Genomic DNA, 288,358 nt, shown 5'->3' on the forward strand with positions numbered 1-288,358 from the left:
TCCTGAAATCATGACCTGAGCTGAAGGCAGAGACTTAACCCACTGAGCCACCCAGGCGCCCCAGGAGTTCATTTCTTTTTCATATATCTGTATAAAGATGAGTGGACCAAAGCTGGCCAAGTGGCTCTTCCATCCTCAACACATGGATTCTAAGACGGTACCAGCGATTACCATTTCTCAGGCAGAAGACAGAGTAGAGAGAGTCCAGAGCAAGATGTTTCCTCTTTAAGGAGATAGTGTGAAAGTTTACACACAACATATGTACTTAATTCCCACTCATCTAAATTCAGGCAAGTGGACACAACCAGATCAAAGGAAGCTAAGAGATACAGTCTCTAGTTTGGTATCCAAATCTCAGGCCAAAATTCAGAGAGTTTTATCACCAAAATGCAGAAAGAGAGAACAAATACCAAAAGAAAATTGGCAGTTTCTCATCATCCCCAAACATATTTACTAAAAAACCTCTTCTTTACACAATGTCCCTCAGGACTGGTATTTCATTACTTTATTAGTCAGGATAGGGTCGTTAATGATGCAGTGACAAACCACTCCAAATTCCAGAGGCTTAAAACAACATAAGTTTGTTCTCACTTGTACTACAAGTCTATAGTGGGGGAGGAATGGGAAGAGAAGTTCTGCTCTGCTTTCTGGGAAGGAGTTGATAGAAAAGCTGTCTTCTGGGAAAATGATGATTTCCAGAGTAGAAGGAATGCGAGTGCAGGCAAATCACACACCACCACACCTAACTTCAATGAAATCTAAGTTGAGTCTGATAGCAATTCCTAGCCTCTTCCTCACAAGCTTCTCTCTCAAATCAAGCCTTTGTTCCCAGAACTGAGGCAGTTTAAACAGAGCCACCTGTCTCTCTCACAGCGTGCCAGAGTCTATTGAAAAGAGAGAAGTCTTCTACTCTCTCCCTTGTCCTGATCTGCCACCATGTTGTACCAACTGGAGTACCAAATAAAGCTCTGGATGATTATGGTTGGCAAAAGTGTCTGCATTTACTACTTTCCTTGTATCTGTGTTCACATTATCAAGAGGCAGGGCCTATTTCTCCAGTTTTTGAATCTGGTTAGGGCTTGTGGCTTGCTTTGACCAACATAATGAGGCAGGAGTGACACTGTGCCCATTCTGAGCCTCACAAGGCCTTGTACCATGTCCATCCACTCTCTCCTGTGGGAAACTGCCACTACTATATGATCACTATATGATACCTGTGTGATCAAGTGTGGGTTCTTCAGCTGGAGGGTAATAGATCCCACAGAATAGAAATGAGCCATCTCAGCTGAAGTAATACCAGATGATATAGTGTGGGGTGAGGGATATAGAACAAGGCACCTTAAAGCCCAAGAGATTGATCTTTAGTGACCCTGGAACATAAGAAGGGAAACAGAGACCCAGGGCAACCACTATCCCAGTCTACATGTACCAGGGGTTTTCCAGGACATGGGAACTTCTAGGCTAAAGCCACAAAGCCTGGGATGAACCCGGACACTTTGTTGCCTTATGGCAAGGGTAATTAGTCCATGAACTGCATGAGATTACTTAAAGGAGCTAGAAAGAGCCAGGAAAGTGGGGTGTCTTACCTAAGAGCACACAGTTAATTCATTCATCCCTTTTCTTCAATTAATCATATATTCAATGTCACTTCAGTTTACAGTCCTGTGGCATGGCTGTTTTTCTACAGATGAAGAAGAAATCATAATATACATATAATAATAATAATAGCCTTTCCCAAGTGTCTATCATCTATCCAGCATGGTTCTAGGCATTTCACATATATTAATCTACTTTATCTTCAAATAGTCATAGGGAAGAAGTACCATTATCCTTGTTTTACAGATGAAAAAACTGAGACAAAAAAAGGGTTAAGTATGTGACAATGTCACATAGTTATTAGGTGACAGGACTAGGACATCTGAGGCAGTCAGGCTAGAGCATGCATATTTTAGACAGCACACTGTCTGCTGCCCATCTCAGGGTGCCCAGCCAGACTGCATTAGAGTCAAATCCAACTGCCAAAGCCAACAGATCCCATCCAGACCCCTCACTCCAGCCTAAATGTCCTATCAGGCTGACACACCTCTTGATGAAGAAAGACGGATGGAAAGACTAAGAAGATCACAGGTGTGTTGCACCTGGGTTGAACCTCTGTTCAAGAGGTTAACCTGGAGACTGTTGAGTCCTGGGGAGTATGAAATTATGGGTCAGAGGTACCTGTGATATGGTGGGTAACATCATTGTACTTTTACAGCTACAAAACTGGGAATCTGGACCAAACTACGATTAAAAAGCCCTGTCTAGACTTGGAGGAGTCCAGTTGACCCAGTGATTTCCATTCAGCAGAAATAACTGAGGTCAAGAACATCAAGGCAGCCATGAAACATGAAAAAAATCAAATTAACCTAAAGCAGTTGAATCATCATTCCTCTCCTTTTCTTCCTTTGGTAATTTGTTTTCCAGGCTCTTCTATAAAAATCAGGCCTCTGATCTCAGGAGCGGCTAAGGAAAAACAAGAAATAAGAACGATTATTTCTTGTTTGTCTTTATAGATAACATCTATAATCAGAGCACTTTTGAACTCTCTACCCCTCCCAAAAAAAAAAAAAAAAAAAAAAAAAAAAAAAGCCTGTGTCTGCACTTTTCCCCCCTAGAGAGAATGTTGTTGGCTTTCTTCCTCTTCATTTTGACACTTTCACTTCCTTTGCTGGAAGGTGAAGTGGCCACCAAACTCGGAGTGCAAGTGACCATCTCTTTCCACAGTGCTTCATGACATTGGAGCCTCCAAGAAGAACTAATGTTAAGAGTTTCTCTTCAAGATGATTGGACTGCTCTGCCCAGAGTTGCTGAGGTGAGTGATTCCTCGAATAGAATCTCTTTGTCACGTTGCCTGTAAAATTTTGAAGATGCTCTTGCTGATGATTTATGAGTAAGTCAACTGCTCTTTGCCACTTCCACTTCAAGGTATAATGAGCTAACCATCCCCTCTGCCGTCTCACTCCTCCCAACTGTGATCTGGTCACATTGCCTGCTCTCTGTTGAGGCCTTAGATTACTCAGCAGAAGACTAAGGCATGCTTCAAAGGGTGAGGTTTCTATCCCACTAACCACTCTCCTTCCCTTAGGGTTAACAGCACTGCTCCTTCCTTGAGTTCTTTCCCATCACCTAGTGTTTTCATGACTCCACACTTTCTCTACTTACCTTTGCAGAAGAACACAAGTTTTCTGAAATCAAAAACATGTACGTTCCCTCTAGATATTTTAAATTTTAGTCCCTTCCTTTCTAACAACCCCTTCCAGTAATGTCAGTAGGGGATACTAATCAAGTTAGTTGTTTATTGAAAGCAAGGGTACTTTCAGCACAATGTTGGGCTCAGCTGGGAACAGTCTATGATATAGCTACTCTTCTCTTGTAATCTAATTGGGAGACAAGTTGTATTCATCCATTCATCCCTATGGACATTCAGGACACAATTCTTGAGTGCTTACTCTATGCTGGGTATTAGGGAAACCATACAAGTGGTTTCAAAACTCTGAGTTCTGGCCCCTAGGGCAGGAGTTGGGGAATGGAGTTATGACTAGGGATACAAATCCACATCTATCACAAGCAGTGTCTGCAAATTTTTATTCTCTTCTTACTCATGCATATTCATGCATTCATTTGACAAATATGTACTTGAGTGTATATAAACATGGCATAATGTCTCAGATGTGTTTGTGTATTTCCCAAAACCATTTGGATGCAGTTGTGATCAATTAAATACAAATCCACTTAAAAGTTTTACTGTATTTGGAATGTCCTTTTCTCACTGAGTATTTTCTGGGTCAGCAAACACCAGAAGTTCATTCCCATCATGGACCTGCACAAAAAGAGTTAACACTTTTAAAATGTGTTTTTATACTGGAAAATGTGGGAATGTCTAAAGAGAAGGTTAACAGAGAGTCCTTAACAACACCCAAAGGTGTGGGTTTTGTAGGACAATAGCCAGAACTGTGTAGGCAAAGAAACCAGGCAGGTGGGGGTGGGGGATAAGCACAGAAGCTTCGGTGGGTGGGGGGGGGGCACAAATGTTGTATTTAAGCAACCCTCATCCATGTTGGATCACAATACTTTAAAATATGCACATAAACTCTCTCTTTTAAAAAGATTTAGTAACAAGTTATTTTTATATATTTTGTGTGTGTGTGTGTATATATATATATATAATATAACTAATAAGTAAATCCAGAACATCTAAATCTCCACCTCACTGCCCAATCCTGATTATTTAGCTCCATTTACATGACAGAGGTTTTTCAAAAGCAAAATATACTATATTCATCTCCCTTCATCATTCTTGATACTTTTCCAAGTGCTTTCTCTATACATGGTTTGATTATCACCAGAACAATGAGATGCAAACAGGACAGGAATCATTATTCTGTTTTGGTTTTTTTTTTTTTTTAAGATTTTATTTATTTATTTATTTGACAGGGAGAGAGAGAGAGGGGAGGTGCACATGAGCAGCGACACAGGGAGACGGAGAAGCAGGCTTCCTGCTGGGCAAGGAGCCTGATGTAGGACTCAATCCCAGGACCCTGGGATCATAACCTGAGCCAAAGGCAGCCAATTAACCGACTGAGCCACCCAGGCACCCCATTATTCTGGTTTTATAGATGAAGATAGAATGCTGAAGAAAAGACAATGAATCACACAGATGTAAAAATACACAGAGGTGGGGCACCTTGGTGGCTCAGTGGGTTAAGCCTCTGCCTTCAGCTCAAGTCATGATCTTAGAGTCCTGGGATCGAGCCCCGCATCGGGCTCTCTGCTCAGCAGAGAGCCTGCATCTCCCTCTCTCTCTCTGCCTGCTTCTCTGCCTACTTGTGATCTCTCTCTCTCTCTGTCAAATATATAAATAAAATCTTAAAAAAAGTACACAGAGTTTAGCTAGGTAAAATTAGCATGAAAGTGTAAAATGTACAAAGAAATGTAAAATGGTCCTGGGATGTAGAATCTGGAATTTGGGAAAGAGGATGTAAGCTAGAATCCTGTGCTTCTACAGGCCATCATACGAGTTCCAAAAAGATTGTGCTCATGTTAAATATCAATCTCTTAAAATTGAATAAGAGACATTTTAAGAAGGGCCTAGTGGGAAAAAAAAGGCAATAAAAAATATTTTTGAAAAAATGGGAAATCTAGAAAAGACAGTCCAACTAATAGAATGGTGCATGGCAGGAGAATTTTAAAAATTATATGACATGTAATTAAGTGAGGTTTGAGTTGGCTGAATAGGATTCAGCCCATTAGGACTTTCTCTTAACTGTACTTTCAGGAGACAATTATTCACATGGCCTAAAACAGTCCAAAAATTAAACTATATTGGGTCTCATTTCAGGTAATACATATTTAAGTGAAAGGCAGCACTGTCAAAAGAATGAGCTTGGGTTTGAATTTTGCTTTCAACACACATTAGCCATCAGGCAACTACTTAATACTTAAATTCTCTGAACTTCGTTTTTATGGTTTTCCATCTCTCAACTGAATATGATAATACTTCTCTTGCATGGTTGCTGCAAAGATTTGAGATGTTGCATGCAAAGCACCTAGTAAAGTATACGCGACACTGCAGAAACTCAAGCGCGGTGAGTTGGTATGTTGGGTGGTGGTGCTGGGTCTAATTTGCATGTGCTCTCATGGCCTGAACACTAGACTTGGAGTCAACAGAATCCAAGTTTTGGGTCCTGACTCTTCCTCTTAGTAACCATAAGATGAGATATTATTAAAGGTATTTAGGTTTATTCATCCTGAATCTCTCTTCTTATATAGAAATGAGTATAGTTTCCCTTCCTATTTCTAGTTCAAGGTTCAAACAAAATGGTGTATGTGAAGTAGCTCTTAAATATAAATGTCATATAAAAATAGAACTAATCGGGGTGCCTTGGTGCCTCAGTGCATTAAAGCCTCTGTCTTCAGCTCAGGTCATGATCCCAGGGTCCTGGGATCTAGCCCTGCATCAGGCTCTCTGCTCAGGAAGGAGCCTGCTTCCCTTCATCTCCCTCTTCCCGACTCTCTGCCTACTTGTGATCTCTGTCTTTCAAATAAATAAATCAAATCTTTAAAAAAAAATAGAACTAATCATGTAGGTTAAAATAGATGTGTTGCTATAGATATAACAATTTTATCACTGCAGTAAGAACATAGGGTAGAAGTCTATCCATGTTTTTAGAAGTCCTAGTAACAGCAACAACAAAAACCCCTCAAATTACAAGAAATGTTTAGTTAGCATAGGGGAAATTGTTCAGTTTTAAGGATAAGGAAGCCTTTGAATAGGCTTACAAGGGTCATGATGGACCATCCCTCTCTAGGTTGGTATCAGAAAGGATGAACAGTCTTGTGTCTCGAGTTTTTCAGGGAAACAGAGAGTCCTCAGCTCAGGAGGCACCAGAGATGGTGCCACCCACCCACCGGGTTTGACCCAGAGAAGTGAAGTTACTTAATCAGAAGGATACCCACAAAGAGGATCTCCAGGGATGAGCTTGCCCCCTGCTCACCCCAATACTTAAGGGCAAATGCATCCCCCCATGGCTTTAAAATCTCTACATCTGGTAAACGGTAAGAACTGGACAGCAGATGCAAGGCTGTCTGCTAAGCTACAGGACAAAATCTCCCTCAAATGTTTCCGTGCACGGCTGGAGGGCAGTGAGGGGCTGGAACTCACCATCTTGAAGTTCCTCCCGTCCTTTTGCATTTATGATATCATCCAGGAAACATTTAAACAACCTAGATGGAACGAAATGTCTCGCCAGGTGGTGGCTTGTGATATATACAGACAGCCCCTGACTCACAAAGAAAGACTACAGAGGTCCCATACATACAAGCAGCTGCTGCTATCCGCCTGGCCCCCACCACCTTGCAGCTGCCATGGGCTGTGTGAAAAAATTAAAAAAGAAAGAAAGGGGATACAAAAAAAAAAAAAAAAACTTGGACCACTTGCAGATTCGGCACATTCAGAGGCAGAAGAAGACAAGAAGCTGTGGAAATAGGAATCACACATAAGGGAATGGACTCTCTGGGTGAATTTTCAGCCACGGGTGATCTGGCAGCAGCCCCCATTCTCTTTGCCTTGAATAAGCTCCTCCCGGGAATTACTATCCTCTTCCATCCAGAAGACTATCAATGTAGGATTTTGCCTCCAAGCCTTATTGGAAGAAGGAAGACAGGAACAAATAATTTACCATTAGAAATCTCTTTCAAAAAACCACTAATAATAAGTGCGCCTACCTCATGGGGTATTTGTGAAGACAAAGTGAATCAATGAAGAAGTTCTTATAACTGTGCCCAATATGTGCTTTAACACTGATAAATGTCATAAAAGTGTTGGCTTCCTGTATAATCATGATTATTCCCATTTTACAGAAAAGAAAAACTGAGGCTTAGAGAAGTTAAATTGCCCTAGCTAGACCATAGAATGTAGGGGTAGAAGAAAGATTCAAATCTAGGTCTATCTCAAAATTCTGCAATCTATTTTAACTACTGAGCTATAAACAGTCATATGCCTAGCATTGGGCAGTCATTGACACATTAGCAAGAATTTACTCAAGCATAGTGTTTTCTGCTGAAAATCAATTCAGCTCAGCTGCACTCAGGAAACAGGAATTTTGACCAGTGAGGGGGGCAAGTAGGCTATTTGTGGAAAGAGCAGGAAGACCTGATCAAGAGACCACAGTTGAGTATTAAATAGGAAGCCTCAAGGCAGTGACACCCACAAATGGGAGAGGTATAAAAAAAAAAGGACAGTTTAGGAGGAGTCAAAGATGAATTCTGACCCACGTGAAATTTCATCTCAATCTGACTCAAGAGAGGGGGAGGAAGATTTCTATCTTTTTCCCCACCTACCACCTCTTGTCCCACCCACGGTTGCAAATTACTTATTAGTACTCTGGGTAGACTACAAGAAAGTTTAAATAAACTTTTGTGGGCTGGTTGGAAACATAACGCTTCCACTCCCATTTGTCATGCATTTCTTTTGGGAAATGTGTGCTGAGTTCCAAATAAATGACTTGTAATTTAATACAACGTGTGTACACTTCGCGTCTCCCTGGGCTGGGCATCGTGCTGGGTGCTGGGAATACCAAAGGAGATATAAGCCACAGTGTGTGCCCTTGAGCAGGAGCCCCGTCCAGAAGAGATATATAAGCAGCTAAGAGACAATGTGCTGAGTGTAACAGGAGAGGTGTGTACAAAGTGTCTGGAGCACAGAGGAGGGGGACAAGGAAATTGCTTTTAAATCAACTTTTGGAATCCAACCCCTCTGCAAGTTGGGAACTGCATGCAATGCATCAGAAGTTACTGGAAGGACATGCTTACCATTTAGAACTGAATGAACTGCTTTTTTCCTGGCAAGTGGTAGTATCAATATCTATGTGGGGTTTTTTTATTTTTCTTTTTTCTTTTCTTTTTTTTTTTTTTTCTGAAGAGGTGAGAGACAGAGATGATTGCATGGACCCAGAACTTGGACTGCTCTGGTTTGAATCCGACTTTCACTTACTAGTCATATGACATATGCTTCTCTCAGTCTCAGTTTTTTTAATCTGTTAAAGGGACCCATATCTTCTTCATAGAGAAGATAAACGAGCTAATGCATGCAAAGCCCAGTGCCCAAGATGGAGTAAATTTCTCACCCAAATCTGGCTACTTCTAACTGGGTGATAGATATTAGTTGGCTTCAAATAACTTCACCAAGTGGAGCTATGTTTCTGGAAGACCGTTTTAAGGGATACACAGACAAGCATGTTCACATTGTTCTTTAAAGATATACTTATCTATTTGAGAGAGGTGGGGAGGGGCAGAGAGAGAGAGAGAGAGAATCTTCAAGTTGACTCAATGCTGAGCGCAGAGCCCAACACGGGGCTCGATCTCACCACCCTGAGATCACGTCCTGGAATGAAACCAAGAGTCCAACATTTAACTGATTGTGCCACCCAGGCACCCCTAGCATATTTACATTTTAATAGCATATATTTATCTTCACATGTTTGAGGGAGATATGTATAGCCCATCAAACACAAATTTTGTAGATATCATTTCCTAGGAGGAATAAAAAATTTTAGAAATTTTTAGTAAAGCTAAAAGAAAACTATTTAGGAGATAATAGCCAGATGTTACATCTTGTCTTTCAGAATGAAAGGACCAAGCTGACCAGCAGACTTTATTTGAGGCTAGGACAGCAGATAGATGTTTCACTTTAAATTCTTCTTCTTCTTTTCTTTTCTTCTTCTCCACCCCCAACCCACTGGTCATGGCTCAAATTCATTTTAGTTTTCTTAATATCAAATGTGTATATGAAAGAACATATTAAAATATTCTCTAGATTTTTGTTTTAAAAGGATATGGGGGGGGATGTCACAGATTAAGAACTGTAGCAAGTGATGGTCTCCCTTTCTGTGTTTTCTCACTGTAATGAAATTCAAAACTTTCATCTAGGACTCTGGGGAAAGGCACCATTTTCTAATGCCTTAACTAAAGGGAGAGTGCTTCTGAATAGCAGAAAAGAATGCCTTCTGCATGCCCACGCTTTCTTGGCCCCGATTTCAATCCCGGTGGAAAAATTCCCTGAAGCCTACGACAGCTGAGCTTTTCGCCTGGAATTCAGATGATCAGAAAAGGAAAATTATACCCTGAGGTTCTGGGGGCCCTCGAGCAGCACACAAAGGCCAGAGGCGGGCCCTAACACCTGCTGTGTCTACCCCACAAGCTGGGGGAGCTCAAGCTCTAGGGGATTCGAGTTTGGGGGAGGTAATGGGGGGGCGGAAATGGGAGAGATGAGGACAGGCTGGCGTAGACTCATTTGCTGGGTTTCCCCCATGTTGCAGTAAGGACTCCGGGGCACCAAGTCCCTTCTACCCCCTTCTTTGTACAAATCACCTCCAGGAAAGTCCCTCTATCACAACAGTTGGCCTTTGAAACCTATAGAATGGTCATGCCTGGACGGGGTTTCCCTGGGGTCAGTATCCCCAAGGCTTCTCTTGCTTCCACTGTGTCCCCTCCACTGACAGGCTTGTACAGAGCGGAGTGTGTTAAAGACACACAAGACCAAAGGACCCTAGGGTCTTTAAAGCTGTTTGTTAAGTCAAGCTATACCAGCCTATATGTCTTCTCGTCTTTCGGACTTCCTGTGGAGATGGCCTCCCCTAACTGAACATCCTCCCCACCCTCCACCAGCCTGGTCAAGCAGTCTTTATTCCGCCCTCTCTGTCCCCACTAGGAAAGAGAGAAGTAATAAATCCCCTCATGGGTCCCACCCTGGGAGAGCAGGTACAGAGCAAAGAGTACTCACGAACTGGGGCAGCAGCTTTCAGATAAATCCCTTTATTTCAGCCTCCAGAATAGGATTCTCAGGTACCACACAGGACACCCAGTTCCACTGGAATGTCAGAGAAACAACAACTGATTTTTTAGGAGTATGTCCAAAGTACTCATAATAAATACCTAGATGAAACGTTATTTGTTGTTAACCCAACATTCCAATGGAACTGGACGTCTATATTTGCATTTGCTAAATCCAGCAAACCTACTCAGGAACAACCTCATGAGGCTGGCCTTATTATTCCTATTTTAAAGATGGGCAAAGAGGCTTGGAGGGATTGAGCGACCTGCCAGAAACCACAGCGCCTGTGGGCAACAGAGCAGAGATGACATTTTCAACCCAGACAGCCACTGATTTCAGGACCGGTGCTATTTCCACAACACCACAAAGGGATCCGATCCTTCAACAAGATGACTAGGAGGGATGCTGATGGAGGAAGGTGAGGTTTTCTCTAAGGAGCATGGGGAGAGTCTTGGGTGCCTAGTCCAAAATGTAGAAAATTGTTCAATAAACTGTGGGTGGCTGGAATTACTGTCACATTTGGTAGCTAAAAGACTCTGCTCCTTCCCTATACACACTCTTAAGAAAAGATGTGTTCCCCTCTCCTAGCCCCAGTGCACCTTCAACATGACCCTTCAGCTCCCACAGGGAGCATTTCACTCCATGTAGATAGGCAGTGCTAGATGAAGTCATGGGACGCAGCTCCAAAAGAAGCTTCGAGTCATGTTACATCCATTTAACACATGGAGGAAACCCACAGTGCTGAAGGAATTGGCTGACCCAAGGACTAAACCAGTCCTCTTTCAGCTGGACAGCCTTTAAAGCTCAGTGTGTATAGCTTAGTCACCTTGCTTGAACCAGGTCACCTCACCAAAACTTGAAAATATCAATGCGCCTTTCGGGGCGGGGTGGGGGGTGTTTTAGGGGAGCAGAGGCTGTGGGGATAAAGAGAGGGAAAGGGCATTCTGCTAGAACTCTTTCTCACCTGAACATAAGATCAGTCAGTAGAAACCTTCTGCCTGGTTTCCTTCTTAAACCTATGACACTTTCTGAATCTGTATAGGGGACTCTTTTTGGAGCACATGCTGCTTAGAGATGCCCACAAACCTCCAGGTCCCAAGGGAAATTGCTGTAGCTCTGTACATAGGGAGCATATCTTACCCTCCTCAACTTAAGTCCCAGCCTTTTCCTCCAGACCCTCACTGGAGAAGCCACTCAAGGATGAGGGTAGCTGGTAAGAGCCAAGGTAAATGGCATGGAAAGAAAATGTGCCCCCAAATCTGTCAGCACCAGGAAAGTTGGCTACCTTATAATCATTTAAATATATGATGATGAAAGCAGTAAATCTTCATTGTGGGGAAAATTTGAAAGTGCTAAAAAGTATAAAGAAACAAAAACTACCCATCATCCCCTCATGCTGAGGGAGAACCTCTACTAAAATTGCTGTGAATTTCCCAAGGATCTCTGTCCATATAATAAACATAATTGGCCTCATGCTTCATCTATAACTTCATATTCCACTTTTTCTAATGAAACACATTATAACTTCCCTCACGTCCTTCAAGACTATCCAAGGAATCTTCATGACTTTGATGACCCATTCACAGATCCATTGAAAATGGTGTCATTTATTTACTTATTCTCCTGCTGCTAAGGATTTAGAGTGTTTCCAAGGTTTTCACCCCAATAGAAATAGCATAGCAGTGAACATCTTCCTCACATACACTTTTTTATCAGACCCTTGGCACCTGTTCTCTTATGTCTCAAGTCTAATACAGTGGCTTCTGATATCTGACCCAAAGGTATGTGTCTTATCGTGTTTTCTGTTTTTGCCATGCTCTGCAAGGAGCCCCGTGTCTTCCAGAGGCCCCGCCAACTGAACTAGTTTGAGAAGCCCTGTGGTCGAGTGTAGAGCAAGGACTACCTAGTCCCTTGTCAGACTTCCGGTTTCTTCATAGCTGGAAGCTCCATCCCTCATAGACTCGGGCCATGCTTTGTAAGAGAGAGACAGAGACAGAAACAGAGAGGTAGAGACAGAGAGAGAGAGAAAACCCCAGGACCCGTTTTCAGAGAAACCACCGCACCATGTAATGCCGCTGGGAACATGACAATGAAAGTCCTCAGAACTGTGCTGCTTGGTATTTTGACAGAACCGTCGCTTGCTGATTCAGTTAATGATAATGTTGGGTTCCAAATTTTTTCCAAAAGGGAGTCTTAAGTGTTCTCAACTTGGATGGGGCTGGCTTAAAAATAAACAAGTAAGTTATATAAGTCCAAACTTTGGAGGATCGTGTTTTAGAAGCCAAAGCTCTGGGGTTGGATTAAAGGGGCCTGCTCACATCTTGTGGTTGGGGCTCACGGGCAACCTTCAGGGTGGTGCGTTTCAGCTGTCCCTGAAATCCGTCTTCTAATTTGAGCACCAACACCCACCGGGAACTCTCACAGAGAACACCCCGTGTCGCAGGGCTTAGGAGACAAGGGAGAGAGACAAAGAAGCAAGTGCAACCACTCACTGGTAGATGGGGACAGACTTCTGTTTCTTTACCTCCTCCCAATGTCAGATCTTTTGAAAGGTGTTATTCAAGAACTGTCATCTTCTGCTTGATGTCTGGCTGTATTTTAGTGGGAAGCAAACCGATTACTGGAAAGCTTTTTAAGACACCCCCAGGAAGAAAAGCTTTGGATTCCTCAAAGTGACCAGTGTGGAGGGACCCCCACTCTGGGTCCAGCTGTGGGAACTTTTTTTTTTAACATTTCAAATAAGCTTTATTATGGGGTGACAGATTAAAGGTTCTTAAATACAGAGAGAGGTGAGAAGAATGGCGCCTCATCCCCGCAAAGGATTGTTGAGCGAAATGGTGAGAGTGCAAGGAATCATCAGCTGGAGTGGCGTTGGCCCCCCACTTCAGCACCTACACAGTGCCTGGCACCAGCTGTGGGAACTCTTGAGGGACAGGAGCAGTCCAGGGCTCCGGCGGGGTTCAGAATCCTCCATGCACTCCGAGAGTAATAAGAATACGTGAACTGTCACAAATGAGTGTCTCCGTTAGAGCGTTTAGGTATCCTGATTATTACAAGCTTTATAAGTGGGAGGTGTGGAGGACCCAAGGATAAAAGATAAAGCACAGTAGACCCTGCCCTCAAATTGCTGATTCTCGCTGAGGAGAATAAATTTGTTCACAAACAGCCAGAAAATGCCACGTGCCCATTGCAAACGGTAGTGGAGACGAGGGATCCACATGGGCCAGGAAAGCAAGGTAAAAGTAGTACTCACTTCTAGCCAGTAACTTGGTTTCTGGAATGCAGGCCAGCCCCGTGTGGCTATAGCTTCGGATTTTCCAAAGCGGGAGAATGTGATTTTTCTGTAAAATATCCCGATTTCTTTTTAAGCTGTTGAAAAAAAATTTTGACACTATGCAAACTAATCAAAACATACCCATGACCTGTATCAGAACAAGTCACCAGTGTGGACCTCTGCTGCGGACTATATTTGTTAATATGCAGAAATATCTACCCTTATGAAAAAAAAGCACTTTACATAAACAATATGTTTAATATGAGTTCGTTCCAAATCATGCATTTAAAACATAGGAAAAAGATGGAAGGTGATACATCAAAATGTTAACAGGAGATGCTGGAGAGCAGGACTATAAATGATTTTTTTTTCTGTATTGTTTTTCTGTCTTTAATGACATTTTTATAATGAGTATTTGTTCCTTCCATAATCAGAATTTTCAACAAAACTACGTTTTTATAAAAACACCCAAGTGCTGTTTTATTATGAAATGATAAGATATTATAAAAGCTTTAAGAAACAAGAAAAAAATTAAATGAGAATAAGAATTATTGAAAAATGTTAAGAATAATAAAGTCTGAGAAATAAGAAAATAAATGGTGTACATTGGACATTTTCAGTGAGCTTTACAGGCATTATTTTATTTACTCTTCTCAACTTCTGTGCAATGGGGCTACTGCTATTCCTGTACACAAGGAAGAAGATGAGGCTCAGAATGGTTAAGTAACTTGCCCAAGGTCACACAGCTCATAAGCAGCAGAGCTAGAATTCACAATCCAGGTCATTTGCATCCAGAGGTTATGTGTTCTCCTAACCTTAAGTAGGAGATTAGTTTCCCCTTTTCCAAGGTTTCGATTTCTGAGTTTTCAGTTACCTGCAGTCAACTGTGGTTGGGAGACAAATGATATTCCTTCCAACAAGGCATCAGAAAGTAATAGCCTTATTCTCTGTCCTGGTGCCTAGAGCTGTCACCTCACTTCAGCTCATCGTGTAGGCATTTCATCGTCTCCCACTATCCCGAGAAGAAGGGTGAGTACAGTTACTATCAGGTATTTTGAGAGAGAGAAAAACCACATTCGCATAACTTTTATCTCAGTATATTGTATAATTTCTCCATTTTGTTACTGGTTGTTGTTCTTCATTTCTCGCTTTGCCTAATTTATAAATGAAACTTTCCCATAGGAGAAGTATGGTATATATAGGGTTTGGTACTATCTGTGGTTTCAGGCTTTCACTGGGGGTCTAAAATATACCCCATAGACAAGCCAGGAGTATTGTACTAAAAGCAAAGTGAATGAGGAAGGTCAAGGAGATGGTGGTCCCTGACTTGGGCCTTGAACACCCAGTAAGAGTCCCACCTGCCGAGCTAGAAGGAAACAATATTGCCAAAGGAGTCGAGATGACACCAGGGGGGCGTAGCAAAAAGTTCTGATGAATTGAGGTAAGTGGGCTGGAGATAGTCAAGAGAGTCGGAAGTACTAAATGCAGAGGTGCTTAGGAATCACACTGTATTTATAGTCAGTGGGTGCGATTGACTTTTCCAGTACCGGAATGAGATTGGTACCATGGCGTTATTAATTGGCTGGGGCCGCCATAACAAAATATCACAGACTGGGGGGCTTACACAACAGAAACTTATTTTCTCACTGTTGTGGAGGCTGAAAGCCCAAGATCCACATGTCAGCAAGCTTGGTTTCTTCTGAAGCCTCTCTCCTTTGCCGGAAGATGGTCTCCTTCTCAGGGTGCCCTGCCATGACCTTTCCTCTGGCATCCTACCTTCCTCTTCTCCTAAGGACACAACCAGATTGAATTAAAGCCCACCTTTATGGCTTTATTTAACTTGATTTCCTCTTTCAAGGTGCTGTCTCCAAATACAGGCACACTCTGAGGTACCAAAGGTTAGGACTTCCCATGAATTTGGCGAAGAACACAGACCAGAGAAACGCTCTCATCTCTTTCCCTCCTCCTCATTTTCCTCAGAACCAAACAGCCCAGCATGAACAGTAAACATCGCTGTGCTGGGATCCTCAAAACTTAGCCCTGGAAAAATGTGTTAGGAATTACTTCTAAGATTTCTCTTCTGATTCTCCTGGAGCTCTTGAAGTTCACAGCCAGACTGGTATTGGCACACCAGGTCATATGCAAAAAAGCTCAGTCCAAATAGCCATAGGAGATTTTTTAAAAATATTTTAATCTCTGGGGCACCTGGGTGGCTCAGTGGGTTAAAGCCTCTGCCTTCGACTCAGGTCATGCATGATCCCAGGGTCCTGAGATCGAGCCCCACGTCGGGCTCTCTGCTCAGCGGGGAGCCTGCTTCCTCCTCTCTCTTTCTCTCTGCCTGCTTGTGATCTCTGTCTGTCAAATAAATAAATAAAAATTTTTAAAAACATATTTTAATCTCTGATTTCCATCTTTCAAAACAAACTTAAAGATGGCCCAAATCATAACCCTCCAGCAATACCTACAAGCCTAACTTCCCATACTCACTGCAATGACTTCCTCTCTTCCCTCCATGCCCCTAGACCACAAAGATGATCCGCTCCCCTCCCCTCTCCCAAGCTCCCAACGTTTTATAACTTAATTCCTTTCTACAGGACAGGGGCCAGGGTGAGTCAGGGGACGAGGTCATATTAATAATGGTCTACCTTGGGGGTCCTGGGTGGCTCAGTCAGTTAAGCATCCAACTTTTGGTTTCAGCTCAGGGCACAATCTCAGGGTCATGAGATCAAGCCTGGCATGGGGCTCCGTGTTCAGTGGGGACTCTGTTTGAGATTCTCTCTCTCCCTCTGCCTGTCTCCCTTCATTGCTCTCTAAAATAAATAACTAAATCTTAATTTAAAAAAAAAAAATCCACCTCATCACACGCAGATATGTCTCTCTAATACCACTAACCCAAGCCGGTGTTGGCATAGCCCTTTGTAAACCAAAGATTTTTTTCACTTCAGTACGACCTCCGGACGCTTCCAGCAACTCAGACAACTAGAAGGCAATTTCATCTTCAAAGGGTTGGGGAAGAATGAGGTCGGAAATTTTTCTGACAAATTTAAGACTGGCTAATGGTGGAGTAGGAACTAGCTGGACCTGGCAGCTTTCTTCCCAGGACTCGACCCATGATGCTTCGATTCTCAAAACAGGTGGCAGTGGGGTTGACCCACGGCCCTGAGGTGCCCTGTACAATATTAAGAACATTAAAATATTCCAGAGTTGCCCACAGGATTTTTACCTTGCCAGAAATCATGGTAAGAGATGTCAATCTATCTATAAATGTAGGGCTTTTTTTTTTTCCCCCAGAAGAAAGTTGTATTTTTAAAACTGTTTTCCTTTTGCAAAGTGGCAAACATCCCCAGGTATTTTTTCACTCTCAAAAGTCCTTGCAACCTTTCTTGACAACCTCTGCCTGTGTCAAATGGCAGGCGCGATGGAAGTCACTTGGCAGGCAGCGGTGGGAGGGGACAGGGAAATGGTCCCCCCCACCCCCACTGCGCTGTCAGGCTAATCTGTTTTCCTCATTCTGCAAAGGAAACCATAAGCGCATTTTGCCCGCTCCAAACTCCTGAAACTGGAGTTATGAGGTGGTATGGAGGAGGCCAGGAAAAATAATTTCTTGGGGTGGTTTGCTGCTTTTACTAGTGACCTGTAATACTAATTACCCCCCCCCTTCCTGTCTGAATAAGACATCTTTATGATGATTCACCGCTGTGGAAGCCAGCATCAATAAACAGGCCACTGAAATTCAATTCTGTTGCATCTCAAAACTGGATTCTTTGGGTCTTCACAGGCAAATCCAGTCTCCTTGTAATCCAGTCTAGTGTTAGGTATAGAAATAGGAGCAGATTTCCTACGCCTTCTGGGTAGAAAGGCGTCTCTAGTGGTGGCCCACTTGGGTATAAAGCATAGAATCATTTCTTTCTGCTCTTTAGGGTTTTTGTTGTTGTTGTTGTTGTTGTTGAAGGAGAACAATGCCTAATAAATCCTGGTTCCATCATTTATTGGCCATGTGCCGTTTTTCTGCAACTTTACTTCTCTATGCTTTGGTTTCCTCATGTACAAAATGGAGGAAATAGCAGTACCTACCTCACAGGGTTTTCATGTGGTTTAAATGAGCTAATATGTATAAAACAGTTAGAACTGCACCTGGTACATAGTGAGGGCTGTCTGTGGATTCGAAATACACACTTTGAGAAAAAGTCACGTTTAATCTAATCAAGTAGGGTAACCTGAAGGGCACTCTGGCTATTGGCTGACTGTGCCCCGAGATCTGATGCTCTCTTTCCTGCAGAGTGAGCCTGAATAGGACACACAGAGGTCAGGGCAGCCCTTCAACCATGAACCAAGAAGTGAGGAAGGAAATGCACAGGTCCAGAGTTGGCTGCTTGCTTTCCCAGACCAGCGAATAATCATTCTCAGAAATGAAGTCAGCCAACTTCAAAGTTTTCCTCCCTAGAAATGAATTTTGAAGGTTGCCTGGGTGGCTCTGGCAGTTAAGCATCTGCCTTTGGCTCGGGTCATGATCGAGTCCCACATTGGGATCTCTGCTCACTGCAGAGTCTGCTTCTCCCTCTGCCGGCCTCTCCTCCAGCTTGTGCTCACTCTCTGTCCCTCTAACAAATAAATAAATAAAATCTTTTTAAAAACTGAACTTGAAAACTGTACCTCTGCACACATACTCAATTTACCTAAACTTTAATCTATCATTTTAAGATTAAATGATTACAGAAGATACATTATACATTATTAAAATTGACATTTGAAAAGAAGACAGTTGAATCACTATTTTAAACAAATCCTATGGAAGTATTACCCCACCAATGTCCTAGCAATTTGCCACCCATTATCACCCATTTAAAAAAATACACAAAGGGAAAATAAAAATTAAAAAATAAAAATATATGCAAACAAGTTTTCTTTCACACTGAGAAATTCTACATTTTTCTTTTATCTCCTTAAGCTGCTCTTCTGTTTGTCTTCCTTCTCAGAATTCTATTCTAATAAAAATTTTTATAAGTTATTCTTCTGTTCATCATCCTTCTTTGCAACACATATGTGAATAGTTTTTCCTCTGGCCACTGTAAATATAAAAATGGAAAGGAAAGGAAAGGAAAAAAAGGAAAGAGAGAGAAAGGAAGGAAGAAAGAAACAAGGAGAGAAGGAGGGAGGAAAGGAGAAAGAAAGAGAGAGAGGTTCTTTGAGATTTAAGGATCATAAGTTAGTAGTAGCATACAATTGATCAAGACAGCATTAGTAGTATATTTTAACTTTTGACATATAGTTATAATCTCAAAGTAATTTTAATGCATTTTAATGAGATGGGTGGAGATATGCCCCCCAATTAGTTCATATATTCAAGAATGTCTATCACTTACTATTAGAGAAATTAAAATAATCTAATTAAAAGATTAGAATCATTGCTATCCCCTACATTCAGTTCTTTGGACCCCTTCCTAACTGTATGCGCCAAACACAAAATAACTCTTAAGCATCTATAACTTTGCTTAGGTCTTTCTCCAATTTTACCAAAAGTAAATAATTGAAAACCATCTAATTTGAGAAAGGATTTATTATCCAATCATTAGTGTCTCATTCTGTGAAATAAAACCCATAGGGCCAAGACTTGTAAATTACTATTATTTTACTTGCTTACCCGTTCTTTCAGAGGCACTCTGTTAAATTAGTTTCAGTAAGAATTGAAAAATATTTATTTCCATACATTTTTGGACTAGAACTTTAATGCCTTTATCTTGTTGGATGCTTTAAATAAAATTTTGTCAGAATCTTACTCAGATTTGACTCATTCCACTGGTGAAAAATATTCTTTTTTTTTAAGATTTTATTTATTTATATGACAGAGAGAGATCACAGGTAGGCAGAGAGGCAGGCAGAGAAAGAGGGGAAGCAGGCTCCATGCTGAGCAGAGAGCCCAATGTGGGGCTTGATCCCAGGACCTTGAGATCATGACCTGAGCCAAAGGCAGAGACTTAACCCACTGAGCCACCCAGGGTGCCCCTGATGAAAAATATTCTATCGTGTAACCCAATTATTAGACAAATCAGCCAAGTTAGGTACATTTCTTGTCCTTAAAAGTGTGACTTTATTTCTTAAATGAGTGTCTTAATAATCATTTTGGGAAGTATGATAACAACCACTGAGAAATAAATTATGGAATGCATCATAGAAAATAGATTACTAAAAAGCAGCCAAGTTAACACTGATGTAGATCAGATTTAATTAATTTTATGAGTGTGAAACAGGATAACAATGCTGTTTCTCATTACTTGATTTGCAATAAAATAGCACACTATTTTGCCAAAATTATGTTATTTGTGGAGCCAGAAATGTGACAGAAGACAAGATACTCTTTTTGTAAGTTATGTGAACATGTGCTTCTAACTCTGATATGTGGCTTTGGGAATAACTAAACAGGAATTGTGTCCAAAAATCAGAAATAATTTGGTTAATTTCATTAGTTCTCGTGGCCAAACTGTTCTGTTTAATGAAGTTGTTTAATAGGAAAGTAATATGTATCTGAATAGTGCTAAAATTAATCAGATCAACATGTATCAAATACCTAAGTATTTATTCATAAGAAGTAGGTAAGGGGCACCTGGGTGGCTCAGTGGGTTAAAGCCTCTGCCTTCGGCTCAGGTCATGATCCCAGGGTTCTGGGATCCAGCCCCACATCGGACTCTCTGCTCAGCAGGGAGCCTGCTTCCTCCTCTCTCTCTGCCTGCCTCTCTGCCTACTTGTGATCTCTGTCTGTCAAATAAATAAATAAAATCTTAAAAAAAAAAAGAAGGTAAGATATGATTTTATCAAAATCAGCTCTAACAACCTCACAGAATAGCATACACAATATCTGAAAAATGTAACCTAAAGTTTCCATCTGCAGGCTTTATGCAATGTATCATGGAAATCCTGGTAGTCTCAGAAAATACTCCAGTTTTATCTTTAAAGAGTTAGCATCATTAATTAGCCTGGACAGCTCAGCTGTTGTCAGGCACTTTCCTTTCCAGTTAATAAGTCCTAAGGATGAGGAATCAGATTTTTCTTAAACACACAAATTCGCCCCAACACACACACGCACACACACATGCACAGATGTTGCCATTAGTAATCAAATTCAACCACAAGGAACAAAAAGATTATAGGATACCCATCCATTGGATAATAATGGCCAATATTTAATGAGCACTTACTATGTGCCAGTCACCATTCAAAGTTATTGACATATATTAGCATTTAACTGGTCCTTATACAGCAACTTTGTGAGGTCGGTCTGATAAACAACCCCATTACCAGAGGAGGAAATGGATACTCAGAGGCCAGAGGAAGGCAGTATGTTGTCCAAGGTGCATTAGCCCCAGAGCTCGGGTTTAACCATCACACACATCGCCTTCCTGGCACATGAGTTCATTTATTATTACTTCCATTCCATAATTAACCACTAAGGTTCTATAATAACAACCACTGTGGTAGGCAGAATAATGCCCTCCCCAGAGGACGTCCATAGTCTAACCTCTAGGACCTGTGCATGCATGGCAGGAGACCCTTTGCAGGTGTGATCCAATGTCCTGGATTATCCCAGGGTCATCAAAAGGTGTTGGATCAGGGAGGCAGGAGAGTGAGAGTCAGGGGAGACCCGACCATGGAATCAGAGGTCAGACTGAGTGAATGCTGACTCTGAAGATGAAGAAAGGGTTCATGAGGCAGCGAAGGCCAGCAGCCCCTTGAAGCAGGAAAAGGCAAGAAAACAGGCTCTCCCCTAGAGATTTCAGAAAAGAGCACAACCCTCCCAACATGTTGATTTTTAGCCACATAAGAACCATGTAAGGCTTCTGACCTCTCAAACTGTAAAATAATAAATTCATGTTGTTTTAAGCCACTGAGTTTGTGGCATTAATACAGAAGCAATAGGAAACTCATTCACTCGCCAAAGCACAAATTAAGGCATCAGTCAGGGGAGGGTATGAGCTTCCACCAACCATCACGTACAAGCCGATGGCAGCACTCGCCTGCTGCCAAATAAAGCCAGGAAATACATTTGAGCAGCTCAGAAACAACCAATAGGTTCTTGTTTCTATACTGAAAAGGAAGGTGCCTCTTGTCTCAGTTTTGGAATAAGTAAAGATGATCCATGGAGATTCTTTCTCATTTTTACTTTTACAAAATTGACTTTGTTGGTTCTTTTTATGAAACTTTCCCCCTCTGTTTCAGTGTCAATTTTTGCTTGAAGACTTTCCAAAACTTTCCCTTTCTGAACGTTTCCTGCTGGGTTTGAGCCCTGACTCTCCCAGTGAACCTGCTCCAGACCATTGGCATTATTATAATTGGTGGGGTCATAATTCATGTAACTATTACCTGGTACTCAAAGGAAGCACCTTCTCTGCTCTTACGTAATTGCTGATTCAGCCGTCAGTTGGTCTTCCTGCATCCCGAGCTCCACACAGCAGCCAGAGGGAGCTTTTCACTCCAGAAATCTGACAATGTCATTCCTCTCTTCCAACTCCTTCCCTGACTCCCATTACACTGAGGATGAAGAATAGATTGCTAAGCGTGATAGCCAAGAGCCCCTTGTGATCTGCCTCCCCTCAGGGTCTCCCAGACTCAACGGCATCTCTCTCCCAAGCTCTGCCTCTAGGACTCCAGCCCTACCGTGTTGCTCATTACTTTGAAATGTGGCAGGTTCTCTCCAGCCTCTGTGCCTGCACATCCTGCTTTCTTTACCTAGGGCAACATCTGCTCCCTTTTCCATCAGAATGTCCCCTTCTGTCCCCTTCCTCTCTGACTCAAGGAGGCATCTGATTGTCCCAGCATCACGTGCAAAGACACGGCTAACCAGGTAATAGGCACACAGGTGTGGGTTCAGAACAGCCACCCTTTACTTTTGAGCTGTGGTTTCCTATGTCATCTATCTCTGATTTCCTAGCTGGATACTGCACTACCAACCTCTTTTTTCTGGCTTTTGGCTATGGTCTTTTCCACTGGACAGCTGACACTGCGAGGCTCACTCCCATGAACCTAGTACCATCTGCAGGCCCAGGTAAGAGACATTCCCAGATGATTCAGCGTTAGCTCATAGCCTCCCCTCCCACACACACACACACTTAGCCCACATGAGAAAACACTGATATAATAACAATTGTCGATACCTGTTGGGTTCCACAGCATGCCAGGCATTATATTAAGTCCTTTGTTTCTTTCATAAAAAAGAAAAATTGGGGTGCCTGGGTGGTGCACTTGGTTGAGCATGCCACTCTTGGTTTCTGGTGATCAGGGTCGTGAGATGGAGCCCTGTGGCAGGCTCCATGCTCAGCACGGAGTCTGCTTACTGTTCTCTCTCCCTCTCCTTCTGCTCTTTCTGGCTCCTCCTCCCCCATGTGCACACTCTCTCTATATAGTAAATAAATAAATAAATCTTAAAAACAAGAAAAGAAAAATCGCCTATAAAGCAGGTACTCTTTTCTCCATTGACAGATGAGGAAACCCACTTCACTCAACTGTTTTCTGCCTGGCCTGGGTCTTTGGGGTTTCAGCTCTGGGTCAAGACTGTCATGGAATCTCAAAAATGGAAAAGATGTCCCCAGTCTAATCTCCTCACCTAGCAGGACAACAGGAGTCCCTATTCATGTCATGGTCATCAAATTCATGGTCACCTCATTCATGGTCAGGAGCACGACTGTCTGCTGAAATCCTTTCAGTGAGGGTCATTCACTACGCAGTGAGGCATCCTATTACTGTTGTCACTACCGTCGTAACTGTTAATAACATTTATGTAATGACTTGAAATTTACATAATGCCTTAACTGCTTTATCTTGCTTAATCATCATAGCTAACATGTGAATCACTTATTGTTATCCACATTTTACAGATAAACACACTGAGAAATGGATGACCTGTCCAAGGAGGTAGAATTTGAGCTCAGATTTTCTAACTTCAAACTCAAAGCTGTTATAGAATGAAATAGTGCCCAAATACATAAAAGTACAAAATCATGTAAGAGACATCCAGGTACCCACCACTGAGATGAAACAGATGTCAGCTTTTACTGTATGTGTGTCAGAGCTCCTCCTTGCTCTTTATCCTGTGCCAGGGTTTACCAGTCCTTGAGAGGAGCAGATCATCCCTCTGTGGTGGGTAGATTTAAGTCCAATCCCTCTGTCTTGAAAGGCCATTCTGTCTTCATTTTAAATCGATGTTCTTGAGGATTTCCTTGGTTCAAAGGAAATGTCTAAAGGAGAATGGGGACACAGAGGGAAGAATGACCCAGAAATACTTGGATCTTCTTATCTTAGCATATGTCATTCATGACAATTCCCCTTCTCTTTTTCTAACAACTGGTCAACTCTACTCTCAAAAACTCCATGAGACTGACCCAATTGTTTTGTTATGTTAGAGTGTAACCATGTCAAATAAGTGGACTTTTTCTAAGGTGGGTATGGGTGAGGTGTAGGTTGTGCTGGAAGCTACTTGGTGGTTGGGGAAGTAACATGATGTGGGATGCAACAATCTGGAGAAACTTTCCTGAAACCACTTGTTGTCTCACCCACACAGTGGTTAGTGGCCCCCGGCCTCCTTTCCATCTTATGTAAAATGGAACTAAGAATACAACCTGGACCCCTGTTATCCCTGCCCCAGCCTGGTCCAGATGTGCTCTACCACCCAGCACAGCTAAGGAAGAATCACCCTATGCCCGGAAATTCGACTCATTTCACGAGCTGAATGCAATCAGAGGGTTGAGGAGCCAGCTCAAGATGAATCATCTGGATCAAGAGATGATTGTCAGTGGTCCTAGCAACACACTTCACCACCAATAGCCATTTCATTTGATCTCTGCACTGATGCTCAAACCACAGATTTCCTGGGCCTGCAGCCTCCCAGGAAATGGAAGCCAAAAAACAGATGATTCATATTTCCTCTAGAGTGGCAAGAAAAACTGTCTGCCACGGAAATTGCCACCAACTTTGCAAGGCCCTGGTCTGAGCTGCTCCCTCCACGTGCTCAAGCTGATGGGCTTGGGCTCCCTTGGGTTCAGAGACTGTCCTCTCACTGAGTTCTCTCCAAAAATGAGAGGGGGAAGGACAGAAAGAACTGGAGGAGGAGAGGAGAGTTAACATTTTATAAGTGTCCAGTGTGAGCAGGGCTCTGACTCCATAAGCCACTTTACATATATTATTATGTCACGCAATTTCGCTACAAAAAGGTGAGGCAGGTACTTGATGCTGTCTGCCATACTTTGCATCCTTTTTATTGTCCATTTCTCTCACTAAATGGTTCATTGCTCTATCTCCAGTTTCTAGAACTGGGACATAATAACGTAGAGCGATTACAGATAACGCTCATTCCAACTACTGTCCTAAGTACTTTAATACACTAACTCAAGCAAATCATAATATTAATAATTAGCACTTAGCTTCTGCCAGACCCTGTTCAATTTTCATACATTAACTCAGTTATTTCTCACAACAACCTTATGACTTCAAACAAAACAAAACCAAAAAAACTACCATCGCCACTTTCTGGATGATAGAGCTGAGACATGGAGAAAAAACTGGCTTGCCCATTCTCCTCCAGCTAGATTCAATTCCAGGCTACCGGCCTCTAGTTTTAACCATGGTGCTAGTCTGCCTCTCTCAAGATAGATGCTTAATAAATATTTGTAAAATGAATGATCATACCCATTTTACAGATGCAGAAACTTAACTACTTGGTAAGATCCTACAGCTTATAGGAACAACTAGGATTCGAAGTGAGATCTGTGTGATCATAAACTACCATAACCATGGCCTATGAATTTTTAAAATTTTAATGAAATATACAAAACATAAAGTTTACTGTTGCGACCACTTTTAAGTACACAGTCCTGCGGCATTACCGAATGCCACATTCACATTATTGTGCAACCATTACCACCATCCATCTCCAGAACTTTTTCATCTCCCCCAGCTGAAATTTTGTATCCATTGAAGACTGAGTTCTCATTCTTATAAAATTCTTAACAAGGCGAAATTTGGCTAGCATTGGACCCTGGAGTGAGAATTCAACTATGTGGGATGATGTGAGAAGAGCAGTAAAGAATTTCTGCCTCTGTTAGCAGTCATAAATTCGGACATTATAACATTAAGCAGTCATTCTTGTGATTTTTTAGAGATCTTGAGATCTTCGAGAGCCCAAAGAGAAGGTTGGGATATCAATCTGTCACAATACAGAAAAAGCTTAAAGGGAAGATTAGAATCATTAGCACCAAGAAACTCCCTTCCCTTCTAGCTTGTCTGGGATGGGGGCTGCCTTCTTTCAGTCACTCATCAGATATTGAGGACAGCCCATCGTGTTCCAGGCTCTGCTGACTAGCATATGCTCACTAGCATATCTCCAGCTCATTAGTCCATGGAAGAGTAAAAGGTATGACTCTCCATGCTAGGGACGAAGGGGTCGAACTCTGGGAACACATAGGAGGAGTTCAAGGAAGGCTTCCCAGGAGAAGCAATAACCAAGCCCAGACCTACAGTTTGAATAGGGGTCATCTCAATGAATGTGGCTGGAGAGAAGTGGTGGGAAGGCAGGAAAAATGTTCCAGGGCAAAGCGAACAGTATGTGTAAGACTGGAAAACAAGATACCTGTGTGAGGAACAGCACAGTTGTCAACAGAGGGACTGAGGCATGGTGTAGGAAGAAGAGAGAGAGAGAGAGAGAAGACTTGAATTGGGGTATGGACCAGGTCAGGTCAGACCTTGTAAACCAAATGAAGGAATATGGACTTTATCATGACAGCAACTTGGAGCCACAGAAGATTGAAATCTGGAAGGTGGCACACTCCGATTTGCATATCACAAAATGTGGAGGACAGAAAGGAAGGACAGACAGAACTGGGAATAGGGAGACTGGATAGGAGTTGATGATGTAAATCAGGCCAGAGATGAGGGCTCTTTGAACCAGGATAGTGGCTACCATGCAGATGAAGTTGGTAGACAGTTTCAAGCGTGACCATGGGAGCAGAATTAAGAGGATGGGGTGATTTTAGGGAGATGGGGAGAGACACGTGTTACAAATGAGGCCTGGGTTTCTAGTTTGAATAACCAAATGACTGGTGGTTATATTCACCCATTCACTGAGACAGAGGACCCTGGGAGAGTGGCTGGTTTGGGAAGCAGTTAATCGGTTCCATTTTGGTCAAGTTCAACCGAGGATCCTATGAGATACTACAGGAAAGATGTTCAGGAGGACAGCAAAAAGGAGTGGACAGGTGCTTTTGGTGTGATTCTCCCTCTTTTGTACATGTGGGTTAGATAGGATGAGGAAAGATTGACAAGAGGAACTAGAATCTAGTTAATTCTGGATAACAGCTATACACACACAGACACACACACACACACCCTATATATATAGGGTGTGTGTGTGTGTGTCTGTGTGTGTCTGTGTGTATAAACATACACATTAGAATGGAACACAGAATTGTGGCTAAGTGACAGTTCTTCTAGGTCAGTGGAGTTTGAAAGTCTAGAGCGAGCATGCAGGGGCTGGGCGACAAGGGGCAGGAAATCCTTGGAAATGAGCTTGACAGTTCCAATCTCATGCTTTTTCTAAATTTCTTGATCACAGCACACTCTATTTCTGCATTAGCAACACTAGCACATACGTGCACCTTTCAAAAACCTAGCAAGTGGTTTATTGGTAGAGGTGATAAAAATGTTCTGGAGTCAGATAGTGGTGATGATTGCACAACCTTGTAAAATACTAAAAACCACTGAATTGTAGACTTTTAAAGGACAAATTTTATGGTATGTGAATTATATTTCAATAAAAAGAATTCTTAATAAAACGAATACGCACACACAAATCTTGGCCAGTACTCTTCAGTTACAGTGACCCTGCAAGCTCTTCTCTTTTGTGAATGTTGCTGGTTGAGCCCTGTAATTTATTCTACCTTCGGTGACTGAAGATGGTGTCATCCACCCTCTAGTAACCTTTCCACATCCAATTCTGATGCTTCTCCTTTTCCTTGCTGCCCCTCAAGGACAGAGCTGCAGACCCAGCAGCAGGTATATTTGCTATTGAGGAACATAAAATGTTGTGAGGAAGATAGAGTTTTGAATGAAGTTAGTAAAGTGCTTAGAGATATATTTTTGCACTCAAAGCTATGAAACAAAATTTTTAATTGAGAAGATATTGTTGACATTTTACTCAACTCCTTAGCTATGTTTAGGTGCCAAACTTAATGCTTTCCAGGCCTTATTTAATCACTGTAATGATTCCTTGAAATAGATAGCAGTATTATACCACAAAAAAATTGAGGCAGACAAAGATGACTAGCTTCCCCAAGTTCCACAGCTTGCGGCAGTTCAAACTTGAACCCAGTGCCCACTGTACCATCTCTCCTCCCATATCATAGGTGCCCAGAAAGGACTTTATTCAGCTCAACTACAAGACAAAGTTTAGACATTGTTTTACCTCAGAAGCTTCTTTGACCTCCTACATTTGATGAGGTGTCCCTTGTCTATGACACAAGTTGCCTGGTGATGTTATTTATCATAGTAGGACATGATTGCCTATATTAATTCAGCAGTACTGATTGTGAATGGTGTGAGGGCAGGGATAATGTCCACCATGTTCTGTAATCTATCCCCAGGACCTGGCATGCGGATGGTTTTCCAAAACCAAATTGAATGAATGAACACATTCCTACATACTATCTCTTACTCTCAAGAGACTTTTCCGGGGCTCCCTATTCTGTAATTTCATTCGTTTTGCTTTTTGTAGGTAATGCACGTAATATAAAACTCCCCTCCTGCAATGGGTTCTCTTTCCAAATGTTCAATGTTTTTCTAATTTTGTGACTCAGACTTGTTGACTGAGTTTTGCCTCTGGGGTCTGTTCTCCTGGTTTTAATTGTGGTCCCAAACTTGTGGTGTAAATGGGATATTGGTGATGGAAAAGGGATGGTGTAACTTTTACTTAACTGGGTGACATAGCTGAGCAGGTATTTCTTACTTCTCTCTCTGGTGCTCAAAGTTAAAGAGTTCTAGCTCTGTTATGATAGCTTTGCACCAAGTACAAGTCACAGACTTCCCTTTACAAGTGCTCCATTCTCCTCCCCAATCTGGCATAAGTATGACTCCAAGGACCAACTGGGCTTCGCTTTCATTTTTCATTATTACTCCCACAACTTCACTGCAAAACCTCTATCCCTCCTTTGCCTTTACTTCTATCTTCCATTTCCACCCCCAACAGGCATGACCCACAATTCAGTCTCTGGAAACAAAAAGTGCATTGAGGTAAATCTCATTGCAACTGATGTAGGCTGTTCTGTGACATCCCAGAGTACAGAAAATGTCACATTTCTTTAGGTCCTAAAACAAATTAAACCTATAACGTGCTTTGCACTCAAAATGCTCAAAAGTAGCCAAATCACACAAATATTCCATGGTTTATTCTTTCCCCCCTGCATCACACAAGAAACATGGGGCTTAAAGAGATCAGAAGTTGGGGGCAAGGTACCTGGTCCCTCATCCATTATTTCAGTGATACCCATGAGCTGCTAGTTGCAATATCCTATGGTAATCTTTTCTGTCTTCACCTTTTTCAAACTATCAGCAATATTCAACACAGTCAGTTTCTCTCTCTTCCCAAAAACATTCTTTCTTTCCACTTTTCTGGCTTGCTCTTCCCCTTCTCTGGCCTCTCCTTCTCTGTGACTTTGTCAATTCCTCTTCATCTTCTCTAACTCTAAAATCAGATTACCCCAGGCCTCCATCTCTGGACCTCTTCTTTATCTTCACTCCTTGTCTCGATGAGCTCATCTGGCCCCACATCTCCACAGACCATCAATTCACATTGATAATTTCCAAAGCAATCTCCAGTTCTAATTTCTCCCTTCAACTCAGACCCCTATAGCTGACAACCGATTTGACATCTTCACTCAGATGGCGAATAGACATCTCCAATTGAATATGTCCAAAACCTGATCATTCCTCTCCCCACCAAGTCACCTCCAACCTCATTCTTTCCTATCTCAGCAAATGACAGCTTCATTGCCTTGTTTTACAAGGAGTCATTCTTGACTCTTCAATCCCCCCTCCTCTCCCCGTTCTCTCTCCCTCCCCTCCTCCTCCTCTTCCTCCAATTCCCTCTTTATCTCTTTCCCCCTCTCCCCTCCAAACCCATGTTCAATCCATCTGCAAACAGGATTGTCTCCTGCTTAGAAATATAATTCTTCATCTCTTCTGCTGCTGCCACCTCAGTCGGGGTCACCAGCATATATTTTTCCTTGGACTACTGCATCAAGGGTCTATCTGCTTTGCTTCCATCCTTATCTTCTAAATCTATTCTTCTCACTGCAGCCAAAGTAATTCTTTTAAATCAAAAGTCAGATTACATCTATGCGTGAAACTTTCCCATAGTTTCTCAACAGAGAGTAAAATGCAAAGACTTTGCATCATTCTGCAAGTAGTTACATGGTCTGGCCCTTTCTGCCTGGGATACTTCTTCCCAAATATCCACATGGCTCATTCCCTCAGATCCTTTATGTCCATATTCAATGCAACCTTCTCAGTGGAGCCTTCCTTTCTGACCACCCCCCTAAGTAATAAATCTAAGTCACCCACCCCACTCTGCCTCTCTTTTTCTCCTGCCCCTTTACCAGCTTTATTCTTCTGCATGGCCCTTAATATGATTTCTCATAAATGCATTTATCTGTATTCTCTGTCTCCCTGCTCTAAGATGTAAACTCCGTGAGAGAAGGGACTCATGGCTGCTTCGTCTGCTGTTGCATCCTCCACTCTGACAGGATCTGCCTCTAAGTAAAGGCTGTTGAGTGAATGGGTGATGGGCTGCTACTCCCTGTGGAGCCTGGGAAGGTGGTGACTGCAAGCAACCTCTCCCTCTCTGCTCTTCACCAGGGTTCCCACACTCACTGCCCTCATTCTCAACCTTCCAAGCTTTCCACACAGCCGTCCCCACTGAACACTGTGCCTTAGGGGTTCAGGGCACAGGGCAGGCTGCTCTGCCACTCACACAACCAGCCTCTCCATGCCTCCTCCCTGTCTTGCTGAGCTAGAACTTCACCTCAACCTTTCCAACACACACACACACACACACATATACACACACACTGTACTTCCTCCTCCTGTGAAGGGAAAGAGAGCCCTGAGAGGTGGTGTAGCATAATGCTTAATAGACTTTGGAGTCCAGCTTCTGTGTCAAAATTCCCTGTCACTTAACAGTTGTGTGGCTTGGGGCAACTTTTTCAACTTCTCCATGTCTTAGTTTCCTTATCTGCAAAATAGAGATGATAATGAGTCACTTCCTTGTGGGTTTGTTATAAGGATTAAATTAGTTAATTTATGTTAAGTGCCTAGAATCATGCCTAGTACAATATGTGTTTGCTCTGATTTTTGTAAAATGTCCATGTCTTTCACAAGGGAGGTGGGCTACAGAGGAAGAGATGGCTTTTTCTCCCCTAGGGATTCTGCGGGAGCAGAAGAGAGGGAAGAAGAAAAAGGCAGAAGGTGGAAGGGAGGGAGGAAGTTCGGAAGGAGCTGGTGCTGCAGGAGGGAAATACAGACAGATAGATACACTGAGTTTGTTTTCATTAAGCCCCCCTGTTGTGTGGGCAGAGTCAAAATTCACACCAAGGGAGCTCCTGGTTGGAGAAAGATGGACCGATGTGTAGCTCCCACAACTTCTGTCTCCCGTCCTTTGGGGATGACCATAGGGTTGCTTTGAGGAATAAAATTTATGTCTCCATCAAACATTCCCTAGATGCTCACCATGTGCCAGGACTGTGAACTCTAAAAAACCAAGTGAACTACAGCTGAGCACTATTTCAAGCTGGAAGGCTATGTTTAATGAATGTATCCATTATTCTTGACGTAAAGTAATTTTAGCCTGGGGAGCAGGTGAGGAAGAGGGAGGCCTAAAATCTGTATTAATTGAATCATTTCTTTAATCTGTTCCCACCCTACCTTGCAAAGTTTTCCCTACACAGTCCTACCTCCGCCATCCCACTGCCCTACCCCAAGTCTGCTGGGCGCAGGGCCCTGGGGCGCTGGAGATAGTGTCATGCGGGGCCAGCTGCACCTGCCCCCTGCGCCCACAGTGCCTTTGAGATGCTGCCGCAGAGGCTGAGGGGAAGGCACGGGAGCTCTGGCAAGTATCTGCCTGTAGAGGCCAGCTTTCTCCTTCCTTCAGGTGGGACCTCAGGTCCCAGGCACCATCAGGTGGCAGGTCTGACAGCCAGGGTGAGGGCAGACAAGGCCAGGAGCCCCAGCAGGGAGCACACTGGTATGTGCTCTATAGCCTCCCCGCCTGTCCTGGAGCATCTGTGGGGGTGCTGGTGTGTAGGCAGGTGCACAAGTCACACAAGGGGCTCGGGGACAGCCTGAAGGCAGGCCCTCGTGCCCCAGTCAGGATGAGGGCTCTGTGTCCATGGAAGCCCTGCAGCACTGGCCCCCCTCCAGGGAAGACATTTTGATTCATTGCCTTCTAAGGCACAGCCAGGCAGTGCTTGGCATGCTTCATCCTAAGCATGGCTGACAGCGCCTGGGGAAGAGTAGGTAGGGTGGGGGGGTGACATGCAGCAGGGATGGGAACACTGAGGTTGGCCTTTCAGTAATTCCTTGGTGGCCTCTCCTCTTTCTTACGCTACAAGAATGCACCAGTTCAGAGCAAGGGGTGCAGGATTTACTGTGCCTGTGGGTCAGGGGTGAGAGACTACAGTGCTCCCTGGCTGCCAGACCTCTGCCAGATCGTTGAAGCTCCCTGAGCTTCCATTCCTTCCCTTAACATGACTACACAGGGCAGGTCTCCGAGGATTCTTTCCAACCCGAAGTCAGCGATTCTTTTTTTTTTTTTTTTTTTTTTTTTTTTAAGAAATAGAAGATACCACTCTTGCACTCGAGGAATGCTGAAATTAGCTAAGGAAATTGTCCTGATGCCCAGGAGAAAGGTGACAGCCTCTGATGACAGGGCATAAGGAAGGGCCCCTCCCCTTACCCCCACACTCTGTAAGAGTTCTGGAAATGACTCACAGAAGAAGGCAGCGGGCCTGGTCCTTGGGAGCAGGTGGATGCAAGCCCACCATTTGTAACATTATCCAACGTGTTGATAGGTGTGAACAGCTGGCAGGGACCCCGATGGGTATGATTTTGCAAGAAGGTAGCCCAGTGGGGCGAGATGACCTAGGTGTGAGTCCAAGTTAGAATTGACAAGACTCTGAAGTAAGACAGGCCAGGAGGAAATCCCAGCACCGCTGCTCACTGTGAGGTGCCTCGTCTCTGTTTGTCATGTCAAAACTAGTGCTGTCCTCATAAAATCGTTGTTAGGTTTCCATAGATAAAGTGTGCAATGTGTTTAGCACAGTGTATGACAGGCAGCAAGGGCTTAATAAACATTAGCAGGAGCCCTGTTTTATTACTGTCCATATGTGCCTGGCAAGTGGGACTAAAAACAGTCCCACCCCCACACTCATTTTACCCAAGATGTGGGTCAGAAAACTATGGGAATCTGGCAAGTGCAGAGTTGGCCACCTTTCCAAAGTCTGTGCCAAGGTCCCAGCCTCAGTGCCAGGGGCCACATGGCTGAAAGAAGGCGTCTCCTATAGCAGAGTTGCATGGGGAAGGCGCTTCAGAGGCCCATAGCTGCCCCCTGGCCACCAGGATCCAAGGGAGGGGGTCAGCCAGTAGGTCCTTGGTGGTGGCGCATGGGGGGCAGGGGGCAGTAGGCACACAGTGTGGGCTCCTGGCTCAGTCTTTCTCAGGCAGTGGCAGGTGTGTACTCATCTTCCACCAGGAGAAGGGACGCAGTGGCAATTCCAGCCCTGGGCCATCTTTCACTGCCAATTATTAGTATGTTAGGACATGGCCCCTCCGTCTTCACAGGGCCGGAGAGCCCAGTGCCGACCACGTGGGGCCAGCAAGGCCGGATTAGCACTTGTCATCCCAGAGTCAGACTCAGAAGTAAAGATATGGGATTCATTTCCAACTTTTCCCATTGTCCCCTTTTCACAGCTGGGCCCTGCTCTGATGATGATACCCACAAGTGCAAATCCAGACCAAAGTTGCAAAGAGTAAGGCTAAATAACCCAACTCAATCCGCTGAATTGAGGAAAGTCAACATGGTAGAGGCATATTTTCTTGACAAATACATGCAGAAGTAAACATGTGGCCTAGAATCTTATGCCCCAAATAAATTGATAATATGATAGTCTAAAATAAAACAGCAAAAGCTTTCCGGCTCCCTCCTGAAACACCGCAACTGCCCAGCTAAAATGGAAAGATTTAAGACATTCTAATGTGGACAGCTCCATGGAGGCTGCCTTATTATTGTCTTTCAAAGCAATGGTTTTCACTGATGTGTTTTTGTTTGGTTTGGTGTCTTCCCCCTTCACTGTGATGAGTCTAAGTGAAAAACTTGGCAGCGAGAGGGGATATGACCATGACTGTGGAATTAGAAGTTGCTCCCTGTTATCTCCTTTCTCCAAAGGTGGAGATTCTTCCCCCATCCCTCCCAGAAGCTCACCGTGGCGGGCTGCTTTCCGAGAGTTTATGTGTAACTTCCTTTGCTTCAGAGGCCAGGCTCTAGGTTAACTTCTGGAAGTATCTTTGGAAATTCATTCTTAGGCAAAACTCCAAGAAAAAGAGGCACATGGTGAGGAACTGACATAATTTTTTGACACCACAACGAGCATATTTCTGCAGGCAACTGCAGCCAAAACAAGTTGCCAAGACCAATATTGATCTAGTCCTTCATCCAATCAACAAATGCCATTGTTTATAAGATATAATTTTTCTTGGTTAAAGTTCAAAGTTAAACTCCAAGGATTTTCAAAACTATAAAAATGAGAGGCTTTTATACCCTCAAAAAAAAAAAAAAAAATTCCTGGCCAGCTTTCCTCTTCCATGGCTTTTCAAAGTTGCTCTAAGAAACATAGCCAAAAAATCATTTTGGGGGTCTTGTTTTCTCTGAACTCTGATAGTTTTTTTTTTGTTTTTGTTTTTGTTTTTTTAAAGAAGATCATACTACGTAAAAGCCCCTTCAATCTTTGTTCCTTTCCTGAAAATCATGGCCTGTCAGTTGCACAGGTGACCAGCGTTTACTTTTCTGCTCTGGGCCTTACCCACCTGCAGAATCCTATAAATCAATTCAGCTTTTTCCAGGTTTAGATTCAAGCAGCTCTCTCCCTTCCCACCCCATTCTCTAATATAGAAATGACAGTCTTTTCTAAGCCCCTTGGAGCAAGGCAAAAGGCTCTGTGGTTCACGTTTGATTCTGAAATGGAAAACCTTAGCAGATAAATGGTGACCAGATGGTGCTTTGGAAACCAGTTCCTCATGGTCCTTCTAGATCCAGATGAGTCTTGCCTTCTGGGAACGGGCATTGGTAATGAGCAGGGCAGGTTTAGGATGTGGAACTAGGGTGGGATAATAATGAAATTTATGAGACCCCAAGTTGGGGAGCTTCTTCTTTAAGAAAAAAAAAAAGTTGTAGTTGACAGAGGCCTCACCTTCTTCTGCATACCTGCCCCCCACCCCCAGAGGACTTGATGAAGTGTCATGTCCACATGCGGTGCTGAGTGTTAGCTGAGTGATGGTTTGATTGGTTCAGCTGGGGACGCCTGCTATGTACAGATTCATTCCTATGTCTCTCTGTTTACGTTTCCAGTTTGGAGGAAATGTGAGCCAAGGATGGTGGGCATCCATTCCTGCCACAGATGGGTCCTCCATGCCTATCTCACACCAGGCTCTTGTCTAGACACTTGGGTCCAGCCATGAATAAAACCGGCAAGCAGTCCCTGCATTTGGGGAGTTTGTGCTGTGACCGGAGGGGAGTGGGCAGATTATAAACAATGAACTAATTTCTTAGAGGAGTCACTTTGAGCGCCTTTATGGGATGTTCTCTTCCAAAACACAAACAGCACAAACAAGTAAAAGACACAGCAACCCGGAACTCTGTGCACTGGGACACGTCAACGGGATTCCCATCAACAACAGGAACCTTGGCAACACCCCAAACATATCAAGCCATCATGAGGCCAAGAACCGGGGGGCGGGGAAGGTCTAATTCTGAGCACATACATCTCATGCCAGCACTGACAGCTCACATCTATGCAGAACTTTCCAGCCTGCTAAGAGCTTTCACAGACTTCTGTTTCCTACAGTCTTCCCTATAGCCCCTGCAGAGTGGGCAGAGACCACGGTTTCAGGCCTATAGGTGAGCAATTCAAAGTTTCAAGATCAAGAGTGACTCGCCCAAGGTCACAAAATCCACACAGTAAGATTGGGCTTCCAGCTCAGCAGAATGATAGCAATAATAATAACAATAATAATAAATAGGGTGCTTGCCACAAGCTCTCCAGTGTTCTAAGTGCTGCATAAGAATTAGCTCAGTTTAGGGGCACCTGGAGGGCTCAGTGGGTTAAGCCTCTGCCTTCTGCTGAGGTCCTGATCTCAGGGTCCTGGGATTGGGCCCCATATCAGGCTCTCTACTCAGCAGGAATCCTGCTTCCCCCTCTCTTTCTGCCTGCTGCTGCCTACTTATGATCTCTCTCTGTCAAATAAGTAAATAAAATCTTTTTTTAAAAATTAGCTCAGTTTAATCCTCGAAACTTCCCAATGACATGAATAGGACTGTCTTCCTCATCTTATAGATGAGAGTACGGATAGTGAGTGCTGGGAATTGGGTCAGACGGATGATTCACAGACCTGTACTCCTGAAGCAAATTAATATAAATAAATAAATAAATAAATAAATAAATTTAAAAATCATATATAAAAAAGATAGATGAGCATACGGAGGCACAGAGAGGATGAATTGCTTGCGTGAGGTCACACTGCTAACGAGGGGCAGAGCTTAGATTTAAACTCAGATCTTTCAAATGTAAGCAGCCTCCTCAAATGGGAGCTACAGCTCTGAGTCAAAAGCAATGCAGTCTCCCAAGTGCAGAAAAGAGGGCTGATCCGTTCATTGACTGGCCAGGCACGAATCAATAGCCGCGTGCCAGAGGTGTCACCATCTCTTACAGCAAACAACAGTCTCTCTGTGCTGATGATATATTTCATGAGTGATAATGATATTAAATAAGAGGGAGAGAAACTCAAAGGACTTTTTTAATCGCCTGAGGATCCCTTTGCTGCGAGCCAGACATCCCATTAGGATGAAGCTGATTTATCTCTTATTCCTTTGAATTTAACAGAGGACTATGATTTGCACAGTTCTCTTGCTTGACATTAACCACTCTACGATCTCCCCTTTCTCTGAACTCTTGCTGCACCCAGTCTTTACAAGACAAAATTACATGTAATTATACTTTGCTTTGCACTGTAACTATTCTACGTATGTCCATCCTATCTCCCCAAACAAATGACAAGATACTCAATGATTTGATCTATAGTGGACGCCTTCTTCATTGGCCCTTCAGCACTAACCAAGGTACTTGATCACTGTTTGTTGACTGCTTCAGTTATCATCTCTTAGGTAACTTTCCGTGGTTTTTTCCAGAAGTATTTGTGCTTATTCCATATTGGTTGGCTAGAGGTATTTATTTTTTTCTTTGTTATGCCCTGTTGCAGTTAGAACTGTAAATATTCATATACAAAGATGGCGTATTGGTACATGTTTAGCAGCAAGCTCTCCAGGAAGAAAAGAAAACAAGACCTTGATCTATATAACATTTCTCCTGTATAAATCCTCTCACCATGGCCTATTTCAAGCTACCAGCATGATGTCAGCGGGCTTACAAAACTCCTGAAAATTTAACAATTTGTTCTAGTAAGCCAGTGTGTTGACACCAAAACACGGTAATTTCTCCCCCTAAAATACGATCTTTGCTGGATATGGTGACTTTTGGTTTTCTATCTCAACAAAAGACTTTCTTAGCAAGAGATTGTATTGAGGTTTGCCTGAAATACAGGACCTTTGGTTTGTATGTATGGTAGTTTGAAATACACACTTTAGCAGTATAGAATTGCTCACTTCGTCTTTCCAGAGTCAGTTTGTAGGAAAGACTCTATATTTAAATTGATGGACCTAGGGAGCACCTGAGTGGCTCAGGAGGTTGAAATCTCTGCCTTCAGCTCGGGTCATGATCCCAGGGTCCTGGGATCGAGTTCCACATCGGGCTCTCTGCTCAGCAGGGAGCCTGCTTCCCTCTCTCTCTCTGCCTGCCTCTCTGCCTACTTGTGATCTCTGTCTGTAAAATAAATAAATAAAGTCTTTAAAAAAAGAAATAAAATAATAAATTGACGGGCCTAAAGAATTAAAGTCTACTCTCTTAAGTTCACCCAGCAACCAAGCTCCGTTCGATCCCTGCCTTCCTCCCCACTTCCTTCTTCTCTCCCTCTGTTCCTCTCTTCCTTTCTCACTTCACCTTCTTCACTGCCCGTGTCTTTTTCATTTGGAGTGGTAGGCTTTGCTCTTAACTTACAGTGACATCAGTGAGATGAGAAAATACTCTGGGGGCCAACGATCTTGCCATCCTAAACGCATGTGAAAACCCGCTAGTAGAACTTAAAACAACTGTTGAATTGAATTTCCTTCTGGCCAATGTTCCAGAAAATCTTCCTCCTAATTCCCCTTTTTATTTAGGGTTTCTAAAATGTCTTTAATGGGCTGTGTACTGGGCATTGTCACTTTAAAGGGGAAGAGATAACTCTCCATCCAGTTTGGAGAGTTTAGCAGGGTTCTGAGAATGTTGTCATCTCTGACTTTATAAAGATTCTAACTGCTGGTTTCCTCCTCTGCCCTCCTGGACAACCCTCCTCCTCTTTATTAAACCTCTGCTTATGAGAAATTCTACTTGGTGTGTGAGTTGAGGGAGAAAGGGAGGGAGGTTAAGACCTATCCATATGTGGAAATGGGCTGCTTCACTACCTGGCTAAGGGGGCCACCTGGGTGCAGAGAGCAGCAGAAAATAATTACATGGCTTCAAAATCATTCCCATCGCATCAAAACCATCATTACTAAATTTTTTTTTAAAGAAGCCATATGACATTAAAAGGTTTTTAAGAGCGGTGCCTGGGTGACTCAGTGGTTAAAGCCCCTGCCTTTGGCTCAAGTCATGATCTTAGGGTCCTGAGATGGAGCCCCGCATCGGGCTCTCTGCTCGGCAGGGAGCCTGCTTCCTCCTCTCTCTCTGCCTGCCTCTCTGCCTACTTATGATCTCTGTCTGTCAAATAAATAAATAAAATCTTAAAAAAAATTTAAGAAAAGGTTTTTAAAGAAAAGTAATAAAGATCCTTTTTATTTGAGATATCAATGAGGCTTTCTGTTAAATTTGTTGTGACAAAACCCACTTTTTCTTGATGACTTCCTTCTCAAACTCTTCAGCAAGCTCTCATGCTCTTTCTCTCCTTCCTGCCACGTACGTCTGGCTCTTTTGTCAGTCAGGCAGTGGAAACCCTAGTCATGGGTACTTTCAACCCAAGAGCCTGCATGACACCTTTCTCTGAACTGCCCAGACTTCTCCATTTGGTTTTGTATCGTAAGGTTGTTTTTCCACTCCAGGTAGACTAGAAGCTCCTTGTAAGCAGAGGCAATTTCACTTTCTTCCCCAGTCGCTGTGTTCTGCAGAGCACAGGGATGGGGAATTTCATAATTCTCAGAGCCAGAAGGGCCTTCAGTGAGATCCTCTAACCTCGGCATTGTTACTTTGGTCCGTGGAAACTGTCCTTCTCAAGGCAGCCATGAGCTCCTTGTAATGAGATAGAAAGGACTCTGCAGCTGTGTGTGGATACACAGACACATATGTACGTGTTGGTGTTTTACTTGGGAGGAAATCTTCATCTGATTCTCAAAGACACCACTGCTACTAAACCTCTGGGGAATTTGGATATATTACTGGGAAAGAAACTGAGTCCCAGAAAGAAGAGATATTTATACAATAAATAATCATGGCATCCATACATTCATGAAAGAAATGTTTGTTTTTGAGGTCTATTCCACATACCATAGATTCACCCCTTTAAAGTGTCCAAGTCAGTGGTTTTTAGTCTATTCGAAGCTGTGCAACCATCACCACCCTCTAGTAAGGATTATTTATTGAGAGCCTTGGGGCCAGCTACTGTTCTTAGTGCAATGGATAGAGCAGAGAGATTACATCTCTGCCCTTCAGAAATGTAGCTTCCACTGGAGCAGACAAGAAAGAAGTAATCAAACAAGTAAACAACGCTACTCCCAGATGACTTGTGTCCCCCGCCAAAATTCATAGGTTGAAGTCATGACTCTCAGGGCTTCAGAATGTGACTTTATTTGGAATTAGAGTCATGGCAGATATAATTAGTTAAGATGAAGTTGTTCCAAAGAAGGGCAGGACCCCATCCCCTTCATGAAAAGGGGAAATTTGGAAACAGATCCATATACAGAAAGCAGATATCAAGGTGATGCAGCAGAAGTCAAGGAACCCCAAAGATCGGCAGCAAACCACCAGAAGCTGGGGTGAGGCCTGGAGCAGATTTTCCCTTGTGGCCTCAGAAGGAATCACCCATGACCACCCAGTTTGTAGTGTTTTGTTACAACAAGCCCACCAACTGGTACCTTCATCTAGCTTGTAATTGCCTATAAGAAAATTATAAGGGTATCATGGGACAGTTAGGGAAGGGAGCTAGGTTTTACTTTGTACAGAGGATGTTAATGGAATCTCTCTCTGAGAAGCCTGGCATGGGAAAATGAGAAGGAGCCACCATATGGAAATCATAAAAAAACACTCCAGACTGTGCAAATGCAAATGCCTGGAGGCAGGAATAAGATTGCACTGTTAGAAGAGCAGAAGGATGACAGATGAGGTTGTGGCACCATGGTCATAGGTAAGAGTGGGACCAAATGAGAATGAGAAGGTAGGAAAGGGCTAGACCCACCTTGGCTTAGGAGAACCATACTAATGGGTTTGGATTTTTTTCTAAATGCAATGAAAAGCAACTGAAAGATTTCAAACCGGATTGCTGAGATCAGATTTACATTTGGAAGGGTGGCTCTGGCTATTGGGTACAGACTAGATATTAACTGAGCGAGAGAACTGGCTGTGAATCCAGTGCAGAGGCTACTGGAGAAGCCCAGGGGTGAGAGGCTATGGCTTGAACTATAGAGGAAGCTTGAAGGCGGTAACGGGCAGACCACCTGGAGTGTGTTCTCAAGACAGAATTAATAGGACTTGGGTGCCTAGTGGCTCAGTCAATTAAGTGTCTGCCTTCAGGTCATGATCCCAGGGTCCTGAGATCGAGTCCTGCATCAGGCTCTCTGTTCAGCAGGGATCCTGCTTCTCCCTCTCCCTCTGCCCCTCCCCTCTCCTCAACTTACCTGCTCGCTCTCTCTCAAACACACAAAAATAAATAAAATCTTAAAAAAAAAAAAAAAGAATTAACAGGACTTGCAGGTCAGGGTGATGGCAAGAAAGAACATAAGGGTGTCACTCAAGTCTTGGGCTTGTGTGAGGGCAGTGCCAAGCTGGAAGGGCGGGGGAAGGAACAGATTTCAGGGGCAAATCAAGAGTCTGTTCAACTCACATAAAGTTTGAAGAAACTCATAGTCACTCAAATATCTTGCTAAATAATTGAAATATGGGGGTGCCTGGGTGGCTCAGCGGGTTAAGGCCTCTGCCTTCAGCTCAGGTCATGATCCCAGGGAGCTGGGATTGAGCCCCACATCGGGCTTTCTGCTCAGCGGGGAGCCTGCTTCCCCCTCTCTCTGCCTGCCTCTCTGCCTATTTGTGATCTCTGTCTGTCAAATAAATAAATACAAAACAATACCTGTTAAAAATGAATTACACTTACTTTTGCTGAGAGAACATTTTTGAGCTTTTGGACCATCTCCTAAGATAACAGAAGACCCATTGGAACATGATGAAAACAGGGTTGCGAGTCTCAAGCTCCAGAGCCCCTCACTTAAGAGGAGAGTGACTCCCATACACTGGAGGTGATTCTGGAAATTTTTAGCTAACTTCCGGTGCCTCTTAGCATCTCTCTCTCTCTCCCACTTTTCCCAACCCTTCTCATTGCCTTGCCGGTCTCCTAGACTTAGTTCATTCAAGATATTGTCTTGGGCCACCTTCTCAGTGAGGGTCAGCATGTCAATATGAGCAGTACCTCACTGGAGGTTTCCTAGGGCCGTCCTAACAGATTACCAGAGGAGTGGCTTAAAAAAACACAACATGTTTCCTCTGAATTCTGGAGGCCTGAAGTCAAATCCACAAGGCTGCATTCCCTCTTAAGGCTCTAGGGGAGACTCCTTCCTTGCCTCTTTCAGCTGTTGGTGGCTCCAAGTTCTCCTTGCCTGGTGGCCCTGTAACTCACATGGCCTTCTCCTCTGTGTGTCCCCAACCTCTTCTTGGCCTTGCTCTGATAAGGACACTTATCACTGGACTTAGGTCCTGTCCAGATAATCCTAGATGATCTCCTCTCCAGATCCTTACCTTCATTATAGCTGCAAAGACCTGTTTTCCAAATAAGGTCCCATCCACAGGCATGAGATGGACACAGGTGGAGGAGGGGTGAGGGGTATTCAGCCAACTACAAGCAATGAATGAGAAGCTTGCTCCCTCTTCCCACAGGATATTAAATGAGACCTGAAGGTAAATATCAATAGCAGAGCGAAGGAGAGAGGGACAGCATCTAGGCAGAGAGGCTGACACATTTAAAGAGCAGGCATGGACCATCTGAGGACATGAGCCCAGTAAGAAATTGTGCAGGAGGAAGCCAGAGAAGGCAGGCAGAGCCGGACCATCAAAGGCCTTGTCGGCTCTGGGAAAATGTTTGTAACTAGAGGCAATGGGGAGCCACCTGAGATTTTTAGAGGAGGGTCATGGCCAGGTGTGCATTTGAGTTAACCCTGCGTATTATGGATAATGGATGTAAGAAAGAATGGACAGAGCAGACTGGTCGGTTTAGATGTCCACTGAGAGTCTAGGCAAAACATAGCCGTGGCTTGGATCAGAAAGGGTGGCAAAGAGTTTTAGAATAGAATAGTAGGTCAAACCACCACGTATTACTGGATCTTGTCTCTCCCAACCAGAGATTGGGTTAGTCATATTGAGAAAAGCAATATGTGAAGACCGTGCCTTATTGTGGTCTGGTAAAACCATTTAAAGAGGGAGTCAACCTTTATAAATTAATTTGAAAGGTTTGAGGAAGACCTTTTTAGGAGGGCAAATGGAAAGCTTATAATGATTGGTACTGAACTCACCCTGAAAATATCCCTTCCTTTTCCATTCAGCTATGCACTCTTGTGGCCTTGAAGAGCGAGCCTGGTGTAATTTGGAGGTTTTAATAGCCTCTCCATGGAATATGTGGATGTGGTGGCTACAAGTATTTTCATTCTGTATTTTTATGGCCTGAGCTATTTTAGCCAGTGATCTCCCTGCCAAGAGGACCCAAGTAGACCCCGAAAGCCCAATTATTGTCTCGAGGAAACTGCATGCCCAATGATTTGGACAGTCGTGAGAAGTGGCTATCCCAGGATTCAGAGCCATGAGCCCTCCCTCCATGCAGAACCGTGGAGTGGGCCTCTTGGTTGAAAGGTAGAACATCCTTCCTCTCTTGGCAGTGTCACCTGTGTTCAACGTAAAACCAGAAGTGGATGGAAAATTTGCCCAGTGGGAAAAAAACCAACAAAAATATGAGCCAGTTTGGGTATTTTCACCCAATCCCTTCCACTATGACACAAAACTTTTAAAATCCCCCCAAGGCCCAGGCTGCTGTGCAGCTGAGGCTGTCCTCAGGCCCAGACTTGGGTTGGAATTGTCCTTGTCTCACAGATCGATCTGGTGTCTCCCCACAGTTCTCCAGGGGGACACAGCCCGAGTCTTGGCATCTTCATGACTCCTGCAGAATTTCACAAGCACTGGGCCCGCAGATATGCTCAGTACATCCTCAGCAATGAGCAGATCTGCAATCAAAGGTTTTGGCAAGGGGGGAGAATAAACCGAAACAGAATAAGGCACTTCTACCTTAAGAAAATACAATAAGATCATCTGGCTGGAAGCAGTGTTGCCTGCTACAAGCCACTGCACAGAAAATTCAAAGACACAAGGTCCACTTCAGGGTCCTTCTAATTGTGTGGCCTTGAGCAAGCCCCAGCCAGGGCTGGGCCTCAGTGGTGTGTGTTGGAATGAGGAGGGGGGTGGGGACACCCCATGACATGGCGATGGGCCCTTCACCCACTTTTCTGTGGCCTGCGGCTGTGTGCACAACACCAGCTCTCCGTGCAGGAGGGGGAAATTGCAGCAGAGGGATGCGACCAAGACAGACGTGAGCAGAGGACTCAAAGAGAAGAGAAAGCCCGTCCCAGAACCGAACAGAAGAGAATGCTGGTTCCAGAACCCGGGCTGCTGAGCAAATTCCCCCTGAGGCACCCGATGGCTCTGCTCATGTCCAGTCCTCTCTCCACTCCACTCCCCGCCCCCCGCCAAAGGATACTGCATTGGAAAAGCATGAAGGTATAAGCACTCCTACCAAGATGTGCTTGTGGGTTCAAACAGGGCCACCACCCTGGGGCCTGGCAGGCCTGCTGGTTCCTAAATGGCTCTCTGACGGCACAGCTGCTGTCACCACGGCCATCCTCGCCAGGAGCGCAAACCCCTAAAGGCCGGGCCTTTCCTTTCTCTTTCTGCCGGAGCTCCTTCCCTCCCCGCTGGGGTCTCCAGCCTTGGCTCTGCACACAGCAGGCAGCCATAACCACTTGTTGATTAACCCTTAAAAATAAGCCGGTCTGGGTGTTTTGAGCTCGGAAGCACAGGCTTGGGGGTGGAGGGGCACAGAGCTGCACGGAGCCGCTGCGCAGAGCCAGGGCTCTAACGAGAAACAGGCCCTGGCACTGAGGAGAAATTCATTACCCTGCCTCTCCTCCCCAGCCCTCATCCCCGGAGCCAGGCGCGAGAGAGCTTCGGGCCCAGAGCCACCGCCAAGGCCTTGGCCTCAGCCCCTCCCAGGGCTCTCCAAACCCCACCCCATCTCCAGCCAGAAAGGTAATGAATGTATTTATAGCTCAGCTTGACCCCCCCCCCCGAAAAACATCTTTTTTCTTTCAAGCATCTTGCCAAGATGGAAATCGTTAATGAAATAAATTTAAAAAGAAAAATGAGTCAAGGGGAAAGTCAAGTTAGGACTATCTAAGGTAGAAATTCAGGTTTGGGGGTCAGGCTGAGAGGGTGGGGTGGTTTTTAAGAAGAGGCTGCTCAGGATTCCCTGCAGTGGCACCAGACGGACGGGGTTCTGCCACCGTCCACCTGCAAGTCCTGAACACCTGTTTGAAGGGAAGCAAGGTTAGTCAGAGAAGATGATTGTGTTTTCTTGGTGGTGAGCAGTGTGGTTGTGTCAAGAATCAGGGCAGAGTACTCAGGAAGCAGGGATGAGGACACAAGCACGGTGTAAGTCAAGGAGACTGTGTTGATACTGCCTGTGGTCGCTGGGGAGTGAGAAGGGTCAGCCCTCCCAATGGGGTTCAAGTCCGGGTTCTGCAGCAGGCGGCTGCACCTACCCTTCCTTTATAATTTCCCTCAGCCTCCACGATAAAAGGGCTTGCGGTCAGCTTCCCAAATCCCCATGAGGGGCGCCTGGGTGGCTCAGTGGGTTAAAGCCTCTGCTTTCAGCTCAGGTCATGGTCTCAGAGTCCTGGGATGGAGCCCCGCATTGGGCTCTCTGCTCAGCGAAGAGCCTACTTCCCCCAAATCCCCATGAAAACAAAGTGAGCATGTGCTTTGTAGAACAGGTGTGAACACCGACCCCACGCTTTTACACATGTGAATCCCTGGACTCGGAACAGCCCCATGAAGCCGGCGGTCTCCCCTCTCAAATTCGAGGTCGGGGAGGCAGGAAGGTTAAGTAACTTGCTGAAGGTGAGGCTGGTACTTGGCAGAGGCAGGGTTTAAAGCCAGGCTCTCCGCTTCAGGGTCTGTGCTCTCAGCCACTCCCCTGCGGTGTTTCCTGGCTCCGTAAATGATAGCTACACCTACTACACACGCAGGCCTTTGGAATATGCAGTTGGGTCGCCATCATGCCTAATTGAATATGGGGGGTGGGGGTTGCATCACACCTGTGAAGGTGCATGTGTGCATTTTAAACTTGGATAGGTTCTGCCCATTGCCCCCTCAAAAGGCTGTATCTGTCACCCTCAGTAACAGTATTAGAGACCTAGGTTTCCAAGGCACTAAAATATATCTCACACTGCAATATGAACTTTTTTTTTTTTTTAATTCATCCAATGCTTAGTGAGCCCTTACGGTGAGCCAGGAACTGTTGTAGGCACTGTTGTAGGGATCCATCAGTGAACAAAAAAGACAAAAATCTTTGCCCGAACAGAGTGTATGTGGTGATGGCTTTAGGCTATTTTGTTGTCATACAGACTTTGGACTCTGGTCCCAGGATTTCCTGCCTCTCGCTGGGTCTCACACAGAAAGAAATTAGAACTGAAGGATTCGGATTGAACAACCATTCCCTGAGCTCTGAAAGAACAAGCCTCCATGATGTCATCGGAGTTTCTGAGTGTCTCAGAGAGGGGTATTCCTGTTATAAACATCCCCATCTTAAAGATGAGGAGCTAGAGACTCCAAGAGTTAAGCCCTCTTTCCAGATGGCCCACCCGGGGCTAAGGGGCAGAGCTAAGGGACTAAGAGGAGAGAACTCTGGCCCGGAGGCCGGTGCTGATTTCACTGCACGGCCACAGTTAGATCACTATGAGGAAATTCATCTGGGGCCCAAACACATATTTTGGCCCTTAATCCTATAGCATCTCTGATTGCATCATTCATTTGGAACTCTGAGTATGTTGGCCAGATCTTTATTTTATTTGCTCATGCGTGTACACATTAATCCGTAACAAAGACAAATATTATTAACATATTAATTCTCATTATCTTCCCTCTTCCCCTTAGATAAATTTTAAGGAGCATGGATTCTAGTTTTCTGAGTCGGTTTCTAGACTATGGTTCATCAAGGGAAATCCTGACAATGGACCAACAGAAGAAACTAAAGAGGCCAGAAAGGTTAAGCAGATCTTCAGAATAAAGACCAGAAGAAATACGGGAGGAAAGGGATGGCAAGGTCCTTGGGCTAGGTGTCTGGAGAGGATTTTGAGATTTGAAAAGAGGAGGGAAGAGAGAGCATTTTGGATGAAACAGTACTGGTACCTTGTAGGTGCTTAGTAAATGTTTCCTTACTGCATAGATGACAAGCAAGTGAATGACTAAAGGAATGAATGAATTGAATGAAAAGCCACCATGTCTGGGGATGCTACTACAAGTAGCAGAGATGAGAAGAGTTTTCAAAAGGCTTTACAGTGCATAAAACACATTTTGGATGTTTCCTCAGAGACCAGGTAACAATTATAATAACTTAATTTTTGATTATGGGTGGGCTTCTTTTTTTTAATTCTTTTTTTTTTTTTTAAGTATAGTTGACACACAATGTTAGGTCAGTTTCAGATGGACAACATATGATTCAACAGTTCTACACATTACACAATGCTCACCACAGTAAGTGTAGTCACCATCTGTCATTATACACCGTTATTATATTATTGACTAGATTCTCTACATTGTGCTTTTTCATCCCCGTGACTTATTTATTTTCTAAACTTGAAGTTTGTAACTTTTAATCCCCTTCACCTATGTCTCCCATTCCCCACCCTTTCCCGCTTGGGCAGCCACCAGTTTGTTCTCTGTATTCATGAGTCTGTTTCTGTTTGTTCATTTGTTTTGTTTTTTAGATTCGGCATATAGGTGAGCTCACATGGTATTTTTCTTTCTCTGTCTGACTTTTTTCACGTAACATAATACCCTCTAGTTCATCCATGTTGTCTAGATGTGCTTCTATAAGGAGCACTTAATGGAGATCACAGGTTTTATATGGGTTTCATATGGAGGAGTAACAAGGTGATAGGCTCTATGAAAGGCTGAGTGCCCAGAGATGAATAAGACATGCTCTCTCACACTAAGGAAGTCACAGACAAGTCAACAGATGGCAACGTACATCGCACTTTGTCAAGGACTGTAATAGGGACATGAGTAGTGTATGGATTCTCAGAGAAGGTAATCCCTATTTGGCCTGGGTGTCTGGGCAAAATCTCATGAAGGAGGTTATGTCTGAGGGTGGTCTTGAAATATAAGTAGCAGGAGCTTTCCAGGTAATGAAGAAGAGGAAAGACATTCCAAACAGAGAAAGAGCAGAGACAGAGAACCCTGAGATGACAAGTTGGAGACAGAGATGAGTGAAGATTCAGAGAAGCTGGAGGGAGGGTATGAAAGGAGACTTGGGCTGGTGGGAATGGGTTTTGTGCTCCCATCTGGAAAGTTGTGTTGGTCCCTAGGAAGCAAAGCCAGCAGAAGAGAAGAAAGAGGAGCAGAATTTTTTGCCAGGGATATAAGAGTAGCATCAGAGGATGGACTGGGACCAAGAGAGACTCAGTGCTGAGAAACTATCTTTTATCCTCCATCTTTTCCAGTTCTTGGGGGTGATTGTCCAAGTTAGTAACCAAGCTCTCCAACTTACTAAATCTCTGAACTTTGGGGAGTTTCTGGATTTTTCTGTGTCAGCTTTCTAAATGGGAATAATAAAACCCACCTCATAGATTTGGGGCACCTGGGTGGCACAGTTGTTTACGCATCCAATTCTTGCTTTGGCCTCAGGTTGTGATCTCAGGATATGGGATCGAGCCCCAACAATGCTCAGCACAGAGTCTCTTTGGGATTCTCTCTCCCTCTGCCCCTCTCACTTGTGCGTGATCTCTCTCTAAAACAAATAAATACTTTTTTTTTTTTTTTAAATGAAAAGACATGGAGAAAACTTAACTGAATATAGCCAAGTGAAAGGAGCCAGTCTGAAGGCTACAAATTATCTGATTCCAGCTATATGACATTATGGAAAAATCAAAAGATAGTAAAAGATCAGTGATTTCCAGGGATTGAGGGGAAGGGAGAGAAGAATAGGTGGAACACAGGAGATTTTTATGACAGCGAAGTTATCCCATATGACACAATAATAGTGGACACATGTCATTAGACATTTCTTGAAGCCCACACCACTAGTGAAGTCTGACATAAACTATGCACTTTAGTTAATAATGTTCATCAGTTATAACCACTGTGTCACGCCAATGCAAAAAGTTAATAATGGGAGAAACTGGGAGGTTGGAGAGGGAATATAGGGGAACTCTATTTTCTGTTCAATTTTTCTATAAGCCCAAAATGGCTATAGAAAGTACATTTTACTCATTTTTTTTAAATCAAAGACAAACACTAGTAAAAAAAGAAGTAAGATATTTTCAACTGTCATGCCACTAAATGGGAAGGAAAAATTATTTAAAAATCTGGATTGATCCCAAAAATCAGGGGCAGTGAACAATTAGAGGAGTTAATCATCCAATTTCTGCAGTTCTAAGATAGGGAAACTGAGGCTCAGAATGGCTCTGTGATGGCCATCTACACATGTGGGGTTATATAGGACCTAATCTGATCCTTTCTAGGACCCTAGAGTCATAGAATTCCCAAAATTGTCTTGGAGAGTGCCAACATGCTTCTGTCTGCGGTTAGCTCCATTTATCTAGAATGTCAGGCACAGAGTGGCCTGGTTAATTTCATATTCTGTTTAAGTGAAGGTTGCCATGGATACCATATATAGTCATCCAATTTTCTCAGAATTAAAATGTATGCAATAAAACTGGTTTAAGGAGAAAAGTAGGCCAAACATAATTTGAATTTATTCAATGATGAGTCCTTAGTGACGAGGATCCATCAGGGCCTCAATGTGTCATTCCAGATTTCACTTATCCTTGCTCAGAACTGCAGAGACAAAGGGCTGGGAGAGGGGGATGAACCCTCCTCACTTGACCATAAAGAAGAACTCTGGACGTGGTTTGGTTTTTTTTTTTTTTTTTTTGCTTAACCCCCAGGTACTCACCTGTGTCTCTCTCAAGAAATCAGTGTGGAAAATGTTTATGCAGCAAGTGTAGAAGAATAAAAATCTCTCATTTAAGTCATCTGATGGTTCCATCCTACATGATTGGCAGCCGTGAAATTAAATTAGAATCCTTTCCTGTCTCTTTTGTACTTACAAAGGCCTGGGTAATTTCTTAACTAACCGAGGTCAGTCTTCCACGCTGGGAGGTTAGCTGACTGTGGAGTGAGTAGGACCCGCTGTTTAGATCCCAGCTCTGGCCCATGCCGGCTACAACACCCAGTATCCACGTAAAATGGAAATGGAGAGTAATCACATCTATCTCAAAATATAGTTGTGAGGCATCAAAAAGAAAATGCAGCTAATGAGCTTGGTCCGCCGTACGTGATAATAAATATTAGTAATTATTCTGGTCATTATTAATATCCATCTAGTCCGTGGAAAGACCTGCCACAAGACTCTGTATCAGGCTTTAAATGACATGGAATTAATATCATCCGTGCCCCCGTGTTGAGCTGAGCTTTGCATAGTCTTGTATTCATGGTTTTATTTATTTTTTTCATTTGGAGTGGATGGTGTTTCAGGACGTCTGAGCCAGCAGGCCCAGGGTACATGACCATATGTCCACCTTATTCCGAGAACCCTCTCCCAGAATCTGCCGCTTATGATGTGGAAATCCATAAATGTGGAACAGCCTGGTCTCTGCTGCTGGAGAATCTGGGTGCCGGTGATCTATGTCAGATGTCAGCGCATTTGCTTCGCGTCTCCCTGCTGGCCTCGCCCGGCTCAGGCTGGCTCTCGCATTCTCATTCCCCAGTGTCCCAAGGGAATGCTCCTTCACTTCTCTGGTTTTGGGGGTTCCCGGACTGCTACTTGTTTTCAGCCACCACCAACCCCCCCCCACCCCACCCCACCTACTCACCGGCAGCTCTGGCCCGGGAGACAGTTCTGGTGTGATGAGCAGGCGTTTGGGCTCCCGTGTTCCTGCGGTTACCGGACCCATCACCTTGCCTCCCTCCCCACCTTCCTCCCCCACCCCGTCCTCCTCCTAGACCTTTCCCTTTCATCTGGAAGGCAGGATCTGGACACTGTCTCACAGGTACGCTTGTGAAAGCGAATCTGCCACAGGGATTTATTTGTTCAAGCTTATTCGCTTTCCTGAGGCAATCTGGTTGTAATTTCAGCAGCAGACTCTTGGTTTGGCTACTTTATCCATCACTCCACATTTTGCCATTTTCGCCAGTTGCTGCTTTGCAGGCTGTCTCTTTCTGTTTGGGCTACTCCTTTTAAAACTATACACCCAAACACCCAATTGCACATAAGCGCAGACTCGCACTCACACCCAATACAGATGTGCGGAAGTCCCTCCGGTGTAGGAATTCTGGTGAGTTGGGTATCTGGATCTCAGGGTCGCAAATATTTGACCTTAGGAGTGACGTTCAGTTCTGAGGGCCATGATCTACACCACTTTCAGTTTCCCTTCAGCTCGTGTTTTGCTCCATATCTCACGAGGTTCTTAATTCAAGTTTCTGTTTTCTGACGTGCATTTTGTTTCCAAGACTCTGCAATCCCCTCTTTGGAAAAGCAGAGAAGAAAAACAACACCCAAGAACACAACATTTACTTACTGATCCACAAAATTCCACGTAAAACTCAAATTTTAAAATGGAATTGGACAAAGGGCCAAGCGACTCTCCCCCAGAAAATAATCAGGAGCTGGCTAAGAGCCGAGGCCCTGAGGACCAAGTCTGTTCCCTCTCGCCAGGTCTCTAAGAATAGCTTGCCTGGGTGGGTGTCTGACCGCTCCCCATTCATTCATATAGAACTTGGCCCCGCAGGGCTGGGTACAGAAACTCTCTGTTACCTTGATATTTCGAAGACTACCTCTGAATGGCTCCTTGTTTTGGCCCTGACTTTTTTCCCACCTCCATTAACTCAGCTCCACGGGCGGAATCTGCACTTAATAAAACAACTATTGGCTGATGGTGCAAGTCACGGGAGCCTTAGAGCTCTTCCTGGCTTTGTTTTTCTAAAAAGTACCCATGACTGTAGCCAAGCAAATCAGCATATACCCATGGGCTTCCTTGGGAGAAATTAAAACAAGTTAAGCAGCGGGGTGGAGAATCAGGCAGGGAGCCGAAAAGAAATTTAATGAACTCTGTACCCCTCTTCTCTTTCCTTTAGGTGAGATCTTACTGAATGTGGTGGAAAGTTCTATGGCTGTTTGTAGTGGGACAAATTGCCTCCTCTCAGTCAGATTAGGGTGCCGAATAGCTGCGTGAAATGGCAGGAATCCGTTTTGAGTAGGTCAGTGTGCTCTAACATACAGAGCTGAACCCTGGCACACTTCAGAAATGGGTGAAGAGGGGCCCCTGGGTGGCTCAGTCAGTTAAGCTGTCTTGGGCTCAGGTCATGATCCTGGGGTCATGATCAAGTCCCGCGTCCTGATCTCTGCTCAGTGGAGAGCCTGCTTTTTCCTCTCCTGCTCCCTCCAGTTTGTGTTCTCTCTCTCTTTTTCTCTCTCTCGGTCAAATAAATAAATAAAATATTTTAAAATAGGAAGAAAGAGGGGAGGCTGGGTGGCACTCAGGTCATGATCTCAGGATTGTGGGATCAAGTCCCGCATCCAGGCTTAGGGACTTGCTCCTGCTCTCCAGGGAGTCTGCTTCTCCCTCTGCCCCTTCTGTCCATCTCTCTGTCTCTCTCAAATAAATCAATAAAATCTTTAAAATATATATGCACTGCAATAAAAGTTACATGGATATAGTCTCTCTCCAAGTATCATATTGTGCTGTATTCACACTTCTTGTGATGATGCAAGTGACAAAATACATGCTGAGATGAGAAGAGTGATGAGACTAGTCCCTGGGACTAGCGGCATTAGGCTACAACTGACTTTCTGATGCCAGATCAGAAGGAAGGTCATCTGCTTCCCTACACCAGGTAACTGAAACCACAGAAAGCAAAACTGCAGATAACAGGGGGCTCTGCCTTTGAAGGAACGGCGCTCCACCTCACGTGTCCCCTCCTAGCCGGACGTACTTGCCCCTGAACTTTTGCCTCCGACTCCACTGCATCAGGACGTTCCCTTCGCTGGGTGACAGGAAAAAGTCACAGCAAAGGACACAGACTTAGGTGAAGTGAGACCTAGGTTCAAATCCTGTCTCTGCCACTTACTAGCTGTTTGTCCTCGAGCAAGAGACTCCAACCCTCTCTGAGCTTCAGTTTTCCTGTTTATAAAATTTGGATTAATAATAGTGCCAATACTGTACGGGCATTTTTAGGGGGTAATAACAGTAGGATAAGAACGGTAGAATGATAGGAGGGAAATCCAGTAAATCAGATAACAAATGCAAAGTATGGAGTCAGGATGAGAAGCCAGGTAGTCTGACCAACGAGACCACATGCCTGGTGACTGTGCTCTGCCCCTGTCTCTAAAATGGATTTTAAAAAGTCATCATGAGGGGCACCTGGGTGGCTCAGTGGGTTAAGCCGCTGCCTTCGGCTCAGGTCGTGATCTCAGAGTCCTGGGATCGAGTCCCGCATCGGGCTCTCTGCTGAGCAGAGAGCCTGCTTTCCTCTCTCTCTGCCTGCCTCTCCATCTACTTGTGATTTCTCTCTGTCAAATAAATAAATAAAATCTTTAAAAAAAAAAAAAAGTCATCATGAGATACATGTTCATCGCAGTGCTATTCCCAATAGCCAAAAGGTGGGAATGACCAGGTTGACCAACTTTTTTTTTTTTTTTTTGCCTTTCTCATTCTTACACCACTAGGTACCATAATTCAGGCAAATTTCTGTTTTTATTACGACTTCTACAAATGCACCGATAAGACTGAGGATGAAAATAACAACACTTAACACTTACAGAGCAAGCAAACGTCAGAGAAAGGGTTTGAATCTGAGATATTCAAATGAGACTTTGTTCTAACCATGAGGCTCTACTGCCCACACACAATTGGTCTTTTAGATAACTTCTCTTGTCTTATTAAATCCTCTTTATTTCTGATACGACCAATGCTTTCTTTTCACTTCCTGGCAAATCAGTTCAGTTCATTTCTCTTCTATTTTTTTCTTCAAAGACTCATTAGCTTTCGACACTTTTGTTTGAGCATCGAAATGGCCAACAAAACATATCCAGAGTAAAATAAAATTGACATGCATAGCTTTTGCATTCTGGCATCTTATAACGAGGTATGATAAAATATCTCTGCCGATAAATTTTGACACCTTGAGTAAAGTGTCCCACTCCTCCTCTGTCATTTTTATCCTCTGGCTCTGAGATTATGGCAAGAATAAAGGCCTCCCCTGGGCACTCTGGCAATATCCAACAAGAAAACATATAAATGGACTTTAAAACATCAGCAAAAGTGATAGATCCTGAACATTAAAATGCATAATGGGGAAAACAGCCACTTCTGTGATGGGACCTGTTTACAAAGTCTATTGATTGAATGAAAGAGATCAATATTTTAACACCGTCTTATACCCCAAAGAACCACAAAACCATAGGAGCAAGGCTGGAGCCTCAGGGAACTGAAGGGTGATTACTTTAAATGAGAATAAACAATTGGTCTGCCCAAGCCTCTCTTCTGAACTGCTATTTTGATTCAATGCATTGCTTTTTTTTTTTTTTTAGATTATTTATTTATTTATTTATTCATTTGATAGAGAGAAATCACAAGTAGATGGAGAGGCAGACAGAGAAAGAGAGGGGAAGCAGGCTCCCCGCTGAGCAGAGAGCCCGATGCGGGACTCGACCCCAGGACCCTGAGATCATGACCCGAGCCAAAGGCAGCGGCTTAACCCACTGAGCCACCCAGGTGCCCCAATGCATTGCTTTTTTGACTGAGATGGCCAGTCAGTTCAGCCCGACTGTAAATTTAGGACACATGGTCCAAAAGAAAATGTTATACATAATACAATTATTGATCTAATTATTTTTTTAGATTTATTTATTTATTTGAGAGAGAGAGAGAGAGCAGGGAGGGGGGCAGGCAGAGGGAAAGAGAGTATTAAGCAGACTCTGGGCTGAGCAGGGAGCCCAACTCTGGGCTTGATCTAGAGATCTAGCATTCACGACCTGAGCCAAAACCAAGTGTCAAACGCTTAACTGACTGCACCACCCAGGGACCCTGATCCAATTATTTTTAAAGGGTCTGTTTTATCTGGGGCAACTGGGTGGCACAGTCAGTTAACCATCTGCCTTTGGCCCAGGTCACGATCCCAGGGTCCTGGGATTGAGCCTTCATCGGGCTCCCTGCTCAGTGGAGAGCCTGCTTCTCCCTTTCCCTGTCCCTCCCCCACTGCTTGTGCTCTCTCTCCCAATCTCTCAAATAAATAAATAAATAAAATCTTACTTTAGAAAACTGTCTGTTTCATCAATTCCCATTTTCTTCCCATCTAAATGTGCTTGGGAGTCTCAGGGAAGCAATTAACTTGTAACTGACTCTGTTTAAGTAAGAAATATTATATCACCTCTCTATAAGGACAAGGATAGCCCATTAATTGAGAGCTAACTACTTAACACCCATCACGAGAGAAATATTTTAGAGTGGCAGTTGAGTATGTGTTTTTTGTGGCCAGTTCCACCATTATGTGGCTGTGAGCAAATAGCTTGGTCTCTTTGTACTTGGTTCCCTCATCTGTAAATCACACCACCAATGCTGTAGGATTGTTGTAAAGTTGAAATAAATTCATACATGTAAGGGGTTTAGAAGAGTGCCCAGAACCTGGTGTCAGCTGGCTATTTTTTTTTGTTTTTTACATTTTTCTCAGCACCATCTATGTTTTGTGTTCTTACTCCTGCACTGTGGTAAAAGGAAGCCAAGTTGAGAATGGCCAATCTTTGGCCCAAGGTCTCACACGCAGAGTGAGCAGCTGCTTTTCCTTCTCCAGACACACCAGCAGTATTGGATGCACTGTAAAAAAGAATGAAGTCAGTCCCTTTTTTTTTTTTTTTTTTTTTTTTTTTGTATGACCGGCCTCCTGCAATGATTAAGATTCAGGATAAGGGGTGCATGATTGGACTTGTATTTTCCCCAGATGGTAAATAAGACATTAGCGAACACATTGGAGGAGGGACTATGAGAGAATGTGTGGAACTGTAAATTGAAATACCAGAAAGGAAAAAAAAAAAAACCTATGAATGATGACATTCATGTTATCCTAATACTCATTCTTAATGGCATTTACGTGACCACAGGTGTCAAGGTAGCAAGCTCTTCTGTTTCACATTTGACTATCCTATTACATATCATCTGATCTGTCTCTTCCAACAAGTTTTTCTTCTCCATTTGGGATTAAACTCAGTTGTCCTTTAGGGAATCATAGCTCCCGAGCCTCAAATCCCTTCAGTTTCATAAAGGCGTTGCCTTGTCTCCATTTCCTGTGTGTAAATGCTAGCCTGGTACTCAGCTGCTAACTCCATCTTCTGAGTTGGACCTTCTGTGAAATTTTCCCTGACACCATTATTGTGGGGGTTATTAGGATCACCATTGTTGTAATTCTTTTTCATTTCCAATCTGTCTCTTCAAAACAAAAATCAAAGTGAATAAGCACAGAGTATATACTCTTATGGAAAAAGCGCTGGCTCAAGCAAGGTCAGGGGTTCATTGATACGAAAACGGAGACTCTTGTTCAAAAGGAGATTAGAAAGTGTTTCTGTGAAGCGTCCCTTTTTGCAAAAGTCAAGGAGGAACAAGTTATTGGCCATGAATGGTTTCTGTCCTTGTGAATTCCAGACACCTTAATATTTAGGTGGCATAGAATATTATTAAGAATAACAGGATGTCTCTAGCTGAGGCAGGAAACCATTTTCAAAAAGTGTCAGAGCTCATTGTACAAAAAGATTGTAATTACAAAAGTAATGGTGGATTCCACTTCGGGTTTGGAGGTGAATGAAGGCGGCTTAGAGACTATAGGGGTTTCCTGTTTTGAATTTAGGAGAAGCCAAGACTTCTGTAAATATTTTTAGATGTAATGTTTATGGAAGGCAAAGAATACTAACCCAGAAAGTTGGATAGCACAGCTGAATGTTGGTTTGTACATTCTAAGTAATTTAAACTATTGGACAGAGTACTGAACTCCTGTAGCTTTCCCATAATTTCTTGCCTAAAAAGGGCAATAGTGAGAAAATGACTTTAACCAAAATATTCAACAAGTATTTATTAAAAGCCTGTGGCACACATCACATTCTGCAGAAGGCACTTCTAGTAGACCCCAAGGAAGCAGGAGATGAAATACACACTCCTGAGGATTTATTAGGGGACAGAAGAATAATAAAATCACAAGCATGAAGGAACCTGAGGATAAGTCCCTAGTAATATATGTGATATATTCTTCCTCTAGGCGACCACATGGCTTACTCCCACACCTCTTTCAACTGTTGCCCAAATGTCACTTTCACAGTGGGAAGGGTCCTAACCATTCTATACACAAATTACATCAACCACCTCACAAACCCTGTCTCTCTCCCCCTGTCCTGTTTGGCTTTTGTCCATCACCATTTAGCTCCTTATATAATTTTGTCATCTACCTTACAACACCCGCCACCTATAAAAGTAACCATAAAAGTAGAGACACTCTGCATTTTCATTGCTGAATCCCTAGCAGGTAGAAGAGTACCAGGCACATTGCACAAGCTCAAAACCCTTGCTTAATAAAGTGTTAGACAGTGTGTGTCAGGCTACATATTTGTGCTGACAATTTTCAAAAAATAAGTGACCTTTGGCAATGTTGATGAGCAAAAGCTTCTTGGAAGAAGTGATGTCTGTGCCTTTCAATCCAAAACAAATTGATTTGATCAAACACCTACATTACAACACAGGTTTGGGGTTCTAGACCAAACGCTGCCTCTGTTTAGCCGTGTGATTCAAACCAAGACACTTCACTTTGGTTTTTGTGGATGTCTGAAGATATTTATACCTGGAGCCAAGGACTTTTGACTCTAAATGAGTTTGGAAACAAAACAAAACAAAGCAAGACTTTGAAAAGAATTACTGAATTCTGTTCTTAGTCTCTCCTGTCCAAAAGGGAAGCAGCAAGTATTCGAGGTGATGCTTTGCACAATGGTCGTCTTTGTTGATGTACTTTGGGGATGGCAGGGGGCCTTGGGTAAATTTGTGAAGAAAAGTTCTTTCCCACTTTGGGTGGCCGTGCCCCATTCCTGCCTTCTCGGGGCCCTCATGATGCCCTTTAGCTATTTCAAAAGCCCTTCGGGGCACCCATCCAAGCCTGCCTGCTCCCGAAGTAACCCATACTCAAAAATTATGTCTTCCTGTCCTTTGCACTCCAAGCAAAAAGTCTGCCTTCTCAGTCTCCTGCCAGTTAAGACTGGATTCTGATGAGCTAATTCCCTCTAGGGTGGGGATGACAGATTGTTGGCTGAGCTAACCTTCTGTTTTCCTCACCACCAAAGCGAGGCCCGATGCTAAAGGAGGATTGGAAAGGAAGGTTGCTCAGAATATCCTGTGCCCAGAATCTGCCTGCACTTTTTCTATATTAAACTATTTTATCCACAACCAGGTAGATGATATTACTCTCTGAGAAACTGAAGTTCAAGAGAGGTAAATTAAAGACTGGAGAGACTCCAAGAGTTTCTGTATTATCACATCACAGCACTGACTAAACGGGCCTAGAAATAGAATTCTGGATTCTCTCGCAGACTTCTGGGGCAATACTTTGGGCTATGAAGAGAAGAGTCCTTTGCAGCTTCCTACCTCAGCCACATAAACTCAGGCTGTGTGACCTTGAGGGAATAACTTCACTTCTCTCACAGCTCTGTTTCCTTAAGTGAGAGATGGTAAGAATGTCCGTTTTAGTTATGTCTTGCTTATAACAATTTGTTCCACAAGATAGTTGCTTGAAACCACAATAGTCATCCCAATGGGTCAAGGACTTGGGTGCAGTTCAGGTTCTCAGTCAGATGTTACCTGTGGTCTGCAGTCATCTGAAAATCTCACTGGGGCTAAAGCATCCACTCGCATAGCAGGCAAGATGGTTCCTCTCTATGGTGGCCTCTCCAAGGAGTTGCTTGAGTCTCCTCACAAAATGGCAGTTGGCTACCCAGAGCAAGCAATCCAAGAGACCAAGATGCACGTGGCGGTGGCTTTAATGCCTACCCTCAGAAGTCACATACCATAACCTCTGCCATATTCCAGTGGTCACCCAAGGCAGCCCCTAATTCATTGTGGGAGGGAAACTTGCAAGGGCCATCTTAGAGGTTTCTAAAGCAGGATCTACCCCACAGGTTACCAGAAGAATTAAACAGAACAGCCCAGATTAAACCTGGAACATGGTAAATACCCAACAAAATGGTAGCTATTATTTCAAAGTGCTGAATGCCAATGGTTACTAAGGCTGGTTCTGACGCTCCACTTTGCGCTGAGGTTTACGCTGTTGGATTTTAACAGGAGACAACCTTGCAAAATACCTGAGCCCTCATTAGAACCCAAAAGGAAGAATCCAGAAAGCCACAGAGCTCATGCAAAACAGCAGCAAAAACAAACACCAGTACAATGAACAGATGAAGCAAACAACATCTGGGGCCAGGCTCCTGAGGACCAACGGCAGCTAGTTGGCCCTGGTAGGCTCAACACTCACCCAGCCCAGGAGGCACCTGGAGCACCTTGTCGCTAGCTCCTAAACAGCAACAGCAACAACAAATGTGTCTCTATCGCTATCTTTATCTTGCAGGTGTTATCACTTAAGTAGTGTAGTACCGTGAATTCCCACCTCGGATTCTGGGAAGTGCTACTGCAAGAAAGTGGTAATAGGTGGATCTCAACAACACCTTTACGGTCCAATATATTTTAAAAGGCTGTCTAGTAAATCCTTTTTTGGAGACTTGCAGTGCTCATTTTGTGGCATTAAAGACTCTAGGAAGTCCCATAGATAAACAATAACGCAACTGGAAGGAAGAAAGCTTGTTTAGTTAGATGTGACCCAGGACTTTGCAAACTTGTAAGAGCTCAACAGGCACTTTTTTATTTTTTTCTTCCTCTGTAGGTGTAAGCCTCCTATGTGGAAGCATTGCCTCCTTCCTAAAGGCATGATCTTGCATAAGCCACTAAAACTTTTTGGCCCTTAGTTCCTTCATGATGAGTGTAATGTGCATAACACACACTTCATAAGGCTGTTGAGAAATGGGAAAGGTACCTTGTCTGGCATCTGGGTCCCAGTAAGAGCTTGGACTTGACAGTCAGAGCTTGGACCCTTTGGGTTCCAATTCCAGCTCCACCTTAAAGGAGCTATTTGACCTTGACCAAGTTCCCTTACATCTCCTTCAGTTTCTTGTCAGTATAACAAGGAGAATAATTGTATCCATCCCATAGCTTGAACTTGGGGCTAACATACAATGGAACCAGTGAAATGCTGAGCCCTTGCTTGGCACAGTGCCAGGGCTCTCTAGTTGTAGGGTATCATGATGACTGTGGCCAGAGGTCACAGAGCCAGTAAATGACAAAGGGAGTTGGTGAAGCCTAGTCCACCTGCCTCAGAGCGCATGCGTGCTTCCCCTCTGTCGTGCCACACAAACCATCAGCAGAAATGAGATGTCATTTTCAGAGGAGTTCTGTGAGAGGATTTTGTTGGCAGTTGGGGACAAGTGGGTGGCAACAATTCCGGAGAGCTTCCCAGAAGTGGTGGGATTGCAGGAGGATATTTAAAGACAAGGAGGCAGGTGGCTGGGCAGATGGGGGTGGCAGGGTTTCCACACTCTGGACAGACGGGACAACGGCTTAGAGGCGTGAGTGGCGGCGGCTGCAAGACGCCAGCGTTGTTAGAACAAAGCAGCAGGTGAGGACCATAGAGAGTCCACACTCCAGGCACCCAGGGAGGGCTGAGGCAGAATAAAACCCTTGGCAGGGAGACTGTGGCCCCATTTGCCTTTTTCAATCAATCAGCCAACAATTGAGGGACAGGCCCTGCAGCAAAGCCCAGATTCCCACCACCCCCACCTCCTCCCAGGCAATGGCTGCACAGATAATTGTTTAACTTCTGAGACCTTCTCCTCCCTTCTGAAGCCACATTTCAGCATACAGAAATTTTTATATTATTATTATTGAGCTCCTATTTCTGCTTTTGCCATCACTGCAGATCAGTTTGGGTTTTGTCTCCCAGCCAAGTGCTTTTCATATTTTCCAGATCACTCCGAAGTCTGTATGTGCTGCCTGGAGCAGGTTTAAGGAACAATCCAAGACTTCTTTCTGAATAAGCAGTTATTTGTACTTTGTTTTGCTTTTCTTGGTTACTGAAGAGAAACAGTGACATAAAGAAAGCACTGGTAACACTTAGCATTGAGCAGCACAAATGTCAATGGTAGTGACTTTGCAAATAAATAGTTACATTGTCAGGGGTACAAGAGTCTCATTGAGGAAATCTGTGCAGTGACTGCTAACAGGGTTAACACTTTAGGCACAATGTAATCAAGGAAAGACTGTAAACTTTGTACAAAGTGACCTCGGAATGTACTAAAAGTAAGTGCCAACCAAGAATCCCAGGGTATATTTCCAGACCAGTCACAGTGCATTGGAAAGGGTGAGAATCTGATAGAGAGAAACTTTGTTTATGGGGGAAATGGGAAGGTTCCCTTAATTGTTTCAGTGTTATGGCAAATCCAGTTACACTCTGTTTTGTTCTCTATTTTCATCAGGGTTCTACTCAAAGCCAAGAGATTTTTTTTTTAATGAGATGTAAAATGCATTTCACCACTTTACACTATTTTTTCTTGTAAAGGATGTTATTGTAAAGAAACTAGAATCTCTTTGGCAAAAACTTAAGTGATTAAATACTTAGGATTCCCACCACCCTCTTCCCAGAGATTTTGGCAAATGACAATGTGAGCAAAGCCTGTCTGTCCTACCTCCCTGTTTAGGGTTGCCAAATTTAGCACCTAGAAATACAGGATGCCTTATTAAATTTGAATGTCAGATAAACTACAAATAATTTTTTAGTATAAGTATGTTCTGAACACTGCACCAGACCTATTAAAAATTGTTGTTTATCTGACATTCAAATTTAACTGGGTATCCTGTCTTTCATTTGGTCACACCATTCCAATTGACTACAGATGTATAGGTTTATTTCTAGACTCTCAATTCTATTCTCTTGCTCTATCTTCATGCCTATATCACAGTCTTGATTACCCTAGCTTTATAATAAGTTTTGAAATAGAAAAGTCTGAATCTTCCAACTTTGTTGTTCTTGTTAAATACTGCTTTGGCTACTCTGGGCCCCTTTTATTTCCACATGAATTTTACTGCTGCAAATAAGCCAGCTGCGATTTTGATACAGATTGCATTGAATGTGCGGATCAGTTTGGGGAATATAGCCACCCTAATTGTACTAAGTCTTCCAATCTATGAACATGGGATGCCTTTCAACTTATTAGGTCTTCTTTAATTTATTTCAATGACGCTTTGGAGTTTCCAAGGTACAAGTCTTATACATTTTTGTTTGTGTGTTAAACTTATTCCTAAGTATTTTATTCTTTTTAATGCTATTGTAAATATAATTTTCTTAATTTCCTTCTCAGGTTGTTTATTCTAGTGTATATCAATAAAATTGATTTTGGTATACTGATTGCTACAACATTTAAGTTTGCAAGTTTGAAGAGCCACTGTTCTAGGCAAGACATAATTTACAGTTTGATTGCCTGCTACAAGGATATTAACTTTTCTGGAAATTTTACTAGCTTGGCTCTTTGAGAAAATTCCAGTGACATTGGTTAAGGGACCAGAAACATATAACCTGTCAGACTGTGGGCTCAGGGGAACTGAGAGAAGTGGGAAACAAGACCCCCACAGGCAGATGTGTTGTCATTTGGTGCTGTAACTGTCAGTTTCTTTCACTAGACTTTCAAACTCAAGGGTCTTCTGCACAGTTTTCTCTCTAAAGCAGTCTCAAGGGTCTTCTGCACAGTTTTCTCTCTCTAAAGCAGTCTCCTGCCTCCTTTAAGTGTGTTGCCTGACTCACTGACTAAATGCAGGGGGTAAACTGCCCAGAGGACAGAGCTCAGCAGGATCTTATTTTGCTTAGAGGCCTCACATCCTATTGTGATCAGGTGTGGCTCATTTATAAGCACCCTGTTCATTAAAAAAAAAAAATCTCTAGAACTACAAAAGTATTATCCGTTATCTATATGACATAGTATGCTGTTTTTTATTGCTGTCACTTCATGGTACTTAAAAAATACATTGTACAGCATATGGTCATTTATTATTCCTGTTCAAGATTGTCTTGACAATTTTTGACTTTTTATTTTTTTAATATCCTTTCCCCTACTGAGTCCTTAGTGTAACTTTGACTTGATTCAATAACTTTTTTTAATTTAACAAGAAAGAGAGAGAGAGAGCACGAGTAGACAGTAGTGGCAGGCAGAGGGAGAGGGAGAAGGAGGCTCTCCGCTGAGCAGGAAGCCCAATGTGGGGCTTGATTTCAGGCATCCGTTGATTCAATAATATTTTTGCAATTAGCTTGGGAGGGATTTTATTTTCATGATTTTTTCTAATCCAAGATTTTGGTCTGTCTCCCCATTTATTCAAGACATGTTTTAGTTTCTTCAATAAAATTTCACTGCTTTCTTTATATAGGTTCCAGACTTCCATAGTTCAGTTTGTTCATAACACTATTTTTAAAGAATTTATTTTGTAATTTCTATATGTAACTCATTATTACTAATACAGAGAGAATTTATTGATTTTTTAAAGTATTTATCATATTCTTAGTCACTGTACCAATTCTCTTATTGATTTTAATATTTTTAATTGAGTGATTTGCAATTTCTTGGCATGAAAGTGTATGATATGCACAAAAAATAACTTTGTCTTTTCTTTTTCAATATCTGAAATCTTTATTTGCTTTTCTTGTCTTATTACATAACTAGGACCTCCCAAGGAATGATAAATAATGGTGGTGATATTCATTCACCTGTTTTGAAGTCAAGAGTATTTGCTCTTGAAAATTCTGTAGCCAATACAAACTGTAATACAAAACAGGAAAATAAACTATGCCCTTTTTGGATATAGTAATAATTATATTTAGGATATATATAATGATGAATAATTCCCTGAGAGCAGAGTAAGCTCGAGTCTCCAGGGGATAGAAATAAAGACTTGAAGGAAATTTTCATTCCTTAAATTCTTAAAAGAAGTGATAGGAGAGAAGAGCCAGGAAGAATTTGATCTATCCAAGATGGCAGATGAGGAGTTCAAAGATTAGGAACAGCTGGGGAGAACAAGAGACCAGAGATCAGAAAGCAGGATTTTCTTGGGCAAAAGCCAAAAAAACCAGCTGGGAGGTGACCACTATGTCAGAACAGTTTTATGCAGAAGCCAAGGAGGGAATGCAAATCTCTGATAGGAAAGAATCTTGAAGAGTAACAGAAAGTCTTGACAAGCAGCTTCTAGGACAGAGGTTTCCAAGCTTTAAAAATATGAGTTGTCATCTTCCTATTAGTGTAGTAGAGTCCTTTGCCTAGCACAGTAATGTGTATACAGTTGGTCACACACACAAAAAATGTTGATTTAGGGGTGCCTGGGTGGCTCAGTGGGTTAAAGCCTCTGCCTTCAGCTCAGGTCATGATCCCAGGGTCCTGGGATCAAGCCCCACATCAGGCTCTCTGCTCAGCAGGGAGCCTGCTTTCCCCTCTCTCTCTGTCTGCCTCTCTGCCTACTTGTGATCTCTCTGGGTCTGTCAAATAAATAAATAAAATCTTTAAGCAAAAAAATAAAAATGTTGATTTAATAGATAAGGAGAGAGAAAAATAACAGTACTTCAGAAGCCAAAGAAAAAGCAGTGACTTCTAGTATAAAAAAAAGATGACTTTTTAAGCCTTTTTTAAAATAAGCATTTTATTCAGCTATAATATGCATACAGAGAAGTTATACATAGTGCATCTCAATAAATTATTAATTCCCCTAACCACCACTGAGAAAAGAAACAGAACATGACCAGTTGCCTAGATGTTCCCTTTGTGCTCCCTCCTAGCTACTGCCCCCTCCAAGAGCAATCACAAAACAACATAATTAGTTTTAGCTATTTTTTTTAACTTTATATAAATTAAAATCGCACAGTATGTTTTTTTTGTATCTGGTTTCTTTCATGCAACGTGGTGTTTTGAGACGCCTTCATGTTGTTTCATGTAGCAATAATTTATTTATTTTCACTGCTGTATAGTATTCCATTGTATGACTATAGCACGGTTTATTTATTCTAGTGTTGATAGGCATCTAGGATGTTTACAGATTGAAACTAATAAGAATAGTGCTTCTATGAACATTTTAGTACATGTCTTTGGATGAACATATGTAAGTTTCCAAAGAGAGTATATCGAGAAGTAGAATTACTACAGATATATCTGTATTTTCAGCTTTGAAAGATATCATTAAACAGTTTTCCAAGTGGTTACACCAGTTCTACTAACAATATATGGAGTTTCAGTTGCTCCATATCCTCACCAACTCTACGTTGTCTTTTACATTTTGGATATTCTGGTGAGTGTGTAATGGTCTTACATTGCAATTTTAATTTGTGTTTTCCTGAGGACTAATGAGGCTAAGTGAACATTTTTTCCTTTGGTTGAAAATTAAATCATGTCCAAGGTAAAATATCTAACAATACAAAAGTATAGGTATGCCTGGCTTGCTTAGTCAGGAGAGCATGCAACTCATAATCTCTCAGGGTTGTAAGTTCAAACCCTACATCGAGCATGGAGGCTACTTAAAATCAATTAATCAATCAATTAATCAATCAATTTTTAAAAAGTATAAAAAAATAAAGCCCATGGTATTAGTTTCCTAAAGCTACATAGCAAAGTACCACAAACGAAGTGGTTTACAATAGAGATTTATTTTCTCAAAGGGCTGGAAATTAGAAGTCTGAAATCAAGGTGTTGACAAGGCCATACTTTCTCTAAAACCCGTGTGGGAATCCTCCCTTGCTTCTTCCTAGCTTCTAGTGGTTTATCAGAAATATTTGGCATTCCTTGGTTTGTAAATGTACCACTCCAATCTTCGGTCTTCATGCAATGTTCTCTGTATGTTTCACCTTCAGGTGGCTGTCTTCTAATAAGGACACAAATAATATTGGATTAAGGATCCACCCTACTATGACCTTATCTTAATTATAACTGCAACTGCTCCATTTCTAATAAGGTCACATTCAGAGGTTCTGGGGGGTTAGAAATTCAAGGTACCTTTTTTTGGGTAACACAGTTCAACCCCTAACACTCCCCTTCACTCTTCACTCTTAACAATTTAGTATGTATCCTAAAGAAAATTCTCTACACATTTACAAATATATGTATATAATATGTATATGTGTTGTTTACATGTACACAAACATACGGCACATATTATTATCACACCATACATGTTATTTGACACTTTTTATTTTTAAAACATTTTATTGTGGTAAAAAAATGCCTAACATTAAATATACCATTTTAACTATTTTTAAATGTGCAATTCAGTGACATCAAGTACATTTATAATTTACACAACCATCACCACTGTTTCTAAAATTTTTCATCATTCCAAACAGAAATTCTATGTCCACTAAACAATAGCTCCTCACTCTTCCATTCCCCATATCCTAGTAATCTCCATTCTACTTTCTGTCCCTGTAAATCTGCCTAGTCTAGATACCTCATATAAGTGAAGTCACATAATATTTGTTCATTTTTGTCTAACTTGTTTTACTTAGACTAGTGTTTTCAAGGTTCATCTATGATGTAGCAAGAATCAGAACTCCATCCCTTTTTATGGCTGAATGATATTCTATAATATGTATAGACCACATTTTGTTTATCTATTCATCTACTGATGGACATTGGCTGTTTCCATGTTTTGGCTATTGTGAATAATGCTGCTTTGAACACTGGTGTACAAGCATCTGTTTTGAGTCCTTATTTTCAATTTCCCCATATTGCTTTTGCCACTTAATAAATTGTGGCCATCTCTTCAAGTCAGTACAGGTAGGGCTACCCCATTTTTTTTACGAATTGCTTTGGATTCCATAGCATGATGTGAGGATAACATTCTATGGAAGTAAATCTTATCCTGCCTGGGTGGTAAAAATGAAGAGACAATCTGATACTATACAAAGGAAACATCAGTTTTCTCAAAGTGGAGTTTATGGAACACTGTGGTTTCCCACACATACTTTCATAAGTCTACACATTTTCTTTATAAAATGAAATTTTGCACTTTTATTTTTGAGATAATCTGTAATATAGCTGTAAGCATCATTTGGATCATTTGAATGACCAGCTGTTAACCAAGGGTTGCCAACCAACATTGGTACCCTAACTTACTGTGATGTCTACAATTGTCATGATGCCAAGTCATGGAGTAACACTAAAAGAATAGGGAAGGGGCACCCAGGCATCTCATTTGGTTGAGATGATAATAGATAATAGATAATAGATGATAACAGATAAACAACTCTTGATTTCAGCTCAGGTTGTGATCTCAGGGTCCTGGGATCAAGCCCCATGTCAGGCTCCATGCTCAACTGGGAACCTGCTGGAGATTATCTCTCTCTCTCTCCCTCTGCCCCTCCCCCATATGTCTGTCTCTCTGTCTCTGTCTCTCTTTCTCTCTCTCTCAAATAAATTTTTTTGGGGAAAAAAAAAGAATAGAGATCAACCTAGTACGTTCACTCTGTTACCCAGTGATATCATGTGTACTATAGGAATGAAGGTGTTTAAGTAGTTCAAATATAGGAAAGTGATAGAAGATTGGGACCATCACAGTAGTGAGAAGCTAAATAAAAAGAATCCACGACAGAGTAGTCAGTACTGTTCCTACAGTGGGGTAAAGGGGTGTAGCAATAATCTGGGCCAAAGAATTTCTGTAGAAACATCTGAATATAATTAAATTTGCTTTGGGTTCTATCATATATATGTAAAAGCTATAAGTATAAGGAGACTTTAACTAGTTTTCTCTTTATATATTTTAAAGTTGCATTCTTTGAAAGCTAATTTAAATCAATAATAAATGTTTATTCCCTATCGGAAGGTTCCATACATTGCTCAAGTCTGAGAAACACTAACCTAGCAGTTAAGTTGATGCAGAATTTCCAGACCATGGCTGTCACGATGGGAAATGTCAGCACAAACAGCTAAATAGGTCTCTGGCTGAGAACATCAGCGTTTGAACATGAATGTGGATTTATATGTCAATGTTTCTCCACTCCGAAGTCAGAATAAATGATTCATGACACTGGGCATATCAGAAAGGCTGGGCCTAGGAACTAGGCTGGTTTTCCATCCTGCCCTGTTCAACCACATCTGAATCCCAGCTGCTTCTTTTCTAAACTAGAGATTGATAATAATATGAAACTTGCATGTTTGCTGTAAGGATCGTATATAACATATTGAAAGCATCTGGGGATGGTTAGGGGTGTTCAGTGACAGCTACTGATATTACGGGGTCATGGGAGCTGTAGGCTTAGAGCATTGTCCATGAGCTTTATGTCATGCTTAAGCCTTTACCACACTTGGGAAAATATTCTCAACTGGATAACCAAATATTACACATGTAATGAAAGTATGATTTCCTATTATAGAATGCAAAAATACAAACAATCCAAAGTAAAACTTTTAGATTATAGTTTCATTCATGGAATTTTTTATCAACTTTTCCTGGTTGGTTAAATTTTGTAAAGCAGATATTTCAACCCTCAGTGTGAGAACTATTTCTAAAGTCTACCAATCCACTTTGATGTGATATATCTTGTCGATTTGCCCCTGCATCCCTGATCATAGCTAAAATCACTGAAACATGAATGTCTATGTGGATGTCCATCTAGAAGATACACGGGAAGTTGAGCTAAAGTTATGCTGACTTCAGATCAGACACTGGAAGCTTATTGCTGTATTTTACAATAACCCTGGCATCTGTTTGCTTTATTGTGATTGATTATTTTTATTCTAAAATTGGAGTGTAATAAGGGGAGAGTCTTGCCTCTCTGAGTTTACAAATAGTAATCATATTTGCAACAGGTACATGGCCTAAGATAATATTAGTGAAAAATGATGATAATCATGTTAAAAGGTTTTGGAATGTTGCTTTATTTACACATTCTATCTTTCCTCTTATTCAGAATAAGAGTATCGAGTAATAAGTTTGGGGACACACCTAATAGTATCTTCCCTTAGCACCAGAGTCTGTCCACTTCCTCCCACCTCGACTGCGACCCTATAGCCCATATCATCCTGCACCTAAATAAGAACTGTAGCATCCTAGCTGGTCTCCTTGCTTCCCCACTAGTCCCTTCTGAGCCATCCCCCATACAATATGTCGGAGTGGCCTTTTCTAACTGTAAATCAAATCATGTCTTCCTCTTAGGATTCTCCAATGGTTTCCACTGCATGTAGAAGAAAACCCAATCCTGACTGTGGTTCCTATAGCTCTATCCAACCTGACCCATGCTTCCCCCACCTCCACTGACACCGCTGTCCCTTGAGCTCACTGTGCTGCAGTGGCACCCTTTTCTTTCTTCAAATACTCCTAATACCTTCCCATTCTGGGGTCTTAGTACTTTCCACATCCTCTGTCTAAAATGCTCTGTTTTATCATCTTTGCATGGTGATTTCCTTCACGTCACTCAACTAACTCTTTAGAGAAGCCTTCCTTGCCCACACATGCCATCACCCTGGCTCTAACACCTTGTTTTATTTCTTTGAAAGCATTCAGTACTTTGATTTCAGCCCTAGCATTTATTAGGAACGACCTTATGTTATAATATCTTACCCACTAGAATGTAAGCTGCCGGAGTGTCTTATCACTCAATGCCTGATATGATGCCTACACATAGAAGTCTTTCAATAACATTGCTTGAATGAGTGAATGAATGAAGGAAGGAAGGAAGGAACTGAATACACAAGTTCAAGAACCACCTAAGTTCTAGTCCTAGCTTGGTTGCTGAGTAATGGAGTAAACTTCAGCAGGTACTGAACCTCTTTGGGTCTCAGATTACCGTATGAAATATACTTAGTATATTTCTAGATGATCATGAGGGTTTCTTCTTGTTTTATATTTCCATGGTCTGTATTTATTTATTATTTCCCCCTTTCCTTACCTACCCTCTCTCTTTCTCTTTCTCTCTCTCTCTCTCTCAGCAGAACTCCCTGGTTTTCATAAATAATTCTAAATCAGTTGGGGATATTTTACACATAAACACAGAGTTTTCAAGGATGGATGGTCTGTAGACACTGAACTGTCATCACAACCACATGTTGTAGTGTTTATTTTTCCTGCCCAGCCAGCCCCATCAGAACCACACCCTCCACTGCCAAGCCACAACCCCACCCTGCCTTTGGAAATAAAAATGGAATAGCAGGCTCCCTGGCTTCTGGAAAGGAAGAAAAAAAAAGAGCTGCACAATTTTAACAGGATGTTTCTGGAAAAATCAGGGTGCAACTGACAGGATTAATATCAACTTTATAAAATTTCTTAATGTAACAAAGTCTGTGAAGATGTTAACAAAGGGGCAGTGATATCAAATTTTAGGTACTGCCAGAGATGATTTATAATTTTTCTTTTAGTCAGGGGGAGTGTGCAGAAGGGGGAAGAAGAGAGAGAGAGAATCTTAAGCAGCCTCCATGCCTAGCTCAAGAGCTCAATCTCATGACCCTAAAACCATGATCTGAGCCAAAATCAAGAGTTGGACACTTAACTGCCTGAGCCACTCAGGCACCCCTGCCTGAGATAATTTCTTAATTACTTTAAATTAGGCCACACCCTAATTACAGTTACTACTTTTTTTTTTTTTTTTTTTTTTTTAAAGATTTTATTTATTTATCAGAGAGAGAGAGAAGGGGAGAGAGCGAGCACAGGCAGACAGAATGGCAGGCAGAGGCAGAGGGAGAAGCAGGCTCCCTGCTGAGCAAGGAGCCCGATGTGGGACTCGATCCCAGGACGCTGGGATCATGACCTGAGCCGAAGGCAGCTGCTTAACCAACTGAGCCACCCAGGCGTCCCTACAGTTACTACTCTTGAGCATGCTTAATTTTAGCCATTTAGTTTATAATATGCTAGAAGCATACATTAAAAAACAGTTCAATAATGATTAGATAGAAACACCATACACTAGAATGTACATCATTCCTTATTTCAGATCCTCTGAAAAAATAGTCCCAGGAAATGAAAAAGGAATTTCTCCCATGTCTAGAAGAAAGTCAATATCAGCTCCAAGGATAGACTTGTAATTTGCTGAGAAACGCATATATGCAAATTGAGGTTTTCAAATTTTTAAAAACCATATGGAAACTGAGAATCACAGCATTTATGAGCTTGGAGAACACTGTGGCCTTCATTTAACAAATGAGGAAATTGAAACTCAAGGAGATCAAATGAATAGGCTAAGGTCATAAGGCACATCGGTGCTGGAGCTGGAATCAAACCTCCAGTGTCCTGCTTGGTGTTTCCATGATTTTCTTATCATCACACCATGCTGCCTTTATGAGGCTCCGTTGTTACTTGCAACTTGCAATCACTACCAGAACATGGTAGATCAGAGTGTAAAATGGTCAGTCCATAAACTGAGAAGCCACTTGAAGAATTACAGTACCAGTTGTTATACTGTTGTTACAGTAATTTTTAATATTTGATGAATTTATGTGCCAGATACTGTATTAGGTATGTTATTTGCATGATCCTATTTAATCTTCAACTAGTCCAATGGGGTAGATAATAATAAGAATATTGAAATTAATGTGCCGTGCACTTTTCTAAGATTTTTACATCAATAAACCATCTATTTTTCAAAACTATCCTATAAAATAGTATTATTACTCTTGTTTACAAGTAAAGAAACTAAGTCGTGGAGCACCTGGTTGGCTCAGTGGGTTAAAGCCTCTGACTTCGGCTCAAGTCATGATCCCGGGGTCCTGGGATCAAGCCCTACGTCAGGCTCTCTATTCGGTGGGGAGCCTGCTTCCCCCTCTCTCTATCTCTGCCTGCCTCTCTGCCTACTTTTGATTTCTGTCAGATAAATAAATTAAAAAAAAAATTTTTAAGTAAACCAAAATATGAAGGGTCATTGCTAATTATTCTCTTATTATGAAGTTTGGCTAAAGTTCCATTTTTGGCAGTGGTATACTCAGAACTGAACATTATACACTTTTTTAATGCTCTTGAACTTCAGCTTTCTCACCTTGAATCTACAATCAAACAGTTTAGTTGATCCATGGTACAACAACAAAAAAAGCAGCTGTTACCTGTCTGTTCTTTGTAAGCCAGCAGCTCTGATAAGTTTGATATTTCAAAATGACCAAACGTTGGAGGATTTTGAAGTTGTTCGTTAATGGTGTTGACTTGCAAGGAAATGGAAGTAACAGTATCTTGAGGTTACAGCCCATTTTTTATTTTTGAAGTACTCTTCATTGAAATACCACTCTTTTACTCCTCTGTACTTCCCTACAGCCCTGACTAACCATAAATACAAATCCTTCACAACTCTGCTGAAAGCTCCTCTCCTTTTCCATGAAGCCATTTTGGTTTTCTAAATCCACCTGGGTCCCTTTTTCCTCTGAACTCACCATGGTTCATTGCCTCTGCTGTTCATGCAGGACACCTCTTACGATAATTGCTTTTAGGAAACCATAAATTTTTACTTGTTTATGGTAAACTCCTTGAGGGCCGAGAAAATGGCCAATGTCTTATCCTCTAAACCACGTAAAACAATATCTAATACATAAAGGGTATGAAAAAGAATAGAAGAGGGGGAATCCTGAGGAAAGGCATGATTGTGCCCAATTTATAGAGGAAGGTGTTAAAACACAGCACTTGGGTATTGAGGAAGATCTCACACTGACTCATGGTGGCCCAAACCAAAGTACAAAAGGGGAGAAAGAAACTATTTAAAGGTAGGAGGAGAGGATGAATGAGAAGAGACAGGAAAGGAAGAGATGCATCAGCTGGAGGGCTAAGACAGACGGACAAGCAGGAAAGAGAAGGAGGTTGGGGGGCTTGGAGGGCCTCAGTCGGTTAAGTGTCAGACTCTTCATTTTGGCTCAGGTCATGATCTCAGGGTGATGAGATGGAACCACCAGTTAGGCTCCATGCTCTGTGCAAAATCTGTTTCTCCCACTCTCTCTCCCTCTTCCTCCTCTGCTCCTCCCCCTCCTCACATAAGTGCATGGGCTTCTGCATGCTCTCTCTCAAATAAATAAATAAATTTTTAAGAAATAATAAAAAGGAGGTGGAAGATAAGGGCAGAGGAATAAGGCAGAAATGTGTCTTTACAATCTCCTTAAGAAAATGCTTTATGCCAACCAGAAGAGCTAATTTGGGCTTTGGGAAGTAGAGAAGAAATGAGGAAGGTTCAATCCTTTGGCCAAAGGTAAGAGAACTGAGAAAAGTAAAAAAGAGGATAAAGGGGAAGAAGAGAGGGAAGTGGTTGGTCTTTTTTTGGTTATCAAAATTATTCCAAACAAAATCTGTTTTCAACAAGTTTGCAAAATTAAAGGGAAAAAAAGAAGAAAAAAAAAACACAACAAAAGGAACGTAAGAGTCCAGATTATACTTTTCTTGTTACCATGGAATATTTTACTTAACTTATAAAGTAATTTCCACCTTCTGTTGTATTCTAATGATGGTATAGACACAAATAGCACCCCGAAATATCAAATGCTCTGTTAAGACCAGGGATGTGACCAAATATGTGATGCTCTGAGTGAGAAAATCTGTGCAATTTGGATAACTGCAGGCAAACCTTCTAGTGCATGAGTTTAAATTCTCTGTCATTATCTAAGAACTCTTTGACAGTTTTAAGCCAGAACCTTCAAGGGGCTGTCTAACCTAGCAATGTTGTATGGCCATCTTAATATTATTCCTATTATGCAAAAGTATCAGACAAAATTCATTCTAACTTTATTTAAATTAGAAAATAAAGATAGAGTTGTAACATCTTTTCCCTTAGTTTTTAAGATAAATTTCTCACCCAGTTTCCTCTTACCACTTAAGAGACTACGACACTTTGAGTTTTCTTTGAACCCTCCTGTACCTAGATTCTTCCCTTATGTTGGTATTTCTTGGGAGTCCATTTTTTTTTTGAAGATTTTATTTATTTATCTGACAGATGGTGATCACAAGTAGGCAGAGAAACAGGCAGAGAGAGAGGGCGAAGCAGGCTCCCTGCTGAGACGAGAGCCCGATTTGGGGCTCGATCTCAGGACCCTGGGATCATGACCTGAGCCGAAGGCAGAGGCTTTAACCCACTGAGCCACCCAGGCACCCCTTGGGAGTCCATTTTTGACTCTCTGCTTTTCTAACATTATACCATCTTGTTTGTTTTATTTCCCTTTTTTCGATAATTATTCAGTGGGAAAAACTTCCCAAACTCTAACTGCCACCTAATCCTTCTCTACAGAGCTTCAGAAACATAATTCCAAATCGGGATATCTCTACTGTGGTCCTCAGGCACCATGAATTTCACATGTCCAAACTTTATCTTATCTCCCTGCCAAAATTTGTCCCTCTTCCTGTATGCTCTTATACCAGCATTATCATCCATCAGGTATCCCAAAGCAGAATCTTGGATATTATCTTTGACGTCTCCTTCTACACATCCATTTATCTGGCCTTATGGAGTCCATCTGTTGTGCATTTTTTGAAATGTCTACTTCTATCAGTCTCGGTCAACTCTGAATTATCCTCACAGCTCCACGATAAAATCTTCCTGACTTTCCTTCCATAGATTATGTCAGGTGCCCCAACTGTGCTCTCGTATGGCACTTGGTAACTCTCTTTCACAATATATATTAGTTCATGCTGTGCTAAGCTGAGGTAACAAATAGACCCAAATATGTAACTACTCAGCCATTAGGGGCTAATTACTGCCCACACTGCTGCCCAACAACCTGGGCTAGTGTTGAAGTTTTCAGCACAACTTTTCTTCATAAATTTAGAGAACAAAGCTCCTCTTGCTTTACTTTTCTACCACTCCCTATCACTTCTACTTTGATGTCCCTGCTAGACTTGGGTCATATGACCATACCCAACTGCAAGGGAAGCTGGGAAATATAGTTTTTCTGTGCCCTGGGACAAAGAAGCAGACAACAGGTATGGGAGGAAAGCAGTCTCTGCCACAATAGCACTTATCACAATTGTTATTTTATTATTATTTGTATAATTACATTATTATGTCTATTTCTTTCACGAGATTTTAAACTCTGTGGAGATAGATGCACTTTTGTCCTCTGGTCCTGATATGCCTCAGTAAATAAATTAATACATCATGTTGAATTAATCAATACATTTTTATTAATCTATATCTCTAGCATGTTCAACCTGGAGTACTGCAGCAACCTCTGAACTAACTGTCCTCTTTGCTCCCTCCATAGTGTCTGTCATCCATTGAGTCTGTCCTCCATATTGATCTTTCTAAATCACGTATTTAATCTTGCCATTTCATCTACTTCAAAATTCTTCAGCAGCCCTGCATTGCCTTCTGAACTCTTCATCTTGCCAGTTAATTCCCTTCCTGTTCATTTTTCTAACCTTACTTCTCATCGCTGTTCTCTTCCCACATTCCCTCCAGTCACATATGTGCAAGCACTCACTCACACTCTCGACCGAACTCTCCCGCTCCATCCGAGCCACACTGAAACCCTGACACTTCCCCCATGCCCTTTCCCCTGCTCACTGCTCATCTTTGAGTCTCAGCTTAGTTCATCATTTTACTGAGGATGCTCGTTAGCCCTCAGATGGTGTTAGTACCCTTCTTCTGTGCTCCCATGGCCCCTGCCCACTGTAGGAACTATTTCATAGCTTGCCTAAGGTTATTAAGTCCTTCTCCCTCAACAGACTGTCCTGCCACATCTTATTCCCTGTGGCACTCCCAGTACTTAGCACATTGCTTAACACATAGTCTACATCCTGGAAATAGAGGATGGATGGATGAATGGATGGATAAATAAATGACATTTCATAGAAGGAGAGTTGTAAACCACTGTATTCAAGTTCCAAAAAGATCTGGCATCACTGGCGACATCTGCTAAGAAAGCTTGAGTGGTAGAAACACCAGGTAAAATTGTGTTCAGGGTAGAAGTGTTAATTATCAAAAATGTTTTCCAGGTTTCTTTCCATAATCTGAACCTCTTAATCATCCTCTTACTGCAAAAATTCCAAAAAGGTACTTTTCTTCTCTTTCGTAACGTTAATTTTTAAAACCCAAAAGGCCTTGGGGCGCCTGGGTGGCTCAGTGGGTTAAAGCCTCTGCCTTCAGCTCAGGTCATGATCCCAGAGTCCTGGGATGGAATCTGCATCAGGCTCTCTGCTCAGCAGGGAGCCTGCTTCCTCCTCCCTCTCTCTCTGCCTGCTTCTCTGCCTACTTGTGATCTCTATCTATCAAATAAATAAATAAAATCTTTAAAAAAAAAAAAAACCCAAATGGCCTTAACCATGTACTTTCTGATCACGCAAATCTTCAATAAGTTGTCTCTTCTCTTGATTTCAAGGTAGAGCAGGGGATGGGTTTACACAGAAACCCAACATTTGTCTTCCTTGTTTTTCCTGAGGTTCACAGAGGTGGATGGAATTTCTAAATCCAAGCTGTAAAATATAAGAGCATCTGATTTTTTTCAGGTTGCATTTGCGTGTGTTTGCTCCAGAGTCTTGGAGTCGGGTAGGGGTGGGGCTTGGATATGGGACAGAGCTTGTCCAGGGTCCAGGCTTCCAGTGTAAATGCAATTCAGTAGCCAGAATAACAGACTCCCAATTTAGGAATTTGCCAAAGACACTGCCCAAGGATCATTCCTGGGTTCCTCTGAGTGTATTAGACTAACCAAAAAAAACCCCAAAAACAACCAAAAAAAAAAAAAAACCAAAAACCAAAAACCAACTTGTGTCCATATGTAAATGTCAGTATTCTGTCATCACCTGAGCAAGAACAATAGAATTCTAAGTGCATGTTATTGCTATAGGCAAATGAATGAATTTAATGAGGCATTCACCGGGCAGGAAACTTTACAATTTCAATATAAGAGTAGCAGCCTACTTGCAGAAGTCAGAATAAAAAGATCCTCTGACTTAATTTATCTGCCCCATTACATCTGACATTCCTATAATAATAGCAAATGAATATTAAAAAATAAGTGTTAGCTTCCAAACCAGTGACTCTATTCCAAGAATTTCACTGAATCTGAATTTCCTAAAACGGTGCTGAGTAGTCTGTAAGCTGTTTTGATTTTTATATGGAGTGAAGGGAAAGAACAGCACATGCTATGATTTTGCTTCAACTTCCTACCCTTCTTTATTTTCAGTCCCGTCAGAAAACCACGTTCTTTGCTTGCCTTACTCCTTTATTTTTCCAAAAAAGTATCCTCTTCTCTGCAAGGTTCTGGTCCAAAATAATCAGTATTGGAAGTTGGGCTGTTTTTACTTTATTTCTGCGGTCTGAGTCATTCTCTCCAATACCAGGATGCCCTTAGGGAAGATACAGAGGAAATGATGTAATTCTCTTTGGTCTCTCTCTTTCACGCTTTGGGCTTTTTCGTTGGGCCTTAGCCTTAATGAATCTGCTTCCTAATTAGCCAGCAAGGAGTACAGCGAACCAAATGTGAATCATCTGCCTCTCCCTTCTCCCCACTAAAGGTGTACATGCTCTTTCCTCCTCCAGTGGGCTCAGGTGATTTTGCCAGAATTAGCGTCTAAATCTTCTCAGCATCATTGTCAAGCAGCTGGAAGCAAAGGTATTTATTATGCCTACTTTATGAGCTGGAAACCAAAAAAAAAGTGTCTTGTCCAAGGTCAAACAAGGCTGAAAGGAGAGGAGAGGGAGCAGCCGCTGAGGGGGATGGGGAGGGGGGTGAGTATCTACCACTGGGTTCCTCTGCTTCACATCCCCACCATGCCCTTCGCATACAAATGTGAAAAGCAAAAGTCTAAGTTCAGAAAAGCGTTGAGAGTGGATTTCATGTATTAACTTGATAAACGTGTGTTCAATCCAGGGCCTCTTAGAGGCTGTATCATTTCATCATTCTAACTTTGAATCAGTTTTGTTCTTTTTCTCTGATACCCAGATTCTCTGGCTGTTCTTCTGGCTTCTTGAATTGGCAATTGACAAATACATGTGCTTTTGTTTGGTGGGAGGAGGAACTGGGGCACCTGGAGAAGGCTCTGCCGCCGTACCCCCACTTCAGCTACCCAGACAACCATGGCACTTGGCCTTGCTCACAGCACTTTCTCAAATACCTTTCCCTCTGAGTTGTACACCGCAGAGTTATTTTAACTCCTGGCTCTTTCTGTTGAAATGATCTGTTCAATGGGTCTGTCTCCCTGGCCGGAATTCAACTTCTTAAGGGCAACGGCTACCTCTTCATTCTTTTTGATAACCCCAGCTTCCACTTAAATTTACATGGAAGCCCAGGAAACCACTCCTTGAATGACACGAAGGAAAAGGAGGAACGGGGGAAGGGTGGGTAGAAGGAGGAGAACCCACGGGACAGAAGTGAAGGGGAGCGAGGCGATGGGACTGCCTGAAGCACCAGAAAGAGAATTCAAACTGGCATCCCAAATTAGTTTGAGGCAGCCAGCACTTATTGTTAAGAAGGATCCAGAACCTTAGAAGGAAGCAACGCACTTAACTAAAAAGTTACCAGAAAGATTCCATGGAAACGGAAGGAATCCTACTCATCAGCTAAGCTGGTGAGTTCCTCAGCATGTGAAGTGGCTGGTATGGGGCTTAAAAGACCAGTTCCTGACTCCTGACTCTGGGGGGGGGGGACCTCAGAGGTTCTTTAACAAGCATTGTTGGGGGCTTTCCTGAGTGCCTTCATCCGCCTCCATACCACCGCAGTCCTGAGTGTTGAGCGGTTTCCATCAAAGACCTAGCCTTCTATGGGAAAGCCAGGTTTGTCAATTTGGAAACACCCCTGAGACTCCAACATATAAACCATGATGACCTTTCGTTCACTCAGCCCAGCATCTCGGTGAAATGGCACGCGTGTGTATACACACATATAAGTACCCGCTGTGCACAGGCACGTACAGGTCCACGTGATTTCACGTGGCTGCAGTGGCTTCCAGATCTCTGCAGGGCCAGGGCCTTGGGTGACTTCGTTGGTCCCTTAAGAAGCCTCGTGACTCGGGCAGCCCTGACCAAGAACGGGTCTAGGTACTTGGTAGGGGAGAGAAAAAGCTGTTTAGGGCAAAAACTCTTTGGACAGAAGTTCCTCCTATTTCAGACCTTTGGCTTCTGTTTTTAGATTAAAAAAAAAAAAGAGAGAGAGAGAGATTTAAAGAGAAGCGAAAATGAAAAAGTTAAACATATTTTCTAAAAGTCACTACAGATTTGGTGACAGATGAACTTGCCTTTTGCCTTCATTTTTTCCAACGTGATTCATTCTTCTCGCTTCCTAACACCTGCTTAAAAACAGGGCTTTCTTCTCTGTCCTTAGGGTGTGCCAACCATGTTTAAAGCCATGAGGTAGGTCTAATAACCAGGGGAGCGTGGGGGGAGTGGAGGAAAGTCCTATTTGATCTACATAATGTATTCATTGTTTAAAAGCATACATCGGGCAAAAAGCTGCGGTTAGATTTGTGGTGTGAAATGGGGAGCCTGATGCATGCTCTGAGAGCAAGAATTTCCATGCCCAAGGTGAATGTTTACACTGCAGATGGTGGAATCCCTGTTAATACCTTAGGTTTTCCTTCATGAAGGCAGCATTAAGTTTGGGATTTTCTGGCTCTCTGAGTTTCTCAAAGCAACCCACAATAAAAAGGAAGGGTCGACCAGTAGACCAGCCGAGCTTACATGCTGTGAAAAGTGGTCTGTGTTTCCTAAATTTGCTTATTTGTAGGACTCCCTTTCTGCTCTCTCTCACTTCCCTTCTCCTGGGTTGCCTCAGCCTCGTTTTTTAGCTCCTTGTCAGTTAATTCACATTTCCTGATTTGGCAAACAACACCCCCCCACACACACCCCTTTTCTTGGGTAAAACTTCCTGAGTTGACATAAAGAGAGCTGTTACCTCACCCGAGAGTTTCAGGAGGAAAAATGGCATTTAGGTTTAATTACATGAAGCCCCACAGTAGTTACCACTTTATAAAATCCAAGTAACTTTTTTACTAAGCTCCCTGTTTTCCAAAGCTGGCTGGGCTGGCCACCTCCGAGAGGGCGAAATGTGGCCCAGCGGGCCCCCTGGCCTTGGCAGGCAGCGAGGACCAGGATCTTTCCAGCTCTAGCTGGCTGAAGAGAAGCCGGCGGCAGAGAAGGGTGTAGGTTTCCAAGTCTCTTCTGGAATTTAAGAGAAGGAGGGCATATATTACAAGCCCAGGGAAGAACCACTTGGTTAACTGTTTCTTTGCCCAGAGACGCACACGGGCCTTCAGAAAGGCCCGGAGGAACTGGGCCAAGGAGCTGTTCACACAACTGCCTCTGTCCCCTCATCAGCTTTCAGGAAGAAGTGGGGAAGTGGGTAGCTGTTGTCATCGGTGGTGACCATGGCCTTTCCCAGCCGCCCCCGCACCCAGTATCACAGAGCTTTGTGCTTCTGCCCCCAACCAGTACGTAGCCATCGGCACCAACACCTTCTCAGGGACCTGTCTGGGCCCAGGCTTGCTTCTCCTGGTGCTGTCTGTATCATCTGTGGTTTTGGGAAAGAGAGTGCTCTATTGGTCCACTCCTTTGCCACCTCTGGGTCTTTGCTTGTATGTTATCTTCTCAGAGAAGAGAAGATAGAGTCCCCAGACCACAGATGGACTGGGGACTCCACCCTGATGGAGCCTTTGCTACCATCTTCTGCTTTATTTTCCTGCAAGACGCTCATCCACTCCTAACACATGGGGCATACGCATTACAACCTACTTCTCTGTTCTTCTCTTGTGCCCCACCCCCACAGCCTTGGCCTCTTAGGATGGAAACACCAAGGCCCAGGAACATGTTGTGTTCGCTGCTACACCCCAGCACCTAGAAAGATGCCTGGTAGATAGCAAGTGTTCAGTGAGTATTTGTGGATGATGAGTGAATTCAAGGAATTTTTGAAACCAAAGAGAAGGTACAGGAAGGTAGAGTTTTTGATCAAGGAGAATCTTTCTAACATACCAGGGCTGGAGGGAGGGGGATAGAAGGCATGATGGAGAAAGAGAACATTTGAGTGATGAAGCATTGGCTCCTTTGTCACTTCATGTTTATGACAAATGAGTGAGTTATGTGTCATCATCAACATCTCATAAATGAAGAAATGGGACATAGAAAGGTCATATGCTTACCCAAGGTCATGCAGAGAGAAAGTGACAGACAGCCTCTGAGACATCTGACTCTCTAGGTGAGTTCTTTCCACTCTGCTGTCCTGGGTTCCTTGACTTCTATCTAGGACAAGCTGGGGCAGTTGACATCCTAAGCAGATTCAGTTAAAATGCCCAAGACCTGGGGCACCTGGGTGGCTCAGTGGGTTAAAGCACCTGCCTTCAGCTCAGGTCATGATCCCAGGGCCCTGGGATCGAGCCCCATGTCTGGCTCTCTTCTCGATGGGGAGCCTGCTTCCTCCTGTCTCTCTGCCTGCTTCTCTGCCTACTTGTGATCTCCATCTATCAAATAAATAAATAAAATCTTTAAAATCCCCAAGACCTGGGGCGCCTCGGTGGCTCAGTGGGTTAAAGCCTCTGCCTTCGGCTCAGGTCATGATCCCAGGGTCCTGGGATCGAGCCCCATACCGGGCTCTCTGTTCAGCAGGGAGCCTGCTGTCTCCTCTCTCTCTCTGCCTGCCTCTCTGCCTACTTGTAATCTCTGTCTGTCAAATAAATAAATAAAATCTTTAAAATAAAATAAAATAAAATGCCCAAGACCTGGATTCAAATCCCAGCTCTGCCACCCACTGGCCATGCAACAACAGACAAGGCTCTGAATCTCTAGAGGTACCTGATTCCTATGAAGAAAATGAAAAGATGGACCCCAACATCCTCATTCAACTTATTGCTCCCAACAGCGGGTCTTAATAACTCCAGAAGAAGAAATTAAAACCGAGGAAGATGACCTGACTTTCTGGTTGGGTTAAGCAATATGCTAAGTTGATGGTCTGGAGCAAAACCAGCCAGGCAGGAGGTGTCTTGACATATTATAATTGTCACCCCTTCCTAAACCACATAGGTTTTATAACCCAAAAGAGACATTAAGAGTGACAAGCTAACTTTGAAGCTATTGCAAATGTAAAGTAGACATACTTTTGAAAGTTTCCAGTTTAAAACACATTCTTTCAGGTGAATAAGCAAAGCCTTGGCAATTATGGCTAATGAGATCTGAGGGCCCGGGGATCTTGCTTGGGGTAGGCTGGCCACTTCTGAGGACGGATGCCGCCCATGCCGGTACCACTGCTTTCCTGAAATGGCATAATCCACAGAAGTCTATTAAAATGCAATCTATGGAAAATCTCGTGTCACCCTGGGCTCCAGGCTTGGATGTGCTTTGTTGTTAACACACCACAACGCTGTCTCTGCTGCCCACCTCTCTGTTTTTGTGGCTTTGCTGGTTAAATGCTGTATGTGAAACACAAAGGGTCACTTAAAGGGGAGAGAAAACAAGTCTTTGCTTCACTATGACATCAGGACGACAGGAGTGGTATCGATCGTTCGACGTTTAATTGAACACATACTGTGTTAAGAAAAACTTCAAGTAAGCCAACAAAGTGTCAGAGTTAGTATCCCTGTATCTTCAGAGAAAGGCTATTGAGTAAAGAAATCCTTCTCTCTCTTTCCCTTGCAGCAAGAACAGAGTCAAGTAATATCTTCCTTGTTCAACCTGTGAAATTGGTTTCAATTTTTTTTCCTTTTGGCCAGATGGTATTCTATATCTTCATTGTCGGAGAATTACGGGGCCACATAGTTTTCTACTAGTAAAAAAGCCGAACTTGTGAAAATTAGGCTCTGATCCCTCTCTGTAATACTAGCACTCATGAAAAATCCAACATTTATGGAATTTCTTAGCTTATGATATAGGAATCCCCACTCCATCCCCTGCACCCCCAGACCAGTGTCTCCCCTTTCTTGGGTCCTGGGCTAGAATGGAAGTCCGAGGGCTGTGAGGCCTGGGTTCTCCAATGCGTGGCTCCTGTGGGTTGCCCTTGAGAATTATGTAGTTGAATCCCAGCCTGGCTGAGCCGTAGGTGCCCAAGAAAGCCAGGGCAGCACCATGAAAACCATAGTGGGAAGGACACACTGCCTTACAGGGGTAGAGGGGCCCGAGTCTTCTCTTTCACAGGATTTAAAAACTATCTAGGATCATAGCAACAGAGGCCAATGTTAGCAGAAGGAAAATACTTTGTTTGTACATGTGGGCTCACATTTTTCCCTGAAAGAAATGCCCTCCTGACCTTCTTCAGCCCCAAAAGCACAGAGGAAGAATTTTGCTGGCTCAATTTTTAACTGTATTATTTTTCCCCATAGGTTTCTGTCATGCTTTTAAAAATTGGATTTTATATTCATGTCATGTGTACAAGTTTTTTGTGTGTGTGATATCTTCATGTTCTTTTTCCTGGTATTTATCTATATCTTATTTTCCAAGCTAGTTCCTTTGCTGAATATTTATTGAGCACCTACTATGTGCTATGCACTGGGTATAGTATTGTAATTAAGAATGCCAAATTTTTAAATTTTTAATTCCAGTGTAGTTAACATAGTGTTATATTAGTTTCAAGTGTATGATATGATGATTTAACAATTCCATATATTACTCAGTGCTCATCAAGATAAGTGTGTTCTTAATCCCTTTCACCTATGTCCTCCATCCCCTACCCACCTCCCCTCTGGTAACCATCTGTTTGTTCTCTGCAGTTAAGAGTCTGTTTTTTGGTGCGTCTCCTTTTTTTTTTTTTTTTTAACTTTTAAACTTTGTTCATTTGTTTTGTTTCTTTAATCCCATATACGAGTGAAGAGTAAAATCATATGGGATTTTTCTTTTTCTCACTGACTTACTTCGCTTAGCATTAGACTTTCTAGCTCCATCCATGTTGTTGCAAATGGCAAGATTTCATTTTTTCTATGGCTAAAAAATATTGCACTGTAAATATATATATATATATTTACAGTGCAATATATATATATATTTACAGTGCAATATATATGTATATATATATATATATATATCACACCTTCTTTATCCATTCATCAACTGATGGACACTTGTGCTCCTTCCATATCCTGGCTATTGTAAATAACTGTTGCAATAAACACAGGGGGGCATGTATCCCTTCTAATTAGCATTTTCCTCTTCTTTGGGTAAATACCCAGAAGTGCAATCATTGGATCATACGGTAGTTCTATCTTTAATTTTTTGAGGAACCTCCATACTGTCTTCCACAGTGGCTGCCCTAGTTTGCCTTCCCACCCATAGCAAACAAAAGTTCTCTGTTCTCCACATCCTCAGCAACACTTATTGTTTCTTATCTTCTTGATGCTAGCCATTCTGATAGGGATGAGGTGATATCTCACTACGGTTTTGACTAGCATTTCCCTGCCCAGGGTGAAGTGATGCTGAGCATCTTTTCATGTGTCTGTTGAGAATGCCAAGGCTTTGACATTCTAATTAGGAACTCTTCAGTGACTATCCCTTTCACCTCTACTTGCTGTCTTTATGCTCTGGGTACTTGATCATATATGCCTCATAGTCATCTTCAATTTTTCTTCTACAGATAAGGCGCTAAAATATAACTTTCAAAAAGGTAAAATCATGACTTTCACACAAATGGAAAATAAATATATGTTAAAGACTTCATTTAATGTATTAATCCATGAGGGACCCAGAGGGGTATTAAAAATCAATTCAAAGGGCAATTTGAAGATCACATATATAGGGAGGCAATCTGGAATGCCAAAATGAGTTTACCAGTGGATCTAAAATTGCCTGGCACATAGTAGGTACTCGATAAACATTACCTGTTAGTGGTAAATGTCTGTCATACCTGGTGGCTCTTCATGACTGTCACTGAATTAAGCCTGATTGAACAGAAGGGGGACTGGTGATCTGAGCCTAGCTATAAACATCAAGGGGCCACTTTCAGAAGAAGACAAAGCTTGCATAGAAGGCTTTCTGCAAAAGATATTTGAAATGTTTCCACCAATTCCGGTAGTCGCTTCGACTTGCTTTTAATTTAGGATGATTCTAACACCAGACTAGACAAGTAGAGATGAATTTCAGTAAAACCTCCCAAGAAGATAGCAGGTTTTTGCATGCCACATTTGAACTTCTCATTTTCAGGTACAGAGAGAGGAAAAAGGATTTTTGTGAGTGGCGTTGAAATGGTCTTTTCAAGAGTAGAATCATAAAGAGATGTTGTCGCTCTGGGTGTCACGATAGAAAAGGCAGCCTTATTTGGTGGCCAGGAGAGTGTCCCTTCCTCCCCTCACCTGCCCACAGACCTGTCTCTGTTACTTCATTCTCTGTGCCTCGGATCACTGAGCACACCCGACTTTCTAAGCTGTTTTATAAAGGTGCTTTAGGAGCTTGGCAAACATTTGATTCAAATTTCGTTTTTTACTGCTTAAAAATTTGTTATTAAAAGCGAATGGTTTCATTCATGCCAGACAAGGCATTTTCAGAGGCCCAGCACCCTGCTGCATGCTCTCTTCCCAGGAGAGGGCACAGTCAGAGTGGCCCCCCGAAATCAGGGTGGAGTCTTCCTGGGGAGCCCTGCTCTGGACGAGCTGTCATACACAGACAGGGTGGGCAGGGGTGGGATGAAAAATTCACATAGGGAGTTCCAACCCTCTGTAAGCGGCTGTTTCACATGAATATTATGCAGTAGGCAGCTGACAATTCACCTGTCTTTCTAATGTGAATCTTCCTGAAGGAGGGCAACAGAATAAATTAATTGCAAAAGTGGACTGGAGAGTCGCTTGGGTGGTTCAGTGGGCTAAGCGACCAACTCTTGGTTTCGACTAAGGTTCTGATGTCGTGGGTGATGAGATGAAGTCCTGCACTGGGCTCTGGGTTCTGCACTCAGCAGAACTCTCCTTGGATACTCTCTCCTTCTTTTTCTCTTCCCCAGCCCCACCTCAAATAAATAAATAACTCTTTAATAAAAAAGTAGGCTGAAAAAAAAGTGGACCTTAAAAAAAACAAAGCTAATGATTTAGGATGAGAAATTTCTGGAAATAGTTCAGATAATGGTTGTACAACCTTGTGATTGTACTTAATGCCACTTATTGTACACTTAATGATTGAAATGGTAAATTTTGTGTTAAGTATATTTTATTACAATAAAAATTTTTAAAAAGCAAATGGACACTCAGATGGGTTTTAAGCTAAATTTGTCTAAGTTAGAGACTTTCCATGCTCTATCAAGTTTTTATGTAGACTTTGAATAAAACATTTCCTTCCATCTTTATTTATTTGAAGAATATCCTGAGATTGAAAGGTGACTCTTTAAAAATTGTAACCATTTGCAAACACATTTATATCCAAAACAGAATTTCCTTAATATTTACCAAGTAACCAAAACTAAATACAAATATACAATGGAGGATAGACCTCTAACTCTTTTCCATTATGTCCTATTTCTAAATGTTTGTGTTAAACAAAAACAGCCTCTTGGAATGACATTATAATAAGGAGTTGTTTCCAGGGCACCTGGGTGGCTCAGTGGGTTAAAGCCTCTGCCTTCAGCTCAGGTCATAATCTCAGGGTCCTGGGATGGAGTCCCGCCTCGGCTCTCTGCTCAGCAGTCCGCTTCCCCATCTCTAGCTCTCTGCCTGCCTCTCTGCCTACTTGTGATCTCTCTTTGTCAAATAAATAAATAAAATCTTAAAAAAAAAATAAGGAGTTGTTTCCATTTTAACATATAAAAACGATTTATGCTAAAAATGCCACTTTAATCTGTTGTATTTTAGGATACTATGGAGAATCCCATTGCTTAAAAAAGAGTTTGAAACCACTCTACTATATCATCTTAAAAATTCTCTCTGACTTGTTTATTACTGTAATTATAAAATATTTAGTGTTTGAAAAAGATTTATATTCTCTGGGTCGCTTTTAGCAGCCAGTGAAAAAATAACTTAAGCAAGATGTATATTTATCTTCAGAATAGGCAAATCAGGAAGATGGGATTATCCAATAAGGGTATCCCCCAACTTCAGCTGGCTACATGTAAATAATCATAGGCCTTGGAGTGGTGATTTTTGATGTCTGGACGAAAGAGTTATGCCGATTTAACAGTTCTTAGTCCTGAACTTACAAAGTTAATTTTTTAAACCCTTCTGTTCTCATTTAATCCTCCCTTTCTATTTGAGTCATAGAACTCTTTCAAACAAAGTGCTTCACCCTTTCCAAATTATCTAGATCAGGGAGGACCTCCCCTGACAAATTTTCATGCAGACTTTATGTGTGTGTGTTTATCTACATAATTCCATCAAATTTTCAAGGGATTCTATAAGATGTAAATAACAGCTTCCATCCTTAATCCTCCTTTTCTTTTTGCTAATATAAATCTTGTCTATGAATCATCTAAAAAGGAATTTTGCTATGGACAGTACAATCAGGTCACCAAGAGAAATAAACCCTTGAAAAGGAACATATCCATGCCTGGTGCATTTCTTTCTTCTGGGATAAGCTGCCAACACCACGTCAAAATCCCCACCTACTATGAGATTGTGCTCAAAGTTTAATTTCCAGTTTAGTATTGAATAAGGGAACATGGAACAAAATCATCTGAGAAAAAAATAATAAAATAAACTGGTGCAAGAGAAAAAGAGTAGAATGAAACATTGCATGTTCAAATATGCTTCTAAGAAATTTTAGTTATGACATCAAATGCATTGGACATATTTTGTAATAGTTTTATTTCAATTTAGTTGAAATCAAGAAAATATTGCCTCTTTGATTTTGAAGTGTAAAGTCTTATTTTTTAATTAAAGATAGCTTGTAAAGTTTTCTAAAGCAAAAGGGTCAGAAACTACTGATTTCTGATTTTCTCCTCTTTCTTACTGAATGCATTTAAGTAAACCTCTTAGTATGGTTATTTTTGTGGTTTGGTAAGGCATCCAGAAAACTTAATTAAAAGTAAGTGATGTTGGGCATTTTCTCACAATATCTAAATTATCAGTATCCAAATTACAGAATAAAATAAGGTCATGATTATTGAAAGCACCTCTCAAACTGGAAAGTTCTTTTTGGTAGTACTTACTTTATTGTTATATACGATACCTACAAAATCCAAAAGTGAGAGAGGAGGTGTAAAGACAAAAGAAGCTTACAAATCTGAAGATACTGTCCTCATACTCATTCATCAGAACCAGATGTATTTCCTTAATAGTTGTGCTGCTGGATGTGTAAAGGTTGTCTTTCACTTACTAATCCCTTACTGTAATTAAAATTCTTCAACCCATAACTTCCTACTTACAGAAATAAATTTTGGTTTTACAACTGACTAATAGTTATTTGGTCCGAAAGTGACATTACCAAGTTGAGAGTACCCCAAAGTATCTCATCTGGTCCCTCTCAACTCTATTTTTTCCTCTTTTGTTTGGGGTGAGAAAGCCTACTCTATGACTTCCATCTCTAGGACAGGTTAAACTTCAATGTACCTTCAGACATGGATCTTCATGTCCAGGCTCGACTTCCAGTGCAATGATTGTTACATATTGACACTCTTGACTTACCTTTAATAACAACATCTGAGGAGAATAAGGTCTGTTATTTGGCCTCAGTAGTGTTCTCCAAGGGTATGGGTAGATAATTGTGGACATTTTATCAGTTATCTATTGCTGTGTGATATATTACCTCACCTTACACCCAATTTTAGCCCAAATTTAGGGGCATTAAGCAAGATACACATTTCTACTTTTAAAGAGTTTCAGAGGGTCAGGAATTCAAGGGGTGCCTTAGCCAGGTGGTTCTAGTTTAGGGTCTCTCAGGAGTCGGTAGGCTAGAAGTTGGCCCAGGGGATGCAGTTTGAAAACTTGACTGGGCCAAAGGATCTGCTTCCAAGATGGTGCACTCACTCTGCTCCCGGCAAGAGATTTCAGTTGCTTGCCCCGTGGAGCTCCCTGTAAGGCTGTTTGAGCGTCCTCATGATGCAGCAGTTGGCTTCTCCCATAATGAGTGATTTAAGAGTGAGAGCAAAGAGGAAGCCACAACGCTTTTAATGACCTAGTCTCACAAGTCACATATTGTCACTGCTGCCACATTGTCTTCGCTAGAAACAAGTTATTAAATACAGCCCGCACTCCAGGGGAGAGAAATTAGTCTCCACCCCCCAAAAAGAGGAGAATCAAAGGATTTCTAAGCTTACTTGGGAATGTGTGAACTTATTCTAAACATTCATGTACTGGTGAGGGTGGGTGAGCCCTGCAAGACGGAGTACGGAAGTTGTAACAACGAACGTTTCTAGAATGACTCACCATTGAGAAAGCATCTCCCCTTGTTTTCTCATTCGGTTGTCACAACAACCCAGTGGATCAACAGCACTGATATCCCCATTTAGAAATGAGGAAATGGAGGCTTAGGTGACTTTTGTAAGGTTATTTGGTGAGTGAGTTGTATAGCTGGGAGTTAAGCTCGGATTTTCTGATACAAAATGCAAGATCTCTCTATTACCTTCAAAATGGGAGCATTGGTAGAAAGGTCTTTGCACAGTCAAGTGTCATGGGCAAGTCTGACCATTCCTTATTACCCACCAATTACTTTTACGCACTTTTTTTAATTTAAAAAATTTTTAAAGGATTTTATTATTTGGGGGCACCTGGGTGGCTCAGTGGGTTAAGGCCTCTGCCTTAGGCTCGGGTCATGGTCCCAGGGTCCTGGAATCGAGCCCCGCATCGGGCTCTCCGCTCAGCAGGGAGCCTGCCTCCTCCTCTCTCTCTGCCTGCTTCTCTGCCTACTTGTGATCTCTCCCTGTCAAATAAATAAATAAAACTCTTTTAAAAAAAATAATAAAAAAATATTTTATTATTTGACAGAGAGAGAGGGAACACAAGAGGGGGGAGTGGGAGAGGAGAAGCAGGCTTCCTGCTGAGCAGGGAGCCGGATGCAGGGCTCAGTCCCAATCATGACCAGCAGCTGTGGAAGGTAGACCTTAACGGAGCCACCCAGGCGCCCCTAATTTAAATTTTTATTGTCAACTTATAGACTTTGACAATGACTTGAGGCAGTTTACAAATGAAATATTTAAGAAAGTAAGAGAGCAAATACTTCTAGGCACCGGAGTTTATCAGATTACATTTGGCAATAAATTTGGTTCGTAATTTTCTGGCAGCAAAGGTGAAAAGAGAAACATAATAGGCAACAGAGGTTTCACTTTCTGACCAGAGGGAGCATACACGTTATTATCATTGCCTGAAGCTAAACTCAAGAAGGAATTTATCGCATGGATCTGTGTGAAGATAATGCAACTTGACTGTGGTGGTCAGTATCTTCAGTCTTGCTTATGTGAAAGATACTCTCATACCGACCCTGTATATAAGCAGAGGTCATACCTCACCTTTAACTTTTGTGACTACATTTGAGCAAGAAGCTAAGAAACATGCAGCCCAGGCAAACGGTCCTCCCATTTCTTTACCAAATTAAAGGATGGAACTTGGAGAATATACATCAACGGATCATTAATCTGTCTGCTGGACTATCTCCCTCAAATATCTGAGAGTCCTTAAATGAACTGCTGAATCTTATTTCTTTGTCTTGACATCCTCTATCAGCCACCTATAATACAAATGTTCTATATTGCCAGTTAGAATAGAGTTTGGGATACTTGCTATACGAAAGCAAGGAATGCTGATATAATGTTTTAAAAAAATGTAAAATAAGTAAGGACCATGTGAATCCTAAAGCCCCTTTTGGACCAAAATGCTATAATTCTGTGACTTTAAGGGTGAGATGCCAATATGCATTCTTGTCACCATGGAGGGCCAGTGCACTCTGGCTTGGTGTGAGAGCAATGCTGTCAAAAGGCTTGGCCAATTTTTTTCCCCCAAAAGGAATTTCAAACATACCCAGGGTCCTGAGTTAGTGACTGATGGAAACCAAAGCTTTATACTGCATGACATAGGATCCTGGAATAGATAACTTTAGCCTGAAAAAAAGTTCAGGCAGGTGCAAGCAGCTGTCCAGGCTTGCCATGAAAGTACTCAGTTTAGTTCCAGTAATAATGCGTTTTCTTTAAATGCTCCAGTTCTTTCCTGATTTGTCCCATTAGCTGAGAAATACACCCTGAATGTTCCCCCAAAAGTAGATGACTTCGTGTGCTTTTACTTCGATATTGTAGTACTTATGAATATTTCATTTATTAATGGGATTCCACCTTCCAGAATAGAATTGTAAATTAAATACATAAAAACCAATAGCCCTTATTTCTGTTTTAAACCAGCTGGGCTTCCTTCAAGGAAGTAGACAGATAATAAAGTAAATAATCCTTCATTTAAAAAAATAAAAAGCATTCTTCTTGAACACAGATTCTGTGCCATGAGCCAGTAAGTATTCATTTATAAGCTTTGCTTTCTCTTTATTACCTATAGTTCTGTACTACCTGGCTGAGAAGTGCTGCAGGAGACAAAATCAATGTGCATGGAGGGACTAGAGAGAAAAGAGTGTTATTCTTTGTACAATAACCCAGAGTCTAGAAGAGGAGGCAGTCGGGGCGGTGGTGGGGGCGGCCACTGGTCAGAGTCACCAGTGTGTTGAGATTCTCTTCTGGTTTGTGGGTAGTGTGGACCAAGGGAGATTATTTGCCTGTGCTATTAATAGGACATTGTTCAGTATAATTTTTTTTTATATCAGATAGAATTATAAACATTCATTTCCATGGCACATAGAAAATTTCGGACGTTGGAAAACAACTGAAAGATCTTATTGCAAAGTTGCCATTTAGAGAAAAAGAACAGGTTTGACAATTTTATCATCTTCCGAGAAAGGGGAAGCAATTAAGAGATTAGCCTCTGGTGGAGGGAGTTTAGTTTGGTATACTGTATGAGCTGAATAAATAGTCACCAGGAAGAAAAACTGGGTGAAGTTCTTTCTTCTAAGCACAGAAAAGGCAGGAGGAGGCAAGAAGGTGTCCCTCCATTCGGGAGTGAAAGGTATTTGAACCTAGCTGGAGCAAAGGACAGGGGAAGGGCAGTGACGGGGAGTGGGAGAAAAGGATGGGAGGGGCTGGATGGGAGTCACACCCTGGAGGGGTCCTCCCACTGCTCAGCCCAAGCCAAAGCTCTGTCCAAATCAGCTCAGCATCCTTTTTTTCCTTCCTGGGCTCCAGCCCCCCAGGGCTCTCCTGCCTTTCCTCCCTTTGATCCCTCTCACCACCCACCCTTTCTCTTGCATCCGGAAGGCAGTGACCTCAGCTTTCAGTTTGTTTCCAGGTAAAACAGCACACAGCTTTTTGGTTAAAACAAACAAACAAACAAAAACAAAAAGCAATGCTAATTTCAATGTTAATAACAATAGCAAAGAGCTCGAGGAATAACAAAAATAATAGACATGTAGATGGAAAGTTTTAAATTGGAGTCACATGCTTATGATTCGATTTACGTCTTAAGAGAGCACACCAGGATATCCCATAGAGAATGGGCTGGGAGGGCGGGAGGAGGGTAGAGTAGAAGTAGGAAGATGGTGGGCAGGTAATGCAGGTACCTGGAGAGTGGTGATGTGACTTCGACGTGGTGGGGAGAGTGAGGGAGATGTGGGGCGTGGTCCGAGCGTAGACCTAATGAGACTTGCCAATGGATTGGATAGGGTTGGTGATGAAGAGACAAGAATCAAGGAAGAACCACTGAGTCCTTGGGTGAGTGTTGCCCTGTTCACCAGGCTTTGCCCTTCTTAGGAATGATCCCCTCCAGACATTTCCTCTGGACCCACTAGCTTTGGACTTTGCATGAAACGCTGTACATAATTGACAACATTGAAGTGGGGAAATGACAAGATCATTTTTCTCCTCTTCCATTGCCTCCACATTTCCTCCATGAGAAGGACTTTGTTGGGTGAAGTGACAAGGACGGCTGTCATCCAGGAAGAGAGGGTATGCGTGACTGCGTGCATGCACGTGTGTGAGGAGAAGAGGGCTACTTCTCTCCCTTTCACAGTGTGGTTGCTCTGCATTTGTTTTTCTGGAAAACAGAGATTGTTTGCACTGTGTTGGGTGCAAGATCAGAAAGCATTGATGTGATGGGAATGGGAGGAAAGACTGATAGCAGCACAAGAGATAGAAGAATGAGTAGGAATTCCTAAGGCACACTCGCTCCTACTACACCCAATTCTTGGGCTTGGTTCTATGACAAAATCCACTCTGCTGGCAGCCCATTCCATCTCTTTCAGTTGTGCTACCTCCAGGAATCAGTTACTCGGCTGACTTGGGGATTGGAGAAGAGGCGATGGCTGTGGGTGTCCAGCAGCTTGGTCCTGCTCAACTAGTCATAATATGATTCAAGGATGTTTGAAGGGAAGAAAAGAACCTCCTAAAGGCTTCCCTGCCTCCTCAGTCTGGGTCTTTCTGCTGCGTTCACATTCAGATTGCGATGCTGCAGAGTTGCCCCAAGGGTGAAATTAAAGGCATCATATAATTGTACAACCCTAGGAAGCCACTTCACTCCTGCAGAGCTTATCTGATATCCATCATGGAGAAACAGATTCTTTCCATTTATATCTGCTAAGAAAGCACCTGGAATAATGAGCCCTAGTGAGTTCATAAGGGTGCAATGGAGATAAAATATTCCCTCTGCATGCACTGAAGATCTTTCTTTGGGATATGTCGTAAGTGGAGGTTAGAGGGACTAATTTGACTCCTTGACAGACAAGTTTCTGTAATCGACAGCAGCTTCCCGATGTTGTACCTTCTCTAAAATAGAAAAGTTTCTAATATTTTGCACACTGATCTCCCACTGTAATTACAAAACATAAGGCTGTTGTTCACACTCATCCCACACACCCTACCTACCTCTGACTATGCTCTTTCTTCTTCTGCTCCACATCACTGAGAATAGACCGGGGCCTAAAGTCCATTGCTAAATGTGGCTGCGAAGCATCAAGTCGTGGGTGTTGTCCCTGTGTTAGGACAATATTGATGAGGCTCAATATTAGTCAGGTGGCTTAGGGAAAGAAGGTACTTACTCTCTACCATTTCTAAGTTTCAAGGAGGCTGCTATACAGGCACTATTAATATCTTATTCTTTGCCTTGATGAGTATTTTCTTTTAACCAGTGACATTAATGTTTATATTCTATTTTCTTTCTAAGTAGAATATATTTCTATGTACTTAATGTAAGCTTTGCACTCGTAGTTGGCTACCTACCACACCCTCTCTGAAGATCAAGGTCAACAATAAAAGAAAAGAGCTTCATATAGAGGCCATAATTCATTCTGCATTCTGCTAACAAGCAACATCCATTTAAAATAGCAATAGTGTTTTCAAGGTCCTGTTATTATTCAGGCAGGGACTAAAAGCGATCACTTTCTTGGATCACTTTCTTGGCATACATAGACGCTTAAATGTAAGATGTGTTCTGTGGGTAACTGTCTGCTTGTTTTCTTTCCTAGACAAGTGGTTAACCCGTGTTGCATAGCCTGTGTTTATTGAATTCCAGAAAGGTTATGTCATAGAAATCACTGGTGTGTGTGTGTGTGTGTGTGTGTGTGTGTGTGTGTAAGAGAGAGAGAGAGAGAGTTATAGAGAGAATGTAAACTGAAACATTTTGAGGAGAGATCCATCAGTTTACAGTGGATAGAGGATGCTGGCCTTGTCTGCTATGGTCACTGTTTTCTGTTTGATAAGAGTGCAGAGTCAAAGAATACATCCAAGTGGTAACAGACAGCCAGACCCCAAAACAACGAAAGTGAGAGGCACCAATTTATTGAGTCTATCCTTTGTAAAGCTAAAAAAACTTCCGGAAGGTTGTAATCAGATGCAAGAAGTTTCCATTTATGTCTTTTTTTTTTTTTGAAAAGTCAATTTATTTTGTCCCCGAATCTCTGAGGGTTCTTTAACAAGCATCAGCTTCTAAAATAAACAAAGAGTATAAGGGGAAAAAATAGAATTTATTAGAAGGAAAAAGTCCCCAAAGAGCTTTTATATTTTTAACATTGCCTTAAATTTTTAAAAATGTTATTATACTGTTTATCCCCCCAAGAACTTAAGCAATTTTGGGGGGCAGGGGTAGGGGATTGCTATTTTAAATTCAGGGTCTTGTTTCTGATTTTAAAATCACAAGTACCGCAATTACTAAAGAAATGTTTCTCCTGATATCCATAAAACAGCTTAATGTTTTAATTTACCTAAGCCACCAACTAAACACTATAGGCCATTTTGAAAACATTCCCTAATCCTTGGAAATAGCATGCTTTCTCTTATATTCTTTCATACACTAATCCTTGGAAAAAAACATACCTTCTCTCATTTTCTATTCAATGTTTGCTATTGTTGTAATCTAAGAAGGGCCTCTTTGAAAAAATGCAAAATTAAGTTTAACCCACAATTGAGTCTTACATCCTGTGGTCTTGGAATTTTAAAATTTCATTCAAAACACACATTATAAACAAAGTCTCCCAAATGACCATCTAGAGAGGAATGTGGCAAAAATCCAGAAACTATTGTAATATTTGGAACCAGCATAAGCACAAATAATCAGTGTGTTTTTTCAAGAGGGGATTATGGGTTGCAGTTTTGCAAACCCTACAGGAGATTTGCACGAGATGGGCAAACTCCAAAAGAGACCAGACGCTTTCCAGTGAATGAAGAGGAAGAAGAGGTATTAAAAGGATCTTCTTAATAACTAAGATTGGTCCAACGTAATCATAATTTGAGGAAACATTCTGGTTTATAAATTCCTATAAAACTTAAGTTCAAAGCAGCATTCTTAACAAGTCTGTTTCTTAGCACATTAAAGTATTCTTTTTTTTTTTTTTAAGCTTTTATTTATTTATTTGGCAGAGAGAGACACAGAGAGAGAGAGAACACAATCAGGGGGACTGGGAGAGGGAGAAGCAGGCTTCCTGTTGATCAGGGAGCCCAATGTGGGACTCATCCCAACACCTTGGGATCATGACCTGAGCCAATGGCAGATGCTTAACTAACTGAGCCACCCAGGTACCCTTCATTAAAGTATTCTTAACTGTGGAAGCTGATTTGGGGTGAACACAGGTTTTGGAGAGAACAACAAGGTTTTAACTTGTTGCCTATACAAAACCAAAATTGCTATCACCAGGTCAAGAAAATCCACATTTCAGAGGCAGGAAGACCAGTGGAGTTATGACATACAAAATAATATTCTAAAAAAACACTTTTAAGAAGTAAATCTGAGGGCACCTGACCTGAGTCAGTACAGCATGTGACTCTTGGTCTCAAGTTGTGAGTTCAAGCCCCACGTTGGGTGTAGAGATCACTAAAAAAATAAATAATAATAATAAAAAGACAAAAATAAAAACAAAACAAAACAAAAAAAGAAGTAAATCTATAGAAAGAGTGTAAGTAGAATAAGACTGCCCATTTTAGATTTATTTAAAATTTAGACCTCCAAGAACCAAAGTAGAACAGGGAATGTTGTTTTAGTGCTGCAAGATATGCAGCCTGTCCTGGAGTAACACCCCATTTCCCTCCCATTACACACACACACACACACACACACACACACACAGCTCTAAAAAAAGAATGAGGCAATGAAATAAATACACTTATATCTCAAAAGATAAAATCCTTAGGAGCAGGGGAGGGAGAGTCAACTAAGAAGCTGAAAAGGAGTCATGTTTCAAAATGATTCTTATCTTAGCAAAGTTTAATATAATATCATCTTCGGTATTTCTCATTTTACACCTTAGTTAATTTTATGAGTCCAATAATTAATCAAATCTCTAAACCCACTTAGAAGAACATCCTTATCTAGACGATTCACCCTAAATTTCAGGCTTATTTCCAATATCATAGTTAACACATTGTGTAGGTCTGCAAACACTGATGGTATCAACCCTTTTTCTGCCCATAAATAATTGAATGTGAGTAGATTTTACCACCTCCGTAATGTGTCAGTTTCAGTTTTAATACACTATTCTGAGAAATTTTTGTGAACTAATATAGCGTTTTCAGCTGTTTTGCTTTTAATCATCATGAAAGTGCATCATTTCACTGGGAGGAACCAAAGAAAAAGATTTTCTTCATCTAAATTGTACTAATTTTATAATGCACAAACAGGAATTGCATTATTCTGGCAAACAGCAAGCAGAGAAAGGCTGCTTTAAAAATAATGTAGGAATCACTCCCATTACAAATAGGTAATTATCTCTGAATATTAGCTCTGATAATATGTGAACTAACAGGCAAAATTAAGTGGGAAGTTATTATATTGTGATTTTTTAAAGATGCTGAATTATTTATGCCAAACCTCAATATATCCCAACTTCCTTTAGAGTAATTTTTTTTTTTTTTAATGAAAACTTCTTAATGAAGAAGCATGGTTTGGGGAGGAATGGAAATGGCTTGAAATTATAGGTTAACTGGCACAAGTAAAAACACAGAAAAATGGATTCAAATCTGGTTTGTCCTCTTCTGATCTGGGTGTGGAAACAGCCAACTTTTAGCACCGTGTGTGTGTGTGTGTGTGTGTGTGTGTGTGTGTGTGTGTTTCTGGGGGTGGGTGAATTATAAATGTTAATAACCAGCCTGAGGCTTTGCTCATTCATAATTTGCACTCAAAACTTGAATGCTTATCACTTTTCCTTTTCCCATGGAGACTTTCCTTTCCAAAGAAGGGTAGAAAGACCTTGGTCTCTATATACTGCTGAGTCTAAACTTAAAATTGTAAAGTTTGTTGCTCTCTACTTGGATTGTTCAAAAGCTTTTCAATTTAAAGTACTTTGAGCAGCTTAAGTAGGATGGAAGAAATTTACTATTACTAGGGCAGTTGATCCAAATAAAGTCAAACTTACCCTGTCCCTACCATTTCCCCCTCCTGTTTAATTTTTTGCATAATTTCTATCATTATTTAAAATAGTCTTACTTATTTACCTTTTTATTATCTACGTCTCCATCTCTGAACATGAGGGCAGTGATCTTGCCTCACTTGCTCGAAACTGTTTCCCCAGTACCTAGAACGGTGCCTTGCAGAGTGGGTGTTCATTAAATACTTTTTTTGAATCTATCCATGGATGATGGAGGAATAGATTCAATGAGGTGAAAGTGGCTTAGAATAAATTGAGCCATCAGGACCCTGAATGATGTATTTGGTAGAGATAGAGGCTTAGGGAGAAAACTGCCAATGGCAAATTTAGAAGATTCTACTGAGACAGACTTAGTTTATCTGGCCTGTGTTTCCAGACAGTGGCCTTTATGATGAACTTCTCAAGAAAGTTACAGGTGAATGAGTACCCTAAAACATCCAGAGAGGGGCTCTGCCCATCGTACGCCTACGTTGTGCCAGGCATTTTGCATATACATTACATGTGTTATTTATTACTCACTACAAATGTATGCAGCATTAATACTATTCTTCCTTTGCAGATAATCCCAGACATTAAGCAACATACTCAAGACTACCCCATTGGTATGAACTGAAATCCCTCCCCTGTGCATCACATAGCCTCTGCTGAGTTTCTTTAGCAACTGTCATGAGTCCAGATTAAAAACACAGACACTGTTATATTTGGTTTAGAATCTTTTTTCCAAGTTCTATTTTGTACTGAGGCTTGATAACTTTGCTGCAAAAAAGAAAGTTAATTATAGAATATTCCTGGAAGGATACACAAGAAATTGGTTATAGAATTTCCTTTCGAAAGGGTAACTGACTGGGTCCCTGGAGAGCTCAGCCAGAGGGATTTTTTTTTTAAGATTTTATTTATTTATTTGACAGAGAGAGACATCACAAGTAGGCAGATAGGCAGGCGGAGGAGAGAGAGAAGCAGACTCCCCACTGAACAGAGAGCCCAATTCAGGGCTCCATCCCAGGACCCTGGGAGCATGACCTGAGCCAAAGGCAGAGGCTTTAACCCACTGAGCCACCCAGGCACCCCCAGAAGGATTTTTACTTTTCTCTGCCATTGAGTGTTGCCAGCTAAAATGCAGGATACCCACTTACGTTTGAATTTCAGATAAATAACAAATAATTTTTAGTACAAATATGTCCCAAATACTGGGTGGGGCAAATTCATACTAAAAAATTATTTATTGTTTATCTGAAATTTAACTGTACTTTAACTTGTGTCCTGTATTTTTATGTGCTAGATCTGGCAACTCCATGCACATTCACTACTATGGATTTTAAATTTTGTTCCTTGTGTACATATTATTTATTCTAAAAATAACCAAAATATTTTAAAATTGGTTTTTACAATTTGTCACATATTGAAAGGCAATTTTAGCAAAGGACAAGACGTAGACGTGGTATAGCCTGAAATTAAATATGTATCCTAAGAATAATTTTTCTAAACAAGCATAGAAGAAATAAATTTGCCAAGGTAATTCTTGCATGCATTTTGCCAGCAGAGTGCAACTAAGGGGAAAAAATCTGAAAAACACTTCCTGATGAAGTTGTAGTCATTGGAGCCCTGAGGGAGACACTTCAGTCATGGATCCTGGGATAAGACTAAGTCAGGAGAGGAAAGAAATGACCTGTATTCCGGGTACCTTCAGCGCCATTCAGGTGGAGACTTAAACTGACTGAACTTCAGAGCTGGAAGGAACTGTGGGGATTTTCTTTTCAGTTCCCTCATCCTTTCCTGCACATTTGAAAATAAGGAAGTTCCATTTCCAACTCCAACCCTCCACAACTCTCCACCCCATCACCAGCTCTCTCCAGCGGCCTAGAGATGGCCTCCTAATTCTTAGGTTCTCCAGGTAATATTAACATACCTATCATGTAATTACCCTACAAGTCTCAGCCTTAGGATCTTAATCTACCAACAGTAATGAAAGAGAAAGTGACCCAGCAGGCCTAGCATAGGACAGGTTATAGGAAATGTCAGAAGCGCCCCCAGCATTCCGATTCTAGCTCTATCTGTAACTGAGATAAGGAAGATAAGGAAAAGTACTTACTTTCTCTGGGCCACAGCTTCCTTAGCTCTTAAAGAGGTTGAGAGGAGTCCTCTTCTGGGGTGTAGGAGGATCAAATGGGATCATCCTGTGCAGGAAGTCCTTGGATTTAAGTTGGTACGCAATCATTTCAACTATGATTTTTATCTTAAAATAGGATCAGTCCTCTTGTGAAATGAAGCTAGAGGGTAAATCAACTGACACAGTGATGATTATTCCCTAATTTTCTATGGAGTTTTTTATTTATTCGCCTGCACTCAAACATTTATATCAGCATATGACTAAGACAAAAATTACCACGTACTTGAATAAGTTACATTTTGATTTTTTTCTGCCTTTTTTTGGGTTAACAGTTTTATTGGGACACATCGCACATACCATCTCATTCACCCATTTAAAGGTGAACATTCAAGGGTTTTTAGTATATTCAGAGCTGTGCCATCATCACCATAGTTTTAGAACATTTTAGTCACTCCCAAAGAAGTCCTTCATCCATTAGCAGTCACCCCCCACCCATTACTCCCTAGCCCTAGGCAACTATTAACTACTTCTTATCCCTTTAGATTTGTTTATTCTGGATATTTTATATAAACAGAATTATACAATATGGGACTTTTGTGACTCCTTTTATATGGCATATTTTCAAGATATATGCATGTTGTGGTATTGGTACTTCATTTCTTTTTGCAAGCTTGTAGTATTTTATGCTATAGATATACCACATTTCATTTAATCATTCATTGGTTGATGGACATTCGGGTTGTTTCTAGTTTTTGGCTATTATGAATAATGATGCCATGCCTATTCACGTATGAGCTTTTTTGTGGACATATATTCTCTTTTCTCTTGGCCATCCAGTTAGAAGCGGGATTGCTGGGTTTACCTTTAGCCATTCGAGGAACTGGCAGACTGTTTTTCAAAGTGACTTCATCATTTCATATTTCCATCACATTAATGTGTGAGAGTTCTGATTTTGTACCTCCTTGCCAACATTTGTCTTATCTGTCTTTTTGGTTACTGCCATCCTAGGGGGTGTGAAATGGTATCAGATTGTGGTTTTGATGTGCATTTCCTGGATGGTTAATGATGTTGAATATTTTTCCATGAGCTTATTGATCATTTCCATGTCTTCTATGGAGAAATGTCTATTTAAATCATTTGCCTGTTTTTAAATTGGGTTGTAGTTTTTCTTAGTCAGTTTAAGAATTGTGTATCTATTTGTATATCTTTCTATATTCTGGATACTAGATCCTTATCAGATATATGATATGCAAATATTTTATTCCACTCCGTGGGTTGTCTTTTTCACTTTCTTGAGAGTGTCCTTTGAAGCATAGAAGTTTAGTTTTGATGAAATAAATTTATCTGTTTTTTTGGGCATTTCATTGCTTATACTTTTGTTGATTAAGAAACCATTCCTAGTACAAGGTCATGCATATTTACCTTAATGCTTTCTTCTGGGTTTTACAGTTTTAGCAGTCACTTTCCTCTCCACCCCCCCATTTAGGTCTCTGATCTCAAGGACATTTTTATATACGTTGTGAAGTTCTGGCCCAACTTCACTCTTTTGCCTGTGGATATCTAGTTATCCCAACACCATTTGTTGAAGACTATTTCTTTCCCCATTAAACTGCTCTGACACTGATGTTGGAAAATTAATTGACCACAAATGTGAGGGCTTATGTCTGCTCTCATTCTAATTCTATTGCTTTGTATGTCTACTTTATTTCAATACCACATAGTCTTGATTACTACCGTTTTGTAGTAAGTTCTGAAAAGCGGAAGTGTAAATCTTCCAACTTTGTCCTTTTTCAAGATTGTTTTGGCTATTCTGGTTTCCTTGAATTTCCATATGAATTTTAGGAATAGCTTGTCAATTTCTGCAAAGTGGACAGTTGGGATTTGGATAGTTTCTATGTTGACTCTACAGATCTGGGAGTGTTGCCATCTTGATAATCATTCTTTGAATCCACAAGCATGAGATGCCTTTCCAGTTATTTAGATCTTTTTAAATTTCTTTCAACAATGTTTCGTAGTTTTCAGAGCACAAGAACTGAACTTTTAAAAATTAAATTTATCCTAAGTATTTTATTCTTTTTAATGCTATTGTAAATGGAATTGTTTTCTCAATTTTATTTTTCCTTTGTCCATTGCAAATATATAGAAATATAATAAATTTTTGTATATTGATCTTAGATCCTACAACCTTGCCAAACTTCTGTTTTAGTTCCAATACTTTCTTAGTGGAATCCTTAGAATGTTCTATAAGATCATGTCATGTGCAAATAAAAATAGTTTTGCTCTTTTCTTTCTTTTTTAAAGATTTTATTTATTTATTTATTTGAGAGAGAGACACAGAGAGCATGAGCGAGGGGAGGGTAGAGGGAGAGAGACAAGCAAACTCACTGCTAAGCAGGGAACTGATGTGGGGCTTGATCCCAGGACCCCGTGGTCATGCCCTGAGCCAAAGGCAGACGCTTAACCAACTGATCTACACAGGCACCCCGTTTTTGCTTTTTTTCCCAATCTAGTTGTTTTTTATTTAAATTTCTTGCCAAAGTATTTGATTAGAACCTCCAGTACAATGTTGAATAAAAGTGGTTAAGAATGGAAATCTTTGCCTTCTTCCTGATGTTAGTGTACAAACATCAGTCTTTTACCTTTAAATATGATATTGGTTCTGGATTTTTCATAGATGCCCTTTATTAGGTGGAACAGGTTTCCTTCTATTCCTGGTTTGCTTGGTGTTTGCTAGTACAGATCTTCTTTGATTTATGATGGGGCTGCGTCCAGATAAATCCAACATCAGTTGAAAATACCATAAGCCAAAAATGCATTTAATACACCTAACCTCCCAAACATTACAGCTTAGCGTTAAATATGCTCATAACATTTACATTAGCCTATAGCTGGCAAAATCGTCTAACAAAAACCTACTTTATAATAAAGTATTGAATATCTCCTGTAATTTATTGACTACCATACTAAAAGTGAAAAACAGAATGATTGTATGGGCATAGACTGGTTCTAAGTGTATCAGTTGTTTACCCTTGTGATTGCATGGCTGATTGTGAGCTGCTTCTTGCTGCCAGTGCACGACATCGTAAGAGAGTATCATACCATGTATCACTGGCCTGGGAAAAGATCAAATTCAAAATCTGAAGTATGGGTTGTACCCAATGTGTATCTCTTTTACACCATCATAAAGTAAAAAAATTGTAAGTTGAATCGTCTTAAGGTAAGGACCATCTGTATTTTGTTGAGGATTTTGTGTCTATATTTAGTGTTTTTCTTGTGGTATCCTTGGTAAATTACTTTTTAAAAGAATAATCCTACTTTGGGGCACCTGGGTGGCTCGGTCAGTTAAGTGCCTGCCTTTGGCTCAGGTCATTATTTTAGGGTCCTGGGATCAAGCCCTGCGTCAAGTTCCCTGCTCAGTGGAGAGCCTTGTTTCTCTCTCTTCTTCTGCCTACTGCTCTGCCCACTTGTGCTCTCTATCTCTCTGTCAAATAAGTAAATAAAAATCTTTACACATAAAATAAAATAATAATTACACCAAAAAATCTACAAGGGTATTGGGTCTCCTTTCTTTGGCTACCTACTCTTAGCCATTCACTAGTTCATATAAATGGCTATTTAAAAATAAATCTTTTTGAATTCATTATCATTTGTATTTTCATTAATAAGTTATTAAAATTATAATCAGCTACTGAGTATTTGACATAGGATATTCTCTAACAGCTTGTAATAATAAAATCATTTTAATTTCTATAGTAAAAAAACTTCACTGACAGTCTAACTCCACTTCTAGAGATATAACTTGTGTAAGTAATGCTCTCTGAACCTCATTTGTAAAAACAGGAATAAAGGAGTGTCTGGGTGGCTCAGTCAGTTAAGCTTCCGACTCTTAATTTTGGCTCAAGTCATGATCTCGGGGTTGTGACATCAAGCTCCATTTTGGGCTCTGTGCTGGGCGTGGAGCCTGTTTGTGATTATCTCTCTTCCTGTCCCTCTGCTGCTTCTCTCTCTCTCTCTGTCCCCACCTTAAAAGAAACAAACAGACAAACAACAAACAAAACACCGGGAATAAAATCCCCTCCCTCCTCTTTGTCCTGAGGACTGATTGAGATGATATTTATGAGAAGGCTTGGGACAGGGTCGATTCAATTATATTTTCCGTTGATTCACAAATTGCATATCATAGTATCCCTTTAAATAGAAAGCTGTTTGCCTACATGTTACATTGGCATACAACTTTTCAAAAACCCTCTATTGCATAAAACTAAATGCTTCTGTACGTAATCTGTTTTTCAGAAGTTATCTTTCAGTTCTTAAGTCCCTTTTTTTGCCTAGATTCTTTGATTTGTTGCCTATTTCGGAAACTTGGAAAGTACCATGCAAATACAGATATAGCTTTGCTAAGTTAAAAATAAAATACTTAGTGTTTGCTGGTGAAGGAAAATATGATGCTATGTAGGTAAAACTGTGTGGTGAAAATCAGACTCACATTTCATAAGAACATTTCTGGAGAACCTTAGACTTGAAAAGTGGGAGCCAAATGCTTCTCCCAGACGATAATTTATAACTCTCACTGAAGTCAAAAGTAACTCTGAGGGTAAAATTTAAGCCAAGTGTTTGGAAAGCTGGGAGAGAAAAAAAAAGAAGAAGCAGCATGCATAAATTTCCAAATCTTTCCAAAGTACTTAGATGGGAGGGAGGCAATTTGTAGTTAAGATATTGAGAAATGTTTTTTCCACTAGTGGGATATTCACAATACCTTAATATAACTTAACTTATTTTAGCTTTCACAGGATGTTAATCATGATAGAATTTAGTTAAATAATCATTTAAGTAACAAAAACTACATACACAACAATACCAGTTATAATCATAACATGGAGTCTTTATTTTTTAAATTTTTTATTTAGTTTCTTAAAAACACATGTTGACATTTATTTATTTATTTGTTTGTTTGTTTATTTTTAAGTAAACTCTATACCCAACATGGGGCTCAAACTCATAGCCCCAAGGTCAAGAATTACACACGCTACTGACTGAGCTAGATAGATGTCCCTAACATGAAGTCTTTAAAGATACCTTTAAATACAGAGTTTCTCTAAATGCCCTTTACAAATTAAATACATCATTATGAATTGAGATGAAACTTTTCAAACATACCTCTCACATAAAATTAAGCCCATACTCAACATTTATTAATCGCCTAAAAATTAAAAAGTATCTTAGATAGCTTTTTCCCGCAGTAATTTCACAAGATCTTCTTTTTTTTTTGAGTCTTACATGTTGACATAATTACGATTTTTAAAATATTTAAAATAAAAAATATGGACATCGTGATATAATGGTAACTATTAAAAGGGACAATGTACACCTTTGATTATGATGTTCGAGGGTATTCGTAGTTAATCAACTGTCTCTGACACAGCTAGGTTTTTCACAAGATAGGAGTTGATATCTCTCACTATTTGCCAGTGCTTGAATAGACGGCTCCAAAGTTGATCTTAGTCTATTTTGGACAAGGGTGCTAGCCACAAAGGTCATATCTACCAGCTGATACTTATCATTACACTATCTGTGACACAAAGTAACACAGATGCAAAGAGTAAAACCTTTCTGGTAAGCTTTCTTTGAAAAACTGATAAGGCCCAAGGTTAATGGTAACACAGGCCAGAGGAGAAAAACATAGGGATCTTTTTCTGTTCTCTTGATTTCCTATATAACCATAGTCAAATTTTTACAAATAAATGTGCCAATCAAAAATAAATACAATGAACTTATTGAGAAACAATTTTTTTCATTTAATCATCGATATAATTATCTAGTTTGATCTGTGCAGCAAATCCCTAAGGGAGGTAGTACTAGTCCATCTAACAGAAAAAACAAAAAAACAAACAAACAAAAGAAAACCAAACTGAGCAACAGTATGGGTGACCGAATTTCCTAAAGAGGTAACACGGACAGAGTGCCTACTGTCCATGGTAGAGTTGGTCCCGTGCTGTCTTTTTCCTTCATATCCCAGCTGTCTTTTTAACTATGGGTGCTCAACAGAGAACCGAAAACCATTGCAGTATAGGGTACATGACAAAGGGAAAAGTTCAGGAAATCAAAATTTATATATATTCCCTTGTAAACAAATAACTGGTATTTTGATTCATGCGGCATTGTCTTACTTTGTACAGTGTTGTCATTTTGTCATTTTTTATAAAACTGACTTTATCCTCTTTATATCCTGAAAAGAACAAGGCATATCAATCACAAATGGAAGGATTTTCTTCCAGTTACATTAGCTATGAAAAATTTTGACAAAATGTTAGATTTGTACATACTAAAAGTGCATTTGATTCCATTCACGTTCCACATCATTTGAGTGAATGGCCCGTTCTTTTTCTTACTTTACCTTCTTGAACTGCTGCATATATTAGCAAGTATGTAAAGCTTTGGGCCTGCAAAAAGAAAGAGAAAGGAAGGAAGGAAGGAAGGAAGGAAGGAAGGAAGGAAGGAAGGAAGGAAGAAAGAAAATCAAATTCCCAGGAAAGAAAGAAGAAAGAAAGAAAGAAAGAAAGAAAGAAAGAAAGAAAATCAAATTCCCAGGGCCTAAGAATCCTGTGAAAATCAAACACAACTGGAAAAAAGAGTGAATATTTATTTTTGTTCCTCAAGTTCTCCTGAAGCCCACTCCATGACTCATTTTCAGTGTTCTCTTTCCTTTTTTCCCCCTCTTTATTTCTCTTAATTCTTATTTTCCTTCTAGAATTACATAGTCTAATGGAATCCTTGACATTCTTTCAATCCCCTGCACACTTTATTAACCTTGATTAATATGTAGTAGAAAACAGTGGGGAGACTGTTATTAAAGAAGGGGGGATTCACACTTATAAAGATGAATGAAAACCACAAGTTAAGAAATTTTTTCTGGAGTAGGGTGCTGGGGGGACTGAATTAAGCATCTTCCTCTGTATTAGGTCATGGTCCCAGGGTCCTGGGATTGAGCTCATCAGGCTCCCTGCTCAGCATGGAGTCTGTAGTCAGTTTTTCCCTCCTTCTCTGGTCATGCTCTCTCTTTCAAATAAACAAATAAAAAAAAAGAAAAAAGAAAAAAATTTCTCTGGGGTAAAAGTTCTTAATTTCTTTTTTTCTTATTTTTTATTTAAGTTCAATTTCGTTAACATATACTGTATTATGAGTTTCAGGGGTAGAATTTAGAGATTCATCAGTTGCATATAATACCCAGTGTTCATTATATCAAGTGCCTTCCTTAATGCCCATCACCCAATTACCCCATCCCCCCACTGACCTTCCCTCCAACAACCTTCAGTTTGTTTCCTATAGTTAAAGAGTCTCTTATGGTTTGTCTTCCTCTCTCTGTTTTCATCTTATTTTTCCTTCCCTTCCCCCATGTTCATCTATCTTATTTCTTAAATTCCATATATGCATGAAATCATATGGTATTTTCTTTCTATGAAAAAGTTCCTGATTCTTAAAAAAGATTTATTTATTTATTTCAGACAGAAAGAGAGAGGGAGAGAGAGAGAGAGAACACAAGTGGGGGGAATAGGAGAGGGGGAACTCAATCCCAGGACCCTGGGATCATGACCTGAGCTGAAGACAGACACTTAACCGACTGAACCACCCAGACACCCCATAATTTCCTAATTTCTTTCTTTCTTTTTTTTTTTTTTTTAAGATTTTATTTATTTATTTGACACAGAGAAAGAGAGACAGCAAGAGAGGGAACACAAGCAGAGGGAGTAGGGAGAAGCAGGCTTCCCACCAAGCAGGGAACCTGATGTGGGGCTCCATCCCAGGACTCTAGGATAGTGTCCTCAGCTGAAGGCAGACCCCCAACGACTGAGCCACCCAGGAGCCTAATTTCTAATATGAGTTGTCAGTCAGCCTTTCTTAGGCATACAGTTACCTCATGATCCAATCACACCAAACCCTGCTTTACAGTCCAAGAAGCTCTCATTGGCCATATACAGCAGGTTTCTCAACCTTTTGGGACATGTGCACCTCTTAACATTGAATAAAAATAATAGTGATCTTGCTATTTCTGAGTAGGATAGGGTAAAGAAGTGGATTAATGCCAACCTGGATAAAATCATCACTGTATTCAGCAACTTAAATACTGATTTTTGAAGTGTTGACAATTCTTGCAAAGCATGTATAATACCTTTATTAGACTTATGGATTTATTAAATAAAAATAATAATGATAAAAACTAATACTACCACAGCAATTATGTGACAGGTATTCTGTGTGATTTAGATATCAACACTTTGAATCCTCATGACGTAATAAACATCTTGAATCCCCATGAAAACCCTGTGAATCAGGGGCTATTATCTACATTTTGTAGGAGAGGAAACTCATGCATTAACAATAGGCAGTAACTTGTCCGAGGTATTAGAGTCAGAGCCCATGCATCGTGGTGCCAGAGCCCGTGTTTTTCATTATGAGGCTGCCCAGAAAATATTCAATGTTTTACTGTGTCTCTTTAATAGAAGATGGGGTAACTTAATATTTGAATAAGAGCAATGTTGAAATGTATCACTGAAAGGGTTTCAGCCAGGCCAGCAAAGCATGCTCCCTTCGTGAATGTGCTTATTTACTGCCACTAACTCCTTCACATGCCCACTGGACATACACTCAGGGGCTCTGAAATTCACTCCTTTTAGTATTTAGTATCTTGCTTATTTTTTAAAAATTCTCCAAGTTTGGCTCATGGACAGTTTGCTTCAGAATCCCTGATCAGCCTGCTATAGCCTGCCAGAAATGCCTATTCCCAGGCTTCAGCCCAGATTTCCTCATTTAGAATGTTAGGGAGGGGGACTTGGGATTCTGATGCCAAGTTTTGAGGACCTTTCTCCAGATTCTTCTTGTGACCCCGCTTAGGATGCCTACCCCCTGCTTCTACATGCACCAACCCCCCACCTGGAGTTCCCCTGAGTACAAGATACTCTTTCACACCTCAGAGCCTGAACATGTTGCTTCCTGCGCTTCTCATGCTTCTTCCTTCTCTGATGGTCCTCTCAAGCCCCCCTCTACTAAGAATCAGTTCAACAGTCTGCTCTGTAAGGTTTCCTAGCATCCATCAGTCAAGAGTTAGGTGCTCCTTCCATGGTACTGGAATGCCCTTAAACTCATAGATCTATCCTAGAATTACACAGCAACTGGTCTGTGACTGTTAGCCAGGGAGTCCCCTGAGGTTTCTGCATTATCTAGCTTCTTAAACCACTAAAGATCGTGCCTGACATGAAGTGGTAGGGACTCTAAACTTGCTGTCTGGACTTGCTTGTAAGTTCAGTGTTACCCAATGATTGGAATAAAGTATTGACAGTTCTGCAGTTAATTCTACTGGGATGGTAGGCCAAGTCCATCATTTCTATTAGAAAATAATTTTTTAGCAAATAGGACCAAGGAAATAATTTCATTTGGTCAATGTTTTTCTTCTTGCACACTTAATCCTTTTCTTCCATTTTCCCTTTTTAATGTTTTATATTTTTGAATAAGCTGGGGTTCTCAGATGACCAGGGTTCCAAGTTAAATTAATGGCCTGGACTAGACTATGACTGACCCGTCTTCTTGGGATGAAGACTCTACAGAATACTGCCCTTGGGCATTGTCCTCCATTCCAAAGCAAATTTGCAGCGAGCTATTGTATTAAATGTCCTTACATCTTTTTTTTTTTCCCTCTGTGAAATATTTAATCAAAGGGATAGGAAAATGCACACACACACACATCAACACACATAACTAAAAACGTTGAAAACGACTCGAAAACCTGATTTCCTGTCCGCTTCATATCCAGTAGTACATGAGCTTCTATTAGGGGACTCACTGTCCTCCAAAAATCAAAACTCAATTCAATTCCACATTTGTGGATCTGTGAGCCCCCAGCTCCTAGGAAATGCCAGGTTGGGCTGGTAAAGAAACCACACCAGGGCAATCTGAAATGTGCCTGATTGAAGACTGTAACCAGGAATTCAGTGGACAAATAAATAATTCAAAAGAAGGATACACTTAAAGCAGTCGTAGCTAAAAGCATCTGATGAAACAATACCTAAAATGGAATGAGTATTTCAGCAAACACATGGAAAGTGAAGGGGAAAAAAAGCCAGTATTTTAACTCTTATTAGCAGGAGGAAAGGAAAACAAAACACAAGAACAGAAACTCATATATAGGAATTATTTCAAAAGGCTAGGAAGAGATTAGGGGAAATAAATTTTTAAACTGTGCCCTTGAAGGGGGGGGGGCGGAATCTATACGGGGCTACAATGCATGAGCGCAGAGAGCTGTATTTTTGATCTATTCCACTCGCGATGCCAGCGGGTAGATCAGAAAGAAAACCAAATGCTAGAAGAGAGTAGGTAAGGAAATCCGAACTTGTTTCAAACCAAGTTAAAGTGGTGGCCAGACTAGGTGACTCAGAGAGATGACTCAAACCCGACACTGGGACCGTCAGCTCCCGGAGGCCGGGGGCGCGGCGTCAAACACACTTTAGGAAAGTACCAGTCTCGAGGAAGGCGACAGGAAACCTCCCCGGGGGCTCGGCCTGGGGCTCCTCCTGCCCTACAGTCTGACCTCTTACCATCTGCACCAAGAGGAGTTTCTCATCTCCTGGCTTCCCCTTCTTCTTTACAGCCCGCCCATCCCGCCACCCATTTTTCTCCCACAAAGTGTCACGCGGCGTGTGTGTGCAAGACGTCCTGCCCCCTTCCACCAGCCCTCCGCCTAGAGCTCCCGGCCACGCGCCCACCCGCCCCGCCTCCGCGGCAAGTCCCTCCCTTCCCACCCCGCCCGCACCCGCTGCCCGCCGCCCGCCGCCAGCCGCCAGCCGCCCGGGCACGCGCGGCACGAACAGCGCCGGGAGCTGCACTAGACAAACACCTGTCCCGCCTGGGCTCCGCGAGATTTGGGGGCGAAAGCATAGGCAACTGTGGGCGCGTTCTCGCGAGGTTTAGGAAATTTCCCACGGCCCGTGTTGTGTCTGAGTTGAGTAGTGGAAGGCGGTGGGAAGGAGGTGTAGCGTGAGACTGACTGGGCTGCCCGCATTGGGCACATGCGCAGTGCCGCTCGCGTGTGCCGCGCCAATCCTGCGGCGCCTTCAGCAGGTCTCCGGCAGAGAATTCCAGTTCTCCGGGTTTTGGGGCTCCCTACTGGAGGCAGTGCTTGATCTGGGAATCTCTAGGAATTGAAAGGGCAAGGCTGGCTGGGGTGCCGAGGGTGGAGAAAGGGATGTGGCAGGTAGGAAGGAGGGGTCAGGATTCGGGCCCTTCTTTCTATTAAATGCCCAGACGGACCAAGTTGGCCCCGGGGTTTCCAGGCTTAGGTTGCCTGAAGTGCGTTTCTGGCAGCGACCAGTGTCCTCGACTGTGCCAGGCCCACGGAAGGACCCGGGCAGTGTGTGTCCCCATTCCACCTGCATTCACACACGGCTGGGGACGGCGCTGAGGTGCTAAGGAGGCTCACACAGCAGGCAGCTCTCTGCCCCAGGGGCACCCGTGGTTTCAGTGCGGGTGCGGGCCCCATTCCAACGCAGATTTCACCTCTAGAGAAAACTACGCAGCGCTCTGGCATGCATATACGAGGTGGACAGTAGGGGTGTCTTTGCCAGAGGCCTTGTCTTGACCTCATTTCACACCCAAGGAGAAGAAATCTAAGTGTACAGAGTTCAACTGCAAAAGTTTCCCATTTAGAGCTCTGACAGGTCAGCCCACGTTGTCATCCCGTCCGTGCGCAAGCACGGGGGTTCGAATAGAGCGAAGACACTTCTAGGTTTGTCAGTCGCCGAACTCCAGGCATCTCTGTAGCTCCGGCATCTAACGCCGACATTAGCATAAGGGAGGTGTCCAATGAACGTCTGAATGAATGAAAAGGGCTGGGAACCAGAGTGAGCGGGAAGCCACTTGGAAAACACCCATTTGAGGAGGTGTTTCATCTAGGCCTGTGAAACGCGGCAGATTTTCCCAGGACCCCTCCTCCCTTCCCCTCGGCCCCGCCTCCTGACCCCTCCATTCCCCGTCCCCGTTGTAATCCCCTCCGGTTTTCCTCAGTCTCCACGTACGTCCCTCAGGGCGCGTCCCAAAACCCGGATAACCGGAGCACTCCCCATGGACCACACTGAGGGCTCGCCCGCAGAGGAGCCGTCTGCGCATGCTCCATCGCTTGGGTAGGTTTCCAGGGAAGGCAGCGAGCAGGATCCCCTACTCCGCGGGCGGCGCGAGGCGTCTGGCTCTTCGCGGTGGCTGCGAGGGGAAAGAAGCGCGGGGGCTGGGTGGAATCGAGGAGTGAGGAAAAAGGGAAGGGGCGGGGGAGAGGGACCAGGGAAGGCGTCAGGGGGAATCTCGCGAGGGTTGGAGTTTTGGCGAGAGTTTGTGGAAGATGGCGCCTGTTGTGACAGGGTAAGTCTCGGGGAATCGGAGCGCTGGGAATCGGGAAAGTTGCGGGCGTCTCGCAGCCCGCGGCGGGCGGCGTGTTCGGGGCCGCGGCGCGCTTGGCGTCCGGGGCCGCGGGGGCGGCGTCGCGTGCGTCGAGTGCGGCGGCGGCGTGTGGCCGTGCGCTGCTCGCTCTGCGCCGCCGTGGCTCGGGCTCCGGCGCGTGAGGGCGGGCGGCGGCGGCGGCAGCGACGCCGGCGGGTGCGGGCGTGAGTGCGGCCGGGCGCGCGGGGCTCGCGGGCGCCGTGCGGGTCGCGCGCTTCTTGCGCCTCCGCCCGCCTCTAGCGTCTCCGCCCGCGGGCCCGTACTCCGGCCCCGCGCAGCTTTGTTCCTCCCGGACGGTCGTCGCCTCCTCGCCGGGCCGGTGTCCCCGGCCCCGGGCGCTTTGTCTTCCCCGCTGCCCCCCGCGACTCTCTACCCCCGGCCCTTTGTTTCACCGCCTTGGGCGCTTTGTCCGACCCGGCGCGCCCCGCATCGCTTTTCCATCTCCTCCTGCCTCAGCTGTTCTTCCTCCCGTGCCCCTTTGTTGTGCCCTTCGCTATTCGGTAGCTCAGTGACCTGCCACAGCCCAGGCACCAGATTTCTGTCTTTTAATTTTTCTTCCATTATTTTTCTCACGTGTTTTCCTCTCACCTTTCGATTTGGTACTTGATCACTCCCGGAGTCTTTGTCTCCCCCATTCAGTGGCTTTTTCACTTGGCACCCCCTTCCCCTCCCATCATCGGTTGATTTATCCACTACCCACGGAGTATGTCGGCTGAACTGTCTCAGCCTCAGGGACTCCATCTGGTGCTTCTGCGCGCAGATAGACCCTACGGTTTGTTGTTGTTTTTGTGGGTCTTAAAGAGGCGTGGAGATAGTTTCCTCCTCGGCGTTCCGCACCCTTTTCTCTTGGGATTGTGTGTACACACACACACACACACACACACACCCCTTTCTCTCGGGATTACAGTGTCTCTAGTTTTCTTCGCGATCTCTTTGGGCGCTTGGTTGTTTTGCTTGGAAACAGTAGCACTGGAAAAAGATCTGGTCTTTTGGTTATTGCTCTTCCACCCCCGCCCCCTTGCCCTTAGGCCGTTTCTGATGGCCTAGGCCAAGGGCAGCTGTCGTAGATTTGCTTCTTGGTTACCTGAGGGTGTTGTAGGGCGGTTGAAAGAGGTGCGAAGTTTGTTTTTGTTTTTGTTTTTGTTTGCTGTTGGTTTGTGAGACTAGTTTCAGATATCCAAGTTAGCTATTCATTAGGTACGTGAATAGTAGTAGCATGAATTTTAATGTTAAAAACTTCTGAATATTCGTGCGGAAAATTTCAGCATTTTCTAGACTATAGGTCTAGAGTTAGTTATTTTACCATTAACTCCTGCTCCCTCAGGAAGAGGGAGGCATCCTTTTTGGGAGTTTGATATAAATGGTTTACTTTTTCTTTATCATTAGTTTATAATTATGTGCTTTTGCTCTGTAGAACGTGACAACCTTTCTGTCCCGTCTTTGGAGTTGAAATGAGGACCACGCTTAAGAGTGCAGTTTCTGGTTGATGAATACTGCTTCTAGAATCTTTGTGGAATGTATTAATCAAATGCAATTAAAAGACATTTAAGTAGTAGTCTTAAGTAAGGTGAAGTCACTTCTAATGTTAAAGGACCTTTAAATTGTTCCCAGTGCTTATTGTTATGGTAATGTAAAAACTGGGAGTTGTGTGCGTGGGGGAAGGGTGGTGTGGTGTATTTAAATAGCCTGAATATTCTGGTGCTGGGGGTAGTAAGAAGTATTCAGTTTACCAGGATTACTGGATTGAATATATTGTTCAGAAATTGGGCCCCCTCCTTACTAGTTGATCATTCATTTTAGAAGTTTGTTAACAAAATCATTTGGAGTGTCATTTCATTTATAAACTAAAGTCCTACATAAAGTGCTGCTAGTAGAGGATGTACAAGATTTACTGTAAGGAATGTTGTTAAACATTTTTTCTTTTTTGAAGGCTGCGATTAGAATTAGTAGTTTGAGTTTTATTTAATGGAAAATCTTGTTTCCTAATTGATACTTGAGGGTTTTGTGAAAATTTGAAGTCTGGGATCCATGAGTGGATTTTACCTGTAATCATTTGTCTCCTGTACTTTTTCTTTGTGCATAATCATTCTTTTGAAGGTAAAATTTTGACTACTCTTATTCTGACTCTGAACAAAAATGTAAATATGGTGTAATGGAAGGTATTTTGCTCTGACTTGTACATATAGGAAAGATCATACAAACATCATAAAAGCAACTTTTACAAACTGAGTTGTGTGGGTTTTTTTGTTTCTAAATTGAATTAAGACCTTTATTTTGTGATCATATGAAACAGTGCTTTTACTAAATTATATCAAACAGCAGCATATTTAGAACATACAGGGTCAGTTTTGGTTGGAACACTTTCGTTCTGATTATCGACTATTAAAGCTTTAAATTTATTATCCTGGTATATTGCAGATGGGTCTGCATGGTGTTCTCAGGAAAAAAAGATAAGATGCTTACTTGTAATTTTCAGATCTGTTCTAATATATGCTTCTATGTATTGGATTATTTAAATTAGTTTATTAAAAAGTTATCTCTTGTCCAATAACAACAGATTTCTGTCCTTAAAAGGGTTAGATAAAAAATGGCTTGGGAGAAGGCCACTCTTGCCAGCTGTACATTAAATAATCTTTGGCACTCTGGATGGATAAGGTATTAGGGAAAAAATAGGTGCATTTGAAAGTTTTTACTAATCTTAATTCTAGGATTGGGTCATTTTAAAAAATAAAGTTTAAAAACCTGTGATGTGGTTTTAAAACATTTTTTTGCTTCCTCCTAATACTAAATTTCATGTTATTTCAACTAGGGGCAGTATTTTCTCATGGATTGACTAAAAGTTGTTATTCTTGGCATCTGGCTTTATGATTATTTCCAAGTTACTCTACTTCCCCTGGGCCAATTTCCTAACTATGTAGTAAAATGGGAATTGTAATAACTTGCCACATCTGCACAGGATTGCTGTGCCTTAGGATTTGCAGAGAGCATCCTTAGATGAAAGGTGTGGTTAAAGTCTAGGAATTGTTACTGAAATAAGCTGATGTGAAGTAGGTCATATTTTATAGGAAGTCAAGTAGGAGGTTATAAACGAAGTTCTTGGCAAGTTACAGTGATGATAGTGGGATAAAAAAATAAAAATATGTATTATAGTTTGGGTAATAAAACCAGTACATTTTTTCCCCTATAAGCTTAGAGGGAGAGGGATTAGTAAAACAAATTACAGGGTGGTGTATTTGTTGTATAAGAAATTGAAAATCTGTCAGACTCATATGTAATAACACATTGTAAAATTATGGGATGCTTTCCCTCTGTTGATCTGTTTTCTGCATATGGTGTTTTGTTTTTTTTAAGATTTTATTTATTTATTTGACAGAGAGAGCACAAGTAGGCAGAGAGGCCGTCAGAGAGAGAGGAAGGGAAGCAGGCTCCCTGCTGAGCAGAGAGCCCGATGAGATGCGGGCCTGGATCCCAGGACCCTGAGATCATGACCTGAGCCGAAGGCAGAGGCTTTAACCCACTGAGCCACCCAGGCACCCGGTGGTTTTTTTTTTAACGCTTTCATTTTATGCATATGGGTAGTATGTTTTAAAAATGGTGGCACAAAATGTTTTCATTAGCCTCTAGGCCAGATCTGTTAATAGTAATGACTATTTCAGTATCCCTTATAGTTTTTAATGCTTTGTTACTTGCTCTAAAGAACATTTTCTAACAGCCAAGGCCATGATTTCAGGGTTGGCCCTTGATCTAGGAAAGTGTTTTACATTTAGGAGATGCTCCTAAGATACTCACTTAACAAACAAAACCTGTTGCTTCTCTGTTCTTGGTAGATGATACAACATCCCAGCTAAGTTTCCCAAGCTAAGTTTCTGGATTCCTCTCTTATACTAACGCTTCACATTTAGACACTAAGAACTGAACATTTTCCCTCCTGAAAATCTCTTGTATCAGTGTCACTCATTCCTACTGTTACAATTCATGTTCTCATCATTTCTCATATGAGTTAGTATAAACATTGGTAGCTTCCTTTTTCTGTTTGTAGACTCACCTCCTTTATCCAGATTCCACAGTCTAAAGAGCAAATCTGATCACTTTACTTAGTTTAAAAACCTTTCAATGGCTCCCCCTAGCAGCCTTCATTAAAGAGGCAGTGGAGTAGAGAGTATGAGCTCACATTTAGCATTTAATCCGGAGTGGGTTCCAGTTCTGTCCCTGCCATTTAAAACCTCTTAACACTGACAAGTGATCTGACTTCTCCTTGCTTTTTTCCATCAATTGCAAGATAATTAGTCTTAGCTCAGTGGGTTTTGGTGAGGATTGACTGTGAGAAAACATTTAGTAGGATATCTGAACACATGGCAGGTGCTCAAACAATGTTAGCTAGTTAGGCATATATGGTTCTCTATAACTATTTCATTTACTTTTTCTCTAGCTGAACTGTATGCCTTTCTTTCCTCTAATATTCAGTGCTCTGGCTATATTTAAGAATCTGTAGTTCCCTGGGTGGGTTTAGCAGTTTAATGCCTTCCAGTACATGAAAAGTGCTGGTATTAATGGGTTATTATTCAAGACTTCGGTCTGGGGATATTCTAACGGGACCTACCAGCCTGGATTCAGTACCCCTTTAGTGTGTTCTTAAAGGACTCAGGAAAATTCTCTTGGAAGTGTCATACTGAGTTATTGTCTGTCATGTTCAGAGGCTGTTCGTTAGTTTCCTGGTGGCAGATACCTTTTTTTATTTTATGATCATTTATATGTTCTTATACTCAGAAGAGTGTCCAATACATGATAGGGACTTAGTAAAAAGTTTTTCTGAACAAATGACTCAAGAGTACTTCAAAACCTTTGTGCAACCTGGTGCCTGTACTCAGAATTTTATGTGCATAGGGGATGTATTGATTCTCCAGGAATTTTAATTGCTGAGGTACCCAAAAGAATTGATATTTTCAGCTACAGGCATTCTCATAACCTCTTAAAACATAATAGTGCAATCTTAGCCAGAAGTTCCTTTGGATTATACTATATTGTTTGTACAAAACTGATAAGCTTAAATTTCACATTTTGTTTTTTTGTATAGTTCACCAGTATTTCTAAAAGGTTTTCATTATTTTTACATGTTTTAACTTATTCTTAGATGCATTAAAACTTAAGACTCTGTGGACTCCTTCTTTTAGGGAGGTGGTGCATGCCATAGAACCAGATAATAACCTGATAATCGTGATAATCTTCAGGAAGCCTCAGGAATTATGGACAGGTTACAGTTTCTCCAAGCTTGAGTTTCTGCCTCTATAGAATAGGGAATGATAATTTTGTTGTATTTATCTGACAGGCATGTGACTATCAAGTAAAGTAAAATATGGTAAGTTATAAAGATCAAATAAAACATACATTTAAGTGATTTGTAAATACTAAAAAACTGTATACAAATATTTTCATTGTAACAAATGGTTTCTCCTGCTAACCTTTCACAGGCAGAGTTCAGGTTGGACTTTTTATTTTGTGGTTTGTGGGTCATGTTTTAGGAAGGCAGCAGTGTATTTAGTGCAGAGGACCGCAGCCCATGAAATATGTGCCTTGGCATTTTGAGCAGACATATTTGGTAAATTACTGTTTGACCATGGATGTTGTCATTGAGTCACCCCCAACTTTTGGGGTCTACTTGTTACTGCTGTCTTCTCTGCTTAGACAACTGTAATAATGTAGGAATGTTGAATGCCTGACTGCTAACCATCCTTCATACACCCTGCCCACAGTTCTGGATGCTCCTTAGGCCTAGCACAACATCATGGTGTCGCTTATGCCTCATTAGGCCTACTTCTGCTTCAGGGAATAAAATGATATCCTAATAGTATGAAAAGGATAATGTGTTTCCTGAACATACTTCTGAGGAAAAGCCAGCGTTAGAGGCACTCTGACTGGGTTGTATAATTGATTGTAATTACCTATCTGCATAAATATTTGTGTAGGTTTCAGATTGGTCATGTTCATGGCAGTCTTAGAAATATTTGCACTATTTTAAGTTTACAAAAACAATACAGAAACCACTGCTGCTTAGGTATCCTGAGTTGAATAAACCTTCGGATAAAAATGCTGCACCTGTTGGATGTGAGCTGGAAATATACTAGATAACAAGTTGACTATTTTTAACTCTCCTCCCACACTTCCTTTTCTATATTCAGTAGTTTTAACTTGGCCTTAGAGCTGTTTTTTCTGCGCATTGTTAATTAGATGATAGAATTATAAAAAGTTTATATAACCAGGAAAAATGTTTATCACTTTATGAAACTGTTATTTTTTATTAGTGTGGTAGAGATTGTGTTCTATAACTGCAGTATTAGTTGCCTTATAAAGAACAGAACCAATGTTGTAGGGTTTTTTCTTTTTTATTATGAAAAATCTATTTTGAAATTAGTTTTTCTCCAGACAGAATATACTAGCTTTTGGCTGGTTTGTATAATTGGAAGAAGGACATTTGTTCCCTTATTGGAAAACTGCAGACCCACTAAGATCTTGCATTATTTTGCCAACATACCTTTTATTATTATTATTATTTCAAAGATTTAATTTATTTATTTGACAGAGAGCGCGGGCACACCAGCAGGAGGAGCAGCAGGCAGAGGGAAAAAGGGAGAAGCAGGCTCCCTGCAGAGCAGGGGGAACTGGAACTCCATCCCAGCACCCCAGGATCATGACCTGAGCCAAAGGTGGTCTTTCAACGGACTGAGCCACCCAGGCACCTTAACATACCATTTTTCAAAAAATAATTGTTTGAGAGAGAGAGAGAGCATGCATCAGTGGGAGGGGCAGAGGGACCCAGAGAGGGTTAGAATATCCAGCAGATTTCCCGCTCAGCAGGAAACCAGCCACACGGGGCTGGATCTCTTGACCCCTGAGCTGAAACCAAGAGTAGGATTCTCAACTGACTGAGCCACCCAGGCACCCCATTTTTTGTTGTTGTTTTTGTTTTGTTTTGTTTTTAATAGACTTTATTTTTTAGAGCAGTTTTAGGTTCACAGCCAATATCCAGGGGAAGGTACAGAGATTCCCCATGTTCTTCCTGCCCCTGTAAATAAATAGCCTCCTTCATTATCAGCATCTCAGCAGAGTGGCCGATTTGTCATAATTGATAAACTTATACATTATTATCTGAATCATAGTTTACATTAGACTTTGTTCTTTGGGTTTGGTCAAATGTGAATGTATCCACCAGCGTAGTATCTTACAGAGTAGTTTCATTGCCCTAAAAATCCTGTGTTCTGCCCACTCATACCCTTCCCACCCCTAACCCCTGCAACCACTGAGCTTTGTATTGTCTCTTCAGTTCATTGTCTCATGCGTTTTCCAATCATTTAATTTTTGGTTTGAGTATGAGAAAATTTTTCTTTCAAGATTTTATTTATTTATTTGACAGACAGAGATCACAAGTAGGCAGAGAGGCGGGGGGGGGGGGAGGAAGCAGGCTCCCCGCTGAGCAGAGAGCCCAATGTGGGGCTCCATCCCAGGACCCTGGGATCATGACCTGAACCGAAGGCAGAGGCTTTAACCCACTGAGCCACCCAGGTGCCCCGAGAAAATTTTTCATTCAAAAAATTATATAGTTCTGTACAGAGCTTCTGGTACATAACTCCAACTGGAGGAAGCAGAAACATTGAGGTTCCCAATCATGAAGGGAGGGGTTAAGGGAATTGCCTATAACTGTGCTTTAGTAGTTCACTTTTATAACTGCTTAGTATGCTTTAAATAAACAATTGCTGAACACATAATAGGTGTGACTGCTATGTTAGCAGCTTTATAAAGGTGGCCAAGAAGTTGTTCGGTAAAGCTCATGATTTAGTGGAAAGTGCATAGATATAATAAAGATTCTAAGTGCTGAAACATGTTGGTGGGAACACAGGTGTGAATGATTATTTTAATTGGAGGAGAGTTCTTAGAAAAGGTGAGAGTCTATAGGGGTGTTAGGAAATAAAACTGGAAAAGCGTTTGGGCCTTCTTGGAGGACCTTGATTGCAAAGTTAAGGGCTTGAATGTCACTCAGGGTTTGGGGTAAGAGGACATTCATTGAACGTTGTCAGAGGTGAGGTGGGGTGTAATCAGTGACACATAGATGGGGTGGATGGAGACTATAGGAGAAATGTAACCAAGGTCTGATCTTTATAGTAGCAGGCTTCGGAATGGAAAGAACAGAACAGCTTTTTGAGACAGGATGGTATTGGGAGCTTTGAATCAGTACTCTGTAGACAATCTGTGGCTACAAGCATTTCACTTAATTTCGTTTGCCCTTGTCTAAAAAATTGGAGAAAACAATACTTCGTGGTATTGGTGTGAAGGTTATATGAGATATGAGATTATAATATGCCTAGCTCAGTTCTAGGAGTAGTAGTTGCTCAATAAACAGGTTCTTCTCTTCCCCTTATCTGGAGTAGAATTTAAAAGATAAGATGGGGGAGCAGGGAAGGGTGGAAGGAAGGCAAGGTGGGGGAAAACCAAACAATAAAGCTGGGTGAAGTGATTAGAAACGGGAAAGTCTGAGTGAGGTGAGCAGGTACAAGAAAACCTACATAACAGTGTTTTGTTTCTTTTAGCTTTTGAACAAATGCTGAATCCTTAATTTGCATATTTCTGTATCATTTTTGCATACTTTTGTAACATTTAACATCTTTCTGCAGTTATATAAATATATCTGTATTGAGTGTTTCTCCCCTTCTAAATCTGATTTGTCAGCCACCTCTGTAAGGACAGGATCAATATTTTACTTACATTGCATAATTATGTCGCAATTGTTAGCTGAAAACGTTACTTGCTAGATGAATAGGACTTGAATGGATTTAATATATAAACTTGCCACTAGGTGGCACTTACTCTGAGTGATAAATCTGACGTTCAGCGTAGATTAGTTTTTCTATGAACCCATGGAGAAACTGGCTGCCTGGATTATGGTCAGCTTTCAGCCATTCCTGCACTATACTTTTTGAAGTGGAATATGAAGCATACATTAAATAGAAAACTCAAAGTATTGAAAAATAGAAAAGCATAATGCCATAACATGTCCTGTAGAAAGAAGCTGAAAGGAAGCTCAGTGAAATTGCACCAAGTGACCAAAACATAGACCATGAAGCCTTGGTGGTTAGATTTTAGGCGATGATTTTTATGGTTAAAGGAGAAGACTGTAGGAAGTTGTTTCTTACTGGATTTACTGAAAGATGATGATGAAGTTTGTAGAGATACTAGACTGTGATTCTGTGTTATTTATGTTTTGGTATATTATATTCTCCCTATAACATACCAGCGTATGTAATTGCATCCAGTGTGACAAATGTTAGAGATTGTTAACTCCATTAGATTCAAGAAACTTTAGAGCTGGAAAAGACTTCACTAATCATGTGTTCTAAAGTAACTAATTTTTTTTTTAAGATGTTATTTGTTTATTTGTTTATTTGACCCAGAGAGGGAGAGAGAGTGAGCGAGCACCCAAGCAGGGGGAGAGGCAGAGGGAGAGGAAGAAGCTTGATCCCAGGACCCTGGGATCATGACCTGAGGGGAAGACAGGCTTAACGGACTGAGCCACCCAGATACCCCTAAAGTAACTACTTATTTAAATGAAGGCAGGGATAGACTGAGTAATTTCCAGTTGGCTAATGGCTGAGACCCATTCAGTAATTGAGCTGGGTCTAGTTCTGGTTTGTTTTTTAGGGAGAGACTTGTGCTGGTCTTTTTTCTGTATACCACTCTGCTGCTTTTTAATATTACATGCTCTTTGCTTTGTCTTTGTTTTTCCTGTGAGTGTGAACTTAACGCCAAGAATACAAATCTCTCAGTCCCAAGCTTGGTTTGAGGGCTGCTGCCAGTGTTAATAAACCATCAGCTCTGAGCTTGGCCTTTTCTTTCCTCCTTGGCTGTTTTCCTGTTCTTGATACTGCTTATGTTCTCTGTCTTATGTTTTTGACTGACCAGTGCTCTGTTTTAGAACACATTTGTTCTCAGTGCCCACTTATCACTCACTCTCTTTAGTTGTCCCTACTCTAGAACTGTGTGGGTTATGGCTTACCTGGCTCACCCCTGTGTCTGCCTCTTGCCTCCCTAGCATCTTAGTTCTGCCACTTGCACTAAATTGCAGCTTGTTGTTTCCAGAGCCTCTGGTAGAGAAAATGGATGGACAGAAAAAGAGATTTAGATTAAAGACTGTCATATAAGGAAGGAGGCTATAACTTGAAAGATGTAACCATTTATGAACCTGGTGATTTTTTATACAGGGGTTTTTCTAACGTATATGTCAGGACAGTATTATTCCCTGACTGTGGAATTCATTAAATGTGTTGTATCTATCATCTGTGTTTAACCAAACGTCAGGGAAGTGAATTAAATCCATTTCAGCATTCCAAAGATAGTAGTGATAGTTTTAGTAATTTACTTACAGCTTATAATAAGTGTTGTCATTTGATTAAATGGATAGTACTGAATTAGTGGGAGTTGCCACTTCACTACTGTGATGTTAAAAAACTAACTTGGTTGCTGTAGCTTTCGAAGATTATTTCCCAATTATTGGTAAACAAGCCATTTTCCATTCTGCCCTAGGGGAAATCTTTTATGTATAGGATTTAGGAACCTATCATTTACTTAAACGTGGTTTCCAAGGATGTAACTCCTGAAAGTTGTCAGTTGGTAAATTAAATATCTTAAATTACACTAGAATTTAAATTAACGTGGTAGCTTCGATGTGCAGTTGATTTATTTTTTCACCTCATTTTTAGCTTGTTTTTCTAATTCAGGCAAGTGATTGTTGATATGGGACTTTTTCTTAAGGGTTAATTAATATCATTCGTAAATACTTGGATTATTTTTTCTGTTGGAAAAATGTATACAAGAAATTCAAAAGTTATTTGAACATATTATGAAAAGTCAGCGGCTGTGGTCTTCCACCAGGAAATTAACTACTGTGAACAATTGGGAGTATAGTCTTCAACTTTTTTTTTTTTTTTTTTTTAGTGGAAATGCTGACATTCTATTAAATGTCAGTAGTTTAGTAAACATATAAAGGGGTTTTAGGGAATTGACATTTTGTTGAGTATCTACTGAGTCCTCAACTACATTGAGGGAGATAGTATCTCCATTTTATAGTTAAGAAGTCTGAGGGTCTGGTATTTAGTAATTTAACTCAAGTTCATGAAGCTTTACTTCTGCCTCTGCCATTCATTGCCCTGCCTGTACCGATAAGAGCTTTTGTCTCTACCTAAATGAAAACCACCTGAAAGCTTCCAAGCTCTTTCCTTAGGTGGCAAGCAGTGCCAGAGAGAATTCTAATAAAGAGTTTATTATATTAGATTATTACTTTAGATGAAGTATTAGATTTACTATTTGATTATTTGAAAAATAAATGTATTCTAGAAATGCATTCAAAGTTAGATTTGACGATGTATTTATAACCATATTTTTCCAATGAAATGTCTTTTTCTTCTTTTGTGTAATAACTGTATTTTCCAGGTGATAATTTTTGTCAACTTAGTTTTTTCTTAAGATTTTATTTACTTAATTTGACAGAGATCACAAGTAGGCAGAGAGGCAGGCAGAGAGAGAGAGAGAAGCAGGCTCCCTGCTGAGCAGAGAGCCCAATGAGGGGCTCCATCCCAGGACCCTGGGATCATGACCTGAGCCAAAGCCAGAGGCTTTAAGTCATGGAACCACCCAGGCACCCCACTTTTTGTCAACTTATATGAAGTATTTTCTACTACTGTTTCATTTGTCATTCGATTTTATTATTGTCTTGAGTTTAAAATTTTAATGTAGTCAAATTTGTAGTTGTGCCTTTGACTTTATGTTTTGCCTGTCTTCCTCACACCTGAAATTATGAAAGCATTCTTTTGCTTTTCTTATAAATGTTCTTTTACAATTTTAAAAATTATTTATCCCTTTAACCCTTCTGGGAGGTTTTGGTTGATTGGTTTGTTGGTGGTTTTTTCCTTTTTTTCCTGTGTGTTATGTGATGAGGCTCTGAACTTATTTTTTCTAAGTGTATAACCAAATGTATTATTTTCATATATTCATTTTTTTCTGTCTTCTGTTGTATAGAGTTATGCTTCTTAAAATGAGATCCTTGGAGGGCAGCTGTGGGCAAAATTTTAAAATGCACATTCTTTCACTCCACCCCCCCCCCCCCCCATCTCCGGTCTCTGAAGCCCTGGAGGGATAGAGTCTGGCAGTCTGTTTTATTTAGCAAGCCCTCCAGGTGATTTTGATGCCTGTTGAAGTTTGTAAATCATGGTTGAGAACTCCTCCTCCCTGCTACTGCACTGGATCCCATTCCTTCTCAGCTACTCTAGAACATTGGGGTAGCCAGCTAGCTTTCCCTGTCTCTCGTCTCAGTTATTACCTTTCTCTTGAAGTATCCTTGACAGTGTATAAACATGCTCTTATTTCTCTGGATTCCTATTCCCCTTTAGTTTTCTTTTTCTCCTTTGCCCTTTGCAATCAACTTCCTATGCAGAGTTCTTTCTGTCTCCACTCTCCATTCTCCCTAAACCTACTACTTAAGCCAGGCCTTTATCTCCACCATTCCACAACAAAACTGCTCCTCTTGTTAAACATCTGCCTTCTGCTCAGGTTTCTGGGTTCGAGCCCCTTATAGGGCTCCCTGCTCAACGGGGAGCTTCTCCCTTTCCTTCTGCCTGTTGCCCCTCACCCCTCCAATTATACTTGCTCTGTCTCCGTCAAATGAATGAATAAAATCTTAAAGAACAAAACCAAAAAACCCCTCCTCCTCTTAACTTACCATGTTAAAGTATGGGTGAATGTAGTGGTGAGTTTTTTTCATGCGTTATCTGACTTGAGCATATGATATATGGATCACTGTCTTCTTGCTCAGATACTTTTAATTTGTCTTGTAGGATACAACTGTCCTGGGTAGCCACCTTTCTGTTACCTTTTTCTAGGTCTCCTTTCTAGTACTTTCTCATTCTACCACATTTTTTCCTGCTTTTTATCCCACATTCTCTACTCTTTCTTGTTTTATTTTTCTCTCTTACATGTATCAACTTCTCAGATATGTATTCTTTGCCTTTTGATTTTGTCTTTCTCTGCCCTGCTAAAATAGAGTGCTTGGTACATAGATGATGTTCAGTTTTTGTGGAATGAGTGAATGAACCAATGAAGTGTTTTAGCAGTGTCACTTTTTGAATGCTCTTTTTCTCCCGGATTTGAAATCCTGCTTATATTCCTGTATGTTATAAAGTCTTATAGGCCCCCAGTATCAGTACAGATTTATCTAATGTGTTTTGAATATAATCTGTTACCTGAATGTGATTCAGTAGCCGTGAGATCTGTTGTTATATTTAGCCTTTGCCACTGTCTGGTGTGGAAGGTAGTATTAATCTGTTTTATAGAAATTTAACCAAATGTACTTGCTAGTTGGTGGAGGAGTTGGAATTCAGACTTATGTCTCTGGTTTTCAGTTCATTGTGATGAGCATCTTTTAATGATTGTGTAATCTAGTATGTGATAATGCTACTGGGCATTCTTCCTCTCCACACCCCCTCTCCCCAAATTCATCTTTTTTGTCTGTGTACATGATTGATTGTGCTCTCTTACCAGAAGATCCCCTTCCCTTGGTCCAGCCAGAGTACAGATCTGAGACAGAAGTGTGAAGTTGAGCAGGGAATTGGTTTATGTGGGATTTTTTAAAAAGTGGACTTTATTTTTTGGACACTTTTATGTGGGATTTTTGTCTCTGCATTTCGGTTTACAATTTTGGAAGAAAGTTTGTAGAAAGAACACAGGCTGGAGGTCGTGAAACAGATTCTGTTCATTAAGAAATTTGGTAATTTCTCTTTTTTTTTTTGGCGTGCATGATAAATACCTTTTTGATCTAGACTTTAAGTTACATGTGATACTGTATGTGTCAGAGAACTTAGAAAATAAAATAATGCTTGTACTATAACGATGAAAAGTATTACTCTTAAGAATGACTTGTCTCATACTTATGGTACTCTAGATACATTCATTCTTTGTATTATACTGGAGTACTTTTAATTTTGTTTTATGTCAAACTGTTTTATAAATGTAATTTTAAAGTTTTTGCTGCAAATGTTGTTTTTCTAAGACAGCAGCTGTGGATGTGGCTTAAAAACTGATGAGCATCTACAATGACGAGCCTTTATGGAGCAATGAAAGGCTGCTTACAAATTGTAGCCGTGGTTGAAATGAATTGTGTGTTTGTTATTTGTGAATCCCTAAGGGTAAATGTGTTTTGAGGGGGGTGAATTAGGATAGTACAAACTGAGAGAGTGTTTCTGTTCTGGTAATCTTTGGAGCAGTCATTTCTGCTACTTAAGACTGAAAGAATTTAGAATATTTTGCTTGACTACTTTGATAGATTGTTTCTTTAAACATGTTATTCAGATATTTGTAAAGGTAAATTGTAGTTTTAAGATATTTTATGACATCGTTTCTGTCATCAAATATTTTTACTCTCAACTACTGTGTATAATAGCTCTTGCAAATGATCTTTACCTGTGTCTACGGTTTAAAACCCTTAAGTGTTGCTTGGGACTTAAGTATTTTCTATTTGGTATGATTAGCTCATACATATCAGTAGTTATAGGCACAGTGCATATACCCATTTTTATTTCAAAAGCTTACGGTTTTAATATGTTACTGAACAGGTTGAAATAGTTAACTCTTAAGTTATTAAAAGTAGTTTTACTTAAAGATATTAATTGCTACATCTAAGAGTTGAGCTACAAGAAGTAAAGGGGTTGTGGTATTTTCTGTGAAGATACCTAGAAGATAAATTTCTCAAAAGAATTCTAGAAAATGTTTATTTTTTTAAAAAAGGAAGGGTGGAGAAGTGACATTTGGAACAAATGAGGATCCAAGAGACCAAAAAAACCCCACCGCAGTAGTATGTGGGATTATGGCCAGTATTTCTGAATGTCTTAGAATATGTATTTGCAAATCTGTGACTTATTTATATATTTAAATCATCAAAATAGATTCACTTTACTTTTAAAGGCAGTACTTAACATGCTTCCTGATCATAAATTGTTGAGTATTGAAGATACTCAAACGTATGTTGTTAAAGTTAAACTTTTTTATTAAATTTAGTGTCATTCCTTCTAGTAATAATGTTTAAACTTTGACAATACCATCTGTTCTTTTATTGTATGGGGCATGTTTTCAGGAGGATTTTATGCACATTAAAAATAACAATTTTTGGGGGCACCTGAGGCTCAGTGGGTTAAGCCTCTGCCTTCAGCTCAGGGCATGATCTCAGGGTCCTGGGATTAAGCCCTGCATTGGAGCTCTCTGCTCAGCGGGGAGCCTGCTTCCCCCGCTTGCCCCCCCCCTCTGCCTACCTGTGATCTCTGACTGTTGAATAAATATATAAAATCTTTAAAAAAAAATAACAATTTTTGTAAATTGTAGTTATTATCTGTAGTCACTTTTAGATGTAAGCGTTCTCTGAGAGTTACCTCTGAGTCCTCATCAAATTTTAGGAGTGCAGATGTAGACCACCAGTGGAATAATTAGCCAAGAAATAGTAAGGGTTAGAGAGCCCTTTATGTAATATTTAATTTCCTGGCCAGTTTATATGAATAATTAGTTTTGAGACAGTTAAAATTTCTTCTCTTGGGATTTCACAGTTGTTACGGATAGCTGTAATCACTAGGGAAGTAGAAATATTATTTTCATTGAACAGATGGCTTTCCTAGCCCCGGTCCTTAACACTGCCTACTGAGGTTCATGTTTATGTTGGATGATTTCCTAATCACACCTTTTGAAAGATCACACCTGGTAGTAGAATATGATGCAGATGATAAAATGACTTAGTCAGTTCGAGAACTTGTAAAAAGTTGAAAGTGTGTATAGTTCCCATGCTCCTGCGGAAGGTAATCTGTTTGTGTTAGAGAAATCAGTAGTGGCTACTAATGCTTCAGCTGTCCTTTCAGGGATTCCTTAGCTACCTCTTCCACTTTTTGTCTTTCATGAGCTCTGACATCAATGTGCTATTTTCATTTCTGTCTGGTCAGATGACCAGCCCATCCAGTGCTTTGAGGCATTGAGAGTTTTTGTTAGGCTTAAGGATAGGTTTCCATTGTGTATGAGGAAGATTTTCAGAGAATACAGTGATGCAGGGGCTTAAATTATAAAATCCCATCGTTTTTCAACTCTAACGGGAAGCTTTGGTGGAGATTTTACTAATAGGATTATCTTTTTCCTTCTGTTCTCTTTCTGTTGGAAATTTAAAAACACGTGCACACATGTATTAGAGATTCACACTTATTGTTAAGGCTCCTGAAATTTCAACACCACAGTCAATGTGGTTCTAAGAACTTTACATTTGTAGACTGTGCTTAGTCAATAGCAAGATAATGTTTGTTTTTTGAAGTCATTTCTTTTTTTTTTTTTTAAAGATTTTATTTATTTTTTGACAGACAGAGATCACAAGTAGGCAGAGAGGTAGGCAGAAAGAGAGGGAGAGGGAAGCAGGCTCCCTGCTGAGCTGACAGCCCGATGTGGGACTCAATCCCAGGACCCTGAGATCATGACCTGAGCCGAAGGCAGCGGCTTAACCCACTGAACCACCCAGGTGCCCCTTGAAGTCATTTCTTAGTGACATCTGAAAAAAAGCCAGTGATATTTTGAAGATAAGTGAAGACATTACCTTTTGGAAGGATAGGGTGGGACTTTACTTTTAATATAACTGGTCAGGGCAAGATGTAAGAGTTATGGTAGATCGATTTCAGCTTTGATTCTATCAACAGTTTGTCAAGAAGGATAAAAATTCTCGTGCTGGGGCGCCTGGGTAGCTCAGTGGGTTAAGGCCTCTACCTTCGGCTCGGGTCATGATCCCAGGGTCCTGGGATCGAGCCCCTCATCGGGCTCTTTGCTCCTCGGGGAGCCTGCTTCCTCCTCTCTCTGCCTGCCTCTCTGCCTACTTGTGATCTTTGTCTGTCAAATAAATAAAATCTTAAAAAAAAAAAAAATTCTCGTGCTTTACACATGTTGTCATGGGCAGGTTGGTACTGCCATTCGTTGAGATGAGATAGCACTGAGATAAATGGCATAGTAGAGGAGTTAGTTTTGGGGGGAGACATTTCTGGTTTTGAGTGTATTGAGTTTGAGGTCCTTGCAAGAGATAGATGAAGATATCTGGTGGCCAGTTACATATATGTGTTAGGTGTGTGGTTCCTGGAGCTCAGGAGAGAGGTCAAGGTTGGAGAGACATACCTGAAAACTTTTAGATGGTAATTAAAACCTCCCTGGGAGAGTTGGAGTTAAGTAGGGACAAACTGCTGGTGAGCACTAAAATTTAAGGAATGGGTAGAGGTGTGGAAACCAGTGGGAAAAAAACTTATACTGAAAGATGTGGGACAAAACCTAGACAATATAGTGTCACAAAAATGAAGAGTACTTTTAGAAGGCGAGAAAACTAGTCAATTGTATCAGATGCTGGAAAGAGGGTAATGCTATAAATCCAAGTATTCAACAGATACGGGACTTGAAAGGCCTTAGTAAGAACAATTTCAGTAGAGTGTTGGAAGCTGCAATGTGTTGTGATGGTGCTTTTAAAGGTAGAATAAGCTTGACTTGTTTAGATGCTGATTTGGAAGGAACAAAGGGGATGAAACTTATACTGAAGCTCTTTGGGTGCTTTTTTAGAAAGGGTTTTGTTGGGGAGGCAGATGCACAATTCAGTAATGCTGTGACTGTGAGGACATTAATGAATTTGATTCTGTTAACTTCAGTCTTTTCACATTGACTATCCCATTTTAAGATTGAGATTCTTTATTGTTTTTCTCCTGAAGGGATGGTGTTTATGCTTGATTCCACCATATTTTTTGCTTGGTGTCTCTGACTCACGGAAATGGTGGATTTAGTTAATTTCTGTTGCGTGTCCTTGGGTCTTTATACATGCACTGCGAGAGTTACGTGTGACACATGCAGCAGTTTGTTCTGTTTTGTACTATGTCACAGTCTCTAGACTTCTGATTGCTCCCCTCTGCCTATAGAAAGTTAACATGTACCCCGGTATATGTTGTGTGTTTATACAATTGTGTAATTATACTGAACTGTTGTACTTTAATAATGGACACATCAAAATGTATATGGAAGTTTGAAATGTTAAAAAGTTTGTATGTGTGATAAAAATAAAGTAAGGTTTTAAAGACACTTTATTAGAATGAAAGATCCCTCATCTTCACAAGGCATTTTTTTAAGTGGCACCACTGTATTTAAAGATCAATTTGCTATATAACTTGGGAAAGTATATATAATATACTTCATTACTTTTCAAAATCTTGGCTAATTTTTTGTGATAGAGTCATTCAAAAGGCTAGATTCAAGTTCATTTTAATTCTGTAGAAATCAGATGAGTTTTCTTAGCCAACAGGCCATTGTTTACCTTAAGTGTTTTTAATTTTACAGAAATAACTTCTAGATAGCATACTACAGGAAGCTGCTTGTTTTCACAGGAAAAGTAATCAATTTTGGGACATTTTTATATAAGAATAAAGAGTAACTGTCAAGTTTCACAACCCTTGTAAGTGTTTTGCCACCACATAAAGAACAGACCTCTCTGTGGTACAGGAGATTTTCTTTTCTTTTTTTTTTTTTAAAGATTTTATTTATTTATTTGACAGAGATCACAAGCAGGCAGAGAGAGAGAGAGAGGAGGAAGCAGGCTCTCTGCTGAGCAGAGAGCCCAATGTGGGGCTCGATCCCAGGACCCTGGGATCATGACCCGAGCCGAAGGCAGAGGCTTTAACCCACTGAGCCACCCAGGCGTCCTGTGGTTATTTCTTATCTCATGAAGATACATTGTTTTATAAAACTGGCCATATCCATAACATCTGGTAGTACTTTGTGCCATTCTGTCATCATGTTTGTTGCTTGCTAATAAAAGAGGAGATGAATGAGTTATTGTGTGATGGGATTTTAGTAAGCTTTTTTACAGGAATCTTCTTTTATTTTGGTTAAAGCAGCCACTCTCAGCAGATAATGCTCTCACTGATTTTCCATAAAATGCTTTTATTAAAGAAGCCAAAGAAGCTCCTTCCTGAAGACACCTTGTCTTTTTGTTCAGTGCTCTATCACTTGCACCTGGAAGAGTGCCTGTTATGTAAAAGGCACTCAGGAAATACTTAACTGTAGAATGAATTTGCTGTTGAGAATATTTTCACATAGTTATTTTCTTAGAAATTTTTGCATTTCATGCAGAAGTCAGTAGACTATAAACTGAGGCATATTAGAAAAACCATCTGTACTACCAACTACATGGTATTTCCACGCTATGTAATTTTTTTCTAATAATAGCCTTCATGATTTTCAGCAATGTCATATGTGTAGATTTATACACTGACAGAAAATACATTTTGGATTATGTTCATGGTATTCCCCAAGTCATATTTCAGCCCTCTTCTACTACAGCTGGAAGAACAAGTCTTTCCCCATGGTAGGTGTCTTCTTATCTTAAACTGTTTTATAGGAAACCACAAGCCAAAGAGGCATGTAAATATATATAGTTAAATTCAGGGAAATTTTCCAAAGTTCTGAGTTGGAAGTCACAACTCTTAAACCTTGCTGGAGAGAAAAAATCACAACCTGGAGCAATATGGTATGTGTTTAGGTACTTAATTTTTTAAGTATCTTGCTAGTTGTGATTGCTTTATACTGTCATTTGCTAATATTTCCAGGGTAAAATTTATATGTAGTGTGAAGTTATTATTGATAATAGATATGCACCTATAGTTTTAAAAAGTTACCTCGGTTATTTCTATCTTTGTCTTGTCTCTCTGTCTCTCTCTCTTTTTAAAAAAGTAATCTCTGTATCCAACTTGGGGTTCAAACTCACAATCCCAGGGTCAAGAGTTGTGTGATCTATGGACTGAGCCAGCCAGGTGCCCCTTCACTGTCTTGTTATATTCTCATGTGATTACCTAGTTGTTATTTTTGCTTGATAAAGAGTGAATACTAGGAAATAGGTACCCTTCTGTGATTTATTTATTTAGACTGCTTGATTATTAGTATTTTCTCCAGTGTCTGATTTGTTGAGATCATCCTAAGGCATTTCCTTGTTTCCTGAGAGTTCAGTTCATGGAAGTAGGTAATTAGCAATATGCCGAAACAAGTGGGTCAGTGAGAGCACCATTACCAATCCTTAACACTGTGGCACATCTCTTTCCTCAGATTGGGATCATCTGACATAAAATGAGCTCTAATGATAAATTCAAAGATTATTGAGTGTCATCTGTGTTCTGGGTACTAGGATATACTGGTGGACAAAACCAAACAATCTCTGCCAGTGTATAGAGGTTACATTTTAGTGAGAAAGGGTGCTCGGCTGGCTTATTGGTAGAGCTTGGGCTCATGAGTTTGAGTTACTTAAAAAAAAAAAGTCATGCTAAAAATACATTTTAGTGAGAGAGAGACAAAAAACAAATAAGTAAAATATTGAGGTAAGGGTATTAGAAGGAAAAGTTGGGGTTAGGGAGTATCATGTCAGGAAGAGGTTGCAGCAGATAAAGTGCTTATGGAAGGTCTCACTCAGATGGTGACATTTGAGCCAAGAACCTTAAGGATAGAGTGAGAATTGAAGCATGCGTGTATGTGGGGGGAAAAGCATTCTGGCAAGTAGGAACAGCACCTGTAAAGATCCTGAGACAGAGTGTACCTAGATTGTATACGGTACGTGAAATAAAGAGGGGTGTCAGAGATGGCCCTGTGGGTTTTGGCCTGACCAATGGTAAGTGCAGGGTCGCGCTCATTTGATGTGGAGAACATGTTAGGTGTGAGAGTAGGAGATGAGGATATATGCAGAGTAATAACCTGCTTGTGTGGCTTCTGGATTTGCATCAGGACAGATTAAAAAAATGTAGGCAGGCCAACTCTTGGTAAGAAACATGATTTTGAATAACTGTTTACTTTGAATTGACTGTTAAAGAAGATGAACAAATTTATTTGCCTCATCCAAATGTAATTGTAAAGGAAAGAAATGTTCCCAGGAGTTAACATGTTTTACACATTAATTTTGGATTACCTAAGTAATTACTTGAAAAATTTTTGCTTTATTAAGGCACATATCTTTTCCTCTAATGCTGTTGATTTAACCAATAAATTTCATAGTATTATACAGATTTAATATGTAATCTCTGATCTATGAGAAGCATAAATACTAAGATTTCAGATAGAGATAGGGAAGTAGAGCAGTTTGAATCCCTAATATTTAGATCAGTGAGAAATTAAGACATAAATATTTGACTACTGTGATATTGTGATTTATAAGAAGTATGTATTTGGTCAGTCTGATGCCCGCACAGTCTTTTTCATATATATTTTGATCTTTGCCCTCAGTGCACTGCTCACAGCTGCTAAAACCCTTGGTATTTTCTAGGCAGTGAGAGTGCTAAGGGTTTCTTTCTTGTATTAATGAGATGAATTTCAGAAAGCACCTTAGGATGGGGGCTGGTTGCCAGAGGAGCCAACCCTGTGTTTAGAGGGTTGGAACTTTCAGTCCTCCTATGCTCTTCACCACCTCTGTAGGTTGTACCAGTTGCCAAAGGCCAGTGGTTTAATAAATCATGACTGTGTAATGAAGCCTCCACTAAAACCCAGAAGGACAAGGGTCAGAGAGCTTCCAGGTGGTGAACATTTGCAGGTGAGGTGTTTACTTGGGAGGTTTCACTTGGGAGAGTGTTGTGCCTGGAGAGGGCATGGAAGCTCTTTGCCTCTTCCCCATACCTTCCTCTCTGCATCTCTTCCTTTGGGCGTTTCCTTAGTTATATCCTTTTATAATAAACAGGAAATCTAGTAAGTAAAATGTTTCCCTCAGTTCTGTGAGCTGCACTTGCAAATCATTCAAACCCAAGAAGGTCATTGGAGCCTCCAGTCTAGTTGGTCTGTCAGAAGCACAGGTAAAACCTTGACTTGCAACTACCATCTGAAGTGGGAGTGGTGGGCACTCTTTTGGGACAGAACTGTTTACCTGGGGGAACTGTCTCTGGTTAGTGTCAGAATTGAGCTGAACTGTAGGACATCGTGCTTGTGTCCAGAAAATTGCTTGTTGGGTAGGAAACCCCCTCCCCATGTTGGAATTGGTACCCGAACCTATTTAACCACATACTTAGGTCTCCAAGCATCACTTGAAACAATTTTTTTTTTTTTTTTTGGAGAATGCTTTATATTTTGAGAATTAATTCAAGGCAACTGTGTCTATCAGAATATCTTTAGATGCCCTGTTTTCTATACAAACTATGTCTTGTCTTTTGCTATGAGCTTTCCCTTATGATAGTATGTTTTTATATTTGGAATTATATGTATGTTGGGTAGAACCTACTGGCTTAGTTTATGCAGTAGATTACTCAGTACAGTCACTTTGTAGTATCTGCTTCTCTAGTTAAGAAGGGAAGTATGCTAAGAGCCTTTTTGGGGTGTGTGGGGGGTGTGTCTTGCGTATCTGCTTTGTCTGGGATCACAATAAGTTGTTATTGTTTATGATATTCTTGGTCTTTGTTTAAAGATCAACAAAAAGTCATTTAAACTGTTTTAAAAGCAAAGTAACATTAATATCTACTTCTGCATTTTCATCCTAATGGTAGCAGTTTTAATACACATTTCATTGTTTTGTCTGTAGGATTGGAGTTTACCTGACAGTATTTAAAAACAAAACCAACCAAACCAAAAAAACCCCTAATTCATGGCATTTTATTAAGTCCATATATGCAGAAGGTTTATAGGAATTGTTTTCTCTCATGCATGCAGGAGCTTCTGCCACGGTGCCATATATATCTTGACAAACCTTGAATCCTACAAAATCCTTCCTTGAAAGTAATAAAGCTTATATTGGGGCATACAGGATGGGGGTAGACTACTGAAAATCCATAGAACTCTTCTCTTGAATACTAACCCAAACCAATAGCAATTCTAATAAAAAACAAAAGAGTAGCTTTTGTGTAGCTTTTGAGTAGCTTTTTTGTGTAAATTGAAATGGAACTCCATTTAAAACTTATTATTGAGTTTTTTTTTTTTAATTGTTGTTGCCTATTGACATTTTTATTTCTGAAGTTAAAAATACCCTGTGAACTATCTAGTATCATATACTGGAATGTTTTCAACAAATGGAATTCAGAGTGATTTCTTGAAAACCTGCTCCAGGCAAGACTTTGGGGCGCCTGGATGGCTCAGTGGGTTAAAGCCTCTGCCTTCTGCTCAGGTCATGATCCCAGGGTCCTGGGATCAAGCCGGGTATCGGAGCCTGCATCCCCCTCTTTCTCTGCCTACTCGTGATCTCTGTCTGTCAAATAAATAAATAAAATCTTAAACAAAAATTTTTTTTTAATACCTTAAGGTTTATAAAAGATCAGTTAAGAAAGTTTAGTCCTCAGTAGTTTATGCCTTCAGTGGGTAATCTGTTAGTCCTCATAACTATAATGTAAAGAGAACACAATGGGTCCTCTAAGAGACATTTCACGAGGAACCTTGCGGTATGGGAGAAGAAATGATTCATTCAGATTAAGGGTTTCAGCAATACTTAAAGGATTTTTTTTCTTCCTCTTATTTTTAAACTTTTTAAATTATGCTGGAGGAAGACCAGTTCTGGAAATCTGGCCGCAGGAGATTTTGTTCAGGAATACCTAAATACTGGCTCTGTCCTCCACCCCTCCCATTCAAGATGTGGTTCTTGTTGGAAACTGATGAGTTTATTCACAAGCTGGGAGTGCCAGTGTTTGTAAACATTCCTTTAAATGGAGAAAACAAAGTCAGTTGAAAAGTAAGCCCGAGTAGTGGCCTAGTGAGAATGTGGCAGTTTTCTGCTAGAACTGCACCCGAGTGTGTGACTCACAGCTGTGAGTGCCAAGGTAAGTCTGTGCCAAGATAGGCTTCATGTGCTTTTGCTCTGTATAGCCACTGCCATTCCGTTAACTTCCGTATCATTGGCTAAATAGAGTAGGAACTAGATCAGGCCAAATAGATCAGGAGTGAGTCTGTTCTCATCTGTCTGTGTAGGCTCTTCCTGCTTGTTTGTGACCTACGACATGTTACACAGTTAAAACAAGAATATATTCTTCTAGGGGCGCCTGGGTGGCTCAGTGGGTTAAGCCGCTGCCTTTGGCTCAGGTCATGATCTCAGGGTCCTGGGATCGAGTCCCACATCGGGCTCTCTGCTCGGCGGGGAGGCTGCTTCCCTCTCCCTCTCCCTCTCTCTCTCTCCCAGCCTCTCTACCTACCTGTGATCTCTCTCTGTCAAATAAAAAAAAAAAAATCTTTAAAAAAAAAACTATAGATAAAAAAAGAATATATTCTTCTATCATTATTTTTTTTTAAGATTTTATTTATTTATTTATTTATTTATTTGACACAGAGAGAGAGAGAGAAATCACAAGCAGGCAGAGAGGCAGGCAGAGGCAGAGAGAGAAGCAGGCTCCCCACTGAGCAAGGAGCCCGATGCAGGGCTCTATCCCAGGACCCCGAGATCATGACCTGAGCCGAAGGCAGAGGCCCAACCCACTGAGCCACCCAGGCGCCCCTCTCCTATCATTATTAAATAGTTTAAAAGTCCCTTCCCTAAAGGTAACCACTGTAAAAAACTTGGGGTATATTCTTCCAGACAATTTTCCGTGTACTTACATGTTTACAGTACATACATATAGTTTGGGTTTTCTTCAGGGAAGATGGCTCATATTGTGTTCATATCTTATATGTTATGTTTATTTTTAAAATTTAATGGTAACTCTTGAGTTCTTTCTTGGCATATATTTAGGATTAGTTTGCTCTTTTTTTCAATCAGTGTGTTATTCTCTGTTCATAATATAGATATAACTATTTTATTTTTGAAGATTTTATTTATTTACCAGAGATAGAGTGAGAGTGAGAAAGAGAGAGAGAGGAAGAGAGAGTGAGCACACAAGCAGGGGGAGCAGAAGGCAGAGGAAGTAGGCTCCCTGCTGACCCAGAAGCCCAACGTGGGACTCAATCCCAGGACCCCGGGATCACCACCTGATCCGAAGGCAGATGCTTAACTGACTGAGCCACCCAGGCATCCCAGTTGTAACAGTTTATTGAGCTAGTTCCCATTTGGTGTACAACTAGATATGTTTCTCTTTTAGGAACAACAGTGTAGTAAATATCTTTGTGTGCCACATTTGCATGAATATTTTTATAGGACGTACTTAGAAGTGGAATTGCAGGGATATATTCATTTATAGTTTTGATAGATGCTGCCAAGTTGTTCTCCAAAAGTTTCTATTACTTACACACACACACACACACACACACACACACACACACATATGCGCTATATATATGGCAGTATGTGAGAATTGATGAATAGATTTCAATAGGAATGGAAACCAAGGGGATTCTGTACAGATGAGGAAGCATGAGTAAAAGCAAAGAGGCAGGAGGGCCTAGTAGATATGGTGAGGAAAGAGGGAGTCAAGAATCTGATGTAGCATATAGGAAATAAGGGGCTTGTGGAAGATGAGTCTAGAAAGGTAGGTTGGACCAAATAAGAAAAGTGCTTTTTAATGTGTTGGTTAGAAGTTTAAACTTGAGTAGACACTGGAAGCCTTTCAAAAGGTTTTTTTTCTTTTTTAAAGATTGATATAGTTTAGAAAAAGAGAGACCATGCCCTTGTGTGCACATGCAGGTGAGTATGAGTTGGGGAAGAGGGAGAGGATCCCAAGCAGATGCCCTGTAGAGTATGGAGCCTGCCCTGGGATGAGATCATGACTTGAGCTTAACCAACTGAGCTACCCAGGCACCACTCCCTGCCCCTCTGGCCCCCTTGCCCTCCCCTGCAGATTTTACATATGAGCTGTATTTCAAGAGCAGTAACTGTGAAGCCTAGGTTTTTGAGGATAGGGAGATTGGCTATAAGGCTGTTAAAATGATCATCTGCTATAATGAAGGGCTTGGTCTTAGAAATGAGAGAAAGGTATCAGATTTGAGCTTAACAGCTATACAGATTTAAAGGTATACATATTTAAAATCAGTTTGTAAGTCTTGGTGGCTTAAGATGAGAAGGTAAAAGATTGTTGTGGCTCTTTGAGTGCACAGGTGTGCTTTTTGTGAAGATAATAAGAAATAGAATGAGAAATAGGTTTGGGCAAAATGTGAGGGAAATTGTTATTAAAACATAAGGAATAGGGGCGCCTGGGTGGCTCAGTGGGTTAAAGCCTCTGTCTCTGGCTCAGATCATGATCCCAGAGTCCTGGGATCGAGTCCCACATCGGGCTCTCTACTCAGCAGGGAGCCTGCTTCCCCCTCTCTCTCTGCCTGTCAAATAAAGAAAATCTTTTTTAAAAAAAACACACATATGGAATAAAACAAGTTACTATCCACTGATATAGTTCTGTAAAGTGTGTTCACTTTTTTTTATTGCGGAAAAATATACATCACTTGAAATTTTAAATTTTAGCCATTTTTAATTGTACAGTTCAGTGTTACTAAGTACATTCACATTGTTGTATAACTATCACCTATGATCCATCCCATCTCCAGAACTTCTTCCATATTCCTAATTTGAAGCTCTGAACCTGTTAAACAGTAAGTCTCCATTTCTCCCTACCCTGAGCCTCGATAAGTAAATTGGCAGCCACAATTCTGCTTTTCTGTCTTTATGAATTTGAATTTAGGTACCTTATAATAAGTCGAGTCATGGAGTATTTGTCCTTCTGTGACAGGCTTATGTCACTTAGCATAATGTCTTCAAGTTTCATCCATTTTATATAGTGTGTGTCAGAATTTCTTTTTAAGGCAGAATAGTATTCCATTTAGTATTCCGTTGTATATATACATACATTTTTTAAAAAATCCATCCATTTGCCAATGGACACTTGGGTTGTTTTTGATGTTGTTGTTGCTGTTGTTATTGTTTTAAGATTTTATTTATTTATCTGACAGCGCACGCGCGCGAGAGAGAGACAGACAGACAGAGCAGGAATATGAGCAGGGGGGTTGGGAGGTGGAAAGCAGACTTCCAGATAAGCAGGGAGCCCAATAGCGGGGCTTGATCCCAGGACCCTGGGGTCATGAGCTGAAGGCAGACATGTAATGACTGAGCCACCTAGGTGCCCCTTTGTTGGGGGTTTTAATGGAGGGGGGTAGGCCTTTTTTTGTTTTGTTATTAAGAGTGTGATTACAATAAAATTGAGTTTGATAAAACTGTACAAACCACTGTACTCTTGTATAGGTCCACTGTTAGGAAATAGTGTTTGTTGCCACAAAGATGAGTACAAACAATCTTGCTTTGTACAACTCATACATAATCATGACTATTGGAAATAAGACCTAAAATGCTTATCCTACCAGTGGGTAGATACCATAATGGTAAAGGTATAGCATAAACAGGATTTGGAAGACCCGGGGTTTTCAATATAATCATTGGAATATTTTGAGGCTTAAGCAATTGTACACAATTTTGTACACTTTATTTTTTTTAAGGATTTTATTTATTTATTTGACAGAGATACAGCAAGAGAGGGAACACAGGCAGGGGGAGTGGGAGAGGGAGAAGCAGGCTCCCTGCTGAGCAAGGATCCTGATGTGGGGCTTGATCCTAGGATGCTGGGATCATGACCTGAGCCGAAGGCAGACGCCCAACCGACTGAGCACCCAGGTGCTCCAGTTTTGTACACTTTAAATTGCCCCAAACAGAAGGTGTTATAATAAATGTTCTAGTCTGTTTGACTGAGGCATCAGTTTTTGAAAATATTTTGAATTATTAGGTAAATGAAATAAGACAGCCCTGCACCTGATGAACTAACCTAAGTGATACAGGTTTTATAAAATAGGATTGAATGAGTTGCCTCCAGAAGATATTACCTGTCCCCAGTATCTTGATTCCTTTGTCGAAATGATTTTCTGATTGAACTTACAATGAGAACAAAGAAGTGAAAATAAGTATACAAGGGGGAGGGTCCTTTCTCTTTTTATTCATTACTCTCTTGAAAATACATACTCACTTTCCTTATTCTCTGCAGTCCATTACTCTCTGGCAGAGTTGTAATTTTGGGCCCATCTTCTGAATTGTGACTTTTGTTAATACAGTTCAACACAATTCCATTTCAGGAAAATGTGTTGTTTTGGAATTCACTAATACATGCTTTTTCCATGATGTTCCTTTCTTCTCTCTTCTTTTTTAAAAGATTTGTTTACTTGAAAGACAGTGAGAGAGAATGAGAGGGGGGATGGTCAGAGGGAGAAGTAGACTCCCCACTGAGCAGGTAGCCTGATGTGGGGCTCCATCCCAGGAACCGGAGATCATGAGCTGGAGGCAGACACTTAACTGACTGAGCCACCCAGTCGCCCCTTGATGTTTCTTTCTTACCAAAAGATATACCTACACATATTGCTGCATATCCAACTTTGATAACATTTGGCACTGGAAAATTAAAAAAGCACACAGAGAATACAAGATATAGATAAAGATGGTAATGGAAAATTAAAACAGCATATTAAAAGGAGTCTCTGGAGACTTAAACTAGTTCTTTCTAGGATGGCTAAAGTTACAGGATAGCTCTTTAGGTTTTTTAATTTCTTTCAGCCTCATTGTAAAAGATAAGCTAATAGAAGGTAGTTGGTAATTTAAGTGAGATGCTTAGCATATGGGAAGCAGTCTGTCAAGTTTATTTTTTCTAATCTACTGGTTTGAGACTGAGAGGTGTTTTAGTGGCTAGAGAGCATCAGATAATAATTTGCTGTTCTTACCTGAAATTGCTTTGTTTTACCTCTATAGTGTTTGAATATGGATTATCTATCTTAAATTAGTTTCTGTAATTAGAGATTTTTTCTTTTCTTTTTTTTAAAGATTTATTTATTTATTTGACAGAAATCACAAGTAAACAGAGAGGTATGCATAGAGAGAGGGGTGGGGGAAGCAGCGTTTCTGCTGAGCAGAGAGCCCTATGCGGGGTTTGATCCCAGGATCCTGAGATCATGACCTGAGCTGAAGGCAGAGGCTTAACCCACTGAGCCACCCAGGCACCCCTGTAATTAGAAATTTTCTTAAATATTCTTATCACATTATGTTTTATTTAATACTGACAAGTATAGATGGTACAGGATGTATAACTAAAATATTAGGATGATCAGAACATTTGTTCAATAAATAAAACTTTAACCTCCTCAGTTTTTTTTGTTTTGTTTTTTTTTTAAATATCCAATGGCAGGAAAGAACTAAATAGACTAACTTGGCTGATCACATCTCACTAGCCTTGGCAGAAAGATCTGATAAACTGCAATAAACTCTGTTAGAATATTTGAGCATATCCACTTTATTATGTTCAAACCAAACTACTGAAACCTCCCTCCTTAAATCTGAAGCCTTCTCCATCTCTCTTAGTAACTCCATCTTTTGGGTTGCTGAGCCTGGAAGAAACCTTGGAGTCACTGTTGTCTCTTCCTTTTCCCCCTCCAACTCCACCATCCAGTGTGAGCAGATGTTATCATTTTGTCTTTAAAATATGCCCATAGTTGGGGCGCCTGGGTGGCTCAGTGGGTTAAGCCGCTGCCTTCGGCTCGGGTCGTGATCCCGGGGTCCTGGGAACGAGCCCCGCATCGGGCTCTCTGCTCAGCGGGGAGCCTGCTTCCTCCTCTCTCTCTGCCTGCCTCTCTGCCTGCTTGTGATCTCTCTCTGTCAAATAAATAAATAAAATCTAAAAAAAAAAAAAAATGCCCATAGTTTTCATCACATGTGACATGTCCACTGCTTTCACTCTGGTGTAAGGCTCTGTCCTCTCTACCTCCATAGTCACAGTGGCTGCCTAATTGATCTCTGCTGCTGCTTCCCTTCTGCCTTACCATCTTTCTCTGCTTACCAGCTAGACTCCCGCTAAGCTTTCTTGGCTCAGATGTTGGTCTTGCTCAAGTCAAAATTTAGAATAAAAAGCTAAAGGCCTTCATGCTCAGTGGTGTCCCCAAGAACATGTGCATGCACCTCCCCTCCCTGTAACATTTCATTTAGTATCCTACGGTTTCTGTGTTCTAGCCACGCTGGTCTCCTGCTTCAGGATCCTTGGACCTGCTGTTTATTTCCTTTGCATGGAATCTTCCTTTCATCCCTTCCTTCATATCGTGGCTCAAATATTATCTCAGCAAGGGCATTTTAAAAATTGCACCCCATCTCCTGTCTTCCATGCCCTTTTTTCTTCTCCATTTCTGTTCATAGCTTTTACCACCATATGAAATTTTTAATTACTGTGTTAACTCTGCCAAAGATTTTGGTCTCATCGGTGCACTGAAATGTCCTTAGTGCTTACAAAAGGTCTTCCACATTGTAGTTGTTCAGATATTTGTTAAGCTAATGAATTTGTCTGGAGGGGGGAGAATGCTTGAAGGCATGAGTTAGAGTCACAGACTGGATCATCACCCATATAATTGGAATAAACATTAAGTGTGAAATTTTTTTTAAACAAATCATAAGTACTTCTTGAACATTTTAATTGAAACATTCCTAGGAAAGTGTTTTATTTGGATTCTAGAATTGTGGCATTAGCAGACATTGTAACTGATTACCAAATTGTGCTTCCAAAGTTAGTAAATGTTTATGCATCCTCAGGTGGACAGTATTTTTTATTATTTCACATGTAAGCTTTGTTACTGCAGTTTTGTGCTTGTATTAGCCACAGAGAGATTGTGACTGGTGAGAAGTTACATGCTCTCTAAGTTTCTAACCTGTGATTCCTGACTCCCAAGTCCAGAATTTGATCAGCACGTTCTTGTATCACTCATGATGACAAACTCTTTTAAGTCACCAAAATTTACAGTTTATTTTAAACAAAAAGAGACCTAAGCAACTAAGCTGGAGGAGAAATAATAGAAACTCTCCTAAAAAGTACAAAGAAAGTAGAGGTAAACTTCATTCAGTCTCTTTAGCAGTTTTTAGTTATGGGCTGTAAAGACGCTTCTATTAATTTGCTTGTTTGGCATAAATGTGTAGTAGTGTTTATGAGCTGATTGATTTCACCACTACTACCTTTCCTTCCCTGACATCCTTTACTCAGTACTCTTTTTTTTTTTTTTTAATTTAAGGTCAGTTAATTAACATATAATGTATTGGTTTCAGAGGCAGGGGTCAGGGATTCATCAGTCTTAATATCACACCCAGTGCTTATTACATCACGTGCCCTCCTTAATGTCCATCACCCAGTTACCCCTCCTTCCGTCCCCACCCCTCCAGCAACCCTCAGTTTGTTTCCTATGATTGAGTCTCTTACTGTTTGTCTCCCTCTCTGCTTTCATCTTGTTTTATTTTTTCCTCTCTTCCCCTATGATCCTTGGTTTTGTTTCTTAAATTCCACATACCAGTGAGATGATATGGTAATTGTCTTTCATTGATAGAGGGCACCCTCTAGTTCCGTGTGGGAGCAAATGGCAAGATCTTTCTTTCTTTCTCTTTTTCTTTTGATGGCTGAGTAGTATTACTCAGCACTTTTGAACTAATGGTTTTTCATGTCCCCCTCCACTTTCCTCACCTTCCTACCTTTGGTCTCATGGACAGGTAATAACTTGCTAACAACCAATCTGTTTAAAAAAGAGTAGTTGTATGTGTGTGTATGCATGTGTGTGTGTATTTATGTTTTAATAATACCTGTGTATACTGTGTCATCTAGAATTCTCCAAAAATATGGCGGCATATTGTGGCTGAACCTTAGGATATACATTTTCAGAAGAGTTTTCCCAGTTGGGGGTTCCTCAAAAGTAAAATTAGCTGAATAGTCCATCTTTCATAATTGCTAGATCACAAGTGTCTAGTTATTGAGCCATGTTGATCCTGAGTTTAGCTTTAGTTATAGGTTCTGATGTCCCCTTGTCCCTAATTGGAAAAGGAATCATGTTCTTACTATCAGGATGGAAATCAGAATAGTTCATTATTCTTAGGAAGATTCTTTGAAAATTACTCAAAATCATTAGGTTTAGCTTTAGCATTTATAATCATTTTTAGCATTGCCAAAACCTAGAGTTGAAGTCCCTGGAATACGTGATTTTCATACTTTTGACAGTAGTCGTGGTTAATTTTCTGTTGTTATGTAACAAGACTGTTTCCAAGTATTTGGTTGACAAAACTTGTTTAAAATTCAAGCGTCCATAGAACACATTGTGTAAATTATGTTACCTAACTTAAAAGACTATATTTCATCAGTTCAGTATGTGGAGTTTTTAAACATTTTTTAATAGATAATATATGAGAATTTATGTAAAAATACAAACTTGGCTCACATATCTTACATTGTAAGGTTCTGAAGATATTTAAAATTTTTTTCACTTCTAGTCTCACCTATTTCATTTTTTTTCTTTCCTTTATTCTTGTATTATGTGATGTTAAAGTCTATTTCATGTACTTCTCCTGCAGTTTAGTGGTGTGGGGGGGGGCGGTGGTGAGGAGAAATATTATGTGCAGAGGTACAGAGACCTGAAACACTATGGTGTGTTCTGAGAACTGTGTTAAGTTCCAGTGTAGACTAGAACATATGTTGTCTTTGTATGGGTAGGAGGAGACCAGAAGCTGGATCAGGAAAAGACCCTGTGGGAATGTTATTCTCCACTTAAATACCAAAACCAGTAACCTGTGTTCTTTCATACCTTTCTTAATTTAGTGTTCTTCTCTTGCCCAAATTTAATTTTCTCAAGAGTAAGTCTGCCTAGGTATGTGTCAAAGCTGGCGCATTTCTGTATCAGCTTTTAATCTCTTAAATTTTTTCTGTTAAAATTTCTGGTGGCTTAAGAGTAGAATTTAGGAAGAATAAAACAAAAATCTGTGACAAAGATTTTTTTGGAATGTTTTCTGACCTTAGATTCTTGGTTTAATGGGTAAATATTCTTGCCCCGTGTTTAGAAACATGAAGTTGAAGGACAAAAATAAAGGAGAACTTAGTTAGGAGTCCATGGCTTAGAAAGTGACCTGCTAGTTGTCATGAAATCAATTTAGTGGGTTACAGCTAGCATTTAAATAAATTTATGACAGAATAAGATACAGTATATCTATTGGAGTGTGTATCAGATTGTTACGGAAAAATCTACTTTTGGTTATGGTAAGCAAAGTTTGAAAAACTATTTAATATTTGTATATGCTTCTAGCATTTCTGTCTATATTTTAAAGACAGTATCCGTTCATTTACTTGGGTATTTGGGAACGCACTGCCTCTCTTTCTCCACCCCATCTCCCATTCACTGGTGTACCACTATGTGCCAGATACTGTTCTAAAGCCTTTACATGTATTAACTCATTGTTGTTTTCCATTACATGAATGTTACTTTTATCCCATTTTTTCAAAAGGAGAAGCTAAGATGCCTAGTGATTATTAACTTGCCTGAAATTGCATAGCTAAGTTGTGAATCTGAGATCAGTTCAAAACCAGGCAGTCTTTTATTCAGAGCCCTTTTTTCTAACCACCAACCTTTAAAATAGTCACCTGTGCAAAGACACCTTTCTCAGTGCACTGTGGTTAAGTGCTGGAGGTATGTCTGAAAATGGTTCCTGATCTCATGGAACTTAGATATTTATAAATATGTTTGCAACATTCTATGTTTGTTAAATAAATAAATATATATACAGACATGCCTAATGTGGGAAAATAACTATTGTTGAGTAACCATATGTAATTAGCATATTACTATGTTCCAGATTTCAGTATCATTGACTATAATTTCCATTGTATGGATATGCCATAATCTCACTATTCTTAGGTTGTCAGAAAGAACTTCCTAGTCCTTTCTTAGTAAGTAATGTTGAATGCATTCATTATTGTCATTTCAGATTACTATGTGAGGCTGTTTATAAAAGCAGAAAAATTTCAACTTAGTGGTATCTATTTCTAATTTTCTAAAGTTTATGCTTTAGCAGTAGTGTTGATCTACCTTCAGAAACGTTATATGGTAAATATTCAGTAGTTACAAACAACAAAATTCATTCGACATAAATGGTGTTCTGTGTTAAACCATCTTCCTTCAAAATCTGTTCTCAATATTGTCATTGTAGCATGTATAAACCATTCCTAAATACTTTTTTTCATTCACTCAAATACTTGTGTGCCTGTTAGTTTTAGAGCATATCATGAACTTTCTTTTTTTTCATTTGTCAGTCATGTATCCAAAATGGGGTGTATAACGTTTTCACGTACTTAGATCATTGGTGCCTAGTGTGTTCCAGGTCTCTGGAAGTTAGATAATGGGCTTAGAACGATAAAGACAGCAGCTACCCTATTGGACATAGCATAGTGAAGGAGTCTGTAACAATTTGCATGGAAATGTATTTGTCTCTTTTATAAGAAGTGAAATGTTTTGTAGATAGATGCATAGACTTTAATACACATTAATTTTGAAATTAAAAGGTATGTGGTTGGGCATCAGATTTTCTAATGGGCATTCATTTTATAATTCGTTATTTGGCATATTAATAAAATGAGTTCTGCAGAAGGCTTAGGCTATTACTGATTAAGATATTTTTTAAAAGACCCTTTAGGTTTTTTACCGTAACAGTTTGACTGTTAAATGTAATAATTCCGTAACACTTTGTTTCAGCAATTTTAAAAATGGTTACTTTGAGTCATATAACTTGTTACCAAATAGTGGCATGCAGTGTGGATACATGGTTTCCATGCATGGTTTCCATTCAAATTTGAAGTTGCTTAGGAGTTTCCTGTTCTTAATTTGGGGGATTTCTTTCAGTGCTTTTTGTTTCGCTTTTAGTTTAATAATGTTTTGAAGCACTGAAGGAAGCTGTCCATCTCCTTTGTTGTTGTTGTTGTTCTGTTGTTATGTTTTATTTTGTTTATATTTTTAGTGATAACCTGACTGAATGACCTCACCTCCCTCAGCTAATAAATTTCTCTTCCCTTGAGGCTAATACTGGTAGCAGTTTAAGGGACAGGGCCCAGTTGGAAAAATGTGGCTGTAGGCCTTTTTTTCTTCTTCTTCTTCTTCTTTTTTTTTTTTTTTTTGGAGTAGGCTTCACACACAATGTGGGGCTTGAACTCATGACTCTGAGATCAAGAGTCATAGGCTCTATCAGCTGAGCCAGCCAGGCCCCCCAGCAGTGTACCCTCTTAAGGAGGATACCTTTCATGTTCATTTTTGTTTGGTCACCTAAAATTTATATCTGCTGTGATTTTCAAGTAATCTTTAAAAGATCTTCAAGTATATAACTTCATGAAAATGCTGGATGTCATTTGTAGAAATCAAATGGAGTTTCTGGACTTTAGTGATTATATGTGATCCTAATTCTTAGTGGCTTTACTAAATGTGTATGCAGTTTGTTTACAAATTCATTTACAGACATTGACTAGGTTTTGAGTGAGATGCTTTATAAAATTAAATTATTGTTATATCGGCCAGGTTGAAAAGCAGACATAACTGTTGGATGTGATTTCTTCTGGAAGATAGATTAGCGTAGCAGATTACTTAAATCTCTCTGAGCCTTGATCTCCTCCATGTAAAAGGAGGCAAACACCCTGTCAGTCTTAGGAGTGGTAGATCAGGATGAAATAACATGAAGCGCTAGGCACAGTTCATGGCATAGTGTCGATAAGTGTTAGCCTCAGTACCATCGCTTTCCTCAGCAGTATTTTACAATAATACTGTAGTACAAAAGTGCTGATACTCTGTCCGGAAGATCTAGATTTAAGTTCTAGTTCTTTTACTGCAGTCTTTCTTGGATCAGTCACTTGACCACAGTGTATTCATTTTCTCTTCTATAAAATGAAGTTCTGAAAATTAAATGGTGTAATGAGCGAGTGCTCCAGATCTAGTCTTTTTTCTTTGTTATCTAGCATATTTATTATAACTTGCTTTATTTCCCAATAGTTGACATTAATTTTTATGTGCAAGGGAGAAGAGCTGTAATTGAGAACATTAACCTGATAGTTGTGTGGAGGACACATTTATTTGGAGGAGCAGAATGTAGGAAGAAATGACAGTGCCCTTCCAGGTAGTTGTTAATGCATACAGACCCTGTGAAAGGCTTCAAGCTGAAGTGGGAAAGGTCCGGGGATAACAATCAGCTTAAAAAGATGGCTGTGTCTGTAATGATTTCACTGGCCCAGGTCTCTTGATTCTGTTCTTCATTAGTTTCTTCCTGCCTGTTCTGGTAGAGTTCTTTCCTATATGCGATCCTGCCACTATTACTAGGTTTCTGAAGAGTGACTTACATTTTGTAATCTGCTTTCCCCACAACCTGCAGTAAATCTAAATCTCAGAAATACGTAATTTTCTGACATCGGACTATGAAAGGTTTTCATCAGTTGAGTCTACTTTTTCAAGCAGGAAATGGTTCTACTTTCTCCTTACAACATACCTTTTAGCTCTAGCTGGGAGATTGGTCATTTTCCATTTCTTGTCTGGTAACGTGACACAGGCTGTTCCACAGGCCCAGAGTATAACAGACCTCTACCAGTAACTCCCCACCCCCCTTTGGAAGCCCTTCTTATGGCTTGCTTTTATTAAAAATTTCCTCATCGGTCATCCCTAAGGTAATTTTAATTGCTTTATGACAAATTTGTATGGTAATTGGTAGCAATACAGTATTGGTAATTTAGTTTTACTTTGTGTAGCTTCAGTTATTTTTTCTGGTAACTATTACAGAGTGCCAAGCTTGAGGCAAGAGGAGAGTGAATTCTTAGATTTAAAATGGGACATACAAACTTTTATCCTATCATTTTAATAACCAAATGTTTTAAATGTTCTTATATAACAAAGGTGGGTTGGAGTGAGGAGGAAAGGGGGACAGACAACCTGCCAAGGCAGTCACAGAACCGCAGTACAACTTGATTGTTAGCCATCTATTGTCCATTGATACGTGCATACTCTTAATAAAAGTAAGCTTAGGACGAGCATACTCTTAATAAAAGTAAGCTTAGGGGCGCCTGGGTGGCTCAGTGGGTTAAAGCCTCTGCCTTTGGCTCAGATCATGTTCCCAGGGTCCTGGGATCGAGCCCCACGTCGGGCTCTCTGCTCAGTGGGGGATCCTGCTTCCTCCTCTCTCTCTCTGCCTGACTCAATGCCTACTTGTGATCTCTCTCTCTCTCTCTGTCAAATAAATAAATAAATTCTTAAAAAAAAAAAGCTTTAAAAACCGGAGCTCCATGGAATTTCAGTTTAATGACTTCAGTGGAATTGAATTAAAATGATTCCATAATATTAACATCAGGTTGGGCAGGACCCTCTGCTATTTTATTAATGAGTTCCCTTTTGTGCAGGGGTGTGGGTGATTTCCAGCTCTCATCCAACACAGAATACGTTAGGGACCTACCAAGTGTTCAGACGTGTCTTTTAGGTTATTTTCATTTCTTCAGAAGAACTGAAGAATCTGTTGGGGCAAGAGATTTGTGGGGGTTGATGGATCTCCATAAAGCAAAGGCTGTCACTCCGACCACTCTGAAGCACATACTCCTCGTTCATCTGAGGGTTCACATTAAAAATGACAGGGTGACAGAGTAGCAGCAGCAGCCTCTTTGATTTTCTTAGTCATGGCAGCAGTTAACAGTGCATTAGTGGCTTAACACACCAACACTTAAGTCCTTATTTTTTTGTTTTTGTTTTTAAGTCATTGAAATTATGAGACTATCATTCACATGGAAGCATTGTAGTTCTTCGGAACCATTATGATCTCAAAAGGAAAGGAGAATGATACAGATACACTGGCTGAGGTGTTTTGAGGTGCATCGAAGTGTTCCAAGCTGTGACTTACCTTAACATGTTCTTGAAGTACCATGGCGTGGATTAAAAGGTATGCTTTAGAAATCTCCCAGTGACCCCAGGGTCATGGATAGAATGAACGCTCATGATTCTGTATTTAGTTATCACATATTTTAAGAGATTTTAATATTTAGATTATAGATGTGGTTATAGATTTATGGTAAATAGTACTTTTTATTTTGTTTTTAAAAAAACCATATATCACAAGCTTGATGCGTGATTTCTCCTTCCCTTCCTTCCCTCTTTGAGATACAGTTATAGAAGACACTGGGGTAAATATTTTCCCTAGATTTTAATAGTAATGGGCTGTAATTTCTTTCACCAAATAGTTTAGGTATTATTCATGTATTGGTCTGTAATTAGCTTTGTGGTTTACATCATAGACTAGTTTCTTTGCAGTGCTGTCATTTCATGGCCTGAATAGGAAATAGATGAATGTTTTAGTTGGAGCCTTAATTCGACCAAATAAAATAATTCTTACGTGGACCATTTATAGTTTGTGCTTTTTGTCTTTTCCAAAGAATTTTTCCTGAGAGAAAAATGCATGGCTCCCTGTTAACAGTGATTGTTGTTGCTTCACTAATTGTATGTGTGCAATTAATTATTTATGTGTTTGTGATATGTAGTCCCCCTGTTATTTGTGGTTGCTAATAGTGGTAATTCTAGGTTTCATATTACCCACTTAGCTGTCAAAAATTGTTAATATATTTATGTTCATACATTTTATTTGACTGATGTAGTCAAAACCAGTTTTTAATTATTTGAAATCTTGGAAACCTGCTAATTTTGTACTGTGTGCTTGCTACTGAATGTTTTCTTACGGATGGTGGAAGTGAATGAACCCAGGAAGAATGCAGAATTTATTAATGTTACATTAAGTTCAGAATTTTTTATCTTTAGGATAGTAAAGAAAAATTTGTTGGGAAGGTAATGGTTTAAATCATGGATAGATAAATTTAACAGACATACACTAGTGCAGTCTGTAATTTTTATCACTTACGCTGTCTTATGTTAAGATCCTTTTGATATGTCAGCAGTTAAATTCTAAATGAAATTTAGTTATTAAACCTAAGACAAAACTGCTTTATGTTAAATTCCAGTCTATAATGACAGTGATCTAATCAAGTTTCTAGGTAAAGTAGGCAGCTTATAAACCAAGGTAGTCATTCACTTCAACCAGGTATTTTATGTCTGATGGCACACAGTAGTGTCTGCTCTCCAAAAAAGATCTTTTCTGACATAATGGGTTGGAGATGATATTTGATACATTGTTTATAAAATGTAATTCTCTATAATATTTGCCACTTCTACTTAAAATACCTTTTTTGGGGTAGCATTTGAGCATCTGTTTTAACTCCACACAGGATTCTTGATCCACAGCTAGGGTTGAGAACTCCTAGGAAGGGTTTATAGCTTAGTGGTTAAGAGCTTAGACTTGGGGGCCAACTGACCTGTGTTTCCGATCTAACACTTAACTTTATTATTTTAACAGGGTATAAAAATGATCTAAAAACGTTTAAATTTGTATATTAAAAATATAGCATAAACATATACATATATGATTTATGTTAATGCATTTTATATGTGTGTATATAAAATATGTATGTATCTCGATATAAATGTCTGCCGGTATCAATAAATTATACACACAGGAAGCCAGTGTTAGACTAACAGTGGTGATGACTATTACATATCAGATCAGGAACTTGTTTATTTGGTGGAGGGGAGTAGGAGGGTGCTATTAAATATTTTTCTTCTCTTTAGTCTTACACATTCTCATATGATCTTCCTAGAGCTAAATAAACAATCACTATTTGATGTTTTCAATTCTTTGGGCTTTTTCTCATCAGTGAAAGATGGCCAATAGAGACCTAGAATTTATCTATTGTCCTCTTAGCCTGCTGGGTTGATTTGTGTGTCTCTAAAGCTATGTTTTTCAAGTTGCAGGTTTCAGCCCACTCATTAGTGGGCAAAGAAATCAATTCAGTGGGTTATGACCAGCGTTAGGAATACATACTAGAATAGAAAATAAAATATCAGCACATACTCAGTGTAGAAAAGAGTATTTAAAAAATACTTTCAAGTTTTTAAAATGCAGAAATAAACAAAATATATAACCATTTATGTGATTGGGTTGTTTTAGTTGTTTAGTTGCCTACCATAGTCACAGATGTCCATCACAGGTACTGTTAGTTCTGTCTTGTTATGCCTTGCTAAGAAGTGACCAGGATAGGTTCCAGTTTGTGGCTGGTATTGGTACGCCATGCTCTTTATCACTTTCAAGGATAACCCTTCAATCCCCTTGCTTTGAAGTGAAGGTTATTACTGGACAGTATCTAAGGAGTAGATGAGAATAGGAGAACATAATAATAGCTTTTGGGTGGCATTAATCAAGTCTGTTTTATCAAATAGAGTGATGTACTATACTGCATCATCTATATTATATGCATGTACTATATGTGATGTACTATACTGCATCATGAACACACAAAACAGTGATGTATACATACATTCTGGTGCTTATCATCTATAGATCTGTGTCTTCAGACTTCCAGTAGCAGCCCATTCTGGAGTCAGTGTAATAAGTTGTTGCCTTTCTCCCCTAATTAAGTGAAGCGGAAAAGAACAGAATAGCAGATGTCATGATTATATCCCCACAATATGGTTTTGTAAAACTTTATTTCCAGGAGCATGTGTATGTACTGAACTGCAGAGACCCAAGTTCGGGTAATGATGAGCTGAGAAACTAGATGAAAATCAGTCGTAAATCGAGGTTGCCAAACTGACCTCAGTCAGAAAAGACTTAAAGATATCTAAAGCAGGATTATCAGCTCAGTAGTCTTACCTCTGATGGTAAGCTATATTTAATTAGATGTGAGACCTTGTTTTTGTTTTTTGTTGTATTGTTGGTGCCCCAGCTTGCCCTGATAAATATTTATAAAAGCTCATAGGTAAGAAATTTTAGAATATTTCCTAGTTGAGGAGGAATTTACTCTTACTTTACATTGATGAAAATGACCCATTCAATTAAAAAAATGCCAAACCTGATAATATATACTAAAACCCACCCAATTCATTTTCCTAGTCCTTGTATGTTAAGGCTTTTTCATGTAATAGGTGTTTCTTTAATCAGAAGGTAGGTAAAAAGTTTAATGTTGCAAAAAGATTAAGCATAAATCAGATATATGACAATATTTTGAGTAGTTTAATGTTAGACCTTTTATATATTTGTTTATTTATGATTAGTGCATTTGCCTTCTGCAGTGTCTTCATAACAGGCAGATTATCTGTTTTACAGATTTGTTGAAGATAATCACAGAGTTCCTGGTGAATATTTTAAAATAAATAAAGCTTCAAAGTAGGACAATATCAGCATATGTATGTTTTAGGATTGTGTCTAAAATACAGTTTTGTCCTCCTTAGAAAACAATAAGAGAATGAAGATTTCTGGTAAATCGTTTCATAGCAATGGAATTTGTATATTAGTTTTCTACACTTGGGAGTTGAAAAATGGAAGAAATCTTTGCCAGAATAGGAGGCCAAAAGATGATAAGCACAATTCATCTTTCTCTGCAAGTTCTTGGAATTTGAGTCAAGCATACATAGTTCCTGCTCTGAATTGGGTATGATGTACTAAACATAGAAATCATGTTTTGAAATTACAGAAGATAAAGTAATAACCACCCCCCTAACCAGTGGATTAAATATCCCGATGATGGTTGCTTATCTTTGCACAGTATGTGAAGGCATATGTTGCTGGTGGTGAAGGGAGAAAACAAGAGCCTATGTATTCTATTACTTTGTTTTCCCCAAACCTCTCTCCCGCCCACCAACCTGACGTTGCCTTCTCCCAGAGTCTCCCAATTCTTCTTCTGCTTATCAACAGCATTGCTTGGCTTTTCAACATTATTTTAGCCCTGTTCCTACGACCTCACCACTTGTTACCTCGTGCTGCTTGTCCTGTTGAGAGTACAAGGTATCATGTTGTTACTTTGTGGCATTTGTTCTTCAGAACTGTGTCCCTCTAGCTTAGTTATCATCATGTGTGAGAATGAGAGCAACTTTTGTTGTTGTTGTTGTTGTTTTTTGGTAGACTTTTCTTCCTAAAGTGTAGTTTAGAAAGAAACTAAACTACGTTCTAGTTTAGTTGGCCTAGAATGGAGATCAGTGGCCACAGATGGCACTCCAACTCCACACCTAGGAGTAGAAGAAAGAACATATCACAAATTACTATGTTAATTATTACAAATGCTTCCAGTATACTTTTGGTTACTAAAAACAAGTTAAAAACCCTCTGGGAATGAAGATGAGCTGCTGGAGAGATTTTAAAAAGATGTTTTTGATTCTGAAAACAACAAAGTTTTAAAAATCTTTTGTATAAATGTAGCATTATTAGCATTGGGCACTTTCTCAAGCTAATTTATATCCCATTATTTTGAAAAAAAAAAAGCTATTTTGCATTTGTCTGGGATCTGGGATATCTTATTAAAATAATACTTTAGAATCCCATCTCAAGCATGAACCTAATTGAAGAGTGGAATATGCTATACCAGTAATTGTTATGAAAATTAAGGAATATCCTCCTTTTCAAAAATAAAATGAGGTCAGTTTATTTTGTAATTTAAAAAAAAATTTATTTATTTAATTTAGGTTTTGGGGAGGAGAGTATATGTAGGAGCCGGGGGAGAAGGAGAAGGAGATAATCTTTTTTTTTTAAACAACAGTCAGTGTTTATTAATTCACATGGTTTCTGTGTGTTCAGAATTTGGGGGCAGTTTAGTTGGGTGGGCTTTTAAAAAATTATTATTAACATATAATGTATTATTTGCCCCAGGGGTACAGGTCTATGAATCACCAGGCTTACACATTTCACAGCACTTAGCGTAGCACATACCCTTCCCAGTGTCCATAACCCAGCCACCCTATTACTAGCTCTCCACCCCCCAGCAACCCTCAGTTTGTTTTGTGAGATTAAGAGTCTCTTACGGTTTCTCTCCCTCCTGATCCCATCTTTTTTCATTTTTTCCTTCCCTACCCCCCACAGCCCCCCCCCGCCCTGCCTCTCAGATTCCTCATATCAGAGAAATCATATAATTGTCTTTCTCTAGTTGACTTACTTCGCTCAGCATAATACCCTCTAGTTCCATCCATGTTGTTGCAAATGGCAAGATTTCGTTTCTGTTGATGGCTGCATAGTATTCCATTGTGTATATATACCACATCAAGAATCTTAAGCAGACTCTGCACTGAGCACGGAGCCTGACATGTGGCTTGATCTTGCCACCCCAGGACCATGACCTGAGCTGAAATAAAGAGTCAGAGGCTTAACAGACTGAGCTACCCAGGCGTTCCTGTCTTATAGTATTGAAGTAGGTGATTATGAGGAGAATATTCTGTAGGTGAGCTGGAAAGTGTGCACACATGCCAAAACTGTTGCTTAAATGAGGAGTAGTTGCACTGATCTGTGATGTAACCAAGTTCTAACAGTTCAGAGTGAGTGAACTGCAGATATACTAGTGGCAGCTTTCACTGCCCCCATAAGTCTTCAGGCATTGCTTTAGCAACTATCATGTCAGCATATAGTCTTTAAAAATAATGACTGGAAATGTACTACTTCGGAAAATAGTGATCAGAAAGGACAACTGCGCTCCACCACCCCCCACTCCCCATTCCTTGATTATTTATTATGAGGAATCCTGGGGAGGAACTCTTGGGGTAGTTGGATAGGACAAAGCATTTTCAAAGCACTTAATTTTGGTTGAGTGCTTTTGTGTTTCATTACAACAGTGGGTGGACAGAGGTGATTAAAAATGTACCCCTGGGGATAAAAATATATGTTTATAAAAAATAAAAAATTATATTAAAAAAAATGTGCTAGAAGTGCTGATGGTAGCAGCTAAGCAGTTAGATTAATCAATATGCATGAAATTTAGCTTTCTTGAAACTCCATTTTGATTGAAATTCTTGTGGAAAAAGTAATCTGTGAGTGAGCACTTGTGACCTGGGGTAGGGATGGGGAAGATACAGTTACTGTGTTATCAAACTGGAGTGACTTGGAACAGGTAAAACCCAGTGAAGGCACTTTTGAAGTAAAAGCTGTTGCTCCAGATGCTGGGAACGAGTTTTCAATCGTACCCTCCCTACCTCTGCATTTATATACTTTGTTTTGTTGTCTACCATATCCTCTGCCGCAAGACACTGACTGGTCATAGCAGGTACTTAGTAAATATTTGTCAAATGAATGAACTTTTGGTAATGCAGGTTGTTACGATATGTGTCTGCCCTGCCATGGCAGTTTACCAATGGAAAGAATGAGTGGATGTATCAGGAATTAATCACATTTTGAAAAGATTATAACTTCTACAGTTTTGTCATCAGTGAACTTTTTTGTGAGTTAAATTGTCTATTAAAGACCAAGGAAATCTTTGGGACCCTGAGTGTCTCAGTCAGTTAAATGTCCGATTTTTTTTTTTATCTCAGAGCAGGTCTTAATCTCAGGGTCGTGAGTTTGCGCCCCATGTTGGGCTCCACGCTTCAATGTGGAGCTTACTTTAAAAAAAAAAGGGGGCAAGAAAGTCTTGAGTGGATAATAGCTAACATTTAATGAGTATTGGACTTACAAAATGCCACCTGCACCTCTCCAGGTTGTTAAAATTAACATTTGTATTTTATATATGTGGAGACTGAAACTCTAGAAAAACTGTGAAAGGGCTAGAGTTGTTTTTTTGTTGGAAAGACCTGGACTTCAGGGGAAAAGTGGAAATAGTTTATACAATAATTCAACAGATTTTACTCACAATGGTAGATCTCCAAGTGTGAGATTTTTTTTTATAGGGAAAGAATGATTGTGATCTTTGCTTGTATCCCACAGAAGAAAAGCTCTGTATTTGAACTAAAACATTTCCATATTTGGGATTGACCAGATTTAGTTTGTTAGGAGGTGGACAGTTGCCCTTTTATGGCCACTAGGCACTCCATCGCTTTTATTTCTCTTTAACTTGGTGGCTCTGGCACTTCCTCAAGCAACCCTTTTCTTTTTTACTGCTGTCTTGCATTCCAGTGTTCTTTCTCCTTTCTTCCCTTCTACCCTACAAGCTCCTCCCTCCCTCATTTACATGCAGCCTGAAAAAACAAGAACATTTGTTCTCCATTCCTCTTACTTAAAATAATATGTGAACAGTGCTTTCGAATCCGAAAACTGGGCAGATCAAGTAAGAAATGAAGATGTTATGAAAATAATATAAAATACAGGTCCTAGCAAGTTGTCCAGAAGTCAAGAGGGCTGACCCCACGACAAGTAGTGTTCCTCTTTCAGATTAAAAGATTTGTTAAGTATAATGACCAGACTAGTAGGATTAATTCTTGAATACTAGAACCAAACCAAGGCACTGAGGGATAACCAGGGAAAAAAATTTTAAATTACCAATTTAAATGACTCCCCTTTAATTTTGGTTCTCATTCTGAAGTTCAAATTTATACTTAGAATTAAGGCTCTAACTCTAACTTCAGTCTTAAACTTTTTTTCATACCTAGGAACCACCATGATTTTAAAAGCCCAGGGTGTTAAATGTGTTAATTGCATCATTATATTGACATATATAATAGGTGTCATATTAGTGTTTGATTATTGATATTACAGTGCAGAACTGCTTGGGTGAAATTGCTGAAAACCTATACCTGGTATATGTAAGTTTTCCTTTCAGTTAGTTTTAGACTCATCAAAACTACATGAAGGAACATGGACTTCTGAGGACTTCTTTTCAGGTGTATTGTTTTATTGTTTGTAGCTCCATTTAGGTCTTTTTTTTTTCTTCAGAGATTGTATTTGCCAGAGAGAGAGAGAAGACAGCGAGAGAGAGAACACAAGCACGGGGAAGTGGGAGAGGGAGAAGCAGGCTTCCCTCTGAGGGGGGAGCCCAATGTAGGTCTGATCCCAGACCCTGTGATCATGACCTGAGCCGAAGGCAGATGCTTAACGACTGGGCCACCCAGGTGTCCCTCCATTTAGACCTTGATGTCACTTATAGAATCTGTCAGAAACATGGATTATCACTTTTTTGAAGTTGTGTATTGCTACTGTTGAGCAAGTAGTAACAGTAATGTTTATCAGGACACTTTCCATGGGAAAAGTAGTTTAATGAAGGTAAGAAAATTGTCATCATCATAGGTTTTTGACTTGGGTAAAATAGTTCCTTTATCTCTGCATTGTAAAACTTGTAAATTTAATATCAGTTTATTTGGGAGACTGTAATTTTTTTCTCCAGTGTAGAAAATAATTTATTTTAGATTGATTTGTTTATAATTATTATTTAATTCAAAGTAGTCTAAACATTAGAGTTTAAGACCTACCATTCCATAATTTTTTTTCTGTTGCCTTTTTTCTCTTTTTTTAATAAATGACTTGCTATTTCGGTTTATTGGTTTAGTGAACACACACTGTCTCTAGGCTTATATTTGAAAACTTCATGTTAATACTGTACACTCTTGAGTCAACATTAATGAGAATAATACAAGCTTGTAACTTTGGCCATATTTCTCTGATGTGCATTTCTGCTATTTAAAAAAGAAAAAAAAAAAGATTATTCAGCATGAAAGTTAGGGCCTGGAAGAAAAATCCACTGTGCATGTTTAATTTATTGTGGAAACAAGTTGGCATTTTTTTTTTTCATTACAGGGATATTTAGTTATAATTCTTTAAAGGTTCTGTATTCCATTAATCCCTAGAGCTATTAACACTTCAGATTTTCCTGGTTTATTTAACCTTATGCCATTGTTTCATATTCTCTCATCCTTGAAATTCAACAGTTTTGGTTTGCTGAGAAATAGTTTACAGGTTAAAAAGTGATTTTCTGAAACATTAAATAAATTTTCATGTGATAGGCGGTTTGTTGAATGGAAAAAGCAAATAAGCATTAATTCTTCAGTGAACTAGGGGGAAAAGAAGTCCTTATTTGGGGAAGGCAAAGAAGATAAACAGTTTAAGGAGTGTGGCTCTCATTATCTTGACCTTAGTATGGTTGGTATGTAATTAGAAGTTGGGGAAGGTCCTACCTTCTGACTTTCTGAGCTTCAGTTTTCCTTTCTAAGTTTGAAAGAATGCCTGCTTCTCATGTTGTTAATGAGAAGTAAATGAGAGCATATATTTGTTGTATCTACTTTTCTCTTCTGATATATGAGGCCAGTTTAGGAAGCTGTGGATGTAAGTAGTAACGAGAGCTTCGTCTAACCTTACGGAATCAGGAATGGAAATGAAGATAATTTGAAATACAGTTGGTAACATTAGTCAGTGAATTGCTTGTGACAGAAGGCAAGAATGAGAAGAGGTCAGTAATACTCATAACTATAGAGAAGAGAAACTGCATGTCTTTTGGGAGTACACGGATATGGAAGTTGGTGAAAGGAATGTTAAGAATTAAGTTGTTACTGTGGAGTTTGAAGAAAAATGTATCCTCCTATTTTTTCATTAGACAGTTGGATGTCAGGCAGTTGACTGGGCAGTCAATTAGTAAATTAGCCCTAACAACAGCTTTGCAGTTTGCCTAATTTAAATTCATAGCACAGCAAAATACTGAGTAAATACATAGCACGGAAGACCCAAATGGTGAGAGTTCAGCCTGCATCTATAAAAGGCTTTATCCTTGTTTTCTTCATTGCTACCCCTTAACTCCCAAAGCTTTTGCTCCTTCCTGGATTAGTGCTTCACCACCAGAAGTTACTTGTGACTGATATTTTTAATCACTTCACGGTCATTCTCAATGCAGCACCTTTCTTTTCATCTGCGTTGGGCAGAGAGGCTCCTCATATGATTGTTAAGAGTATCAAGTTGCTTGTAGCACCACCCAGGGTAAAACGGTTTGCTGTCAGATTGCAGGGTTGATAAACCCCTGTACCCCTGTCTTGTGTGTTACTTTCCAGTGCCCCCCCCCCAATCACACACACCTCCTGAGAAGCTTGAGGGAGCAGATACTAGCTACTTGTCCTGTGTTTTTGGTCCTAGGGGTGCATGAAGGCAGTGCGACAGGGTAATGGCTCAGATATACTTCGGCAGAAAGCCATTCTTTAAGCTTTGAGCTGTGGTTAAGACCATTTCTTCCTAGTAGTTTTGGCGTTACCACAAATGCAGGTTTATTTTAATACGACATGTGATAATAGAAGGCAACGTTAAAATGTGGAAGAAATATCATTTGGGTATTAACATTCAGGCAGAAAGGCATTTCTTTATTCATGCAATGGTGTTATAAAAAACATTTTGGAGGGGCACTTGGGTGGCACAGTTGGTTAAGCATCCAACTCTTGGTTTTAGCTCAGGTCATGATCTCAGAGTTGTAGGACAGATCCCTGTGTGGGATTCTTCACTCCACGTGGAGTCTGCTTGGGTTTCTCTGTCCCTCTGTCCTCCCACATGCACATGTGGATGTGCAAATGCTCCTTTTCTTTCTCTCAGATGAATAAATCTTTTAAAAAATTTTGGAAATCTGTTCCCTATTCCGAACATATGAATTTTGATTTTATTATTTTTGTTTATTAAAATTCTCCATTTTAATTAGGTGTCCTATTTTACATATTTTAAGATGATAATTGCCGTCTCTTACTTTGCCCTTAGGAACAGGTTTCTTTGAAAGTGCTTAACTATATTACAAACCTGAGTCATAGGGACGCCTGGATAGCCCAGTCAGTTAAGCATACTTTGGCTCAGGTCATGATATCCAGGGTTGTGGGATCCATCACCACCCCCACGGGCTCCCAAGGAGTCTGTTTCAGATTATCTGTCCCACTGCCCCTCCCCTACACTGTGTACTCGCTCTCTTAAATAAATAAATGATATATTTAAAAACAAAAAAATAAACCCAAGTCAGAGCCTTACCTTTATGCGTTAGACTTTATTATGGCTATCCTATCCATAAATGTTCTGGTCTGGGTTATTTAAAAGGAAAATAAAAGGCGGATGCACTGCTGAATTCAAATACTTGAGAATGCCAGACTGTGTGTTTGAGATTTGGCTATTTAAGAAATTGACCAAACATGGCTTGTTGGAGTTGGGCTAGTACTGTGTCTGTATAATTTCTAACAACAGAAAAAAAGAATGTAAAAGCTCTTTGTTAGCTGAAGATGTCTGTGTAGATTCTTGGTCCTTTTCAACTCAGAAAAAAATGTACTTTAGAGAATTATGATTGATAGTGTAAATAGTAGAATCATGAAACTCTCATAGTTCTCATTGCAATTGTAACATTTGCCCTTGTGCAGGGAAAATGTAAGAGTAATTGTCCAATTTATGACATACATAGATGTGCACACATGTCTGTCGATATGTGTGTAGTAAGGTATGACTGCCACAGTAGTTGTCTTTAGATTTACCGAATTTTATGTATTTATAGCTTTAGACAGCATTATTTTTTTACTTTTTAGTATTCAAAGAAAAATTTATCCTTTATAAAATTTAGTCAGTAGCTGAAATATTAGGAGGGTAATGAAAGAAGGTTTCTGAACTTTCAGGTTTTTTGTTGACCCCCTCACTGAAGCAAATCAAATCTTTTATCATAGAAAGTTTTAGAATCAGTTACTGCACTTTAAGAGTCTGTCATAAAAATTCATGCTCTAGGGGCACCTCCATGGCTCAGTCAGTTAAGCACCTGCCTTCAGCTCAGGTCATGATCCTCTGAGCCCCTTTCCATCACACTCCCTGCTCAGCAGGGAGTCTGTTTCCCCTTCAACTCTGCCCCTCCCACCTCTCATTGTGTCTCTCTCTCTCTCAAATAAATAAATAAATAAATAATCTTTTAAAGAAAACTTCATACCGAGGCACTCTCTTCACATGTTGGTATCCGGAATTGAACTATAATTAAATTCTATCTTAATGCAGAGCATATGGAAAATCATGAACAAAGTTCATGTTATGTTTTGTTCAAAACAAGTACATTTTGAACAAAATTTACCATTATGTAAGCTTGGGCAAGGTAGTTTCTAAGCTAATTTCTTCATCTGTGTAATGAGGTTAATAGCACCCACTTTATGAGACTGATTGATGTATGAAGTAGAGATATGTGGGCACAGTTCCTAGCCTGTGCCAGTTTTCTACTAGCTGCTATTACAGTGTAATCTATATGGTTAGGGACTGTGTTTCTTATTTGTTGCCATGTGTTGCAAGTCTAGTGCAGTGCCTAACATAGTAGGCACTTAAATATGTATTAAATAGTTAAAATAAAAAGGAACCATGGGACGTCTGAGTGGCTCCGTGTGGGTTAAACGTCTGCCTTTGGCTCAGGGCATGATTCCAGGGTCCTGGGATCGAGTTCTGCATCAGGTTCCCTGCTCTTCGGTGAGTCTGCTTTCTTCTCTGCCTGCTGCTCCTCCTGCTTGTACACTCTGTCTCTGACATAAATAAAATCTTAAAAAAAAAAAAAAATAAATAAAAGGAAGCAGAATCTAGGAAAACAATTATACTTTCCCTCCTTCTTCTTTTCAGTTTTAAATGAGATAGGCAAAGGAAGCCAATTTTAAAATTAATAATGGGAGCATTCCAGTCCTAGTACATAATCAGTATTTTTCCATGACACTGCATGATTAGTGATTTTTTAAAAAGGCATAATCTTGTGATAGATTATTTGCCAAATAGAAGACCACAGATGATCCTAATTTTTTGCCTACTAAGTAGGAGAGAAGATTGTTGGAATATCTGATCTACAGTTTGGCTGGTGAGGGAAGAAGACCAGTTTAGTTAGGACTTAAGTCCTCCCTGGTATAATATTTAAAAAAAAAAATTTTTAAGATTTTTATTTATTTGTTTGACAGAGAGAGACACAAGAGAGGGAACATAAGCAGGGGAAGTGGGAGAGGGAGAAGCAGGCTTCCCGCCAAGCAGGGAGTCCTGTGTGGGACTACTTCCTAGGACCCTGGGATCATGACCTGGGCCGAAGGCAGATGCTTAATGCCAGAGCGACCCAGGAGCCCCAGTATTTAACTTTTCTTAATATGGAATACATACATCTTGGAATGGTGTAGCCAAGGACTAGAATCACCACCTTATAAAATTTTGATGTTAGAACAAAATTTGAAGACAATAGGATTGCAGTCCATGAAAGAACTTTTTTTTTCCAAAAAAGAGAAAAAAAGCCATTCATTCAAAAATACTAAAGATACATATATTTATACATACCACACCCAAATATTTTTCCAAATTAGTAAACCTACAAAAACAAAGCACACAAATTGTAAATGTACAAGAAAGTGAAATTTCACAAAGTGAATATACATGTGTGACCATCACACACCAATATGGAAAGAAATTATCAGCTTCCTAGAAGGCCTCTTGTAGCCACTTTTAGTATTAGTCTCTATACCACTCTTTTGAAGATAACCTGTATCCTGGTGAACAGTGCAGATGAGTTTTGCTTATTTTTGAATTTCATATAAGCAGAATTAGACAGTTTTGTATCTTTTGAGTCTGGTGGCTTTTGCTAATGATGAGCTGATCACATCTGTGGTAATAGTTTGTTCACTTTGATTGCTGAGTAACACTCTATTATATAATTATTCTGTAATTTATTTGATCCTTGACAGTGGCCTTTTGGGTTGTTTCTGGTTTTGGGTTATGTCTGATGATGCTATGGACATTTTTATACATGTCTTTTGGTACCCATTTATACACATGTGATTATAACGTTTTACTACTCTTGAACTTCATCAGCAATAATAATCAAAGTCAGCAAGCATATATTGGAAACTTTGTCCATCATCTTAGTAGTATTGCTATATTCTCAGGTGTACTTTTTTAAAAAAATATTTATTCATTTGACAGAGAGAAAGAGAGAGCGAGATCACAAGTAGGCAGAGAGGCAGGCAGAGAGAGAGGGCGGAAGCAGGCTCCCTACTGAGCAGAGGGCCTGATGCAGGGCTTGATCCCAGGACCCTGAGACCATAACCTGAGCTGAAGTCAGAGGCTTAACCCACTGAGCCACCCAGGCATCCCTCTCAGGTATACTTTTATTAAGGAAGAGACACGGACATTTATGTACTGCCTGATTGCATGGTACTGCTTCTGAGGCTGTTCTGTTCCACAGGCAGAGTCAGGATTAAATTAGGAAGAGACCCATTGGACCTGACTTTTTACAGGAAAACATTCTTTTCTTACTTCTCCTGTTTCCTTTTGCTTGGCCTCTCTCCTCTGTGTTTATCCTTTGATTCCTCACCAGGTACATGGAAAATTTTATTTTTAGAGTGTTAAGACTCCATATAGACTCCAACTTTAAAATTGTGAGGTCTTCTGGCTTAATAGTTACTTTTTTTAAATAGAAAATTACCTATTTTTCCATAGTTTGTTAATTTTTTGGAGGCAGGAACTTACTCTGAGAAACCTCCTGAAATGTAACTTACTTGTTTTCCTCATATCCTTTTCTATTAAAAATCTCCTTTTTGCTGTGGGTTAAGCTTCCCTAACAGAAATCATCAATGGGTACTTCTTGGGGTTGTGACCTATCTCAGTGCCAAATGCATCTTGTTCACTTGTCCTAGGTAGTGGTTAACAGGTAACTAGAGCCCTTTCCAGACAGATTTTATACACTAAATGTTGCATGTATTTCTAAGAGTGGAACCCATGAAGGACAGGTGAAAAAAAAATCCTGTTATGGATAGTTGTATACTCCTATAGCTTTCTCCTTCTCCTTCAATTTTTGTTCATTCATTCATTCATTCATTCAGAGGGAGAGCACACTACAGCAGGGTGGAAGGAGAGGGACAAGCAGGCTCTGTGCTGAGCGTGGAGCCCTCCTTAGAGCTCAGTCACAGCCTGAGTCAGAATCAAGAGTCCAGTGCTGACTGAGCCACCCAGGTGCTCCACTCTTATGGCTTTCTAAATTTCATTTTAGGTAGGGGGGAAATGTTTTTTATTTTGGCTGGCTTCTTCATTCCTTCCTTCCCTCCCTACCTTCCTCCCTTGTCTTACTAGGGTTGGAAAGAATATTTAAGAGATGAGAGAAAAGTTAATACTTTTTCTCATTAATATCAGATTTATTTCTTCTGGCAAAAAAATTTTAGTTGAACACCTAGCCTTCAGAGAACTGAGAGGGGAAAATTTGTAGAGAGGGGAAAAAAGTCTTCACTACTTATAATTTGAGTTGGGGATGAGAAATAAGACGAGAAGTGTGTGGGAGAAAATTTTGTGACTTCATTTCATATATAAGCCAGTTGTCCATGATCACTTGTGGATTTTCTCTGAAAGATGTTTAGTCCTGAACAGTTTCTGATAGGTTGCTGTGTGTTCTCTGGGCTGCCCTTCCTTGAAAGGTAGAGATTTTCAGATAAACTCCTTTCTTTCGTGTCTTTGCTTTAATAGTAGTAGGACCATTTGTGTGTGTGTACACATGTGTACTTTTCTCTCTCTCTCTCTCTCTCTCTCTCTCTCTCTCTATATATATATATATATATATATATATATTCCTCATTTATTTTGGCACCTCATTGTCTGTTTTTAAATTACTAGGCAGCTGTCACTTGACCTGGTACTAACATAGGACCCCTCAAAGCTAAGCCACTATCCCCCTGTAAGTCATAGTGGTTTTTTTTTTAAAGTGAGATCATATATATATATATATATATATATATATATATATATTTTTTTTTTTTAAGATTTTATTTATTGATTTGAGAGAGACAAAGCAAGAGAGACAAGTGGGAGGAGAGGGAGAAGCAGACTCCCACTGAGCAGGGAGTCTGATGTGGGGCTCAATCAATCCCAGAACCCTGGCATCGTGACCTGGGCAGAAGGCATCATGACTTAACCAACTGAGCTACCCAGGTACTCAGTTATATGACTGTAAGCCATAGCTTAAAGCAAAACTAAATGTATTTTTTTGTATAGTAAAATATATAGAACCTATGGTTAGTGCTGTGAAATGTGTAAGCCTGATGATTCACAGATCTGCACCCGTGGGGCAAATAATACATTATATGTTAATAAAAATAATTTTAAAAATATATAGAGAACCTAAAATAAACCATTTCAGCTATTTTTAAGTGTACAGTTCAGTTGTAGTAAGTACATTTACATTATTGCACAACCATTACCACCATCTGTCTCCAAAGCATTTTAATCTTCCCAAACTGAAGCTCTCCCCCACCCCATGCCCGCCTCCACCCCAGCTCCTGGCAACCACCATTCTACTTTTCTATGAATTTGATTGCTCTAGGCACCTTAGAGAAATGGAATCCTAGAACATTTGTCCTTTTGTGTCTGGCTTATTTAACTTAACATAATGTTTTCAAGGTCATCCACATGGTAGCATGTATCAGAATTTCCTTTTTTTAAGGCCAAATAATATTTCATTGTGCGTATATGCCACATTTGCTCATCTCTTCATTCACTGGTGTAGGCATTTGGGTTGTTTCCACCTTCTGGCTGTTGTATATATTGCTGCTCTTAGCACTGGTGTGCAAGTATCTGTTTGAGTCCCTGCTTTGACTTCTTTTGGGTTTATACCCAGAATTGGAATTGATGGATCAAGTAGTAATTGAGTGTTTAACTTTTGGAGGAACGACTATAGTGTTTTATGCAGCAGCTGCACCATTTTATGTTCTTGTCAGCAATGTACAGGATTCCAGTTTCTGTGAATCATCTCCAACCCTGTATTTTCTGTTATTGTTGATGATCGCCATCATAATGGGTGTGAAATGGTATCTCAGTATTGTTTTAATTTGCATTTTCCTAATGATTAGTGATGTTGGACATCTTTTCATGCTTTTGTTTATCTTCTTGGACAGATGTCTATTCAGGTCCTTTTCTTAGGTTTTTTTCCCTTTCCTATTTTTTTCAAAAGAGTTTTAAAAATTTATTTAACAAAGACACAGTGAGAGAGGGAACACAGCAGGGAGTGGGAGAGAGAGAAGCAGGCTTCCCACCCAGCAGGAAGCCCGATGTGGGCCTTGATCCCAGGACTCTGAGACGATGACCCAAGCCGAAGGCAGATGCCCAACAGTGAGCCACCCGGGCGCCCTTCCTTTCCTATTTTTAAATTAGGTTTTTTGTTGTTTATTTAGAGGTGTTCTTTTTATATTCTGGGTATCAGTTATATGAGGTGGATGGTTATTTATATTTCTTTCTTTCTCTCTCCCCCCCCCCCAAGATTTTATTTATTTATTAGACAGAGCAAGACAGAGCGAGAGAGGGAACACAAGCAGGAGGAGTGGAAGAGGGAGAAGCAGGCTTCCTGCTGAGCAGGGAGCCTGATGTGGGGCTCCATCCCAGGACCCTGGGACCATGCCCTGAGCCAAAGGCAGATGATGAACGACTGAGCCACCCAAGAGCTCCTATTTACATTTATTTCTAAACCAGTATACATAGGTATTTGTCTTGAAGGATCCATTTCAGTTTTACTGTATTTATTAGAGTAAATACCATTGAGTAATCCAGCCTTGACGAAGTAGTGGTTTTATTGGGTGCTCATGCAGTGCCAGGTACTCTTTTAAGATGCTATACACATATGAACATTTTAAATTCTTGAAATAATCCTATATGGAAGGACTTTTTTTTTTTCTTTAAGATTTTATTTATTTATTTGACAGAGATCCAAGTAGGCAGAGAGGCAGGCAGAGAGAGAGGAGGAAGCAGGCTCCCCACTGAGCAGAGAACCCGATGTGGGGCTCCATCCCAGGACCCCGAGATCATGACCTGAGGTCCCAGGACCCTGAGATCATGACCTGAGGCTGAAGGCAGAGGTATTAACCCACTGAGCAACCCAGTACTTTCACCCATGGAAGTACTTTTATCTGTGTTTTCAGTTGAGGGAACTGAAAACAAACTAACTTCCATTAGTTTGTGTTAAAGCCAGGATTTGAATTTAAGCAACCCAGCTCCTGAACCACAGCACTTGGTTACCTCTCCCGTATACGTTTACATTTTGTGTTCTCATCAGATGACACTTTCACTTCTTGAACACTGCCTTAAAAGGTAGTTCATAAGGTCAGGTAAAATGTCTAAAGGAGTTCTTAACATTAAGTTGCATTGTATTTCCCTTTGTGGAATTATATGTTTTCCATAAGGGTGTGAATTGCTTTATTTGAAGTGGACATATTTTTTCTAAAGTAGCCTGCCCAGGGAAATTTGCAGAGACCATTTTTTTGAGTAAATTTTTAACTTGTATGCCTTTTCCTTTTTTTTTTTCCTTTTTTTATTTTAAGGCGGCTGTGTTCTTAACTTGGTGTGAGTTGATTTCTAGATAACGCAATTTCATTTGCTATTTACCTAAATCAAACTTAATTAGTAAAGAATAAAACACCTGTTTAATTGTATAATGCATTGTAGAGCAAAATGGAATTTTTGCCACTATCACAGATAGTAATAGCGGCATTATCACATAATTTTGTGTGTAGGCTATATGTATTGTTTTATACGTGCGCTTGGGGTACAGGGTGAAAATGTAGATCTTATTTCCTCATTGAAAAATGAATGCTCTTTACTGGATCATTTTTTTGTTATATGTATATAGCTATGACTGGGAGGCAGTAGGCAATCAGCAGTCTATTCCTGATTTTACACATGGAATTTAAAAATTTTTTGTTTATACAGACAATGCTTTATTCAGTATCTTGGTATGCATATTTGTCTACCTATATAATAAATATCCAGAATCAAATGGCTAGGAATTCAAAGTAATTGACATCTAGAATTATAATAGACATTGTTAAAATGTCTTCCAAAATGATTGCACAATTTTTAAACTCCAACAGTGCGTGAGATTTCCTGTTTCTCCACTTGTACACTAGCATTATCAAACTTTACATCTACAGTAAGCGAACCTTGCATAATTGTCGTGAGAACATAAAAGCTGTGCCAGGAAGCTGGCCATAGTCTTTTATGTGACACCTCCCATGAATGTTTTTTGATAGGTTTGTCACCACCAGTTTCTGTGGCAAGCAGGGTCAGGCCAGCAACTTGATCAGGAGATTAGTATTTCTCTGAGTGTGGCCTTTTTACTCTGATATAATTTTAGTATACAGAAAAATTGCAAAAATACTGTAAGGAAACTCACCCAGATATCTAAAGTATTAACATTTTACCACATTTCTTTTATTCCTCTATATATATACACAACATATTTATTTTCTTTAGATGATTTGAAGGTAAGAAGTAGACAACATACTCTTTTCCCCCTAAGTACTGCAGTGATCGTTTTTAAAAATAAGGACATTCTCTTATATAACCCCTGTACTGTTATCAAAACCAAGAAATTAAAATCAATATAATCCATTCTCCACTCTGTTAGTTTTTATTCACATTTTGTCAGTCTAAATAATGTCCTTTAAAGCAGAAGTAAATGCTGGATAGTATGTTGTACTCAGTTATTGTATATCTTTAGCCTCCTTGAATCTGGGTCAATTCCTCAGTTTTTTGTCTTTTATCACCTTGATGCTTTTAAAAGTATAGTCCAGTTATTTTGTTGACTATTCCTCGCTTTAGGTTTGCTATGTTTCTTCATGTTTAGACTCAGGTTCTTCACCTTTTGGCAGTAACATCACAAAAGTGATACTGTATTCTTCTTTTACATTATGCTAGGAAGCAGTTGAGGTCAATTTGCCCCATTCAGTCTTTTGATACATGAAATTAGTTTGCCAAGTGTCTGATTGCCCCCTCTTGTGGAGGCCATAGATTTTAAGATGCATACTTCCATATGAGATCTTCATATACAGTATTAATGGATGCTAGTGTTCTCAGAACTCAGATATGCCCTCTGGAGAGGAGGACTTATGGCCATTGTAGGTTTAACCTGGGAAGGTCCTTTCTCAGGTACAGATTTTGGGGAAGACATCCTTAACATGGCAATAATCTTGGAGATACCTAAGGTGGCAGATGCATAGCTGGAGATGATGGTCTCAGTCACCCTTCTTTCTTTCTGCTCCTCCTGCTGCTTTTCACAATCGCTGCCAGATTATTATAAAGTTCAGTTGAAGTTTTTCTTTTATTGTGAAGAAGAGGTAAAATAAAAGTTAAGGAACACAGTGCTTTTCAAATGTTTTACCCAGTACATGGAATCAAGAAGGGGAACATGTTTCTCTACCTGATGGGGCTACAAGCATGACTTGTCTTTGAAGTCTGCCCCATAGAGTATCTGTTCTAATAGAAACATGTTTAATACATGTGATAGTCCAGGAGAGTATGTTGTGCTTAATTGCTTTTGTTTTAGCAGCCAAGGACCACTGGTTACACCTTGATGTTTTTTTTGTTTTGTTTTGTTTTTTTAAGATTTTACTTATTTATGTCAGAGAGAGAGGAGCAAGAGTGAGCATAGGCAGACAGAGTGGCAGGTAGAGGTAGAGGGAGAAGCAGGTTCCCCACCAAGCAAGGAGCCCGATGTGGGACTCGATCCCAGGACGCCAGGGTCATGACCTGAGCCGAAGACAGCCGCCCAACCAACTGAGCCACCCAGGCATCCCACACCTCGATGGGTTTTGAGCAATATTGTTATCAAATGTGGTTCTTAAGGAAATAGCAAGCTCAAAACTAGAAATCAAAGTACAACAAATGTGGACATGTCTTATTCAAAGTTGTGTGACTTAAGAGGCTCTTTTCTGCCATGGATGGAGAATGAATAAGTTTTTTACACAAGAGATAAATTACATATTTATTTTAAAAATATTTTCAATTGGTCAGATAGTAATCTTCAATCATATTCAGTAGATACAATATTTAAGTTGTTTTTTAAAATTTTGCTTTTATTAATTATGTAGAATAACATCTTTGAATGTATGTCACTGTCCATTTGTCCTAATAGCATATACGTTCCATGAAGGCATAGATTTGTGTCTCTTGTTCACTGTTGTATACCAAATATCTATACCTGGTTCCTGCTAGGTGAATCAGTGAATCTGGAGACAAGGACAGAATGTTATATATAGCCTTTTCTAATTAGCCTTTCCTAATTTTTTGTGACTAAATTGCTAAACAACTTCTAGTACACTACTTTACTTTTCATATTATATACCTATTTGTTTCCTTCTACTGGTGGAATGCCCAGGTATGGGTCCTTGAGGATATGATTCAAGTTTCCTAATCTTTCCTCAATCAAGTACTATTCTATTTCACTATCTTAAATCATAGGAATCCCTATACTTTTGAACTATATAAAATTAAGACACTGTTTATAGCAAATTTCATGTAAGGTTTGGTTTAATTATGAGTTTGAATTGTTCATGCTCTCCTTTTGCTTATTTCCTGCAAATACAGCACCAGTGTTTCTTGCCTTAATTTATTTTAATCTCATTATTCTCATTTCTGTTTAAGCAGAAATTTATGAAATAGAGAAAAATAGAAATTCATTGTAGTTCCAGAACCCTAGGGCAGAAGAGTTTCCCACATGACTGTGCTTGCTTTTCCAGCTAGCTCTATGTTTTTAAAACTGATATTTTAATATTGTTAACTAGGTAACACTAGATAACATCAGGTTCTTGGGGCTTTTTTAGCAACATATTACCAAATTGTTCTATATTCAAAAAAGATTTTTCTTGTATCCTCTCCCCCACTTTTTGATTTTCGGGTTGATTTTCTTATGTGAATCATTTGTTAGATAGAAAAGGTGTTAAGATGGTGAAGTTTTGGTAAAATTTTTATCATGTTTGTCCTCAGTACGTTTGTGGTCATGCACTTTCTTAACAGACTGGTAAATATAGAAGGAAATGTATCTGTGTTACAGGAGAAAACAGTATTGCATCTCCACTGTGAGCTTGAAAAGGAAGTGTGTAATTTAAGTGTAATGTGTATAGAGGGTTTTTACTTATTTGGAAATTCTAAATCATTGGAGGATATCTGGGAACAGCATGCAGTACTATTTATAAGTAGGAAGTACTATGTTTAATGGTTGATGGTAACTTTTAAGAATCCTTATATATTTCAGGTATATGAAAATAAAGTAATTAACATTTTCTTCAGCTCTGCTTATTTTAAATAAAAGATCATTGTTATCTTAGGAAAAGCTAGTGAAGTTAAAGCAAAATTAATTTGCTACTTTAAAATTATATTTATGACATACATACTTTAAGTCACGTACGTTTTCCTGAGCTATAGTGTTATATGAGCATTTTTAGGTAAATGGTATATAGATTTTTCTGTATTGTTTGCCAATACCAGTCTGAAGGGAGATTATACAAAACAGAACAAGAAGGAAAAGACATGGGTTAGGGTATAATCAACTGTATATAAGCTAAATTTTGTTCATTTTTACTTAAAAAAAAAAAGCCAGGGTTGTAAATTTTTTCCTTAAGTATATAACAGGATTGATTATTATATTTAAGCAAAATGACATTTTACATAATATAGCATGCATAAAATATGAGAAGCCTGATGCAGATGACAACTTTTACTATCAAACGATCAACAACCTATACTATCAAAAAGATAAATTGGGATAGTGGTGATTCTTTGTTCCGAAGAAGAATCAAACCAGTATTTTGTGAAATTAAAGCCATCCTTTGGGTACTTAAAGGTTTAGATTGTTTTTTTATTGTTAAATACACCATAAACCTTATATGAAAAACATCTTAGGTAAGAGTGGTCTAAAACTTGGTTGGTCCAACATATTTCTGGTTCAGTTGTTAATGCAGATCATGTCAGTAGACACCTTTTTTTTTCAGATAGATTGCAAATAATGATACAAAATTTGTGCCTGCCTATCTCACCATTCCCTATTGTAAGAGAGAGAGACAGAACTTAGTGTTTAAATTACATTCAGTCTCTGAGAAATTGATAATGGACTACAGTCATTTCTGTTGAAAAGTGAGTATTTTGAATGCATGATATAAATACTACATTATGAATTTAATTCATTCATGTTTGAAGATGGACCACCTTTTTGCAGTAAATAATTCTTGAAGTTTTATGTATTAGTTGTATATCAGATTAGTAGTGAAAATGGGTCTTGTTAAATGCAGGATCCATATAGTACCTTGTTATAACTTAACATTTTCAAGTATGTAGACCTATGAATTTTGTTAAATAATTAGAATTAGGTTGAATTGCTGCCTTCAGAATTTTGCATTGTGAGCCTACTAAATGCATTGCATGACTTTTCTCAGAAAACCCCTTTACTTATTTTTCCCCATTGTAGTAGCTATAGTAACTATTAGTTTTAATGAGATAAACAGGAATGTGATTGCACATTCATTAAAGAAAGGACTGGGCTGGCACAACAATTATTGGAGACGCTTTATTATATACTGAAGAAGTAGTTTAATCTTAGTAACATTTATAAGAGTCCTAGCCTTAGGATGGCACCTAGCTTTAGAATTTAGAATGATGCTAAATTTTGAAGTGCTGTTCAAGCTTGGCATGTTCACTGTTGAGTTCTCTTGTACGTTTTCTGTGGGATAGTTGTTGTACTTCAGGAGCATGTGCTGTAATTGTTGACTTCCTGTAACAGGTATTTTCTGCAAAGAAACAAAGACAGATATTTTAATCAACATTTAGTTGTTAATCTAATTTTGAAAGCATTTCGGAGCACCAAGAAACAAAATTTACATTTCAGTTGAGCGCAGTAGATCTCTTACTAGTCCTGAAACAAACCTGTTAAATCTCAAAGGGTGCTTGATGACTGGAATATTAGTAGTTAGTATGAAAAGTACTGTGTCATGATCTTCATTGACAAGTTTTATTTCATTTGTTAACTATGTCTCTGAAATTTTCATCATTTTAACCCCTTGAGTAGATTCTGGGCCACATCTCACTTTGCTCCTTTTTATAAAATATAGCTGTGCTGTTACATCTATATATTTTAAAAAAAAGTATTTTAAAGGCTGTCTTAAGCGTCTTGGGTTTTGCAGACTATTTCTAACTTAGTGAGGCAGTTACATTTTAATCGCATGCTCTAATGGTACATTTCATCAATTTCAAAGGCTCAGAAAAGTCTTCCCTGTGGAAAAAGATTCAGAAGATTTTTGCCTTTAATTCCATAACTGAATTTCACAGATTTGCCAGTTTTAAAACCTGTGTTATTCAGTGGCCTTGCTGAAGTTCCTACCAACACATTGTGTTTTGTTTCTTGGTTTTTAAAATTGAATATCCTATAAGGTAAAATCAAAGAATTAGTAATTCTTCTAAAAAAAACTTGGATTATTTCCTCATATTTTTATGCTGTTTCACTTACGTCACTTTTCTGTATTTCAGGGTTAACAAAAATATTCATAGTCATAGATAACACGGTTTGTAAATTTTGAGTTCATAAAAAATGTCATATAGCCTTAAATTGCTAATAATTTTTGCGGGACATCAAATACAGTGGAGAAATTTTAAGTTAGACTTTACGTGTAGCTGACTATGAGCAAGTCATTTAACGTGTTTAAAACTACAGTCTGGTTAAAAAAGAAAACAAAATTCTATTGGTCCTTTTTCAAGGATTGTGTTCCACCATCTCTCAGAAGACCTCATTTCCTATTTCAGAGGAAATAGGTCATCACACAGTAATTAGTTTCTTCTTCCTTTATATTTATGTATCCTTGTTAGCATCCTACTTAATTCCTTTATTTTGTTATTTTGTCTTACTGATTTATAACTAAAATACAGTAATAGTTCTAATATTTGTTGAGCTCTTACTGTGTACCAGGCATTGTTCTCTGTGTTTTCTGTATATTAACACATTTAATCCCTTCAACACCTCTTTAAGGTAAATACAGTCACTGTGCTCATTTTGCTCATGAGGAAACTGAGGTCTAGAGAGTCACATAATTTCAGAGACACGGCAAGAAAATACTAAATCATGGATTTGGAAGCTGATCTTACTTGGTGCATTTTTCTTAACCTTCATGCTGTATTCTAACTCTAGCCTGAGTTGTGCTTTCTTCTCCTTGCTCAAGCTTTTCTTTGCCCTCTTAACAACCAGCTGAAATGTTTTTTCATCCACTTAGCGTATTTCTTTCTGAAGGGCCATATAGTATAAGCTAATTAAGTAGTAAACATCTAAGATTTTTTTATTTGCACATTTTTGTATTTGCATATAGTTGACACAGGGTTACACTAGTTTCAGGTGTATGGTATAGTGATTCAACTTCTCTGTTATGTCGCACTCAGAAGTGTGACTACACTCTCATAGCACACAACACTGTGATATTATCTTTGATTGACTATATTCCATATGCTGTGACTTACTTATTCTGTAATGGAAACCTGTATCTCCCTCTCCCCTTCACCTATTTTGCCTATTCCCCCCATGCCCCTTCCTCTGGCAAGCATCAGTTTATTCCCTATAGGTCTGATTCTGTTTTTTAGTTTATTTATTTGTTTTGTTTTCAGACTTCACATAGGAGGGATATCATAGGGCTGTTGTCTTTCTTTGATTTATTTCAGTTAGCGGAAGACCCTCTAGGTTCATCCATGTTTTTTCAAATAGCAAGGTCTCCCTTTTTTATGTCTGTGTAATATTTCTCTCTCTCTGTGTGTGTGTGTGTGTGTGTGTGTGTGTGTGTGTGTGTACACACACACCATATTTTCTTTTATCTGTTCATCTGTCAGTACTTAGGTTGCTTGATAGGCTATTGTAATGCTGCAGTAAACATAGAGGTGCTTGTACCATTTTGAATTAGTGTTTTCATTTTCTTTTGGTAGGTACCCAGTAGTGGAATTATTGGGTCATGAGGATTTTCTGTTTTTAATTTTTGAGGAAGTACTGTTTTGCACAGTGGCTTTACCAGTTTACATTTCTACTAGCAATGCATAAGGGTTCCTTTTTCTCTATGTCCTTGTCAACCTTGTAATATTTTGTATTTTTGATTTTAGCCATTTTGACATAGCACATGTTGGTTTTGATTTGTATTTCCCTGATGATTAGTGATGTTAAGCATCTTTTTATGTGTCTGTTGGCCATCTATATGTCTGGAAAAATGTCCATTCAGGTCCTCTGCCCATTTTTAATCATATTGTTTCGACATCAAGTTGTATATATTCTGGATATTAAGTCTATATTTCTTTCTAAGTTTTTATTTATTTGAGTGAGAGAGAGAGAGAGGGAGAGAGCATACACAAGCACAATCAGGGTGAGGGGCAGAGGGAGAAGCAGAGCACTGATCAGGGAGCACGAACGATGCAGAGCCTGGTCCTAGGACTCCAGGATCCTGATCTAAGCGGAAGGTAGACGCTTAACCGACTGAGCCATCCAGGCACCTTGGATATTAAATCTTTATTGGATGTATCATTTGCAAATATCTTTTTCCATTTATTATGTTGTCTTTTTTGTTTTGTTGTTGGTTTCCTTTGCTGTGCACAAGCATTTTATTTTGATGTGGTCACAATAGTTTATTTTTGCTTTCGCTTTCATTGTCTTGGAGGACTTACCTAGAAAGATGTTGTTTTTGCCAGTGTCAGAGGTGTTACTGCCCATGTTCTCGTGTAGGATTTTTATGGTTTCAAGTCTCCCATTTAGATCTTTAATCCATTTTCAGTGTATTTTCTATAGAATTAAAAAGTAGTCCAGTTTCATTTTTTTGCATGTAAGTAGTCCAGTGTTCCCAACACTATTTTTTGAAAATACTCTTTTCTCCATTGTATATTCTTGCTTCCTATGTTATAGATTAATTGACCATGTAAGCATGGGTTTATTTCTGCGTTTTCTGTTTGTTTCATTGATCTATGATTATGTTTTTGTGTTAGTGCCCAACTGTTTTGATTACTACAGCTTTGTACTATATCTTGAAATCTGGAATTGTGATACCTCCAGCTTTATTCTTTTTCAAGATGACCTTGGCTACTCTAGGTCTTCAGTGGTCCATACAAAATTCGATATTATTTGTCAACATCTGGTTTAAATTTCAGTTCTGCCTGCCACTTAGTTTACTTTGTGGGCAAGCTGCTTTCTGTCTTTTTAAAATGAATCCTTATGTACTTCACAAAATTGTACTATAATGATTAAAGAGGGTAAGGTGTAAAGAATGTACAGCAAAGTGCCTGGCAAATGACAAACTGAGCTCTATACCACCTCTTGGGGTTTGAGAATTTTTCTGAGTGTTGTAGGTTGTGTGAGACTGGGGGTTTTTGATTAGTGTTGCCATTGTTGGGTTTTTGTTTTTTTGCAAGGTATCTCTAGGAGGTACCTGTCCCTTGTCTTATCATTATGCTACATGCTCAGAGTGGGTGTGTAAGACCAATTTAGGGTGCATTTTTGTTTAGGAACCATTTTTAAATGAAATTTTTTTTCTGGGCATGGATGGTTATTAGAGGATTTTCCTTTATGCTGTTCTTTAGTGGAGTTGAAATACAAGTCATAAAGGAATTTCAAATGGTGCCTAAAAAGCTTACTGTGTACTGTGTCATATAGCCTATGTATTTATTTTTTTTTCTTGTTTTTTTCCAGAAAATTTGGTGAGCGGCCTCCACCTAAACGACTCACTAGGTAAGCATTATATTAGTTTTTCACCCAAACCTTTCATGAAAATAGCAGGTTCTATTATCTTAAAAACTGTATTAGGTGCTTTTGAAAAGAAGTTATTCAAATAGTGGTATCTAGATCATAAGCTTATTCTCATCCTTCCCCATATCCTACCTCCCTTGCCCCACTAAAAAGAGAATGATAGGATATAGTTCAAAGGGGAAAGTGAAACCTTTCAAGAATTAATCTTGAGTATTAGATAGTTAACAAGGATGACAATATAAAGATAGCTTCTTAAATCTAGCCAGTCTAGCTGCATTTAGACAGTCACAATTTATTGATTGATTATAGGTGGCACCTGAAAGATATTTCATAAATGCTTTAGAAAAGAATTTTAAAGAAAACATGATTTTACTCACTTTTAAGGAGACTATAAATATTACATTGTGTTCTAATAATGTAAATTAATTTTACAATATACAAATGTTAATTCCAAATGTTAGATATAAAGTATTAGTCTTGAAATGATTTTTAAATTTTTCAGCAATTAGCAGTTGTAAAATAAAAAGTAGAACACCTAGTTGCACATTTACACCCTAGATTTAATGTTAATCTTGCATTCTTACTGTCTTTCTAGAAAATTGCATGCGAATATAAGCATATGCTTGTCTGTTTTATCTTTATTTTTTTTTTTAAGTCTGGCATCATGCTCTACCATTGTTCTGGACCTTTTACCTCCACTTACTCTACATCTTCTACTTGTTATCTTTCATATTTCCATAGTTTTTCATTGCCTTCACACTACTCTTTATTTAATATTTTACATTGATGACCACTAGGTTATGTCCACATTATCGTTATTGTTAAAAAGCTGTTGCACACAAAGAATGATAGGGACATGCCAAAAGGACACAGAAAGGGAACCAGTTTGAAGAATTTCCCTTTAGTCAAACATGGCTACTTCAATCTTCAAAATAAATAATGATAGTAATAGATAAGAACCCATAGAATAAAATACAGTTTAAGAGTCTACATTGAGTTAAAGAAATGATTCTATAGTGGAGGAGAGGAACTCTTTCTTTTATAGCAGAATTCCACCAAATAAATGTAGAGGGAATGATGGAACTAGGAAATCATACTTTGGCAACTACTACAGTAATAATTGTTTCAGGCAAAAATTGTCAGTGAATGCTTAAACACTCTAAAGTCTGGTGAGAAACAAATACTCACTTAATACTTTAAGTATATCCTCACAAAGTATGTATTAATTATAAAGTGAATAATAGTAACATAGCCATGAAGAAACTTAGCAGACACTACCTTAATGAAGTGATCTAAATTAACATCACTAGTAATGGACAAGTAAGCATCATGTGCATCCTGAGGAGGATGACACAGTGTCACTTTTGTGATGTTCCAGCCAGAAATGCATAAGCTCAGTCTAAGCATAAGAAAAATGCCACAGACAGGCACAAATGAGGGACATTCCATAAAATAAATAGCATTTACTCTTCAGACTTACCAAGATCATAAAAAACAAAGACTGAGGAATAGCAGATTAATGAAGGCCAAAAAGACATGACAATTAAATTCTGGGTCAGGAAGAAGGTTTTTTTTTTTTAAAGCTGGAGTTAGCAAATATTTTCTGTAATGGGCCAAATAATAAAGGTATTAGACTTTTTAGTCCATACCAAGGTTGTTGTGACTTCTTATCTCAGTTTTTATATCCCCAAATCAGCCATAGATGTCAATACATAAATGAATGGTATGATTGTATTCCAGCTCAACTTAATTTACGAAAACTGGTGGCTATCCTTATTTGTTCTGAGAGCATTAGTTTCTCAACACTGCCTTCCATTCCCTATGTAAAGGACAATTGTTGGACAGTTGGCAACATTTGAATAAAATCCATGTACACAAGTATTTGTATCAGTGATAATTGCATTATGCTTATTTAAAGTATGTCTTTCATTTTGGGAAATTAACACTGAAGCCTTCTGGGTATAAGAGCTTTATATCTACAATGAGTTCTTAATGGCTTAAAAACATAAATATGGGGCATCTGGGTGGCCCAGTCCTTAAGTGTCTGCCTTCAGCTCAGGTCATGATCCCAGAGTGCTGGGATTGAGCCCCACATCAGGCTCCTTGATCAGTGGAAAGCCTGCTTCTCCCTCTCTCACTCCTCCTGCTTATGTTCCCTCTCTTACTGTGTCTCTCTCTGTCAAATAAGTAAAACCTTAAAAAAAAAAAAAAACCAACCATAAATATGGTAAAATATTGATGTTCAACGAATATGGAGGAAAGGGGACTAGGAATTCTTTGTACTATTTTTGCCACTTTTCCTATAAGTCTGAAATTACTTAAATTTTAAAGAATTTCTAGAGACATTAAATACATGTTTGTATATATCTTGAAGAAATTCTAAGCAGAATTACTTAATTCACATGTGTAGATATTTTGATAGTTACAGTTTAATAATAGATATTTTTATTTTATTACTAGTAGAAATAGATTGGTTCCAGAATGACTCCTAACCATAAAATATATTTTGATGAATAAATCACTTGCTTTTAATGGACACCTCTGTAAAAATAGCAGAGTGATGATAATAAATATCATAAGGAGATGGTCCTTTCCTTTCTTCAAGTATATATAGTAATATAATTAGGTCCTGTCTACTTTATCATGATTTTTAAGTAATTTTCCCTGTTTGGAAAATTTTGGTAAGCTTTTAAGTCATCTGCTTTTGGCTAAGATGGAACAACAGGGACTGGAATTACTCTCCAAACTGAAACTGCTAAAGACCTGGACGAAATAAAAAAAAACAACGATTTTCAAAATCATAGATGGCAGGCAAGAAAGGACAGTGATCCTTGAGAGACAGGAAACAAGTGAGGTGAGCTCCACAGTTGCTCCAGCCTAGTACCTAGAGAGTTTCTAGAACATTACATAGAGAGTAGGAATCCAAGTGGAGCCTGGTTAAGCACCTTGAGGTGAAGAGATGGAGCTAGGTGTCATGGGGTTCAAGGTGGCTAGAGTTCCCAGGAGAGAGAGCTGGAGAGGAAAGAGATCCAGAGATCTGCAGAAGGTCCCCTCTCATCTTCAGCTGAGTATTGATCAGCACATGTGTGTTGGGAAAGTGCCTAAGGCAAAGATAAAAATCAAGTTGAAGGGGCACCTGGGTGGCTTAGTGGGTTAGAGCCTCTGCTTTTGGTTCAGGTCATGATCCCAGGATCCTGGGATTGAGCCTGGCATCGGGCTCTCTGCTCAGCAGGGAGTCTGCTTCCCTTCCTCTCTCTCTGCCTGCCTCTCTGCCTACCCGTGATTTCTGTCTGTCAAATAAATAAAATCTTTAAAAAAAAAAAAATCAAGTTGAAGAGTTAGAGGAAAAAATTCCCGAAGCTCATACTACAAACTGCCTTTTCCCAGCAGCTAAAGTGGAAAAATATTACACTTCATGATGCATCTACTACCACACAGAAGAGTTTCCCTTCAGTAGTGGTGCAAAATTTGGCCAACATTAAATGCTGCTCACCAGAGCATTTTACCTAAGAAACCTTAAAAACAAGATTGAAAGAATCAGATTTTTTCCAAGTAGCTTGAATATATACCAGAATAAATCTCAATAATATTTCTAAGAATTGAAAAATATCAAATACTCAAAAGTAAGATTGAGTCTTGACATCTAATCAAAACATACCAGTCCTACAAAAAGTAGGAAAATACCCATATGAGGAGAAAACTCAATTAAAACCAACCCAGGAGTGACATACATGATGGGAATCAAAGACATTATAGCAGTTATTATATTTGTCTTCTATATGTTCAGTATGCTAATAGCATCAGGAGTTTGCCTGTTTTTTTGTTAAATGATAAGATGGTAAATATTTTAGTTTTTGTGATCCATGTAGCCTCTGCTGTAACTACTCAACTTTTGTAAGAAAGCAGCCATAGACACATGTAAACCAATGGACATGTATGTACACTGGAGTACAGTACAGTTTCCTGTCACCAAGAGGAGTGCATCAGATTTGGTTTATAAATTGTATTGTGATCTCTGAGCTAGAGGAAAGATTGAACAAGTTAAATAGAGGATATGGAAGATTAAAAAGGTATCTAAATCAAATTTCTAGAGATGAAAATTAAAATATTTAAGATGAAATACACTTGATGGGGATTATTACAGGTACATGTTGCTGAAAGAAAAACTAATGAACTTGAAGACATACCAATAGAAACTAGCCGAAGTGAACATAAAGAAAAGGTCTGGGGGTAAAATAACATCGTAAGTGAGCTGTGGTTTATGTTCAGGTGGCTAACATCCAAGTAATTGGAGTCATCGAAGGGGGAGGTATGACTAAAAGGAGAGATGAAGAAATAACAGCTGAAATTTTCCTTAATTTGGTGAAAACTGTTAAAACCATAGTTCTGAGAATTCAGTAAACCCAAGTGAAAAAACTACACTGGAACATATCGTAATCAGATCGCTTAAAGTTAGTGATAAAGAAAATGTTAAAAGCAACAGAGAAAAAAGATAATTATAAAGGAATTTCTCCTTTGCTAGGGAGAAGACAATGAAGCAAGAGCTTTAAAGTACTCAGAAGGGAAAAAAATGCAGCAACCTAGAATTTTATCCCCCGGCAAGACAGAATAAAGACCTTTTTAGACCTAAAAAACTAGAAAGGAGATAATAAATATTATAAATAAGTTTCTGCCAATAAATTCAACAACTTTTGAAGAAATGCACAAATTCCTTGAAACTAGCAAACTACTGAAGTTTACTCAAGAAGAAACAGATAACCTAAATAGCTCTATTAACTAAAGAAATCAAATTTGTAATTACAAACCTTCCCACAAAGAAAACTATAGGCTCAGATGAATTTACTTCTGAATTCTACCAGATATTTGAGAAATAAATCATGCCAGTTCTTTATATACTCTTCCAGGAAATTGGAGAGCAGGATATTCTTTCCAGTTCATTCTGTGAGGACAGAGTTGTCCTGTTAAAAGCATGGCAGAGACATTTTGAGAAAATAAAACTATAAACCAATATCCCTTATGAACACAGATGCAAAAAGTCTTACATTTTTACAATGAAAATGACAATATGGTTTTATCTTAGAAATGGAAATCAGTGTAATTCAGTATATTAATGGAACAAAAAGGAAAATCATATGGTCATCTCAGGACGTTTGGAAAAACTTTTGACATTCATTCTGATCAAAATTCTCATCAAATTAGGAATAAAGTATTTCCTCATTCTGAAAATGTATACCTATGAAAAAACTAAATTTAACATGATGCTTAATTGTGAAAGCTGAATGTTTTCCCTCAAGATCAGGAAAAATGTAAGGTTGTCTCTTTTTACCACTTCCATTTAACATTGTAAATAAGGTTCTAGTTAGTACAGTAAGTCCAGGAAAGAGAAGAAAGGCATCCAAATTGGAAAGAAAGAAGTAAAACTGTCTTTATTTGCAGACATCATGATCATCTATATGGAAAATCCTATGGAATCTATTTTAAAAAGCTGCTAAAACTAATAGGTGAGTTTTATCAAGGTAGATCAACATATAAAAATGAATTGTATTTTTAATATGAACAATGGAAAATTAGAATTTAATAAAAATGCTATATTAATTAAATAGCATCAAAAATATGTAATTTTTATGGGAAAATCTGAAATAAGACATGCAAAAACTATATATTTTAAAACCTTAAAATGTTGTTGAGAGAACTTGAAGTCCTAAATAAATGTTCTGGGAACAGAATACTCAATATTGTTAAGATGTCACTTCTTCCCAAATTCATCTATGGATTCAACATTAATACCAGCCAAATCCCAGTGGACTTTTTTAGCAGTTGACAAGCTGTTTCTAAAATTTACATGTAAATGCAAACAACCAGACTACCCAAAACAACCTTGAAAAAGAGCAGGAAGAACTTAGACTACTTGTTTTCAAAACTTAGTAAAAAGCTATATACAGTAATCAAGGATGGTATTGACAGAAAGATAGCCAAGGTAGATCACTGTAACAGGTAGTAGCTAGAAGCAGTTCTTGTGATGTATAGTCTTCAGTCAAGGTGCAAAAGCAATTTAGTTGAAGGGTTTTTAACAAAGGATTCTGGAACAATTGGATATCCATACGTCCCTATCATTTACATACACACAAACACAAACTAACTATGATCCGTGTCTCAAACCATATATAAAAATTAGCTAAAATTATACCTAAATATAAAACTTCAAATTATACAGCTTTTAGAAGAAAATATAGGAGAATATCTTTGTGATGTTGGGTTAGACAAAGATTTCTTAGATATAACACCAAAAGCACTATCTCTGAAAGAAAGAAGTGGATAAATTTTACTTCATCCAAATTAAGAATAAAGCGTTTGTATCCAGATTACGAAAAGAACTCCAAAAAGTCAATAATAAGGAAATAACCTCTTTTTTAAATGGGAAGATGATTTGAGCAGAAACTCCAGACATTGTGTATATATGGCAAATAACAGCTGAAGAAATGCAAAGTAAGACCACAATGAAAGGGCAGGGCACCTGACTGGCTTGGTGGGTTAAGTGTCTGCCTTTGGCTCAGGTCATGATCCAGGGTCCTGGGATTGAGCCTCACATCCAGCTCTCTGCTCAGTGGGAGCCTGCTTCTTCTCCCTCTTTCTGCTGCTCCCCCTGCTGGTAGTTTCTCCCTCTCTCTGTCAAATAAATAACTAAATAAAGTCTTTAAAAAAAGCAAAAAATAAAACCTTAAAAGACCATGAAGAGATATGTGTTAGAACAGTTAACACTCTTCACCCTGGTGGTGGGTATATGTAAAGTAGTACAACTTTGGAAAATAACCTGACACTTTCTCAAAAAGTTAAGTATATTGCTACTGAATGGCCCAGCCATTCCGTTTTTACATATTTAGTCAGGAAAAATTAAGACATAATGTGAATACAAAGACTTAAACACAGATGTTTACGATATTGTTGGTTACAATAGCCAAACGGGCATAATCCAAACATCCACCAGTGAGTGGACCAACAAATTGTGGCATATACTACAATGGATTTCTGTTCAGCAGTAAAAGAAATGAACTGTTGGTATATGCAACAACATAGATAAATCTAATTATGGTCAGTTTTCAAAAGAAGCCAGAAAAAAATGGATATTTACTATATGATTCCCACTGGTATAAAATTCTAGGAAATGGAAACTAAACTATAATGGCAAAGCCAGACCATTGGTTTCCTGGGGCCAGGGAGGGGTAAGAAGAGGGATTACAAAGAGGCAGAAGAGAAACTTGGGAATGATGACTATCTTCATCTGGATTGTGGTTGATGGTTTATCCATATGCCAAAACTTATCCAACTAAACACTTGAAAATGAATACGTTTTATTGTTTCAATTAAATTTCAGTAAAGTTGTAAAAGATTTTATTAGCTTTGTCCTTTAAAAATAGCTTAAAAGGAATTAGTGTATCTTTTATGGAGAAAATTCAGTTAAGCTTTTCTTTTTAAATCTTTTTTAAGAAAAGAGAATGAACTTATAGATTGTAATCCTTTATTATCTTTTTTAAAAATTATTTTTTAGAAAGGGAGAGAGAGGCAGAGGGCAAAGGGAGAGGGTTAATCTCTTTTTTATTAATTAATTAATTAATTAATTTGACAGACAGAGATCACAAGTAGGTAGAGTGGCAGGCAGAGAGAGAGGGGAAGCAGGCTCCCCGATGAGCAGAGAGCCCGATGCGGGGCTCGATCCCAGGACCCTGGGATCATGACCTGAACTGAAGGCAGAGACTATAACCCACTAAGCCACCCAGGTGCCCCAAAGAGGGAGAATCTTAAGCAGGCTGAATGGCCAGCACAGAGCTCAACACAGGGCTCAATCTGAGATCATGACCTGAGCTGAAATCAGGAGTCAGACGTTTAACTGACTGAGCCACCCAGGTGCCCCTTATTCTTTATTATCCAAGCTGATATAAAGCAAATTTAGTAAAACATTTTTGTATCAAACAGAACATTGGAATGTAAAATCAATGTCCAATTCTGTAATAAAAATTTAATTTTAAGCCCAAAATTAAAAATGAAGCAGGAAGTTTTCCCTTTTGATAGTATAGCAAATATAGGTTTCCTCTGGTTCCTTTTAATCATATTTTCCCCATTTTTCCTTTAAAGAGTTTTTGCTGTTAGGAAAACTTTAGTGTCCTTTATTCTATTAAAAATGTTTTTAGGGGCACCTGGGTAGCTCACTTGGTTTAAGTATCTGCCTTCTGCTCAGGTCATGGTCCCAGGATCCTGGGATGGAGCCCTGAGTCAGGTTTCCTACTCAGTGGGGAGCCTGCTTCTTCCTCTCTCTCTATCCCTCCCCTGCCTCATTTTTTCTCTCTCCTGCTCTCTCTCAAATAAAAAAATTTAAAAATGTTTTTAAAGGAATTTTAAATCTCTTTTAATTGTGATGTGGATAGGTAGGGAACTAATTCAGAGAGGGTCCGTTAAAAAAATAAATCTTTAGAACTCCCCTATTCTGTCCTTACCCTCATCTTTCACATTAAGCAGTATTTAAAAATTATCTTTTTATTTAAAGGACAGTGTTTTGGGTAGTGTTTAGAACATAGTTCTACCTACATAAAATGTAAATTTTTGATAAGGATAATTAACACCATGTACTACTCAGCATTATTATCAGTTCACTTTTTTTTCTTTCGAATATGACATTCTTTCAGAAACACATATATAGAAGCAGTTGAGTGCTAATTTACAAGGGCATCCTACTCTCTTTTAAATAATCCCCTTCATGAGGCTCACGGGTATAACTGACTGTGGATTCAAACACAAAACAGAATAACCAGACCTTATATTGATGTATAGAAACAGTTGTTCTTTTATAGTGGAGGTTTCTCATTTTGTCATTTTGGACCTGGCATCATCAGTGAAAATACTAGTTGCAATGTAACTAGGTGTCATTCTCCAGGAATGCTGAATAGATTACAGTGAGCATGCCCGTACCTTATGTAAGAGTGTGTCTGAACTCTGCCATTATGACTTGGAGTGGCCCTGTAACATGTGCTTTTAGAAAACATAGATGTTATTCAACTTAAGATGCCATTGTACCAAGAGACTTTACCGTGTTATTAATAATCACAAGGTTAGAGCTGGAATTTTAAATGTGCTGAAGTTAAAGACAACCTTCAAAAGCATGTACTCTTAACTTTCTTCCCCTCTGCAATACTGCAGATTGGTATCCACTAACTCATGTTTGCTTGAATTCATATACTGTTGGGGTTTCCTTCATAAGGTTCTTTTTTTCTGAAGCCCAGTCCTCCTTGCTTTCACTATCATACCTCACTTCTCACTGTATTTATACATACCTCCATTACTCTCCTGGTCAAACTATAGAAAAACATAGTTGCCAGGCTCTTCCTTGGCTTATTTTCAGGTTGTCTCAGATTAAGGCATAACATCTTAAGAGGACAGTTAAGATTTAACCTCCGAATGTGTTGTTTACTTCAACACAGGTTATATATATTTTGTAAATATTCGTGTATTAATTTTGGGCTTCTTCTGTCTTTGAGTGAGCCCCTATTTTCTTCTTTGTAAATCTCTTCTTTCTTGTCCATAGCATGCAGTTTTGAGAAGCAGTTCACCACTGCCTAATGAGAAACTCTTAAAGCGATGTATTCTCCTTGTCTGCCCTGGCTTACAGCTAAAGTCGCTATTTGCTATGACTATGATCCATCCCCTTCAGTTTGTGACAAGAGAATCATCCATTCTGTTTTATTGACTTAGCTCAGAATAATGTCTGCTTTGGTTCTTTTCTAGACATCAGAGGTTACTTTACATTTTATATTAGAGAATACAATATTCATGTTTTAATCCAGTTAAGGATTTTCCTTTTAAGACAGTCATGAGTAGCAAACACCATATAAACGAAGTCAAAATGAAACAGATACAGGTTTATAGTAAAATAAAACCATAAAGTTAAATATACATTGATAGTAATGTGTGACCTTTGCACTATATAGTTTTGAGTCAGATAATTAGTTTATAAGTGGTAAATAATTCATAAAACAGTGGTTGCAACTAGTATCCAACTTTACTTAGGCCAGTCATATGTTTTGTAGGGCATCTTGGGGGAAGAAGAAGATGAGCTGGAATAGGAAGGGTCCATGTGGTCCTTGGGATTTGAGGAGCCAAGTTTAGATCAGCCAGGCCTAGATATCTGAGAACTAAGATGATGACCTACCTTTGAATTTCAGCACTCCCTACTGTTACATGTTACCAAATTCTCAAGTCTGATTTTTCTCTACACGGGAAAAGCCTTAAGTAGTGTTTCCAAAATAAATAAACAGACACTTTAAAATAATAGGACACAGAAGTATTGTTCTATTAGTGGCGATGACCCAGTCCTTACAATGTAATGGCTTTGTCTATTTGGGAGGGGGAATAAAAACAACAAGAGTTTATGAAAGGATTTGTTTCATAGCTGTGAGACAGAACTTAAAGCAGTTTATCTCTGTATCAACTTTCTTAGAATTTCATAGAATTACGTATGGGTTGTTCATTTTATTTTTATTACTGGATGAAATGGAATGAGATTTGCCAGCATTCTCCTATGAACATGACCTATACTGTTGTTTGGCCTTGGTCACCAGTAGATAACAGAAACCTGGTGTAGCATCCTTAATGTTTCCTTAGTGTTATGAGAACAGACTGTTAGCCCTGTCCCTAGATAGTCATTTTCAAAACTGGCACTTGAGGGAAAAATGAGAGATCTTGGTCTGGTTTGATAGTTGGATCAGTACTGTATTACAGGTACCCTCTCTTGAAGATTTGTTTAAGACTGAATAGCCTGCAGTGAAAGAATTGGTTTTAACTTTATGTGAACAAGTCGCTCTAAAACTTCTTTGAGTAGAGCACTCTCCATTGCAAATTGTAACTGTTGTGGAGCTCGCTTTGTAAAGGGGTGTCTGTGATGACGTGATGGACTACCTGGGGAATCTGACAGAAATGGGGCAGCTCCATGAGTGGGGGTGGGGGCCCGGGGGCTGGAGGCATGAGTCTGGTCACCTCCTGGCCAAAGTCCAGAGGAGAGGTGAGAAGAGTCCATTTGAGCATTCCAGGCTAGCAAGTGTCCCCAAGTCCAGTTTCAAGGAAGAGTTTTTTAAAAATAATTTTATTAAATGTCAACCATGTGATATACTTAATTGGTTAAACAAATCAGAATGTTATTATTCATTCTGTTTTACAACTTTTTTAAAATTATCTTTTTGTTTTTTATTGCGTATGCAGCGGTCAGCAAATACTTTCTCTAAAGATCCAAGTAGTGCATGTATTTTAGGATCTGAGGTCCATATGATATTAGTCTCCTTTTCTTTTTCACAACCCTTTAAAAATATAAAAGGCATTTTTAGTTCCTAGGGATTATGGAAACAGGCTGCTGGCATGGTTTTCTAAACCTTGGTCTATAGTAGTGTTTCCCAAAGTGTGCTCTTCAGCTCTCTAAAATATTTGTGGCTCTTGTATAAATGGGTTTCTTTTCTATATAGTTCATGTTGGAACTTCTATTATTTGGATTTTAGAAGTGACAGATATCTAATTTGAGAAATATGGGGACTGAGCCTGTTGGTAAGATGACTAGACTTCCCTACCTTGTGGGTCACTTCCCTCCTAGAGTAGTTGGGGCTGTAGCTGTGACTGCTCCCAATTCATATGTCCATCCCACCAAAACACATAGACACACACAATGTAAATCACATATTAGTCCCTTGGCACAAACATGGAGGTAATTGAGTTTAGAGTAAGGGGCTTTTATAGAAGAATGGGAATTAGCACCATAAGGACATTTTTAAAAAATGAATTTTGTTTGCAGTATAAAAAGTTTCAAATTTGGGGCACCTGGGTGGCTCAGTGAGTTAAGTTTCTGCCTTGGGCTCAGGTCATGATCACAGGGTCCTGGGATCGAGCCCCACATCGTGCTGTCTGCTCAGCAGGGATTCTGCTTCCTCCTCTCTCTCTGCCTGTCTCTCTGCCTTCTTGTGATCTCTCTCTCTCTCTCTGTCCAAAACAAAACAACAACAAAAACAACCCCACAACTTTATTAAATAAAAAAAAAAAAGTTTCAAATTTATAAAGGAAAACACAGCCAAAAAGGGATAAATACAATGACAAGCAGTTTGAACATACTAACCTAGCATGGCACTTGCCATGATTTCATGTTAGTAAAGATAGTGATAAAAACAAAATTTTTCCGCTTTTCTAAACATTAAGCTTCTGTGTTTTGAGGAAGCAGACTCTTTGAAAAGTAGTTCTACCCAGTGTTCTTCAAATAATTTTTAATTGGTTTTTATTCAGAATGAATATTTTGTGTTCTAAGGAATCATTAAATGAAATTAACAAAGAATATACTTCAAACTCATTAGAATAGTAACTCTTCCAAGAAGTTACGAGTTTTAACTTTGTCATTCTTTATAACAATTCAGTAATAAAGAATAGTAATTTTATTAGTAAGATTCTTACAATACCTAGACTATGTTTTCCAATGATAAAATTTCCCTTATTCTTTTTTAAAAAGACAGCGGATGATTTTGCCATTTTATTGGAATACTTTTGACTTTCTCTAAACAAGTGGTTTTCTACCCAGGTGACCTCCCCTTTGCAGCCCCCTCACATTTGCCAGTATCTGGAGACAGTTTTGATTTTCATAGTTTGAGGAAGGGTGCTGCTGACTTCAGATGGGTAGAAGCTGGAAGTGTTGCTGAACTCCTTCTGGTGCATAGAAGAGTGTCCTTGTAGGAAAGGATTGTTTTGCCCAGGTTGTCAGCGGTGCTGAAACTGAAATCCCCTCCTGTTGGTGAAACCCTGCTCTGTTTGGATGAAAGGCACATGGACTGGACTGCCATTCTGTGGGCCTTATTATTTAATTGTGTTTTTTTGGAATATGTTGGTTTTGTTTGCTATGACTCCTTAAGAATGCTGGATGAAAGGATCAAGCTTTAATTACCAGAAAAATGGGTTTGATATTCTATTAAGGAAGCAGAGGGCTTTTTTTCCTTGCTGAAAGAAACTATTTGGCAAATTAGTCACAAGACATCTATTATTAATGGTTATCTGAAGGTTCTTGTTGCTTTTTCAAGGATTCGTATTATAAATATGAAGGGAGAGGATGAAAACTGGAACTGTCATCTTTCACTTACATAAACAACTTGAGATCCTGAAATCTTTTGTCAACAATCGTAATTATACACAGCTACTTCCAGTAGGAGCAACTAGCATGATGACCAGTGCTGGGATATAGGTTCTCTGTAAATCTTCAATGGGGGAAAGATGGGTAAATGTAAGGTTTCCCGGTCATGCCCACAGACAGTGCGCCTTGTAGGTCAGGTGACATGCCTGATCATTTACCTCCAGGCGCTTTTCAAGTTTGCTCCCAAACTTCAGCGGAGGTGCTGCCATGCCTTGCCCTCCTACTCCCTACCCTCTTCTCAGAGAATAATAGTAGTAATAGAAGAGTTTACTGACACTTGATATAAGTTAGTCGGGCTAATAACTTAGTTTAAATATATATGTACACATCTATTTTACAGGCAAGAAAACTCGGGCTTGGTAAAGGACAAGATTTAAGACTCAGACTTTTGCATGTGTATGTTTCACAGCAAAGCTGTGCTTTTAACTGTTGCAAAGTATCCGACAGTATAATTTTGTCCTTGAGAGTTGGACTACCTAAGTTTGAATTCTGGGTGTTTTAACTTCTCTCCCAGTTCTAAAATAAGCCTAAGAGTGTGTCTTCGAGAATTTGTGTTCTGTTCGTAAAGACAACCGTGCCAAGTAATTGCTAAATGATACAATAGAGATTATAGATGTAAATAGATTATAGTGGAGTGAAATATACTTAAAATTGCTACTTAAAATTTTTCTTTCCAAGTACATAGCAACTTCTCAAGTTTCTATGCCAAGAACTGGATTTCTCCTCCAGTTTTGTCAAGATACTGGCCTTCTGACTTTGCTCTTGGTTTCTTCTCCATGCTGAACTCTATGATTAGTTACTGACAGCACCTCAAATACTTTATCATCATTATCCTTTCCAGGCTGTACCTCTTATCCAGTACTCAGCAGTTTTGAGAATATGCTGTCTGTATTCCCAGCTTTGGAATGCTGGTGGGAATTGGCACCATCATTTATGGATTCCAACACGACTGGTCCTTTGATGCTGATCTTCTGTCATTTTACTTGTCCATAGTTGGCTGCTTTGTGCCATTTCTTTGAGGGTGTTGCCAGATAATTATGGCTCTCTTCCTACCATTAAGATGTTATGGTGACTTTTCATTTTACAAATTAAGGCTTCCTGTTAGCTGGCATCTGTTAGACTTCTTGCTAAAAATAAAGTAACCTTGACCTCTGCAGCATTTTACCTTTTGATTTTTACCCTCTTTCAAGGTCCCCTTCCATAGCATTTCTACCCTTTACTGGTTCTTCACCGTTTCCTTTTATACATTTTCTTCTTGACTCTCCTGTCACTGTACTTTCTTTCTGGGAGATTGTTATTCACTGTGGTGGCTTCATGTATGAACTACATACCAGCAGGCCCCACTTTTGCTCCCCAGATTTGTCTCGGGAACTACAGATGGGCATTTCCAACACCCTATTGAATATTTAGAGCCAGGGACACTTCAGAATTCCCATTTATCAAAAAGAATCAGGGGCGCCTGGGTGGCTCAGTTAGTTAAGCAGCTGCCTTCGGCTCAGGTCATGATCCCAGCGTCCTGGGATCGAGTCCCATATCGGGCTCCTTGCTCCGCAGGGAGCCTGCTTCTCCGTCTGACTCTGCCTTCCACTCTGTCTGCCTGTGCTCGCTCTCGCTCGCTCTCTCTGACAAATAAATAAAATCTTTAAAAAAAAAAAGAATCTGTTAATCTACACCCACTTTCCCCAGAACAAAAGATACAGTTCAGCAAGTCTTTCCATCTTCCCTCCTGCTATCTTCTATTACCTCCTTTTCAGTGTGTCAGCCTTTTTTTCAAGTTTGTTTTGTCTCAGTGCTTTCTAATCCTTTCTCTGTTCCACCACTAAAAGGGAAATTAATTGAATGTTTTAAAAACCTAAAGATCTCTCATTGCCTTTTTGTATAGATTGAAAATCCAGGTTCTGTAGCGCTGTGTTTTTCTCGAAGGGGGTTTAGATAAATTAAATGAGGATCTTTTCCCAATTCTCAAAGAGAAGGATTTTATTTATTTATTTATTTATATTTAATTTTTCCCCCCAGGTCTCTTAAAATTTTTATTACTTGCCACCACTTTTATTATCATCTATCACAGAGTGATATTTGAATTAACTTAAACTTTTGGAAGTAGTATGTAAGTTTACAAATGTCACATTTTCAAGGGGTTTGATAAGCCTTTAACACTTGGACTCTACCCACTGTGTCCCCTTTCCTCACTGGCATGGTTCACTTTTGAATTTTAAAGAATTGTTTCAGTTCCCAACTGCCATGAACTGCATGCAACACACTGGGCAAGACATTCACAGTGGTTTTAAGAATCTTCTTACCTTTCTGGTTTATGAGGATTAAATGTAGCAGTGCACATCAGATGCTTAGTTCTGGCATGTAGTAAATACTCAAGAAATATTGCATCTCCCTTATTCCTCAGCCTAAATCTCCATGTACCGGAATGTGTAGGGTCTCTGGTGTCTTTATATGTACCACTCCCAGATACTGGAATCCCTTCTTCTTTCCTCTTCCCACTTCCTGTGTCTGTTCCTCTTCCTTTTGAATTTAACTCTTCTAAGAAATTTTTCCTAGCATGTATAGTTAATCCTTGCACAACAACATGGGTTTGAACTGCATGGTTCCACTTAATATGTGGATTTTTTTTTCAATAAATGGAGTACAGTACAGGATTTTCCTTATGATTTTAATAACATTTTCTTTTCTCTAGCTTACTGTATTATAAGAATCCAGTATATAATACATATACAAAATATGCTAATCGACTATGGTATTGGGAAGGCTTCTAGTCCACAGTAGGCTCTTAGTAGTTAAGTTTGGGGGAAGTCAAAAATTACATGCATATTTCTGACTCTGCAGGGTGCTGGCTCTCCCAACTTTCACATCATTCAAGAGTTAACTGTAGTTCTTTGTCACCGTTCCCCTCCTTGACACAAATATTCCCTTAGTGGTACTTTTTGTTCCTACGACTGAGTCATGTATTTTATTACAATTTGTTTTCCAAGCTCTTGTCTTCACTGGACTTTTAAGCTCCTTGTCAGCAGTAGGGATTAATTCTCAAGCTATTGGATCTCAGTGTTACCTGCCCTGCCCTACAGCCAGCAGGTTTTCAGTAAGTAACTGCACATGCTGCCATCTAGATTATCTCATTTAATCCCCACAACCACTCTGTGTTAGGTCTGCATTATTATTTGACTGGGTAAGGTGAAATGATTTGTCCCAAGCCACTTTCTACATGCTAGAAGTCTCGAACTCCCTACATTTAGTAATATAGTTACTGCAAAGCTGTTCTCTTAATACATTTGTCTTATATTTACAGTATAAATAAAACAGCATTTAATGCATTAAAAGTGCTTGTTGATTGTTTTTGCTTTAATTTCATAATGCGTAAAACATCTAAAGAATTAGGACTCTGCAGATTCAGAATTGTTTGATCTGTGTAGACCTTGTATACTCTTGTATTGCTTAGCAAAATAATTGAGAGAATAAATATATTTCAGACAGTGGAGTTTTTATGCAGCTTATGCATGATAAGCAGTTGAAGTAGTTTGTATTTCAAAGAATTAACATTATCCTTTCCCAAAATTTAATTTAGTTTTTCACTAATTTGAATTAACTTTTTATTAAATTTTGTTATGTCTTTGGTAGCATCCTCCAGGGTAATTGTGTGTTTGTGTACACGTGATAGCCTTTTCACAGTCTTCATATAAGGCTGTTAATTTTAAGAACATGTAATATAATAAGTTTGGGTGACCTAATGATTTGTTATGCCCTTGTATTCATTGCAAAGTACTGATCCTAGTAGGTGGGGAGATGGCACTGGTGGTGGTGGGAATTAGATTGTTAAATATAAAAGTGTTGCATGCCATTTTATAGACAGTTGAAAGTAAAGTAAGCAATGTATATAATGATTCTAGTTATTCTATAGAAATTGTAATTGTGATTTAATTCAGTTATATCATAAATTCCAGGAATGAGGGACAGTTTCTTCTTCTTCTTCTTCTTCTTTCTTCTTCTTCTTCTTCTTCTTCTTCTTCTTCTTTTTGACAGTTTCTTCTTTTAAAGGATAAAATATGGAGTCGAAGATGAACAGTATTTATCGTCCCATTGTATAATGTTCTTTAAATTTTATTATTGGATTTGTTCTGCTTTTTTGTTTTCATTTTTATATTTGCTTATTTAAGAATATATTTAATCATTCTTTTCATCACAGAGCATAGTAATATTCTAAATCTTACCCCTGTAATAGTAATAGTTATATTTTATTTTAGGGAAGCTATGCGAAATTACTTAAAAGAGCGAGGGGATCAAACAGTACTTATTCTTCATGCAAAAGTTGCACAGAAGTCATATGGAAATGAAAAAAGGTAAGATTATTGTTTTTTTGATGAGTAGTTAATTGTAGCTATCACATGATTTTGCAAGTGATGTAGTAATATACAAGTTAAAGGGTGGTTTCTTTTATTGGGTTAGTTTCCAAGTACAAAGAGAAAAATAAGGGCTTTGTCTCTATTGAAGGGGAGAAACAAAGTGAACTGTGGCATATTTCGTAAAGATCATCTTGCTAGATCTCTGATGTCATGAAAGGAAATAATCCATAGTTTGCCGGGATGGGGGGCGGCCTACATGATATTCCCTTAAGTATTTCTGTGGTGCATTAGCTCATTCAAAAAATAGCTCTCCTTTTGGTGGAAAATGTAGTTTTATAAACATGTGACCCCACCCCCAAAGTACTTTTGAAAAGGAGAAGGCTAAAATAAATACCTGAATTGAACCATTTAGTGATTATAAAGTGATTATAAAGCTCTCCACCTTGACCCTGTGCTTATTCAGGTTAAGAAAAATGGCAACACTGAGTTGGTACTCATTCTGTCCTCAAACACTACAGAACTAACCAGGAAGTTGGATTCGCAGAATTAAAGTACAACAAAGTGATCTTCATATTTAGTATTTGCTGCAGTATCTTACAAATTTCAGCATTTGGGGTATATAATTATGGACTTTGGCTATTTGTTTTTTCATTTGGTTGCTGGAATTTTCTTATCTTTGAGACTGCATTAACTATTTCATGGACGAAGGCTGCTTATAGGGGAAGATGAAAGATTTTTGGGATTCTGCAGAAAGGCCCCAAACTGAAGTGTGAGAAGGAATGAAAATTCAGGCTTGAGTGTTGGTTGAAAGGGATGACTGGTATTTTAGAGTTTGTGAGATAAAGGAAAACTTAACATAATGCATAAGAGGAGAGAAATATAATTGTGATTAATTTCTATGCTGGAAGAAAATTTAGAGGTTTCTCTTAAAGTCCTCTCAATCAAGCTGAGATGCATGGTGAAGCTGTTTAATTAATAACTTTATCCTCAAATAGGATGAGCAAATGCAAGCAAGATTTAGGACTCATTCTGCCAAAGTGTTTGTTCTTTCCTATTGAAGCTTACTAAACTTCTGATTATTTTATCTTCATTTACTAATAAAACCTAGCCATCTGATTTTGAATTAAATATGGGAAGAAGTTGGTATCTACAGTTTGGGACAGAGTCAAGTCAAGATAGTGGCTCCTTTTTTTTTTATGAAGTCGATATGCCAATACTGGATATTCTTTTTTTTTTTTTTTTTGAGAGCTTTGGGGGCATTTATTGAGAGCGGGTTCAGGTACCACCTGGGTGCTGGGCTTCTCTGCGGTGCTGGCAGGCATCATAGCTGGTGCGCCCCTTACTGCCACTAGTTGATGGACCAGACGGCCACGACCACAATCGCCACCAGCAGTAGCAAAAATCACCATGATCATCCCGCAAGATGCTGATTTTCTGTCCACCATAGTCACGCGCCTGGTCTCCGTGCGGAGCTTCCCGTCTGTGTTCTCCACCAGGTTGGCAAGGTCATCAATTATTTAGTTTTGTTCATCCAGTTCATTCCCAATTTCCTTCCCCATCTGTTTCTGCTGACTGATGATAGAGGATAGGGCATCCAGGCCTGCATCCTGTTCTTGGATAATTTTCTGCTACTGCTGCTGGAGTTCATCAAAACCCAAACCTCTGGTCTCCTCTGGCTCCTCAAAGAGCCAAGGGTTGGGGACTCCTTGCTTAGCCCCTCCAGTCATCAGGCTGGACCTGATGAGATCTGGTTCTGTACCCTCGTTCTTAAAGGATGCCACAAGTAGTCTCTCTGGAGTTAGAAGTTCATCCAGCAGGTTCTGTCTTCGGTCTCCTTCAAGCTGTGTTATCTGATGTGTTGACACAGCTCTTAGCAGCAGGTCCTTCAAAAGGGCAATCTTGTCCTTCAGATTCTGCAACAAAGTTCTGATGGTCACGGGAAGCCTGATTGTATTTTCACCAGTTCTTTCATACTGATTTTGCTGTTGGATTTTCTCGGCAATCTCTTGCGCAATTTGGCAGGTAGAATCATATGTGGAGAACCAGGGGTCCAGGGCCATCGTGCAGTCTCCGCCGCCTAGATATTCTTTTTTATTGTTTTAATAATGAAATTGAATGTGTGTACATGTGTAGAGCAGATTGTTGGAGAAACAGAACAAGTAAACACCCTCAGTATTTGATGAGTCCAATAGGCTAGCCTTGCACCTCATAATAAACCAGAAGAAGAAACACTTGCCTTTTATTCAGTTCCTGACTTGAACCGACTGGAAATGGCCTTACAGATATTTTAAAATTTTAATCCTCAAAATAATCTTGTAAAGTCAGCATGTTACAATCCTCATTCTGTTACTGAGGAAACTAAAGATCAGAAACTTTAAATATTCTCAGGTTCCTCTTAGTTTAGGAGTCGTTGGAGCCAGGATTAGAACTTCTGGGACTATAACTCCAAATTTCATATTCTTTTTATTGCCCAAATTTTCATAGCTTTTCATTTTGTATCTGAGTGTTGGTTACAGAGAGCAAGGCTTGAAGATGGAGGAGATAAAGATGCCTTGAGAACACAAAGTTTGGGGCACCTGGGTGGCTCAGTGGGTTAAGCCTCTGTCTTTGGCTCGTGTCATGGTTTCAGGGTCTTGGGATTGAGCCCCACATCAGGTTCTCTGCTCAGCGGGGAGCCTGCTTCCCCTCTCTTATCTGCCTGCTTCTCTACCTACTTGTGATCTCTCTCTCAAATAAATAAAAAAATCTTTAAAAAAAAAATCCACAAAGTTTGTGAACTTTGCCTTAGGTCATTCCTTTACCATCAGCTGAGTGAGCCTGGGCTGCATCTGATGGAAATGGGAGTAGATGTGTGTTTGCTGCAGCGATGGTATTCTTGCTCTGGGATTTTGAAGGTGCATTTTGGTACAACTGGATTCATTCATTAATTCATTTTTTTCTTTATTTTGGTTAGCAAATTAGGTGCCAGGTACTGTGCAAAAGTTGTTTTGTCATTTAATACTGGATAACTGAGGCCCTTTGGGGAAAGCACAGAAGAACAACTACTTAAACAGTTATGCCTAAGTCCAAATAAGGTTCCTGCTTGTTATTTACTATTGAAAATAAATGAGAGACACCTGGGTGGCTCAGTTGGTTAAGCTAATGCCTTCGGCTCAGGTCATGATCCTAGGGGTCTTGGGATTTAGCCCCACATCAGGGTCCCTGCTCAGTGGAGAGTCTGCTTCTCCCTCTCCCACTCCATCTGCCTGCCAGTCAGCCTACTTGTACTCTCTCTCTCTGTGTCAAATAAATTAAATCTTTAAAAAAGAAAAGGAAGTGAGTACAAAGCTGTAGTGGCTCCTCAAGTAGGTGATTTAAAGGTTGCCCTTCATTGTGATTGCCTTCCTTTTCAGTTCCTCTTTATTTGGGTATGGTCTGGCCTGTTTAAAACAGGAGCTAAAGGAGAGCTTGAAGAATCTAAGCTTCTAGCTTCCAAAGACTGAAGACATAATAATGAAAAGGCCAGAGTATAACTATTTTCCTTTATTTTTTATACGTTTATATTATTAAATTATTAAATGAATTTTTTTATTAAATTATTAAAATTTCAGAGTAGACATGGATTCATTTTACATACAAAGATGGAAACCTATTAGAATAACTTGATTTTTAAAAAGAATTAGCAGTAAGGGACTGCTCATGAGGTTCCACCTCCTGGATGAAGTCTGGCCCTTTACTCACTGGTGGCATACATGGTGGAAAGAGTAAAATCTGCTGCCTTTCTTGTTGATCCAGATTCAGGCCTTTCTGAAAAGCTACTAAGGCATTAAGCACAAGGTAACCTGGGGACATAACCAGTCTTCTTGGCATATAAAATAACTCCAGAGAATGATGCTAGAAATACTAGGTCAGGAAAATTTATCCTCAAATTTTAAATTGTCCTTGATACTAACTTTGGTGTCGAATAACGAGTATTTATTTTTTTTATCCCACTGATGTTAGTGATTAGTTTTACTTCTTCATTAAAGAAGGTTATTCTAGGTTAAAAAAAAATAGACTTTTAAAAAGATGGTTTTGTCTAGAGGAAAATTTTCATTAAAGGTGGGGAAACTACAGTTGACGTATTAGTGTTCCTTCAACTTTGTGTCAGCGGAAGTCTTTAAGCAGTAATGAAGGTGGTAGAGATACTGTTGAGGCGACAGTAAGACCATGTAGACAATGAGGTGATGCTCCTCAAGTCATACTGAGAATGTGTGTTAATTGAGGTAACTTTGATGTGCAAAAAAGTTTCTATTTTGGTTCTTTTGGATTGAATAGTTATCAAAGGATAATGATTCTGCAAAGGTCAGATAACAGTAAATGATGTTTGGATTTTGTCTAACCTAACCTATTTTGTATATTGGGCTGACTAAAAAGGCTTCTTTGAGTCTGTAAGGTATTTTCCAGACCTCATCTCAGGGTTTGAGGAAAAAGTTCTTGAATCATTCTTTGAAAATAAAGACTGATTGTTTAAACTAGGAAATGAGTAACATTGTAAATGTGTGCATATTGCCACCAAGTGGCAGAAAGATAGCATTGTTTGTCATAGTTGCTAGTTAAGAGCCATAGAAAATACTAGAAAATCAAGGCACATTGTTACATAGCGCAATCTTTTATAGCAGCTGCTAAACTCTGCGGGCTGGCCACTCGTTAGTCAGACTTTTCACTGTGTGTCTGGTATGTATTGACCAGTTGCCCAAATTCAAAAAATCATTGATTGCACACGGCACTATAAGGTGTATTTTAATTTTTCTTCTGTTAATTAGGTGGCCTTTTTTAAAATCTTCACTCCCTTTAATTTCCTTTCTTTTGTCTGTGTTCTTTTGTTGTGTTTATGCTTATCTTCTATTTGATGATATTACTACCGAGGTCTAGAAATACAAACCTGACTAATTAGCTATTTCCTAAGGGGTGGCAATATTGGGCTGTTTAAAATATAATTTCGGGACGCCTGGGTGGCTCAGTTGGTTGGACGACTGCCTTCGGCTCAGGTCATGATCCTGGAGTCTTGGGATCGAGTCCCGCATCTGGCTCCCAGCTCCATGGGGAGTCTGCTTCTCTCTCTGACCTTCTCCTCGTTCATGCTCTCTCTCACTGTCTCTCTCTCAAGTAAATAAATAAAATCTTAAAAAAAAATAAATAAAATAAAATAAAATATAATTTCATCAACACATTTTATAGAAATAATCTCTGTTTAGATCGTATTAGATTTGTTGTTTTCTTATATCATGACTTCTTTGAATTATAGAGTTGATTAAAAAAAAACAAGGCTAGTTTAGAGGCATTTGTGAAGAGTCTTCTTTTTTTCTTATTTATTACATGATTGGAAAGCACTTTCAATATAGAACCTTGGTCTGAGTTTTAAGTGTTAAATAGCTTGTCATCCTAATTTTATACCTTGTTTATGCCATTTTATCACAGTACTCTTGAGAAAACCAGCACTACCCAATCTTGTACAGTTTTAGCCCTCTTTATATTTTTCAGATAGGAAATAAAAGTATCCTTTTTAAAAAAAATTTTTAAAGATTTTGTTTATTTATTTGACAGAGAGGCAGGCAGAGAGGTAGGGGGGAAGCAGGTTCCCCGCTGAGCAGAAAGCCCAATGCTGGGCTTGATCCCAGGATCCTGAGATCATGACCTGAGCCGAAGGCAGAGGCTTAACCCACTGAGCCACCCAGGTGCCCCTAAAAGTTATGTTTTATGATAACTTGAGATTTGAATTCCACGTCTGGTACACTTTACTAAAGCACCGCTCTTTGAATTTTATAGCTGGTCAGTTCACTAAGGAGTCTTAATATCAGTGTTCAATAGAAGACACTAATAGGAGACAAGTTTCCTAAATTGATGCCTTCTCAGCCTCCCCGTAGTGTGCCAGCTAGGTATTTGAGTCTGTGCCATAGTAAGCATTGGGTGGCTCCCAGCATTAGAGGTCAGAAAGATCCCTGGTGTAGACTTGAATTGAGCCAACTCCTGAACTAGCCGGCTAATCCAGGCATCCCTCCAAACTTGGAGTGACCTGGAGCTGAGCCCACTACCTCGGCTGTGACCTCTGTGTCCATGGCCACAGTGAGAGTATGCAGTCATGAAAGCGGCTCTGCTTCCTTTTTACTGGTTTAGATAAATATGGGAAGACTTGAAAGGCTTCCCTCCTTACTCAGCTTGACCTCCAGGCCCTACTTGGTCTACTTCCCCATTATCCAGGCTTCATCTTCTCTTCTCAGCTACAGCCACACTGCTCTGTGTTTGTTTAGACATGGTCCATTTTAGTCCTTCCTACTTTAGAGCTTTTCCACTTGCTCTTGTCTCAGCTGAAATGCTCCCACCCAGCTACCCATGGTTTTAGATTGTGACTCAGGGTCACCTTTTTAAGGAAAGCTTTCCATGGCCACCCAGGTCTTCTACATTTTAAGTACCCCTTATCTGCTTAATTTTTCCCCTCAGTGTTTATCACCAGCTAACAGAATATATAAGCTATTTTATACATTTAGGTTTTTTTTAATTGTCACTCCTATTAGAGTGTGAATTCCATCACAACAGGAATTTTTTCCCCCCTTACTATATTCCCAGTGCCTGATACAGTAGAAATACAGACCAGGGATGTAATAATTTTGTGAATTAATGAATGTTACATAAACCCAGCTCACTTCTTATAAATTAATATAAATTGCTCCTAAAGTAGTCTTTAGAGTTGAGCAAAAAGTGGATATTATTTAATTTTGATTCAATTCAGTCAGTATTGTAGTGGGTGTAAGGGGAGAAAGGAAACAAGAAGGAGATACTAACTACCTTTAGGAAGGACTGAGGCCAAATCTAGCCTGGTGTTATCCATGTGTCACATATGCACAAGTAGGCACGTGTACACATTTTTTGTTGTTGTTTTCTTAAGCTTGTGTGCTGTTGGCCTGCAAAGTGTTAAAAAGCATAAATTCGTCACTAAATCTTCAAAATTGGGAATCTCATCTAAAATTTGATTTCAAGCATCTGTTGAACAGTTGGAAGATGTGACCTAGGCCCACATGCAGATAGTTTGGCAAAGTGATTGAGAGGGTATGTACTCAAAGGCTTACTAGTCTCTGTTGTGCCTTATTATCTATCATCCAAGTCACACACCAGTGGCTGATTATCATTGTGTTTAAGATCCTCTTTTTCTTAGAGTGGGCTTAAAAGAATTAAGAAAAATTTTCCTTTATTCACAACTATACAGTAGGTGGGAATTACCATGAGGGCTGTGTGAAGAAAGGAGGGAACCTACTTCTTTGAGTAATTACATGATATTCCAACTTATTTATTGTACACCTGGTTCACCCACTAAATTTCTTAACCTGGCTACTATTTGAGTTTACTTAGCTACTATTTGAGTAAGTATTTGAGTTTTCAGGCCCCTGGATAAGACATGGTGTAAATGTTTTAAAGTGTACATAAACCAGTGTGTATAACTGAGCAAAAGCAAGTTATGCTCTCCATAAGGACTGGATTGGTAGTCTGAACTGTAAAATAAGGGGCTTGACCTAGGCTCTGAAATAGACTTTTCTTAATTACTAGAAATGAGATAGCAGTTGTCTCCTGCATGGCATAGGTTCAATCTTCAGGCTCTACTTCTATGCAGAAAAAAATCTATGCAGATTTTTTTCAGTTAATACAATTAATATGGTATAGTCTTAAGAATTTTTTTTTTTTTAAGATTTTATTTATTTGCCAGAGAGATAGGGAGTACACACAGCAGGCAGAGAGGCAGGCAGAGGCAGCGAGAGAAGCAGGCTCCCCCGTGAGCAAGGAGCCCAGTACGGGACTCGATCCCAGGACCCCGGGATCATGACCTGAGCCAAAGGCAGCGGCTTAACCAACTGAGCCACCCAGGCATCCCAAATATATTTTTTTCTTATGATTTTTCTTAGTAATAACTTTCTTTGGTCTAGCTTTTTTGTAAGAATACAGTATATAATACATATAGCATACAAAATATGCGTTGACTTTATGTTAATGGTAAGGCTTCCTGGTCAACAGTAGGCTATTAGTAGAGTTTTGGGAGAGTCAGAAGTTAGACATGGATTTTTTAACTGCATACAGAGTTGGCACCCCTGACCCCCAGAGTGTTCAAGGGTCAACTGTATAAGGAAGTTATTCTAGGTGGGAAGAATTTTTGAAGGCAGGTTTTCGGCATCTAGCAGAACAAATCCGTTGGTAATGTGAGGTGAAAGGGTACAGTGCATTGTTCTTTCAGTCGTTCACTTGCACCAGGTGTTCAGGGTATAAAATACATAAAACATGGGAATTCAGCGTCCATTTTCCTTTTAATTCTTTTACTTTTATTATTATTTTGGAAGTTTCTACTTTGGATGCTGCTCCAGTTCTTTTTTCCAGGTTAATTACCAAATAAATTTAAGTGTAATAGCCATAACTATAATGCCATCAGTTAATAATATGTCATTTTAAGTAGATCTTAAGTAATAATTGCAGATTCTTTCGTGGTGTATCATCTTCTGCAACCCTTTAGACTTTGTTGGATTTACTGAATTCCAATAGTTCAGAATTCTGAGCTCCATTAAAATGAAAGGAATGCTCCCTGCTCAAAGAAGTATCCGTTGTAATTGAGTGCATAATTTGAGTATAGACAAACCTGCACTGAACAAGTGTAGTCTTTGTGAAAGCCTTGATTTCTGTGCTCTGTACATGACTATTTATATTACAGAAGGCTTCGCCAGAATGTTTCATTAGGAGATTATTTAACACAGTTTAGTATAATATTGTATTCATATGTTCGAAGAAAAGAAATGCTTTCTTAAATCTAATAGCATTGTTTGTTTTTGTATTTGTGTGGTGTGTATATGTGTGTGTTTCCCCCATTGGTTCAGGTTTTTTTGCCCTCCTCCTTGTGTGTATCTTATGGGCAGTGGATGGAAGAAAAAAAAAGAACAAATGGAACGGGATGGTTGTTCTGAACAAGAGTCTCAACCATGTGCATTTATTGGAATAGGAAATAGTGACCAAGAAATGCAGCAGCTGAACTTGGAAGGAAAGGTAAATTAAAACTATGTTGTTTCTCTTAAATGGCACCATGGTACTAGCGTGTGTAGTTTCCTTATTTGTTCTCGTGGTGATGACTTTTTTTCTTTTATGGCTTTCGGTAGTGATTTTCTGAAACACCACCCACCAGAGATAAACTTCTCAAATAGCTGTGGGCTAGCCTTGAGCTGTGGGCATCTAAAGGTAGCCCGTAGTAAGCTTCCACAGCTTGGGGGCAGTTTTAGCAGGCTGTAAATCAGGTTTTCATTGGAAGCCAATAAAAAAATTAAGGAGGCTAATCTGTCCTGTGACTGACGGGGGAGACCTGATATTCAACAAACAGTGAAAATACATAGCTCAGTAATAATTTTACGCTCTTTTAATCTTAGTCTTAAATGGGAAGCAAAGTGATAGAGATTAATTCTTAGAAGTATTTATCTGTGTTTATAAAGATCATAAATGTTTTACTTAGCTTCTGTGTGCAGCAAAACTACAATAGACAAGAACAGACACAATAAGCTTGACTCAAACTTTTAGGGATTTTCTTTAATTTGTTAGGGAATGGAATTTATGTATTAGTTTTACTAATTATATTTTATGAAATTAGAAAGTAATCGTTTCAGTCTATACCTTTAGTGTTAAGAAATAGTGTTAAGAAATATTTTGTTTTCCCTTGATATTAAAATTTGAAAAATAGTTCTCAACGATCACATGAGTGTCTTAAAACAGTTTGTAGGAAGCTCTTTCCGCATTCAGTAAGTCTTCACTGAATATCTTAGTGTTTGCTATGTTGCAGTTGGCAGTATGGATGGGACTGGCGGGTAAAATTGTGAGGAGCTAGGAGATTTGTACACTCCAGTTCAGTTTTAGTCATTTTACAGATAATACGCAGAACACGCACCAGGAAGCCTTAGTAACAACCACCTTCAAATATTTTTATGACATTTGTATCTTTATAATTTTTACCAGTAAGCCTTGTCACTTAGGTATTTTTTTAATATTTTTTAATTAGGTTTGCAGTAAAACATTACAATAAAGGTGGTTTCATTTTAAAAAGAAAATAGAGCCGTAAGAAATATTTCTAAGTTATGACCCTTGAGCCCCAATGTATGTATTTAAGTGGTAGGCTGATCCAATAGGCCTTAGCTGTGTCTCACCTATTTTCCTGTTCTTTCGAAAGTCTCAGTTACACGTCTCCAGGCTGTGCATTTAGATACATGGTGCTATAAAGTGACTACTTGGGTAGGGAGTGAGAAGCCACGGATTGTAGCTACCAGTGTATATGACTGTTAACTGAATTTCATTGCCTGCTTTAACCAGTTCCAGCTTCCAGCATTTTAGGAGAAGTAATACCAAACAAACACACCCCACTTGCCTTTTCCAGCATCATGGTTCGGTAGATCTTTCTTCAACTTACACCACTATATTCTTTCTCCAAGCCCTAAAAATTTACACAAGATGAAAAAAATATCTGAAAGCCTGAGCATTAACTAGTATTTAAAGCATCTACTAATGAGGTGGTATAATGTCTATAAGCCACATTTACCTGTTAATATTAGTTTTAATGAAAAATGCTATTACAGAAATCTTACTTACTTTATATAAAATAAAACTTGTTTGTTGAGAGTCAGCAGAAGGCATTCCAGGTGGAAGGAACATCCTATATGCTTGGAGCCTAAAGGTATATGAACATGGTAGGTGTGGGCCCTGGTAGGCAAAGATGGCGTGAGCAGTGTGACTCTGAGCTTCGGAGAGAGGCTCTTTGCTCTTGCTGACTCTCTTCACCTCAGCTCATTTAAGGTAATACTCTTTTCTTTTCAATTGTCTGCTCATTGAATGCTTCAGTTAGTCATTATTCAAAAAGAAGGGATATTTGTTTTGCACTATTGGGTATTTGTACTTAATATTCATTACAGTAAAGTTCTGGTGTATGTAGCATTAAATATGGTCATAACATTTGACTGTGTTGATATTTTGGATCCGAGATTTCACTTAATCATGTTTGAAAATTGTTAAATGTTCATTTCCTCAATTTTATATCTTACGTAGTTAGAACTAGGTAAGCTATGAATTCACCCCTTCTTAGCCCATTTGATAAAGACGACAGACTGTACTTCGTCTCTCAGTGATTGTTAAAGTTGGTTTTATCAGTTATTCATTGAATTCATTCACTGAAAACTTAGTCTTGGCCATACTAAGATGAAAGTATGTAACCAACAAGGTTTTGGTGGTATTGAAACTTTACTTTTTTTTCACAGAACTATTGCACAGCCAAAACATTGTACATATCTGACTCAGACAAGAGAAAGCACTTCATGTTGTCTGTAAAGATGTTCTACGGCAACAGTGATGACATCGGCGTGTTCCTCAGCAAGCGGATAAAAGTCATTTCCAAACCTTCCAAAAAGAAGCAGTCATTGAAAAATGCTGACTGTATGTATGCTTGAGTTTTCTTTTTTGCCACCAATTCCCATCATAAATGTAATAAGACAGATTCAGCTTTTTTTTTTTTTTAGTTAAAAAAATCACTTTTTGAGAGCAAGTTTATTTCTACTAATGTTTTTGTGACCCTCACTTTATCAAAAACTGTCACACTCATGTATTTTTGCTACTTTATAGACTTCCTTTTTTGTTTCTTTGTTTTTTCCTTTTTCTTTTTTTAATTGAAGTGAACAAGACCTGGTCTAGGGAAATGGTTCCCAACCAGACTGGGTTCTTCACTGCTCCACAGAGACATAGGGAAAAATGGGAATTTTTTCTTTTTGCTGTCAGTGACTGCAGGGAGTGATTGATGGTGGCACTGGGTGTATTGGGCCAGTGATGCTAAATGTTCTCTTTCTCATTCCATGGAGAATTGATCCACCAAGACTGTCAAAAGCTCCTCTTTGAGAAACACTATTTTCAAATGGGCTTTGGAAGGCCATCCTGCAAACCGAAACAAAACTTTTTTTTTTTTTTTTAAGATTTTATTTATTTATCAGAGAGAGATGGGGAGAGAGTGAGCACAGGCAGACAGAATGGCAGGCAGAGGGAGAAGCAGGCTCCCTGCTGAGCAAGGAACCCAATGTGGGACTCGATCCCAGGACGCTGAGATCATGACCTGAGCCGAAGGCAGCTGCTTAACCAACTGAGCCACCCAGGCGTCCCCCGAAACAAAACTTTTAACATGGTTCTCTGGCAAAGACTCCTGCTTATGAGCATAGTTTTAGACTACCAAATACAAATGCTGTCTGATTAAATTATGCATTTCAACCCTTACATGCCATTTTCTTTTTTTAATTCTAACTTTTTATGATGAAAACTTTCAAAGCAGTAGCTTTCTCCCTTTTACATCAAGTGACCATGCACCTGGCCTCAATAAATTTAGGTTTTGCCAGTTCTCTTTCATTATTTCCATGGCCTCTTCCTTTTACTGATGGCTGGAATATTTTAATGGAAATCTCAGATATCCTGTTGTTTCAACCACCATTTCTGCAGTAGTGATTCTTAACAGATAGCTTTCTTTTTAAACATTAGTATGCCTAAAAAAGTTGAAGTCGTTTTTTAATGCCATCCGAAAGCCAGTCCATGTGCAGATTTATTACAGTTGCATTTTTGTGGGGTTTTTTCTTAGCGTTTGGCCTGTTCAATCTTGGATCCAAATAAGATCGATACATTTTAATCTGTAGAGTGTATTCTCTCCCCCTCCAACCTTTCTTCCGTGTCATTTGTTGAAGAAATGGGGTCATTTTTCCTTTGGAATTTACATATTCTGAATCTGGCTGATTACATGTGCCTCTTTCATATTTTCAATAAACTGATGGATAAATTTAAAGACTTTAGAATTAGCTGGTCCTCTGTATGTTTGTTTCCTTCAAATCAGAAGTCCTGTGATGTCTGATCATCCTACTTTTTGTCCTATTAAGATTATTTATAATAAATTAAGCTGTTAGCCTAATCCATCTATTACAGAGTTCCCCAGCAACCTTAACCATTGATAATGGCTGCTTCAGTCCAGTATTTTATGAAGGGCTTTTTCTGATTCTTTTACTCTTAATTTGTTAGCAGTTTGTTTCAAATATAGTCTGCAGAGGAAAGGCAGGATAAATGCTTATTTACTAATTTACAGAATAACAACAGTATTCTTTGAAAGTGCCCAGTGAGATGTTAGGAGGTTTTTTTTGGTTTGATTGCTTTTGTTTTGTTTCATTTTGTTTTACTATGGGTTTAATGGGTTTTTATGTATTGGTTGGTTTTCGTTTTCTCAGTCATTATTACTATAATCATTTACTTAATATTATAGAAATTTTCAAACATCTTAGACAGTTGCATAATTATATGAAACCTCTTGTGTTTATCATCTGACTTCAGCAATGATCTTAACTGCAGGCCAGTCTTATTTCAACTGTACCCATCTTTACCCTGCTTTCCTCTGCCTCATTTTAGTTTGGTCCAAATCCAGACATCATCTGCAAATATGTACCTCTGATTGAGAGGGCCTTTTGTTTATTTAATATAATTACAGTACCATGATCACATAAAAACAAATATGTCATAAAAAACTATAAAAAAATAAAATTTCTTAATCTTGGGGAACCTGGGTGGGTCAATTGGTTAAGCATCTGTCTTTGGCTCAGGTCATGGGATTGCAGTATACAGAGGATTTTATAGTATGCTTTTCCATTCTCTGATCTTCTAGGGAGATACTTTCTTTATTGGTGCATTGAGGTACACATTATTCAAGTAGGTAAATGACATTATAATTTATTTACTCAATTTCCTACTATTGGGTATTTATTATTTAAAAAATAATTTCCCTTTGCTGAACAGCATTGTGTGAAACATACTGTGTAGCTCTCATTTAAAAATTATTTATGGGGGCGCCTGGGTGGCTCAGTGGGTTGAGCCTTTGCCTCCTGCTCGGGTCATGATCCCAGGGTCCTGGGATCGAGCCCCACATCGGGTTCTGTGCTCCGCGGGAAGCCTCCTTCCTCCTTTCTCTCTGCCTCTCTGCCTACTTGTGATCTCTGTCAAATAAATAAATAAAATACTATTTTATAAATAAATAAATAAATAAAATATTATTTATGGACATATCTTGTATCTTTAGCATGACATTATTAATGACAGTTACCTTGACTTTGTTTTCCTTAGGGTATCAATTTGTTAATACAATCTTTTAATTATTAAGTTATAATGAAAAATAATCATAACTTGCCAAGTACAGGTCCCTTCCCACCAGTCACCTAAATAGAAGCTCTTTTTTCTTTGCAGTATGCATTGCCTCAGGAACAAAGGTGGCTCTGTTTAATCGACTCCGATCCCAGACAGTTAGTACCAGATACTTGCATGTAGAAGGAGGTAATTTCCATGCCAGTTCTCAGCAGTGGGGAGCATTTTACATTCATCTCTGTGAGTATAAAAATGTGTATTTGATATTTTTAGTGTGAAATTTTAAAATTCTTTGATAAAAAGACATACAGCTGTATTAGTTTTGTTGTTTTCCTAAGTAGATTAATGAATTCTACAAGGTAATAATTTAATCTCTTTATTCGCTCCACCATAGTGGATGATGATGAATCAGAAGGAGAAGAATTCACAGTTCGCGATGGCTACATCCACTACGGACAAACAGTGAAACTTGTGTGCTCCGTTACTGGCATGGCACTCCCAAGACTGGTATGGCTGTACTTTTGCTTTAGTCATATGTGTAGTAAAAATAAAAGATACAGCATTCAAATGTAAAAATACATTTCAGGTTCATGCTTTTTAATTTAAGAACACCTATCAGTAATCACTGCTATTCTTTATTTATAATTATACCCCACTTTAATGTGAAAATGATTTAAGGCAGTTAGCCGTTTTTATGACTGCATTCTTGATGACTTTCTGTTACACTGTCTCTAAATTTTGGTGGAGTTTTCCTTTTTGGTTGTATATCTGAACATGTTCAATAGAGGGCACTAAATAATTACATTATGATTTCTTTCCTTAACTAATACAGATACCCTAATCATTTTCTTTGGTACCTGCTGTATCCCACCACAGGACCAAGTTTTAGAAGCATAGAAACTCTTACTTCTTTAAAAAATACAAGCATAGTTTTTATTAGTTTACTCTCCCACAACAATATAGATTTATTGAAAATTAAATTGTTATTTCATACTCTGGTGTTTAGGGCTTTTTGTTCATTAGGATGACTTTAAAACTAAAAATTGCGTTTCTTAGTAAAATGAAAACAAGAGTACAGTTTAGTTAAGATGAAGGGGATTTATGAGTAGCCCTGATTCAGGGTCAAGTTGGGGGGACATGGTGTTGGGCTGTATATCCAGTTTATCTCAGAAATGTGGTAAATATTGTACCAACAAGCTACAAAGCCAGGATAGAGGAGAGAATACCAGTTGGGATATTCCCTGATGTTTTATGAATGTAGAATTCACCAGACACATACCTTAAGTTATAATGTTTGCACTATCTGTTACCAGATTTCTTACCTTTTCTCAATAATTAGAAGTGACCAAAGCAAGTTTTTGATGCCAAATACTAGTGAACATCTCTGGTTTCTTTACTGGTGAGAGGTCATTCAGCAGTGTCTATTTCCAAAGAACTCATGGGGAATAAAATTGAATCAGACATGTCTCATGTTCTCAATGTGATTATTCTTAGCTGGTGGAGAAACAGTGGAATACACAAATAACAGTAATCTAGGCAAATTTTGACTCTTAAATGATGGGGAAGCATGAGTAGACTTAGAGGAAGCTCTAGACTTAGATCATTTAAAAGTCATTTATTTCTCTAAAATCCAAACCTCATCAAATTTAAATGTAGCTCCAAGACTTTGGCATTGAATTGAAACATTTTGCTTGAGATTAGTCAGTCTCGTAGATGATGTTAGAAGTTACATTGCTAAAAGTGCACTGTCTCCCTTTAAACTCAGAAATTGGTGTGGTGTTAGTAGAATGGCAAATATTCTGACTAATAACCAGCAGAGCAAAAAAATGTAAATGACAAAAAATGTTAATTTCAGAAAGATTGGAACTGTTATACAATTGTGGATTACAGAAAAGTTTGAATACTGAGATGTAAAGTAGTAAAGCCAACAATATTGCATGATACTAATAGTACTATTCTAAGTACTTTCACATGTAATGATTTAATCCTAATAAAACTGAGTAGTTACTTTTAAGGATATTCACTGTGAAGCAAAGTATTGCAGTCCTGTGTGTGCATACATGCATCCTACAAATAGTCCTGAGTCTTCCATGTACCAGACATTGTCTAGATGCTAGAGATACATTGGTGAGCAAGATAGGCTTTCTGTCCTCATGGAGCTTACATTTTGTTAGGGAGATAGACAAAAATCAGCTAAAGAAATACCGATATTAACATATTAAAGGTTAAAACAGATGATAAGAAAATAAGCTAAAACAGGATCAAGAGAGACTGGGAGTGCTTTGAGGGGTCAGAGAAATCTTTGCAGTGGGAATATTTGAACAGAGACCAGAATGAAGTTGGGAACTATGAACTGTGAAGAACATTTCAGACAAACAGCATGAGCACAGAAAGAGCTTAGGAAAGAATATGAGACAAATAATAAAGAAGTAATAAAGAAGCCATGGTAGCCTAAGCCAGGGGAGGAGTGGAGGGAGCAAGCGACAAGAATTGAGATACTGTCTACATATGGTAGGAGGACACTGGAGGGTATTAAACAGGGCATGATGGCTGTTTATGTTTGGAAGGGTAATTGCTGCTGCTCTGTGAAGAGAACATGGGGCGTAGCAGTGGGAGCAGAGAGACAGAGCTTGGGCTTCTGTTGTAACTCAAGCAAGTGTTGATGGTTGATGGTGGCATCTTAAACCAGGGTAGTGGTGAGGTGATGAGAGATAACAGATTTGTGTGAGAGGAGACCTAATAGAGTTTGTTGACAGATTGGAAGATTGGGTGTAGGAGAAAACAAGGAGTCAAAGGTGACTCCAGGGTTTTGGGATTGAGTGAATGGTGGTGCTGTTTATTGAGCTGTGAGTTAGAGGAGGATCACTCATAGAAGGAAATTTTAAATCTGGGTTTGTTTGTTTGTTTTGATACTTTATTTTTTTTAAGATTTTATTTATTTATTTGTCAGGTAGAAGAGATCACAAGCAGGCAGAGAGGCAGGCAGAGAGAGGGGGAGAAGCAGGCTCCCTGCTGAGCAAGCAGCCTAATGTGGGCCTTGATCCCAGGACCCTGAGATCATGTCCTGAGCTGAAGGAGACACTTAATTGACTGAGCCACTCAGGTGTCACAAAAATCTGGGTTTTGATGAAGATTGAGGTAGCCTATTAAACATCTTTTTTTTTTTTTTTTTTTAAGATTTTATTTATTTACTTGACAAAGAAAGAGATCACAAGTAGGCAGAGAGAGTGAGGGAAGCAGGCTCTGTGCTCATCAAACACTTAGTGATTACCTTCTGTGGACTAAGTGGCATCTCAGACTTGATAGGAGTCTCTTTCAGGTATCTCTATGCTTTTTGTGCCAGCCAACCAGCCATGGAATCACACTCTGGTCCTTCAGCTTCTAGCTGTGATATGAGCAAGTTACCTGACTTTTCTGAGCCCACTTCCTAATCTGGAAAATGATACTTTAGGTTTTTAAAACAGATACATTAGCTGATGGACTGCACTGACTAGCATACTCACAGTGGTCTTTAAAGACAGTTTTTCCTTTGATGTCATTACATATTATAGGAAAAGTCAGCTGAATTTGCTGCACAAAATATGGTCCATTGGCCGGTAGGATTAACATCAGCTGTCATTTGGTTAGAAATGCAGACTGTTAGGCCCCCATGAGATCTGTGGTATTCGAACAAGACCAGATGATTTGTATGCACATCAAAGTTCGAAAAGCAGTGATCTGGAAAACAAGTATCTGCCCGCCCTGTTTTTCAGGTGTTCATGGAAGATGGTAACAGCTTCCCCATTCTACCAGGCTTGTGATCTGAAAGTATTTTTACACCTCGCCTTATTGCTTCTCAATGTTTCTCCACATGTGATGACCTCTTCTTTTCTAATTATTGAAATACAGATAATTAGGAAGGTTGATAAGCAGACCGCATTACTGGATGCAGATGACCCTGTGTCACAACTCCATAAATGTGCATTTTACCTTAAGGATACAGAAAGAATGTACTTGTGCCTTTCTCAAGAAAGAATAATCCAGTTTCAGGTATGTTTTAAAGTTATTGGTAAAAATGTGTCATCTTTCGGTTAGCAGCATAGAGACCTAAAACTTGTTTAATGTTAATTGTGTCCAAGTACATGAAGCTGTTTTCAGATATTTATCTCAAGTCCAAAGGTTGTTAACCTACATGATCCTGAGACATGGCAGTCACTATACCTCAAGGAAGAACTCGGAACTATAAAAGTGTTCTTGACCACCTAGGTCTGGGAATTGAAAAGTTCCTTAGATCTTCCAGAAGTAGATTTTGGGTGTTTGGTGAATCCCCTGAAACTGCATGAAGACATTCTAGATGGATACATGCATGTTTTGGGGGAGGGTTCAGAATTATCCGATTTACATTGGGGTCTTCCTAGATAGTAATGACAAGATGTTTTGAAAGCTGATTTTTCACTATATTCACTCAGAAGTCTTTCATGAGGACATCTATGATACGGGCACATGATTTCATGGGATAGTTATACTTTCATGTGAAACTCATTTTTAAACATCTGGAGGCCATGTACAGCCGTTCTTCTCAGTTCAGAGCGGATGGGCTGGTCTGGGTGTTTCAAGGTAGGGGTAGGGGGATGCCAGTTCACATCTCGGTTCCCTCCTGCTGAAAGTGCATGAGTTTCTAACTGCTCTATAAGATTGAGGGGCTCCTGGTCTCTCTCTCAGGGATCTGAGTTTTAAGTAGCTATTTACATCACGAATACTGATCTTTTATTAAAGAAATTATACAGATACTGGTGTACTCTCAAATGGTTATTATGAAAGGTAATATAATATGTCACTGAAATATTTCATAGTCTAATAAAAACTGCTGAATGTGAGGTTGCCATATTAAATATTCTGTGTTTATTTAGGAACTGGCAAAGCACCATGTTTGGGAAGTTCATACATTTGTACTGAACTCTCTCCCTGTTAGTTCCAGTATATGAGTGCTACCTTGTTAAAATTGTCTTATACTAAAATGTATATAAAAATCCATTTCTAAACATTCTTTCTTCATAAGGCCACTCCATGCCCAAAAGAACCAAATAAAGAGATGATAAATGATGGAGCTTCCTGGACAATCATTAGTACAGATAAGGCAGAGTATACATTTTATGAGGGGATGGGCCCTGTCCTTGCCCCAGTCACCCCTGTGCCTGTTGTAGAAAGTCTTCAGGTAAGTCCACTTACTCACAAGTTGACTTTCAGCTTTTTGTAACTGCTCCCAGCTCTGACTAGGTGTGATTTTTATTTCACAGTAAATTTGATTTTTATCCAAATCTTGTGATTCGGGGATGTTAATACATCGTTTGTTGATTTAAAAAAAAAAAAAAAAAACACTTTTATACAAGAAAATTTAAGTTTAGATCTACTTGTATGCTACATTGAGATGTGATTAGCTCACTTTGTCTTTATAGTCATGTTGTTATTTATCTATTTTTAAAGATTTTATTTATTTGTTAAAGAGCAGGGAGCACGAGCTGGGGGGAGGGGGCCAAAGGAGAGGGAGAAGCAGGCTCCTCACTGAGCAGGGAGCCTGACATGGGGCCTGATCCCAGGACCTTGGGATCATGACCTGAGCCAAAGGCAAATCTTAACTGACCAAGCCACCCAGACGCCCCTCATGTTATTTAAAAAGAAGAGTTTTATTGATTTTTTTTCACAAATCACAGTCAAATGAAAAACTAATCTGTGTACTTTAATGAAAAATGAAAATTTTTCTCAACAGTTGTTCTCATTTTCTGTGAATTTCAGTTGAATGGCGGTGGGGACGTAGCAATGCTTGAACTTACAGGACAGAATTTCACTCCAAATTTGCGAGTATGGTTTGGGGATGTAGAAGCTGAAACTATGTACAGGTACTTAATGAAACTTTTTATATCATCTAGAGTTTTTGATGGGCGTGGATACATGAGACTCTTTCTTAATATTGATTGTAATGTAGCAAGCAACCTGTTTTAAGTTCTAGTTCTAAAACATACATGGCTTCTAAGTGATTTCTGTTTCCCCCCTCAGATGTGGAGAGAGTATGCTCTGTGTCGTCCCAGACATTTCTGCATTCCGAGAAGGTTGGAGATGGGTCCGACAGCCAGTCCAGGTTCCAGTAACTTTGGTCCGTAACGATGGAATCATTTATTCCACCAGCCTTACCTTTACCTACACACCAGAACCAGGGCCACGGCCACACTGCAGTGCGGCAGGAGCAATCCTTCGAGCCAATTCAAGCCAAGTGCCCCCCAATGAATCAAACACAAACAGCGAGGGAAGTTACACAAATGTCAGCACAAATTCAACCAGTGTCACATCCTCTGCAGCAACAGTGGTGTCCTAACTACCGTCTTTTTGCTAGGACTTAAACTGACTGGAGTGCCGCAAGATGTTGACAAAAAAAAAAAAAAAAAGAGAGAGAGAGAGAAAGAAAAAGGAAAAAAAAGAACAATCTTTCGTGGTTTCTTGGGAAAACTTTTCATACCAGGTGATACTGTTCCAAAACCCCATTACCTACAAGTGCTGATTGGAAGCGCAGAAGCCACAGTAAAACAGACAAGGAAAACATGGAAATGTGCAAACTGTTGGAAGTTGATTTTTTTTTTTTAAAGCTATTCTTTTTGTTTGATTGGGTTTTGTTTGGTTTTGTTTAAATGGGCAAGAAATAGAGATGTGGCTGGATTAAAGTTTATCAAACTAGAGGACACAAATCTAACATAGTTTTTACGGACCAAGGAACTTATATAAGCTTTAGCAAAAGGTACATTTTCACCATACCTTTTTTTTATATCACAGTATCTAGTACACCTTTGTTACCAAATAGGTTGTTCTCCTTCCTGCCTCCTTTTGAGCTTTCACTCTTCAGTACATTCAAGTTCCAAGCCTGACCACACTTGTTTAATCTAATTACCCATATTCTTCCAGGTTTGCTTTGTTTTATTTTTTAAATTTGAGGCTGGAACTATTCTTTTTTTTTCCCCTTTCTTTTTTCTTTTTCTTTTTCTTTTTTTTTTTTTTTTAAAGCTGATGTCTTACGACTTTTCATGAGTCGAAATTGTTTTGATTTCAGCAAGTCAGATCTTGTAAAGGCCCGCATATTTTTTTAAGATTATATGAAGTCTGTGCAAAAGCTTTAAAAAAAAAAAAATGCCTCTGCCTTGCCTGCAATACATGCAATGTACGTGAACTTTGTCTCTGTTCACAGACGCTGTCCTGTAGTTACTTCCTTGTTTTCCTTTTTTTTTTTTTTTTAAGGTATTTATAGTGGTATTCCAAGAGGGTCTAACATTTATGTGGAATTAAATGTGGCCATTTAGTCCTTAAGGAATTAATGGCACAAAACATGCTGGGTGTTTGAAGTGTTCTCTCCCATTTTCCCATGCATAAATGTATCTCCGTGTTCCAGGATTTGTTCAGGTCCCTTCCCCCATCCCCACTCCCCAATTCCCTGATCTTGTACATAACTTGTATTATGTGTAAGTTAAACATTTTATTTTGAACTTGGAATGTTCCCAGTGATTTCATTCAGCAGGGTGTTTTCTGCCTTGTGGGCATATGACAAAAAAAAAAAAGGAAGAAAAGAAAAAGAAAGAAATATCATGAGATGTATTTGCTACCAGTTGGTAGATGGTGCCCTTATTGTATAACGAGGAAAATCTCAGTAAAAGCATGTGTTTGTTTACTTTTTCTTTCTTTTCTTTCTTTCTTTCTTTTTTTTTTTTTTTTTTTTGTAGCCTAGGTCAAAACATCATTGTAACCTTACAACAAGATGCTTTTATTAGATGACCAACTAAAATAGCTTGGAAGACAGTACTTTAGAACAGATAGTTGTGAGATTATAAAACTGCAGATGTAATTTATCTTTCCATATTTCTCTGCCTTTCTTAGTCTTCTCTTTGCCAGTACTGAGTGTCCCCACAAATGTCTCCTACTCAAAACATTTCTTTTCCATTCAGTTAAAATTTAGTAGCATTCAGGATTGTGTGTTGGCCTCATATGCTCGACTCACCAGTTTCACATTGCTTCCATTCCTGCGCTTCGGTTATGCCTTTGTTCAGTTTCTTAGAAATTGCAGCCAACTCATTGGGCTACATTTAGTACAGGAACCATGTGTGTAACTTATAGGACACAGTCTAGTAATACAATCATCCTTCTTAGAGTTAAAAACTACCTCTAGAATGTGGTAAGCTTTTACTGTCCCATGAAACAGGAGCCACAAGTACCTTATGAATGCAAGATTAGCTTCCTGCAGTGTTTCCAGACAGAACATTGTCTTTTCTGGTGTCCTGGGCGATTTTGAAAACATTTTCATTGGAAGACTTTTTAAACATTTCATTAGTAGCTTTTTTTAAGTCACCCCAGCTTTTCTGTCTTCATCACTCATTCTTTTGCTCAGACTATGTCATTGTAAATAACGACTCCTAACCTCTCTAAATCACTTTTTCCTCAGTTTTCAAGGGGGAAGTCATTTGTAAAACACATTAGTGGTTAAATCAAAGTTATTATGGTTTTATCTTACTGCAAGCCTTTTTAATTACTCACAGGCTGCATTATTCTCTCTATATAGCCTTCTCTTCAGATCTGCTCCAGTCACTAGCTTCTCCTATAAGCTAACCCTGCCTCACACTTTAAATCTGTTTCAGTGATCAAGGGCAGAATTGTGGCCTTATCTTTCTTTGTTTTAACTGTTTACTAGCTTCTCCTTGCAAACTTGCTTATTTCCGAGTAGTATTTATTCTTCTATGTTGTGTCACGGAAGTAGTCTTTACACAGTGCTTTTTGTTCGGAGTGTGGAAATATTTTCAGTGCCGCTTTCCTTTGAATGGGCCACAAGTTTCCTCCTCTTCCCAGATCTGGTATTTAGTTATGAAACTGTGTTAAATTAACTGGTAACAGATGAGATTTTTTGGAAGAACAAACGATTCCTTACCTACCTTTGCAGCTCAAATTAATTTTTCAAGTTTATGGCTTTATTAAAAATGAACTTTGCTTTTTTACTATTTAATTATACCTTATTTTGGCTCGTCATTTCTTTTAATAAGATGATTTTGAAATATTAGACTGTAAAGCCTTTTCCTGTTTGTTTTTTGTTTGAAAAGTCCAAGAATGTACTTATACAGGCATTTCCCTTGCTGTTTTATGCCATTATCCATACCACAAACTAAAGACTGAAATGATTTGTCTGTTGTAGCTTCTTTTTTATCAGTAGTTCTTTTGTCAGCTGCTTTAAAAAAAATCTTCATGGATTTGTGAATCATTTTCAGTGTGTCATTTATAGGAGCCTTGTCCTCTGGTTATAGAAGAACTCAGCCCCTCCTCCAATGGCATTATTAGAGATGCTGGTCCTTTTTCCACATAATGACTCTCTGAGAAACGTGAACGCTTCAGTTAAAGTAGAGAACTGTCGAGTTTGGGGTTTTGTTTTTGTTTTTTAATTCTGCTTTAAAAGCGTGTCTTCTGCTCTCATGAGCTATGCAATTTCTAAAAATATGTTAGAAACTGAGTCTATGATCTGGAATGTTTTCATTATTTCCATTGAATTGATCAAATAGATTGGGAAGGCAAGTTAAAGACTTTTAAATGTAGAAGTGCCCTTTTGATTTTGGATGATTTCAGAATTGAACACTAGGATAATATTTAACCTGCTGCTGACTTTTCTTCAACTTGTGGCAACTAAAGGCATCCTCATTTATATGTTAGTAAAATATTTATCACTCTTCTGCACAGACTTATTTGCAATCATAACTGGTTAGGTTTTGTGTGTTTTTTTGGTTTTGTTTTTGTTTTTTTTTAAACAAAACTGGTACCATCTGTGCCCTCACAGAATATTCCCAATGCAATTTCTGAGAATTAAACTGGTCATGTTTAACCAGATAATCCATGGGGGGAGGGGTTCCTTTTTTAAACAAAATGCTCTTCAATTATTAACCAAGTTACTTACTTCTGATTTCAAAAGCAGCTGTGTTTTTTGATGAGTACTGAACAAATGTGTGTATTTTCTGTGCCAGACTTTTGACTTTGTTTTCAAGCACTGTAATGTGGGATGAATGATTAGAAACAATAATATATTAGGGTTTCTATTTAACCCTTTCAGGACTGAACTGTATCTCCTTTTATTAATTTTTCCCTGTGTTGTGATAAATGTTTGCCAGCATTCAGTACTGTGTTGGTCCAGATGTAGGTTTATATGCTCATTTTTAGCTTATTTCTTGTACCTTGCAGCATGCTCTACGCATTCAGTCCTTAAGGGGTTTATTTTACAAACTGTGCGCCTGTAAGGTTTATTAGCAATAAGATAGAAAATTGAGCAAGTTTATACCATAATTTTGTAGAAAAAGGAATCTGCTCAGTTCCATATTTCATCCATGAGAAACCTGCAATACAGCAGTTTCAAGGAATAAATAAAAAGGAAATGTAAACCATTGTAAAAGTCTTCTGTCGAATGTGCCTGATGCATGTATGACCTCTTGATTTCAGAACACTTCATAAAGATACAATTACATATCACAATTTGTATATTAAAAATCTAGCTTGCTATCTGTATCACATCAGACTGATAGCGATCTGACCGTCCTTTTCAGTGTGTTTAACTATGTCAGGCTTCTGAGAGAGAGTTTTAGGGCTTTTCCTCCTGTAAATAAGGAACGGGGCTCAAGAGGAGTATCTCCCAGTTCAGGAATGTATCAAGCTATATCAGCTGAAGGATAATGGGATTTGCAACTGTTGCTTGCTCTCAACAAGATTAAAAAGTGTTATTTTATCAAAGCTTGCTTTCCACTATAAAGTTGTTATTTGATTTGCCATATAGAAGAACATAGAGTGGTGATTTATGCTTTTTTAAAAAGATCTTATTTATTTATTTAACAAAGATCACAAGTAGGTAGAGAGGCAGAGAGAGACAGAAACAGGCTCCCCGTTGAGCGGAGAGCCCAATGCTGGGATCAGTCCCAGGACCTTGAGATCGTGACCTGAGCCAAAGGTAGAGACTTAACCCACGGAGCCACCCAGGCGCCCCTGATTTAAGCTTTTTAGTGGGGGCTCCTAATCAGAGCATTCTTTGTTTCATAGGGAAACAAAGTAAAAGGGGGATGTTACATGTTTTTTATATCAGCAAGTTTTTTATCTGACTTCTCCCAAGAGAAAAAAATACATTACCAGAATTTTACTAAAGATCTCTCTCTAAAATTAGTGATTTAAATCAGAGACAATTTAGTTGGAAGCTTTTAAAGGTGGAGGTTGATAGTGATTGCTTGATGTAGAATTTAGAAGAGAGTAGTAAGCTTATATTCCTTGCTATAAATAGTATGTGAGCCTTTTCTAAGCAATTTTACCAAAGATCCATTAAGTCTATTTTCTCCTTCTTATCACTGAACCCCTAGGTGATTGCCATTTACAAAGATGCAGAGGGCAAGCTACATCAGGTTCTGGTGATAAATGATCAGTGAAGGGAGTCTTCTTTAAAGAAAAAATCTAGAAAGACTAAGAAGAAACCCTAAAAAAAGTTTGTGCTAGGAAATCATGAGGGAGATGGATGAAGTTAAGGTATGTAAAGAGGTGACTCATCTTGACCTAAGGGTTAGAGCCTAAACTGTGAGGCCAAATGCCTGGAGGAATAGTCAGTCAGTCATACACACAGTTCTTTGTGTTCAGGATAGAGTCGTTTATGTGCCGGGCACAGAGCTAGTCAATAAATAGTTGAATTAAAGGTGTTACGCTCATATATGTGGAAATCATGACTTATCTTGGCTCACTGAAAAGGCAGATAAATATCCTCTAATATGAAAAAGGGACAAGGTTGTGACTACCAGAACTGTTCGGACCAAACATAGATACAATTTTTGGAATTTACAGTATGTTTTGCTTTTTGGCACTTTAAACTCTGGTATCCTATGAAAAAAAAATGTTTAAAGGTAAATACGAAGTTGAGATCTGTATCAGGTTCTTTCTGGCATGATTGCAGTCCTTGATTTTCATCTTTTAAATTCTGCCACCTTACTTACTCATACAGATGTGTAGGTCCGTCATTTCTGGCACCTTTATCTGCTTGACAATTTCTACTGGTGCTGGACAGAGCAGGGTCACTAGTAGTTATTTAAATCCCGAACTTTCCATCTGGAAGCAGCCCTGCCTTCATCATATAAAGGAGTAAAGAGTGTAAGTAGGTGGTTTCCACAGGGGACTCCGGAGAGGTCCTTGACAACCGTTCCTTTTACCTAGAACTAACTTTTTTCCTTGCAAGCTTCCTCTCTTCTCTGTTCTTCCCACCACACAACACGAAGTAATGATAACTAAGTTCTTAATATGGCATTCAGATATTTAGATGATATGAAAAGTTTTGGGGAAAAATAATCGTGACTCCAAGGACAGTGAGTGTTGTTTTAATCACTAAATGTCCTATAGAGTTCGTGAACCTGAGAATTTGCTGGTAGATTCTAGAGGTGCAAATGGTGTCATTTGGGGGAAGAACTTGAGCTGAAGGATAATGAGACTTGCAGCTCTTCGCTTAGAAACATGAATGTGTCCATCCCTCGTTCTGGATATTACCAGAAGTTAGACTTTGCTAAGACAAGTGGGAATGTTTAAATGGCCAGTAACGGTCTAGGCTCTGAGCTCAGGGTGTGGCCATTTCTGAAAATTTCCACTAAGGACTTGTCCTGGTCTGCTCAGGATGCCATAAGAAAATACCAAGGACTGGGTGGTTTAAACAACAGGAATTGATTTTCTCCCCATTCTGGAGGCTGGAAGTCAGAGCCGGGTGCCAGCATGGTCAGGTTCAGGTGACAACTCTTAATGGCTTGCATCCAGCACCCTCACAGTAGCTCCTAGGGGAGAGAGACCTCTATGTCTTCTGAAGGCCACAGTCCTATCTGATTAGGGCCTCATCCTTAGGACCTCATTTAATCTTAATTACCCACCAAGGGCTCTCTCTCCAGATGGAGTTATTGGGAGTTAGGGCTTCAACATGAATGGATGGGTGAAGGCGGGGTTACGATACAGCCCATAGCAGGTTCATCCTAAAAGCCTGGGTTACAGTTTAAATGACATACCGGATGTCTGTCTAGATGACGGTGTTTGGGTTTACAGCATCTCAAGTCCTAGTTGGAGTTTCTCAATAGTTAGCTAAGATGATGAATGGACTGGGAGAAGTCACTTTGGCCACTTGTAAACTGTTGGATGGCCGCTATGTAATCCTCACCACAACCCTGTGAGCGCATACCTGTTTTAGAGATGAAGAGATCGGCCCGGATCCTGCTCCCAAGCTCCCACTAGACTTCCCAAGCCCCGGTTACCAAAGGATCGAGGGACTCAGGTTACTAGGGTGTGGTTCTGTGACAAGTTCTGCCTTAATGAACTTTAGAGGGAACAGCTGTTCTTTATGTCAATCCCCAGATTTTGTAGTTGAGAAAAACAGCCCTAGAGAAGTTGAAAAATCCAAGTGTAGTTCTAGGTTGAAAGTGCTTCATAAACTCAGAAGTGCTATTCAGTTGCTAGGTGTTTTATTGTTGTTACTATTGCCATGTTAATATCTCCTGGCTGACCTCTTGGCTAGTCCCCCTATCCAAGCCTTACTTGTAAATAATGTGCTGAATTTCATGACCCTAGAGAGAATGAGCTTGTACGCTCCAAAACCTTTTCCAGCTTCCAGGTGAAGATAATGGGTCTTCATCTGTAATAGGTTTAGTAGTCAATTCTAACTTCACATGTTTCTGGACCTACTGCATTGGCATGAGGAAGACCAGCGCTGAGACCAGGGCATGAATAGCGTGACCTGAGGGATTGGTGCTCAAATCATCAACACCGTTCTTGTCTGGGTGGTTGATCCTGCAGCTCTCCAATACTCGTTTGTCCCATTGTAAGTGGGGGGAAGTGACACGTAGTTATTAGGAGGGGCACAAATGAAAAGCCCTTAGCTGTGGTCCTGGCTCTCTTTAGCTTCAAAGCGCAGAAACCTGCTTTGGTTGTCCTCAGGTTCAGGAATCCATTTGGCTTGGGACCTTCAGGATCAGTGTGAGTTTAGTCCTCAAGCCCGGTTGTTTATTCATCCAAGAAAACAGAGATGTGACTCTTTTGCATTGAATACCTCAAAGATTTAAAAATGTACACCTTCACTGTGATAGCCGTTATTGGAATTAAAATAGTTTTTAAAGTCAGAAACTAAGACTGGTTACCAGGGAAAGGGGGTTTTGTAAGAAAAGCGGAAGCCCACAGGATTGAAGGGATCCCTGAGTCATGCTTAGAATTAGAAGTCCTGTGGGCTTAGGAGCCTGCCTCATCAGAGGGGTCTGCACTCTGGGAGCCACTGCCCCTGTGCACTCCCTGTTCTCAACCGCTTTTGCCGTTTTGCAGGTAACAGCAACTGGTCATGTGAGGCTAGGTCACAGGCACTTGCTGTGCATTTACAAGAAAGGTCAGTTAAGAGAAATCTCTAGAGGCTCTCTGGTTCCTGTGATGAGAACTGGACTGACAATCAGTAGGGAAAGAGATAATTACCCCAAAGGAAGTTGAAGTTGCTGGGATGGGGGGAACAGCTAGGCAATCACTCTAGAGGGCTACAAACAATACATTCCGTAATTAAATGTATTAAGTGTATTCTCTCTGCTATCGACTTGACATGAGAACTTTTCTTATCCCTCCAATTCCTATGAGCCAATTTAATAGGCAGTTTTGAGAAGGATGCTCAGATCATGAGCCACATTAGGAAAAGCCCTCCCATCTCCTCTGGCCTTTTAGCCTTATTTTATAAAGCTCCTTCCACAGGATGGGCTCTTGGAAACTGTGCTTTTTTTTTTTTTTTTTTTTTTTTAAACCCCCGTGGTAACTGGTAGACTCAGGACCATTGAAGGACCTTCCTCTTGGCTTCTGCAGATGGTTGTGCAGGAAGCGAAGGGGAGATCACAGGGGCCTTGTTTTGACATAGGAACTATCATGCAAAAGGACTGGTTTATGGGGAACGTGAAGCAGACACCCAAAGAGAACTGGGAGCAGTCCCAATTCACCCCTCACTGAGACTTAACTAGTTCCTGCTCTTCAGTTCCTAGAGGTAACCCATTATCCTTACCATTTCGTTTCCCTTCAGCGCTTGATTTAACCTGAAAAGGCTCTTATTCTAACTGGTGTCCTGATGGGTAAGTCTTGCTGTTGTTACCTTAATTTTACTGATGAAATTAAGAAAGAGAAAGGCAAGGGTCATTTGCAGGGTTCCACAACTTTAAGTGGCAAAGCTGAGATTCGAACCCAGGCCCACCCACCCTGGGTAATTGGGGTAGATAAGGGCTTGAGGGTACTATTAAGACATCTCAAAAGCAGAGAGAAGGTAGCATTTGAACAGAGCCTCAGAGAACGAGACGTTCAGGATTTCAACAGGTAAAAAGTGCTGGAGTTCGGACTAATGGAAGCCAAGGAGCTGGGAGAGTCTGGGTGTGCGGGGTCAAGGGCAAGTTCTTCAGTGTCACGGGGTCAGGGGTTCTAGTGGGGAGTTGGTTGTTACATAGTATTCTATAAATATGACAGGTTACCCGGGTCCAATGGGTAGACTCTCCAGCCATGCCTGTTAAGGGCAAAACATTCTCTGAGCCTTCAGTCTTCCTTGTAGAATGGAGTGACTCCATTAGTACCTGTTCATATTCTTGGCCTCTGCCCCTCACTCAGTATTAATAACTTTGTGGAATTCACTAATTTTGCTGTTGCAGATGCAGCAAATGAAAGATCTGCTCACATGGAGCTTTCCTTCTAGCAGAGAGGGGCTAGATGTAGGTACGAAGCTTGTTTATTTACATGCACACATGTATTTCCTAATAAGGGCTCAGCCTGAAAACGTCACTCATCTAGAGGGCAGAGATCATGGACTCTGACCATCGCAACAGCCCGGCAGCGACCCGGGATGTAGGTGGGTGATTACTGTTGTATCCTAGAGGTACTGAGTGGGTTAGGTTCGGTGTGAGGATCTGCCATCAGCAGACCAGCCGTGACTCCAGATTCCCATCTGCCCACTTTCCAGAGAGAGAAAGAGTCGCTCCTGAGCAAAGAGCCAACCTAGCTTGAGGGATGAGGCCAGAGCTGAGGACTGCGTGAAGACTGGGGGGACTTGGGGCAGCTCTGCACGTGGACCCAGGAAGCCCAAACAGCAGCCGGCCTGCCACCCCTGCTGGTTTGATTTGGGAGTGACCTCTGCCCTGCACAGAGTGCAGTCAGGAGAATGGAGATGCCATTGGCAAGATACAGAAGATGGAAAATGGAGTGGGGGAGGGGGAGGTCCACAGTAAATTTTAGGTATGTTCATTTTGAGATGACTATTAGGCCTCACATTAAAATGTCAAGTGAGCTGTTAGGTGTTCAGGTCTGGAGTTTTAGGGGCAGTCTGTGCTAGAGATACGCATCTGGGAGGCCATCCCCGGTGGATGGTATTTAATGCCATGGCCTGATGGGATCACCGAGGGAGGGGAACAGGTAATCCAGAGATCCTCCATTTCTAACAGACTCCCAGGTGACTCTGGTGTGGCTGTCTGGAGACCCCACTTTGAGTAGCGAGGGCCTCCCCTATCTCCAGACAGAAATGGGAATGATTCACAGAATGAGTAAAGTGCATCTTTACTCCATAAAAGTGATCGTGTTTAACTAACATCAGTATATACCAAGTCACTATGAACTCACTAAGAATGGTTTTAGAAGAAGTGCTACTGTTTTTGTTTTGTTTTGTTTTTTTTTTTTTTAACTGAACTCAACTCCAAGATCAAGAGTCCCACGCTTTACCGAGCCAGCCAGGTGCTCCAAACCTTACTGTTTTTTAAGCACAGAATTAAATTTTCTCTTTATACTCGAGAAGACCTCAATACCAAATTGCAAATGGGCTAGGCAGATGCTTCTTATAGGGCCGATTATGTGGCCTGTCTAAAAATGGAAAGGTTCACATGCAGTTTATGGTTGAGATACACAGGAGCTGACCTGACAATGTGTCAGAAACCCCAGAGCCTTGTAGCATCTAAGAAGTCGGCGTACCCAGAAATTAGAGGAACATTGAACAACTTCTGCATTTAAAGTATCTTGGGTTTGAAAAAAAACACCCAAACCCCTCATTTTAAAGCTCCCTTCCTCATCAGCAATTCTGCAAGTTCAGAGAGACTGAATTATGACAAAAATCTTCACGAGTGGCATCTTCACTCAAAGCAGCCAAACTGCCCTGGCTCTCGAAAGGCCATGTTTTCTTCCCCTCCCTGTGATCTTAGATCTAAATGACATCGACGGTATCCAAGTTCCCTCCAGGAAAGAAGATTGTAGATGCAAGGTAAGCAGAGAGGGGGCGGGAGGGAAAGTCCAGAAACATCACTAGCCCAAAGGCAGACACACACACATTACCATCCAACGCCACTAGCAACCTCTGAATATGTGTTAACAACGCCAGGGGTCTCTTTGGAATGTGATGTCTAACATTTTGTGTCCTGTGATTTGAACCCTGGCTGCGTGTCCAGAGCAGAGCTTTGGGCACAGATCCTGGAGTCTGGCTCTCCATGGACAGGAAGAGAAAGACGACCACAGGCACTGGAGCCCAGGGCATACTGATACCGTGCTTTTGTATGTTTCCCTTTCCAACCTGTGTAGCAAAAGTGGAGATACTTAAAAAGACCAAAGCCTGCACGTTAAAACATATGAGCACTTTGTTTACTGAGCTGTTGAAGAAAAATATTTGTAAACCCACCTTTTTTGAGCAAGGTGGAAGGTGCTTCATTATAGTGTTGCTTTAAGACTTTGAGCATCCTTTTCCTGACTTCCTTGCCACAGGGGATGATTCTCTCATTTCTGAAACCCTCTTTTACTTGGCTTCCAGGACACCAAGATTTCTGGCAACTCTGTCGGTCTGCGGCGCTAGCTCCTTCTCATCTCCCCAGCCTGCAAACCTGGGACAGCCCCAATGCAAAGTCCTGTCCCCTCCTCTTCACCGACTACACCCTCCCCACAGTGACCTGTCCCCATCCCATGTCTAGAGGGAGATGACCACCCACATCCTCTTTTCACCCAAACTTTTGCCTGCCCTCCAGAATTGTAGATATAACTGCTGACTTGATCTCTGAAGGCTAACCCATGATTTCTTCCCTTCCCCCTCTCCCCCCCCTTCCCCAGTCCCAACCTCTCCCCCTTTCCCAGCCCATCTTCCCCTTTGGGTAAACAGTGCATCCACTCTTCCAATGGTTTAGGGAGGAAACTTGAAGTCAGTCTTGATTCGTTTCTTCCTCTCACATCCCACATGTGGTCCATCAGTAAAGCTAGTCAACAACTCCTTCAAAATATATTCAAACTCTGACCACCTCTCATCACCTCTACCACCACCACTGTGAGCCAAGCCACCATTGGCTGTCATGTGGGTTATTACAGTCACTTTCTAACTGCTCCTTCTGCCTGCCCTGTGCCCCACCCCCCCACCCAGGCCCCCTTAAGAGGAATTCTTTGAAAATGTGTCCCTCTGCTGCTTAAAGCTGCCCATTGACTTCCCGTCTTGCTCATTGTAAAATACAAAGTTCTTCTCATGACGGTCACCGGCCTTGCTACTGTTGGTGGTCATCTTTCACCCTCTCCCCTGGCCCACCATATTCCAGACACACTGACTTCTTTAGTCTTTCCCAGATCTCACCAAACGTGCTCTCACCTCAGGGCCTTTGCATTGGTGGTTTCCAGGTCTCAAAGAGCACCCACTATTTTTGCCATAAGCATCTTTACCATGGATACCTCTGCTGCATAACTAATTAGCTATAAGGTAATTTTGCCATAAATTAATAAAAAATAATAACTTGTTGACTGTTTGGTTTGACAGTTTGGTCTCATTTCCCCATTGATGCAGCACTCCCATTTTAATATTATATAAATCTTAGCCCTCATAACGGTCTGTCTATACAGTGGCACAGTTCTGAACCCAGATTTCCCAGAGAACTTTGGGACATATGCCAAGAACAAAACAGTGTAGAGAGCTTTCAGAATGCAGTACAAAGTGCATCCTAGTATTTAACAACTGATATTTCTCTTAATGAAAGAAGAAATTTTAGCGGAAAAAAAAGTACAATACTGAACAAGGAGATGAATCACCAAAAAAATGTAATACTAGTAACGAAGGACTCTGAAGACAAGTGCTTAGGTAGAATCCACAAGATATAAGCCATTGTTTGCACGTTGCTATGAATCTACACACATTTCAAATATACTAAAATATTTTGTGTTTTGCAATAAAGTTTTTAATTCTGTTACTCATTTTTCATGTTTCATTATGTTCTTATTAATGTCCCTCTCTGATTTTTCATGGTTTTAATCTTTTATGGAAAAATCTTTTATCTTTTTATCTTTTATCTTTTATGGCCAGTTAGTTACGTGGCAAAAACGCTTAACAGTGAAATTACCAAAAACCATCTGGAACATTCTTCTTCTGATGTTCCCAAGATCTATGCCCTCGCTTCCTGCAGGTTACTATCTTTATACACCTTATGCAAAATTGTACTTCTACTCCCTTTGCTCTCTATACCCTTGACTTGCTTTTTATTCACCATGCTTATCACCACCTGACACTTTGTGTATTTACTCATCAACTTGTTTATTTCTGCCCGCGAACCAGTATGAAAATTCGTTGAGACCAGGAGCTTTGTTTTGTTCTTTGCTGTGTCCCCAGGCCCTAGCACAGTGCTTAGCCCATAGTAGGTGCTCAGTAAATATTTGCTGAACAGATGACTGTCTTAGTCACACTTTTGGGTGATGTGTCCAATCTATCTTGAAAACCCAGGCTTAAGCTTTAATCCAGAAGCTTGGTAAAGAATGACTTACCGTGGAAGTCTAGAGGTGACAGGAACTCCTCATGACCAAAGACACAATGCAGAGACAAGAATATCAACAGTAGGAATGAAGGGATTCTTGGCAGCCAAGAATATGGGATGGGAAAAAATCAATTTAGTATCTTGGGTTTCTTGGTTCTGTTTTTTTTTTTTTTTTTCAATGAAATTTCCATTATTAGGTAAAAGGAAGTGGGTAGGATTCATGAACTTTGGTGCTTTGGTACAGTTTTCTATGGTGTTTGTTCTTTGAAATTTTATTCCCCTCTATTGTCTCTGTTCTCTATTTCCACAATTCCTACCAGTCAGACAACCTTCCCAACCCTACCACCCCAATGGATTCTTTAATTTTCTTGTCTTTTATTTTTTTTTAATTTCTTTGTCTTTTTATTCCATTTTCAGAGAGATCCCTCTATTTATTTTTGTCTCCTCTATTTTCTCATTTGGTTCTTCTCCCCCCCACCCCGCTTTTTTTTTTTTTCCCATTTTCTAAAGTTCTTTCTTGTTTTTTCATAATATCCTGTTCTTAGTTCATTTGAAGGATACAGTATATATTTTTAATGTCTCTGAAGTATTTATCATAAGATTCATTTTAAGAGAGTTTCTGACTCCAGTGGCTTGGGTTGAGCCCAAGAAATTGCACTTCGGATGAGTTTCTAGGTGATGCTGCTACTGATCCAGGGACCGCACATTGGGAACCAAGGATCAAGAACTATCCGCCCACATCTGTCTTTCCTTTGTAATTTTTTCCTCAATTGCAATTCGTTATCAAAAGATAAAGGAATGGGGGGAAAGAAGGAGGGAGGGAGGGAAAGAAGTTGGGTCAAGGAGGGGCTTGGAATGCAGCTGAGAAGCTCAGAGGCCAAGATATAAGCATTCCTTTCTTCCAAAGTCAGCTTTGATGAACTCCAATCTGTAGTTGAAAGAGCACGAACATCGGGGTACCTGGGTGGTTCAGTCGTTAAGCGTTAAGGGTCTGCCTTTGGCTTAGGTCGTGATCTCAGGATCCTGGGATAGAGCCCCACATCAGGCTCCCTGTTCAGCAGGAAGCCTGCTTCTCCCTCTCCCACTCTCCCTGCTCTCTCTCTAGCGTGTCTCTCTCTGTCAAATAAATAAATAAAGTCTTTAAAAAAAAGAGAGAGAGAGCATGAACGTGAATTCAGGATATATATGCGTCAGTCCCAGTCTCTCAGGAACACATAGCCTGGCCATAGGAAGTTCCCCTAAACGCTCTGGCCTCTGTCTCCTCATCTGTAACTTTGGCGAGGCGGGGTGGGGGGGGGGGTTGCCATAGATGGTCATGAAGGTGCAGATTCCATGGCCTGACTGTCTTCAAAAGCTGGAAGGCTATTACGAAGGAACAGAGGTCAGTACTACTTGCTGAGTACCCATATGCCACAAACAGAGCTAACCGCTCTACCCCGCTGAGCTTGTGTTAAAACGCTCCACAATTACCCATTTCATGGAGGAGGCAATTGAGGCTCAGAGCGACTAACTGGTGCGAGAGCATATTGTCAGTTATGTCAGAGCTGGGGAAGGCCGCTCCGCACAGAAAAGGCCACTGTGCCTTCGGGGCACAGACTTGGGCTAGGGGTCAGGTTCCGTGTCTCTCCTAGCTTGCTTTCCTTCTGTAAGCCTCAGCCCTCTCATCTCTGAAACGAGTGATGAAATCTGCCCCACAGAGATTGTTGATAAACGTAAAAATGCAGTCGAATGGGTAAAGCAGCCATTCGTGGGACGCTATATTTGAATTTGGATCAAGTGGAAGCTCATCTACGCTTTTAGGTGGAAGGCAGCCTGCTGGGCAGAGAAAAGGCGACCCCGCCTTATGCTTGAAGCCAGGGGCTTTCATCCCCCGAGATTTCTCAGCAGGTGGAGGAGTGGGGGCGGGGCGGGGGGCGGGGCGGAGTCACCTGCGTCTGAACAGCTACCTGCATCTCTAGTAAGAAGGGGAATGCTCCCTGTTCTCCGCCTCCCAGAAACCACGTTTGTCACGGTAGATTACGCTGCCCACGATTCAGGATGCCCTCGGAGTACAACAGCGCAAGTAGCAGGGAAGGAGGAGGGTTTCTCCATCCCTGCCGAGGAAACAGACCCTCTGTTAGGATTCCCAAGTCCTGCAAACACCGAGGCATCTCAACACACAACTGGTTACAGGGGGCTTTTTAAGTGGAGGGGAATGAATCCTGGAGGGTAAGAGATGACGTGGAGCCTCCAACGACACCGCGCAGAGCAGCAACAGGCTGAGTTAGGGCTCCAGTGTAGCCAGAAGGTCAAGGACAGAGACCTTGAAGAGCCTCTGAGCAAATGTTCCAAGCGGGAGGTGGAGACAGCGAGAGCTTTCTCACCTGCAGGGGAGGAGGCTGCCTTCAGGGGAGAACAGGTGGGCCACCAGCGAGCCATGTGGCCAAACAGCCCCACTGGCTCCGGGAGTCTGAGGGTATCCTCAGATAAGCTGGCGTTCGAGGGTCACGCAGGTGTGCAGGATCTCACAGATGCCGAATGAGCGGGTTAGGGCCCCAGCATCCGGGTGTTCTCACGCCGGGCAAGGACAAAGCAGGAGCAAATAATGAAAAAAACTGCACAACAAAAAAAGTTTCAAAAGCAAATGTTGACGTTAAACAGAACTCCTTTGAACCAAATGGAGGACACGTGTAACCAAACACAGGCCAGGCTGTTTGAGTTCCTGTTTTGGTTGGGGAGTCTGAGCAGATTAGCCATAATGACTGTTCATTTATTTTTTGAGATAATGCAATTACAGGTTGATTATGAAATGGCATCTCGGCGGGTCTGTCTGGGGGCACCCGGCTGTGGTCCCAGGGTGGGCGGCTGAGCAGGGCACGGCAGCCCACCCATCTCTCTGTGGCTTCCCCGTCCTGCTCCATAGTACTGAGCCAGGCACAGTGACAGAAAGAGACACTGCCACATCTGAGCCTGGGGGCTGGTGCCTGGTGCCCGAGGAAGCAGGCCAGCGGAAATGAGACTCCCGGGGCCCTGCTTAGTCAGTCTCCTCCTCTCTAAAAACTGGTTTCTATAAATGTCCTTGATTCTGGAAGGACAGGGGCCTGGGGGCAAGGGACAGGGTAGGAAGACCAAACCGGAACTTGCCTGAAGCCAGGGCAGAGAAGAGTGGAAAGAGCTAGGGCTGGGGCTTCTGGGCACTTCTGGGCACGAGGTGGACAGAGAGAGATAGGCCATTTCCATTTTCTTTTTTTAAAGATTTTATTTTATTTAAAATAAAATAAGAGAGAGATCCCAAGTAGACAGGGAGGCAGGCAGAGAGAGAGGGGGAAGCAGGCTCTCCGTGGAGAAGAGAGCCAATGCGGGACTTGATCCCAGGACCCCGGGGATCATGACCTGAGCCAAATGCAAAGGCTTTAACCCACTGAGCCACCTAGGCACCCCGCCATTTCCATTTCTTGAAGCAGTTTATATGTTACAAAGTGATGGAACGACCCTCTAATCCCACACTCAAAGGAATGAAAGTATAGGTCTTTGCAAAGACTTGTGGATGTTTAGAGAAGTTGCATTTATAATGTCCCCAAATTAGAAACAACCCAGTTGTGCATCATCTGATGAAAGAAGAAACAAACTAGTCTATCCAAATGGACTAGGTTGAATGGTAGCCCACCCCCCCCCAAAGTTATACTCACGTACTAATCCTTGGAACCCGTGAATGGGACCTTTTTTAGGGTCCTTGAAGATGTAATTAAAGTAAGGATCTTCATAGATTTTGAATACTAACCCTTTATCAGATATGTCATTTGCAAATATCTTCTCCCATTCCGTATGCTGCTTCTCAGTTTTGTTGATTGCTTCCTTCACTGTGCAAGAGCTTTTTATCTTCATGAAGTCTCAATAGCTCATTCTTTTCTTTTTAATTTTTTTAAAAATTTATTTATTTTCAGCATAACAGTATCATTATTTTTTCACCACACCCAGTGCTCCATGCAATACGTGCCCTCTATAATACCCACCACCTGGTACCCCGACCTCCCACCCACCCGCCACTTCAAACCCCTCAGATTGTTTTTCAGAGTCCATAGTCTCTCATGGTTCACCTCCCCTTCCAATTTACCCCAACCCCCTTCTCTCTAACTTCCCATGTCCTCCATGCTTTTTGTTATGCTTTTGTTTCCCTTGCCTCCAGCAACCCGTCTAGTAAGAAGTTGCTACACTCGAGGTCAAAAAACAAGTAATCCAGTTAAGAAATAGGCAGAAGACATAAATAGACATTTCTCCAAAAAAGACATACAGTGGGCCAACAGACACATGAAAAGATGCTCAACATCACTCATCAGGAAAATACAGATCAAAACCATCATGACATACCACCTCACACCTGTCAGAATGGCTAAAATTAACAACACAGAAACAACAGGTGCTGGCAAGGATGCAGAGAAAGGGGAACCCTCTCATACTGTCAGTGGGAATGCAAACTGCTGCAGCCACTCTGGAAAACAGTATGGAGATTCCTCAGAAAGTTAAAAATCGAGCTATCCTATGACCCAGCAATTGCACCACTAGGGATTTATCCAAAGGATACAAAAATACTGATTTGAAGAGGTATATACACCCCAATGTTTATAGCAGCATTATCAACCATAGTCAAACTATGGAAAGAGCCCAAATGTCCATCGACTGATGAATGGATAAAGAAGAGGTAGTATAGATATATACAATGGAATATTACTCAGCCACCAAAAAAATGAAATCTTGCCATTTGCCATGATGTGGATGGCGCTAGTGTGTATCATGTTAAGCGAATAAGTCAGAGAAAGACAAATACCATATGCTTTTACTCATGTGGAATTTAAGAAACAAAACTGATGAACATATGGGAAGGGGAAAAAAGAGAATCTAAACAATAGAGAGCAAACTGAGGGTTGATGGAGGGAGGGAGGTGGAGGATGGGCTAGATGGGTGATAGGTGTGCAGGAGTGCACCTATGACGAGCACTGGGTGTTGTCTTTAAGTGACGAATCACTAAATTCTACTCCTGAAACCAATATTACACTATATGTTAACTAACTAGAATTTAAATAAAAATTTGAAGAAAAAAAATTAAGCTCCTTGAGAAGAGATCATCCTGGATTATCCAAACTGAGTCCCAAACGCAAAGACAACTGTCCTTGTAAGTGTCACACAGAGGGAGAAGAGGAGAAGAAGGCCATGGGGGGCCGAGGTAGAGATTGGAGTTATGCAGGTCCCAACCCGGGAACACCGGAACCACTGGAAGCTGGAGGAGATAAGAAATAGAATCTCTCAGAGACATCTTGATGTTGAATGTCTGGTCTCCAGAATTGTGAAAGAAGAATTCCTGTAAATAAATGTATAGGCAATAAGTAAGTTTGTGGTAACGTATCATACAATGCCATGTTACTTAGCAACAAAAAAGAATGAACTACTGATTATATGAAATAATTGGATTGATCTCAAAGTCCCCTTGCCAAGTGAAAGAAGCCACTCAAAAAAGGCTCCAGACCCTGATTCCATCACACGACCTAGAAAAGGCAAAACTTTGGGGACAGACATCAAAGCAGTGGTTGCTGGGGGCTGAGCTGGAAGAGAGATGACTGAATAGAGAGGGGGTCCAGGGAACTTTGGGGTGGGTAAAGGAAATGGTGCACTTGTTGATTGTGGTCACAGGTACACAACTCTTCGTGAAACCCATATAAAAAGATTGAATTTCATTGGAAATATTCCATGTAGCCTTTGGTGAAGGTCATGTGAGAGGTCTAAATTTGTGGCAGTGAGACCTGTGGTGAAGGCCTCTGTGGTCCCTGCTCTGTCACAGGACTTTGCCTGAGGGCTGCTAGAGGGCCAGTGGGCCATGGCCAGGGACTCCCATAGGATGCTCTCTTCCTTGGAAACACCAGACTCCAAGTGAAACTATAGGGGCCTCATCTGGAAGGTACCCTAACAATTAGGATGTGAGGCAGAAGCCCTTGGGTGCCCTTCCCCTCCTGGATTTTTGGAAGCTACTGGGTTGTTTTTAACTGGAATCTTCAGGCTCAGATTGCTTCTCAACAAGTTCCTTTATGCCTCAGTTTTGCCCTTGACTTCGGACCTGGCTTGTGTGTGGCCTTTGCTTATGTGTGATATTGTGATTTATAATAACAAATATATATTTGGCCCTTCCTTAAATAAATAAATAAATAAATCCTTGAAGAGGTGCCTGGGTGGCCCAGTCAATTGAGTAACTGACTCTTGGTCATGATTCTCAGGGTCCTGGGATCAAGCCCTGCGTAGGGCTCTGAACTCACTGGGGAGCCTGCTTAAGATTCTCTCTCTCAGAGCGCCTGGGTGGCTCAGTGGGTTAAGGCCTCTGCCTTCGGCTCAGGTCATGATCCCAGGATCCCAGGGTCCTGGGGTCGAGCCCCTCATTGGGCTCTCTGCTCAGCAGGGAGCCTGCTTCCTCCTCTCTCTGTCTGCCTCTCTGCCTACTTGTGATCTCTCTCTCTCTGTGTCAAATAAATAAATAAAATTAAAAAAAAAAAAAAAGATTCTCTCTCTCCCTCTGTCCCTCTCCACTGTTCTTGCTCTCTCTCTCTCTCCCTTTCCACCAAAATAAATAAATAAATCTTCAAAAAGAAAAAAGAAAGAAAGAAATATGTATTTAGTCTTTGTCCTCATTTCTGGTGCAGAGTTCCTAAAGAGCCTTGGAATTTTCTATGATAAGAGAGATCAATGTTTCTTTTGTTATGTTGGTGAGATGACTTTTCAAAAGCGATGAAGGAGCCAACTGCAGGACTGCGAACCACCAGGCTGAGCCAACTGCTCTGACCCCCATACCCCTGCCTTAAAACTCCAGGGAAGAGAAGGAGGCCGGGAGGTTCAGTTCAATCACCAATGGTCCATGATTTAATCAGTCGTGCTTATGTAATGAAGATTCCATAAACATCCCAAAGGAGGGGTTCAGAGAGTTTCTGGCTTGGTGAATACCAGGCGATTTAGGGAGAATGGTGCACTCAGAGAGGGGAGAGAGAGAGAGAGAGGGTGCGGGAGGGGGGTGGGTGTGGGCATGGAAGCGCCATACCCTTTACCCACACTGTGCCCTGTGTATCTCTTCCATGTAGCTGTTAGCAATCTATATCCTTGTATGATAAGCTGGTGATCTAGTTGGTAAAATGTTTCTCTGAGTTCTGTGAGCTGCTCTAGCAAATTAATCAAACCCAAGGAGGGGGTCTATAGCCAGTTGGTCAGCCAGAAGTGGTGACGGTTGGAAGCAGAAAAGTGTTCACCTTTAGCCCAGAAAGCTGATCTGCATCGTTCTGATAAGGATCAAATATGTGCTGGTTGCTACATTCTTTAAGGGCTCGTGATGGCCTCTGCATCTCACCAATAGTTAATATTGAACTGAGTGATAAACACCAGTCTTCCAAAAGTAGTTTTACTAGTAGACTTTTTTTAAAGGTTTTATTTATTTCAGAGAGAGAAAAGAGACAGGAAGCATGAGGAGGGAGGCAGGGCAGAGGGAGAAGAAGACTCCCTGCTGAGCAGGGAACCTGATGCAGGATGCAGGGCTCAACCCCAGGGCCCTGGGATCATGACTTGAGCTGAAGGCAGATGCTTAACTGACAGAGCCAGGTTCTCCTACTAGTAGAAATATGAAGAAAACATTTATGATCTACTACTCCCTATATGTCCCCTCTGCTTTGAGCTCTAAGCATATAACCACCAGCTCCACAGTGCGGAAGTGCACTTCCTTCTGCCCACGGGTCCTGCTCCCCTGCTACTTCAGTGAACTCACCAAGCTGCACCACACAATGTCTCAGGAATTCTTTCGTGGCTGCTATGCTCACGGAAGTACAGGTGAGGATCTGGATTCGCAAATGACTTCCGAAGTGAGGAGGCAGCGGTTAAGTCTTGTAGGGCTGAGCCCTTATCTGTGGAATCTGATGCTATCTTCAGGACAGGATTGAATTAAATTGTAGGACACACACCATGTCCCAGGATTACTTGGTTGGGGGGAAGCCCCCCACAGTAGAATTGGATGCAGAATCCTTTTGCACCTGTGCCCACTTCCTCTGGGTCTCTGGCTGGTGATCTCCACCTCTACGGCCGGTACCCATGACCCACAACTTTCCCAGATACTTCCAGGAGATACCTTCATCTTCATCTCCCTCCCACTTCACCTCCCTATGTGTTTTGCCAGCCCTAGATCCACCATCTTTTCAGAAAGACATGAATGTGGGTTCTCTCAATTTACCAGTGACTGAAACTTTTCAGGTACTGGGCAAAGCCTTCAATTTGAGGAGCAGGAATCAAAATCTACAAGTGGGTTCCCCCCAGGAAGGATAGGGAAAGGGAAAAATTCCACTTCCATTCTTTGTTTCCTGGACCTGAGTATTTTCTCTTGGGAAGAGAATATCGTATTTTGGTCTGTGATTCAGTGCATATATGATATTCTTTTTTTCTTAAGATTTTATTTGTGTATTCAGAGAGAGAAAGCACGAGCTGAGGGAGGTGCAGAGAGAGATAAGGAGAGGAAATCTCAAGCAGACTCTGTGCTGAGTGCGGAGCCTGATGTGGGGCTCGATCCCATGACCTGAAATCATGATCCAAGCTGAAATCAAGAGTTGGATGCTCAACCGACCGAGCCATCCTCAGAACACGTATTTCATTCTGAAGGACAGGACCCCAACCCACTGGGTGCTTCTTTGAGTTGCTATCTTAGCTAAAACATTGGTAGTTCCTTCTGTTGTTCTCTACAGTGGCTGCTTCCAGCTGACACAGTATGTGGGAGAACCAGTGGCTCTCAGGGGTGTGCACCCACTGCCACAGCTCTGTGTCGTGGATTGGTTGTTTCAGCCGAAGTGCTGACCTGCAGGATGGCGGTCCGGGCAGTGGTGCTGCGTGCAGGGAAAGCAAACTTCTAACTGACATTAGCATCAATCCAGAAAGGACAATTACTGTTCCTTCCAGAGGAAGGGGATCGGAGGAAATCCATTTGTCACCAATGTCCCCTAATCTCACGGTAGGGTTTGTATTTTAGAACCACTTTTGGTACCAGTTGTCTTAACCTAGGTTCCCTCAAAAACCAGAGCATGAGACAATAGCTTGCAAGCAGATAGCTTATTTTGTGAAAGGATCCCAAGAAACAGCCATGGGAGACTAGGAACGGTAGGCAGAGGGAGAGCCGTGTAGATGAGCACTATGAAGGGGTCACTGCGGCAGACAAGCAGGGTCCACCCTGTTGCCCACCATCCTGAAGGCCAAGTGCAACATGACTGAGATGTTTCCCTTGCTGGAGTGGGGAGAGAGAGGATGACATTTATCCCTCCCCCGTTGGTCAAGGGGTCAAGGGATTCCCCTGTAAGATTTCCAAACTAGACTCATTGGTGCATAATTCTAATTAAACCTTTTGAGCACCTTACATATGGTGAGAGTTTTTAAAAAAGATGATCACCTTGGTCCTCTGTAATTCCTTTAGGGAAAGGGGAGGCAGGGAAGGTCCAAGGCAGAGGTGTGACCCAGGTGAGGGGCTGGCAGGTGGTTCCCGCCCCTGGTGGCTCTTGCAGCAACAGCCAAATTAAACCAGGGGCTGAGTGGAGCCTGGTGCAGAATGGATACAAAATATTACATTGTTAACCTAATTAATTATCCAACATAACACTCAAATATTTTTATTTATTATATTGTATTTTATGTAGTAAAATATAATGTGTAATACATGTAACATATAATGAAGTGTGATATTTTATTATATTTGGGAATAATTTATGGTTACATTTTTCTCACTTCACTAGGGTTTTTGAGGTATGCCTGATAATTGCCAAGAAACTGACCATTTGCTGATTAAATGTATTAAACATGTAGCTAAATAATTCAAAAGGCAAAATTATTAGGATCTTTTCAAAAGCTTTCTTTTTTTTTTTTTTTTTTTAAATTACAGAACCTTGTTTATTTAACGTGGGATGTGGGTATTTGATTTGAATGCGGGAAATGGCCTCCAAGAAGACTGAAGCTCTCAGGCCTAGGAAGTCTTAGAATTATCCCTGGTGGGAGGGATAGGACTAGAGAGTACATTTCTGAATCTGCTCTGATCACAGAGCTGTCTTGCAGACTTGTGTCCTAAACGTTTCTTCACACTATCCTTTTTCCAAGGTCATGGCCCTTGTCCAAACCTCCGCCATCTCTTGTATGGAGTTCTCCAGTAGCCTCTAGTCCTCCAGTAGACTCAAGCACCGTGCTTACTTAGAGGAAAAGCACCAACCAGCAGAGCTGCTAATTCCAGTCATGGGCCATGCCTACCTGGTACCTCGCAGAACCCCGACCAGGAAGGGGACCAGCTTCAGACCACAGGTTTTCCCTGTCCCTACAATCCTCAGGATCCAGAGCCCTCAGTGGAGTTCTGCCTGGCTTGGATCTGTGAGTCTACAAGATGTGGGACCTGGCAGGCCTCACCCAGTGTTTGGCTAGTGGCATGGATAAGGTCTCTGAAGAAAGCTTTCCCAGAAGATCAGAGTCAGGAAATGTTATCAGAATCACGCAGAAGAGTTGTTTCCAGAAGTGCTGCTTATGGTACAAAGTTAAGGTGAATAAAATCTAAGGTGGCATGGGAAGGACATTTTTTTTTTTTTTTTTAAATCAGGATCACTTATTCATTTCCTCCTAAAAATTAAAAAAAAATGTCAGCCCCTGCCACGAAACTCCAGCTTAGGAGGATATGAAAGCAGTCTAAAGCATTTTCCCAGAAATCAAGTCACTTTACAGTTCAAGGCTATCAAACACATGTAGGTGAAACCATTGCACCATTTATTTATTCCTTGGACAAACGGTGAACACCTGTTATGTGTTGGCGCTCCACCCAGCCGCAGGTGTCAGCAGGTCAGCAGGTGCAATATTATCTACATAGGTGTGGTTAGGGGCATGGGCTTTGTAGCTGATTGCCTGGGTCTGATTGCTGGTTCTGCCTTTTTTTGGATTTGATGGAGGGGGTGGCGCGTAGACTCATGATACTGCCAGCCCATAAGACTGTTACCAGGGCTGCATCACCACTTGATTTCATAAGCGATATCCCCTCGGCTTTCTGCTGGTTCTTGGAGGTCAGCACCTGGCTGCATTTAGGAATCTGGGGTGGAGCTCATGACCCAGATTTCAGCCAATGAAAACACCGCATCTCCTGGCGCGCAGCTGCGTGCTCCGGCCTGGGAAAGTGATGGGCGCTCTTGTAATCCGAGGGACTCCCAGGCCCCTGGCTTTCTCTAGCGAGGTTTGGGTCAGGGCTGAAGCTGCGGCCACCACATCTTACTTGAAAACGAAAGGCTGACCTTTGCTAGGGAAGGCTCTGGGTTCACCATAGAAACTCCATGTCTGTTGGGTGAGAAGCCCAATTGAGTCCGCAGCTGTTTCATTACCAAAGCAAGAAATTATCTTTTGACTCAAACCGGAAATTTTCTGCCTCTTGGGATAGAAAGTCTGAATAGGCCCTCGCACATCCATATAGCTTCCCTTTTTTGAGTGCCTGCTACCCGCCAGGACCTGTGCTAGGTGCCGAGTTCTAAGATGAGACTGTGAGACCTCAGCACTGTCTGCTTCCCCCAATCCCCCAAGGCGACCCACTCTCAGAACGCTTGGGGGAAAAAGCCTTTGTCTTACATTTGTGGCCGACTCAACTGCAGCCTATGGGCTGTGTTCATCTTCTGAAACCCCAGAACTACCCTGCCCTTGACCTCTGCTGCCACTTTCTCACCAGCTCATGGGAGGCAGAGACATCTGGGTCTCCACTCCTCCATGACAGTGTCCTGTGGCGCTGCATAAAGCTATCAGACTCTACAGAGGGAGGAGGTAATTAGGACCCATGGATCTAAGTGGAGAGGGGGGTGCCAGTCCCCACAGTCATACAAGAGAAAACACACAGCATACTGGGGACCCACATTGGTGGGTCAGCACATATACCCTCTTCAAAGTCTCCGAAAGAGGAAGGAAAAGCCACGCTTTACCCACAAAGACTAGTTTGCCCCTACGGCCCCACCCCACCCCCACCACGCACACAATTCTTCCACATAACATGCGCCAGTTGTGTCTTCTCACATAATTCAAAATTTTTAAGAGCCTGGACTCCGCAGTCAGCCTACCTGGGTTCGTGTGCCATTTGCTAGCTGGATGACCTTGGGTAATTTATTTAACTTTTCTGAGCCTCAATTTCTTCATCTGTAAAATGGGAATAATAATAGTATTTACTACTTAGGGGTTTTGTGACAATTTTTTGAGGTTATGCATGGGACATTTGTTCTGTCGGTTCCTCAAATATCCCAGAGGTTCTCACCTCTAGGCCTTTGCACCTGCTGTTCTTTCTACCTGGTTTGCTTTCCTAGATCTTGGCATGGCTGTCTCCCTCACCTCATTCAGGTGTCTGTTAAAATAGCATCTTTCAAAGATGACTGACATAATAAATCTCTCTCCCCCAACCCCCTAGTTCATTCACTCTTTATTGCATTCCTTGATGGTTTTGTTTTTGTTTTTGTTTTTGAGAGAGAGAGAATAAGTACACATGCTTGATCAGGGGGAGGGGCAGAGGGAGAGGGAGAAGCAGAGTCCACACTCAGCAGGGAGTCTGATGCTGGCCTTGATCCCAGGCCCCTGAAATCATGACCTGAACCAAAGGCAGACACTTAACCAATTGAGCCCCCCAGGCGCCCCTGCATTCCCTGGTTTCTGTTTTTGTTTTTTTCTGTGTAGCACTTACCACTCCTGCCATTTGTGAACTTGTGTATTGCCTTTCTCTCCCACTAGGGGGCGCAACCCTAGAGAGGAGACACTCTCATTCACCTTTGTATTCATTCCCAGGACCTATTATGGCTCCATAAATATTTATTGGATGAATTTGTAGAATGAATGAACTATATGAGGACTACCCAGCAGGTCACTGGGAGACAGGGGGAGGGGGATTTTGGGAATCCCTGCTAGTGAGAAGTTGTCCAAGAGGTGCCTCTTAAATCAAACACACATACACAGAACACACCTGTTCTCAAGGAAAAACACTCATTTCTTGGAGACTTTATATCTATTTTTAGGAAGGGGAATCTTTCCTGGACTACAGCATACAGTGGGTTTCCCTGCTCCTGGAACGCTGGGACCAGAGTGGCTTTCTATGGTTCTGGGAAGCAATGGCAGCTCTGATCGGTCTGAAGAATCAGTAACCAGACATTGGTCTTCTCTGTGTATAAAAACCAGGGCCCATTTCAGGACCATCAACTTGTTGGTGGCCGTTCCTGAGTCTTGGAAGAATCCTCGAAATTAAGAATGTGTACGAGTGAATGCATCCTTGCTTTTTCTTTCTGGAATTGTACTTATGGGCCCAGACTTCCCTCTGATAGGCAGTGGGAAATAGTGTGAAGGGATCTCTGTCTCCCTGCAAGCACCCCTGCATGACATATCATGTATAAAAAAAGTATAGTAGGGGCTGGCTCAGTCAGTTCAGTGTCTGCTTTCAGCTCAGGTCGGGATCCTAGGGTCCTGAGATCAAGTCCCACATGGGGCTCCTTGCTCAGCGGGGAGCCTGCTTTTCCCTCTGTCTGCTGCTCCCCCTTCTGCACATGCTCTCTCTCTGTCAAATAAATAAAAACATTTTTTTTTTTTTAAGAAATCGAGTGAATATTCTCTCTCTTTGTCACCATGGGGAACAAGGAAGGTGGACTTCCCAGCATATCCTACTAAGTGGGCTGCTGTACCTGCCCGACTTCTGCATCCTTACGTTTCTGGACTTGAGTGTGTTCAAGAGACACATTAAGATCCAGTTTGCTTTTTTTCCAACTCAGAGACTATGGAGGAGTAGAAAAGCATATCCGCCCTACAAGGGTATACATAGTTCATTGATGGGAAATTTCATTGAACTCTAATTTATAATCTAAGCCCTTAAAAAACTTCATCTGAAACATTTTATATCCATTCTTTTGAAAATGGAATCTTACTGACGAGACTTTTTTAATCGATCTCATTTCCCTAATTATCTGCAAATGTTTGAAGTTTCGCAGGGGTGAAGTTAAAATTTAAATGTACTTGGGCAAAGGTACTGTTAAGTTTCTGCCAGTAGATGGCAGCAAGTTTGAACTTGGCCTGGAAACTAGATTTCTTGTTCCTTGTAGCTGAGGATGCCAGTGAGCCAGGGCACACACAGTAAAAGCCTGGATGAAAGCAGGAACCGCATGTGGTCTCCAGGCATCATCTTGATGAGCGTCTTTCTAACATCCATTCACATCTCTATGTCTGATGGCAGTTATCATGCTGTATACGTCAAACACCCAGGTTGTGCCAGGTGGGGTGGTCCTGGTTGAAGGTATGTCTTAGCATGAATTCTTAGCTTAGCATCCCTATGTAGATGGTATCTAAGTGATTTCTTTTTAAAGATTTTATTTATTTATTTGACAGAAAGAGAGAGAAAGAGAGCACAAGCAGGGAGAGAGGCAGAGAGAGGGAGAGAGAAGCAGGCTCCCTGCTGAGCAGACAACCTGATGCAGAACTTGATCCCAAGACCCTGGGATCATGACCTGAGCCAAAGGCAGACACTCAACTGACTGAGCCACCCAGGCGCCCCCCCACCCCAAGTGATTTTTAAAAGCAGTTGTATTGAGGTGCACAGCAAAGGTATTGCAGGCTGGTGCGCAAGGCATTCTTATTTCAGCATGCCTGTCAGTTCCAAATGGGTACGGTCACTAAGGATGAAAAGCAGGTTCCATGCGTCACGAAAGTGAGTTCTGCACCAGTTAGAAGAAAATTTCATTTCTGGAAGATTCGATCATATCTTAGAAATAAACAAATTTTTATGACACCCTGGGCCCTGAGTTGATTAATGAGAAGAGAGCATGGACAAGCCTGGAAAATGTTTGTTGGGGTAGGAGGGATTTGTCTTGTCCTAGACATCTATCTTTAGGATTTGTTTATGTCCTGCAGGATTCAGAAGCGACGCCGCCTTCCCGTCAGTCAGCATCCTGTTCTGTCGTGTCTTCTCAGGCCTAGCAGGGGAGCCAGGAAGATTGCAAAGGAGAGAAGACATTACTCACAGGTCCGTGACACTGATCGGTGAGTCAGCCAGGCTCATGCTCCCATTTGTGGGATGCTACTGGACCATCCTAAGCCCAGCTGATTGGTCCAGCATGGACATCTCATGCGGTGCTTGTCAATTCAGTGGGGGCTCAGTTAGGAATAGCAGGTGTCCAAAACATGGCAGCCAGAAAATGGGCTAGTGGAGATGTGTGGAGGCCCAGGCAGCAACACTGGGAGGAGTGGGCTGGAGTTCATGTGTTCGGAACAGTATAAAGGAGGTGGGAGCTTGGACTGGAGCAAGATAAACCTATCCCAACCTTTTCTTTGATAATAGGAATTACCCAGGATAAGAGCATGGGGGTGTGCTTATTAAATATACAGATAACTGGGTATCTCTCCAGGAACTCCGATTCAGGGGGCCTGGGGGATGAGTTTTTTTTATGTCAAACAAAGCTGCCACAGGGTACTGATAGGCCAGTCCTTGGACCACACTTCAAGTAACAAGGGCTTAAAGTCCCTTTCAACTGGATCTTCTACAGTGGGTTCATGTCCCTGGAACAACTCTGGTTGTAGGAAACAGGGGAAAGAAGACAGACACCACCATTTCCATAGGGTTGTCCTCTGGTGGTCTTGTGCTCTACAAAAGCTATCTCATTTAATGCTCTTGACACCCAACCCTGTGATCGTCTTTTAATTCCTACTGTACAGAAAATGAAAGTGAGGATCAGAGATATTAAGTAAGTAACTTAACCAAAGTGGGACAGTTACCAGGTGAAGGATTTGGGATTCAAATCAACACCTGCCTGATCTGATGATCAGTTTAACGATCAGATGCTTATTAATTTTTTTAAAATTTAAAGATTTATTTATTTATTTATTTGAGAGGGTGGAGGGTGGAGGGGCAGAGGGAGAGAGAGAGAATTTCTAAACAGACTCCCCACTGAGCACAGAGCCCGACTCGGGCCTTGATCTTATGACCTGGAGATCATGACTTGTGCCAAAACTAAGAGTTGGATGCCTAACTGACTGAGCCACCCAGGTGGCCCCCTGTGTTCATTAATTAATTAAACTAATTCATTAATCCAAAAAATTTACTAAATATATCTATAAACCTGGCCCTGTACGAGGCAGTAGGATCTAAGATGAGTAGAACAGATGAGGTGCTGGTGCTCGTGGAGCTTGGAGTTTAGCAGGACAAATCATGTTGAAATGGAAAAGGACACCAAGAGTGAAAACAGATCCCAAACTGCCACTTGTCATCGTGTCCCTTCCTGTCAGCCTGGTTTATGTCTCCTCGTCTCTCGCCTAGGAGACGGCAGTGATCTCAGCCCCTCATCTGGGACACTCCTCCCCAGATCCTGATGTGGCCGGCCCCTTCCTCTGACTTAGGTTTCAGCTCTAATGTCACCTGGTCACCTGCTCCGTGAGGCAGCATGTGGCATAGCAGGTGAAAGTGCGGACTGTCTCCACAAGACCAGGCCTCCCTCCCAGCCCCTCTACTTCCCAGCTCTGTGATACGGGGCATGCTACTTGCTCCCTGAGCAAGAGCTTTCTCATTCGTGAAAGGGCAGGAACAGTGCCTCCCCCATCGTTGCCAGGAGGCTTGAATGAGCGAATATACATGAAGTACTCGTGGTAGTGTTGGTCCCAAGGTCAGCAATGTGGGAGCCTCTGCTCCCGTTGTTCCCTGACCACCTGACCTGATGTAAGGCACCACCTTTCACCTACATGCACCGTATTGTCCTGTTTTGTTTCCCGCATAGTTCTTAGTACCAAACCACTATGTGTTTACTCACGAGCTGCCTGTCTCCACACCTCCAGGACCTAAACAGGGAACCTGAGCATTGTCTGTGTTTCGTGTGTCTCTAGGTACCAGAGCGGGGCTCGGCACAGAGGTTCTCAATAACTCGTTGCTAAAGGAGTGAATGAATGAACATAGAGTGTGGGTCCCATGGCAGAACAGAGCTGTGTTCTCCAGCCCACACCGAGCAGTCAGGAACGGCCACCTTCTATGGATCATGAGTTGGACCCAACTATGTGCTTTATCTGCGATGTGAAAGCTACAGCCTTTGCCATGAAGAACAGAGGATGAAAGAAATAGATGGTGTCCGTTGGTGTCCGTTGACCTCTTCCTTGAGTAGTTTGAGCCTTCCTGGGAAACCTTTAAGGGCTTTTAGCCCAGAAGTCAAAACTCAAAGCACATGTAGTTATTAAAGGTTAGGCCGGCTGGCAGTCTGTCTTGGATCATTTTGGTCCATTTCATACCCTTGACATTATATTTAAACATGGATTTTATATTTAATAAACAAAAGGGCCCTGAGAGATTCTCTGGAGCCCTGTGCTAACATTAATCATCCTCCCAAACACATGCTGCCATTTGGACTGGGGACCTGGCCAAACTTTCTGGGAGGACTGGGGAGGAGGAGAGGTCCTAATACACGCAGCTAGAATTGCCAACCCGTTCTTCAACTTTTTCAGAGCAAATGATAGAATGAAATAGACGCATAGCTTTTACCAAGCCCTTCTTTCTGTATTCTAAGCCTTTCCTCTCCAAATCAGGAGACCCCCCAAAAAAGTGTCCCCCATTTGTAAATGCCTTTCTGACCTGCTAGCTGATTCCTGAAATCTTATATCAAAGCCTTTCTTTCCACAAAAAGACAGTCACTCAAAAAACACATACATTTGGGAGGTGAGAGTCTGTAATTGAAACTCAGTCTAAGAGGTGAGAGATTGACTTCAGAACTTTTAGGCTGAAAGATTTTGATTGGGAGAAGACCGAGGACCAAGGAGGGGAGACAGACAAACTTCCCCAGGCATCCTGGGGGTTGAAGGCCATTTTGACAACCTCACAATGTGCCTCCCTTTCAGTTTTACTGGTTCGCCTACTGGTGGTAGGCGACAAGGAAAGAGCTCTGTGTTGGTCAGCTATTGCTATAGTAATGCCGCATAACAAATCATCCAAAACTCAGTGATGTATGTTAAGCATTTATTTTTTTGCTCAGGTGTCTGTTGGTTCAGCTTGGTTTCAGCTGATCCATGCTAGGCTCTGCTAATCTTGGCTCCAGATCTCCCTTTGAGTCTGTCATCTTTCTTGGATGAGCAGCAAACTGAGAGCAAACGGAAACACTCAGGGCTCCTTTGGTCTGAGGCTCAAAACTTACTCACGATCACTGTCCTTCTCCCAGATTCTTTCAGCCAAAGTGAATCACACGGTCGATCCCAGTATCAAGGGCACAGGAAAGTGCATGCTTCCCATGGAGGAGCTGGTGGTGTCAAGAGAAAGTATATCTGCTGAATGACGACTGAGACTTCCCCAGGCAACCTGGGGGTTGAAGGCCATTTTGACAACCTCACAATGTGCCTCCCTTTCAGTTTTACTGGTTCTCACAGAATTAGGACCTTGACTCCCAAATGGTGCTCAGGGTCTTTGGGTCATGTTAACCCTTTCATGCATTGTAATTATAGTCTGCAAAGGATTCCCTTCTCCTCACTACTCCTCCCCTTTCCACCACTCGCCCCAAATACCAGGACTCCAGGCCCTACTTCCCTATTTCTTCGGGCTAAAATTGATAAGATTCCATTTCCTTCTCTAGGCCTTTTTTTTTTTTTTTTTTAAGATTTTTATTTTATTTATTTGGAAGAGAGAGAGAGTGTATGAGCAGGGGGAGGACCAGAGAGGTAAGCTGTCTCCCTGCTGAGGAGGGAGATGATGCAGGACTTGATCCCAGGACCCCAGGATCATGGTCTGAACTGAAGTCGGATGCTTAACCAGCTGAGCCACCCAGGTGCCCCGTCTTTAGGTGCCCCTGGGGAGGGGCACAACAAATAAGGATCCCTGAATTTCTCAAAATGAGGGGTAAAAAGACCAGAAACTGGAGTTTCAGTGTGACTCCAATGAGATTATCTTTTCCACAAGAAGTTCAATGATAAAGGTTATTTTCATAGTTAATAAATGTAATTTGTTATTGCCAAGGTAAAAGTAAGAAATTGAGGGGCACCTGGGTGGTTCAGTGGGTTAAGCCTCTGCCTTCGGCTCAGGTCATGATCTCAGGGTCCTGGGATCGAGCCCCACATCGGGCTCTCTGCTCAGCGGGGAGCCTGCTTCCTCTTCTCTGTCTCTCTGTCTAACTCTCTGCCTACTTGTGATCTCTCAAACAAATAAATAAAATCTTAAAAAAAAAAAAAAGTAAGAAATTGACAGATCAAAACTGACAACAGCAGGCCGAAACACCCGTGTGCCCCGAGTGCACATGCGCAGAGCCTCTGGCCTTTGGTTTCTATTTTGTGCTGTGTCCCGGCTCGGCACCCACCCAGAGAAGGAAGAGGAGTGGGAACCGTCAGGGGCTGCAGGACACAGGGGCAGTGTTTTTCTTCCTCTGGTGACACTGGTCCTTGGTTATGATCGGTGAGACCAGCATGCCTGACACCCATCCCAGCCCCTTGTGAATGAGCAGGACCCAGTTCACACTGTGAAGACTCACCCAGTGGGAGAGGGCACAGGAGCCCGCCCTGCCGGCTGCCTGGCAGGGGCCACTGGGGGGCGGGCAGCAAGGGGGGTGAGGTCACACGCATTCCCAGTAGGTCCCTGGGATGTGAAGGAGCCTCAGAAAGAAAACATAATAACACTAACTTCCCAGTTTTGTGGGGAATAAGAGCCTGCGGAATTCACCTTTGAAATAGCAGGGGGCGGGGCAGAGAAAATGATCCAACTATCCCATGGGATCCATTTCTATCTGGGCTTTTGTTCAAGTGGTGTGGGGGCGCGTCAGTGTCATTCACACCTGTCTTGGGCAAACCCTGTGCAGAGGACACTGGACGCATTCAGAGGGCATTAGGCCTGCGCCGCCGCTACTTTGGACGGAAGCGCGGAGACAGGAACAGCAAGCAAGGTTTGCAGATGTCCGACAATGCCGCCTAGAACTCTCCCCATGAGCGGTAGAGGGTGCAGGTGGGGAGGGAGTGGGGGGTCTCGGAGGCTGGGGGGGGTCTCCTGGCAAGCGCCAGATGGCAGGGAGTCCAATGGTGGGGGTCAGATGTCTACAGAAGATTCTTTCTCTGCCTTTGTTCACATCACCTCTTGGTCAGCCCCAGCCTGTGACTCAGCTGCCCCACAGCGGCTCATGGGCAAGGGCCTGCGGTGAGGTCAACAGGGAGTCAAACCTAAAGAACAGAAAGCTCCAGAACAGAGATTCTGAAAGTACATCATATGAGCCATCCCATAAATACCACTGGGGAAGTTTATTAACAATGTATATTACTGAGCCCCACACCAGCCCCTAAGGATGAGGCCCAGGAATCTGAATTTATCCCATGTTCTACAAACTAATGTTTGAGAACACGTTTTTCCCTCCACTTTTTACCAGGGAATCCCTGCAGTACTGCCTTGGTCAGGGAAAGTGACGTCACTTATACCCAGGTTATGAAGATCTACCCTTCCCGAGGGTAGGGTACAGTGGCATCTGGGAGCTTAGAATGGCAAAGGCCAAATTGATGTGTCTGTGTGAATGTGCCCTGTGCCTTATTTTCCTTCTTTAGGCACAGGTGTAGGTACCTCTGTCACTGGAAGCTGGCCTCCCCCATACACTCATGCTTCCCATGTACTACTCCCCGATGAATTTTGTTCCTGGGCTGGTAGCACTTTTGCACTTCCCAGAATTTGCCAGAAGTCCTTGGCACCTGCTCAGCTCCCCACTGGGGACTCAGTTTTCTATTAGGGACTTCCTTTGATGGGTTCTTGTCCCTGTTCTGAACGAGGCCAGTGAAGGCATGTGTCTCAGATGGGACTTCCTGTGTGTTACCATTCTCTAGCTGGACCAGAAGAGGGAGAAATGAGAAGGAGGGGAGGGGAGACCATGAAAGCCGGAGAGAGGGGGACGGGGTTTGAAGAATTTGAGCTGCTGGCATCTCACATGTGTAGAAGTCAAGAGCCAAGGAAAGCAGATGGCCTTAAGAAACTGGAAAAGGGAGAATTTAATTATCCGCAAGTAGGAGGACAGAGGCAAGATGGTAGAGGAGTAGGGAACCTTGTTGCCACCACTGGTCCCCTGAATTGATCTGGATATCTACTAAACCATCCTGAACACCGAAGAAATCAGCGTGAGATGTAAGAATATCTATTTGGATCTCTACATGCAGAAAAACTCCACGGAGGGTGAGTGGTGGCTTCCGCCACTCGAGATTTTCCTCAGGTTCATCTTGTCTGAGTCATGGTTGATATTTTGGATTCTGTACATTACCTCAACATCCCTCAAGAGAATGACTAGGAGGAGGAACTCCCAATGAAGAAAAGAACCAGAGACAATGGCCTCTGCCACAGACTTCATGGATATGGATCTAGGGAAGATGTCAGAAAAAGACTTCCGAGTAACATTTATAAAGTTGCTATTTAGGTTTAAGAAAAGTATTAGCAGTATAGACAGTATAGAATCTCGAAGGGCAGAATGTAGTGACAGAATGCTGCTGTCACTAAAATTAAAAATGCTGTGAAGGAGATGCTGTCTAAACTGGATACTCTGAATGCCAGGTTAAATGAGAAAGAAGAATGAATTAGTGATCTAAAAGATAAGTTGATAGAAAGGAAGGAAGTCAAAAATGTTAGAGATAAACAACTACAAGCTCATGAGATCAGAAGTAGAGAGAGATCAATGACACCATGAAACATTCCAAAGTCAGAATTATTGGGATCCGTGAGGGGGAGGAACGAGAGAAAGCAAGGATGTATACTTGAGCAAACCATAGCTGAGAACTTACCCAATCTGGGGAAGAAAAGAAGGATCCGTGTTCAAGAGGCAGAGAGGACCCCTCCCAAGATCAATAAAAATAGACCAATGCCCCAGTATATAATAGTAAAACTTGCTAATCTTAGGACCAAGGCAGCTATCCTGAGAGCAGCTAGGGGGAAGAGATGGCTTACCTATGGAGGGAGGAGCATCAGAATAACATTAGACCCATCCGCAGAGACGTGGCAAGCCAGAAGGCGCTGGCAAGACAAAGTCAGGGTACTAAATGAGATGAACATGCAACCAAGAATACTTTATTGAGCAAGGCTGTCATTCAGAATGGATGGAGAGACAAAGCGTTTCAAGGACAGGCAGAAAGTAAAAGGATATGTGACCAGCAAGCCAGTTGGAGTGGGGGTTCTATAAAAGAAAAAAGACCCCAAGAGTAACATAGACCAGAAAGTAACAGAGATAATCTACAGAAACAGGAAATTCACAGGCAATATATCTTTCAATAGTTACTCTCAACATGAACAGCCTGAAAAATGAAATGGCACAGGGTTTCAGATTGGATAAAAAGCTATGCAGGCTACAAGAGACTCATTCTGAACCTAAAGACACCTCCAGACTGAAAGTAAGGGGATGGAGAACCATTTACCATGCAAATGGACCTCAAAAGAAAGCTGGGGTAGCAATTCTTATATCAGACAAATTGGATTTTTAAGCCAAAGACTGTAGTAAGAGATGTAAGGGAACACTCTTATCATACTTAAAGGGTCTATCCCACAGGAAAATCTAGCAATTTTAAGTATCTATGCCCCCAACATGAAAGCAACCAACTGTCAACCAAAATAAAGAATCCTATTGATAATAATGCATTAATATTAGGAGACATCTCAGCAATGGACAGGTCATCTAAGCAGAAATTAACAAAGAAACAAGAGCTTTGAATGACACATTGGACCAGATGAACTTTGTAGATAAGTACAGAACATTCCACCCTAAAACAACCTAATACTCATTCTTCTTGAATGCACATGGAACTTCCTCCAGAATAGATAACACACTTGGTCACAAACCAGGTCTCAACTGATACCAAAACATTGAGATTATTCCATGCATGTTATCAGACCACAATGCCTTGAAACTGGAACTCAATCACAAGAAAAAATTTTGGAAGGAATTCAAAAATGTGGAAGTTAAAGAACATCCTACTAAAGAATGACTGGGTCAACCAGGAAAAAAAGGAAGAACTTAAACAAGTCATGGAAACTAATGAGAATGAAAACACATTGGTCCAGAACCAATGGGATACTGCAAAGGCTGTCCTTTCAGGAATGCGGCAGGATACAAATCAAAACCACAATGAGGTATCATCTTACACCAGTTAAAATGGCAAAAATTAACAAGACAGGAAACAAGTGTTGGTGAGGATGTGGAGAAAGGGGAGCCCTCTTACACTGTTGGTGAGAATGCAAGCTGGTACAGCCACTCCAGAAAACAGGATGGAGGTTCCTCAAGACATTAAAAAAAGATCTACCCTATGACCCAGCGATTGCACTACTAGGTATTTACCCCAAAGATACAGATGTAGTGAGAAGAAGGGGCACATGCACTCAAGTGTTCACAGCAGCAATGTCCATAATAGCCAAACTGTGGCAGGAGCTAAGAGGCCCTTCAGCAGATGAATGGATAAAAAAAGATGTGATTCATATATACAATGGAATATTACTCAGCTATCAGAAAGAATGAATGTCTACCATTTGCATCAACATGGATGCAACTGGAGGGGATGATGCTAAGTCAGGTAAGTCAAGCAGAGAAACAATCATATGGTTTCACTCAAATGTGGACTATAAGGAATAGCACAGAGAACCACAGGGGAAGGGATGGAGAACTGAAGGGGGAGAAATTGGAGAGGGAGATGAGCCATGAGAGACTATGGACTCTGGGAAACCAATGGAAGGTTTCAGAGGGGAAGGGAGGTTGGGGGGCGTGGGATGACTGGGCACTAAGGAAGGCACGTTTTGTGATGAACACTGGATGTTATATGCAACTAGTGAATCATTGAACACTACATCAAAACTAATGATGTACTGTGCAGTGGCTAACTGAACATAATAAAAAAAAAAGTGGGGAAAAAAAAAGAAACTGGAAAAGGTGAGAAATGGATTCTCCCCTAGAATACAGTCTCACAGATACCTTGATTTTAGCTCAGGAAGACCCATCTCAGGCTCTGACCTCTCGAACAGTAAGATACTTTCCTAGTGTTATCTCAAGCCACAAAGTCTGTGGTAATTGGTTACAGCAGCAACAGAAGACAACACGGCTTCTTTGCCTCAACTCCAGATCAGGGGCTGCGGATCTGGGACCCACCAGGGACACATCACCGTGAGGCACTCCCTCCCTTCCTCCTGAATTGGTTTAGCACCTACTATGTGCCAATGCCTGCCCTCTCCTCTGGGGGTGTGGAGCCACAGCCTGTTTGATTCTCTTCTCTCAATTTCCTGACCTTCCTTCCCCGCCCCCAGCACCTCCCCAACAACACTTCCTGGACAGGGTTGCCAGTTGCAGCAAATAAAAATACAACGTTACATGGAACGTGCTTCTATGGAAATGCTATTCATTGGGAATCTGAAATTCCAATTCAAGTGGCCTCTTGTATTTTCTCTGGTGACCTTACACTTGGAAGGCGCCCAGGAGAACACCTGCTGAAGTAGGTCTTGGGAGCTGTTGGCCCCAACCCAGAGAATTTTTCCTCTGGGCTGGAAACCCATCACTTGCCCATCTAGTTTATTTATCCCCCCACCAGCTGTTTTCTTATCACAGCTGCTGCTTCTGGGCTTGAGGTATGAAATTAGAGCCCAAGTGGGAAAGAGCAGTTGAGGGAGACAAGATCTGGGAGCAGGTGGAAGGATTTAGCCCTGGTTCCCGGGGGGGTTCTGGCTGGTGTCCACTGCGGGGGCTGTTGTCCAGTGGGGAGGCTCCCTCTTCTCTGGCCAGCTTGGGCTGGTTCTGGGCTACGGGAAAGAGAGTGGCCCTCTGAGCACTGCCCTCGCCGGGGAGGGAGATGGATTAGTCAGCTCCAGCTGCCACTACAAAATGCCGCGGACAGCGTGCCTTAAACAACAGAAATTCATTTTCCCCACAGTTCTGGAGGCTGAAAGTCCAGGTTCAAGGTCCCGGCAGCACTGGTTTTGTTGGAGGCTTGCACATGGCTGCCTCTTTACGTCTCCTGTGCTGTCATGTTCCTGGTGGCTCTCTGCATGTCTCGTCTCCTTAGGACACCAGTCAGATCAGATTAGCATCTCCCCAGATGGCCTCATTTTAATCTCATCACCTCTTTATTTTTTTAAAAAGATTTTATTTATTCATTTGAGAGAGAGAGAGAGACAGAGAGAGTACAAGCAGGGGGATTGGCAGAGGGAAAGGGGGAAACAGGCCCCCCACTGAGTAAGGAGAGAGATGTGGGGCTCCATCCCAGGACCCTGAGGTCATGACGTGAGCCACAGGCAGATGCTTAACCGGCAGCCATGCAGGCGCCCCTAAAGGCCCTCTCTTCAAATACAGCTGCATTCTGAGGTCCTGGGAGTTGAGACTTTCATGTATGAATTTTAGAGGGCTATGGTGCAGCCCCTGACAGGAGACATGTTGGATGCACTGCCCCCAGGGTTTCCTCCCAGCTGCATGCCATGACCCATGGGGAAGTTTCTCGTATTCCTGACCAGAGTGCCTCCACATGCGGGGCTGCTTCTCTTCTACCTGCTAAATGTGAGTGGCATAAATCAGGGCCTGAGATCCTGGCTGCACAAAACCCAGAAGGGGCACACCATTGCTACTGTGGAAGGGTTTGAGAGCATGTCATAAAGAGCCCTGCGGGAGGAACCTTCGGAAAACTCACCTCAGCACTGAGGGGTGGGAGGTCGGGGTAGACTTTCGGTCAGAGATGGCTAATCCTCCCAGATGAGATTTGAAACTATGACATCCACAGTCCTCTGATGCGGGGATAGAACCTCGTTAGGGCCTTTACTTTTCAGCTGGGAAGATGGGGAAACTTCAGTCATCTCAGTTGGCTTGAGGAGCCCTGGAATGGCTGCTTGGACAGGCCAGCCGGGGAAAGTCTGAGTCTTAAATGGTGTGAAGAGTTGTTCTGAGGTAGGAGAGACATGAGCCGCAGGCCCCAGCCAGCACATGCTGGAGCAAGGCATCTCTGGCAGGAAACCACACAGGAAGGGGCTGATGGGCTGGCATGGTGTATGAAAGCACTTGTAATGGAGAGCCTCATGGAAAGTGGTCTATTCACTCAACAAAGCCAAGGGCACAGTAAGTCTGGAAGGTGAGGCCTTGAACTTGTGAGGCTGAGCTTTATTCAAGTCACTGGCTAGTCTTGATATATTGATGGATATATTATAGATCCTAGGACTGTAGTTTATTAGTCCTAGAATGGAGCTAGATTAGTGGTTTTCAAACTATGTTCTGTGGAACCCAGGGGGTTCTACTAAGATTTCAGGAAAGTGTCTCAGAGCCCTGTTCCTTCAACTAGAACAACTATATTATCTCTTTCCTCTTTGGGCTTCCAAACAGAATTTCCTGGGGGTGGGGGGAAAGAGAAGTTTCTCTGTGTTAAATTTAGAAACCACTAATTTAGTCCAAATACTTTTTTTAGAGGTAAGGGTTTCATTCATCAAACATGTTTTGAAAACCTGCATATTTGATGTTCTGTGCCAGATTTAGAGATTTTTGTTATTGAAGCAAATGCAATAAAAACTGACCAATAAATCAAGAACCCCCAAGCAGATTTCTTCTTGCATTTCCTTGGTATCATTCCAGCCTCTGTAACAAAAGTATTATACACTGGGTGACTCACACAACGAGCGTTTATTTCTCACAGTTTTAGAGACTGAGAAGTCCAAGATTAGGTGCTGGTGGATTCAGGTCTAGTCAGCACTTACTTCCTGGTTCCTAAATAGCCAAGTGTCCTCAACATGGTGAAAAAGGCAAGGGAGCTCTCTGAGGTCTCTTTTACAAGGGTGCCAATCCCACTCATCAGGGTGCTGCTCTCATGACCTGATCACCTCCCAAAGACCCCACTTCTTCTTTTTTTTAAAAAATTTTTTATTTTTTTATAAACATATATTTTTATCCCCAGGGGTACAGGTCTGTGAATCGCCAGGCTTACACAGTTCACAGCACTCACCAAAGCACATACCCTCCCCAATGTCCATAACCCCACCCCTTTCTCCCAAACCCCCTCCCCCCAGCAACCCTCAGTTTGTTTTGTGAGATTAAGAGTCACTTATAGTTTGTCTCCCTCCCAATCCCGTCTTGTTCCACTGATTCTTCTCCTACCCACTTAAGCCCTCACGTTGCATCACCACTTCCTCGTATCAGGGAGATCATATGATAGTTGTCTTTCTCCGCTTGACTTATTTCGCTAAGCATGATACGCCCTAGTTCCATCCATGTTGGCTGCATAGTATTCCATTGTGTATATATACCACATCTTCTTGATCCATTCATCTGTTGATGGACATCTAGGTTCTTTCCATAGTTTGGCTATTGTGGACATTGCTGCTATAAACATTCGGGTGCACGTGCCCCTTTGGATCACTACGTTTGTATCTTTAGGGTAAATACCCAGTAGTGCAATTGCTGGGTCATAGAAAGACCCCACTTCTAAATACCATCCCACTGAGGCTTAGATTTCAACGTATGAATTTTGAGAGGACGCAAACATTTTGTTTTTTAGAGATTATTTATTTATTTATTTGACAGACAGACATCATAAGTAGGCAGAGTGGCAGGCAGAGAGAGGTTGGGGGGAGGAAGCAGGCTCAACCCCAGGGGCTCTCTCCCAGGACCCTGAGATCTGGTCCTGAACTGAAGGCAGATGCTCAACCTGCTGAGCCCCCCCCCCCCCAGGTGCCCTGGACACAAGCATGTTTATAGCAATTGGCTAGAACCAGTGGTGTGTTAGACTAGGCTTTTATTGGCTTGCAGGAGCCAATTGTTAAATTTTCAGGAAATATGGTAATAAACACCCAAAATACCTCACTTCCTAATTATTTTACTACACTTAGCTATTATCTATGCTCTGGATGTCATTGTGTTGGAATGGTGGAAATACTCTAAAATGGTGTGCTACTGCACATCTCCAATAATGTCTCACTGGTAACTTGAAATTGGCCATGGTGGGAGTCATGGTACCATAGAAATCAGCAAACTTTTACTGCACATTAAGGTTTTTTTGTTTTGTTTTGTTTTTTTTAACTGGATGGACATCATTAAATGTTCCTTGTGAGAACTGAGACCCAGACTTCCCCCTAAACCAACAACTAGCAAAAGAGAAAGAACTTGTCATGTCTACTGTATCTCCACCATGATTTATGGTGATTTACTCCACTCTCCTCCCCGCCCCTGGACATAATACCATTCCTGCCTGTATATAATGCAAGCAGTGAAGAGCAGGGTAGGGGAAACAAGCTTTTGTTGGACAACTAAAAGGATACAAGGGCAGTGTTATGGGAGCTCAGAAAAGGGAGAAATCCTTTCCAATTGAAGATTTTGGAGGCTTTCTGGAGAAGATAATACGTGAGCTGAGCTATGAAGAGTGATAGGGTTTTATCAGGAAGAGCTAAAGAGAAAGGGAGCATGTGGCAAATTGGGGGAGGCATGAGTGCCAGAAGATGTTTGGAGAAAAGCAGATCATTCTGTTCCAGAACGAAAATGGTCCTGACTGATAAGGAAGGAAGTTGGGAAGCAGGGTTAACTCTCAGTTGCTGGGGACTTTGAAGCCAGGCTAAGGCAATGGGAGCGTGCGGTGAAATGGAGGGAGGAGAATTAGGGGTTGAGAGGTCAGCTGAACAGCTACTGTGGCTTTTGGGGTGATTAAGTACAGAGGTAATTCTGATTAGACTGTTCTCAATGACAATTCAATATAGCAGCCAGACTGGGCTAATAACAGATACAGGTGTGTTAGATATCCCTTATGATGGCTATCGTTCCCTACGTGCATCCTCTCTGCCAGATGCCCTTGACGTGTAGCACATGTGTTGAAAGATTTGGCTTAATCACAGGAAACGAACTGAGAGCTGCTGGATGGAAGGGGGTGGAGGGATGGGGTAATTGGGTAATGTTAAGTCCATTATTAAACGAAACGAGACTGAGACAAAGTGAAAGTTATTTAAGGCTTTATTTTATGCCAAGTATTAGAAGTCAGACTGATTGGCCAGGGGAACGAGACTGAAACAAAGTTCAAGTTATGCAAAGCTCTATTCTATGCTAAGCATTAGAAGTCAGACTGACCAGTCAGGGCCGTCTCTGAAGAGAGCAACCACCCCCAGCTTACAGGCTCAAGAAATGATTGACTGACAGGTCAGGGCCGCCTCCGAAGAGGGCGACCCCTCCCCATCTTACAGACTACCTTTTAGAGAGCAAAAGCCTGGCCACACATAGGTGGCCAATGAGATTGTAACACACGGAGAAAGTTGCATAGTCATGTTAGGTCACACGCAGGTGGCCAGTTGAATTACAATTTGCCCTATAGTAGTTGTTTGAACTAGCCTATTACTCTGGTCAAAATTGGCGCTCAAGTTTGGTGCCCTAAAGGCGGGGTTTACATTCTTTGGTGGTTAGAGAGACAATATGTATACTTTTACTGATTGGATGTCTCCACCTGGCCTGACTCGTCCTTGTATTCTGGGCTCTGTTATCAGGAACTGGCCGACCTGGCCTTGTATTCTGGGCTCTGTTATTAGGAACTAGCTGACTATATTTTACTGGTTTCCCAGACTTGCTTCTGAGTAAGTTTCTCTGGGGGGGGGGGCAGGGTCAGTTTTAAGTTGTACTGCACAAACGGCAAAACGGCTTTTAACCAAGATGGAGTCACTCAGGCTAAATAGGTCCTTACAGGTAAAGGACATTAAGGAGGGCACATGATGTAATACGCACTGGGTGTAATATAAGACTGATGAACAACAACAACAAAAAGATTTGGATCCGTCGGGAAATAGCTTTATTTTTCTGTCTTCAGTTCCTATCTGTTAGATCACCCATGCCCACACCATGATGACCCCTGACAGCTCCCATAGCTTTCCCATCTCTTCCCCATCCCTTTTCTCCCTTCATTAGAACATCTTAACTTTTAGTTATTGAATATGACACAAATCAAACATTTTTTTTTAAAGATTTTATTTATTTCTTTGACAGAGAGAGATCACAAGTAGTCGGAGAGGCAGGCAGAGAGAGAGAGGGAAGCAGGCTCCCCGCTGAGCATAGAGCCCGATGTGGGACTCAATCCCAGGACCCCGAGATCATGACCTGAGCCGAAGGCAGCAGCCTAACCCACTGAGCCACCCAGGCGCCCCCAAATCAAACATTTTATCTCACATCCAGTTTGCAGCTTTTCCCATTTCCTCTAAGTCACACTGGTCCCAGGCAAGAGACAGCAACCAGGGAAGAAGAAGCTGGTGGTCTCTTCTCTCTTCCTTGCTCGGTCTCCTCCTCTTGAAGGTATGGTGGTGTGTGTGTGTGTGTGGGGGGGTGGTACATGGTAAAACGGCAAAAATGAGGTCATTTGTGATTCTTCCTCAGTGGGCAAATCACCTTTGTCATGCCAGATGTGCAAATGCTAGCTCTTTCCCCTGGGGGGCAGCCCTGTTTTTTCAGAGTCTTCTACACCTTCCTTACCATAGCCCATCCCCAACAGCATAATGTGGGCTCCTCCAATACCGCATGATTTTCTGAGGGAGGTGCTGCATTCTCCAGTCAGCTCCCAAGACTGCTTGCTGTCCCAAGACTGAGTAAACCTGGCAATTCTCTTTGATGTCTGCTGTGTCCATCGAACCAGATCCTCTTTCCTCACTGCTATGAACTGAAATTCCAAGATTCCCATGAAATTCACATGTTGAACCCCAATCTCCAGTACAAGGGTATTAGGAAGAGGGGGGCTTTGGAAGGTAATCGGGGCATGAGGATGGAGCCCTCACCAGTGGCATTAGTGCCCCCATAAGATGAGACCCAAGGGAGTCTCTCCCTCATTTGAAGCAAAGAGGGCATCCTTCTGCAAACCACAAAGAGGGTCTCATGATGAACCAAACCAGCCAGCACCTTGATCTTGGGCTTCCCAGCTTTCAGGACTGTGAGGAATAAATTTATGATGCAGAAGCCCCCCAGTTTAGGGGATTATTGCTAGAGCAGCTCAAACCAGCTGAGACACTCTCCATCTTTGGGAACCCAGTTCCCGCCAGACTCTTCTTGAAGCTTTTACAACATGAGGTCCAAGAAACAAAACCTGAATCTAGGAGATACAAATTCCCTTGGAACTTTTTCCCAAACTGATGTCCCACGAAAAGAAGGATGAGATATCAGCTTTCCCTGCTGGCACAAATTCTGCCGTCTCCAAATGTTTCTGGAAGTCTCGCTTGCTCGGCTCTATGGTGAGAATTGGCACAGAATTCCCCACGCACTTAACTTAAAACACTCTTCAAAGAAATCTCTCTTTCTTTCTTTTGTGTTCATATAAGCAGGAAAATGGTGAAGAAACACGTATTCTAGAACACGTCTCACTATCTCCTTGCAAATCATGGGACTGCAGCGAGTCGCCCTTTTGGAATGTTGGATGACTTGTCACTTCTGTTTGCAGCCACAATCTGGGTCTAAAAAAGTTTCCTTTAAGATCCTTTAATATTATTTTAAATTTAGTATCACTAATATCCTTCATACCCCTGAACTGAGTACTATGGATAAGGACCGCATGTTTGGCCCTGCGTAATGGCCTGCAACCCCACACCTGCAGAGGGCTGTTGGGTCTGGGTTAGGAATTCAAGATATCCCTGACATCAGAGTCCATATTCTCCACTGCTTTCTGATACCACCTTGTAAAGGATAAATCTGGTTTTGAGCCTGAGGGTCTGAGAGAGTGAGGGTACCGTGAGGAGGCAGAGCGAACTGGGAGAAGCGTTGTGGGTTACGGCAAAGGACTGCATCTCAGATATGACGAATTTGGGGCTGTGGGGGACATCCGGGCAGCCTAGTGATGCCCAGCAGGGAATAATCATTTGCTGATTGGTAAACAGGGACCAGGTGAATGGGCAGAGCGGGGAGTTTTACAATGCAGGTTGCTGGATAAGTTGACCCCATGTTTGTCTTCTCTCCAATGATTCTGAGAAAATATATGTGCCTTAATAATGTCGATGATCCACGAAGGGGTGAAAGCTTGTTTACTGACATTATCTCTTGGCTTCCCTGTGAGGTGGCAAAGTGTGCTATCTTTCTTCTTAAAATAAACACAGGGTATCCAGGTCACTGTGCGCAAAGTCAGCTTTCAAATCCTCCACTCAGGGAGCTCAGAGAAAGGACCACTGTCCACGGAGGGAGCGAGAGAGGGGGACACAGACAGGACCTCTCTTCCTTGGGGACGTCACAGCACAAGGACTAAGAACTGGAAAGCATCACCAGAAACAGAACTGCCAACTGACTGCTTGAACCACTAGCTGTCACCTCATCTCCACAGCAGCCTGGTGGCATTAGAATCGGCCCCATCCTGTCTGTCATTTATTAGCTGCCTGACCTCGGACACATCACCACCCTCTCAGAGCCACAGTTTCTTCACCAGTGAAATGTGGACCATGATGCCTGCCACACCTTGCTCTGAGAATTAAATGCATAGCAAACATTCGTTCCTCCCTTTTATGAGTGTTTATTGTCACCTGCTGTCACCTGCAGTGACTTGCCGCAGTGCATAGAGCGGGCTGTAATCAGTGTTGGTCCTCTCTTACTTAGGCTAAATTTATCTCAGGAGTGGCTTTTTTTTTTTAAAGATTTTTTGTAATTATTTATTTGACAGAGAAAGAGAGAGATCACAAGTAGGTAGAGAGGCAGGCGGCGGGGTAGGGGGAAGCAGGTGCCCCACTGAGCAGAGAGCCTGATGTGGGGCTCAACCCCAGGACCCTGATATCATGACCCGAGCCAAAGGCAGAGGCTCAACCCACTGAGCCACCCAGATGCCCCAGGAGTGGCTTTTTTTTTTTAAATTTTTTTTTCAGTGTTCCAGAATTCATTGTTTATGCACCATACCCAGTGCTCCATGCAATACGTGCCCTCCATAATATCCACCACCAGGCTCACCCAACCTCCCACCACCCTCCCCTCCAAAACCCTCATTTTGTTTCTCAGAGTCCACAGTCTCTCGTGGTTTGTCTCCCCCTCTGATTTCCTCCAACTCACTTCTCTCCTTCTCCCCATGTCCTCCGTGTTATTCCTTATGATCCACAAGTAAATGAAACCATATGATAATTGTCTCTCTCTGCTTGACTTATTTCACTCCGCAAAATCTCTCCCAGTCCTGTCCATGTTGATACAAAAGTCGGGTATTCATCCTTTCTGATGGAGGCATAATACTCCATTGTATATATGGACCCCATATCTTCTTTATCCATTCATCTGTTGAAGGGCACTATTGAGTATTTACCCCAAAGATTCATATGTAGTGAAAAGAAGGGCCATCTGTATCCCAGTGTTCATAGCAGCAATGGCCACAGTTGCCAAACTGTGGAAAGAACCAAGAATCAGGGGTGGTTTTTTATGCCTGTACTTCAATGGCAACGGGGCTGATGTTGCAAAGACTAGCTGCCCACAGCTACATGTGGGAAACTGTGGGCAGCTGTGGCCTAGAAGGGGCTGAGGGTTTGCAGATATCTGCGTGGACCCTGTTCTTTCTTTCTCTGGCAGCCTTCCGTCAGAGGTGTTCCAGAGGTCAAGGCTTCCTCAGAGGTGGTCATGTGCTTGGGTGTCATGGAGCTTCTCTAATTGCAGTCAATGGGAAGTGAATGAAATTAAAGAGGACATAGCAAATTGCGAGCCACCGAGTCACACAGTATCAGACAGGGATCGCAACCTGCCATTTTGCACATGAAGGAACTGATACCCAGAGAGGTGGTATGACTTTTCTGGAGCCACACACAGAGCAAGCAAGATGGCTATAATAGGGACACAGGATTCTGGACTTGTGGTCCAGAGTATATCTTCTTTGCCCACAGAGGAGGCATTTATGGTCAGTGAACCTGAATGCAGGATCAGCTGGATTTCATGCACATCGTGGAGGACTAGAAACACAGTGTGGCTGCCATCAGCATTGTCCCTTGTGAAGACCACCACATACTCGGTGCAAGAAGCTCCCCCTGCCGCCCCGCTCCCAAGTGGCCAGGAGGGAACTAGCCTTGAGGAACAACTCCATTCAAGTATATTTGTTCGTTCACTAATTCATTCATCCCCCAAACCCCGAAGAGCACCTGTATGTGCTATGGGTGCTGGATAATTTGTGCTCATCTGAACTCTCTTCCTGGGCAAGAAAGAGCTAGGATTTCTCCCAGGCTGGGCTTTAAGAGAAGCTGTGTGAGATGCAGCTGGCCCTTTGCTGAGGGAGCTGGTTTAGGAAATTTGGAATCGAGAGTCCACGTGAGGAAGCAGAGGGATGGAGCAGAGATGCTGTCAGAGGGGACATACAGGGGAACAATGGCTAGGAAGGAAAAGCTTAAGGACACCAAGTGGGCTTTAATAATATTTACAGCCCTAAGGAGTCTGCACGGCACTTCAGCATGGATTAGGATTGTTGTGATGTTCTTTGCTGTTCTCCTTAAAGAGAATGAGGGCGGAGAAGAGCAAAATCGGGGGGATATGATAGACCAACCCCTCCCCCACTTTTCTATTTAGCTAAAAAACATATAATGTTACATTTACCATCTTAACCATTTTTAAGTGTACTGTTCAGGACTGTTAAGTATTTTCACATCGTAGTGCAACAGATCTCTAGAACTTTTCATCTTGCAACACAAAAACTCCATACTTACTAAACACGAACTCCCCCTCCTCGCTCGCTCCCCCAGCCCATGGTAACCACCTTTCTACTTTCTGTTTCTATGACTTTTGACCACTTTAGATGTCCTTTGCCCAGCTCCCCTCCTTTTTTTTTTTTTTTTAAAGATTTTATTTATTTGTTTGACAAAGAGAGATCACAGAGGTAGGCAGAGAGGCAGGCAGAGAGAAAAGGGGAAATAGGCTCCCTGAGCAGGGAGTCTGATGCGGGTCTTGATCCCAGGACCCTGAGTTCATGACCTGAGCTGAAGGCAGAGGCTTAACCCACTGAGCCACCCAGGTGCCCCTGCCCAGCCCTTTTTAAAAAATCTGTGTCTAGCACAGTTCACAGACACAACATCCTCCCATTAATAACATCTCCATTTGCACAAGCATACACCCAGACACACATACACACACATGCACTCGTGCACACACACACACACCCAGGAAGAGAGCACAGGGAAGGGAGAGATGGCAGCAGGTACTCACAAAGCCAGCTCCTGGGTGTTGGGACAAGCCCTCTAGAAGTTCTGGATACTCCCCCAAGAACGTGCCCCCTTGTTGAGAATCACTGCTGTAGATGGAAAGAGTGCCCCCCAAAGCATAAGAAGCAGAGCAGAAACCAGTCACAACGTTTATTGAGCACTCTCAGTATGCAGAGTGCTGGGCAAAACACTGGGAGGAATTACAGTGGAGGCGGGCAGTTCAACAGCTATTGTCACATGCCTCACGATTACATTTTAACTGAATGGAGGAGATACATGTTAAGCATACGCAAACATGTGAGACCAACATATGGATACATGCATTGCTCATTCACCACCACAGTTTATCTTGCGAAATTACCACAGTAACCGGGGCGCCAGAAGCCACGGGGACACGTGGGTAAAGTAAACATCAAGGACACATTTGTGATTGACCGCACTGGTGATGTGTGGAAGCTACCCGAAAACACTAGAAAACATGAGGAACTTGGTGAATCAGTTTTCTTCACTGTAATAGGCCCCTCTAGTTCAAAATCAAATTAGGAATCCGTTGCAGCATGAGATAAAGGCGGTTGAGTCAACAAAGTACTAGAATAGCTTTATATTAATAAAAATGTTTCTTGAGTAAAATCAGTCTGTTGATAGTACCATTCCCAAAGCCCAGACCCAGATTCTGAAAGTTAATAGCATTTTTCGTCTTTCTAAAATGAGCTTCTATTATATGAAAGACCATGCAATGAATTTTAGTGAACGAAGGTATATTATTGTTCTGTATCCAGGAAATCTTATTTCTATTTTTATGTACTTTAAAAATTATTTTAAAGTAGTGTTGCCAGATAAAATACAAGATGTATGTTAGTGCATGGGGCATACTCCTGCTAAAAAAAAATTATTTGTTGTTTATTTGGAATTAGAATTCAACTGGGCAGCCCATATTGTTATTTGCTAAATCTGGCAGTCCTGTGTGAAGGTTAACACAACTTTGGAACTTCCAGAAGCCCGCAGTCATGGGGGGAGGGCCTAATTTATCTTTATGTATAAGTTAACACTGCCAAAGGGGAAGACTTCTGCTTCTGGAAGGAAAATTGTAGATTTTGTAGAATTTACTTAAATAATGGAGACAATTTCATGTCTTATTCCTTTGATCATTTAGCAGTATGTGCTTTAATCAGTTGAATTTTTACCTTGAAGTATTTGAGATGACTGGTTATAAATGCTAACATTACACTGTAGCCTGAGAAATAGAAAAACTAACACCTGGCTTGAAAAGTCCCCTATAATTAATGGTCAGGTCCTCAATTATTTTTCGTCTATTAGCACATGGCCATCCCACCCAAAAAATCAAAGGGTGATGCTGACATCTTATTAAGTTACACAACATCCCTTCCCCTATTCATGATCGCTCTTGCCAAGGTCTTCCCCTTTCTCCTTTCCACACCAGTTTTGTTTTGTTTTTTTTTTTTTTCATGATTGAAATCACCAACCTTTGTGCATCCTGAAGAATATCAGGCCTGGCACAGTGGATAGTCATAGTTGCATGAAAGCCAGGAAAAGAAAAGCTCACTTGTCAGTTGCTTGGAGGTATGGACACTATGAATTTCCTCCCTTCTTCCCTGTCTTCCTTCCTTCCTTATCTCCTTCTTTCCTTTTTTATTCCTACACTAACACGCGCACTTGTTTGTGTCAAAAATGCCTGTTAAAGTATTTAAGTGGTCAAGACAATGTTGTCCTGAAAAAAAGAAAGAAAAAGACAGAAGTGCTGGCAGAGCACATTGATAAATCCTATTCTAGAAATGCACTTCCTACTATCTAAATTTATAGCTCCTGTCTTATTTTAATTGAAATTTCTAAATTGGAGAAGAGATATTTCAACCTTAATTTTGTAAGGAAAATTTCACATGGAAATCTAGCTGTTGTGAAGGAATGTAAAATAACAATTACCGAATTCCAACGCCCATTCACTGTTTTTCCTTTTTTAAACACACGGAAGAATATATTTATATGTAAAGAACATACTTACAAATTAATACAATTACTGACAAATACATAGATTGAATTTAACGGGACAGAAAACTTTGACCTTCAAAGCTATTTGCGAATGGAATCCAAGTATGTCAGTTTTTCTTCTGGGACTGGCCACACATGTTTCTGTTTCCACCCTTGGACAGGTACACAGAGGTTACAACTTTCCTTTGTACCTGGAGTCTTTCTAGGAAAGAGGCAGTGCCAGATGAGTATGAGAAATTGAGGCAAAGAGGCCACGGCGTCCCATATTGCCATATAAAGGTGGAGTTAAGCGATATAGGTCATTAAAGTAGAAAAAAAATTCTGTATGCCTACTGGCTCTTAATGTTCACTATGGGAAGACAACATTCCACTCAGCTATTTGCCACACATCTGTTTTCTTTTTAGAAACATAAATTCCCAATTCATCAAAACAACATTCCTTATGCTGTTTTGATGACACCATAATGGCCTTCACCAACCTCAAAAGAAAAAGTCAGACTGTTGTCTTGCTTCAGAAAAATGGCCAGAAGAGGATTTGGTTCATGTTGCCTTTTTGTGGTCATGATGAGAGGGGTGGTTACAGTATATACATGATAGACTCACTCCAGGGGCAAAGCAAGGCTCCACACTTCTTCATCCGCAGATGAAGTAGAGCATAAAGCGGTGTCACTAGGGGGAGTGTGAGCCCACCTTGGGTGTTCTAGAAACTTCTAAAACTTAAGTAGGGTCCACATCTCCATCTGGACCATGTGTTTGGCATTGCCTTTTGTAGTGTGGGCCCTGTTGGACTCCTGTGACTGGCCTGTTGAGGTGTTTCTGATGGTGGGTGTTACTAAGCATTTCCTGCCTTGAACTGCCCAGAAACGAAGTCACAGACCTACTCTGCCGGCGTCCCCCTGGAACCAGGATGAAGGATGAAAAGCAGACCATGAACAGTTCCCACTGGTAATGGAATCTTCCTCCTCGTCTCCCCACCGCTGCCCACTCCTTCCTGTGGTGCGGGAGGCGGGTCCGGCTCAGGGGGGCGGCGCCGAGGCGCTCCTGTGGCTGTAGGAATACCGGGACAGAGAGGCCCCCACGGTCCTGCCTTCCTCCTCCTCTCCCACCTCTCCCCTCGTTCCTGGGGGACCGGGGTTGGGGCAGCAGGGGAAGGTGGCCATGAAGCCGAGGCGGAACCGTTTGTTCATGAAGCAGTAGATGATGGGGTTGACGCAGGAGGAGGTGTAGGACAGCAGGAGGATGAAGGAAATGGGGGTCCCCGAGAGGCGGCGCTCGGCCGAAGCCGTGTCATAGGCCCGCCAGGCGTTGGCGCTGAAGATGGGCATCCAGCACAGGAAGAAGAGGACCACGATGACCATGAGCATGCGGATCACCCGCTTCTTGGCCATCAGGTTGGCCGTGGAGCTGCTGCTCCTGATGCGGCTGACCCTGCCGCTGCTGGGTGTGGACAGCTGCTGGAGCTCCAGCTTCCTGCGGGGCTTGGCCTTCTGCAGGTAACACCCATCGCTGTCCTCATACCTGCCGCTGCTGCCGGTGCTCGGCTTCCTGTCTAGAGCGGCAAGTGACATCGCTTATTGTCGGGACGGCTCACAAGGGACAGACCCCCCCTCTATCAAGGGGATCAAACCAAACTGGAACTGAAGCAGGGAGAAGGCTTCCTTGGGCCTGTTCTGCTATCGTTAGGTACTGATCTACAGTACTCCTCTCCTTCAAAGGGAAAGTTGCTTAAAACTAGTAAAGTAATGTGAGGCGCCTGGGTGGCTCAGCCGCTTGAGCCTCCAACTCTTGGTTTCTGCTCAGATCTTTTTTTTTTTTTTTTTAAAGATTTTATTTATTTATTTATTTGATAGAGATCACAAGTAGGCAGAGAGGCAGGCAGAGAGAGAGGGAGGAAGCAGGCTCCCTGCTGAGCAGAGAGCCTGATGCAGGGCTCTATCCCAGGACCCTGAGATCATGACCTGAGCCGAAGGCAGAGGCTTTAACCCACTGAGCCACCCAGGTGCCCTCTGCTCAGGTCTTGATCTCTGGGTCTTTGGCCCTGCACTGAGACCAGAGTCTGCTTGAGATTCTCTCCCTCTCCCCCTACCCCTCCCCTTGCTTTCTCTTTCCCAAATAAATAAGTAAAATCTTAAAAAAAAAAAAAACCCAATAATATATAACCTATCATATACATAGTATATAGTAAAAACATATTTTATGCACATCAATTATAAGGATTAAAATGACTAAAGAATGAATATTCACACTCTTTCTTTCCCCACATTCTCAGGGGAAAGGTTCCTGCTTGATTGGTAAGCTTCCAGAATGCTTTTACTGGGAAACCTGGATAATGATCAAAAATCAACCAAAACCAAAGAAGCTCTCAAGACACGTAAATTCTGGTAGAAGAGCTGAGTGAAAGCATGGAGTGAGAAAGGCAAAAAGTTATATCAACAAAGGGCTAAATTTCAGTGGTTTGTGGGTTATAATGAGTGGGAAGAAGCTGGGCTTTGTAACTGCACGGTGACAAAGAAAGGGAGGAGAGAGTTTGGGGGATTAGAGTTACAATTCCCTTCGGTTGTGGAAACAGGAGTCCATTAGAATGCAACAGAGCAGACGGCAAGGGACACAAGGGTCCTCAGCTAATAATTGGGTATATGTCAGTTATGTCATTTTGTCCCATTCAGTACTGTTTTGAGAGGAACAATTTCTCCATTGTACAGATGAAGGAATAGGAAGACTATGTCTGGCGACTGTGCCTTATGACACAGAGTCTCCTAAGGATACTTTAAAATATCCTCAACATACACTCTGAGCGTATCTATTTAAGTTATAGGAAACAAGCTTTTGTGGTATTTTGGCGTAAACATACAGCAAAGAGATAGTTACCCCTAGTAGACTTCTTCTGGATAGCATCAAATTTTATTCCTTGGTAAAGTTCCAAAGAGATCAATCCGTACGCCACCATCATCACAATTCCAGGAATAAGAAAGAGGATGAGTAACAGGAATGTGTGCCTAATAAAATGAAAAGAAATTCAATAACCATCATCTCTAGTATTTCAAACTCGGATGGGGTGGAATAAATAGGGTTCATCTTCATTTTAACTGGTCTGAGCAAACACATTAATTACTAATATTTCATAACCTTGGAAATTCTATGTCTGGAGGTTCAGTCTTTTGAAGTTGTTCTCTCTCTCTTTCTCTCTCTTCAGATAAAGTCTCTTAGGAAGAACTAGTTAAGTTGGAAAAGGCTGGTGTGATTCTGTGCTTGAAACAAAGCTTCATGTAAAACCAATAAGAAATTAACAACAAAATGTATGTGAATAATCTCAGTAAGGCTTACCAAAAACATAAATAAATACTTATAAGAGCTTGTATTCATCGAGGACTTGCTGTGCTACCCACTAGGCTAAGCATTATATATATAATAATAACTCATATATATGTATGTAACATTAGATTCAACTCCCATAGGGACCCTTGAGATAGGTACTGTTATCATAATACCTATTTTATATGTGAGGAAACTAAGATTTACAGAGATTAAATCATTCACCCAGAGATACACCTAGTGGCAAAGATGGGATTTGAACCCAGGGAATACAATTCTAGAACCTGTGCTCTTAAGCATGACAATATACTATTTGTTGACTTTACAACGACAGAACCATCCAAAGCAGAGGGAGGAATGATGGATGACCTCTGAGGTTTTGCACAATAGGGTTTTCTGGCTATTTCTCCCCCATGGGCACAGTGGAGGGCTCCTTCTAGGGCGTGGTGGGGCAGAGCTGTGCTTTCTCTAAACACGTTTGATTCCTGAAGCCCCACAGGCTCCTTTATGAGTCTGGCCCCTAAATCATTTTTGCAGTCTGGCATGTGTAAGGTTACAGGATCAGGCCATAAAATAGTTAGAGGCTCACAGTGGCTGGGCCATTTCTCATTTCAATTGGACATGTTTTGATAAGATTCCTTTTCAAGTCTTGGAAATGTTTCTCTCATTTACAACATAACTTTGTGTGTGTGTTACTTGGTTGAAATGAAAAAAAAAAAAAAAAGGAAGGCAAAGAAAGAAGAGATTATCTCTATTTTGAGCCATTTTTGAATGTCGAGTTCCCTGATTCTAAAATATGCTTGGAATTAGTAAACATAATACCCCGCATTTGTATTTTTTAAAGATATTTAATGACATTTTCATACACATGCTCTCCTTTGAATCTTACAGCCACCCAATGAGGTAGATTAAAAAAAAAACACTATATTATTAAATCCTTGCATAGATAAAGAACCTGAACCTCAGTAATGTCTCTTGAACTTGTCTATCGTCAGTCGGCTAGTAAGCAAAGAAAGTCTTAGAATCTCGCCTGTTTATTTCTAGTGAAGTGTTCTATGCCAGCACCGTAGCTGTAGTCTAAAAACACACATACACACACACACACCACACACACATGCACAGGACTTGGGACTCATTCTCTGCTTTATCTTCAGTTCTTAGAAAAATCATAGCTCTTCAGATCCTAGCCCTTCAGTCCCTCCTCCCCACTAGACCATCCAGAGGGATTCTGCATAGACTCTGTATCTTCTAGTTTTGTGACTTGGAGCGACTCATCTTACCTCTCCATGTCTCCCTGTTTCATCTCCGTGTTTCATCATCTGCAAAATGGGGAAAATAACAGTACCTACCCTGCCTGGTGTTGAGGGAATTAATTGGATTCATATGTACATGACCTTTGAAACAGAGCACTTTAGTGTTTGCTATCACTGTTATCCTAAAAAGAAGTTAGCATAATCCTTCTCATAACCCGTGTCTCCTGGGCACAGACCTCCTCCAGTCACTCTGGACAATATATTCCCATTTTTACAAACACTGCAAACGATAGCAAGTTGCATTACACAAATAAACATCACACCGCCTTACCAGGACTGCTGCATGACGTCATTTGGCAGTAGGAAGCGGCACATATTTGCTGTCTGGTTGTTATTTTTGGTAAAAGGCACCAGGTTGCTATAAATTGGGTACGGAGTCATAATGGTAAAGGAGAGGCACCAGGTCGTGGCGATCACCTTCAAAGCATGGGATTTGGTCTGCCAGACCCGGGACTGTAAGGGTTTGCAAATCGCACTGTATCTTTCCAGAGATATGGCAACCAGATTAAAGGTGGATACGCTCACAGAGGTGCCTGGGAAAGGAACAGAGAAGTCGGTTATGATGGCTCTGAAATCCCAAGTTTATTTGAATGTTAGCTTAAGCATATCTGCTCGGCACAGGTTCGCTATCAAGGGACAACACTCAGAGGGTAAAGAAATATCATGTACCTGTATTTATTTTTTTTTAAGTGATTTTTTCCCAGCTTCATTTCAAAAAGGATTTAAGGCAACTGAAGAAATGTACTTACAAATACATCTGATTGCCAGTTTTTAGATAAGTTTATTGAACTTTGATTACAACCAAACTCCTTCCCAGGTTGAAGTTGCTCATTAATTAATAACCAACGGGAGGAGATACATTCCTCTCCTACACAAGAGGTTTCTGAGTCGCCTGGAGAGAAGCTCTCATTTTGAGCATAACCTGGAGTTAAATTGACCTAATAGCCCAGATTCTTAAGGACTGTGACCCTGAAAGGTCACAGGGGTCTGAGCTGGGGGCATTAAAACTCAGAGTTTCTAGTACAGACAGTTTTAAGAATGAACCATTATAAATTTGAAAAAGCAGTCTACTAAAAAAACACACAGTAAAGGAAGGATAAAGGGAGAGGGCTCCACGCCGTAACTAAAGGCTGCTCTCGGTGGGGGGACTAGAACTTCTTATTCTGTTTGGTTTTCTGTAGTTCTATAAGGAGCATGCATCATCAGTGAGAAAGACATCACAACAGCTCATTTATAGTGATGTGCTTAGGCATAGTCAAAAAGCTTAATTTTCTTTCATTTGTGTATTTGTTTGTGTATATTTATTATCATGTCTTACCGCCTTAGAATTCCCTCTAACTATTCATCCATGGATTCTGTCAGTTAATCTGATTATCTTTAGCATGATTTCTTAGACTTTAGGATTAATCTAAGTTGGGGAGAAGAAGCTCTTAGTCTGGGGCCTTTAATGGATATAAATAAATTCTCTGAAACTGTGCATAAAAATGTTCTTCTTCTAGGAGGGGAGACACCTACAGTATCCCTTAGAGACTTGAAGGCATCTACAAGCCAAAAAACATTAAATGAAAACTCATGTTCTGAGACAGGATGGCTGTGTTTTCCTGGACTCTACCCCAAGGAACTGATCACACTGAGATTACAGATACCCCCAGCATCTCCGGAGTCAAATCTGTATAATGGGCTCACTGTTATTATAAACCCCCATCAGGCAAGCACTCTTTCATTCGTTCCTCTTTGCCTTCTTCCCTTCTAGCCTTCTCCCTCTCTCTTTCTCCCTCACCGACTCCCTTCCTTCCTTCTTTTCTTTTTCTTTATTTGCCTGCTATAAGGAGTTTAATGAGTCTTAACTGTTAGCAATAGTATTGAAAAGAACCCAACATCAAGGGAAGAATAAAAATCCCTGGATTTAGAAATCCAACAAAACCATTACGGCATTGGACACAGCTTCAGAATTTTCTTGCTTTTACTATTCTTTTTCTTGAGGTGAAATATCACCAAACATTAACCATTTTCAAGCAGGCAATACTGTGGCCTTTGGCACACTTAGAGTGTTGTGCAATCACACCAGCCCTCATTTTAAGATTCCTTTCACAGACCCTAGTTAAGATTCTTAAATAATATTATCATACTATGGGTGGGCAATGAAAGCCAAAAGCGCAAGGAGAGGCTGGTAACCGTTACCGCTTCACTGTTTAAGCATGATCCCTTTCATTCGTCGACGAGGACGGACATTCTCTTGGTTGTTTGTCTGTGGCACAGGGATCAGTAATCCATCATTGTTGTCAGAGCTGGATCCCGCTGCCTCGATGGGGAGAAATCAAGGCTTTGAAAGCTTTCCAGTCATGGAGGATGGCCCCAGCCCAACTCAGCTCTGACCATGTTGTAAGGCCGGGGTCAGAACAAAAAACAACCCTCCTCCTTGAGGCTCGCACTCAGAAGGGAGAAAGCACAGGGCAATCTGGCAGCCAAAGAGGGCAGAGAGATGTCTTTGCTTGGCTTCAGGAAAGCACCAGCTGCTGGCAAACTGGGGCAGCATCTGTCCTCATCCGCCACTGTGGTGGCTCCTGATCTAGGTTCAAATCTCAGCTCTGTGGCTTAGCACCTGTGTGTCCCAGGGCACCTGGTTAACCTCTCTGTGCCTCTCTTTGCTCCTTGTTGAGTTTTTTTTTTGGGGGGGGCAGGGTGGGTTGGGGGATGGGATGGTGAGAGTAAAAGCACTTCGTACAACATCTGCTGCATCACAAATATCAGCTCTTGTGATTTTTATTTATCATCATCCTCATTTTGATTGGCAGAAGCAGAGAGCTGCGTGTCTTAGCCAGCCAGGGTGAGCTTAATGACTCACAGGCTCTGGGAGCAAAATCAGCTCCTTATTTAGTGCCAGAGGGCATGTTCTCTCTCTCTGTCTCTCTCTCTCTGCCCAAGAGGGTCCCAGCCCCTGGGGATCAGGCTGGGAAGTGAATTGTCCTCTAGGACAAAGCTGGTTTTCACATAGCCCCTGAGCCCTAAACAGAAAACCTTCCTCCACCACCCCCATCACCCCCAAAAGCCATGACTTGGCTTGGGCAGAACTCAAACTATGACCAATGGCTTCCAGGAAAGGACAGGGTCGCTTGAATCCTTCTTGCTTTCTAGCAGAATCCAGCAAAACCAACCTCTCCTATGGCTAATTAATAACTTATTCCACTCTGAGAAACTGACCTCTGAAATGGACGACTGGGGACTGACTTCTGGGGACGCATGAGGACCGACCCACCTTAAAGCCAGCACCTGCATCCTTGCACACAGTCCCACACAGCCAGATGTTTGTTTTGTTTTGTTTTGCTTTGCATTCAGCAGGACACCTCTGCTGAGGCTGTCAGAGGGTTGGGAAGGTCTGGGGCGAGCTCCAGAAACAGCCCCCAGGAGCAACTCACCCATGAAGTAGGTGGTGGTCTTGCAGACGGCACTCCCAAAGATGAAATCCTTGAGCAGGTTGGGGATGAGGTTGAACGGCATGCAGAAGAGGCAGAGCATGAGGTCGCTGACCGCCAGTGAGAGCAGAAAGATGTTGGTGACCGTTCTCATCCTCTTGTTCCGAATCAGCACCGTAATGACCAGCGTATTCCCCAGGACACTGAGCAGGAATATCAAGGAGTACAGAAGTATCTGCACGGCTGGCTGCCACTCTGCAAAGAGTAACGGGAACGAGACAGAGGGATGGAGGTTATGGGAGCAGAATGTGAAAACCTCAGCGCACAAAATGAATGGTGATTTCCTGCAGGTTATTTTTGTTGGTGGTGGTTTTTTGTTTTTTGTTTTTGTTTTTGTTTTTGTTTTTGCAAGGGTCTACGTCACTGAACCCGACTATTCCTCTGTCACCAGTATTTTGCAGAAACAAACCGAGGAGCGTACGGAGTGATCCCGTTGCTTCAGAGAGGTTGGTTTGTTAAAGAATCGCACAGGGAAGCACTTTTTCTTAAGAACAAAGCTTCTCCAGTGACTACTGGTTGCTTTCTTTTCCCAGCTGCTAAGCTTGATTTCACTTTAATCACTTTTTCACGCTGGATATCCCCCAAGAAAAGGTGACAGCTAGATTGTGACAGCACCTTTTCTGTGACGCTGGTAAGTTCCAGCTTTGACACTTGTACCCCCTTCTTATGACACTTCAGCTCCTCCTCCCTTGGCTTTTGCCCCCCCGCCCTTCCCCATGCCCTCTACCTCCATCTCAACTCTCCTGCGGGGAACAATTAGGATATTTGACTCCGTTCTGCTTTTTGATCTGTTATCCAAACTTGTGAACGTATGACTTTATCCAGCCTGGTCTCAAGAGGACTTTGTTATAATTTTCTCTATCAGCCCCATCTTTGTTGATTTCTCCCGCACCTTAATCATTTCCTGAATTAAAATAACAGTGTCTGGCACCTACCTTTAGAAGGATGGGGCTGATCCAAGCAGAAAAGTGTCTCATTTTCGATTCCCAGCTCACAGGGAGGAGTGATGTTGCTTCCATTCACAAGAAGGCTGTCGACCACATCCATCCTTGCCTGCTGTTCTCGAAGTGCTGGCGAGCTGGTGAATTGCTCACCCTCGGCTCATTCCTCTAATGACTGGAGAGCCTCCCGAATGCAACCTGCCGTGGGGGGGCAGGAAGGGAGGGAGTTCCAGGTGTGGGCTTTTGCAGCCATTCCTAAAGGCGACGCGAGTTCACCACGCTCAGTCCAGCCAGGCAAGCGCTTGCTCTCCTGTCTTGGAAAAGGCAGCTCAGGCAAGCCAGCCTGCTCCACCTTCCGAGCCCACCCCTCCCATTCCTGGGCCAGTCTTAGGGCCCTGAGCACAGAGAGCTTGACTGCGAGTTAACCCTTCCCAGAGTGTCACTGCTCTTATACACACTTGAGCACACACGGATACATATGCACAGACACAAACACACACGCTTCCCCGGTACCTCTCTCCTCTGTATAGGAACCTGTCACCAACCCAGACATGTGCAGAATAAAGCCCAAACTGGCTGTGTGACACAGGAACAATCAACACGGTAACAGATACGATAATGCACACCATCAGGACTGAAGGGCATGGAGGGACTGCGTTTCTACCTCCTTATATAAAAGCAATTAGTGCCTTTTTAGCTTTGGAACCGTGCCCAGCAATGTGTGTAGATATAACTGCCCGCTGGTTGTTAAGTTGTTACCAACCACAGTGTTATTTCTCGTGGTCTCTGCCCTTGTTAACTGAAAGGAGAGGGGGTGCATTCGGATATAGGGTTCCAGATGCTTATTATAAGAAAAGTTGTTCAGATCTTCCATTCATTCATTTATTCATTTGTCCATTCATTCAGCACATATTCATTGAGAGCCAACCATTTGTCAGGCGTTCTCTAAACACAGAAGCGAATAATAAGCAAGATCCTTTCAGATAGTGTTAAGCACCATGAAGAAAAGCAAGCCAGATGATGCAATGGAGAGGAATGGATTGGGGTCACTAATTTAGGTGAGGTGGTCAAGAAAGGCCTTCTGAGGGAGAGGACCATGATCTGAGACTTGGAAGACAAGGAGGAGGAAACCTAGGGAAGATCTTGGGGAAGCTTCTTTCAGGCAGGAAGAATGGTGTTTTTGGCAGCAGACATAGCAAGTGCAAAGGCCCTGAGGTGAGAATGAGCTTGACCCCTTTGGGGAACAGGTAACAGTAGGAGTGAGTGAGTGAGGGGCAAACAGTGAGAGGTGAGATGAGAGAAGAAGACTGGCCTGGGGGTCTGGGTTTTCTGTGTAGCTCTGTTGCCCTCCAAAGTCCCTCAGTGTCACCACATGATAGAGCTAATATTGCTAGATATCTCTGGGAACCCTGTGTACTGACAGCTCTCTCAGTTGACAGAGCTACGCATTGCATCTTTGCTGAATGCAGATGAACTAACTGGCATTTTTGCTGTGGAGGCTGAGGATGTGGGCTGGGAAGATAGAGTAGCACCTAGAGTGACAAATAAATCTCCCTCTCCCTCTGCCTGCCTGTCTGCTCTCTCTCTCTGACGAATTTTTTACTTATTTACTTATTTATCTGTCAGAGAGAGAGAGAGAGAGAGAGAGAGTGCATCCGTAAGCAGGGGGAGCTGTGGGCAGAGGGAGAAGTAGGCTTCTCACTGGCAAGACGCCCAAGGCAGGACTTACTTGATCCCAGGACCCTGGGATCATGACCAGAGCTGAAGGCAGATACCCAACTGATTGAGCCACCCAGGAGTCCTAATAAATAAAATCTCAAAATCTTAAAAAACAACAACAACAAATTATACTTATTAATTTCCTCCTATGCAGGAGGAAACTGAGACTCAGAGTGGCTTGGTGATTTGCTGGTGAGAACCAGTGCTGGATACCCCCTAGGGGACCTGGCATACCCATCCTTCCTTTACTTCCTGCAGCTTGGAACCTTCCTTGTTATCCTAGGAGCATGTAGCCCATTTGTTGCCAGGACCCTCCCCTCTGCTCCTCCTTCCTGCCACGTGTCCTGTCAGCTGAATCTTTCCAACGTGCAGACCGATGTGGACCCTGCCCACTAGGAGGGGACCCAGTGCTGCCCAGTCCTGGTCCTGGAAGGCATGAAGGTTCAGGTTTTGAGCCCTGGGAACAGCTAAATGTCACCCTCCTGCTCTTCCCAGCTGCTCAGCGGCTCTAACTGGGCAGACATCCCTAGTGGTAGAGGGAGCCTCCTGTTGAGTCACGTCACCCCCAGAGCTGCCCTGAGGTTCCCTCCCTCCGTCCCTCCTTTCCTCTCTATTCCATTTCTGTCCCAGGGTTGGCAGGAAGCGACAGGGAGGGGCGGGGAGGGCATATGAGGGTGGGTGCTGGCGATACTCTGAACTCCCCAGGAGTGAGTGTGGCATATTTGGGTGCTGTGCTTTACGAACTTCAGTGCACATCTGAAACACCTGGTTTGTACTTAAAAAAAAAAAAATCTGAGTTTTCCAGGCTCTTCTCCCAGGGATTCTGACCCTTCAGCCCCAGACCTGGGAATCTGCTATTTTTATCCTGCATCCCTGGTGATTCCAAGGCCAGTGATCTCAGGGTCACCTCTTCTGGGAAGCTCCCTGGACCCCATTAAGAGCATGAACACAAGCATCAAGCTGTAGGAACCCAAGCCTGGCCCTCCAGCTGTGGAACACAGACTACTTACCCTTTCTGAGCCTCAGCTCACTCAGCTCTAAAATGGGGATAACACAGTGCTACCCATAAACAAAGCAGTACATGGAAAGCACTCAGAACAATGCCTGGAACATAGTGCCGGACGCTTATTATTAGTGGATAAGTAAATGCTAAGGGATACTCTATTTATTCCTGTTATCACGGCCAGGCGAAAAGGTCTGTGTCTCTAGTACTTGGGCACAGTGATGGACGTAAAGGACGTGTTCGGGAAATGTGAATGAATCCAGAGTGGAAAATTGACAGAACCAATCTTTCATTGCTTATTCTACCTTTTTCTAACCCTATTATATAGGTTCTTTTCCTGGCCAGCTCTGGATTTTTCACTCATGAATTTCTGAGCCCGTGTTACATAAGAATTAACCCGGAAAAGGGAATTCCCACGAGAGCTGTTAAGAGTTTTCGAGGGAGGAAAGGATGCATTTTTCAGGGTATTAGTCCTTATTGCTTTCCTCAGCACACATTTATCATGAGTTTCTAGGTGCCTGGCAGTGTGCTAGGTCCGGGGGGAGATAAGCTATGAGCAAAGCTGGTGGAAATCCTGCCCTCCTGAAATCCTTAGTCTGCCGTGGGCGACAGGTGATTATTAATAAACTGGGCAAAATGGAAGTGCCCCTCTCCCCTCGGAGCCTATCCTGGGATCAAGGAGAGTTCCAGGCAAATTGATAATTTACTAAATTGAGCTGAAATGGTTTAAGTGCCCCCCTCTTCAAGGCACGCAATCCTGAGCAGCATAAGCCCAGTGTCTCCCGCGCTCCCCAAAGATCAGAGTGGCTCGGTGATTTGCTGGTGAGGACCAGTGCTGGGGACTCTCTTCTCCACCAAAAGCTAGAAAGACAGACCATGAGCAACCTCCCCTGGTTCTTAGGAAAGGAAATCGGTAGCTGCTCCCTAAACCGTTCTCCATCTTAAGGAAGAATTGTTCTAAAACACCAAAAAAGATTTCTATGTATATTTTCCTCATCATCACATCACTCACACAATTATGGCAAATTTTGTAAATAAAGAAAAAAAGATACGTGTCATTATAAGAGTCATGAAATTTTGGGTCCTCGCATGATTTATTCTCAATTGTGCCACTTTCAGAGACACAGTCCAGAGCCTGAGGAAATTGTACGTCGTGAGGTACCTGACTCACAGGGCACCTTGACATTTCTAAGAATTCTCTTGCTTCTCCTCTGCAATTTCCCCCCTCACTCTGCTGCTTGGAATGTGGCAGCTACTGCCTCAAGATAATGCCCGTTCACGTTCCTAATTCCTCACTCTCCTCCTGAGTACAGCCAGACCACTGCCTTGGAGGGCTCTCCTCTTTTCCTTCCTCTGGGCATCCCCAAACTTCTAGAACTGAATGACTGAGCTGGATGGGTCTAGGTGTGGACCCCTGCTCCCTGCAGAGAATGCAGACACCCCCCCCCCACCTCCCCGCCGAAGTTCTTCTCCCACTGCCTGGGTTTGGGCAATCTGCTTTGCCTCTCTCAAACGTGATTTCTCACAGTGGTAAACCCCGCCACCCCCCTCCCCAGCAGAGGACGGCTGAGACATCACAGGTCACCCTGTGTGTAAAGCACCCAGGGGAGTGGTTGGCGTGTCACAAAGGTTTGGCAAAGGACAATAGCCTTCATTTACCCTATTTCATGTCGTTAGGAGCATTACAATCATCTTTAATGCTACTGCCTCAAGATAATGCCCGTTCACGGCTAGGTAGATATTCTTCCAGCCTTTCCCTCCTAATACATCTTCTTAAAAGCAAATTTGGAATCATATTCTATGTATGGTTTTCATCCTACTTACTGCGTTTTGAAAATGGAGTTTCAGTGAAAAATTTGAAAACGAGAAATAGAAATTTTGCGAGGTTTGGAAGAAATGTGTTTACTTTTTAAAACGTTAGGTAAGAAGAAAGTAGGAAAAAATCGATAACCGTATTACCCAGAGGATTTACAAAGTGTTTTGCACACATACTATTTCGTATGTTCATTTTTTTTAAACTATAGCATTATTTCAGTGTCATGTTTTATTTCTTCTCCATAGCGTTATGTTACACTGATGTCTAGTCTTTCATTAGGAATATGTACTGCAGGGTCGCCTGGGTGGCTCAGTTGGTTAAGTGTCTGCCTTCAGCTCAGGTCGTGATCTAGGGGTCCTCGGATCGAACCCCATGTGGGGCTCCCTGTTCAGAGGGGAGTCTGCTTCTCCCTCCCACTCTGCACCTCACCCAGCACCACTTGTTCTTTCTCTCTCTCTCTCTCAGATAAATAAAATCTTAAAAAAAAAAAAGAATATGTACTCCAATTTACTGACATATTTCCATATAGTTAGGTATTTTGTTATTTTTCTTAACCCCCTGTTTCTGTCAGTGACATTGTAGTGAACACATATGCACACATTTGTGTGGCATTTGACACACCTTGGCAAAGTCAGAGTTGCCATTAGCCTACTTTGGGGACAGCATTCACGCTGGATGCACTGGCTAAGCCACGTCTTCACGCTGCCAGTGCAGTGTGCAACCCCTCCTGCACGGGTAGCCCGTGGCCTGGGTGAATTGCTTTCCGAAAGATTGTACTCATTGACAAAGCTGCTATTTATAAGTATTCCTTATACTTTGATCAGCATCTGAGAGTATCAGCACTTGCCTTTTGCTATTTATAATTGAAAAAGGGCACCTCATTGTTTCTATTTGTGTGTCTTTCATGACCAAAGACGCTTCTTGTTTTCCATGAGTTTTGTGACCAGTTGTGTTTCTGTCTTTCTTTCTTTTTTTTGCTATTTATATAAACTTAAGATAAACCAGAGCGTCCTTTATGAATTGTTTATATACTTTGCCCATTTCTTTATTTGATCAAAAAAATGCTTGTTGAACTACTATGGGGCGGGAAGTGATACAGGTTCTCTTCACAGCACGGAGCTCCCTTCTCTGGGCTCTCAATCGAGTGCAGGACACACAATAAACAAGTAAATAAGCGGAGTCCATAATGTCAGAGAGTGATAAGTGCCATGAAGGAAAACAAAGCCAGAGGAGGGAGTTGAGAGGGATAGGTGATCAGAGGAGGTGACACTGGAGCAGAGATCGGAATGAATTGAGGGAATGAGTCTCACGACTCCCTGGGAGAAGAGCATTCCAGACAGGATATTTATTGTGGTCTTAATGCTTTCCTCATTGCTTGATAGGAACCCTACTTAAACAGATAATGATGTTTAACTTACAAATTGCTGTCATAAACTGCTGAGTGGAATAGAGACTGCTTCCCTTTTTCCCTTTTTATATGGTAATTGGATCCCCAATTTTTAATTGGGTACATGGCTGCTTAGAATTAATGCAGTGTTTTCCATTCTCCTCTTCAGCTAGACATGGCTCCATGACAAGTTCTGTCCAATGGGATGTAGGAAGACACAAATGTGCAGCTCCTGAGACCTATCTTTACAGAGAGCACGCATACCCTTTTCTTTCTTCTTCATCTTTCCTCTGGCTAGGATGAAGATGTGGTCCCCGGAGCTGGAGCTGCCATCTTGTATTCTGAGGAAGTGGGTGGTTCAGTATAGCAGAACAAGTTATTAAAAGGAAATCTGGATCCTTGATGGTCTTAATACTTATACACCAGTTAGCCCTGGATTACTTACCTTTACACTTCATTTATGTGAGAAAGAAAAATAAATTTACTTTATTAAGCCAGTGTTATTTTGGGTTTTCTGCCTCTTGCAGCTTAATCCTAACTAAAACACTGTGAATTAAAGTCTGTGCATCTTAGTTTCTGAGGTTGTCTCCCACCACCTCACACCTGTATGCAGGATACATCATGGTGGCTTTCACTTCACAAACTTCAGAGCATTCTTGAGGGTCCAACGTTGCCCCATCTTCAAGCAGTCTTCTCCAGTTTACAGCCCTCATCACTCTGCCTTTTCCCCTTCACTGCCACAGCCCTCCCCACGGATCCCACTCACTGGGACTTAACCAAATTGTCTTGTTCTCAGGTTGAAGATTAATTTCTGCCCCAGTTTTCCCCTTGTCCTCATCTCTCCATCTCTGCTATACCCTAGTCCATGGGATCCTCATCTCTCACATGGAGAATTGTTGTAGCTCCTATAACTGATCTTCCCACCCTCCCTTTGACTTCTCCGATTCCTCTTCATGCAGTCACTTGAGTGGACAGACCAGGATGTCACTGCCTACCTGAAACTCTCCAACTCAGTAAAGCCCTGAACAAATGGCGCCTGCCTCCCTTCATGGCTTCATCTTACACTTTTCCTCATCCCCTTCCCCAATTTGTGTGGGCCAGACACGCTTTCTCCTCCCTCCCCCCGCGTCCTCGGGGCCCACTCTCTTCCCTGACCCCCAGAGTGGGCGGCACAGGCCCCGCCCACTGAGAAGGAGCAGGCTTCCCGCCAACTCTCTGCTTGGACCCAGACTAGAACAAGAGCCCCTGTTGGATGTTCAGACGTCTTCCAGATCTCTTCTTTCATGTATTCTGCACTTCCACAGCACTTACTCTTGCCCCACTAGCCTGAAGCTTCACGAAGACAAGGACCGTGTCTGACCTGCCCATCGCTTCGGTAATTCTTCAGCATAAGCGCCCAGCGTCATTCCATAAAACCTTATGAAATTATAAGTCTGTGTTATTATTGTTTCCTTTGGAAGATGAGGAAGATACATCTCTGAGAGGCTGTAAAGGCAGCATTAGGACTCAGCCCCAGGGAGGATTGGTGTCAACATCTATACTCATTTCACTTCAGGTCCACAGCATCCATTTCACTCTAAGGACAGCCATGTCTGAGGGACAGAGACCGGCATCTGGCTGACTCCCACTCCGACCTGCCTCTCTGCAGAGTTGCCCAGGGGCTTGGGAGGCTTTAAGACTCAAGGGCATGAATCTCAGAATGGGATTCCTTAGCACTTGGCAGACACTCGGGGAGACACTTGTGGGTGCAGGCTGTGGTAACCTGAGAGTCAGCAGGAAGACAAGAGTCCTCACTCCTCCTCAAGCGCTCTGAGGACCTCTCAGAACCGGACACCGAAAGGCTCCTGCTGTGAGGTGAACACATGAGGATCTTGTGTGTGTCTTTACTGTGCCATCTCCACTGTCTGGCCTCCACCGGGTTCCACCCCGACCTTCATCCCTCAGAATTTCCAATTTCTCATCCATAAAGCACCCATCATAATATGAACCTCACAGAGTCGAGTGGGGACCACACAGGATGAGACATTTGTTTGAAAGCTCTGTAGGAACTCTGGAGACATGTGTGAGTGATAAAAGCACCACCCACTGAGCACGTGCTCCCTTTAGGTACTTTATTCCATCCAAAAGCACACTGTGGCCCTTCATCGCCCTGCTCTCCTGTGGTGCTCCCCCATCCAAGCCTCATTCTCCTTCTTAAGTTAAAAGACAAAAATCCCCCAGGAATATCAGTGGATGTAAAGAGCTAGATGTGCCCCCCTGGGCATGGCGCAGGTCTGCGTCCCAGCTCTGCCAGCCAAACGTCCTATTCACTATCATCATCGTTCAGTGATGTGTTCCAACTGCACCAGGACAAGGTTGCTGCACACTGTCAGGTCACTAAAAACGTGGGGTTCACATGCCTCTGAGGTGTGCGGAGCCAGCAACATTGCTCTTACGGGAACCTTTTAGAGGGTTGTGCCCAGGCTGGCAACTGGTCCACCCACGTGTCCACTTGCTATTTTGGGATTGTAACAGCTACCAAATCCATTAGCTGGACTCAAAGTAAAAGCAATTGGAAGCACAAGTACTTGAAATGTTGAAGCACCATAATGCTGATCTGGCCTAATTACTGCGGAAAGTAGGGTCAGAAGAGAACTCTTGAGCTCTGCCCCCTTCATGGCCCAATTAATTAAAGGAGAAATGTCAGATTTAAGGATTAAAAAATACAACGTCTATGTCTATCAATAATAAAAGCTTGAATTTGAAAGTCAGTTGTCTTAGGAAGCTACTAACGTGTCACAGAATAATTACAGCAGCTAAGCTCCCAGTCTCAGAGCTTAGTCTGTGGCGACATCTCCACAGTAGGCTAGGGGCTCCTGGAGGGCAGGGCCCTGTCAGCTGCGTTTGCTGCAGTCCTGTCTCCAGCTGTTCCTACAATGTCTAGCACATTGTAAGCATTCACTAAATGTTTGCTAGGTTAAAAGGTGAAGATATGGGAGGGCTGATATCCTTTAATGTCATTTAATCATTCTTCCAGACGGGAGAAAATTTAGTAGGAGTCTGGAATTGTGGGATTTCAGAACACAAGACTAGAAGTCTCCCTTATTGTACTTGAGATGTCACTGTTTTCAGAACTTAAGTCTCTTGAAGGAAGTGCTCTTTCCAAGCCATAACTAACAGCAGGAACAATGAAAGGAATAATAGTAGCTAATGCTATTGACTTCTGTTTCAAGAGCTTTATACACCCTGGCTCACATAGACCCAATGAGGCAGGAGCTTCTATGGTCCCCATTTCCCAGAGAAGCTGGGTAACTCTGCCGAGGCTACAACAGAACAGAAACATGTTCTGCTGAAGCTGTTTTTGGCCTCCTTTGGGTGTTGAATCACCCTCAGGAACTAGATATTATAAATCTCCACCTAAGGAAAAATGTGCACTCAAGACACGAAGCTGGGCACACAGTTTCAGGAAGTTCACAAACTTGCTGTAATCTAACCATAAACCATAGTTTAAGAACCAAAGTGATCATGCCTATAAAACGCTTGGCACCATGCCTGGCATATAGTAAGTATAGGATATATAGTATAGTAAGTAAGTATAGTAAGTAAAGGATAATCTTTAGAAAATTTTTTTATTAATGAGCAAAAATAATGCCTACCTTCATCTTTTACCCATTGGTTATCGATCTGTTTTCTATAGGAAAACAGAAATGAAAGTTCGAAAGATCTTTTAGGGTGACTAGTAGAAAAAAACATCACGCCTGATTTTGGTTTACAACTTCTACAATAGGTCTGTTTTATTTTCGTTTCCAGCCAATGTTGTAGAAATCCAATTGTTAGCACAGCAGGGAAAAGCCTGAATAAAAGTAAAATTCAGTTTCCATCGAAAACAATTTAAAGAAAATTTATAAAAACATTTTTCAAAACAGCCTGGGAAGATGCAGAGACTTCCTGTTTTCTCTCCCATCTCCCCAGCCCCCGCGCCCGTAACATTACCTATAAAACCATCATTCTTTAATCTGCCTATTTGTTCTGAGAGTGCAAAGAGCTTCCTCTGAATCTGAAAGATCTTAAGACTCTCATATGACCATCATCTACGGGTCATACACCTTCTTATGAACTTTGTTCCCCAAACAAGCCTCTAGAGCAGAGGAGGCTGGAAGAACTATTTCTTCCAAGCTTCTAAATGAGCAAAGAGAGGCTCTGAGAGCAAAGCCATATTTGCCCTTCCCGGTGTCACTTGGGGTCCCCTTCTGTGTGCCTCCATCCTGCCACTGTATGAGTCTCTATCAAACCGCGTTAAAATCATGCACATAAGCCTTGGTTTCCTCTGCTGGACGAGTTTTCTCTGAGCAGAAACTCAACCTTCTGGGCATCTGTAAGGCTGCCTGACATGAAGGCGGGGCTGGGGGACTGACTCATGGGTGAATGAATGGGTGAATGCTTGTCGGACCTGCGAAGAAGTGGTGCCCAGGTCTTCTTAAGTCGTATCAGGCACTTCTTCTTTAGATGTATTAATGATTTTTTTAAAAAGGTCTTAAATCATCATCTAGTACAACTGACTTTTGGGGGGTGTGTATATAGACTTCTATGAATTTTAGGACATATACATAGAGTCATACATTCACTACATCAATCAAGTGACAGAATTGTTCCAACATCACAGAAACACCTCCCTCGTGTGGCCTTTTTCGGTGCACCCTCCCCTACCCCCATCCAGCAACAATGGGTATGTTCTCCATCACTTTCCTCTTGTCTTCTTGATAATGTTATGTAAATGGAATCATACAGTGTAAACCTTTTGAGACTGGTTTCTGTCACTCAGTATCAGGCATTTGAGGTCCGTTCAAGTGTGTGTATCAGTAGCTGATTTTTGTTTGTTTGTTTGTTTTTAAATCTCTGAGCAGTACTCCTCTATGTGGTTGTATCATAAGGCATTTATCCAGACAATTTAGGTTGTTTCCAGTTTGGGGTGGTTATGAGCAAAGCTGCCATGAACTCTGATGGACGGGTTTTTGTTGTTGTTTATTTTTTAAGAATTTATTTATCCATTTGAAAGAGTATGAGAAAGAGAGGAAGAGAGAGAGCATGAGAGGGGGAAGGGCAGAGGGACAAGCTGACTCCGTGTTGAGCGGGGAGCCTGACAAGGGCAGGATCCCAGGATCCTGAGATCAGAACCTGAGCCAAAGTCAGATGCATAACCGACTGAGCCACCCAGGTGCCCACACAGACAGATTTTTTATATAAACCTAAGTTTTAATTTCTCTAGATTTTTTATATAAACCTAAGTTTTAATTTCTCCAGGAATGGTATTGCAGAGTCTTATGGTAGTAAGCGAGTATTTAACTTTTTAAAAAATTGCCAGACTGTTTTCCAGAGTGGCTATAACAAGCATTCTCACCTTGGTACCATACAGCCTTTTAACGAAACTCTCTCCTTTTATTGGTCTCTTGAGATAGGATCTTTTCTCCAGGCTTCCCTGAGCTCTAGGGCTGAGGAGGCTACCCATCCATCGTGGTGTGTGGTAAGAAAGCCTCTCTCTCTTGGCTTTTGCATGCTCTCCCTTTCCCAGACCAGATTCCATCTTTCATTCTTATTAAAAAACAGATGCTCAGGATTAGGACCACACGAGGCTCTTATCAGTCTCATTCTCCTTGGAACAAACCACATTCGGGGTTTTCCCTGAGGCTTGGTTCTGGAAATGGAACAACAAGGCTTTGGTTGGGCATTTGGAGGGACTGGGGGGAAGGCAGAGGGGGCCTGACAGTGTTTCAATGTCTGGAGCCAGTTTTGCTCACTTACACTCTGACTTTTAGTAAGGGATCAGGGCAACACACACCCCACTCCTTTTTCCTATATGGGTTACTACGATGAACACATTCTTGCTGATTCTTTTCATGCAAACTTTTGTGTTGTTGTGATTAGCACAGAGAACTAATCTTGATGCTTTTTTTTCCTCACTAAACTTTTGTTTTAATGGGGATGCTTTTATTTTATTTTTTTAATTTTAATTTTTTTAAGGATTTTATTTATTTATTTGACAGATTGGGAGAGAGAGCACAAGTTGGCAGAGAGGCAAGCAGAGAGAGGGGAAAGCAGGCTACCTAAGATGTGGAGCTCAATCCCAGGACCCTGAGATCATGACCTAAGCTGAAGGCAGAGGCTTAACCCACTGAGCCACCCAGGCACCCCTCAATGCTTTTAGATTTACATCCTGTATCATGGCTTCTTTCTTAGGGTCTGGTTATGTATCCTTCCTAATTTACCATAGTGGTGGGGGTAGGCTGGGGAGTCTTGATATAACACAGGCTAGGAGATGGAAGATGGTCCTATCCACTAAAACGTTGGAAGAGGCACCACTGCCACTTAAAATAATCTATGTGTAATATTTCAAGCCTCCTGCTCTTTATTTTATCTGTGATTTTAAACACAGCCCTGGCAATGAAGTGTGATTATGCCAGATCTCATGGTCACAAATCGTGATGTTATGCGAATTGCTTCATTCTTGACCAACTTCACAAACACGGGGGATGGAAAGAAGAGGTTCATTTTGTCTTTCTTTCTCTCTTTGTGAAATCTCGATACAACACAGATCCACATTCTTCTAGTAGGACTTGGGCCACCCCCATGTGGCAGTTTTGGTGGCATCCGTCAGTGAGGCCCACCCCTGAGTTCCTCTGTGTGAAGCTGAGAGATCTGCCCTGGAGGTGGTGTTTTAGGGAGGCCTCACTACGGCCCCCTTCAGACCCTCCTCCCCTGCTGGCTACAGTGCTCCTCCCTGACTGGTCTTGCTGGGGTTTCCACATTTCAGGAAGCAGATTGTTCATAGGCTCTCTAGCTCAGACACCACTTCAGGCTGTGGTCCCTCCTCCTCTGACCCCGAGGAACAAGGGTCAGAGGAAGAAGAATGGGAAGTTCTTTGCCCAAGGCCAACCCCAAAGCTTGGCCGCATTACTTTTGCCCTGGGGCTTATAGACTAGGGAGCAGTGAAGAGGAAGGACCAGAGGGTAGGATAGTGAGTGTGATGGAGTCATGACAAAAAAGCCATTATGGGACAGTGACCAGCAAGTGCTGAGCCCTGCTCTAGGGGATGACACATAAGTCAGAGAAAGATTCCCAGTCCCTACCATATCAGCTTTGGGTAAATTATATTTAGTCTGTAGGTGAGAGAGTAATAAATATCTATCTCATTTGGGCAGCTATGTTGTGGGCTGTTTTTGTTACAGCAGTCCACCCTGTACTTGCTTGGCTCCTGCCCTGAATTTATTTTAAACTTGTACTTGAATGCCACCTTCTGAGAGGGCTCTTCCCTGACCACCTCATCTAAAATAGCACCTTCCAGCATCTCGAGCCCCATGACCTACTTGAGACCCTGTTCCTGTTATATAGCACTATAACTACAATTATAGCACTATAACTATAACTATATATAGTTAATATATAGCATTAAGTACTGTATCTATATAAAGATATACAAAATATGTGTCTGTATCTCCCAGTAAGTTCTATGATGACAAGGAAAATTTCCATCTTAATGTTGCATTCCCACAGCTGGAACAGGTGTAGCACATAGTCAGCTGTTAGTGAATATCTGAGGAGTGAAAGATTAAAAAAATGAATAACCTTAAATGATCTGAAAAGCTTGAATTACGAGGGACAAAAATTTTATATCCAAATGTTTCTGATCTATCTTCCATCAGCCAAAAATGTTTCAGCATGCACTCCTCACTCTAGGTTTTTGTTTGAGTGTTTTTTTTTTTTTTAAAGAAACTAACTATGGAGGAATTTTAAAAACATAAGATGAAAAAGAGAAATAGAACCTCCTAGCCATCAACGAATTGCCTCATG

General features: G+C 41.0%; 2 protein-coding genes and 1 pseudogene across 5 annotated transcripts; 1 reads left to right on the plus strand and 2 right to left on the minus strand.

The window, feature by feature from the left end:
* Positions 1 to 2,735: 2,735 nt before the first annotated feature.
* Positions 2,736 to 219,140, plus strand: RBPJ (recombination signal binding protein for immunoglobulin kappa J region). 4 transcript variants are annotated; one of them, XM_013061512.2, is made up of 12 exons: positions 111,632 to 111,857; positions 149,461 to 149,643; positions 176,930 to 176,968; positions 194,435 to 194,530; positions 203,404 to 203,569; positions 205,813 to 205,987; positions 208,808 to 208,945; positions 209,100 to 209,212; positions 212,594 to 212,734; positions 213,744 to 213,899; positions 214,478 to 214,581; positions 214,739 to 219,140. In XM_013061512.2, the coding sequence occupies exons 2-12, from the start codon at positions 149,627 to 149,629 to the stop codon at positions 215,052 to 215,054; spliced, it is 1,461 nt and encodes a 486-aa protein (XP_012916966.1). In that variant the 5' UTR covers positions 111,632 to 111,857; positions 149,461 to 149,626; the 3' UTR covers positions 215,055 to 219,140. The 4 variants fall into 4 exon arrangements, with proteins under 4 accessions (XP_004762711.1, XP_044932149.1, XP_012916966.1 ...); XM_004762654.3 differs by lacking the exons at positions 111,632 to 111,857; positions 149,461 to 149,643 and adding an exon at positions 2,736 to 2,851; XM_045076214.1 differs by lacking the exons at positions 111,632 to 111,857; positions 149,461 to 149,643 and adding an exon at positions 111,539 to 111,625.
* LOC106006855 lies at positions 195,780 to 196,605 on the minus strand (annotated as a pseudogene).
* Positions 219,141 to 263,705: 44,565 nt separating the features above from the next.
* On the minus strand, positions 263,706 to 275,175 carry CCKAR (cholecystokinin A receptor). Its single transcript, XM_004762652.3, has 5 exons — positions 274,604 to 275,175; positions 273,612 to 273,863; positions 270,467 to 270,728; positions 268,439 to 268,566; positions 263,706 to 267,119 (listed from the first exon to the last, which is right to left on the minus strand). Exons 1-5 carry the CDS (start codon positions 274,713 to 274,715, stop codon positions 266,587 to 266,589), a joined length of 1,287 nt encoding a protein of 428 aa, XP_004762709.1. The 5' UTR covers positions 274,716 to 275,175; the 3' UTR covers positions 263,706 to 266,586.
* Between the last annotated feature and the right edge of the window lie 13,183 nt (positions 275,176 to 288,358).

This window comes from Mustela putorius, unplaced genomic scaffold, assembly GCF_011764305.1.
Source record: "Mustela putorius furo isolate JIRA1106 unplaced genomic scaffold, ASM1176430v1.1 tig00000083_pilon_pilon_pilon, whole genome shotgun sequence".
Lineage (NCBI taxonomy): Eukaryota > Metazoa > Chordata > Mammalia > Carnivora > Mustelidae > Mustela > Mustela putorius.

Bases quoted from the DNA above. Each gene is read 5' to 3' on its own strand.
- RBPJ (XM_045076214.1), top strand. From the start codon at position 111,567: ATGGACCACACTGAGGGCTCGCCCGCAGAGGAGCCGTCTGCGCATGCT. The intron at 176,969-194,434 runs GTAAGCATTATA...ATTTTATTTTAG, and splicing joins CCACCTAAACGACTCACTAG to GGAAGCTATGCGAAATTACT. The intron at 209,213-212,593 runs GTATGGCTGTAC...ATTGAAATACAG, and splicing joins GCATGGCACTCCCAAGACTG to ATAATTAGGAAGGTTGATAA.
- CCKAR (XM_004762652.3), bottom strand. From the start codon at position 274,715: ATGGATGTGGTCGACAGCCTTCTTGTGAATGGAAGCAACATCACTCCT. The intron at 273,864-274,603 runs GTAGGTGCCAGA...TACTCTTTGCAG, and splicing joins TCAGCCCCATCCTTCTAAAG to AGTGGCAGCCAGCCGTGCAG. The intron at 267,120-268,438 runs GTAACTATCTCT...TTGCCGCTCTAG, and splicing joins CCAGAAGAAGTCTACTAGGG to ACAGGAAGCCGAGCACCGGC.